At 46.1% G+C, this 278,867-nt stretch overlaps 2 protein-coding genes across 5 annotated transcripts; one reads left to right on the top strand and one right to left on the bottom strand.

The window, feature by feature from the left end:
• Positions 1-52,893: 52,893 nt before the first annotated feature.
• LMF1 (lipase maturation factor 1) lies at positions 52,894-179,151 on the bottom strand. Of its 4 annotated transcripts, none has more exons than XM_072982888.2 (11): positions 178,819-179,151; positions 173,815-174,124; positions 166,141-166,151; positions 142,479-142,627; positions 132,578-132,643; positions 103,259-103,426; positions 79,964-80,150; positions 78,152-78,305; positions 74,856-75,039; positions 68,221-68,333; positions 52,894-54,787 (listed from the first exon to the last, which is right to left on the bottom strand). In XM_072982888.2, the coding sequence occupies exons 1-11, from the start codon at positions 179,108-179,110 to the stop codon at positions 54,772-54,774; spliced, it is 1,650 nt and encodes a 549-aa protein (XP_072838989.2). In that variant the 5' UTR covers positions 179,111-179,151; the 3' UTR covers positions 52,894-54,771. The 4 variants fall into 4 exon arrangements, with proteins under 4 accessions (XP_072838989.2, XP_072838988.2, XP_072838991.2 ...); XM_072982887.2 differs by lacking the exon at positions 52,894-54,787 and adding an exon at positions 61,479-61,932 and having other exon boundaries at positions 178,819-179,140; XM_072982890.2 differs by lacking the exons at positions 52,894-54,787; positions 178,819-179,151 and adding an exon at positions 61,479-61,932 and having other exon boundaries at positions 166,083-166,151; positions 173,815-173,930.
• Positions 179,152-184,118: 4,967 nt separating this feature from the next.
• On the top strand, positions 184,119-211,942 carry SOX8 (SRY-box transcription factor 8). Its single transcript, XM_020805939.3, has 3 exons — positions 184,119-184,778; positions 203,316-203,554; positions 207,169-211,942. The coding sequence occupies exons 1-3, from the start codon at positions 184,270-184,272 to the stop codon at positions 207,909-207,911; spliced, it is 1,491 nt and encodes a 496-aa protein (XP_020661598.3). The 5' UTR covers positions 184,119-184,269; the 3' UTR covers positions 207,912-211,942.
• Positions 211,943-278,867: the final 66,925 nt, after the last annotated feature.

Here is a 278,867-nt window from a genome sequence, read left to right as displayed (position 1 = left end):
TTTGCACCTTTAAAAAAAAAATTCCATGAAATACAGAGTAAGTTTGAAGACACTCAACCTTACTAGGATATACTGAAAAGTTTGCACCTTTAAAAAAAAAATTCCATGAAATACAGAGTAAGTTTGTGGGAATCAACGCAGTGCCTAGCTGGAGAATTTGCCTCATCCGCATTGCCTAGTTTGTACATCACAAAAGCATGTGACCGTTGGAACTTTAGGGAGTGGATTTTTAAAAATAGATGCAAAGAGATATCTTCATATTTGACCGTTATGCCATTTCACAGGCTCACAGGATCATAGAACCATTGATTTGGAAGAGGCCTATAAGACCGTAGAGCCCAATCCACTCCTCAACGCAGGGATCCCAAATCAAAGCAGATTTGACAGATAGCTGTCGAACTTTCTCGTCAATGCCTCCATAGCATTGTAGCCCTCAACACCTCCCCATTGGTTCCATTGTCATACAGATCTAACAGTTAAGAAGTTTTTCTTGATATTCGGCAGAAATCTGGCTTTCTGGAGGTGGAGCCCATTATTGTACGTCCTGCACTCTGAGATGATGGAGAGCAGATCCTGCCCCTCCTCTGGAGGACTGCCTTTCAAGTTATTTGTAATAATAGGATTGAGGGAAAACATGAGGAGACCAGTGGAATGTGTTTCATTTTCCTCCTGAAACGAACCAGGATAAATATGATATTTTTTTTTTTGACATCTTATACAGGATGTAATTTATAATCTGCCTTGAACCTTTGGAGTAGAGGAGGGTACATATCAAAGATAAATGTGTCTCTTCCAGCTTTATTACTACCCTCCCACCCTCCTCGAAACAAGCTGGTATTAAACGAAGATCAAACAGCTTTTGGGAACAGAATACGAATGTGAAAGGGGGGGGGTTGCACCCTATATTCAGTGAATTAATATCTCCACATTGCTCTTCCCCAAAAAAATTGGACTGGGGGGGGAAGGACTGTAATTATTGTTTTACATGAGTTGCATCATGAGGATTTGCAGGGAACGGCTGCCGCTTTCTCCCTGCTGAGTTCAAAAATCAAAGCAGGGAAACATGTTATAAATAAACAGCAATTAGTTTGATGAGAGCCGCATGCAAGGCTATTTGCAAAACGTCCGTTTTAATTAAAGAGGCACTGCTTTTGGACAAAAGTATGTGGGTGCCTACACGTATTTGTCTGTGCAAATACAGCTGTACGTGTAAATGCCTGCAGGACCCTATATAAATATATAAGGGAATGTCTGCAGCATCTCCTGCTCAGAGCAATGTCACTCTGTTCATGGGCGGTACCAACCCGGACCAGAAGTCAGAAATTCTGGGGGAAACAGGAAAAACATCTGCATTCGCTCAAAGAAGGACCAAAACGAAATCTATAGAGAATGTGTTTGCACCGCAAGCGGCCGAGTCACCAAATTCGTGTTCCCGCCTGCCTGCAAAAAACACAAGTTTTTTTTTTTTTTTTGCTTACCTCCCAAAAGGACAAAAATAAATTGGCTAAGCTGATTCAGAGGTTGCTATGCAATTTGGAGGCAGAAACAGCTGATTCAGAAGTTGCTACAAATATTTTTGGGAGAGACAGCCCCCCCCTTTATACACACACATACACAGAGGTGAGACCTAACTTGGGTTAAAAGTGGCATTTCCTGGGCTCACTTTGACTGCGTGCTTGTTTTTGCACCTCAGCGTATATTCCTCAATAGAACAAAACTCTGTGTTGGTTAAGAGTATTCATGAATCACTGAAAAGTCACTAGCTAGGTAAGTTTTCAAGTCCTCCGATACTCTTCTTCAAGTTTAGTTGTCATAAAAGAAGAAGCAAAAAGCTGAAGATATGCCCCCGGATTCTGGCCGGAGGAATTGACCATGGCTTTTAGATATCAAAGAACAAAGCAAGCTTATTTATAAAGTGTATGATGTAAGAAAAGATCCTACCTGTGCACTCAGACACTTTCAACAGGTAAGGAATTCCTTCTTCTAATAATGGGTGATCTATAATGGCTGCTCTTACCCTCAGTTTACAGTCTCTCTTCTCTCTGTAGATAAAAGCCTAAGTGTGCCAATCTCCGCAAGGAGCCATCCATTGCCTTAGCGAAGTACCCAGGTCCCTTATTTATATCGTTTTTATATGTACTGAGAGGGAATTATACAGTCTAGCACCTTAGACCTCTGAGCAGGAGACGGAGATGTCTTCTCTACCATTTTTGGGACATATTCTGTTGAATCTTCACGATGTGGACACCACAGAAGGAGTAGCTGGCCGGGCAGCCTTTGTTCACACTTGCAAATCATATTTGAAGTTGCCCAGTGGACTAGTAGTTCTGTTTCTTTTGACTCACACTAACTTACAAACAGGAACAGTCCATCAGAGCAATTGCTCACAAACATGTTCAAACCTGCCCATAAACTCAAACATAGGTTGCTGGAAAAAACATGACATGTCATAGACATCCTCCTTAATAATAGAACTGCCAAGATAGAAGGGACCCTGCAGATCATCAAGTCCAGCCTCTGTCAAAGAAGGGACCGGGGGGGGGATGGAACTCCCAACTTCTGGATCCACAACCAGAGACCTCAACCACCGAGCCATGATGACGATCACAACGACGTAGCTGACTTTATGGCATGATTCTGCATGCCATGAAGCCTCCTTTTGTTGGGGTAGTCGGGTGCAAAACTGCGAGCGAAGCTATGGTTACTAACATGATTAACTACAATCACAGCAGGGGCCTGGCAACCCATACCAACGCATTGGCTCATCCATCCTCGGCCGTTTTTTAATAGCTGCTTGGTTTCGAAATGCGGGGAAAGATGGGAAAACCAGCTCCCTCCAATGGACAAGAGGAGGATGCTTGAAACTCAGCCTGGGATTTGAGAAAGCCCTTCCCTCGGCAGAAAAGATGCTACCGTTTCTTAGCGAGAGGACTTTCAGGAGCTCCCGAGACGGCAGGATCTAAAATGCATCCTTAGCTGATATCCAAACGCTTGGGGGAGAAGAAAAGAAAGATTAAAGGGAGGAAGTGGGCCTAGAGATCCTTAATGCCTCAAAGCCTACCTCAAAGGTTTGCAGCAGCCGACCGCCACCGCTGCAGTGTTTACAACGCTAATCAAAGACGAAGAGTGTGATCCTCTCTTCAGATTTACTGGAGAGGGCTGGCGGCAGAAAGGCACTTGTGGGGGAAAATATAACAACAAGGCGGCATTGGTAAGAATGTGCGGATCATCTGGCCAAAGGTGGTCCCCGAGGTGGTTCATTCCCATGAGCTGTTTTCCCTAGGTGAACGTCAAAAATGTCTCTCTTGTGGGACCAAATTGTTGGCTGTTGCCACACAGTGATGAGGGATGTTAAATACATCCCACATAGGGTTACTAGGTACCAAGGATGTTGGAAAATCTTTGGTCCCAAGTCCCAAATCCAAGTAATCTATTCATTTTGAAGGAAATCAACCTGGAGTGCTCCCTGGAAGGGACAGATCCTGAAGCTGAGGCTCCAATCCTTTGACCATCTCATGAGAAGAGAAGACTCCCTGGAAAAGGTCCTGATGTTGGGAAAGTGTGAAGGCAAGAGGAGAAGGGGATGACAGAGGACGAGATGGTTGGACAGTGTCATCGAAGTGACCAGCATGAATTTGACCCAACTCCGGGAGGCAAGGGAAGACAGGAGGGCCTGGCGTGCTCTGGTCCATGGGGTCACGAAGAGTCAGAGACCTCCACTCCCTATTCAGATTTCAGATGGTACTGCATTTCCAATATTTGCCCGCAAAAATCCAATAAATAGGAGCCACCGCAGGAAAAGATATGGTGTCTTTCCCCCCTTAAGAGCGCCTTTTCTGGGTTCACTTTCCCATCAGACTCCCTTAGCGTATCGCGAGTCTGATGAGGTGATACACCGGAACACTTGATTTCCTGTTATATATGAAGGAGGGGTGCGGGCCAAGTTTGCTGCACCGAGTGGAGCAAAGCAAAGACGAGGCCCAGAGGAAAAGCCGCATTTTCTGATCAAAGGGGTTTCTTGTTCGGTTGCTGATTGGCAAACAGCTCTTTCCAAACAACCCAATTAGGTGAGAAGTTAAATTATGGCCTGTCCCTTGACGTTGGGCAGAAAAGAGACGCAGTCCAGAGAGCGCCGCTAATCAATGAAATGGATGGAAGCCCTTTGATTCAATTAGCAATCTGCAGTGTGTCCAAAGCATGATGTCGAGATTTGAAACAGATAGTTTCTGGAGCTCCAAACCCACATGGCGCTCTGCAAGTTTCTGTCCCTGCCTGCGGTATGGAATGCATCCGAGATGCATCTAGCTACATGTTTTAGGGCAGGTTACGCATTTTAAAAAGGTATATTTGAGGCCAATACATGTATTTTGTGTATATTTTGAAAGGAAACCAATAGCCAAAGAAATCGCACACTGAAGGGAGATGGGGTGGATTTAGGCAGGCGAAAGTGGCACCTTTTGGAGAAGTTAGGTTTTTTGGACTGATCTCCCAAAATCCCGGAGCCGAGTGAAGGTTTCCAAAAGGTGTGGAAAAAAATACATTTTCCCAAGCTGTGAGCCAAAAAATGCATGTTGTGTTGTGTGTGAGAGAGGGTTTGCGTTCCCATTTCCCACTCACTGGATTCCAAGAAGCATGGAGGTTTGGTTTCCAGCCGAGAAAGCATCCTTCTTAAAGAAATCTTTGTAATAAAATGTAGCCAGACTGTCTTGCTGGGTGAAATATTACTGTACCACAAAAACTAATAAAGGTCTCGCAGACACACAATGGAAGTTTTCAGCTGATGGGTTTGAAAAGCTGCCTTGGTGGGTGGGTTCGCGGAGATGAGAAGGCCAGGGTGGAATGAAAAGCAAGAGGCAGGACTTAGCAGAAAGACAGGAAGACACCCCACAGACCCAAGAAAAAGCGGGGGGAGACCATGGCTTCGTAGTGGTTCCACTACGTTAGCAGAGTGGTTTCGTTCCTCCACTGCTGTGGAATATCAACAACCTCCGATATGCAGATGATACCACTCTGATGGCAGAAAGTGAGGAGGAATTAAAGAACCTCTCAATGAGGGTGAAAGAGGAGAGCCCCCCCCCAAAAAATGGTCTGAAGCTCAACATCAAAAAAACTAAGATCATGGCCACTGGTCCCATCACCCCCTGGAAAATAGAAGGGGAAGATATGGAGGTAGTGACGGGTTTTACTTTCTTGGGCTCCATGATCACTGCAGATGGGACAGCAGCCCTGAAATTAAAAGACGCCTGCTTCTTGGGAGGAAAGCAATGACAAACCTAGACAGCATCTTAAAAAGAAGAGACCTCACCGTGCCAACAAAAGTTCGCATAGTCAAAACTATGGTTTTTCCCGTAGTATGGAAGTGAGAGCTGGACCATAAAGAAGGCTGACTGCTGAAGAATTGATGCTTTTGAATTGTGGTGCTGGAGGAGACTTTTGAGAGTCCCCTGGACTGCAAGGAGAACAAACCTATCCATTTTGAAAGAAATCAACCCTGAGTGCTCACTGGAAGGACAGATCCTGAAGCTGAGGCTCAAGTACTTTGGCCATCTCATGAGAAGAGAAGACTCCCTGGAAAAGACCCTGATGTTGGGAAAGTGTGAAGGCAAGAGGAGAAGGGGACGACGGAGGACGAGATGGGTGGACAGGGTCACCGAAGCAAGGGCTCTGGAGGCTTGGGTTTGAATCCCCGCTCAGCCATGGTAACTCATCAGGGATTGAGTGGTGCTACTAAAGACATTCCTTAAATATTTCACTTATCTTGAAAACCCCTATGAGGGTCACTATGGTTTAGATACCTCTTGATGCCACATAACAGCTAAAACACTCTATTAGATGCCCCACAGATCTGACTATGTAAGGATGACATGGAAGGGAAGGAAGGAAAATTTAAATAAAACACATATGTAGGCTTTCAGGAAGTGTTGGGAGAAAGTTGGGAAAAAATCAGTGCGTTTCCATAATGGTTAAAAAAAGGAAGAAAAGTTTACAAAATCTAGACAGTTCATGGTTACTGAAGAGTTTCATATAGCTTTTAAAATTGTCTTTGTTGGTTTGCTTGGCACTTTTCATTTATCCCCCCCCCCTCCATGCCTTCAGTGCCTTCATTTATTTTGCTGCTGCACACTGGGAGTCAAATGAGACCGTACACATAGCACATAACTAGAAGTGGTGCTCCCTCAACTGGCAAAAACTATTCAATTGTATTTTGGCTCACCAATGCCTCTTGCCTTCCAGTGTCCTTCGGTTTTCTGATTGGTTGGTGGAACCTGCTTACTTTGCCAGACTGATTGCTGAAGTAGAGTTCTCCGAGGAGGTCTCATTGCAGGAAGGAAAACATTAATTGTGGGGAATATATATTTCCCTTAATGTCTAGTTTGGCCCTGATTTGTTTTGGCTCAGCCCTCAGAAGGGAAGGAACTAAAACCTCCAGACTCTCAGCCATTTCTTTCAAGGCCAAAAAGGAAATTTGTGTGTGTGTGTGTGTGTATGTGTGTGTGTGTGTGTGTGTGTGTGTGTGTGTGTGTGTGTGTTTTAAAAGGCTGCAACTGTCTTTTGATGAGCCTTGAACTTCTGGCCGAAACCTGTTTTTTGAGAGCCTCATTTTACCCAGCCACTCAGCACCTTTTATGGATTAATTGCCAAAGATGGTTTTGGTTTTCTCGCTGGGAAGTCGTCCAGCCCCGGAATCACTCAGGGAGAAGATAGAAGCAGAAAGAGGTTGGGGATGATGAGGAAGCGACGGGGAAGGAAGATGAGAGAGCGAGAGAGAGATGGTCTGTTTCTGAAATTTAAGAGCTGTCCGTCGGCCTGGAATCGAAATACACACGCTTCGGGAAAAAAATGGTTCCTCAGACATAAATGTGGAAAGAAAGAAAGAAAGAAAGAAAGAAAGAAAGAAAGAAAGAAAGAAAGAAAGAAAGAAAGAAAGAAAGAAAGAAAGAAAGAAAGAAAGAAAGAAAGAAAGAAAGAAAGAAAGAAAAAGACAGAGTTCAAAGGACTTTTTGCTGCCAGGGGAGAGGCTGGGTTCCAAATTGTCCCGTTTATTACAGATTTATTGGGCCATTTTGGAATGGTGGGGGGGAAGAGGGAGCAAAAAGGGAGAGAAAAACTGAGAGAAAGAGAGGAAAAGATCACTGCCAGAGGGGCCGGAGTGGGGTGGAACGAGGATAGAAGAACGACAGGACCCACTATTAACCCTGTCAGGTTTCGTTGCCCCTTTGCCCTGTGAGCAAACGTGGCCCTCCCATGCCACTTATTGGCTTAGGAAAAATCTCCTGGATTTGTCTCCAAATCCCACCACAGTTTTTCCATTCACAGGGGCCCCAAGATCACTTAACGTTTGTGTCAACAGAAGCTTTATTTCCAAGTCCCGGGGAAAGCCAGAAGCCCCGCTTGTTTTCGCCCTGGCGAGACGACATGGAAAGGACCCCCCTTCAGCCTGGCATGAGAAAGGGGGAGAATATAATTGGGGACTACAAAACCCAGAATCCTTCCACCAGCATCGCCATAGCCAAGGGTTCAGACAATGTCAGCCCCAAAGAAATAAATTTGTCCTCTCAGGGAGGGTTCCCCCCCCCCCGGTGTTGCCCATCCATCATCCAGCCCTCACATTAAAAGTTGTTCTTATTCATAAAACATTCTTCTTAGTGTTGGTTTTCCTGTTGCTCCTGGAGTCCAGTTCCCATGAAGCTCAGCCAGGCGGGCCAACGGTCAACCACGGTGAGGAATCCTGCACTATCTGGAGGAGGACCTGGAAACAACTAGTTACAAAGAACTCACTACTTGTCTTTAATTCCTTTTCTCAAGAACTGGTTTGTGGCTGAATGACATGATGGTTGTAACTGGGGAGATGACCCGGTTTCAGACATGTGTGGGGGGAAAAATGGAGGATTGGGAGTTGTGTATTTGAAGGGTGGTCACAGGGTGGAGCAAAAGTCCCCGAGGCACTGCTGAGGGGGATCGGCACCCTGGCATGGCCCCATCCTGTTATATCCCAGTATGTGGGTTAAAAATATCAAAATGTAAGCCATGTGACAGGATGACTGTGGCGATGCTTTTCGGAGGGATTCTGGGGAAATTCTGTCCAAAAACAGGATTTCCCCCCCCCCCCAAGCTTTATAAATCTGGGAGACATAAAAATAAGGTCACTGCCTAAAGATTGCAAGGAGTCACAAACACCTGAGTCCTGAGCTATTAAGGTGATAAACATATAACGAAGCCAGCAGTGAAGGTAAGGAGGTAAAAATCCTAATTTTTCCAGAATGGTTAGCTACTTTGTGGGAAGCCCTTAAATCACAGCTGTGGGATTATTGGTGAAATGATCCTCAGGTAACCTAGGAGTTCAATTCTCAAAGTTGCGATGGCGTCAATGGTACAACATGGGTGACAAGCCATCTGTTTTGGGACACTTCCTGGCCCGTTGGGTCTTTTTTTACTGAACAATTCACACTGGGCTTCAAAGATACTGTACGTGCATGTCTGGGCATCTCATCTGTGTTCCAGATGTGTTGGGCTATGACAGTCGAAGCCGACACATTTGTGTTATTTGATGTTTCCACTGGTAAAACCCATCAGTCTAGTGCTAATTATGTGACTACTGACTAGAAATGATCATGCTGGAGATGGTAGGAAGGAAGGGAGAAAAAGGAGCATGTGAAAGGAAATGCCTTTATGCACAGAGCAGGCAGTAAAAGCTTCCTAAACATATTTACAAAAATCCCAGCCGCGGGTGTCTGCTGTCAACCAGCAGAATCCAGGTGCTGCTGCCTCTCTTTAACAAAGAAGAAAATGGCCCTAGAAGAGTACCAATCTAGCTGTAGAGCTGGAAAAGACAAGGGGGAGTGCATTCATGTGCTCCTCATATACTATCTACCTGTTTTCCCTGACTGAATTGATGCAGATCATTTGCTATGTGTGATGGCTACACAAACGCCAATTTGGTGATCCATCAGCAGAAATAGGGCTCACAGACGGTAGCAAAATTCAAGCTGGCTTTGGGCTGATCTGGTCAGACCAGACAAATCCAGCCCAGACAAATCTCAGCTGAAATTAGATTAATTGGCAGCTCAAATTAAATAGCTATGGGGGTTTTGTGGGGTGGAAGGCCAGATAAAAGACACGAGTCGTTCAGTTTGACGAAAGTACGGACGATTCCCGCATTTCCTATGGTCTTAACAATGGCAGAGATATTTCCTTACACGTACCTCCATCTTTCTTCACTCTGACATGGTGGCTTGATGTTTTGGCCCTTACCCGCTTGTGAATGATGTCTTTGGATCGTAAAACTCTGTGCGGCTTGAACTTAATTTATGATTATACAGCCTCTGTCCTTGAAGAAACTGAAACATAATTACACCAGGAATCCACAGACAATAGCGTATTGTTCGGCCTGTTTGAGCTTGTAAAGAGGCTTACATTCAGCCTACGTTTGTGCTATATTAATGTCTGCAATGGCTTTTTTGTTTGATCTCTCCAGCATCGCTATTTAGAAGTGGTCCTTCTTGCGTTCGCCGCTACCCCCAGATTTGCACAAAGCAATGTTCGAGGTAGCTTCGTCGAGCAAAAATATTTGCAGAATTTCAGGAACAGTGGTTTCGAACATTGGGAAAGACCCCTTTGCACCTAAAGATGGGACATCCATGTGTGGAGGTTGTGGGAGAAAGAGACCCTGCCATCCTAAAGCAAAATGGGCACACCTACTCAATCCTAGTCGAATAACTCATGATATTTGGAAAAAGACAGGAGGAGACAAAACTCAAATGATATCACATTGCACTGCGGCTAAGAACTGAAAAAGTGGCTGCTACAGCCTGCTGAGACACCCAGTTATTTAGCATACAAGACAGATCTTAGTCTTCATGGTTATACTATGTAGGAAGCTATCAGCCTCTTCCTTATGAGGGATTGATGCTTTCTATTCCCCCTTCCCCAGTTTTCATGGCATGACATCTCTCTTTCAAATTTTTAACACAAAATAACACACACAAAAATAACACAAAAGGCTCAATAGCTTAGTGTGATGGGACACCAGCTTGCAGAGCCAGGGGCTGGGAGCTTGATCCCCCACCATGCTTCCTGCAGGTAGAGCCAGCCTGTGCAACCTTGGGCAAGCTGCACAGTTCTAGAAAAAAAAACCAGGAGAAGAGAGTGATGAACCAGTTCTCTTGATCTGGAAAATCCTGAAAAGGTCACCACAGCTCAGAAGTGATTGACAACGTAGAGTCATTGTCATTAATCCCATGAACGCCAGATTTAGCATGAGGGATATGGGTGAAGAGGTGTAACCCCTACCCCATGTATGTGCCTGGGCTCTTTGCTCACCACCCGGCTGCCCCAGAAATGCACAGATCCCCCCAATTTGGTCTACATTTAGCCATTTGTCTGTTGAAATTGCACATCACTGAGCCTCATGGTGCAGTGGTTAAACTGCAGTACTGCAGTCAAGACTGCTCACAATCTGAGTTCGATCCCCACGGGCTCAGATAGCCGGCTCAAGATTGACTCAGCCTTCCATCCTTCCGAGGTCCATAAAATGAGTACCCAGTTCACTGGGGGCAGTGGGGGAGGAAATGTGTAGCCTGTACAATGTTATTGTAAATCATCAATAGAGTGCTTTAAGCACTATAAGCATCATGTTTTACTCTTTTTTTAAAATTTAAACCATCTGTATCTCATTTCTGTGCATTTTCCAGCTCAACTGTTTCATCAGGTGAGCAGCTGGAGCTGCTCGTATGACATTCCTGTTGTGTTTGCGTTGATGCCAACTGATGGACAAGATGTTGTTGGACAGAAGCACGGGGTGGGGGAGGTTGTAATCCCGTCTGCCTTTAGGGGTTTTATCATGTACCCGTTTTTGTAAAGAAGATGGAATGACGGATGTTTTGCGGCTCTTACCCCAGGAGAAGCACATGCTAAATGAATCAAGAGTAAAAGGCTTGGACCATTTCCAGCTACAAGAGACCTGAGCACATCTCAGATCCCTGAACCCTGAGGCTGTCCTACTTTTTTTACACCCACATCCCGCAGGTGTTGGATTGGGGGGGTAAAACAAGGGGACATGCAAATGGAAGTTTTCACACACCTGCGTGGGCGGTGAACTTAGCATTGGATGTAATTAACAGAATGTGTTAAGCAACACTCCTCTTTTTTTTTAACCACCCTTACCCACGGAGCTGGAAGCAACCCATTGAGGACATCTTTAAATGCAGTAAGCAAGCCACCGAACTGAAGGATAGCTTTTAAAGATCACGGGAAGCAAGTTCTCAAGACACAGAGATGGATCACTGCTTCCTCAGTGACAGGAAAAGGTCACGATCATAAGTGTAGATCATGGAGGGCAGTAGTTCTCCATCTTGGGTCTCCAGTTGTTTTTGGACTACAACTCCCAGAAATCCCAGCCAACACAGCTAACTGTGGAAGCTCCTGGGAGTTTTAGTTCAAGAACATCTGGGGAGCCAAGATTGGAAACCACTGGTGTGGGGTGACCCAGTGTATTGACATTAAGAAAGTACACTGTTCTCTGGCTGAAAGTTGAACATCCATTTGCCACTTGGACATTCAGATCTGCTTACGTAAAATCAAAGCATCACCTCGAGCCTCCCCTCCCCGGGTGGGAGGAACTACAAAACAGGTGAACTCAAACTGGAACCAGGATGAACCCTGCACGCTAACATCCAGACTTTCCTCCAAACTCTTCTGCTTTCTCCCCATATAAGACCATCTCATGTGGCCCATGCTACACCCACCGGGCAGTCAAGATCTCGGCTCAGTTGCTGTTCTAGTGTCTCGGTAGCGGAGGGTACAGGATTCATACCTAGGTGGTCCCACCTTGCTTTTCATGCCCAGGTGGTCCCACCTTGCCTTCTCCAGGAGCGATAAAGAAATGGAAGGATTGCAGGTCCTTTGGTATCTTCTGCTCCTAATGGATACCACTGGAAAGCAGAACCTCGAACACCAGATTCGGCAGCCTGGTGTTGCCTTTTTGTTTGAGCTTCTGAAGTGGTGTGGCAGTGAACGAACACTCCTTTACACAGAGTCAGGATCTCTTTGACCTCCCCAGCCACTAATTCAGGGTCCTCTGGTCCACTGTGCAAGGCAAAGAGGCTCACCTAAGCCCCCCGAGTTCAAATCTCAGTATCTTTTTCCCATGGAAAAGATGGATAAAGCAATGGCAGGACCAGGGAGTGTGGTTTTGATAAGTAGGCTCAGAAGCTATGCAGTGTCCTAGACAGTGTTAAAGGGTTATTATCTGACTCCTAAACTTTCCAGCCCATTGAGAAGCATTCCAAAGGAGTGAGATCAAAGCTAAAACAGCATTTGGTGCAGAGTTTGGGAGGTGGGGGTGGATTTCTTTTACTGGCTGGATGCCATTGGGTTGAGTCTGCCAGGAAGCGTCTTTTCCCTTCGTCCTCGGACAACTTCGACATCTTTCATTGTGGCTCGGCCCAAAACTGGGGCCGTCTCAAATTGCGTTCAAATATTTAGTGGCGAGATCACAAAGCTGGTTGGAAAACCACGGCACCTGGAGACTGGAGACCTTCTGCCAAGGACATGGACGGTTAATTCCAATTAATGTAGAACAATCAATCCACCCACAACTCAATAACCCAGTTTAAGGACTCATCTCTTTGACCAGTTTTATAACTGATTTAGAGCCATACTGGGTCCATTCTGCAATGCACCGAGCTGTTAAATATCTTGCTTTTTATGTTTTTGAAGGGTCTCTCTTTTTTTTTTTTACACTACCTTGGGCTGGCTTGTAAATCTTCTAGCAAAACAGACAATTGCTGAGCATCCTCTCAGAAAGAACGAGGGAAAAAGTCTGTGCGGTCCTCAAGATCAGACAAACGAAAGAGTGCGCGATGCCTTTTATTGGGCTACTTTTTTAAAAAAATTGAAAAAGCTGCAAGCTTTCGTGGAGAAGATTCCACTTCATCAGGCTTAGAACCATCGTTGCGATGATAGTGCAGAAAACTGTAGACAAAGGTCCAAAAGTTGATGATACTTGTTCTGTGAGGAGTGATCTCAGTCTTCCTGAAGTTGTGGTCTGAAGCATTCTTGCAGCATGGTTGGGATTTTCACGCGCCGCCCTTAAGAACCAAAGGCTGCTGTGATAATTATCATCACCAGAAACTACACAGCAGGAAGGTATGACCTAGCTTCCTTTCTATGCTAGCTCTCATCTCTTGGATTTGACTAATACCTATGGCTGAGCATTATTTTCTCCCCAGAAATTCAACAGAAAGACGACATTGACAGGTCCATCTATCCATCGTTTGAACTTCATCCTTCCATGATTAGAAGGTGATACCTCTCTTGGTCCATATATATAAATCTCCCGCTTTTCCCCTTTTGACTGCTAGCCCATCAGCGGCTTCTAAATTAGTCAGCATACGAAACTGGGGACCATCTGTTATCTGGATGCCCTGAGATTTATTGCCTCTGAGTAGCAAAGGTGACAAAGCATCTTCTTCATCCCAAAGAATCCACACCATGAGAAACATGAACATCACTCCCAGCTTTGCACAAGCTGGTCCTATTGTTTAACCTTTGCTCTGTTCGGGTTTATTAAGAACATGTGCCTGGGAGTTTGCACAAGAGAGAGAGAGAGCGAGGGGTCGGGGAGAAAGAATCACACTTGCACCCGGTAATATAGCACCTGCGGGCGATTCATCACAGCAGCCACCATGGCAATTTTATGCCACGATGGCTGACATGGAAGAAGGTGTGGGATCAGCGAAGGCACCGGCAGAGTCGGAGAGAGGTGCTTAAGAGATGAGATCAAGATGTGATGTGCTCTGTTCATTTCATCCGCGGACCAGCATTGCATTAAGTCCCTGTTGCTTCCGCACCATGACATTTTCCAACTGCTCCCTTTTAAATTTCTAAATGGCTCAGTCTCCACCAGGGGAAAAAAATCTACCTCTTACAAAGGGCAATCACATCCAAGTCATAGCCTATAAGCATCCTGGGTGGGGATTATAGGATACCTAGTCCAGAACAGATGCAATGTACCAACTTAACGTCCGCTTTACCACCATCTACAGTGACCAACATGAATTTGACCCAACTCCGGGAGGCAGTGGAAGACAGGAGGTCCTGGCATGCTCTGGTCCATGGGGTCACAAAGAGTCGGCCGCAGCTAAACGACTAAACAACAACAACAACAACAACAACAACAACAACAACAGCCCAGTCACTCAACTATGTACAGCTGTGGGACAGAAACTTATTCTCTCTCAGAGGTCTTGGTGTGATTCTGGGTCTATTCTCTTCCTCTCAGGCCTGCATTCTTTTCTTAAAGCAGATTTTTTTTTCTTGTGTAGGATACACACACAAAACCAGCAACTTGTTCAGTGTCATTAACAATATTTTCTGTTCCTCTGCACTGTGCCAGTCTTTGTTCATTGTTAATTAGCTCCTAATTTGACCGGCTTTTAAGGAAATTAGTCCGGGGAATCGTAAGTGCTTTCCCGTCAGCTAATGTTCAACATTTAGATCTCATATTACAACAGAAAAATAAGAAAAGTTTGTTATTATTATTTATGGGAAATAGAGAGCTAGCTTCATGAGATCAGTAAGTCATTCACAAGAGAAAACAACTCGAGAGGATTTTTCGGAATTTTGTGTATTTTCTTTATCTCACAGTTCATGAATTGAAGTTTGTTTCCTGGTTTTTAAAGTTCTGTTTGAGTGTTCATTCGTGCTGTTCGAATATATGCTGTATGCTTTGTTTTCCTGTAAATACTCAGCCTTGTTTATTTAAATTATTGGCGGTATTATTTTATTTTAAACCAGGTTTTAAATCCATGTGCTAATATAAATGAAAATTGAAACTGATTGGATTGGGATGGGAAGCCAAGAGCACCACTTACATATACATGCATTTATTGTGCTCTGCCTTTCTTCTGCTGTCCGTCCGTCTGTCCGTCCGTCCGTCCATCCATCCATCCATCCATCCATCCATCCATCCATCCATCCATCCATCCATCCATCCATCCATCCATCCATCCATCCATCCATCCATCCATCCATCCATCCAACAGTACCAAAAGCACACATACAAAAAATTTGTTCCTCTATCCCTTGACCAATTCTGCAAAGGCTCAAAAACCAGCTAGACTCACTAAAGGAGGCAAGAAATCAACAAAAAAAGTTCAACCAGAAAGAAATAAGGAGATTGAAAAGCTCTCCTTTTTGCAGTAGCTTTACAAGCTCAGAGCTAAAATACTAGGGAGACTAGATGCTGAAACATTGTTTGATGGGTTCTGGAGTTGTAGAGGTGGACAAGAAGATGGTGTAGTTGCTTTCACGTACTTGGAAGCAAGTTGTAGGCAACTGGAAAAACAAGAAGAAAAAGCTCTATGGACTCTTGCAATGTAGCAAGAAATCCTAAAACCGAACAATATTCTGCATTTGGGTTCCGGGTACTTCCACCACTCCGAGATCTGAGAAGGGCCTTCAAATGGCTGGAAAAAAAAAACTGAGCTGGTTCTGTAAGAATGAACAGGCTCTATCTGAAAAACCCGAGGAGCGACCAGGGGCCAAATTAGACATTGCACAAGACTTGGCAGTAAAAGAGGGACTTTTTGCAAAAAGATGTACAACTGTTGTGGTTAAGAGTTTCTTGTCTATCCTGATTTTGAACATTCAATTTGCTTCGTTACATGATGGGTCATCAGAAGAGAAGCAGGGGGTCTCTTTGCAAGCAGCATTGTACGAATCACAAAAGTGTGTTTGCATCACCCCCTTGGAGAATTGATGCCTTTCAGGTTCCAATGTGGGGCTATCGATATATGCTTTGTTCCCAAAAGACGGTCACAGCCCTCTGCAATTTGAGGGCATGGGAACAAGTTGCTCCTGTAGGATGATGGAGGAGGCCAACATGGGCCAGGATGTGACACAATCAGAGTTTCCTGCCGATACCATCCCCAACAGACCTCCCTTGATACGTCGCGGAACATGTTGCTGTCGCCAACGAATCAGATAACAGCTTGAACAAATAGTCCCCAGCTTCCTTATCTCATAAAACCAAGTCGATACAATGAGCAAGTCTACAAATGCGTGAGGAGTGACCTCAACTCAAATTTACAACCCTTCACTTTGTTTCCCACGTTGTTCTTTCGAGGGTTGACGGAAAACATTAAACATTTCCTACCTCCGTCGGAAGCGGGTATTTTTCTTCTACAACTCCTAGCCCATGATTGTTTTTTGCCCAGAGCTGAGAAAAAGTGTTTTCTTTTAACATTAGAAATCCCAGCTGTCATGGTTTAGGGCATCCCACAAACAGCAGTCCCTAAAATAATTTTACCTCAAAAGTCTGCCTTCTTCTTTCTCCTCATGGCTTCCTATTTCCTCAAAGTTTCTTTCCACTGGTCTGCAGCAGAGTTCATTCATTCATTCATTCATTCATTCATTCATTCATTCATTCATTCATTCATTCATTCATTCATTCATTCTATCTGTACCCTGCCTATCTGGTCAGAACGACCACTCTAAAAAGTGGCTACCACTCTAGGCGGCCCGTCATAATCTGTTCCAAAGAGTCGAACGTGTATTTGTGCATGTGCGGATATGCACACACATGCATCGCTAAGGAACACATAGGTTTCGGCTTGTTGTTTTTCTTCCCATAGCAGGCACAAAGGATAGGAATTTTGGACTACATGCCCCATAAATCTCCCTTCTGGGACTTCTACCTGAGAGGGAAACACCTTACGGACACGCAAATGTGGCCCACATGAGAGAAGAGCCTGAAGCACAAGGCTCGGAATCCTAGCTAGGCCTAGCACAGGAAGTTCAGGCCTAGCTAGGCCTAGCACAGGAAGTTCAGGCCTAGCTAGGCCTCAGGGTTTTCCAATTTAGGCCCATCTTCCAGGTGAGTCACGTTCAGGTGTTTGTAAAGTGTCTGCCTGACAGTTAGAATTCCCAGCATGGGGAAATATGGAATCTGTAGTCCAAAAAACCCAAGAACCCTCCTTGGTGAAAGCAAGGAAAGTTTTTTTTTGTCTCGCCATGTACTCAGGGTGGGGAATTCCCACTGATGGATGGGTGGCTGGAAAACTTTTACGAGAGAGCACAATTAAACTCCTGGTCTATTTGCTAGAATATTTGACAAAGGATGAAAGGGGAAAAGTTAAACAAACAAGCCAGTGGGGTGGATGTTGGAGGCAAATGCCAACTCATAATTACCTTCCATATTTCAGAGGCTGAGATGATGGGTTTTCTATATTAGTCATCTCCACTTATTGTTGCCATCTTGTTATGTTGCTCCCAGATATTTCCGTGCGGAGTGGCTTCACATCGCACTGCGCGCGCATGAAAAACATGCTGAGTTCTCTAGTCTGGAAAACATCCAGTTCGTACCAGTTGGTAGAAGGAACAGATGCACCTTTGCTTATTACAGCCTTGACTCTGCTCTGCGTAGGGGTGAACGAAGAGGGGCGTTCTCCCGTGCACCGTTTTAATTGCTGTCAGGCCAAGAGGGGCATTTTTTAATTAAGTGCCATCCCATAATAGGTACTGATGCCATCAGGGATGATCAAAAGCATTCTGCTTTGCTTAATATCAAGAGTGAGGGCGCAATTTCGTTTCACGGCCTTTCCGACCACATTCCTCTGCAGGAGTAATGGCTTTATCCTTTCCGGCGAAAGGAGCAAAATAAAGCAGGAACATTCTCTAATGCCAGTTGAACAAAAATAATAATAATTAGGGAGGAAGATCTAGACCCAAAGGATTGGGCCTGTGGTGGTTTGCGGTGTGTGTGTGTGTCTGTGTGTGTGTGCGTGTGCACGCATGTGCATGAAAATACCCATTTTTTTGCCCCACCTTTTGTCCACCTTTGGCCACTGTGCCTTCTACCTCACCAGCAATCACCCTGGACTGAGCTGCTTGTTTTCAACGAATCACTGAGTCCTAGCATCATGGAGTTGGAAGGGACCTCTAAGACCATCTAGTCCAACCCCTTGCTCAAAGCAGGGATCCAAATCCAAGCAAATCAGACACAGGGTGGTCCAATTTTCTCTTGAAGGCCTCTTTTCCATCATCTTCCTCACCCATCTTTCTTCTGTGTACAGATGGAAGAAACAGGAAGCTGCTTTAAACTGAGTTGGACCACAGTCCACATCAAGGCAACGTATGGTCCTTAAGATCTTGTTGGATTGCACCCTTTATCTACGATTGCTGGGTTTTAGGATGCCGGTGGCCATGGAACACTGTAGCTCCTCTGTGATGACCGTAAATTTACTCCAGGTTTGAATCCAGATTCCATAGGATCTGTCCATGGTGCTAAACTCTAACCATGCAAATAAGTACATCACCTTGGATATTTCCCTCACAGTTCAGATTAAAACTCAAAATGTAATCACACACACAAGGCCTGGTGGAATCAGACTTGCCAGCTACCACCCTTTTGGTCTAGATCAGTGGTTCCCAATCTTGAGTCCTCAGGTGTTCTTGGACTACAACTCCCAGAAATGCTGGCCAGCAGAGCTAGGGATGAAGACTTCTGGGATTTTTCATCCAAGAACGTCTGGGGAACCAAGGTTGGTGATCCCTGATCTAGAAGAACCATGACTGTTTCTCCATAGTTTCAGCAGGAATTATTCCCCTTCTGCCTTTGGAGAGTAATCGTCTGCACACAACGTGTGTGTCCTATCACTTGAGCTATGGTTCGTCCCTCAAATATAGGAAGTTCCTTCAAATGAAACCAAGCCATTCATTAGCTCAGGATGCTAAGATTTACTGGCGGTGGTTTTCTGCGTTTTTCTGGAAGGGTTCCCTCTACCCCAAGCCTTGCCAGGAACTTTTGAGAATTGACCTTGGAACCTTAAGAATTCAAAACTGATGTCCAACCACTAAGCTACCCCTTGGAGAAAACAACCTGACATGGCATCAGACCCATCGATTCATCACGTTTACTCTTGCATACAGCAAAAGAGTGTAGCCTGGGGCCAGATGTGCCTGGACTGCAGCTTCTGTCAGTCCCACCCAGTCTAGTGGTGGCTGAAGCCACATCTGGAATCCTGAGATCCCTAATGCTTTTAGGAAACACATGCATCCACACTTAATGAGTTCCACACAATTCCCCTGAAGCCATCTCTTGTGTCGAAAGATACAAAAGTCCATCTTTCATGAGATGGGGGTAAGAGACACAGACAGAACACAGAAGAAGATATTCTAATGCTAGGCAAAAAATGGATAGCACAGAGAAAGTAAAAGATTAATCACTGATATGTAACAAAAAAAGAAGGGTTTCTGGACCAGACTATCCATCCTCACCCAGTCGGGCTCATCAAGGGAGTTTTAATGCTGTACAGGCTCTGCTTAAATATTTATCTTATTTTAGTGCTGCTCACATAAGAGCCCTGAGCTTTGAAGTCTTTTTTTCCCTTCCTAATAAAGAGCGTAGATGTTCTTTTGTTGCCGGATGAAACATGATAAGGCATGAAACCGAAAGAGTGAACCACAGTTAATCATTGTGGTTTTATGAGCAACAAATCATAAATTTCAATGCTGGGGTGGACAACTTTCAGAAGTGTTTCCAGCGAGGGAGAAAGTGTCTCCCTCCTGCCCCCTGCAATGTTCCCAAAGGATCGGGAGCCCTTCGTGCGAGGGCCTGTTTGGGAATGGGCAGGAAGAGCCGGATGGGTTGATGGGACAAGAAGACTCCATGGGGGGAAATGCTACAATATAGTGACAGGACTGATTGACACCAGTAGGGCATCTTCAGTCCAATGGCAAGTCCCAATTAGACTAGAATCAACAGTCCAGTAAATCTTCAAGATTCAGTCGGTCTCCTCTAGGTGGGACCAGCAATTGGATTGAAACCACGCTACAAAAGATGGCTGGATAGCTTGGTGGTTGAAGGATCTGGCTGTGGACCTGGAGGTTGGGAGTTCAATTCCCCCACTGGACCTCTTGGGAGAAGAGCCAGCCTAGGTGGTCTTGGGTCAGTGGTACAGTCCCAGGGTGCCCCGAGAAGAAACTAGTTGTGAACACTTTATCCTAGAAAACCTTGGAAAAGGGGTCTTCACTGGATCTAGAGAACTGGCCTGTTGCAGGGGGACAACAGTCCAGGAAGGCTGTCTGACCCAGGGCACAGGCTCTTTTGATGGGCTGGGCTATAGTTCAGCACCCCTTGTTCTCAGCTACATTTATTTATTTTATTTATTTATTTATTTATTTGATTTTTACCCCGCCCCTCTAGACCATGTCTACTCGGGGCGGCTTACAAAATAAAACAAAACAGTATAAAAATATATAAAATCAAAAAAATTACAACTACAGTTTCAATTTAAAACAATTAATTTAAAGAGAGGATTACCAAGATGGAATAGCAAAGAAAAAGAAAAAGAGAGATACTTAATTGACTGGAGGGAAGGCCTGCTTGAATAACCAAGTTTTTAACTGGCTTTTAAAAACACCCACATGCAGTGGGTGCCTGGCCCTATCTAATCTGAGTCTTTGTCACCCCTCTTTCATCTTCTCTGGAGGAAGAAGACACTGCAAAGGGAAGACACTCCATCGGGAGGGTAAGAATCATGACTTGGGCTGTAAAGAGCAGGCATAAAGCCAGCTACAGCCCATGGGGACTCCCTGTTTATCTGTCTAGCTTCTTCCCAAGCCATGTGATTCTTTTTAGGCAGAAGGAAACTCTTATCTCCGATCAGTCCGAGGATCAGAGATAAGAGTCCTTTCCCCCCCCCCCCCGGTTTAGAGCTGAGAACAAGAGAGGCGTATCCCTTTTCTTCAGCAATTCTTCATGGATCCTGAAAAGGAAGGCTAAGAAGGAAGGGTGTGAATGATACTCATACTTGAGCATTTGATTTCCTGTGAATGGGGTAAGAATGTGTGAGTGGAGAATGTGGGGCGCTTGTCATTAGTGACTCCGCTTACTTTGAATGGGGAAACCTCAACCACCACCACCTTCTGTTAGTATGTGGCTTCTGATCCTTTCCACTTCTAAAACAGAGAATATCCATAGTTTTGCCAGTGAAGTCCTGATGGGCCAGGAATTAGATTCTCTAAGTATGGTAGCTTCATTGGTTCTAATTGTCTTCATACCCAACAAAAGAAAGGATATTATTAGAATTAAGAGATGCATTTGGGATATTAATCTAGGCGTTCATCTCAAGCCTTTAAGTATGACTGATTAACAAATATGTTTTCACAAGTAGTTGGAAAAGGCAGCTCGCTCGGGGTGAAATAAAAATAATCAACCCCAACCACAATGTCTTCCTCAGGCATAACATTTTTTCCCCCAACAGGCTCAAACTAGCGGCAAACCATTTAAATAATTACCGCCTTAATTAACACACACCGTGGGACAAAAAACAAATTTCTGCACCTCAGATGCGCTCAAGGTGGATTTTTCTCCGACGAAGCACAAGCGTGTGTGCAGAAAGGGCTGGCCGCCCATCCACAAATCCTTTGGGGTGCGCTTCAGCTCAGAATCAAGATAGATGGTGTTATTAGGAGAGAAAGGAAGCAAACGAAGGTCTTAATTTCATCCAGATGTTTTGAAGCTTTCCTCTGTCTCTCCCTCCCTTGACAGGTGTGAGCTCGGAAGGATGGGGCGAATGTTATGCCGGAAAAATGGCTTTCTTGTAATTGCCTTTTTTCTTTACATAACTACAACCTCAAAGAGGGATTTCCCAACCCCTCAGTTGTTTAAGGTTCAGAGTTCGGGGTGGAGTGAGAATTTATCATTTTTTTTTTAAATTCAGAAAGTCATTGATGACCTAGGCAAAACAACCAATTCTTTCCCTTCCAGAGACATTTCTCAGAATTACCATGTCTTGTATTGTAATATTAAAAATAACTTGGGAGTTATTTTTAAAATGTAGTTTGTTCCCATCGCTTGTCACACTATGGGAGGGGAGATTTATATGAGAGTAACACATTTTTAAATATATCTATATATGTTACAATTGCATCTAAAAATGTTTTCAAAATGCTTTTTAAACTTCTGGAAGTAACTAGTAAATGCTACTCATTACACCAGTAAAGTGGTGTTGACTTTACTTTCTGCACTACTTTTGAAATGTAGCTCTGTTATTCGCTTATTGTCCTCAAAAGTAACTAGTTACAGGTAACTATGTTGCTTATCACTCACCACTTTTAACCTGAGATTATTCATATCATTAACATGACATCTTCCAGTTGCTTTATATATGCTGGTCATCCCTTCCACTCTACGCCTCCCCATGTAAAACAGGACCGAATTGTTATCCCAGTGCTGTGTGGGAATAGCTCTCAGCTTTGCCCCGTGCAGAAAGCAGGACAATAGAGTTACAGAAAAAGGCTTGGGAGACAGAAAATCATGCGGGAACTCATTAAAAACCACTCTATAAAGCAAGACAGGAGGAACGTCACTGGGATGTTGGGGCAACTTTATTTCGGTGCTTAAAGAGGCGCTTACAAGGGTACAAATGTCACATCTAGAAAAGATCTCAAGTTAAAGATGACCAGTTAGTCTATTTTACAAGGAAGTAAGCTGAGGATGAGAGAGAAGCAACGTATGCAAGTTCAATCACATCAGATCGTTTGACCATTTTTATAATTGTCGGGTGTCTGCTAGAGATGGGCATGAAATGCCAATTCAGTGCTTCGTGCCAGTTCATTGACTGGCCGGACTGGTGTTGGCCGCTTCAAAAGCCCGTCTCCTCCAGTGGGTGCCCAAGTGGACACCCAACGCAGAAGGGGGGGCTTTGAATTGAACACCCTTATCAGCTGATAAACAAATCTGATGGACAGTTTCTGCCCATCTCTAGTATCAACTGCAAACTCCAAAATCTACCATTTGGTCTTGACCTTCCTTCTGCACAACTCGGTAATCAAATATTCTTTGGGCAGATTTCTTCCCCGATGATGGCTTTCTCAAATAAAAGCAAGTCTGGATGACAAGAGAGGCAGGTTTAAGCCTCTCACACCTCTCTGTCTGCACCGACCTCACTGGCAAAGAATGCAAAGTAACCCACACACACAGACATACACATACACATTGCCCATTTGAAGCTCTCAGCCGTGGGCGAGCTGTTTCATGGGACCCAGATGTTTCCGATGAGCCTTCGCGACTCTTAAAAGTGCTTGCGGTTCCCTCCTGGAGGGGAAACGTCTCCAGACCAGGCCACTGGCGGGAAATGAAGGATCACATGCTCTGTCCAGGGTGGCTGTCAAAATGTTTCTTCAATGCAAAGAAACGACTCAGAACATTCCTGTCGTTGAAGATCTCAGGAGCCAAGCTGAGAAGGCAAAGTCTCGTTTTGTTTCCGAGACTAGACACAAGAAAACAAAATATAAGTGGGGATGAGCAGATCTCTCTGACCCAGACCAAAAATTTGCCAGTTGGCTGGTTCATCTATTTGTTTGGTTTTATTTATGCCCCACTTTTCACTCAAGGCTGATTCACGAAGAAGACTCACAACATAAATTGAAAAAAGAAGCTTCACTTCAAAAGACAGGACCTCTTGCAGAGCTTCACTGGCACAGCAAGACCAACGTCAATCTGTCATTTAAAGGATAGCTGGCCTGAAAAGAAAAGTTGCAGAAGGAAAGCCTGGCCTCCAGTGGGAGGGAGTTCCAGAGTCTGGGAAGAGTCACAGAGAAGATCCTCTCCTGTGTCCCCACCAAACGTGGCTGGGGTGGAACCAAGAGGAAAGGCCTCTGCTGATGATCTTAACAGGCTCATAAAGGGAGACTTATTTGTTTCCTTATTTCTGGGCTTTCAAAAATAGTAGTGGAAATCCACTACTCCTGGCGGTCTTACGACACAATGTAAACTCTTCCCAACCAAAGCCACCCTCAAACCTTAACAGTGAACACACAATGAAAAAGGGAACCCTACCCACCAATCAACCAATCAACCAATCCACCAACCAACCCACCCCACCAACCCACCAACCCACCAACCCACCAACCCACCAACCCACCAACAACCCACCAACCCACCAACCCACCAACCCACCAACCCACCAACCAACCAACCAACCAACCAACCAACCAACCAACCAACCAACCAACCAACCAACCAACCAACCAACCAACCAACCAACCACCGTAGTCCAAACCCCACCACAAATTTCTAAGCATAAATGTTACTTCCATTTTTTAAAAAAAAAAAAGACTCTGAAAAACCTTATCTCTGACTCTTTGTTTAGGTGAAGTTTCGAAACAATTGGAGCTCCGGGTTGTCCTTTCAGCTGAGCCGTGTCCTTGAAACGCAAGGTCCTCCTGACCCTTATTCCTGCCAAAGGAAATTTGAAAATGGGTGGGCAGGGCCCTGCAAAGTTCCCAAAACACAGCCGAGGAGCAGCCAGTAGCCAGGGGTCAGGCAGTGCTCCGAAATTGGGCTGATAGTCTTGGGGAAGATGGAGGGCATTCACCAAAGCCCACAAGTCCTCCCGTGAGGTCTTTACCCCCATCTCTTTTGTCTTCCAAAACCCTGACAGGTTTGGGTCTTTGCATATATGTATTTCTTTTCACCGTGGAATAAAGACACCGAGGCAGGCATAAAAGTGGAGCATGGAATTATGTTCAGGCTGGTGCATGGGTGCGTACCTGCCAGAATCTCTCCTTTCACAACTTCTCCTTGGCACCGGTGCCAGGTGTTTCCTGCCGAATAAATCATTATTGGTTTCCCGCGTGACGTTGCCAAACATTCCCCCTGTGCCAGGCTCGATTTTGAACAAGTCCTGGCAGTTCTGCGACATGGGGTGGAGGCAGGGAGAAATCGTTTCCGTTGAGTGACAGCCTTTATTTAAGAGGGTTTTTTTAAAAAAGGAGCACCTGGAGACAGGGAACAAAACTCATATATATATATGTGCAGGTGAGGAGTGAGGAGGAGATGCTTTGATGTCTCCTGCAGGTGGACCCAAGATGCACTAAATGAACCAACAGAAGAGGCAGGGCTGGAAGGGAGAAACTTCAATAGTGTTTCTCGAACTCCAGGCTGCTTAAGATGTGTTGTTCTTGTGTGCGGTCAAATCATGCTTGACTTGGGGTGACCCTATGAACGAGTGATCTCCTGTCCTCAACAGCCCTGCTCAGCTTACATAGGCTCAAGCTTGTGGCTTCCCTTAAGGACTCAATCCACCTCGTATTGGCTCTTCCTCTTTTCCTGCCACCTGCCACTTTTCCCAGCATGACGGTCTTTTTCAAAGAATCTTGCCTTCTCAGGACATGCCCAAAGTAGGACAGACTCAGTTTCAACATGTTTGCCTCCAGGCTTGACTTCTTCATCCAGGACCCACTTCTTTGTCTTTCCATCCGTCCAGGGTATCTGAAAAGCTCTCCTCCAGCACTACATTTCAAATGAACCAATTTATCCCCACCCCCGGTCTGCTTTCTTCACTGTCCAGCTTTCACACCCATACACAGTGATCAGGAATGCATGTGGATGATCTTGGTCTTGGTCTCCAGTGACCAATTCTTACATGCTTAAGATTTAATGATTAAGAATTCTGGGTCTCCTAGTCCAGAAACTAAACTTCCATGTGCCATGGCTTAGACAGTTTGTGGCCCAGCATGGGGCTAGATGGGGTGGACATGTTCTCCAGATGCTGTATCATCTCCTTTCCTCTTCCTTCTCTCAACATGATCAAGGACGCTACAAACTTCAGAAAAAAGGACAATTCTAGACACTTCTACTACAAAGGTTCAGAACAGCCCTCCCTGCTCCCCCAAAACGCTCTGCAATATTTAAATAAAGAAGAACAAACTAAGCTCTGAGAAAATGGATTGGCATGGACAAGGAAATCAGGATGGCACCTGGTAAACCCAGACTCTTCTGCGAATGATCCAGATCCTCGTCCAGATCAGCACAAACAATTCGTTATGCTTCATCCAGATCTTCTGCCTTCTCCCCATTTCTTTGGCTCCCATCGATAGTGTCCTTGCTGCCCATTATCATATCTGACGAGCCGGAGAACCTGCCCGCCATTAAACCTCTCCCCTGGTGTGTCTATTATGGTAATGGATGTTGCAAGTTAATCAGAATATTTCTTTTCTTGCTCAGCTCAGACCAAGAAATTTAGCATCAGCCTGGCTAATTAAAGGAGAAGCAGAGCAGAAATTGGATTAGGCCAACGGCTGAAGTCAACTTCTGGAACCATTTGGAAAGCCATCCATTTCTTCTCTCGGTAACCTCCGGATGACTTCTGGTGGGGCGGAGCGAGGGGAAAAGCGGAGAAGAAAACGGACATGGCAAGTCACAAAATACAAAGAAATATCCCTTCTGTCCTCTTGACTTTCCTCCGGCCATATATAAATCCTTGTTGTGATGTGTCAAACAAACAGGCATACAGATACACCCTGCTTAGGCAAGGGCTAGGCCAAGCAGAGGTGGGTGGCTCTCCAGATGTTCTTTGCCTGCTAGTCCAAGTTTTCCTCAATGGTGGGATGGGAGCGCCAGCTGAACCACATCTGGAGAGGAACTACCATAGTCCATGGCCAAATGAGAATGGGAGGTTATATCATCATCATCTTAGAATTACAGAGCTGGAGGGGACCCTCTGGATCATCAAGTCCATCCACCGTCAAGGAGGCGTAAGTGGGGAATCGAACTCCCTACCTCTGGCTCCACGGCTGGAGACCTCAACCTCTGAGCTATCCAGCAGTTCTTCCTAGACACAGGCACCAGAAAGCTCTGGCTAAATTGCCAGTTCCTTTCCGTGGCATTTCCATAGAGATTTCTTAGGATTCTGCTCTGCTCCGCCACTGTTCAAAAGGCATCGGAGTGCATTGCTCTCGGGTGCAGGACAGCGTGAAGGCATAACATCACCCTAGGAGGAACAAACCACTCTGACCTCTTAAGGTAAGCGTTCACTTCACGTCTCACAACAGGCTTAAACGTATCACTTCTTCTGACTCTTCCTCCAGACCATAAGGCAGCTTCTAAGGTTCGTGGATTTAGCAAGGAGCTGGTCTTGAACTGCCCTGCAGAGCCATCTTGTGGCCCGTGAATAAAACAACAGCTAGCGCCAGAAGTCAGCCAGAGTGGATTCTCAAGCTAGGAAGAGCTGATGCAACCTCGCTGGAGAGCAGTATAGATTCGCTTCTCAAATTCCATAAAGGGTTTCCGATCCGTACTGGAATTTAGCAAATTACGCAACATAAAATCAACACCTGCAAGCATCGGACCTTTCCCCCCAAATCCAACTCATGCCTAGAATTTTCAGTTGAGAACATACCTGTTCATGCAGGCGTTGCATGGATTATCCAACCTCAATCTCATGGATGACGTAAATACTGTACATTAATGTATATACTGGGCATTTGTGTTTTATATTGTCCATCTGTGTTTTTCACATAATATATACATTACGTCACTCTGACATTTTCACATCTAAGTGATTTATGCTATAAAGGAGCAACAGATCATCCTCCATTTTAATAGATAGTGATCAAATTCAGTAGACGTATGAGAACGTAGAGCTAAGGTAGCCTTCTGGATATTTATTTCTCAGATATTTACTTCTGTCTACCGCAGAGGTAAGGTGCTACAGGAGCTAAAATCCAAAATCTTCTAGAGTTCCACAAGGGCTCATGTTTTATAGGAGTCCAATAATTTTTTGCGTACCATCAAGTCTCCCTCAATGTAGGTCAACCTATGAATGAGCAATCTCCAAAAGTTCCTGTCTTCAACAGCCCTATTCCACCCCTGAAAATGCAAGGCCATGGCTTCCGTGATTGAGTCAAACCATCTTGCATTCGGTCTTCCTCTCCTCCTCCTGCCTTCAGCTCTTCCCGGCGCTGTTGTCTTTTCCAGAGACTCCTGCCTCCTCATGAGGTGTCCAAGGTGGGTTTCATCATTGTTGAGAATCCTATGACGAGTCAGAGGACAGACCGAGTTTTTATATTCCCTTCGCAGCCACTAGATGGTAGCACAACCTCATGATAGCGTTCTGGGCAAAGCAGCAGAATCAGAAGCGTTTTTTAAAAGCCTCAAACATGGCATCACCATCATCTTCAAATCTGGGGATGTTTATGCAGCTCACCAGGATGATGTTTCCACATCCAGGAGATGAAGGAACTGGAGCTCAACCGGGCTTATTCCCTTTTTTCTGTGTGGTCTTTGTTTTATCCTTTTAAGTATTTGTACGCTTACTGTTTTTAGCTTCAAATGTTGTCTTTTAACAATGGAAAACACCTTGGGTTCTTTTTAAGGAGAAAGGTGGGGTGAAAATATTTTCAATGAACAAATGAATGAGCTACCCAGAGCAGGAGGTACCATTAAAGGAATAATCTTCTCTACCTCCTCTCACAGCTCAATGAGAGTTCCACCTGTCTTCAACCACTAGGTAGCACTGCCAGTTTGAGTATGGTTGATTTCTTTCACTTCGCACAAGACCTCGGTTTAATTTCTAGTCTGCTCCATAAAGATCGCCTCCTCCCAATATTATTCTGCCCTTAGCACCTTCAGGAGCACGAGGACTATATATTTGTTATGTTTTTATGTTGTAAGCCGCCTAGAGTGGTCAAAATGACCAGATAGGCGGGGTATAAAATAAATAAATAAATAAATAAATAAATAAATAAATAAATAAATAAATAAATAAATAAATAATATGCCACTTTTCTCCCCATGCATTTCTCCTAAAGCGTTGGCCTCCATGACCTGGGTCTGTCTGCAGCAACTACATCTGGCCAGATGTTTGCCCCATCCTCTCCCCTTTTCCCATCCCTTACATTTTTTTTTCGCCCTCTAGTCCAATCAAGAATTTGGGAAACTCAGATGCTTGCCAAGTGCGTGGCCCTTTCACGATCCTCGTGGAGACGTTTCACCAGCTTGAATTTCGCTGCCCTTCGTGGGCCCTGATGGCGATTTTCCACATTTTAATCCTCCAGATGCATCCTGGACACCATCTCCAATCAGCCTCATATTGAGGATGATGGGAGTTACAGCAGAACCCCTTGAGAGTTGGCCAAGGAGGTAAGATTCGCCTGGATGATCCAGCAGCCCAGCCTTGAGTCAGCCGGCTTCACAGCTTCTGCAATAATTTTGTTTTAAATTGATTTTGGCTGCATGAAATCTTGAGAGAAGGTAGCCAGGAGGTGGGGGCAGAGAGATGTTCCTAGCTACCTCATGTCCAAGAGCTCTTGATTTAACAAACAGACGTACCTCGGGTTGAATGCGCTGCCAAAAATCTGCTAACACTCTCCTCTCCTCCTCTCAAAATGTAATAAATCCCCTGTAATATTCAAGTGTCAGTCAAAAAGTTCAAATACATCATCCCAGAGTGCAGGACACGTAACCATGGGCTCAAGCTATAAAAAGCCAGATTTCAGATGAATGTCAAGAAAAACTTCTCAACTGTTAGAGCAGTAGGGCAAGGGAACCCAGGACTTTAAGAGATGGTGAGCGCGCCAACGCTGGAGACCTTCAAGAGAAAAGTGGACCGCCCTCTGTCCGATCTGCTTGGATTTGGTTCCCTGCCTTGAGCAGGGGGTTGGACTGGATGGCCTTATGGATCCCTTCCAGCGTCATGATTCCAAGATTCTTTGACCTTCCTCTAAACACCTTTTGCTTTGTTTTTCCTTTATTGTAGGTGTTATCAATGTTTTTCCTCTCCTTTTCTCCAGAAGCTGAGGTTTCCTTTATTATAAAAAGAGAAGGGCAGGTTTTCAGTATGGACGATGTGTCCAGGCATGGGAAAAGACTTCTCCGTACCATGTGGAGTGAAGGGCTTCATTTCGGCTTAATGTGGGGCAAATCGAAAGGGCTTTAATCTTTGGGGCTGAAGACGGAAGCTTACCCGTTTAGGGTGGTTTTAAGGTCCAGGTTCTTAGCTCCACCCATTCCTCACTGGTACTGGAGTACTTGCCCCCCCCAAAAAAGGGGGGGAACATCCCTTTTCCCAGGCTCTGTTTGCCATATGACCTGTTTGTTTTTTAATTTATATGCCACCTTTCTCCACATAGAGGACCGAGACAGTTTACGACCATTAAAACCACACAGCAATGACTGGTTAAAAATGCCACACACCATTCTATATTCAAAACAATTCAATGTGGGTCAGGATTAAAAACCTTTAAAAAATATCTAAATTTTTAAAATAAAAATGGACACTAGCTGCTGAAAAGTCTGCCTGAAAAGGAAGATCTTTGGTGGTGGTGGTGGGGATTCCCTAGATTTTGGAGCTGTTTCCTGAGATTTCCCTTGCACCCCTTTTCCAAAGGGACATCGTGGCGCAGTGGTTAAACTGCAGGACTGCGCTCGAGACTCTGGTCACGACCTGACCTTGATCCCCAAAAGGTTCAGGTAGCCGGCTTGAGGTTGAGTGAGCCTTCCATCCTTCTGAGGTCGGTAAAGTGAGGATCCAGCTGGCTGGCTGGGGAGGGGCCAAGGTGTAGCTTGCATCATTAAATTGTTAGCAGTGCAGAGAGTGCTTTAAGCGCTATGGGGCAGTATCTAAGCTTTTGCTCTCGTAATGCATGTACTATGTCCTCTGAACTAGGGATGGGAGGTGGGGGAGTGCAACGGCGAGACAAACAACTAAGTGGATTGAGATCGTTTTAATCTTTCTTGTCTGTTCTATGTAACCACTTAGGTGACATGCAGAACTGATATTCATAGACTCCCTTCCTTCCAACTATTTCTCAAAAAGTGGCAGGAAAGGGTTTTTCATACTGTAGGCCAGAGGCTTTCTTCTCCTTTGTCGTCGTCATTGTCGTCGTCGTCATCATCATCATCATCATCATCATCATCAAACTGGACCATCAAGTCCAGCCCCTGTCAAGGAGGGCCAGTGAAGGAATTGAACTCCCATATTCTGGCTGTGCGTATCCACAAATATATATGAATAGCCTTTCCCCTAGTATCTCCCCCAAAGCTTGGAAAACTGACCTTTGGGAATGACAGCTTTGGGAACGACAGCTTTGAAAACTGGCCAGCCACCACAGCCATGCTGTGTGGGGATTCTGGGACTTGTAGTCCAAAACCGATCCTTTTCCTGAGCATTGACATTCAAGGAGTCTTCACGCGGTCCCTTTTCGATTTCGTTCCTTCGATCCCGGCTTCCGAGATCCATTCAAACCGGTCTGTCTCACGCTCGCACGCCAGCAGGGGCCGTGGGTCCCGCAGCTGACCGGGAGCCGCTAGACATCTCTCCTAATAGTCTCCCTGCTGGATCTTAAATTGCAGTCACAGCCTCTAAATTTTCATTAAGCCCAGCCACTCAGGGAGAATGATGGATTAGATTTTATTGTTGGAAGCCCTCCAGATAAAATTAAAATGCTTCTTTCTCTCTTCATTTGCCCGTACAATTCCTACTCTCCCCCCCCCCAAAAAGAGAGCAGGGGTTGTAACCTTGACTCTTCCCCCTGCGGTGTCCTCCGTGGGCCCTATCGGGTAATAGGTGACCCCCAAAACCTCTTCGCTTCCACCTCCTGAGATCCTTTTCTGCTCCAGAGAAGGTGCTGCCGTCTAGACACACTGGGCACCCGGGAGGAAAAAATAAATAAATAAAGCAGGTTCTCTCTTGAAGCTTTCCTTTGCCAGATTAAGTGTAAGGCCATTTAACTCAAGCTCTGCATGTTTTTTTCCCATCCGAAGGTAGATCAGGCAGTTTAAGGATGCCTGAACAAGAGAAAGAGGAAAATCCATGTGACTGCAGTGTGAGACTGAGTATCTATCTATCTATCTATCTATCTATCTATCTATCTATCTATCTATCTATCTATCTACCTACCTACCTACCTACCTACCTACCTACCTACCTACCTACCTACCTATCTACCTATCTATCTATCTATCTATCTATCTATCTATCTATCTATCTATCTATCTATCTATCTATCTATCTATCTATCTATCTATCTATCTATCTATCTATCTATCTATCTATCTATCTATCTATCTATCTATCTATCTATCTATCTATCTATCTGCAGGAAACAATACGGGAATAACCCGTAACAACCCTAGAATAATCAAAGACAACATCACAGTTCCGATGCACCATCCGATTCTCCATCATCCATTCATGAGTTTGCACATCATTACTTCCTTTTCCTTCCTCTTCTTCTTTTTCTTTTCTTTCTCCTCTTTCTCTCCGTCCCACGCTCCCCCCAACTCAACCAACCCAATTCACGCCATCACCTTTTTTGACACGTGTGTGTGTGTGTGTGTGTGTGTGTGTGTGTGTGTGTGTGTGTGTTGCTTTTCAACCTCATCCCCCTTTGCTCTCAGCTCTCTTCCCCCACAACTGGCCCGGGCACATCATTTCTCTGGACCCGTTTGATCTCTCCAGATTGCAGATGGCCGAGACAAGGCCGTCCCGGGTCCTCCTGCCCAACCTGCGGCCGAGGCGGTTAATCTTCCAAACAAACCGCTGTTTCCAAATGGCCAGGTTTTATTTTTATAACGTCTTATCCGCCATTTTTCGGAGCCATCGGCCCGTTGATTTTTCTAACAGATGTTCTTTGTTGCGACGCCGAGGAGAAAGATTACAGACAGCTCGGGACAGGGCTTAGAGGCCGTCTGAGATGCTTTTAGAGCATCGCTGTGAATCAAGGAAGAAAGCTCGGTCCTGCCAATTTGAAAGGTGGCTCTTCCAGTCTCTGTAGCATGGACACAGTTTGTCAGCTCATTTAAATTAAATTCCAGCGTTCTTTATCTAGTAACAGCTCTGGACAGCTTTCCAGCTGTACATAGCATCATTTCCTATTCTCCCTCCAAATTGTGGTGCCTTAAATTTGTATCGTTGTTAGGTCTCGGGGTACTGACTCTAGTCCCACAAAATCACTCTGCTTTTTCAGATCTCCAGGCAGTGAGAGAAATCTCTAAGGGAGCAGCATAACATGAAGGAGAAGTTTAACACTGGTATGTTCTCTGTGCTTCTCAAAAGCTAGGATACCAGCCTTTTCCGCAGACGTGTTTTGGGTAAACCACAGATACCTTGATGTGGGTTAAAGAGTCTTATCTCACTCTCACGCTGGAGTGGAGGATTTTTCCAAGAGATTCACCCACTCTCAATGGCCTGTTTCATCGGAAAGGAGCAATCTAGCAAAATCTCTTCATCTCCTGCCACAAGTGGAGAATAAACAACAGCCTTGTACTCTGCCGGTGGAAATATCAATAAATGCAACAAGTGACATGTTTTCAGGGGTGTGATAGACCCCCATTTTCAGTGAAAGACGACAGTCATTAATGTCTCATGTTTGGGAGCAAAATAAGGAAGACAGGTCATTCGAAGCAATTTCCCCTCAACAGGTTTGATTTAATTGTCCGTTCTCCTGTGAGGTTGCTCAGCTCGCTGCAGGCGGCAGGTCAGCTTGCTTCTGTTTGGTATCAGGAGAGAAGCCCCGGCTGCCATGGGAAGTTGCCTACTTGGGCACAGGAGCTTTGAAGGAATGTGTCTCTAGAGGGAAAATGTTTTGTCGCCTTCAAATGACTGAGCTGGTGTTTCCTCGAGCTTAGCTGTCAGAGGCATAAGACCCTATTGTGGTAGAAAAGAAAAAAAAATCTTAGAAAAATTCATTGGATATAAAGTAGGAGTAAACGGAGGCATATAAAGCAGAGGGGAAAAAACAGAAAAGGGAGAAAGACAGAAGATTTGGCTTAACTCAGAAGCCTTTTCCTCTTTCATTTGTGTTTCCAAAGGGAGAACAATAGGGCAGAGTTTCTACACCTTTAATTATGGAGCAGGCCTTGCCACAGTTTTAAAGGACCAAATTCACAATAATCATCCATAAATATTGCTTTTTAAACTTTTCTCCCTAAGGGCTCTGGGTTACAGGCAGCAACAGGAAATGTCAGCCCCCTTTCCCCCCCTCTTCCTCCTGGAGAAGCTAGGGAGTGTGGCTGGATGCTTTAAACGCAGCGAGATTTATGAGGCCGTGAGCAGGCAGGAGCCGTAAAAGGACAATTTGTTGAATTTCAGAAGGAGACCCATCCTGAGCACCTTCCCTTGCTGTTTTATAAATCCAAGACTTAAGCAGGCCAGGCAAATTTTGGCAATAAAAGGGAGGTAGCAGCCTTTTTTTTTTCTTCTTCTTCTTCAAACTGGGTTGGGCTTCAAAGATGGAGATGTTCAAAAGGGAGGTTAAGAATGGAAGTATTGTATGAGGGTGTGGGTTTAATTTATCCCAAAATAAGGAGGCATTGTGAGACATCTAGCAAACTCCACTGGAAAGAAGATGATATAATAGCAGTAATCTTAGAACTGCAATGCTGGAAGGGACCCCATGGGATCATCCAGTCCAGCCCCTCTCAAGGAGGCCCCAGTGAGGGAATCAAACTCCCAACCTCTGGCTCCAGAGACAAACCACTGAGCTATCTACTAGTCTCAAAAGTGCAGCAATCATTACCATCATCATCATCTTATAACTGCAGAATTGGAAGGGACCTTCCAGATCATGACGGCCCAATAGGGGAATCAAACCCCTAACCACCGATCTCTGCAGCCAGATACTTAAACCACTGAGCTATGATGTGAGGATTAAAAGCAGATAGACATGTGAAATGATTATTTTTGGAAATTTTTTAAATTCAAATGGCTTTGGCTGTGTGCCCAAGTCCTGGGAGGATGATCTTTGTTGACTCCATCATGCAAACAGTTTCTACCTGGTTAGGGAGTGGATTGGGCTCATTCTTGGTACCTTTGTATTTGCAGAGAAAAAGGCCCACCCATGATGTATAGCCCAGTGGTTTAAGTCTCTCAATTCCCTACTTGACAGGGGTTGGACTCCATGATCCATTCCAGCTCTAAGATGATGATTATGTTCTAAGATGATGAAGATGATGACGACAACACCGATGATCATTTGTTTTGCGAATAGCCATACAGACCGAAGGGTGCAGCTCCAACGGAGAACGAGAAGATGACCTGAGGGCTTCACACCCACCTTTCTCCACTTCTTTGATGGCATCTCAGTCTCCTAATTCCCACCTTGCAAATTGGGGGGGGGGGCTTCCCTCTGAATCCTTTGTCCCTCCTTTGGTCTGAAACTCAGAGAAAAGAAAGGATTAGAGGAGAGAGATTTATACCTCCGCCCGATCACAGCCCCTCAGTTCACACTTGGAGGGCAGAAAGCGAGAGGCAGCGGTAACAAAAAGGAAAGCGATCAAGGATGGCCGATAAAAGCCCACCTCTCAAGGAGAGCTAAATCCCCCTCCGGATTAGGAGCGACTTTGTTCGCCTGCTGTGAAAGAACGCTGACACATTTTTTATTGCCGTATTATTAATAAAGAACTTGGAAAGTGCTTCCTTCTGCCCTGTAAATCTTGGCAGAAAGGGAGAGGGTATGGGGGTGTGGGGGGGGTACACAAGGGAGTCTCAGATCAGTGTCAGAAAGTGCAGGGAAACTTGTAGGTATGTGACAGTTGAGATTCCCCCGCTGCAGGGATCCAGGAGAAAAACTCTAGTTGCACAAAGGGGTTGTGTTGCTCCATTCCTTGACTCCGGGTGAAAATCAACCCTGAGCAATGGACAACTGGTCCTGCCTGGGGCATCGTTCAAGGTGAACCTGCTTTCTCAGTCTTGAATAGAGATGGGCACGAACCGAACCACAGACTGGGGTGGGGGTGGGGAATCACAAACCAGGCTGATTCGTGCTTTGGTTCGTGCGAGCCATTTTGTTGAAATGGAATGAAGTGCCAACCTTTTTTCTGCTCATTGCTTTGTTTTGCCCCTGCACCCTCCTCGTTGCCCCCCCCATCATCTCCCCTATTTGGAAGCCAAGAGGTGAGTGCAGGCGTAGAGATAGCTGGCTTGGCTTCCGGAAGGGAAGCCAGGCCACCGTCCCGGAAGATGGCCGAGGAGGAAGAGGAGGAGGCGGCGGTGAACGAAGCAGCAGGACCAGGTAAGGGAGGTGATGCGGGCAGGGGGGTGGAGACAACCAGGGGGGTGGATGTGGTAGGTTCCCCTCCCCGTAGCATGAGCCAGAAAAATGAACTGTGGACCAGTTCATTTTCCCGGGAATCGAGGGTGATTCATGGGTACCCCGATTTGCCATTTTTCCAGTTGTGTCCATCTTGGACTCATAGCAGAGAAGAGAGAGAGGAAAGGAACTAATAACAAAGAGTTAAAATGCCAGGGGAAGATCACGTGAAAATCAGGAGGGCCAGAATTCCATCCGGTGTGGCTCAAGACTTTATCAACTTGTGCAAAAGATCATGGGTATAAGTGAGCAAATACCCAAGAAAAGAAAGTTTGTGGCATGATAAATCTTCTGGGCCTGATCAGTCATGTGCCAAGGAAGACCGAGAAGAAATTAAAGGTGTGTCTATGAGTCCCGGCTTTGGACAGGTGCCGCGTCACCCCATCTAGCTCTCTGACTCCAGGAGAGATTTTCCAGATCCACCTGGACTTGCAGAGGAACACACAAAATACACCCACGTGAGAATTTAACGTGCTCATATCTGAGCTGGAAAGAGGGAGGAGGCAATCCTTTCCAATGGAGATTAATCGGCTGCCTGAAAGACACTCAATTTCTGAAAAAAGAGAGTTTCAAAGAGTTGATGTTGTTACGGGCAAAAAGAAGGCATCAGAGTTCCAAAACAGCTGATTAGAAACAAGTAACTATTCCTAGTTGCTAGCAGTTATTTGCTTCTAACCAGCTGTTTAGAAAGAAATAGGAAAATGGCTGGTTAGAAACAAGTAACTAGGGATAGCTACTTGTAATCTTTTTCCAAGAGCAGAAAAAAAATGAAGTATAAATGTTTAAGGACTATGGCCACCTGTTCAAGTAAATGTCCATACACGGTTGTCATCTCTAGGTCACAAATCTGCTAATAATCCAGAAAAGTGATTCAGGTAGACCTTCGTGGCTGTTCAATCAGGCTTGCAAACAAAGCCTCTGTTTATCTCCTGGACGACCAACCACAAAACAGAACCAATGAGCCAAACTACAGGAAGTGTAAATGACTTCTGATGTGGCAGCCAGATGTTTCCAGCACGTACAGAAGTTCCTCTTCTAATGATGTGCTGTCTGTAATGTGAAGCTTGCTCGTTGCTTCCCTGCAAGAGACAAGAGAGGGATTAGCTAGAAACCATGATCATCCTTGATAAATGCACCAGAGCTCTGTGGAACGCAACAAAAGACCTGCGATGTGCAAAAATTGGCCCCTACGGAAACCCAGGAGTGATGGAGGAGAAGCGAGATGAACCTACCCCTTTCAGAACAGTGCAGAAGATGAATGAACCATTTCCTCCATTCCTAGCTGGCTCTCAGGAGGGAGATGTTCACAGACAGGTCAAGAGTTGAAGAGAAAAAATAGATATGCTCTCCACTTCCCCATATGGGCCACCCCTCTCCCCTTTTCGAACACTATCCTCTGTTCATGAGAGAGATTCATCACTGTAAGTCACTTTTGGAAAACAATGTGTTTCGCTGTCTGCCCTGTGCTCCCCCACCTTATCACTGAAAACACATTATTTACCCCGAATTTGAATAACGAGCAAATGAAAGAATTTAAATTGCAAACCGGTTGGTCCATGCACAAGTTGTAAAAGATAGGCTGCCCTGTCCTGAGTCCCAACTTCCAAGTCCCAAGTCCCAAGTCTTCGGTGCCATGTCCTGAGTCCAAGTCCCAAGTCCAAGTCTTTGGTGCCATCTAGAGTTGATGTCTTATGATAGATGGGGCTTATTTGTTAGAAGAGCCTAATGCTACTTCAGCCCTTTAAAAAAAAAACATATCACCCAGTTTTCCTCGGGGGCTATTTAAATAAAAACGAACAATATATCAGAGAGATCATTAACAATCACACAACACTACATTTGTAAAGCTAAAACTTTATAAATCCTGTTTGTAAGCCTAATTGTTCCATATATGCCAGTAAGTTCACAAGGATGATAAAGATGTCCACAAGGCTTCCAGGTTTGACTTAAGTAGAAACTGGAAAAATACTAAAAAAGTCCAATATCTATATATTATTCTTTGATTATTACTATTACAGTATTTCTCCCTTTCCCCCTTCTTTAGATTGGTTTCATTGGCTGCTTCTAGTTGGTTGTGGGGGAGGGGGGGTTGGTCCATCATAAAACACAACCATAATATAAGAAAGCTAAGCCTAGACTCAAAAACCAAATATTTAGGGTTTTTCCCCCCATACTGGCATTTGCAATTTCCACAAAAAGAATGTGCAGGAACCTTTCCATGAAAAACAAGCATTTTGCTCCCCTTGCGATGCTAAGCCCGTGCAAACATGACAGAACAGGCAGATGGGTCACAAAGAAGCAAGCAACCCACTCAGAGCTTCTACTTTTATTAGTTTGTAAAATTTAGACAATACTTAACCACACATTCTCATACTGTGCATTTTACAGATACACGCAGAAAATGACTCATGAAAATGAACAATTTTTCTCTGATGCTGACAGTTCTCTAGTGGCTTTCAACAAACATATATATTTTTAAAATGTTCATTTTCCAGGTATAAACTTGTACAGTGGTGCCTCGCTTGACGACGTTAATTCTTTCCAGCAAAATCGCTGTAGAGCGAAAACGTCGTCAAGCGAAATAAAAAAGCCCATTGAAATGCATTGAAAACCACTCAATGTGTTCCAATAGGCTGAATACCTGCTCGTCCAGTGAAGATCCTCCATACGGCAGCCATTTTTGGTGCCTGTAAAGCAAGGAATCCGTCCTAGAAAACAGCGGGGGGCCATTTTGAGCAGCCGGTGGCCATTTTGAAAACCTGACGATCAGCTGTTTTGATCATCGTAATGCGAAGAACCGGTTCCCGAAGCAGGGAAATGATCATCGCTAAGCAAAAAAACCCCAAAAAACACAACCATTAAAACATCGTTTTGCGATCGCAATTGCGATCGCAAAAACATCGCCGTGAAGTGGATTCGTCGTTATACGGGATAATCGTTAAGCGGGGCACGGCTGTATTCCTGTTTGATTCCCACCCATTGGAAAAAAAAGGGTGCTCTAAAAGTGCTTTCACGTTTGCTAAAAGGAGCTTAGCCATCCGTCCCTTGCTGTTTGCTCCCCCTAGATCCATCCTTAGCACAATGGTACATTTTTTGGCAGGAAACTAAGAGAGTTTTTGTCCAATGGATTTCAGCTGCACTGATAATCCTAACAGCACTGCTTGCTTGAATTTTCTTAGGATTATGGGGTGAAATAACATGCCACTCTTAAAGCTTGCAATATCCCACGGCTTGATCTTCTGCCTGCACTTTCCTCAAAAATCTCCCTTAAGACACAAGGTCAACAAACGGGGGGCGGCGGTGAGGGGGGGAGGAGGCAGATTTCTGAGTGTTCTTCTCCCGAGGTAGCGGGACAGATTCCACTCCCCATCCGTGCCCCCAAAACACAATGCCATCCATAGATACACAACCCCAAGCCCCAAGCATTTGGAAATGATTACTGCTGTGTTTTGTCCAACTTTTATTAAATGGCTGGAGAAATTCGGTAAAGTGTTAATCATGGCTTGAATGACAGGCGCCTAATACCGGTGATTTCTGAACCGCTGCAGGATGGGTCAAGGGTTCAAAATGATTACCAAAACATATTGCTCCTTTTATGCTTTCCCCTACGTGTTAATTTTTCAGATTTATGACCTCGGGCTCCCCTGTCTACCACTGTCAATAGGTGTCACCCTCCATTACGCAGCTATACTCCGTGGCCCGTTCGGCTGATCCCCAGCGCCAAGACTGGAACTCTAGACAGAGCAGTTTCTGTGCAACCTAAATTGTCCTCGCACCGGTTGCTTCTGGATGCGATGCCATCGGAGAGCGTGATCAGACATGCTTGAAAGTCAGATGCCTGATAACACTAGGAATAGATGAGATTTCTCTCGCTCCCAGTCCAGCCCCCCAAAGAAGACCAGATCCTGTGAAATTCTGGAAGCTGTCGTCCAGAAACACACACCGTACATCTCTTGAGAGCTTACCTGTCATTGTAGTGATTTTGTCCCGGGCACCTCCAGTGGCCATGCCGATAAGGGGATTCTGGGACAGCCTGTCCCCCAAGTTCTCCCCCCGTGTCTTTACGGGAAAATACACCAAACCCCATCTTTCTGCAGTGAATTTTAATTGTCTCAAATGAGTCCCATTCCAGTGTTTTATTTGCACGACCGAGAAGTTTAATACTTGTCAATCTTCAGAAGCCCGCCCCTCTTTTTTAATTCCTGATTTATGGGTTTTTTTATTATCTCCTCCTCCCCCCTCCATGTCTTTCCCTCCCAGTCCAATAAAAATCACCACCATCAATCCATCACTTCCCAGAGAGACAGTCCATAAATCTGCTGATGTGAAGTCCCATACCAGGCCGAAAGTAATCCAATCTTGTTTTTTTTTTATAAAACAAAAAAATACAAAAAAAACCCCACCAAAAAACCAGTCCAAACATCTATATTTTGTACCCTTCACATCTTTCCCTCTGTTTTTTTTTTTAAATATATGAATTTAAAGGGCAGACCTTTAAACTTCTGGAGGCCATCTCGGAGATGACACGAAGAAAGCTGGTATTAAGCAGAAATAAGGATGATGGTTTCTGAAAAACAAGTCATTTTCCCTGTTCATTTTGCCACTTCCAGAATAAGTAGCCCCCAAACTGAAACACTCGTGTTAATCCTTCGATGCCTCTCCAAACCTTGGGAAACAAGGACCGTCTGCTTTGGGTCAATGTTAAGTCAGAACCAATTTATAGTGCCCCTCAAAGGGCTTTCAAAGTAAATGAGATATTTAAGGAGTGGTTTTAACCGTTCCACGCACCCAGTGAGTTTCCACGGCTGAGCCAGGATTCGATCTCAGGCCTCGTGGATCCTAGCCCAGCACTCCCCCACTTTGGCCCTTGAATGTTGCTCTTATCTTTAGAAGACTCTCAGGAAGAGCGAGCACCCTGAGGATATTGAACCAAAGAAGAGTATCCTTCAGGGAAACGAAAGATGTGACAGCCTTTGTCCGCTCTAACGTCATTTAGTACACAAAGATTCAAATCCAGACTTTGCAGTTTCTGTGCCCAGCATAGATAGCTTCAGTTCTTTCCATCCTTAACATGAAGACATCTGCTCCGTTTGCTTTTAAAAGTCCATCGAAAACTCGGAAGAAAACAGCATCCTCCCTGAACCCCAGCATCAAGCTGTTGTTTTATTTTCGAAAAACACGCTTAAAATTCATGAATGCCTTTTTTTGGAAAAATCTGGCGGTTTTTACGACCTTCCTCCCCATTTGGAACAATGAAACCACAGCCGGGGAGAGATTTTTTACAACAGTGACCTTGGACGGCTTCAAGCTGATGGATTCTTGATCCAGTGATGTCATGCGTTGGATCCTCGTTTCTCATCAGGTATTCGGAGTTTTTGGCAGCTCCGCCAACTTCCGAAAACTCTGCCAAAGGGGGCTGCTGAAATTAGCCTTCAGTCTGAAGAAGGCCTCATGTTGTGTGCGTCCAGAGCGAGTTTGCTTGTGTTGTGAAGCTCCTAGGACCTATCAGCTAATTAATAAAAGAAGCATAGGAAGTAGATCACATCGATGAAGGGAATAGAACAAAGGCAGGAACTTGAGAAAATATCAGTAAGAATAATTAGCCCCTCTTATAGTTCTCTTTCTAGTTACCAATAGTTAATTTTTTAAAAGAGCAATTCGCTTTTTATACTTCTTGTGTTTCTCAAAGAGAACTAGGAGCATAATCCCAACTGTTGACAGTAGGCCTGCTAAGTATGTGACTCCACAGTGAAAGAAATATGAATACGTTCACTGTGAAGTCACACCAGGGAATTCGGGTTTCCCCAGATCTGTTTGAGGAAAGTGGCAATAAAGGAGGAGGAGGAAATAGGCTAGAAAAAGCCTTGTTTGCAGCTTGTTAAGGTAGCACTTATTTTGCCCTGCAGGAGGCACAGCTGCAGAAGAACAACCTCATAAGCTGTAAATGAGGGCAGAGTGTGTGATTTTTTTTTGTCCAGGTGCTCTAGCGCAACAGTGTGGGCACCAAGCTGTTTAAAAAATGAGGTGGGGGGAACAAATGGAGGGAAATGGCAGAGAGTGAAGGACCACCCTTTTATACAGTGGTGTAAGCGAACACACAGCTTGAACTGATGTAACTGGATCAGATGGTTAAAAAAAAGTAGAAGTCCCAGTGGCAAAGGGGAAAATCTACAGATGTGGGGGGTACTCTGGGCTGATTCACATTTCCTTTTTCTATATAAAACACATAGATCTAGGCCTCCGGCGTTAATGGACCAATCTGAACTTAGCTATAAAACAGATTTCTTATGTCTCCAGTCTTGTAATGTTTTAACTGTCTCACAGTAGGTGTCAAAATAAATATCCAGAGACAAAAGTGTTGTTGGGAATGTGTTTTGAGTAGGGACGGTGATAGACATTTGCATAATGTGAAAGTAACAAATTTTTGCATTTTTGCATAAACTGAAAGCCTGTTGTACATCACAGTTTGTACTTCTCTGGAGTTCACAGTGAACGTCTCCCTTTAGAAGTGTATGCCGAACGTTGACATGAAGTGAAGCTATGGACGACACCACATATTAAGAACAAAATAATTAAAATTCATGGTATTGGGGAATTTGCTAGGGGGGAAAAGGGCCCATTGGTGAACACTGTTCAGAAAAAGCATACCTGAAATAATGTTCCGGATGAACCTCGGGGACAGGACTAGAAAAATTACCCCACAGAAAAAGTTCAAGGTCCCTTTGTGGATTTCAAAAAACTGCATGCTCTTTGGCTCTATGTGTTGTGCTCTGTGGTTTAAGCCCTGCTTATGACTCGTTCATCTTTATTAGCTCATATTTCTTCTTCATCGTCCTCTTCCTCTTCTTCTTCTTCTTCTTCTTCTTCTTCTTCTTCTTCTTCTTCTTCTTCTTTCCTTTTCAAGAAAAAGTAGGAGTCCAAATTTGGGTACCGGCCGTTCCACTTGCCAAACCCCTCGATCCAGCCCAAACACATGTCCCTGCCTGTTATGATCCTGATTTCATGCTGCTAATGGGTCTGACACGCACACAGCCGTCAGGAAATATCAGGTGGCGGATCTTGGGTGGACGGCGAGAGGGGCGGGCGGACTGGAAAGCACACATTGGAAGGGAGGAGAGACATTCCAGGGTCGAAGCCAGTGTCTGGCACAGGTCAAGAGGAGGTCTGGAAGGGGAGCGGTTTGCGATCTTGGTCACCAGGGGGCGCTGTTGGCCATAGACATGTAGGCTGGTCGATGGCCCTTCCTTTAGGGTCTAGAGCAAAGTCAAACGTAAATTGAAATAAAGTCTTCTTGTTGCACCTTTGGAGGCTGGCAGATCTATATTAGAATGAACTTTGGTGGAGTCTTTGGGATTTTTTAAAGCATGAAAAGATTGTGGGTTTTTTTTCCTGGAGTAAAATCTAGTGTGAGGATTATTAAGTAAATCCCTTGTTGTTGTCTGTTGGGCTGCCCCAACTTGATGACGCATCTCCGCGAGGCACTGTCCCTTCAGAATCCTTCCTTCCCGGTGGGAACAAAACAAGGGGAGCTAATGTTGTCCTCACCAAAGTTTCCGGAGTTTTCCATGGATGGGTTCAAACTGTAAGAAAGGAGAGCTTGACTGAACATGGGGGAGCACTTCCTGACAGCTGTTGGACTGTGGGATCCCTCCCAAGGTGGTCAATCATCCTCTGTTGGAGTTGTGTAAACAGGGATGGGGTGGCCGTTCTTCAAAGATGCCTTTGTGGTCGATTCCTGTATCTGCAGGAGGATGGACTATGTGATCCTCAAGGAACAGCCTGACCGTACAGTTCTATGACTCTACGATGTCCAGATCTGTGTTTTCTCCTCTTGAGATCCCAGGATGTTTTCGGAACTGAAGATGAATCTGTTCTTCAAGCTGCACATGCACCCCCTCGTTGACTGCCGGACAGAGGCCCCTGACTCATCATCAGTCACAAGGTCTTGGCAGATGGCATGGCATCACCAAACTCAACAACCCTCTGTGTGGTGGGGGCCGAGTAGAAGAAGAGGAGGGAGGGATGTGGTCAGGAGAGAGCCTTTGTGGCTGGCCACTTCCCCTGAGGGTTTACCCTGTGGTGGTCACTTCCTCTGTTCCAGCCACAAAAACATGTGGGAACGAGAGACGATCCACAACAACAATGTGCATGTTTGTGGTTCAGGGGCTGCCTCTTCACTGTCGCAAGTTGGGTGTCATTCTCCTTTTCACGCACGTACACACACATACCCTTGGCCCAAACCTATGGAAGAGGCTGCTCTCCTCCCCCAGTTTTCTCTATGGGCTTGTTTGAGTAGTCTGCCCCATCTTTTGCTGGGAAATGCCCAGCCATTTTCTCCCAAGGAAAGGCGATGGGCAAATATCACGGAGGCTCAAAGATGTGGTCCAAAAAAAGAGGAAGTGGTGTACGAGGAAACCCCTGGGGCTGTAAGAACCAGAGACCTGCTGGAACAGACTGATGTTTCATCCATTTTAGAGTTTCCTTTTAAAAAATATCATGTACTTTAAAAAAGTGTGCCCTACTGTTCAGGCTACAAAATTAGGAATTTAGATACCGGCACCATTTGTCATCCCTCGGCTAATGGGAGAAGACCCCTCCTTGTTAGGAGAGCTTGAGGGTATGTCTTTTGTATTTCAGTCAGCCTCATTAGCTCGCTTTTCTGTGCCTTCCTGCAAAAAAATAAATAAATCATAAAGGCAGGAGACATGTATTCCTGTTGCTTTCTTGTAAGGTAAAGGTAAAGGTTCCCCTTGACATTTAGTCCAATCGTGTTTGCCTCTCAGGCACAATGCTCATCCCCGTTTCCAAGCCGTAGAGCCAGCATTTGTCCAAAGACCCGTTTCCGTGGTCACGTGGCCAGCACGACTAGACATGGAATGCCATGACCTTCCCACCGAGGTGGTCCCTATTTATCTACTCGCATTTGCATGCTTTCGAACTGCTAGGTTGGCAGGAGCTGGGACAAGCGACCAGAGCTCCCTCCGTTGTGTGGAGTCGATCTTACGACTGCAGGTCTTCCAACCTTGCAGCACGGAGGCTTCTGTGGTTTAACCCACAGCGCCACCACATCCCACTTGCTTTCTTGTAGGCGCTGATAAAAAATGGCAGCCTTAGATGGTTTGGTTGCGTCTTTGCAATCAATTACCTTCTGCATTTTTGCTTGCTGTGTGCCCGTAGCATTCCAGAGGTGGAAAGACCTGACTTTTCCAGAGAGGTGCAGGCTTGACTTCAAAGAGGGAAAATACAAATGCAAGAGTGGGCAAAACCTTTGTAGCAAGAGTTTATCTCTTCCTCTTGGCCTGTCCCTCAGAGCCAGTCAAGAATCTTGGACTCCCTCCAATGGCTCTCAGGAAAACCTCTAGGTCTTCCCACCCCCTTTTCATGATTAACAATTAATCTTGGCCCTCGACCCTACCCCCACCTTCCTTGACACACCAAACCTCCTGCCCTTGCTTTCCAGGCAGGGCTCCGGGTGGCAAGAAATCTGCTCGGCCCTGCCAAGAAACTTCTTCCATTTGGCTTGTCTTTGGGAGCCGGCCAAAAACTCCACCGCGGCCTTTGCCAATTTTGAGAGAAAGAGCCGAAGAAACCACACACAAAGGACGCTTTATAGGCCCGGATCGGCACCTGACACTTGCAGAGCAGCCCGCTGCTCTCTTAATCTCACCATTTGAATTGAGCTAATATAGATCTATATGTAAAAAATGAAAAGTCCGCTTTCTTAAAAACAAAAAAAAATACAAAACATAACAGAAATAGGAGGGAGGGAGGGAGCAGCAACAGCTGGGTCCGACTCTTTCCAGGAGATGAACTCACGGACAACTGTTCGAAATAACTTTATTCACATGCTGATTAGATCAGGCTGGAGGGGACCAAAAACGTTAGCCGGGAATGATGGCCGGCGGGAAAGGCCGGGGTGGAACGGAGGACTTTTGACTGGGCAGCACAGGAATGAGGAGAAGCCGATTTAGGGCAGAGGTTTGGCGCAACGGATCAGGTCCACTCCTATGGTGTGGTCCTTCCTCTATCAACTGTGCAGCTCCTGCAGTTTCTAGGCTGAGTGAACAGGCTTCTTGGCACGAAAAGAGAGCATAACTTCAGAGCAAACTCCGCTGGTTGGTTCATCGAGCAAAAGTGTAGAACAGTTCACGGTTGAGTACTTCACGTCACAGCGGATGTGTATCTAAAGCCATGTCCCCCACATTTTCAATAACTGGGAGTCAAGGGGTGCTCAGTTCTAGATTCAAAGAGAAGCAGCAATCATTACGCTCTGCGCTTCCAAGTGGAAAATACCAATGTAAGCATTCAGGACTGGCCATGGAAGAGCCGGCATGGTGTTAATTTTGTTACTGAGATGGTTGTCGTTCTTATACACTGTCAAATTGCTTCTGACGTGTGACGACCCTATAGATGGGGGGCTCCAAAATGTTCTTTCAAAGCTACTCAAGGCTATAACTTCCCTTGTTGAGTCAATCCATCCCTTAGTTGGTCTTTCTGGAATATCGAGAACGTGATCTTAGAGGCTTGGGCAACCTGGCGCCCACTCGGACGGGAAGCTCAAGGAACGGACGACAACTGTTGTCTACTGGATCTACCTTTCTGAATGGCTGTGAATCACATGAGAAGAAGAAGCCCTGCAGTGGGCTCATGGGAGGAAAGCCAACAAACACAACTAACAACATTCTCTACCACCTCTATGGATACCGGGCCATTTGGGGGAAGAAAGGGCCATAGGGGCTCACACAGCTCTGCGGTCAGAGAAAAATGGCCAGGAAGCTTGGGAGAAATAGCTGAGGGGCTGCTATGGCTGGGGATGGAGACTCAAGTTTTGGGACTTGCTGTTGAGTCAGACTTAAGTCCCACCAGGACTCAACTGGATTTTTTCCCCCAATAACTCAGAATCAACTCACAAGTCCTTTTTTTCCTTGTTTTTAATAGGGACTTGGGACTTGGCACCAAAGAGTCAGATTTGGGACTTAGGGTCCCAAAGTCTTGCCAATATCTCTGACGATGGCTACTCTCACTACCTGTCGTCTGAGGTGGTTAGCTCACTCTGTCTCATGGAAGGCCCAGCTCTGCAGAAATGATCCACTGATATTTACTTGATCAGGTCCAAGACATTATAAATGTAACAGGAAGGTAAATGTATGAAAGCCCTCTCTGACTCTCATCCTTTGTTCCGCCAACTGAGGCTGAAGAACGTGGCCTTCCTATCTGGACAACAGTGATGGCTGTAGATATGGGATAGACAAAGGGCAGCTCTCTGTATATTTCAGGACTGGAACATTGGCCCTTAGGCACACTAGCTAAAGATTGCTAGGAAGGGAAGGATATACCGAGTCATTTTTAAATTTTTATTTTTTTGGAGATATACTAGGATATTAAAGTACAAAACAAAGGAATAGATCAGCCAGCCTTCCCCCAACCTGTCCGTCTCCAGCTCTGTTATACTACAAATCCCATAATCCCCTGACAAACTGCCTACGGATTGTGAGATTTGTTATTCAACACATCTCGGAGGCTCCAGAAGAGGCTAAAACCAGTGAATACGTCCCATCTTTCAAGTTCATTTTGAGAATGACCGCCGCAAGGACAGTGTTGATTTAACTTGCTAGAAATACTCCATGAGGAGTGATTCTGCAATCCAGAAGTATCGATAATTCATCCAGTAATGGTGGAATAATACTTAAAAACAAGCCATTGGTTTGAAAAAAGGAATCATCCTTATGAAAGCTGTTCTTTAGAGGACAATTTTGGGAAATGAACCAACCCTGTTTTGTCTGGGGAAAGTCTTGGCCGCATGAGATTTTTCTTCGACTGTTGGTTTTATGATTAATCCGGAGGAAGAAAACAGAAAGTGATAAACAGAAAGCCGAAACCTGCCAGCATTTGCTTCATGTACTGATAGCTGTTCATTACTTCATGTCTTTCTTTTTGGATTTCCATAAAAATGAGAAACCTCTCTCTCCCTTGGGGAAAGGGGGGGGAAAACCCCAAAACATGGGAACTGCTACGTGGTAATGGATGTGGGTTCCAACCAGATGGGATCATTTTTATTCATTTATTTATTTTTATTTAAAATATTTGTATCTCTCCTTTCTCCTTTAAAAACAAACCGAGGCAGCTTACATCATGAAAAGAAACAACAACCCAACAATATCTAAAAACTAAAAACAGTAGCTTTGCAAGTATTAAAATAGAATTAAACACGTATTATATTAAAAATGGCAATAAAATCAATACTAAAACACATTTAAAACAAGAGAGCACAGCAATCCATATCTTAAAAATAAACCCTAGCCTGCCTGAGGAGAAAGAAGAATAGGATCACTATTATGGCCATCTTCTTCCGTTGTGATGATTCTCTCTTATTTCTCAGCATTCTTAGTGTTTGAGGGCAGACCAAATGGTGGAGTCTAAACATGAAGGGTGAAATCTTAAGAATCTGTGGGTGAGATGGTATGTTTGCAAAATCATTGAGTGTTGGATCTCAGGAAGCTGATTAGCAGTTGAATGTTAATTGAGAAGACAAAAATCATGGCCACAGAAGAACTTTTTGTTGTTATTTAGTCGTGTCCGACTCTTCATGACCCCATGGACCAGAGCACGGCCAGGCCCTCCTGTCTTCTACTGCCCCCCCCCCGAGTCGGGTCAGATTCATGTTGGTGGCTTCGATGGCCCTGTCCATCCATCTCGTCCTCGGTCGTCCCCTTCTCCTCTTGCCTTCACACTTTCCCAACATCAGGGTCTTTTCCAGGGAGTCTTCTCTTCTCATGAGATGGCCAAAGGATTGGAGCCTCATCTTCAGGATCTGTCCTTCCAGTGACCACTCAGGGTTGATTTCTTTCAAAATAGATAGCTTTGATCTCCTTGCAGTCCAGGGGAGTCTCAAGAGTCTCCTCCAGCACCACAATTCAAAAGCATCAGTTCTTCGGCAGTCAGCCTTCTTTATGGTCCAGCTCTCACTTCCGTACATCGCTTCCAGAAAAACCGTAGCTTTGACTATACGGACTTTTGTCAGCAAGACGATGTCTCTGCTTTTTAAGATGCTGTCAAGGTTTTTCATCACTTTCCTCCCAAGAAGCAGGCGTCCTTTAATTTCATGGCTGCTGTCACCATCTACTGTGATCATGGAGCCCAAGAAAGTAAAATCTTTCAACCACTCAATGGTTAACTGCTTTCTTTGCTCCGTAGCACCCTAAACCCGAATGGGTTTCCTTTGGTATGAGCTGTCTTCGAGAGTTAAGAAAACTGCAATCCACGAAACGTTATGCCGAGCAAAATATATTAATCCCTACCGTGCCACAGCCCCCCTTTTTTTATTGCACTGAAATGAAACAAAACAAATCCTTCTGGAAAAGTCGATAGATGTATTTCTCCCTCATATCCATGTCCCGTCTTCCCCCACCCTTCCTTGAAGCTTAAGGGGGAGACGTTTCGTATTTTAGATTCCCAGACAGTCAAATCAGCATCTCTGGTGATGTAATTTCAGAGAGACATACCATCACAGAGACTGTTCTTGGAAACCGGAGGCCCGGCAAAGAACTCAAGTACATCTCACAGGCTGTGCTGAAACGGAAGCCCTTTTTCTAGTGCCCCGACTCATGTAAAAGATCACAACTCCTTCACACCACTTACAAAGCCCATAACAGTAAAACGTTATGACCCAAGGGGTGGGAAATGTTTGATTTTATGGAGATAGCAACTGCCAGAGAGCTGTGATACACACACGCATACACACACACACACACACACACACACACAAACAAACAACACACAACTGTTCCTCATTTCACTTTAAGGCAGGACATCTTTGGGTCAAATTCTACGGAGTCGCTGCTACGGCTTCTCCCAAGCTGCAAATGCCCCTGAAAAGTGGCAATTGATTGCTATCGTTCTGTAGGTCAGAGAAGTAGTAAATTACTATTAAAAATGAGTTTGAGAGGTAACTCTTTTGCCTTTATCAGAAGTAACTGAAATAGTAACTTACAGTTACTTGTCTGTTTTGGATACTACAGGACAGCCCCATAGTGTAAACACAACCTCTGATCCGTGCCATCAACTGCCACAAGACTGGATCTCCCCTCTACCCTTTAGAGACAGCGCTGTTTTGTAGCTGGGAAAGTAACAAAAAGTTACATTTGCACCATAAAAAGAATTAAATTACCCCCATGGGTAAAGTTTCTGATTACTACACATTACTGGTTATTTAATAACATGGTATTTCCAATGTCTGGGGATATTTCACTCAGACTTCAACAGGGAGGAACAGAGGTCTCTGGTTTGAGGTCTGAGAAAAATTTGTTTGGACGGATCTCCAGTTTGGGACTGCCTTAATTACCTGATCTTATGGATTGCGCCGCCCTCACTCCGGGTTTGCCCTCGGCCGCGCCCCCGCCGAGTCCGCGCTTTCCACGTTGACGTGGAAATAATAATGCATTAAGCTAGGACAGGTGGAGACCGAGTTCGGATGAAACCGAACCCTGAGCCTCCGAAAGGAGAGGAATTATAACTCTCCAGGAAACTATTTCAGGCTTTAATGAGGCTGGCTCGGTGGAGCTGAACAGCTGACTGGCAGTGGGCCGTGGGAGGCCCATTTCTGCTTTTTGGATGTTTCCCCCCCCCCACCGCGAAAGACGCTCACTTCTCTCCCTTGACCCAGCATGAGCCACTTTGGACAGCGAGAGCCACGTTCCCTCTCCAGGACTCACTGCGCTGTTGCATCAGAATGAGCCAAAACAAGAGGGGGCGGGCGGGTGGGAAATCAAAGCTGAATTTTTTGGGGGGGGGGAACACACACATCCTATTTCATGCTTGTGGTTTAAGAGATTTGAGCACGAGGAGTTTTGTCCCATTTCGTTGCAAAACCAACCAGTAGGGGATGATGGTTAAAGTGGCTTTTCCCCTTCCCTGTTTGCGGCTCTTCTGTGGAGTGTATGTGACCCCCAGCTCCCATTTGACTCACCTGCTCATACAGAGTTACTAGGGGCTTCGAAACAAATGGTCAGTGATGTAGGGTAAGAAGGGGTCATATGGTAGGGGTCAGGGAAAGAATGTCGACCCCTGGTCCTTTCTTGGTTCTCCTTCCAAGGCATCCTTTATCTGCTTCCTCCTCTACTTCCTGGTGACAGCATCGAGACACCTGCATCTCCTCTGGCACTTTCTCGGCCACAGGCTGAATTCTGTGGAGGACTCTCAACCAAAATCTGAAAAAGTGGTATTCAGGGTTTTCTTTTGTTTTTACTTTGACTTTGAGGTCATTGACAGAACCTCTGGAGCGTGTCCCGCTACACCAAGCAGTGAATCGGGCCACTATGTAATCCATGGTTTTCTTCATAGCAGCCCCTCAGTTTTGGAACGGCCTCCTGGAGAATGTAGACTGGGCCTGTTGTCCATGCCAATGGGTGAGCTTTAAAAATGTGTTTGATTCCATTTTCCTTTGGGTTTTCAAAGATGGCCTTCAGCATTGTTTCAAGTCTGTTTTTAACATACCTTCTTTGGTATCGCTCTCAGGGCCGAACGGGGCAGGAAAGCACTTGATGGGCACTTAAGATAACCAGCCAGCCAGCCAGCCAGCCAGCCAGCCAGCCAGCCAGCCGACCGACCGACCGACCGACCGACCGACCCATGGGTTTTGGGCAATCTGAATCCTTAGGACTTTTCCAAATTCTTTCCGGCAATCTGAACATAAGGCAAAACTGAAACAGACTGGTTTTCCTATCCTAAGCCAAAACACAGTTAAAAAGAGAGAAAGAGAGAGAAATCAGTGTGGTTGGCTTGAAAAGTATGAGAAGCTGATGTCTAGGAATTGTAGCCCAAAATGATCGGGGGGGGGGCAGTTTAAAGAAAGAATGATGTACATCAGTGGTCCTCAACCTTGGGCCTCCAGATGTTCTTGGACTTCAACTCCCATAAATCCTAGCCAGCAGAGGTGGTTGTGAAGGCTTATGGGAGTTGTAGTCCAAGAACATCTGGAGGCCCAAGGTTGGGGACCACTGATGTACATGATGGTCCGATTCTAGCCAGGTTCGCCCTAGGCGAATACCTTTCGAAGCTGACCATTTTTCTCTTTACAAGCGGAAGAAATAGCTGTTGAGTGGTTATCCCTGATGTTGGGTTAGGCGTGTCCCTTCATCACAGTCACCACGGCCCCCTAAAATTTGCCAGTAGGGAAAGAAAAACAAACAAACAAAAAAGGAAAGGGAGCTGAATTCTTGTGTTGGATGGAGAGGCTTGGCATGAAGATCTCTGACATTTCTGGATACACCTGGGAAAGATTCCTGCCTTAAAGCTCTCCATTAAAGCTGTTGCTGCCGTTCAGTGCTGGCCCGTTGGCTTATATTGGCCAGCCGACGGACCATCCACTGCTTCTTCATCGGCTCGTGGATTCCAGCTTCAGAGAGCGGTTCTTTGTGGTCCGAGGGTGGGGCGGGGTGGCCGAGGGCGCCCATCTGAACCCGGAGGAGGCATTCACAGCACGGCTGGCGTTGGCGCACTCCGAGAACTGGCACCCATTTGCGGGCCAAGGCAATCTTGGAATGCTCAGCAAAAGAGTGTGGCCATTTTCTTTGTCTAACCCGGCTGGGTTCAAAGGGAGCGTAGGGGCTTGTGTGGACCACAGCTGCGGCTGTCTGAACTCCGACAGGTGACGGGCACAGCTGTCCTCTTGCTGTTCCAAGAAACGCGTGTGAGTGTGTGTGCTTTGCTCAGAACACCCTGCGCCACTCATTAACCCTCAACCGCCCATAATACTACTATGAATCATTCCCTGACTCGTTCTTCTGAGTTGCCACTACATCCTTCCGTTTCTTCGGAGAAGGACAAAACACTCCTTCTTTTATGCATCTCTTTACTTTCCAAGGACATTCCAGTGGCTTGAGGTTACACCGGCCAAATGGCTTTGGCCCTTCCTGGGGGGTCTCAAAGGCTTTGACCTTCACCGTTAGAGAGAACCCGTTGACCTTTACTGCTCTATTTCATGGTTATTCAAAGGAAAACGTACAAAGGCAGGAGTAGGTGATACCTTTAATCGACTGTTAAGAATGTAAAACAACAATACAAAAACAAATAGCGAGCTTTCGAGGATAAATCATCTTCTTCAAGGCTGTGCATCAAGTTCTTGTGGGCGGTTCCAAACTTAGGTGCTTTTTCTCATGCCCCAGATTCACATGGTTGATGATGTAGAGGCCAGGTCAGCTTCTTAGACAGAAGCAGCTGCAGCAGGCATGTTGGTTTCTAGCATCTGTTTCTGCACCATGGCGTTATAGAAAGTGGCCTTCAATTGTGTCACGTTCTTGGACTTTTTAACCCAGAATTCTCATGCAGAGTTCTTCCTGCGCCTTACCTGGAGCTCCAAAGAATTCAGTCCTTATTAACGCTTAGAGCAAAAATCTCAACCCTAGACTTGGAAGAAGCAAGGGGCAACCTTTGATCCAGCTTCGCCGAGGGATAAGGCCAGCAGACCGCCGTGGCTGGCATGATTAAGAAATTAATGTCACATCTGGATATTCTTGTTTTAGGCAGCCCTGATGGAGCCTTCATTGATGTTTGCTTCCCATGCCTATCTTAGGATATAGCAGTGACTGAGTTTCTATCACCTTCTTACCCGTCAATGTTGGCTTGGCTTTTCCATGCACCCAACACCCCCCCCTTTCCCCCATCTGTGCAGCTGCGGAGATGCCATTGAGGGCCCAGAGAATACAACCCGCTCACTGACTCTTTGTACAGGGTTTGTGTGTGTGTGTTTGAGTTTTGTAACTTTTGCTTCGCTCCTCCCCACCCCCTGGACTTGGCAGGCGTTTGTCTTGATAAAATAAAGGCGGCGTGAGTGTGTGTGTGTGTGTGTGTGCAGGCAGGGTTTGACTTGGAAGCTTGGAAGAAGAGCAACAAGTGTTCTCAATTCCTTGCCCCCCCCAAAAATGTTTGCCCCCCCTTCCCAGGGACAGGGCCATGGGCAGCTGTCCCTTTAAATATTAATCAGTGCCTCATTGAGATGCAAATATGTTAATGCCAAATAATGCCGCCGCAGCTGCAGAGAAGGGGACCCGTTGGTTTGCTGCGTGCATACAAAACTCAAGATACAGGTGCGAGAGGACAAGACAACTGTGAGAGCGATTAATGAGGAAATTTAGCGGGTTTGGCTTTTAGGGGAGAGGGCTGCATTTGGGGGGGGGGTCCCTTTCTACTCTGCAGACTTGACAAAGCCTCACCATCAAAGCTAGGCATTAAATCTTATAACTGCTGAGTGGACCAGCTCTGGGACCCAACCTCTGGAGCGTCTTCCCCTGAGAGGTGATCCATCCCAACCGAGATGCCCTCCGAGGAGCCTGGAGGCGGGCCAGTCCGAGGAGCCATAAATTACCCGTTATACTTCTTGCCAAGATAACAAGTCAACAGGAAACACAGAGTGGCCTGTAGGGGGGAAAAGCCGGGTCACAAATCCATTGTTCGCCCAATTAAGTTGTTTGCTGTCTCTTCTGCACACACACACACACACACACACACACACACACACACACACACGTTACACAACTGCACGTTTGGCTCCTTCTCCTTGGCATCTGTCAAGGGCACCATTGGGAACTAATTCCTTACAAACGATAATGGTATCTGTACGAACTCCCCACTCCCCAAGCAATGAAGGCCGGCCATCTATTACTCTCCAGGAAACTGCTGGGTTAGCCTGTCACCCCCGCCACCCCGACCCCATACAACCCAATAACGTTGTGAAACCTGAATGGCTCACAAGTTTTCTTGGGCCAAATCTTTCAGCCCAGTTCTTCAGATCCCCTTGAATGGCGTTTACAATTCAATCTTTTTTTAAATGTGCAACTTCTTGTGGTTTTTCATTCCCTTCTTCTAAACTCTGTGAGCCATCTTGAGTTCCTTTTCTCAGGAGAAAGGCATCCTATGAACAAGATGAAGAAAGAAAGAAAGAAAGAAAGAAAGAAAGAAAGAAAGAAAGAAAGAAAGAAAGTTAGTTTACAAAAATGGAGGTCAAATCGGACACAAGATGCTGCCAAAAAGCTTGGAAAAGTTACCTTTTTCGCTCCATAAGACACACCTTTCCATAAGACGCACCAATTTTTTAGGAGAAGAAAACAGGAAAATATAATCTGTTTTCTTCGCTCCATAAGACGCACAGACTTTCCACCACCCCCTGTTTTGTGGGGAAAAAGTGTGTCTTATGGTGCGAAAAATACGGTATATATTTTTAGGACCAAATATGCTGTAACCATCTTGTCTGGGGTATTCCAGGAAGGTGTAAGACCACTTCCCACTTCTGGCTATTAGCAAGAGGGCTTGTATCTTTCCAAGCCCCCTTCTGCATAGGAATGGGTCCAGATTTTGAGATTCTGCCCAAACCAAGGGACACGGCAGCCGAAAGGGGAAGATAATCGTGGCATTATTTGCACTGCAATGAATAACTTCACTCTGGACACCCCAGTAAGCAGAGAAAGGCAGCTGCGAATCTTAGGGGGGGGGGAAGAGATTCACAGAGACCGTACCACAGATGGCTCCTCCATCAACAAGTGCTGCAGCTGTGAGACATTACAGCTCATCCATGTTAACACAAAAATGAATCGGAGAAAGGAAAGAGTTTCACTCTCAGTCTCTTTCGGGCCAGGGCGACGCTGCAGAAGAAAAAGGAGTGAAATGGAGAAAGAGGGAATCTTATACCCAGACAGGGCTGTGCCACTAAAATGCTCCTATTTATACATTTGTTTTGAAACATTACACACACACACACACACACCAGCCTTTCTGTGTAGACTAGCGATGGACACGGACTGAAAAAAAATGACAAATCGGGGTGGTTCATGGGTCGTCACGGACTAAGCGGCGAGCTCACGGGCAGAGAGCACAGGCCCGACTCTCGGAAGGGAAGTCGGGTCACGATCTCTCAGGATGGCACTGGCAGAAGAGGAGAGGTGGAAGGCTCGGGCAGGGAGACGGCGAGGGAGGTATCCGTTTCACCGTTCAAAAGTTCAGCACTTCGTTTTGTCCTCGCAGAATGGCTTGCGCAAACTGAACCAAGAACCGAATCACGAACCAGCGGGTTTTTTTCGGGGGGGGGAGAATTGGTTCGTAGTTCAGTTCGTGCCCATTTCTTGTAAAGACTTAACATTGATGGTGTTTTTTGAACGGAAGAGTTCGTAGAAAAATACACACACATACACACACACACACACACACACACACACACACACACACACACACATACATACACATGCACCATGTATTTATAGAGAAGCAATAAGTTATTTATGGTAAGTAAAGAAATAATGATTAAAAAGGCATAATATTAAAAAAAGGAATGATGCAAATGAATTGTAATCAGAATAACCTGTGATTAACTTAAGACCTGGCTCTTTAGGCAGGCCTTCCCTTCTGTCACTACTTGATCTTTACTTCTCTAGTTTTGTTTTCCCGTCTTTACTTTTTCATTGGAGCTTTATCTTCCCATCTTGAATGATAGCATTATTGTGGCCTAAGTTGTTGTCTTAATTGCTTTTATGCTATTTTATTGTAAGCCGCCCAGAGTAGACGTTGTCTAAAATGGGCAGGGGTATAAATGAAATAAATAAATAAATAAATAAATAAATAAATAAATAAATAAATAAATAAATAAATAAATAAAATTAAATAAAATTAAATAAAATTAAATAAATAAAATTAAATAAATAAAATTAAATAAATAAATAATCCCCCAATCTCTCAGTAAGAAAAAAAACCTGGAGGTGAAATGGATTGAACTCCAGCTCCTGCAATCTCAAAAACAGGAGTTCAACTTCGGAAGATGGGAAGTGAGGGGCTCACTAGACAATATGCTTAATACGTATTTGGAAAAGTACTCCCTCCGGGGGTCAAGGACTCTCAGAATGGAGAACGATGGGATTTGTAATCCAAAAAAATCCCAAAAACCCATTTTCTAATGCTTTTACAACTGCTCTTCTGCGTTGCGTTGCGTTTCTGCAACGGGATACCGGCCTGAGACACCCAGCAATGACCATGATTGTCTGCTTAATGGTCCTACAACCCAGCATTTCACGGTGTGTGGAAAGCAACGCCTTCTCCTTCCCTGATGCATTTATGTTCCCTTTTCCGTGGCCTGGTTAAGTGGGTGGCCAGTTGCTTCCTGAGGTCAAGGGAAACCAAACCCTACGAGACTTCAGGATCAATTTGTTCCAGTGGTATATGACCTGCAAAGTGGAAACGTAGATATTAAATATATATGTATATATATATATATATAAAAAGTTCCCCACACCTCACAGTTCTCACACATGTGCACAAGAGGGGATGAATAGGGGAGGCGAAGGGCGGAGAAGAGCCCCATAAACAGCTCGCGGCCAGACCCAGCCTCCAAGCCAGTAATAGCAAACCTCGCCATGGTGTGATGTACATTCTGTCAGACTCAACCGTGCGCTGTGTGCTCTTTATAGTCACACCGTAAAAGTAATGCCTTGTGAAGGATATACAAGCATCCAGTTTAGGTGGCGCAGGCAGCTGGGGGAGGCTTGGCGCAGAGACAGCTCAGACCGAAACACCCAAACAGTAATGCGTAGAAGGTATGAAAAAAACGGGGTGGGGTGGGACAGAATTTGCCCAACGAATGACACAGAGCAGGTCTGATTTGCTAAGAAAGAAAGAAAAATAGTAGTGCTTGCATGAAAAACAGCACAGACTCTGGAAGTAACTAGTTACAATTAATGTAGTTGCCTGAAATTAGTTACTTTTGGTTAACAAGCAAGAACTACTAGCCACAGCATTACTTTTTTAGGTCACTGGTTAATCTAAACATTAATGTATAGAGTTTTGCTTGTTAAACAACATTAATTAATTACAGGTGTCTATCCCTTGTGACTAATTACTTCCATGAGATCCATAACTTCCATTACATAGTTATTTAAATGTAACAACACCTATTTACTTTTAAGCTGTTATTTTTAGTATCACTTCAAAGAAGCATTCTGAGTCGAATTTTTGAGGGTTTGTGCCGTTTTCTTATCAATACTACGTAGCACGGGAGATATTCTTTGGTTTCACCACTTTAATTTTTATTATTTTCAAAGTGCAATGTCAGAATTGGCAGCTAGAGAGAACCGGAGAGTATTTCCTTGCATTTTTCTGGTTAGTTGGTAACAGAAATGTTAATAAAGCTCAAGGCAACAAATTACTAGGGATGTTGGCAAGCTGCTGGGTCCACGTTCCAGGTCCGAGTTCGAGTCTTTGGTACCAAGTCTTGAGTTTCAAGACCCAAGTTCGAGTCTCTATTAAAAGCAAGCTTTACACCCCCCAGGAAAAAACACAGTTGTGGTGGGTTCCGAGTCACAAGTCAAGTAGGTGTAATTGGGGGGGGAAAAGACACCAGTGCGACTTGAGTCCAACTTGATCGTGAGTCTTGTGTGACTCGAGTTCCCATACCTGGAAATTACTTACTTGATGGAAGGAACAATTCCAAGCTAGTTGGCAGGAAGTAATGAGTAACAAAACAAGTTCCTTTTTAAAAAAATGTACCATTCCAAGCTCCATTCATATTTGTCCAACCTCGTGTTCGACCATGATGTCCTTCTATTCCGGTTTTCCACAGTGGAATACTGGCCAAAATGTTTCCTTGCATTTTAATACTGAGTTTTTATTGTGTTTTTAAAGGATGCACCATTTTATAAGCTGCCTTGGGTCCCCATGTTCAAGAGAACATCAGGTGGTAACTAGAATACTTGCAAAAAGCCCTTCGTATTTGCAGAATATTCTCGTTCTGAAATGTATAATGCCTTCAGTTCTATTTCCCCACTGTTCTGTAACTTTTAAACATTGCTTCGCCTTCATTCACCCTGAGCTCTCTTTACTTGCTTATCCTGGGAAGGTAAGACCTAATTATGATCGTCACCCTCTCCATTAAGGACAATATTATTTTCTTAGCTCGTTTGATTATCCGTATTTATTAAAAAAGAGGTCCTGGTGGAAGTGTTGGGTATGGGATCACCAATGGGGAAAAGTTCCTTTCGGACTTGGGGGGACTACACGCTCCAGACTTCTCTGCCCGGCATGTGCCGGATGGGAGTTGTAGTCCAAAAAATTAAGGCAAAAGGCATCGCCCGCCAGTCCCAACCTGCTTCGTTTTCATCAAGGCTCTTGTTTTTGAGGGTCGAGCAGAAGGTGGTGGTAGTGGGAGAAGTAGAGGGAAATAAATGCACAGAGACTTTACACTGGCCTAACACTTAATAAATGTTAACATGCATTAGAAAACCCCGACGTTTCACAATGGGATTGTTGAGAGAAGCTAATTCTTGACATGGTTATGGACTAGCCCAGATGGATTTTCATGGAAAATGGAAGACCAGATGGGAAATCCATTCAAGCCGTGCGCAGAAGGTGCAGATCCCACCCCCACCCACCCCCCTCCGAGCCGAGCCTGAATGGCGAGCTTTCCCGAAGACTATTGAAAACATTTATGGCTATGCTCAGCCAATATATCATCAGCAAATATAAAATCTGTGGGTAACCAAGATGCGTGTAATGTGTATGTGCAGACAGCAGTCCTAGATGCGCTGATATCCTATAGAGTATTAGAAATATTGCAATCTTCGTATATTTATTTCATTTTGCATCAAGAGAGTGCTTTGTTGAATTTCAGCAAAACTATGGTCTCAACGGAGTATTTTACAAACTGTAGTGGCGAGTCCTGGGAAGTTTAATAAGAGATACTGGATTGACATGCTTAATTTCGTTTTAATTTTAATCTTGGTATTATGCTTTGTGCTTTTGTCTGTTTTATTGTGTTGTGAACTGCCCAGGGCTGCCATGGTAGTCAGATGGGTAGGATTGATTGACTGATAAAGAATCCAAATTCAGATCTTGAACCACCTATTATTGTATTTCCTCCCGCATTATGCTGGTGGAATTATTTCTGTTCTGTTTCTAAAAATATATATATTCTGGACATCGTGAGAAGATAAGATTTGCTGGAGAAGACAATAATGTTAGGCAAAGTTGAAGGCTGCAGGAAAAGAGGAAGTCGAAATGTGAGACGGATGGACTCCATAAGAGAAGCTACAGGCTTGAGTTTGCAAGAGCTGAGCAGCATTGTCAATGGCCCGTTGCTTTCGGAGGTCACTCATTCCTGGGGTCTCCATAGGTCAGATACAACTTGACGGCATGTGGCGACGACAAGCATACCCATGCTGCTCCTGATTACAAAGAAAGGATGATTGCTTTCTATAGGGATGGGCCAGTGCTTAGTGATCATGCCTGCTTCGTATGAAGGTTACAGGTTTAACCCATGACATCCCCATCCGAGAATTGGGATGTGCTTAGAAACCACACGACACATTTTGCTACCTATTTGTGAATTTGAGGAGCGAATCTGTTTATATTATCGTTGGAGGGCGACGGCTTATTTCCAAAGCTGCCATTCTGTTGATCAATAAAATGAAAGCCCAAACTGGCAGAAAAAGCAGGATATTGTACTTAGCTGTTATGCAATTTGTCTTTCTCTCTCTCTCTCTCTCTCTCTCTCTCACACACACACACACACACAGGTGTTGTGGTGAAGGAAGGGAGGGCTCTATGACTTCCTTCAACAATGTGGTGGGGGTTTCAGAAGAGACATAAACCCTCCTGAGTTTAGAAGAGACAACAGAGGAAAGGACGAACTCTGTTTTTACAGCCCTTCTGCTACCATGGAGAATTATGACTATTTGTCTGACCCGCTTCTGGGTTTTCATCCGGACTCTGCTTGTTCGGCGTTCCCCCGGCTTCGTCGCTCATCCTCCGGGCTCTTCAGCCACGGGCCAGTGGGAACCGAAGACAAGGCAAAACACAACTCTTCACAGCTGTACGTCTCCTTCTCCCCAAGCCCCAAGTTCACAGGAGATGCTAATCGGTTTTCCAGAAACCATCAAAACCAGCGTCTTCTGATCGAAAGGCCTCCAGAAAGGCCACACATGGTGGTCCGTCCCACCCTCGGGAATTGTTTGGCCCAAGAAGGTCATTCCGCGTCCAGAGCTCAGAAGGAAGGAATTCAGAATCCCATAGTTACTTGTAACAAGTTAGAGGGGAATTTAATGGCAGCAAATCTACAGAATAAAGTGGGCAGTTTCAGCACCTCTTTATTGAATGCCTTACTGCTCTCTTTCTCTCTCTCTCTCTCTCTCTCTCTTTCCAGACGCACCTGTAAATTTCCTCACCAAATGTACACCAGATAATGAAACCCCAAATGAGCCATAGATGGGGGCACACAACTCTCTGATGCATCCCCCGGCTATGGAGAGACAGTATTAAGACGGCTTGGGCCATACTTGTTTTACTGTGATTAACCTTGCTAAATACCAGCCCATCTGTAGTGTACTACATTTGTATGTGTGCTCCAGACATGAAAGTGGCGACTGGTCTCTTGCAAATGAACTGCTGGATAGCTCGGTGGCTTAGGGCCTCCGGCTGTGGAGCCCAAGGTTGGAGTTCAATTCCCCCACTGGGATTCTCCCTGACAAGGGCTGGACTCTCATGATCCAGAGGGTCCCTTCCAGCTGTGCAGTTCTAAGATGATGGCGATGATGAATGTCTGAGGTCAGGTTCACCAAACAGGCCAGAAATCCCAATGAACAAAATGTGCTCATTTATTATTTGCATAACCAATGGACTGCTTTTCATTAACAGGTCCCCTGACCATTTAGAACCGCTAAACAAATTTTTTAAAAACTCTGAACCTGTAAGGCAAACAAGCCAAGTGACCTTGTCTATGCCGCCTGATGCTCTTTAGTGCAAAATGTGGGAGGTGGAAAAAAAAATCATATAAACACCAATGAAGAGTTGATAGACGTCAGGGCAGTCCTTGGTCACCGTCCTCCATCTTCATTGATCCTGTCCCATCGTCAACTCTGCGCCCGGTAAGGCCAATTTCGGGCCTTGAAAAACTTCCTCAACCCTTTCAGATCGACCGGAGGGAAATAGGGCCCGATCCTTTTCCGGATCCACCACTTCCCGTTTCCAGCGTGCTTCCCTCCCGGTCGGCTAAACTTGTACCTGAAATGCTCTCCTCGGATCCACCTGGAAATAAGAAGACACCAAGAGGGTGAGAACCAACGTTTCATTCACAGCTGAAGTTTAGAGAGGTGGGTTGGTTGGTTTGGCTTCGTTTTGTTCTTAACTACAACCAGACCCCGCCAGGGGTACGATTCGGGGAATTCTAGCTCAAAAGTATAACATTCATGAGTCTTGCTTAGATTCTCAAAAAGAAAACACACACATATGTTATTTAGAAAAATAGGGTGGTGTCCATCCATCCATCCATCCATCCATCCATCCATCCATCCATCCATCCATCCATCCATCCATCCATCCATCCATCCATCCATCCATCCATCCATCCATCCATCCATCCATTTCTATCCTGTCTTTCTCCTTAAAAAGGACCCAAGGTGGGTCCTTATTACAGTTCTGGGTTCAAACTCCTACTTGGCCAGGAGCCGCACTGGATCACCGTGAGCCACCCAGGGTTTCTCAGCTTGGCCTGCCTCAAAGGGTTGTTCTGAGGATCAACAGGATGGTAGGAGTGCCAATAAAAGAAGTAACAAGATCGAGGTGTTTTTTTTTTTTCACGGAAATCTGGGAAATCTCATGAAACAGGGCAAAACGGCATCAGGGAATCTTGGCAAGACACGATCGTGAAGAATGGAAAATTTTGCAGGTACTCAGCGCCTCCCTACTCAGTTTCCATGTTTCCTCAGAGGCCCAATTCTGCAACTACCTTGAAAGCACTCAGCTCTTCTAATTGCTAGAATGTGTTTGGGTACGACTGGGAAGCAGATCTCTACACATGGGCAGAAAAGGAACCAGAGGCAAGTTTCATATTGTGTGTGTGTGTGTTTTTTTTTTAAGTCCGGGGAATAATGAAAGAGAAAGGGCATATTGGAAAGACAAGATGGAATGGCGGGGGGGGGGCAGAAGAAGAAGAAGAGAAATGAAAAAGTGAAACATGGAAAGTTGAGTACTCAACAATGCCGCCTAAGGGTTTTGGAGCGGCACTGTCGCCTGCAGGCCACAATTTCAGCACCCGCAGCCCTCCACCCTCCTGCAAACGTAAAACAAGCAGGCATGGAGGGGCAGGGCAGACCGAAGCTTCATCGCTGCCCCGCTGTTGACGGAGAAGTTCATAAAATAACCCCCACCATATAAAAATGTCAGACACACGTCTGTGCTCGCTCCGAACCTTCCTGCTTCGTTACTCAAACACAAAACCAGCTATTGAGCTGGGCAGTAAGGGAGAGCCGGCGGATTTGTCTCCCCCACCTCCTTTCTCCCCATCCTGGCCCTTCAGGGTTGCTACTCAGCTATAGCCGCTGAGTCTCGCTAAAATAATGAGAGGAAACTTTACGTGTTTCTGATTGCACTGCCGAGTGGTAAGCCAATGTCACTCTGATCAAGCTTAATTCAGAGGAGATGATATATATATATATATATATCCTAAATAGGAAAGGGCCCTGGTTCAACCACCTTCAGGCCCTTCTCTAGGGATCGGATGGGCTGCCGGGTTGTCACGGAATGCTCACAAGTATTCCAACTCCTCAGGACCAAAGTGTCAACAAGAGGGTGCTGATAAAGAGTCTCAGAGAGGACCCCAATGTCCGTCTGGGTGGGAACAAGGGCACAGAGACGTGGAGAGAGGGAGTGGTGTGGAGTTTGGAGAATGAGGTAGGAAAATCAGCAGGAGAATGGGGCAGGCAAGGGTAACGAGGACTAGGAAGTTGAATGTACATGAGATATACAGAGGTATGGAGGAGAGTAGCCAGAGGACCAACACAGCAAACTGAAATATAAACCTTTTCAATCAGGGGCCACTTAGGGGGATCAGGGTCAATTTCATCCTTCTTGGGGGGGGTCCTGCTGAGGGTCAATTGACCTTAGTAGGAACATTGGGCAAACATTTAAATCAAGCATTTTACCCGATTTAAATGCATAGTGGCACTACAATGCATTTCGAGAAGCCAAATGCTGCTGTTATTTAACAGGCATGTTGAGAAGTCTTGGGGCCCAAATACCACGCCCAAGTTTGAGTCTGTGGTACCAAGTTCCAAGTTCCTATTAAAAATAAGCTCCTTTTTTTGCCCCAGAAAAGAAAAGGGGGGGCAGTGGGTTTCGAGTTCTGAATCGAGTCACCGGTGCGAATGAAGTCCGAATTGACAGTGAGACCCATGACTTAACCCCCCCCCCCCAATCCTTGGTGCTTTGTGTTCAAAATATCCATATCACTTATCGTGGTTGCTATTGAAATTAGGTAGCATAACAGGAGGCTCGGAAGAGCGTTCTGTGGGGGAGAGGGGGTGCCGTACGATCCCCATCCCTGCATCAAAACAAGCTGAAGATCTTTGTTTCCATGGCCGTTGGCTGTTGGCCAACAAAATTTTGGGGCTAATGGAAACGTGCGCCCCCGGGACAAAATTCGTTGCCATCAAGAAACACTTGCGCAGCAGTTCCTACTGACAGAGAGGTTGGGAGTGGGACATTTTTCCAACCCCTCCACCCATCTCCTCGCGGGAAAAGGCCATCTCTCCCTACATACTCGCTTCATGATAACAACAAGTATTTGGTTACCATTCCATTTTCACACAATCCTTCCCTAAATCCCATCTCTGCACCACACATTTGTCTCCACGCTGCTGTCCCTGAGAAATCTCTATTCCGCCCCGACAACCAGTCTGTTTTGCAGCTGCTTTTTTCATTATCTACATGAGGAGGAGGAGGAGGAAGAGAAAATGCTCTCCACTTTTCTTTAAAACACCCAGGCTGGGGCGCTAACATCCAGAGTGCTACATTTTGGGGAGCAGCCCATGTTGTCCATATGATTCCTATTTGCAGCCTTCGCCGACTCTGGAGTGTTCAGATAGGCTTCACTCCAATATCCATTGTCCCCATCCAAGATGGCTGGGGAGGATGGGAAGTGGAACGCAGTAAGTCTTGAGGGCTGCTCGGGAGAGGTCTTGTGACTGAAGTTGAGAACTGAGAAACTTTGGGGCCGCAACTCCAAACCATGCTGGCTGGAGATTTCTGGGACTTACTAAATCATTAAGCACTGATAAAGTGGTATAGCGAAGCAGCGCTATTTCACAGAGCAGCAGCTCTTTCAATGCACATCCAGGGCCATTCGTGTGAGATACCTCAGATTCCCTGCTTTGGTCACTCCAGAAAAGTTTCCGCAACATGCATTCAGCTGATGCAACAGTGCAGGAGACTGCTGGGCTTGTGTGAAAAATTCTAAGTCTCCATCCCAGCATCTCGTAGGATCAGTGCCACGAGAGTGGGTCCAAGCTGCTGTAACCGCTTAGTGGCAACACACTCTCTACACATCTATGGACCTTCTGTTTTTGCCCCTTCCATGAACAGCCACACGGATACTTCTGATGCACCTCCATCATTTTAAAAAAAGAGGTCAACTTGAGAGTCATGGACAACAATCCCGCCTTCTGCCTGCCAAAACTTAAGAGCCATTTCTTTTTTACATCAGCATTCCACAATTTCCTTCTTCAGCCCGGGGAACAGCTGCACCCCCGCGATGCCACCGCCCGTCTGCCTCCAATGACATCTCCCAACTGTGAAAGTGTTAAAAATTAAGAGCAATATTTAAGGTGTTATTACTGCCAAAGGGTTTAAATCTTCCAGACAGCTGTAATTAGTTGCAGAAGGCACAGCTGTCTCTCTGGAACAGTTGAGACTTTTCTTCAGGCGGAGGGAATATAAGCTCACCCGCATCCTTCCACCCAACGGGCAGGATCAGCCGTTGGCCAACGGAGCGGAAAGGGTCCCTTGCTTTAAACATTGAGTTTCTGCATGGCGAAATGATAAATTAAGGAGGTGCAAAGCAAATGGGAACCTTCACGATGGGATCAGGATGCTTGGAGGCTAGAATGGTATTCATTTTGGCACACAGTTGCCCTTGGTGAGTGGTCATCGAGCACAAGAGGAGCGTAAGGAGTGACCAAGTCTTTAGACTCTGCCGGAGGAAGGGGCTAATTTCATCGCAGTTGAATCCACGTCACTCCACGTTATTTCATTTGTCTCGTATGTTGATTTCCTGCTATTCCAGGGAATAGACCTCCTATCTGATCCCATCGCATCCCAAACAAATGCATCTAATCTATAGATCTCAGCCCACTATAGGTAATATATCGATATTCTGCCCACTGCCGTATTTATTATGGGAATATAATGAACGCACACCCTAAACACATGGAAGACCAAAAGACGAAGATCCCTCGGCTTGGGGACTCGGTAATTGGGGAAGAAGTAGTGATTAATTATCAAGTCATTAATGAAGGCTGCGGAATCTTGGACATTGCCTAGATATCATGTCAGATTATATTATACACGGAACCAGAGCTTGGAAAAACAATGATAATGACGATTATCATGATGACGATGACAATGATGATGATGACCATTATCAGAGTAACTCCCAGAGTGTTGTTGCTGTTGTTGTCGTCGTCATCATCATCATCACAAGACTAACTCCTAGAATGTCATCCTCCTCCTCCTCCTCAGACTAACTCCCAGAACAGTTGTCATCATCCTCATCCTCATCCACATCATCATCCTAACTCCTAGAACATCATCCTCATCATCCTTAACTCCCAGAACATTGTCATCATCACCATCATCATCACCTCCACCACTACCCACTCTCAGGGGAATCACTTCCAGGCCTTCCCAGTTGGCTTGCCTTTGTTGGTTGGAGGATCCTGGAAATTTTAGGTCAAAACAATGATCTTTTCCATTCTCTGAGCCCAATCCTGTCCCCTCTAAAGGGCGGTCGCCCTCAGCATTGTAGGTTTTTCTCTCCCTCCCCCCGCCCCAATCACCTAATATCAGAGCAATTGAACCTGTGATATTTTAAAACCAAATCAGGGGCTCCAGCCTCACTTACAGGCCATCCATGCACTAATTCTGAAAGCCCCCCAAAAAATTGATGGGGGAGACATTTTCACTATGTGGCACTGCGGTTCCAGATGCACACCAGGTTGCTTTTCAGCGTAGATATCAGTGTGTATATATATATATCTCAATAGTGACACATTTCTTAATTGAAATCTAATTGTCTTTTCTCACTTAAGCAAAATGGGACTTTTATAGCTGCCCCCCCCCGCCCCCTTTCTTATTCAAAACACGCTTTGGCAACAGCCGAGGCTAAATCACATATTAATTCTCTGAGCTGAAGCCTCCAGCGGGTAAGATTTACGAGGCACAAACACACCACCCCATCCGAACAGGCCTAATAATATGGGCCGAGACATTTCAAAACCTCCCTTTGCTTGAAGTCAAGTTTCACACTCCGTTGGGTGACTCTCCGACTCCACAATGACTCCATTTTTTAAAGAAAGAAAAAGAAGCAACGTCACCTGGTTTTCATTCAATGTTTTATGCCCTCTTCTGGTTCAACATACATATTTGTGTGTGTGTGTGTGTGTGTGTATGTTTGGGTACAAGGCTAAACAAACCCTGCTTAATTCTGCCCCTAAACGTTTCATTCCAAAGGTGTTAACTCAATTATGGGTTAATTATTGAAAAACACAACAATTTCCAAGACAGACCTTTCCTGAATGAATTGGGTGGGTGGGGAGGGAAGGACCTTTAGCCATTATATTCACCCCCTTGGAAATCCCCTTCCATACCAAATGGCTGAAAGAATTGTCAGTAGAACTGTTATTAGGAGCAGAATTTGTCATTATCCTTTTGGACTTTTTCCTAGAGGGCCAGCAAATCAAAGAGGACAGACACTTGACGGGCCTCCGAATTTTGCCAGGAATATCCCGTCGTTGCCTTCGCTGGCCTGACCAAAGATTACCCATGATGCATTACAATGTTACTTTTCGAGCATCCTCTTTAAAACGGTCAGAGGCACCAATCTGTTTGGCTTCTGGTTTCATACGAAACTAACAACGTTAACGTCAGTTTCTTAAATCTAATGCGTTCTTATCCCTGCTGTCGGCGGGAGTAATGCTTCCAAGCTATGCATAAGTCAAGACAGCTTGCTCACCCTCTGATCTATTACTTTTCTATGTCATGTCTTGTCCAGGAAACTCAAAAGACTCACACTGTGCTAATTATACTCTTCACAACAACCATGTCAAGTGAGGCCAAGGGGTGCATGTTCTAGAACATTCCATAAGCTTCATGGGTGAGTAGAGGTTCAGTTCTACCCGGTCTTCTTCTAGAACGTTGACCACCGTCCCCTACGGCCCTCTCATCTGCCTTTGTGAATACATTCCAGTACAGGCCACTTTATCTGGGGTTTTGCACTGAGAATCCCAAGGGCCCAGGCACTTTTCCTTAATCAAGGCTTACCTCGGAGGCGACCTGCCCTCAAAGGGGTTGATGGCTAAGAGAGACAAAACCTCTCTCTCCTCGGCCAAAAGCTTTCCTGCTAAGTGGATGATCCATTCGTTCTGTTCGTACGTCTTGTGGAGGATTGGGGCATAGAAGGGAAAGAGAACAATTGGGAAAAGTCAACAAAAACAGAACTGACTTGAATGTACAGTCGTGCCCCACATTACAACAAATCCGCTTTATGAAGATCTTTTTGTGATCGCAATTGCAATTGAAAAACGATGGTCTAAATGGGGGAATTTCGCTTAGCGATGATCGGTCCCCTGCTTCGGGAACCAATTTTCGCTTTACGACAATAAAAAACAGCTGATCATCTGGTTTTCAAAATGGCCGCCGGGTGCTTAAAATGGCTCCCCGCTGTGCTTAGGGATGGATTCCTCACTATACAGGCACCGAAAATGGCCGCTGTATGGAGGATCTTCGCTGGACGGTGAGTTTTTACCCCATTGGAACGTATTGAACGGTTTTCAATGCATTTCAATGGGGTTTTTAATTTCGCTTTACGATGTTTTCGCTTAACAGCGATTTTCCTGGAACGGATTATCATCGTTAAGTGAGGCACCACTGTATTTGTAAAAAGAAGTGGCCTAAGGTGGTCTAAACACTTATAAAAATAAGTCGCATGTATGCACAGGTACAAATAAAAAGGATCATAATTATATTAACCGTTGCAGTGTCTAATCAACCAATTCCACACAGTACTTCATTAAAAAATATCTGACACCCGAATCCAGTCAGTGGTCTGAACCAGAGTAGACCCATTGTACCAATGAGATTTACACAAGTCTCGGCTGCAAACCTGTGAGGTAGATTGGGTGAGGAGAGGATGTCTGAGGCCAGTGAACTGTACACTGGACTGGCCATTTCACCCCAACCATTAGACCCAACTAGAGTAGACCTACTGGATCCATAGGGTCTACTTGAGTGCTAAATTAGTAGGATACCACTGAGTCAGAGATGGGCACAAACAGCTGATTTGGACAAACTATTCAGTGGTTCCCAGCCCTGGGAACCCACTCAGGGGCAGTGCCTCAACTTCTTTGCCCTGCCTCCTCCAGGAACTGCCCCTGAGTGGGCGCCCACCAGAGGAGGCAGGGCTGGGAAGTCCCAAACTGCCAAAGTGGTGGTTCATGCCCATCTCTCTACATGGCGTGAATAGGTCAATTGTACTTGGTACCAAAAACTGAATTTTAGACCTTCTGTTCGAGTCTTCTGGTGACGTCAAGGTGGATCTGGAGCTTGCAAACTGAAACCATTTTGGATTATAACTGCCAGAATCCCGCATTCTGGACGTTGCAGTCCAAAAAAAGCCATTTTCAGCACTCTCCGTCACTCAGACTCAGAACTAGTGCTTTGAATTCCACCAAGAAAGCTCTCCAAACCTCTACTGATTGAGCTTCATAGTACTGTGAAAAAGATATTTCTCCGATCTGGTTTTGCACAGATCCTGTGTGGACAGGTTTTCTCCGAAGCAAGCAGCAGGGGACAGTGTAGGAGAACAAACGCCGGCAGCCCTACCTGTGAGACCACGGATTCGTGTTCCAAAGCAAAGAGGGTTACGGAGCAATTTTGTGTCAAACCAGTCAAATGTTTATTGTTCCTGTGGCCTCAAGCACAGAAGACAGGATGTTCTACAGAAATAGCCCCCCTTTCTCATCAGAAAAAGTGGAGACACTTTAGAGGAGACTCAAAACAAAACTTGCTTTTTCCCCCCATTCATGATTTGTACAGTACCTGTCTACGGATACCTAAATGTTGTTAAATTTTCATATTTGGTTGCTGGTAAACATGGGGAAAGGAGAAAGTAATATGCACTGAAATATTGGGTTTTTTTGATTTCTTGGACTACAAACTCTGCAGGCATCTACGGTAAATGTGGCTCATCTGGAAGAAACCTGGAAGACAATTCCAGAATGAAGGACTATGGCATATGTAGTCCAAGAAATCACAACATTCCTAAATACATTATATTTGGGGCAGGGGGAGAAATGCCAGTACAAAACAGAGGAACGGCAGGAAGTAAAGTCAATATTCGAAAAGTTGGGTTTTTTTTAACAAAGTAATACATTGTGTAATTTGTAACAAAATGGAACTCGTTGCCTGAAACATTCTGTTGGCCTAAATCCTGCTAAATAAAGCAGTTGGTGCAATTCTTACTGGGAAATTGTCACACATTAAGAAGTGAGCACACAGATTTGATGTTCCTGCATTAAAATCTTAACTTGCAACCATTCATCTATGAGATGTATGCTAAGTGCATTATGTTGGCGGGGTGAAACGAAATAAGACTTGGGTCAGTATTTATTTAAACCATCTTGTTATGCTATATGTTACTTTTTAGTCAGGAAAAAAAATCAGTATAAGCAAGTAAGGAAATGGCCCAAAATTTGGCACCGAATTCTGAACATGTTTTGACTGAGCGACTTTCTGACTAATCTAGTCTGGATTCATTTAATGCAAACATCGTGTCCTTAATTATGCAGAGGGACATCAAGGCTTACGAGAAGTATTCAGACAAACAAGCAAGCAAACAGAAATAAAATTAACATGTTTGCAATGGTTGCCTCCTTATCAAGGCCTCAGTTTCCCCAAACAGCATGTAAGGTCAGAAGCCTGTCCAAATGGCTGAACCGTCCTTGACAAGTCATATAATCAAATTTTGTTCCAGGCAAAAACCAACTGCTACAGATCTGGAATAGTTGTCTACGCTACAGTACATCTGTATGAGTCTTTAACATTTGTAGTGTCATCGAATGGAATCGTTGAACTTGTAGTTTGGAATTCTGCACTTTAATTCCCCGGAGTGTCCTAGAGCTCTCTAACAGCAGAACTCCAGGCACCTCCCCAAACTATGAATCCCAGGATTCCACGAGATGGAACCATGGCAGCTAACGAGCCATCAAACTGGTAGAACGGCGCTGTGTAGATTAGAGGTGGGCACAAACTGCTGATTCGTAGATTTGCCCCAGTTCGTTTGCTGCCACAACGGGTGTTCGGCAGTTTGGCGCCCTGCTTCTTCTGTTCGGTGCCTGCTCAGAGGCTGTATCCTGGCTCCCCTGTCCTGCCTCCTCCTGGCACTGCCTCTGATTGGGTGCCCACTAGAGAGGCCAGGGCACCGAATCGCCGAATTCTTGTTGCAGCTGTAAACGAAACCAGACGAACTGCCAAACCAGCAGTTCAGGCCCATCTTTAGTGCAGACAGCCATGTCGCCTCATTCGCTCTCTGAGGGAACTCCAAGGACACAATTTCTAGAAAGAGTTGGTGCTTCTTCTAGAAAGACACCTCTATAAGAGAGAGCAGCACCGCAGAAAGAAATATGGTGCCCGTATTTTGCCGCTTGGCTTCTGGAAACATCCGCAGGGAGACCAGAATCTGGGAAGTTTCCAAGGAACACAATCTCTTCTGGTTTGAGAAAAACCCACATTTAACTGGGTTCGCTTTCAACAGGTGGCCTATTTTGCCAACCATAGCGAAGAAAACGTGCTTAAATGTCTCGAGGCCACACATTGTTCAAAGGTCGCATATCCTTCGGGAGGGACACTTTGAAATACAAATGCAGCAAAGTTCCAGGGTTTAAAAGTCACCGTCCTCATATCAACTGAGCTTGATCTTCATTGTCTCGGGAGCACACGTGGATTTAGCTGTGGTCCCAAACAAAAGAAGAAGAAAGCCCCAGATCTAAGGCAGATACACCGTCTGAATAGGGTAAGAAGAGGCTTATCCTGTTAACTTTTATGTACATCAGAAGCCTCACTCTTTGCATTGGCTTCTCTTCAGTAAGGTCAACGTTTCTAAAGGGACGCTCCCTCCCTCTGAACCGTTGTTCTCTCAGATGACTTGACAGAACTCATTTGCTGAAGACACACCCAAGCCTGGTCAGATGAACTGGCCTGCCATGGACACGGTGGAGATGTACGAACTTGGTTTTCACGGTGTGCCATTGTAGTTCAGGAGTTCACAGCTGTTTGGATGCAAACTCAAGAGGCTGAGGAACCAGTGGGAGCAACAGACAAGATCCCAACCTTATTTCTGTCAGTCTGTAGGGCCTCCAGAGTTTTCAACGGGCACAACGATTCCCTCTCGAGCCGGTGAACTTGTCTACCTCTCCTTAATCTTCCTTACTTTGTAGGAACCAGGGAGGAAAGCACGGAAGGGGAAGTCTGAGGTACAAAAGACTCCGTTGGGTTCTAGAACAAGGCGCTCAAGTGGCAGTCTTCTGGATTCTGGTGGGTTCCTTGTGAGTGGCCACTACTAGCCAGAACATGGCCTACAGTTCTCTCTCTCTCTCTCTCTCTCTCTCTCTCAATGGAAGAGCTTCTTGGTGAATTGCATTCATTAAGTCTCAAAGATATGGCAAAATTTCATCCCCTTTCTCAAAAACAGAGCCCGTGACTTTGCCTAGCGATGTCACAAACCAGAGGTGGACAGACGCATGTTTCTCGTCAACGACTCACTGAATTCCACAGTGGCCAGACTGCCTAGAAATTCTGGAAGTTGTAGTTCAAAAGCACACACACCTGTAGACCTCTATTGCAAATAGAGGTAGCCATGCCTTGGGGCTGGGGGTGTGGGGAAACATTGACACACAAGTTGCACCCCATGACTGGAGATTTCGGAGAGAAAATCCGAGATGATGGAGTGGATCTTTGGTGTAAAAGACCGTGAATTCTAGTTTCTAGAATGGAGTGTACCTTGTACTGCCACCATTTTGGAAAGTTCTGCACTAGATGAGTGTGTGTTTGTTTGTGTATACTATTTGGACGTTGTCAGTTACGTCACAACCTTTTCCTCAGTATCACACAGGCGGATTCTATCAGGAGACCAATATATATATATATATTGTGTACAGTACATGATTTTTTGGTCATGTCTTTGCCAGCATCGAGAGAAAGACAGTAATTGAGAGCTACAACTCCCACGGGATGTGAAGACGTTCAAAACAAAGAGAGATTCATAAGGGGGAGGGAAAAGAAAAGGATATTATATTTGGCTAATAAAATTACAGCAATAAAAGCCGTTTCTTGGAAAGCCACGCTGCACTATGTGAAATGCAATTAAAAGGCACGTCTGGGGCAGCAATTAAGCGACAGAATTGTGGACAAATGACTCTTTGGAGCCAGGCTTTCCGGCGCAAAAACCTTCAAGCGTCTAAAATTTCGGACGGGGCAGTTATTCAAAGATGTGCAAGCTGAAGGGCCCTCCGGCAGCCATGACAGGCTTCAGGCCTACCCCTCTCCACCTGACGCCACCTCGCTCCGGTGGAAATTTCGTCACTTGCCACCGAAGGGGAAAGCGATTTCAGGAAGCCCCAGAGCAGAAGAAAGGGTCAAATATCAAGCTGTGATGAGGTGCAAAGAGCAGCCTGTCACGAGGCGGACGAGAGAGATGGGAAAATGGAGGCCCTGCTTGGCTTTTTTTGGCAGCTTATCAAAAGCTGGCCGGTCTCAGGTGTTCAACTGGCTGCGTTCAACCTCGCACTGTTGAAGGGCCTTCAACCTTGAATGGTATTGAGCTTGGCTTGGAAGAGAATGATGTTGACAGAAAAGCCTAGTGAAAATACAAGAGGCACCCTCGGATCACGAGCCACGTAAAACTAAAGAAAGGGTGTCTCAAAAATCCAGATTCTTGGCATTCTAGCGTCGTACCTCCTGCGCCAACCACCGAAGGTGTTACTTGGAGGTGCAATAGTTGCACGGATGGAGAGATGACCTCCATGGATGTAATCACACAACACCCAGCTTGGTCAACATCATAATATCTTAGAAGTTGTAGTATCCTAGAACAGAGGAGCTGGAAGGGACCCTGTAGATCATCCATTCCAGACTCTGTCATGGAGGCACAGCACGGGAATCAAACTCCCAACCTCTGGGCTCCGCAGCCAGAGACTTAAACCACTGAGCTATCCAGCCATTCTTGTACATGCACAGTCATGCACGCCCATGTGTGCCTACAGGCCCAAGGGCATAGCGTGTTCCGTACATTAGTGGAACTATGGAAATCAGGGCGAAGAGTCTGATTCCCTAAGAAAGCTTCTAAAAGGTTGACAATTTGCGGTGCAAAAAAGTTCTGTTAGCATTGGATAGATGTGACTCCAGTCAGTTGATGGGCTGAGGGACATTCCAGGATCTGCATGCCATTTAATGCAGTCCTTGTGTCCATATGGCATAGATCCCATTTGGCTTACCTTCCTTAATAAAAGAAAGAAAACTACCAAAAAACCTTCCTTGCTCTTTCCTGTCTCCTCCTCCAACCAGGAAGACTTCAATTTTTAACACTTTTTTTCCTAAAAGGTACAGCATGCCAACGCTGCCCTGATAAGCTTACAACAAACTCCTTTGCTTCCTCCCTCTGCCCCTCTCATAGAGGAATAGAGAAAGTTTTTAATTTCCCAATATCATAAGTAGCTAAGCTTAATGATATGGGGAAATTGCGACCGGATAGGGAATTTAAAGCAGCAGGCCCAATTCTGGTTTGGTCGACAGCTTTGGTTTGGTACGGTATGTCATGTGGTCACTGGCAAAAAGAAGCGAACCGGCCTATCCCCACAGCAGACCCAACGCTGGTGTATTCACCCCCTCGGTCAGAGACTCACCTGGAATGCGGCGAACCACATCAGCCAGTCCAGACGATAGTGGTAGGGGCTTATGAGGCAGGGCCTCCTGTTCAGATCCCCAGGCTTACACTTAAACTCATACTCTTCCCAAATGGCAGCAGGGTTATTTGGATCCAGACTGGATGTTCCTTGAATAACAACCTCTGTTCGTTCTTTAGTGATGCTGCAAAAGACAGCAAAGAGCTATTTTCTGAAAACACTAAATATCAGATTGCACGCTAAAAGAAGCGTGCATTTCCTGCTCTTACCTCCCCCCCTTTACACATGAAAATCCTTTGGAGTCCCTGGGGTATCAGACATGCATCATCTTATCATGACCGGATGCTGTCAATTTTAATTTTGGGTGGTGGTTGTTTTCTAGTACGAGTTCTAGACCTAGACTGTTAGATGCTGGAATGTATTCTGTTATGTGGGGTTTATGTTTTAATCTGCAACCCACCCAGAGTAGTGCTTACACTAATGAGATGTCGCATAAATCGAATAAACACAGTGTGCTTCTTCTAAAATTTCAAATAAATAAATAAACAAATAATTGGCAGAAGGTAACATGAGGTAATCTTTGAACAGCAGAGCGGGAAGGGATTCTCTGGATCATCGAATCCAGACCCTGTCAAGGAGGCACCGTGGGGGGGGGGGGAATCGAAGTCCAGATGCCCCCAAACCACTGAGCTATCTAGCCGTTTATCAAAATCAAGGCAAGCCTGAATAAGAATAAACAAGGTCTTCTGGTTTTAATCCCCTTGGTGGAACAGAGGGGCATAGATCAGGGATAGCCAAGTTCAGAAATTTTTTTGGTGGGGAGGCTTCATCCACCCCATTTTCCAATCCCCAGATCTCCAAGTGGTGCATCAACTCCTTTTTTGTGAAAGCATTAAAACTGGGGACGGTACCCCTCTGGAGCCTTCAGGGAGAACCTCTTCTGGAGCTGCACTAAAGGATATGCCCTCTGGTCGACCCCAGTGGTTCCTCACCTTGGATCAATCACCCAGACATTCTTGGACTACAACTCCCAGAAACCCTGACCAGCACAGCTGGTGGCGAAGGCTTCTGGGAGTTCCAGTCCAAGAACCTCTGGGTGACCCCAGGTTGGAAACCCCTAGTCTAAATGATTCTCATCTCTAGTCTAGATCCGTAGTTCCCATAACTTTGGGTCTCCAGATGTTCTTGGACTACAACTCCCAGAAGTCTTCACCACTAGCTGCACTGGCCAGGATTTCTGGGAGTTGTAGTCTAAGAGCACCTGGTGACCCAAGGGCCACCAGCCAAGTCTGATCCATCAAGCCACTTCATCTTCCTTTGGCCCCATTTAGGAGGGTGTTCTTGTCCAGTGTAGGCAGCTGGCGGCTAAAGGCGCAGACCACTTATCCTAATCGCTACCTACCGCTCAACATATTCTTAAGAGTCTCCAGCCAAGACGTCGTGTTGCGCGGCAGGCTGAGTTACGAGAGGTGGCCCACTGCCTGGCGCTTCCCAACACGCTGTAAATCCGGGACACCAAATTACTAATAAAAAGTTTGTTCCTACTGTGCTCTTGGAAATATGTCAGCTTTCACATAATCATATATTCATTATGAGCTGCAATCCTCTTTTTATGGGTTTACACAGGCTGGAATTACTAATGTACTCTAGCAGTGCTCCATCACATGTTCATGGGGGTCTTACTAGCTGTTGAAACAGCAACTGCTGATTTGAAGAGAGACAAGGTGCAGGAAGGGAGGCGGGAGGAGGGGAAGGAGGAACAACAACCCAAAGAAAGCAAACAGCCCCGGCTCCGAAGAAGCCAAGATCATCCAAAGAGGTGCGAGGAAACAACGTTGAAATGGCTCTACCCTTTCCAAATCGGCACCAAAGACTCCGAACAGGTTGGAAAAAAAAAAAAAGAAAGGTCAACCCAGATTTTTGCAACGGTAAGACTGGAGAGAAAGCAGAGGTTTCTCCAGAAGGACCGCTCCGACTATTTGCATGAACTTCAACACATGCAGAAGAATGAGGTAGGGGATCCTTCTGTTGCATATGTTTAAAAGAATAAATGTAGATTCTGCAACTTGTAAATAAATTGCATTGGGGTATTCTGGCTCTCTTATTTTGCTCCCAAACCCAACAAAAAAATTTATTTGTCCGGTGACTATTTCTTTCCACCATATATTATTTACATTCGTCCGCTGAAAACCTGCACACGGCCTCCGGCCGATGGCGAGAGCCTGCAGTGCTGAAGGAAAGGACTTCTTGGTGGAATAGAAAACTCAGTTGTAAATGGTGAAAAGCGCAACCACCGTGTAACTCCTGAAAATGGTGTGGGGTGAGCAAATTTTTTTTACTGTTTTTCTTATTTTCTGCCATTAACTCTGGTCTTGCTGAGTCCAAAGCACTGCAAGGTTTACCCAAGGCTATAGAGTAAACCCATTTCCTTCCACCAAGCCGATTGGATTTTGCCCTGTTTCAGGGTGGGTAGGTTCCAGGGCTCATTTCCAGAGACAGATTCTACGCTGGTGCATTCGAAGCAAAGGACGGATGGATCAGATAAGGGTTATCCAAAGGCAGAGTCAGAAGCCAGTGGAAGGGGAGGTCAAAGGAGGGCAGTCCAGCTACAGGGTCAAAGGCGAACCATGTTCAATCACAACAGAAGCTCATCACCGTGGCAGCAAAGATGGGAAGTTACTTCTTTGGACTACATCTTCCAGACGTCTCTAGCTGCTGGCCATGTTGTCTAGTATGTTTTCCCAAAATCACAACTTTTCCTGCTTCGGAGCAAGAATCAGGGAAGGAGCCAGCAAAAAGCAGACCCCCCAATGCCATTTCCAACCATTCCTTCTCCTTGCCTAAAAAATAGATTTTATGAGTAGAAAGTCCTCAGAAGAGAATATATAACACATCTCTTAATCCTAAAATTATCTTCCCTCTTTCCCAAATTTACTACTTAATGATGGTTTTATTTTGTAATTGGTTCCTGGGATGCAAACACAGAGTTTATATCCAAGTCTGGTTGAGCTTCGAAGGAACTGAGTGTCAGGAAGGAAAACACTGTAATAGCATGAAGCACGTGTTTCCTTTAACGCAGCAGTTTCCAACATCTTGGTTAAACCAGATGTTCTTGGACTGCAACTCTCAGAAGCCTTCACGACTAGCTCTGCTGGCCAGGGTTTTTGGGAGTTGTAGTCCAAGAACATCTAGGTTAGCCAACGGCAGGAACCACTGCTTTAACGTGTGATTTGACCCCATGAGAAACAAGCTGCAGGGATGCTGGAACTGGCACCCTTGAGCTACAAATGTCCTACCTTCCAAACGCTCCATAGGTGTTGACTATCCTGAGAGAGTTGAATGATGTATTCATAATCTGTTGGGAACTAAGTAAGTTGACCACCACTGGGACACTGAGAAAGGCAATCAGGACCCCAAAGGATGCATTCACGACTTTGCGGATGTAACAGCCTGTGGATAAAGCAAAGAGGTCGCCACAAATTAAAAACAGGAGAGGATGAAAAGGTAGAAGGAGAAGAAGATGAAGGAGGCGATCACACTCTTGGTCTAGCAACAGATGTTTCGTAAGCTTAAGAGGTTCAAGGGAACTACGCTGGTAAAAACAAAGCATTGCAGACGAGCAGAAATGATACCCTAAAGATATTTAATGATAGTATTAATATACTGATGGATGGATGGATGGATGGATGGATGGATGGATGGATGGATGGATGGATGGATGGATGGATGGATGGATGGATGGATGGATGGATGGATGGATGGATGGATGGATGGATGGGTTAAAAAGTATTTTTACCCCGCCTTTCTCCTTAAAAAGGACCCCCGTTTATTTATTTATTTATTTATTTATTTATTTATTTATTTATTTATTTATTTATTTATTTATTTGATTTCTATTGTTATAATCATTCCATTGTTATATTTTAGTATGTTTGATATGCTGAATTTGCTTTTATATTTGTAGTGATGTTTTATTGTTTTGTCACACTGTAAACCGCCTTTGGCTAGATGGGTGGTATATAAATTAAATGAATAAATGAATAGTTAGTTAGTTAGTTAGTTAGTTAGTTAGTTAGTTAGTTAGTTAGTTAGTTAGATAGATAGATAGATAGATAGATAGATAGATAGATAGATAGATAGATAGATAGATAGATAGATAGATAGATAGATAGATAGATAGATAGATAGATAGATAGATAGATAGATAGATAGATAGATAGATAGATAGATAGATAGATAGATAGATAGACAGAGAGAGAGAGAGAGAGAGAGAGAGAGATACAGAGATACAGAGATAGAGACAGAGACAGAGACAGAGACAGACAGACAGACAGACAGACAGACAGACAGACAGACCCACTCAAGAGTCTGAGATATGCTCAAAAGGTTCAGATACAGCAGTAGCTTTCCATAACACAATTGAAAAAGGGAAGGAAAGTTTCAAGGAAGCAGACAAATAAGCAGAACTTGACCCTTCTTCTGCCCTGATGCTCACCCCTCACCCTGACACAAACAGCTCATCTCCTGTCTCTGCGGGGGAAGGGCTTTTGTTTAAAGCCCCTCGGATGCTCCCATAAACTGTTTAGTCTAAGAATATTCTGGGAAAGGCATTTGAATCAGGAGGGACACCCCGTCGGGGGCTGACCAACCGGGCAGCTGGGTATTTCAAAAGGGTTGGATTCCTCACATGGAGAGAGACCTAAAAGAAAAACCGAACGCACCCGTTGGATTGGGATGTTCCATGTCGGATAGCTTTACTTCCAAATCCCAATTACTGCCTGATTACCTCTGGGGTCAAGCAAGAGAATTGCACATAGTCCCATTTCTGCAGAATTTGGCTGAGATGGAAGAAGGCCAGGGCAACCCGTAGGAGAACGTGTTGGTACCCAGTGGATATCCTCTTTACTCCAGCGTGGGAAGTTTGCATGGGTGCAAATGCAAAATTCTGGAACCATTTTCCTTTAATGGATCAAAACTGTAGCCCTCGGGATGGTAAAATATTGTAGAACAGGGGAAGATTCTCCTCTGTGAAGCGGACGAAAATTGGTATCGCCATGAGAGAGAAGCAATTTAGGGCTTGAACGGAGGGAGGAAAAGAATGGACTCACCATAAGGCAACAAGGGGTCCGTCCCTTTTGCGTCCTCGTCGGCTTGTATCTCCAGGACTTGGGGCTTCACAGCTCCTTTCTTGGAGCTGAAGAGGAAGCTCAAGGAGGCGTCATCAAAACAGGCAATGCTAGGCACGATGGTCAACCAGTTAAGGAAGCTCAGGTTCCCACTAAGGATGAGGAGCACCTAAAGAGGAAGGAAGAAGGGTCTGTGGGAAGGGTTCAGGGTTGGCTTTTTAGCACCGTACAATCAGTTGCTCGGTTCCTTTGGTTTAAGCTGGCCTGGACAACTGGAAACTGTGGTTCACCAACAGCACATCTGGAACGAACCACAGCTGCCCACCTCAGCCTCAAGAGGTCTAACGCAAGCATGACAAGCTTTCGAATCAGGCTAAAAACAGAAGAAGGTAGGGTCAGGATGAGGCCATGGTGCTGAGCCATGAAGGACACATTCGGAGAGCATGTTCTCTGCAGCCAAGTTCCTGAAGCCACTCACTAGAAAATTGAGTTCTGGAGAAGGATGGAGTCCAGTCATCAACACTAGACTTCCCAAAGCATGACTTCATGATTTATATTCTTGGAAGTTTGGAAAGTTACCTTAAAAGAACAATTCATTCTCACTGCTCATTACAGTGTCTGAAAGGCATTTTATTCTGGTGTCACAATGCTGAAAATGTAATTTACTACTTATTGTGCTGCTTGGTTTTTTTAGTTGTTTTTTTGTTGTTGTTATTTTGGGAGAAGGGGCAAAAGATTGATAACAGGGTGACCTAAAATGCTTCTGAAAATGCTTTACAAGTGCCCTTTCAAAGTAACCAGAAGTTATTTTATTGTTACACCAATAAAATAACTTTGATCTGACGCGTTACATTACTTCTGAAATGTAACACCTAAATAACATCCCAAAAGTAATTAGTTAAAAACAGTTACTTGTAAATCATCGCTACCAAACTGCCTGCCTACCAAAAAGGCCAATGATATTCCCCCCCCTTCCAAGCCTGAAGAGGCTCGGAAGGGGAGGGGGATGTGTATGGATGTTAATTTGGGACATCCCTGAGTATGGATGTAAATTTGGGTCAATCCAAATTTTCTCCTGAACTGGCTTAGAATGCAAAATATTCATAATTTGTGACTTCCTTTGTGGAAATAATTACAGAAGAGATTCTTCTACAAAAAAAATGGACATTTTTCACAAAATCTTGTATTTTGCACGAAAAACTTCATATTTTGCGCAACCAAAGATTTTTGCAAAAAATAAACAGTAGTCTAAAATGTAACTTTTCCAAGCTCTGTCTATGAGGAAGACATAACAGACATTCTCCAACATATATTTAATATTAAATAAAACAAACAAACAAACATTTAGCATCGATGATTTAAGGTAAGTCTAAGGAGTTGATTATTAGATTTGTTAATTTGGTTGCAGGACAGCATTCACTTCAACGTTAAAAGCTGGTGGAGGGAGAGTAGACGATTAAGCAGCCTACTTCATTAGTGTTTCTCAATTAGCTACTCTGTTAAGAACTCCCACTTCTCTTCCTTAATTACATCCCACCAGGCTTTGCAATACAGAGACAATTTTAAGAGAACAATTCCCTGGACAGCCATTTCGACACCGGATCACTTTACTGCTTTGTGTGTTGTCAGCTGGGTGGTCCACTTGCTCTCCTCCCCCTGTTTTTTTGATAATGATTCACCTCCGACTTTCTTGCTCAGAAGCCAGAAGCACAAGAATCTTATTTCTACCAGCTGTCGAGAAAATAAAATAAAAATCGTGGGATTTCGAAAATAACACAAATGGGGGCCTCCCGAGATTCGCTCTGAGGGTGAAATTATGAACCCGACACACTCTTCGAACATGTGTTCATTGGCCTGAAGCAGGCAGATCTTCAAAGGGGATGGGAGTGAAGGAAACAGCACTGTGGAAGAGATAAGTGGGAAAAGCCACAAAATGTGGGAGTACTGGATGAGGTCAATCACAATTCCATCCACTTGCACCCTGTTCCTCAGAGGAAAGTTTCTTTGGAACTTCCCTGAAGCAGGTCAACTTTTCATGACCGGAGAGTATGTTCATTCTTCAGTGGCCTATTTGGTGGGATTCCCCTTGGTTTGGGGTTCTTCTCCCAAAGACAGATAGTGTGGTGTAGTGGTCAGTCTGTTGGATTGGGGAGATCCAGGTCCATTTCCCTATTAAATGAGAGATCCAGATTATAGGCGTTTGGGACATCTGGGTCATGTTCGTGATTTCCAGAACTCAGCTAACATGTAGAACTCATCTACACTAGAAATTGCTTTATCTAGACTACAAGAACCATGATTCTCCATTCTGGGAGTCGTATTTACCTTAGAGACACACACACACCCCCGTCAAAACACCTAAATGTGCACGACAGTTTCATGGTACAGTTAAATCATTGGCTAGCGCCCCACACCTTTGGATGTGAATCCTTGTTTGTCTCTTACTCTCCATGCCTGAGAAGGAGACGAGGTATTTTGAGGCACTCTCAAGAAAAGATCTCGCTCCTCTTTTTTTCTTTTCTTTTTTTGCAAAATTAAGGCAAATTGTGCAAATAACCCGTTAATGTACAGAATTCAAACTGTGCCAACTAACTTCAGCTGGTGAATTTTGCATGCACTTTTAGGAATTAGAAGTGACACCAGACCTTGTGTGGATTGTCTGGAACATTCACCCGGGGTGCCAAAATTTGAAAGGTGCAAAATTTTGCAGCTGGAAGAATGAAAATGTACCCACTTTCAGCATGGATAAAATCCTTGTGTCACCCATGACTGTAGCTTCATTAAAAGGGCAGTGAAATCTTGTGTCCCCAAATCACTAATTCCAGCTTTCATCAGAAGCACTGCCCCCATTTTAAATTAATTAATTAATTTTTATAGCCCCCATCTATCTCCAAAGGCCACTGGGAATGGTTTACAACAAAATAAGGCTATCAAAATACCAATATTTATTTATTTAAATAATAAAATAAAATTTATTTAAATAAATAAATTTTATTAAATTTATTATTTAAATAAATAAATTTAATAAAATTTATTTATTTAAATAATAAAAGCCTAAACATCACAACAATATAGCTCAGCCACCTAAAGTGGTCGTTTGACTAGATAGGCGGGGTATAAATGCAATCAATCAATCAATCAATCAATCAATCAATCAATCAATCAATCAATCAATCAATCAATCAATCAATCATTCCATTTTTGATCCTCGATCCCTCTTTTGATGGCTGCTTGCTTTACATCTCAGAAGCGAACGAGACTGGTTTTGCACAGAACCATTCTGTGCGAATCAGAGAGAAATAGAGACACGCGCTTCCTCCAGCATCGAGGCAAAGGGCGTTGGGAAGCTTGATAGCCTAAATGTATGAAAAGAAAGGTTTCGGCAAGCCTTCTTTACCCCTCGGTCTTCACCGTCGCCCCCACCTTGACTCCGACACATGCAAGAGGGCAGCGAGAAAACTTGTGACTTTTGTGAAACTCCGAATTATAGCTAGTGGGTTGGGAAATTCAGCAGCCCCCCCCAAGGGAAATAGGATACGTGGCCCATCCCCCCCCCCCAGCCTCGAAAACAGGGTGCAGGGCGGAAAAAGCCCTGCCCTTTCCTGGGCCACATAAACCATGACCTCTTGCTCCCACCCCCTTCCCCCAAACTGGACCCGAATTCCCAAGGGAATTCTTTTATTAAGACACAGTATTAATCACGGTAATTGGGTAGCAACCGTAAGGTTATAAAACTACAGAATGCCTAATGAGCAGCAGCTCAAAAGGAGGAGCTGACTTTCTATTTTTTTTTTTTTTTATCTAACAATGTCAGTTTTATGGATTATGACTGGAGTTTTATGAAGTGCGATATGAAATACTGTGGATTCATGACTCTCGCTGGATTAATTTTGGGGGCGGAGAGGGTAGTTTCTCTGCCCCTTGAGCTGCCCCCCGACATTTATTCCTTATGTTTCTCTCCCCCACGCCGTAGGGAGCAATGACACCCCCCCCCAGTGTTGGAAAACGGGCAGGTACCCCCAGGCATCTTTTACAACACCATACGAAACGAGCCCTAATTGCAGGCTGTTGCAGGCATTCGGTAGGTATTGGAAGCTCATATTTTCCTGCCATACGGTGCACGCTTTTCCAGTAGGAGTTGCAAATAAAAATATTTTAAAAATTACAAACTGTTCAATGCACAATCTGGGGGTGGCGGCTGATGTGTGGGCTCTAAGGACTTCCATGGACAGAGCAAGAGTTTGGTGGAATCACAGAATGGTGGAATCTGAAGGGGCCTCTAAGGCCATCAGGGCTAACCCCTTGCACAAGGCAGAAATCCCAGTCAAAGCCTATACAGTTACCCCGCATGACAGTTTTTTCGCTAGACATTGGCATTTTGCGATGGCTATGGCGATTCGCAAAACAGTGATTCCTATGGGGGAATTTCACTGGACAATGTTTGGTCCCTGCTTCGCAAACCGATTTTCACTAGACGACAATTTTGGCAGCTTCCTCCGCGCTCGCAAAATGAATGTTTTCGGGACCTAAGCTTTGCAAGACAGCCATTTAAACAGCTGATCGGCGGTTCGCAAAGCAGCTTTCCTACGCCCGATCTTCGCTAGGCAACGGCGATTCTTCCCCATTGGAATGCATTAAACAGGTTTCAATGCATTCCAATGGGGAAATGCTTTTCGCTAGACGATGATTTCGCTAAACAACAATTTCAGTGGAATGGATTATCATCGTCTAGCGAGACACCACTGTATGACCAATGGCTGTCTGATTTTCTCTTGAGGGCCTCCAGTGCTGGAGCACTCACCTCCTCCCAAGGTCATGGGTTCCATTTTCATGCGGCTCTAACAGTTAGGAAGTTTTTACTGATATTCAGCCTAAATCTGGCTTCCTGGAACTTGAGATCATTATCATATGTCCTGCACTCTGGGAATGCCCCCCAAAAAGCATCTCTCATTCCCATCTGTGATTCTTGCTCCTAAGATAGCTCAGTATGGGGGAGATGGGAGATGGATGGTGCTGCAGGTTAAACCACAGAAGCCTCTGGGCTGCAAGGTCAAAAGATCAGCAGTTCGAATCCGCGCGATGGGATGAGCTCCCATCGCTTGTCCCCAGCTCCTGCCAATCTAGCAGTTCGAAAGCATGCCAATACAAGTAGATAAATAGGTACCACCTCGGTGGGAAGGTCGCAGTGTTCCATATCTAGCCATGCTGGCCATATGACCACAGAAAGCGTTGATGGACAAACTTTGGCACTTTGGCTTACCGAGGGGAATGAGCGCCGGGCCCCTCTAGTCGGACACGACTGGACTTAATTGTTGAGAGGAAGCGTGAGCTTTTACCGACGAAGGAGATGATGGTCTTTCCACCACTGAGCAAACAGGCCTGTCAAGACCAGATTGTGCGGTTTCAGAAGGTGCTCTTGGAAAGAAAGGAAAAAAGAGGGTGGAAAGGAGAAAAAAATATAACTCTGGTTTCCCCCGGCTGCACGTGGAGCAGCAGAGAAGTCCCGAGGAGTAATTTAAGCTGGTGACAGGCTGCAGAAAGCAGTGGCAAACGGAGGAGGCTTCAAACTTTCACAACAGCATACTATGTATATTATCTTACCAAGGGAGGTGAACCCTGCGGTTACACTGCCAAGCCAGTTCCAGGAATTTATAGAAAGTTTTTAAGAAGGAAAAGGGGGAAAAAAGGAAAAGAGAAGAAGAAAAGAGAGGGGGTCTCTCTCTCTCTCTCCTTTAAAAACCAAGAAGGCAAGGATATTTATTGCCCTGTCAAAAGCATGGCTCTTAACCCAAACTCAACGCTTTGGGTATCCAGTTTCCAGCTTTGGCTGTTTTTTTACCGAGGGCTGCCTGCCTCCTTGGGCTCGGCACTCTGCGCCTCTTTCTGATGGCGCTGCACCAAAGGTGTTGAAACCACAATCCATAAAAAGCAGATGGAAGCCCGGGAGGAGAAAAACCGGAGGGGTGGGGGGGGAGAGAGGAAGACATTCATACATCATCCCCATGATCAAGTTTGCAACAGATCCTCTCGGTGTCTGAAGGGAGGCTTCCCCTGCCTGTGATGTACAGGAAGGGAGGAGGATTCGGGCGGTATCAACTGGAGAGAGCCGCCAGACACTTTGGACGATACCGGGGGAAACAAGCCCTCTCTTCTTTTAAGTGATCATACTCAACAGAGACGGGGACATGAGATGTGAGACTTTTGTTTCCAATGACTTGGACTCAACTCCACATCTGGAAACCCACCCGCCTCTCCCTTTTTTTTCTGAGAAAAGAACTCAATTTTAATAGGGACTTGGGACTTAGTACTAAAGACTCAGACTTGGGACTTGACCTGCCTGGACAGGTGAGGGATAATAGATGGAGGTTGAACCCAAACAAGACGGAAGTCCTGCAGGTGGGTGCCCCTAATGTCTGTGGACCTCTCTCTCATTTGGGGGGGGGGTTACTCTCTCTACTAAGGATGAGGTTCGTAGTCAGGGTGTTCTCCTCAACTCAGCACTATCAACGGAATCCCAGGGAGCGTCTGTGGTCCATTCCACCTTCTTCCATCTTAGGCGGATTGCCCAGCTGTGCCTCTTCCTTGACACCGGGTCCCTCACCACGCTGATCCATGCATCATTAGTCTTGAGATTAGACTACTGTGATGCTCTCCACGTGAGACTCCTCATGAGGCTGTTACGGAAACGTCAGCAGGTCCGGAGTATGGTAGCCAGATTATCAGCTGGGGTGAAGAAATATCACCCCTAGCTCCCTCCCTCTGGCTGCCTTACATTGGTTGCCTATTCGTTTCCAGCGGTATAGAAATGAACTCAACCAACCAACTAATAAATATACAAGGCAGAAGATTTTTTTCACAACTAAATCGGCACATTCCCAAACTCTGTTTCTTGTATAACCTGATCCTACACATAGAGGAAAAGGCACTGTAGCACGAAGCTTTCTCCAAATGTGAAGGAAGCGGTAATGAAATCTAGGCCAAAGGTTCGGGAAGTTATTTTATTCGGGCAGAACGAGAGGGGATCCTTGATTGGCTTTTAATCAGACAGGATGGAATACGGGGGAGGGGGGACCTGGAAGGATCCCAACCCACACGGACGTCTTCGCCAAGTTTTTTTGTATTACCAATTATAGAGCAAAACCACCCTATTAGCAATTGGGATTCGTTTTCCGGTCCAGAAATGGAGGAGTTATGTGTACACTGTTGCCATCAAAAGTCTGCCTGTTTAGCAATGAAACTTGTGCAGGAAAACGAAGGGCATCCCAGGGGGAGTCCAAACAAGGTAGATTTGAGGAGCTCCGTGTCACCTGTCCTTTAGAGGGTGACCCCACAGACCAGAGCACGCCAGGCCCTCCTGTCTTCCACGGCCTCCCGGAGTTGTGTCAAATTCATGCTGGTCGCTTCGATGACACTGTCCAGCCATTTCGTCCTCTGCCGTCCCCTTCTCCTCTTGCCTTCACACTTTCCCAACATCAGGGTCTTTTCCAGGGAGTCTTCTCATGAGATGGCCAAAGTATTGGAGCCTCAGCTTCAGGATCTGTCCTTCCAGTGAGCACTCAGGGTTGATTTCCTTCAGAATGGATAGGTTTGTTCTCCTTGCAGTCCAGGGGACTCTCAAGACTCTCCTCCAGCACCATAATTCAAAGGCATCAATTCTTTGGTGGTCAGCCTTCCTCCCAAACCAATGCTTTTAATAATAATATTTTTTTAAAAAAACCACCCACGCCACTTGCTATCAAGAGACGCTCCAAGTGCTGTACAGTAAGGCCACTAATTGGCTCATATCTATCTCATAATTGTGGGACACAAAATCATTTAAACAATCCCCCTTTGCCATATAAGAATCCTTGGCAATGTTTTCCTTCCAACGAAGACAGACCCTCCTATCCAGGTGGGATAGATTTGGGAAAAATGGAAAGAGGAGCAACAGTTGCTTGAGATCTTAGCTTGTCAAGCTTCCTCCTTCTTCATATTAAGGACACGGGACATATGCTTCGTGTGTGTGTGTATGCGTGTGGTTTCCATACAACCAAGCAGCACAAATTGCTTTGACAGCTGAAGAGAACCCCCCAAGGATTCGGCAAAACCAGCATGTTTATGCAGGAATGCCGAAGTGGCAGGAGACGAGCCCAACGTGGATGGCGATCAACCGGGTGGGGGGGGGGGCCCTCTCGAGCAATATTGGGCTGATCTGAGGTCAGGAAATCTGCCGCAAGGCATCCGTGTTCCCACAGCAATGGAAATGGCTCATTGGGATGGCCACCGAAAGGGGAGGGGGAAGGAGGGGAGAGAAGCACCACAAATTTGATAGCAGGCTCAAAAACAATCAAATGAACCATTCCTCCATGACCGTGAAACGAGGTGAATTCTTTCTGGATGTTCTTGTGGGACAGCACCCGACCAGCGAGAGCAAAGACTACGCATTAAACGTTTGATTCTCATTGATTTAGGATCTCTGGTTCCCAGCGAGACTGATCGGCGAGGATTTCCAAGCTACGCAGGGCTCCTCACCTCCAAGAGAATGGAAGTCAAGGAAAACTGGTGTCGTGTTTTTTTTTAAACTCATCTGGGTGTCTGCAATTTGTGCAAAATGCCACTTGTTCAAAACTGGAGTCCTTTTCCCTGGACGGCCAAGCAAATACACAGCCACGGGCTAATTCTTTAATAAGGAGGGACAGCTTCTAAACCATAACATTTCTGGTAACAGTGCTGGAGCCAGAATAAGGTCCTACAACTTTGGGGATTTGTATTCATCATCTTGGAACTGCAGATCTGGAAGGAAAACCATAAGGATCACGGATTCCAGCCCCGTCAAAGAGGCACCTTTGGAGGAAGAATGCAATGAGTATCTGCTATTTTTTTTATCATCCATGTCCAGAAAATGGAGCCAAGACCCATCGAGAGACTCCATCAAATGAATGGCCAACTGCCACGTGCCTTTTCCCCCCCTCCTGAACCCACAGCTAATCGTACCTTTCTGGATTGTTGTAAGGATAAAGTAGAGGCCAAGCAGACACGTGTACCTCACCTCCAGCTCAGCAGAAGAAAAATAAAACATAAATGTTAACGATGACTTCGTATTTACCGGACGTTGGCTGTCATCGTGGCCCTTCTAACTTTGGACACAGCGTCTTGGACGAGACAATGAGTGTATCTCACCCAAACCAGCCTATCAAATTTTGCAGCTGATAAATTCTTATACTCTTCAGGTCAAAAGGAATGGTCTTTTCTCCACCCGTTGATTTTATCTTGAGCGATTGGCTCAAGCCATCCCTGCTTTTTGCTTCTCATTCTGTGGCGGAAAGATTCTAGCTCTCCGCAGAGAAAAGCGGCGTGGGATGAAAATGTTTTGGGCGATTCGGAGAAAGTCCCAGAGGGCTACGAACTTCTCCTTGACCCTCACATTTCCATCCCACTCTCCTCTTTTCTGGGAAAAAAAAAAGGAAATCGGACAATCTCCCAGAGAACTGCAAGCTGAAATAGCAACTTGTTCATTTAAACCAGGATGTTTGTAGATCACAAACTCCAAAACATGTGATGCCATCTGGGCATCCAGCAAATTCTGTGTGTTATAAAAACCATGTACTGCACAGGACTTCTAAACCACCTTCTGTTCCAAGATCAGATATATAATAATCAAAACCTTCAGGATTCTGCTTCATATCCTTCCAACATTTGGCTCTAACAGATGAACCCAGGATCTAGTTTTATGAGACAGAGAGAGAGAGAGAGAGAGAGACTTCCTCGTCACTATATGTCGCTCCCTTCCTCCCACTCTTTCCCTCTCATGAGAAATGGCTTGCTCATAAGAATCCGAGAACTGCAGAGCTGGAAAGGACCTTATGGATCCTCAAGTCCAGACCCTATCAAGGAGGCCCAGTGGAGGAATTGAACTCTCAACCTCGGGCTTTGCAGCCACGGACCTAAACCACTAGTTGTTGTTTTCAGAGAAAACACGAAAGGAAAAAAAGAGTGAGGTTAACAAAAGGAGGGGGAGAAAGGAGGGAGGGAGGAAAGAAGGAGCTGATCAAGGAAGGAAGGAAGGAAGGAAGGAAGGAAGGAAGGAAGGAAGGAAGGAAGGAAGGAAGGAAGGAAGGAAGGAAGGAAGGAAGGAAGGAGGGAAGGAGGGAAGGAAGGAAGGAAGGAAGGAAGGAAGGAAGGAAGGAAGGAAGGAAGGAAGGAAGGAAGGAAGGAAGGAAGGAAGGAAGGAAGGAAGGAAGGAAGGAAGGAAGGAAGGAAGGAAGGACTCATGGTGAATGGAAGGAAGCAAACAAGCAAGCAAGGAGTTCAGAAAAGCAAGTCACCCCGGCTCCAAAAGGCATGGATCAAAACGACATCATGAGTTGTCCTGCAGGCCAGCATGAATCATGAGTGATGCTTTTCCAGCACATGTTTGTTTATTTTCATCAGCGGGAAGAGGGCGACAACATTTCTTTTAGCAAACCTCCTGCACAGGGCCAGGCACCAATCTGTAAAAAGGGAGGAGGCAACCGTGATCGGATCCTGCAAGGGAAGGAGGGAAAGAACAGAACACAAGGCCAAGCAAACTGGTGGCCCACCAGAGACAGAGTCCAGATGTGCCGGGGTTAGCCAAGAAGGAAGAGGATGTGTTTTTCGGTGGAATTCCCTGCAGCCTTTTTAATTTACTGCAGGCTTGTGTGGGACCTGTGGAGCAATCACAGGTGGCGCGTTCAAGGCACACGAAGTTAAACATGGGAGCGGGTGCTTTTTGAACTTGGGAAGGGCTCTACCGTCCTAGCACACCCTATTTTGCCAGAATGATTTCTTCCATTTAAAAAAAAATCCACGATAAAGGGCCTTCAGTTTTGTGCAACACAGTGCCAACCTTAATGCCCATGAGTCTGCTTTCAGAAGCGAAGCAGGATCCGACCTAGTTAAAACACGGAGAGGGTGAGTCCCGGGGAACGCTTGGGGCGGAGAGGACACGGTTCAGCCATGGAGTGCCTCTACGTCATAGCAAAGGTCTAAGGTCCTCAGCAGCTTCTCCAGGGAGGGTGAGGGAGAATCTGGGAGGAAGCCCACGAGCACCTTAGACCATGTTGGTCATGACCAACGAAGGTCCCGATTCAAATTCAAGTTGGCCACCCTGAATGCGGGCTGCTTCCAAGACAGGGGATTAAATTTTCAAAGCCTTCTTCCCCAGCTCCTCCCGTTACATCATCATTAGGGAGATGCTGACCTCCTACACGTTGCTTTTATGGATGTGCCTTCGTTAGCTTTTCAAGAGAGAAACGGCCTTGGAGTCAAAGCCTCCTACTTCCAGAAGGAGGAGGGGAAGGAGGGCGAAAGAAAACACCCCTTTCTTGCACAGCCTTTGAAATCTTCATCGCACCTGCCCGAATATTGCTGAATTTCACGCTACGAGTAGCTGCTGTCCCACGGTGAGTTTCACACAGAGGCTGTGCATCCAGCCGGTAGAAAAGTCAAGCCTGGGAGGAAGTCCACGTTCTAGACACTTATTTCACCTGGACTTCAGAGAAGAGGTGTTTATATCCCTGATTTATTTTTAGGGCCCTACAGGGAACCCGGCTTCTGATGCTTTTCCTCCTTCAGGGTATCATTTGCTCTCCGCAGCCGGAAGAAAGCGGAGGGTTTTTTTTTTTCCTGGCAGACGGCTCTCCTGTAACACATCTGACAACCGGCGCTTGGATGCTCTCATTTCGCAAGCTGGAAATGGAAAGGAAAATTGCCTTCCACCTCGTCTCTCCCTCCATGAAGGAAACAGGATGCCGAGGGGGTTCATTAACTAAAGCCCACATCCCATCTTTCCTAAATATGCCTGGGAGTGCGATGGGACCAAGAGAGGGGGGCTCCTTTTAAGGTCTCAGAGCCCAGACCCATCAAAACGCCTGGGCCAAAGGCGTGGAGGACTTAAGGCATCATAAGCCGCCTTTTGAATTATGCTTGCAATCCGAACAGTAAGCAGAGAAGCTGTTGTTGTTACAGGGGGGTTATCCTCTTCCCCCCAACCAGCCCCCATCAGGGCTCTGGTTACGTCATTTTCACCCAGCTGACAAGTCTGAAGTTTCCAAGGGCAGCCCCTGAAAGAACACACTGCAGTAGCTGGTCCATTACTAACCACAAACAGGTGGCCCGTTGCCAACGTCAGTTTCCTCCCGTAACACCTCTGGCTTACAACGGAACGGCCGTGAACAGAACAGACAGATGGGGTCACGTGAAAAGGTGTGATCTTCTAGAGCACATGACAGAAGCCTCAGAAATTCACCAATGGTGAGGAAATCGGCTCCCTGAAGGCCAGAAGGGTAAACAGACCAAACACAAAGTTTTCTGAAGATGACAACAAACCAGATTTGCAAAGCTAGACATGTCCTTTCCACATCTGCGTATCTATAATCTCAATTTTTTACCATGCTGCCCTTAAACTGCTAAACTATAATTTATGTGTTACATTCTACCGTGGTACCTCACTAGACGATGACCCTGCTAAATGACAACTCCGCATAACAATGATGTTTTGCAATTGCTATAGCGATTCGCAAAACCGTGATTTCAATGGGCAATTTTTGCTGGAGGTTGATTTGGTCCGTGCTTCGTGGACCATTTATTTGCAAGACGACGATTTTTCCAGGTCCGCAAAATGGCTGCCCTGTGTTTTCCGGACCCATGTTTCGCAGGACAGCCATTTTTACAGCTGACCGGTGCTCGCAAAATGGCTTCCCTATGGGCGATCTTCGCCGGACGATGAGGTATTTTCCCCATTTGAACGCATTAAACAGGTTTCAATGCATTCCAATAGGGAATCACATTTTGCATGATGATGATTTCGCTAAACAGCAATTTTCACAGAACAAATTATCGTCGTCATGCGGAGCACCACTGTATTTAGCTCAGTGGTCTGTGTGTCCTTGACAGAGGCTGGAGCCCATGATCCAGAGGCTCCCTTCCAGCTCTCCTGTTCTGTGATGATGATGATCCTTATTGAACTGCTGGAGACCTCGAGGGTTGAGATCTCTGGCTGCAGAACCATAGGTTGGGAGTTCGAATTCCCCCCTCTCCCATTTATGCCTCATTGACAAGGGCTAGACTCCACGACCCATCGGGTCCCTTCCCACTCTCCTGCTCTAAGATTATAGAAGAACCAAGCAGTGTCTTTCTTTCACTGAATCCATGAGGACCTGTATGACTCGCTTCCTCCCCACAACCCAGCGAGGTAGGCCACTGCCAAGTGGAGAGATGAACCCAAAACCTCTGAGTTTCAGACCCACAGATGATCCTCGGCTCTAAAGCAACCTCCTGAAAAGCAGAAGCGGCTAGGTTTCATTGCTGGATGAACCTCTTTTTTTTCTTTGTAAAGCGGTCTTTTTCTTTCTTGTTTTCCAACTGACATGTTGTATGATTAATGGTACAGCCTGCCGGCACCCAAGCCACGTCCTGGGGGGGGGGTGCAGCCAACAGCTACCCCGCCTTTCTGGATAAGGCTAACGTTCCCGTCCCCTCGACTCTTTCCAATTAATCAGGCCCACGTCATGATTAAAAAAGGTCTGATTCACATCCCTCTGGTGAGGTGAGCTCAGAAAGAAACAGGGCCGTCTATTTCAGACGCCGCCGCACGCCGGCCGGAGTCGTTTAAAATAAATAACCTTCCCCGAACCCTATTTTCAAGTAGCCGAAACGTCCCCACCTCGAGAACTAATTCAAGCTTCCTTCAAATTATTTTTCTAAGTAATATAACAATTTGTTTTTCATTAGAGCTTGTCAGAAGCCAGGGCCGGGTTTATTTGGAGAGAAACCAGCAACTTTCGGGAAAGGGGGGTGGACCGAGGAAAGTGCCCGGTCCCATCTGAACGATGCCCAAAGGGGTTCTTCCATCTGCAGTCAAAACAGAGTTTACAGCACCAGGTCCGGGAGACACTTCTGCGTGATTAAGGGGGGAAAGAAAAAAGGAACGAGGGGTGGTGCTGAGGGAGGAGAGAGCTCCGAACCTGGAGGCAATTAAAGGGGCTCTTCTGGCTGACAGGAGGGTGGTTTCTTGCATGCCCCCCCAACCCGCCTCTGTGCCTCAACGCCTTGCAAAACACAAGCTACTCGTTGGCGAACTCATACCAGACTGTCGTTATGCAGGGAACAAAAGCAAGCAGTGTTCAGAAGCCACTGAGGAATCAAACCGGAGCCTGTCATACTCGGTAGTGAAAACAGAATTTCTCTATAAGCTCAGGGCCATTAAAGGCCGAGGTGGTGAAAATACGATTGGCGGGCCACCTATAGACCCTGAGATAACCTTTCCTAAGAGCAGCCCCCAACAATCCCCCTCTGTAGTGATTTTTTTTTCATAAACCTGTTGTTTTTGACTGCTCCGACAAGTCTCCATGATTCTATGCTGCTTCTATTATTCTATGGGTCCTCTTTGAGGCCCTCCTCCATCTACACATCTACCAGAAGACAATGTTGCCCTAGAATGAAAATCCATTTCACCCAAGCCTGATTCCAAGATTAAAAACTTCCCTTGTCCTCTTTGTACGCTGCAAACTTGGGGCAGAGACCTGAAGTTCTCTTTCTCTGCACACGAGATATATGCAGCAGCAACCCCGTCAATCCATAGTTTGCCACAATGTGCGAACAACCAGCTCTCAGGACGAGACAACCCATCTAAACTTAATGTGTGATTTCCCTCAGGATTTGAACCTCAGTCTGTCCCCAACACACACAATTCTTGAGTCCTTGGGGCTCCACCAACGGGTCCTTCCGCTGCTGAGGACACACCTGGATTCAACGGCACAGATTGTTCCACACCTGCCTTTACACCCGTGTTCAGGGCTGGTGTACGCCAGCGCACAACAGACGGCCAAAGCCCTTTTCCTGCCGGCAAGCTGGGCAGCCATTCTTCCTGCCATGGCCAACGAAGCCCAACTCCTTCCGTTCTACGTTTGGTCGGAGACGCTGGCTGGTTCTCTTTGCCAGAGTGGAAAGACCTGCTAGCTCCATCAGGTGGCTGCACTCTCTCTTCATCCTCCCCCCCCCCGGCATCGTTCTAATGCTTCCCCTAATGAAGTCCCTCCTGAAACGGTGTTAAGTTTAACGAGTATCACAGAGCCAAGAACCAGCTTGCCGTTGTACAAGCTGGCGCGCAGGAGCAGCGGTGAGAAACGGATGGCCTCCCACATCGCTTTCTGCTCCCCTCTTCCTTCTCATCTTTTTGCTGTTCCTTTTGCTGGATGCCTCCTGGATTTACCTACGAAACAGGTTAAATGTCAAAAAAAGCAGGTACTCTGAGATGTTATTGGCCTGCCGGGTATAACTGAACAGCTCTTAATACCCCTTTTCCAAACTCAAGAGTGGACTTCTGGATCCATCCCATTTCATTTTGCTTTCGTTGGGTTACGATTGAAAAACGTTTTTCTCTCTGCTGTTGGTGAATATGGATTCCAACATTTTACACACGCCCTGGGCTGGCCAAATCTGAGGGAGGCCTCGGAGTGCTGGTTCATTTTTCTGCATCATTAAGAAGCTACTTGGATGTCAGATTTCACGGATAGGCCAACACAGCCGTGGCCAGGAGTACAAAGTCAGTTGCAATTTTGGAGACCAGCAACACCCTGGCGAAAGCGGAACGCCAAGCCAAAGAGGCCCCAGAGATGCTGGGGAGATGATAGTGGAATCCGAGTTCCACAGGGAAGAAGAGTCGCTCTTAACCGATGCAGATGCACGTCGTGCGGGAGTTGAGAAACAGAGCTGGTCGCACCGGCGGGCTGAGGCAATGGTGGGCCAGATGCAGCCAAGAGACAGAATTGTCAGGAACTACATGCCCCATGCTCCTCAAAAAAAGAGAGGTTTCTGCATCTCTTGCCAGTCTCCGCATCCATTCTGGCGCTCTCCTTTCTACTGTCTCTCATCTTTGGTAAACATCAAAATTAACCGGGGGTTCTGTGAATGCAGGGCTCCTGAAGATGGAGAACATCCATGCCCTTTCGTCTGGAACAGAATAAGGCAGGAAGTGGACCTCACCAGAACTGGGCCGTCTGTTGCTGTCAACGGGGATGGAGGAGAGATGGAGATGCCAGCTGCAGAAACCTGGCAAGCCTGTACACGCCTCTCTTCCCTCAGTGCTACTCCTGGCCCGGGGAGGGTGGCTTGGCAGAATCCAGAGGGAGTCGGGCACTCCGCTTCCCTCTGCCCTTGAGAAGGCCTCATGGAGAAAAACTTCCAGATGGGCCATCGCTCCTCGCCCAGCTCAAAGAGAAAGGACCTCACGAAGGGAACCACCCCTGCCCTGCCAACATTCCCGAATGAGCAACCTTTTCTGGCGGAACTACAAATAAGCATTGGTGGCTCTGTGTTTGGTGGGTGCAGACCTCAACGCTCAGCTATAACCCCGGGTGTGTATCCCAAGTGGTGAAAACTGGGGGGGGGGGAGCACCAGTGGAAAGGGTTCCCTGGAGAGAGGAAAGGGGCGTTCAGGAGCCATGCCTGAGAAGTTTAACTTTGAGAACTCCCACAAGCTTCCCATCCATACTGGGAAGCTGGCTTCTTATGATCTTGGCAAGGCTACACAATGTGTGTGTGTGTGGCAGAGTGAACCACAGCCAAAGGAAAAACGCTCTTGGATGGATGGGGCCCGAAGGCCCATAGCAGACCTTAAACACCTGGTGGTACCGCCACCAAGCCTGGAAAATCAGACTCCAAAATATGGAGTGAGGATCAGGCCACCGAGCAAGAAGACCAAAGCTTTCGAGAGCCCGAAGTTGTTACCTTTAGCCTAGCCCTTCTGTCTTGATCTTGGGTCTTGGGGCAGACGCGTCAACACATGAAAACCTCCAGACTCCAGGTCTCCGTTCGCCTCACCCAGCATCATCTGCAGAGAACGGCCCATGCTTGCTGTGACTGAGATATGTTTTCCCTTTCTCTAATTAGCAACCTATAAAACTAAAAAAAGAACTCGTGCAAAAATAAGATCTCAATACGGTGCTCCAGAATCTTACGGCCATAGATGCGTATTTTTTTTAAAGGCTGGATTTCTTTAAAAGACTACAGATTAACTTCCACCACGGCATGAAACACAACCAAGAGCCCTGGCAGGCATTTTTTTAAAAAAAACACTAACACATTTTGCAGGGCAGTAAAGCTTTCACGGGCGATGGCCTCCGACGCCAGATGCTAGCGGACAAGACCGTACGCCACAGGAAAGCTGCTCGCCCTTAGGGTGCCACGGGGCTTTGGTCATTTAATTTTTTTTCCCTGCCACAGACTAACGAGGCTTGCCTTCTGGAATTTTTCCAGCCCCCAAAAATGAGGAGTCTGCAGTTTCAAGTTAAAAACTCTCATTTTCCACCATGCTCAAAATGTCAAGAGTCTGGCATTCAGAATCGCCCTTCAACCCAAGAAGTCAACAACTTGCAATCACACACACACACACACACACACACACACACACACACACACAAACTCTGCCTTTCTCACTCCTTTCCCCAATCTGTCAGCATTGCAGAAATACAGAAGATGCTCTTGACTATGGCTAGGTGTGCCCCCACACTTCTAAAGGCCAGCCCTTGGCCTCTTGGCACATGAGTAGAACCAGATCAGAAAGCCTTCCCAAAGTTGTGGAGAAGGTATTACTGCAGGTGTGGGTGTGCGTGTGAGGACTACAACACACCTTTCTCTCCAAATGTTCTCCTTCCCTGACCTAGGAAACACCTTTGTTGTGAAAAGGCACATCAGTGGAAGCAGAAGTTCTGGAACCGCACCCCATTCCTCCAGATTGGTACAGGAAGAGGAGTGAGACACTGTGTTATGATCCCATCAACAGCCCTGACCAACTCTGGAAAACCTTTATTGGTCCTTTATAGAGCCAATCCTTCTCACATTTGAGCTTCCTCTTTTCCTACTGTCCTCAACCTTCTCAAGCATTATCTTCTTTTCCATTGGGTCTCGTAGGACAGTCAAAGGTTGTGCCACATCAATTTATTTTAGAAAGTCCATAGCTTTTCATGATCCACACAGTGAAAGGTTTGAATTTATAAAGCACAATACTGATTTTCTTTATGAATTCTTTGGCTCCCTTGAGTAGACAATGGCATGTGCAATAGGGTCTCTAGTGCCTCTTCCTTTTCTGAATCCTGTCAAGTTTCAGATTCTGACTCAGAAGAGTCAGCTTTGGTTATGTAAAGTCTAGCCAAAACATGCCATTCTATGCAGAATCAGGACCCTGGACAGCTCCCAGTAGGTCCTGATGGATGAACTCTGGCGAGATGTTGCTTCAAGAAAGAATCAAATCCATCTAAAGCTGCATGGAGGCTGGCCTTGAAGCAGCCGACTCTGCTGTCTTATAGGGCCCTCGTCCAATTCTGAAACTCTTGGCTTCTGTAGTGAGGATATTATCCTCTCCATCTCTTCAGCCCTAAAAGGATGAAAGGACCATGTCTTCAGGATGGGAAGACCCAATAAGATGTGCTAAGGATTTTTCATATTCCCACCCATGTGAGGTAGCTTTTATATTCCCACATATACCTTCTTCAGCTTAGCACGAACAGCAAGGTTCAGAGATCATGGCCGGAATTAGCCATTCCTCCTGTTTAAAATGGGAACGATCACAACACACCAAATAATAACCTTTTGAGGCTAAGAAGAGAATATGGGTGTCTAACACCTGCTATATTAGGATGAATAAGCAGGTTTAATGTAATGTCACTGCTCATATAAGTATTGCACATGCAACGTCTATAAAGAAAGAAGACACAGAGGGAAGGGTTTGGCGTTCATTTTTACATCTGCAGGGCAAAGTTGGCTGGCTGGGTGGGAGGGATTTGCAAAAGGCCAGCAGACGAGGGAAGAGGGGAGGGGAGGGAAAGCCAACCCTGCAGCAGCCAAGAAGAAAATCACGGACACCCTGAAAGTTGGCCGAAGGAGAAGCACGGGCGACGAGAGGTCCAAACCCAGCACATTTTTCCTCCAGACCTGCTGTTTAACCTGGAAAAATGTAGTTAACAGAGCCTAGCCACCATGACTCCAATAACAATTATTAAAATGTCTCATAAAACCTTGCATGTAATGTCAATTAAAATCTTGAAAAGCAGAATTAAGTGGGGATATTGACATTAAACTTTATTGTTTCCTCTTCGGAGCAGAGGCAGCGTCCATAAAAGTCATTTTGAATGAAGAAAAGGACTGTTCATGTGAAATAAACAGAAGTGTGCGCACGCATGTGTGCGTCTGTGCGTCTTGAAACCCAAAGAAGGACACCGAGATGGGGTCTCCTTCCCTAAATTCCTCTGGGAGAGAAAGTCGTTGAGCGACTGCACAGAGGCTGTAAAATGTCAATTAAAAGCCAATAAGATGGAAGATATTTAACAATGGGCTCTTCTGAGTTGGTTACTTTTCTTTTTCCAAAGCAGATTGGCTCCCGGGGTAAGGGCTTCTGCAAAGTTCCCTCGCTGCCATGGCAGAAAACCAATTATTGGACTGGAATTTACGGATTCGTGTGCATGTGTGCGCGCTTCTAAAATACAGTGGTACCCCGCATAGCGAGGTTAATCCGTTCCAGATTAACCTTCGCTATGCGAAAACATCGCTGTACGGGGCAGGAAAAGCCTAATAGGCGCCAAAACATACCCCTCCAGCAATGTTTTCGCTGGTCCGGTGGCCATTTTGGAGCCGCCGAACAGCTGTTCAGCGGCTCCAAAATGGCCGCCGGATGCCCCAATTGTCGCAAAGCGAGTGCGGCAATTAGGGCAGCTCCGTATAGCGATCCCCAAAAAGGGATCGCTATACGGATTCTTCGTTATACGGTGCTCGTTAAGCGAGGCACCACTGCATTTTTAAATACATTGGTGACCAAATATTCCCAGGCCATTGTCAGATTTTCATCCGGTGTCAAAAAGAATCACCCTTCAGTCTCGTAAGAATACAGATCTCAATTTTCACCCAGTAGAAACTCCCTACAAAAAAGATTGTTAGTGTGAAGACAGGGGATTTTTTTTAAAAAGGGGGGGGGGATTGTTTTATTCTGTCGTTTTCCTTGAGCTTTTCATCTTCTTCTCATTTAGAAGATGAGTTTTAACACAATATCTGCTCCACACTTTTGTAGCAGTCTCCTCGTTAATTATCTTGCATTTTCACCTCGTTTCTTTTTAATGCCATGAGCCGCTTTGGACCCTTTAGGAGAAAATCGGCGTATGTATGTATGTATGTATGTATGGATGGATGGATGGATGGATGGATGGATGGATGGATGGATGGATGGATGGATGGATGGATGGATGGATGGATGGATGGATGGATGGATGGATGGATGGACTGAGAGATTGGATGGATGGATGGATGGATGGATGGATGGATGGATGGATGGATGGATGGATGGATGGATGGATGGATGGATGGATGGATGGATGGATGGATGGATGGATGGATGGATGGATGGATGGATTAATAATAAATAAATATTTCTTCATAAAAATCCTAAGGTCTTCATCTCACTCACACACACACACACACACAAAGAAATAAGATTTGCTTATTTGGCTAGGAAATGAGGTTGTGATGAATATGTTCTGACATAAGACTGAAAAGGCCAGTGCCAAAAACTCGCAGGGGCTTGACACCAGTAGCTCACAGATCTCCCATTTGGATCACCCTAAGTTGGAAGTAGCAAAACAGGACTCAACAACATACATACGTTCATCCACACTCTTGTGTTCCTGGTTACCATGTATGGATGTGAAAGCTGGACCATAAAGAAAGTTGACGGGGGGGGGGGGGAACTGATTTGTTTGAAATGTGGTGCTATAGGAGAGATTTGGGGATACCCTCAGACAGCCAGGAAGATGAACAAGTGGGTCCTACAGCAAATTAAGCCTGAACTCTCTCTGGAGGAAAAAAAAATGATGAGACCATGGCTGTCCAACTTTGGGCACATCCTAAGAAGGCAGGATTTTCAGGAAAAGGCAATGATGCTGGGAAAGGTGGAAAGCAGGAGGAAAAGAGGAAGATCAACTATGAGATGGACTGATTCCCTACAGGAAGGCACCGGCTTGAGTCTGCAAGAGCTGAGCAGGGCCGTTGAGGACGGGACATTCTGGAGACGGCTCATTCATGGGGTCTCCATAAGTTGGAGATGACTTGACAGCACATAACAACAGCAGCAGTAACAACAACATGACAATATTAGTAGCTCATTCTTTCCCAGATATGAGTTTGATTTGTGTTGCAGTGTTTCAACTGCAGTACTGCAGTTGAAACTCTACTCATGACCTGAATGCGATCCTAGGAATTTGGCTCAAGGTTGGCTCAGCCTTCCGCTCTTCCGAGGTTGGTATACGGAGCACCCGGCCTAATTAAATTGTAAGCCACCCAGAGGGTGTGTTAAGTGCTATGGGGTGGTATATAAGCAGCCAGCTTTCCCTTTCCTTTGCTTGAAACTCATCCATCCCCCCCCCAATCATATTCCCTGGATGGAAATTGAAACACTATCTGGGGATGATGGGATAGTACTTCTCTGAGTCAGGCCAGGTTGTGTGAACCAAGCACAAGAAGTGGCCACACAACGGAGGCACAGAAGGGGCTTTGTATGGTAGTTGACCCAGACATGACGGGATGAAAACGCCAGGGCAGACATTCCAACTACTCTCATGTTTAACCCTGTAGGGAAGGATTTAAAAAAAAAAACAGTCAGGATTTTAATGGTTTGCCAACTGAGTTTATAACAACTTGTTCCCCCATTTATAAGCCATGTGGACTTGCTTTAAAAGCTCTGAACTGCTACTGCGTGCTTCACAGGTGATGCTGAAGTCTCCCAAGCCATAAGCGCAAGGGGAAAACAAGAAGTGACCTGGCTACTTAATTAAGGATGTAGGTTTATACACATTTATATATATAAAAAAAATCCAGTCAACACAAAGTTGGGGGCGGCAGCAAAAAAAGTGCAGGGGAAAAAGAAGAACAAGAATCAAGAAAAGAGCTTGAAAGAATTAACTGCGGAAAAGTTACTTTTGGGGTGCGTTTACTGATCCAAGTTTTACCTGGAAGCTCATGCGAAAACTTTTCTCTCGCCCTGGAACACAATTCTGGACAGACCGTTGCACGGGAAACAACACTGGTCCTTCGGCAATTTACACAAGTATACAATGGGGGCGTTCAGATGTCACAACGTGCCAGAATCCGGCCACGCTGCAGATCCGGCGGTGTGCTTGCGTGTCTGTATTTGGTTCAGCCGGAGAATAAAAGCCAGCCGTTGGGTTTGGCTACCCTCCCTAAGCCAAAGGAAATAACCCACCGTTCGGTTCCAGGGTCATTTTTCTCATTTGTCACGGAAAGGAGAAGCCCAGGACACCGTCTGGAAGTAGGTTTGGATGCGTCCCGCCTTGCAAGGCAGGAAGGAGGGGTGGGAAGCAAACGAAAGATCCACGAAAGAGACAGAATCGTGCACACTCTCTTGATCAAGGCCATTGAGAACTTGTATGGGGAAAAAAACGCCCTGAAAAATATGCACAACCAGATAATTCAGGGAATTACAGTGGTGCCTCGCATAACGAGCGTCCCGTTTAACGACAAATCCGCATAGCGATGCGGATTTACGATCGCAAAAGTGATCGCATTGCGATGTTTAAATAGGGAAAACATCGCATTGCGATGATCGGTAAGCGTTTCGCTTACCGATCTTCGCATTGCGATATTTTAAAACAGCTGATCGGCGGTTCCAAAATGGCCACCGGAAGAAAAATGGCTGCCTGCAGCATTTTCGCGCGGTTTCCTCGCTTACCGAGGTGGCGAAAATGGCGGCCGGATGGAGGATTTCCGCATAGCAGTGAGTTTTCCTCCCTTAGGAACCCATTAAACAGGGTTGAATGCATTCCTATGGGGTTTTTTTGTCCTGTATAGCGACGTTTCTGGATAGCGATGATTTATCCGGAACAGATTATCGTCGCTATGCGGGGCACCACTGTACACAAAAATCCAAGAAGCCAAGCGTTTTGACTATAGAAGGCACACAATCTGTAACAACTTGATATATTAAGGTGAGCCATAAAGGTAGACATTGGTGCGCATTTTAACAATAAACCACAATATTTTCCCTTGCTTGCATCAGGACTCAAGCGCAACCCAACATTGCTCCGGAAGCAGAAGGATCAGCGAGCAGGGCCCTGTCGTGGATCATGGGACACCACAATTTACTTATATATATTTGGTGTCTTTTATAAGCCATCTTTCTCCCGACAAGGGCAGGAGGCATCTCGCAATGTTAAAGGCTGGCGTTGGCAACCAAGGTCCGAAGACATGCTGGCTTGCTAGTCAATGGGCCCGTCTTACCTGGAAAAGGATTTGCAGGATGCCGTGGGAGAGGCACATGCGCCTCCCGAGGAAGAGGAAGAACGGCACAACCAGCTCAATGAAGTGGTTGAAGAGAGTCTCAAACTGGTGGAACCATCCCGGCGAACGGTGCATGTAATAGGCGATGGGGTTGGGCACCGGCTGCGTCTGAAAGAGAAGCGAAACACATATCAGCTGAACAAGCCACGGCCACAATTGCAGTCGCAAGGGTGCTTTGGTGCATCGTGCGCTGACGTTTCTCCCTCGGAAGGCAAGCCAAATGGCTTTTCAGGAACACAACACCACACAGACGAGGGGGAAAAGCAATGCAAACGTGGAGGTCCTGCATTTGGCTTTGATGAGGACGATCTGCTGCTCTGCAGACATTTGTCCCTTGGCGGTCAGTCAGAAACTGACCAGCCCTCGTAGCTTCTCTGGTGGCTTCCTCAAGACTTCTCCAGCTGCCAACCTATCTGGGCGATGCTGGCTCCCTTCCTTTAAGCATGCCTCCATAGAAAGGATGAGAAGCGAAAGATGAGGAACCCTCTTCGCCACCAAAATTCACTAGGAAGTGCCAACAGGAAACTGCTCTTGCAATATCTGTTCTGGATCAAGCCAGAGTACGGGACACTTAGCAATGTCCTCAAGAACAGGATGCCAGCTTTAGGCTGAATACCAGGAAAAACGTCCTAACAGTTAGAGCAGTACGACAACAGAACCAATGATGACCTCGGGAGGTGGTGTGAATGCTCCAACACTGGAGGCCTTCAAGAGGAAATCGGACCACCCTCCGTCTGATCTGAAATGGATCCCTGCCTTGAGCAGGGGGTCAGACTCGATGGCCTTAAAGTCCCCTTCCAGCTCCATGATTCTAGAGGATTCTATGAACATCTCATGGACCTCAGAAACCCCCACTTAGGGTCACCATTAATCAGAAGAACTTAACAACAACCCAACCATGTTCTCAAAGGATTGTACAAAGCACAAATTTGAGCATACTTTATATTTTGCAGAAAAGCTTAATAAATGCACCCCCTTTTAAAAAATTATAACAAAAACAGCTATGTATGAATGACTAGGTTTGCTTTTGCACACACACACACACACACACACACACACACACAGACGTAATATGGCCTGTGTTCAAGAACTCTGTCATGCATCGCCCCAGCACTGCAAGACCAGAGAACAATTAAAAACAACAAAACAGCAGCTACACTGGGAGTCATTCATCTTGGCCTCTCCAACCCAGGCTAGATTCATTAGCATTTATTTAAATAATCCTGTTGGCAAAACAAGGACAGCAAGGAAGGCCAATGATCACGAAGGAGACGTAATAGGTCTCAAAATTGTTTGCAGCTTCAGAAAAAAAAAGATATCAAAAAATAAAATACATACACACACACACACACATCATGCACAAACAGCACAAAGGGAATAAGATCATGGTCTGTCTCAGAACTGCGTTCAGAGGCGGCTGCCAACGGCTGTAACTAATGCAGTTCCTCACCAGAAAAGCTGGAATTAATCAGAGTGTTGTTTTATATGGGTTTTTGAGCCGGCTGGAATTCCCTTTGGGATAGAAGACTGCATCCTTCCTTCCGCTGACACGGGGGCAGGATGGAACAAGCCAAGGGGTCACGGAGCTCTGCCAAGCCCCTACACCGAGGGGCCAAAGGGTCAGGGGATCCCGGCGTCCTGGGGTCAGAGAACTCACCGGTCGCTTAAGAGGTCCTCCTCGCCGGATGGAGGATGGTTTGAGTTAGCCTGGATGTCAGAGCTCAGAGAGGAGAGAGAGTGAGAGGCGTTTTCGGTCTTGATTGCCAATGGCGAGGAAGTCTATAATTTTTTATTTCCCCTCATTAATCCGGTAGCAAAATCCTTTTGCTTCCCCATGCCGGGCGAAATGATGTGATCGACTCGGAATCCTTATCGGGCCTGGATCTATTTTCTAGTCTCAGCTAGAATCAATGAGATTTATAGGACTGATTTGCCAAGAAGGAGCTGATCCTTTAGGTCTGCCCTTAGCTAGGACTCACTTACAACCATTAAAAGATAACTTTCAAAGGTTACATGTAAGGTTTAAAGGTAAAAAGTAAGTATACAAGTATTTATGAAGGAATAAAATATTATATATAAAAGGTAAAAAGCCTTTTTCTTCATACGGCATTGTTTTTTCTCCTCAGTCACTAGTGGTCTGAGAGGTTTTTTCCCCCAAAAACTGGATTGTTGTGCTCTGTTGCTTTGAAATAAATTGATTTTATTTACCGTTCTTAACATGATACCTGTTTAATTCTTTTTTTTTTCAATATTTGTATATTTACTGCTTTTAGCTTTTCAATATTGTCCTTTTAATGAAGTACGCCGCCTTGGGACTTTTTAAGGAGAAAAGCAGTGTGAAAATGTTTTGAATGAATGAATGAATGGATAGATAAATAGCGTATTTTTCGCTCCATAAGACGCACCTTTCCATAAGACGCACCAATTTTTTAGGAGAAGAAAACAGGAAAATATAATCTGTTTTCTTCGCTCCATAAGACGCACAGACTTTCCACCACCCCCCTGTTTTGTGGGAAAAAAGTGCGTCTTATGGTGCGAAAAATACGGTAGATAAAATCAATACTAACAACACATTTAAAAACAACACAACACATCAAGGGCTTGCTCTAAAAATAACACAGTTTCTTAAAAGGCTGCTCAATCAACTTGGAGGGTCCTCTTTTTTTGGATCAATTTAAATCTAAACACTTTTCATCAATTAATCTAATGCAGCCCTCCAATGTGCGCCGAATGACACCACCAGGAATTTTTTTTCTATCTCCCTTTCTGCTTCCACGGTTCGAAAAGTTTGTGTGGACAAGTGTGAAGTCCGAAGTTTTCAAATGCAAAAAACGGGTTTGTCTGCATAAAAGCACCCGCCCGGCCTCTTTCTTAAATGTTTGCAAGTGGGAGGAGCCAGGGAGTAATCTGGGAAGGAAATTTATGTGTAATTAAGCCTCTAGAGAGCTTCTGCTTTATTTATTTGTTTGTTTATTTAAAGAAAAGGGAAGGGGGAAAAAATAACCTTGCAAGCTTCTTTGCTAAGCAAGGCTCCCCCAGTCTGGTAATATTCAGTTTGTAGAAAAACATGTTGGAATTTGCCAGCATTAAAGACATGTGCCTACGCCAAGGAGCTCGCTGTCTGCTGGGCTGCGATGCCAGCAGGACAGCAAAACGCCGGCAATTTACTAGAGACGTACCGCCGCGCCACTTTCCCAGAGGACCAAAATAAATTTCAGATGTGTGTGCATGTATACATTTTTAAAACAAAACAATCAAGACCGTATATACGTGTAAATCTGTTAGCTCATCGTTAACCCTTTCTCTCAATCTCCTTCATATTAAGGTTTTCTCTGCAATATAACAACAACAACAATAGAACTGCAGAGCTGGAAAGGAATCTATGGATCCCTGAGACCAATCAATGTCAAGAAGGCACAGTTGATTTCCCTCTAGGCTTCTTTCACTTGGTCTGGACTCAATGAATCATAGGGACTCTTCCAGCTCTATAGATCAATAGCCAAAGCCAAGGTTTAGCAAACAGAGTCCTATCGTTGGAGCAGGAAAGGTAGAATCCTAGAATCATGGAGTTGGAAGGGGTCTCTAAGACCATCGGGTTCAGCCTCCTGCTCAAGGCAGGAATACAAATCAAAGCAGATTCTGACAGAGGTTGGTCCAATTTTCTCTTGAAAGCCTCCAGTGCGGGAGCGCCCACCTCCTCCCGAAGTAACTAGTTTCATTGTCCTACTGCTCTAACAGTTAGGAAGTTTTTCCTGATATTCAAAGTTTGGTTCCCTGTAGCTTGAGCCCATGATCACGCGCCCTGCACTCTGGAAAGACCGAGAATGCATTCTGCCTCTCCTCCGTAGGACCACTTTTCAAGTCTTGGAAAAGTGCTATCCAATCTCCCTTCAAGTTTTGTTTTCTCAAGATCCAAGGAAAAAGTCCAGAAGCCATCCAGAGTCAAGGCAGTCCGTTCTTAACAGTTAACAGATGGGGAGAGCCCGAGAACTGCAGCCAAGCAGTCCAAGAATAATGCACCGCCAAAGAGTGGGCAGCCGGGACCCCAAAGTTACGACAAGAAGGGTCTGGAGCCTGGGGAGACCATGTTTCTAATAAATTCCCACTCCTGGCCTGACAGTCATACAGCAGAGCTGCTTGAAGCCCCATCCAGATGTTAGCTGCAGGCATCTGGAAGGTCAGGAGAAGAACCTCAACTGCAGGATTTGGCTTCAAGGGTCTCCCCAGGAGGGAAAGCTTCTCCCCAAAGAGACCATCTACTCTTGATTTTCCTTGCAGCCAAGCTCCTTATTGTATGGAAGCTTCTTGGACAGCTTGTCCCTTTCTCCTGCAGCGATCTCCTGGGTAAGAGGGCCAGGCCGCCTCTCCTCAAATGCAGACCTAGAGGCACATTCTTCTGGACGTTCAGCCTCTTAGACCATGAAAGGTCCAGGGAACACAGGATTGGGCCATTCCTCCTTCGTACCAGAAGTCTGTGTATTCACCCTTGCTGGAGAACCCACAAAGAGGGGTCATTAAGACCTCTATAACTCGCACTCAATGGCTGTGTTAGAGGGGGATCATGGTGCTTGTAGTCCATTTGTCTTGGAATGTTTCTTTCCCCCTGGGCTTATATCTCCCCCTGCTATTTCTGCCTTTCGGCTGGTGCCAAAAAGTTACTTTTTCCCTAGCTCCAAGACTAGATTAAGCACTGGTTGGACACGACACCTTTCTCACCCAGCTTCTCCTGAGCCGAGAGGTGGCATTTCAAATCTCAAACAAAATGATTGGGAGAGGCAGGTTCGAGAGGAGATCAGGGCAGTTTCTGTTTATCAAAATGGAGCATACATTTAAAAAAAGGGGGGGAGGAGAGAAGCGCCAATCTAGAAGGAACTGAAGGTGGGTCTGATGATTATGCTCCCTGTTTTTGCTGGGGAGGTGTAGGGTGTCCCATCCAAAATTCACCACAAAACAACCAGCACCCCCAGCACGGTTGGGGAGGGGGTGGATGAGAGCAAAGCGGGTTGCGTTCCCAAATAGCCACCTTGGTTTTTTTTTTTCTTGCTAACCAACGGCTTTCTTGGGCAATGAATGATGACCACATTTCCAGCCCGCTCCACGCCAGGTCCACAGAACTCCCTTGTATTGACACAGCGGAGGGAGGAAAAAAAACCCACCTCATCGGCCTTTGGGCTCCAAACACAAACACTGACGGCCGTTACAAATATCACCTATTTATTCTGGGCATTCCTGGGGCAGCGCGGAGCTAAAATTACACCGGGAACCATGGATTCATTCAGGCTATTTATTTGTTCAGAATCCCTGCAAAATATTTTAGAGTCTACAGCAGCTCGGGCTGGGATGGGAGACATTTGGGGCTCGAATTCCAGGCGCTTGTCTGCTCTTCCTCCTAACTCTTGCCCCGTCTGTCTCTCCCCACCCCACCCCTGTTAACTAAGATAACTCAGTTCTTGGGAGGAAGGGGATTTGGGAACCGAGGAACCGGGGATAAGACGGTAACCCCGAGGCCTGAAAATGGACGGTGCAAGGGGGGTGGGGAAGACAACTGGATGGGAGGAGAACAGTAGATCTAGTTTAGGCCACTGGCATGCTGCACAAAGATGATGGTAACTGTTTAGGTTTTAGTTTAGGCATCCTTCAGTCTCGAGAGACGATGGTGACGTGCTCTATATGGAGGACTTGGAACAGTGTCTAGTGTGGCTGAGGAGGCCAATTCGAGAGTTACAATCTCTTCCACACTGAAGACAAATACAATCTGTCCCCTGTCCAGCTCCCTGGTTTTGCTTGTTTCGGGACTGCCTCTTGGCCTCGGCCTGCTGGACAAGGGTCTCTTCAAATTGGGAGAGGCCGTGATGCACCGCCTGCCTCCAGGCTGAACGGTCAGATGTCAGGGTTTCCCATCTGTTGAGGTCTATTCCTAAGGCGTTCAGATCTCCTTGTATCGCAGCTGTGGTCCCCCTCTGGGGCGATTTCCCTGCACTAATTCTCCATACAGGAGATCTTTTGGTATCCGACCATCAGCCATTCTCACGGCGTGCCCAAGCCAACGTAGACGTCGCTGTTTCAGTAAGGTATACATGCTGAATATTCCAGCTCGTTCTAGGACTACTCCAAAAGGAAGCAGGCGTTCTGTCTCATTGGTAGGAGCATGTGTTTGTGCGCAGATCCATGCTGTTGTAATCCACTTGGATTACGCTCCAAGATCCAGCAGGCAATGTCTAAATAAGATAAATGCTTCCAGCTTCCTTCTTCTGTTGAACAGGGTTGAGCAGTGCCCTAATTTTGGTGGTCTCGTCGGAACTCCTACTTAGACAAACCATGAAGCTAGAGATGGGAAGGCGCTCTGGAAAACACAATGATACACGGTGGAGTTCGTACTTTTAACGTTATAGACGCAGGACAATCATTCTGCCCTACAGAAACTAGGCGCAGAAGCTTAGCACAGGATAAGCACTTTAAGGATCCGTTTGGAGTAGAGTAAGTGGGAGGACAGCATGAGGAAATAAATATGCTCAAAAGATGACGCTTACAAGAGAGAAGGTCACACCCAGGTAGGGTGTCCTGCTCTCCCCCCACAGCACTGGGAGGTGGGATTCAGGATATATGTATGGTGAACAACAAAGAAGACCTTGGTAGCAGGCAGGGTTGAATACAACTGTCTGTTGAATACAACTGATGCAACCTGGGCTCATACATAGAAACATAGAATCGTTGAGTTGGAATCGTTGAGTTGGAATCGTTGAGTTGGAATCGTTGAGTGGGAATCGGTGAGCCCAACCCCTTGCTCGAGGCAGGTGTCCAAATCAAAGCAGATATACCACCTCTTATTTTCGTATTTCAAGAAGATGGGTGTTATGTCAGTAAGGAAGCAGGCATCATCTGTCTCTATTTAATTTTTTTTAAGACTTATCTTCTAAACTCTTAGTGCTTACACACCATTTATGGGGATCCTCAAGTACAACCAACCATCAACCACAAAACACTTGAAAGGTTGAACAGAGAACTTGGCAAATCTCTCTTTTTCAAACACAGCCTCCCAGAAACACCAAAGCAGCAGGCATTGTTCCTAGAATCATAGAAAGGACACCAAGAGTCAGCAAGATGCAGAAAGTACACAGGTAAGCTATCACAGACTGACGGCCATCCGACCATTGCTCCAAAACCCTCAGTGAAGGAAAGTCCACCATCTTCTGACACATCCTATTGCACTGGAGACCAGCGGTTACTGTCGGGACATTCTTCATCATGTCCATCTGGAATGCCTCCTCTTGTAGATTGAACCCACAACTCCCTTCCATGTCTGTTCCCCTCTTCCACCTGACTACCTTCATACATTTGAAGGTGGCTCTCATATCAGCCTTCTTCAGCATCCATCAGCAGTTCCTTACGGGGTTTGGTTTATTACAACTCCTGCGCAGAACGCCATCCTTCCTGTGCAGGATTCAGCCAAATTCCTGCACAGGACGACGGATGGACAATGGAAGGGATAGAAGAGGGGAAAGAGAGACTGGGTCTTCTCACAGGAAGCTGTTGAATTTCATTGATGCTGAGGGAAATCTCAGAATGGTAACACGAAGAACATCAGAGAGAGAGACTGTTTGCAAAGACTTGTCACATCCTTAATAGGAGAGTCTCCAGAAAAGCTGAGTCCTCCTATAAATCTCAGAATATCTTCTGCCACGGACTGGTCAATTAGGCTGTTGTTACACTCACCTTTCCTATGAAGGACACTGAACTGGGGAAACAGCCTCAGGACAGAATCAGATCAAGCTGTCCACAGATCTGGTCCATGCCCCCCACCCCAACCTCTCGCTAAAATTATGGGCTGCAACCCAGCTAAGCCAAAGGTGGACTCTCCCCTCAGGACACGTCAATTGCGCCACGCTCTGTGGAAAAACGCCGGCTTCCCCCAGCCCCTAATTACTAAGCAACTGGAAAATTTATTGCGTTCCCGCCAGACGCACAATGTTTCCACCGCAGCAATAAGGAAAGTAATGAAGTTTAAATTTCTCCTTAATTAAATTGCTACCAACCTGCAGGAAAACAGGCCCGTTTTTTTACTTGGTGGGGTTCCCCCCGCCCGCCCGTCTCCATGTCCAAACCAGTCCTGCAACCACATTTTCTGTCGAGATTATTTTTGTAACGTCATAAATATGCCGTGCTGAGGAGCAGCCCAAAGAATAACAAGAAAAAGAAGTTTTGGGGGGGGGGGACTGGGAAGGAGTTTATTTAAGGAGAAGCTAACGACTCGTGCCTGTGTTTAGATTCGGGCATCTTGGGGTCTGGGTAATTTTCACCCCAGAGTGCCATAAAGTGGTGCAGAAACAGTAGGAGCGTTCATAAAGCGGGTTCACAAAGAGCAAATTGTGCCATTAAGAACTTCGCCACCTTGTCCAACGGGCGAAGTCTCTGAACTGGAAAACGGCTTCGTTTTTAAAGCCCATTTTGAAATGAAAGAAGGGTGAAAGGAGACGAGGGGAGACTGAAAAACAAACAGCGACGGGTGTCCAAATTTGAAGGGGCATTCGTTGAAAAATAAGATCCTCTCTTTCCCATAAGTGCATGCCAACAACCAGCATTATATAAGTAACGTCTTTCAAAAAAAAAGTCACTACCTGTTGAGAATATTCCTTGGGGGGGGGGGGAGAGGTGAGATGTGGCCATAATTTTTTAAAAACCCAAACTGTTGTTACAAACAAAGCTACTTCTTTCTTCTTCTTCTTCTTCTTCTTCTTCTTCTTCTTCTTCTTCTTCTTCTTCTTCTTCTTCTTCTTCTTCTTCTTCTTCTTCTTCTTCTTCTTCTTCTTCTTCTTCCTCCTCCTCCTGTCAGATTTCTTTACTGTCCCGCTTTCTACATCTACAAGATCTTTCGCCGTCGCAACTGGATTGTTGCAATCTTTAACTGTGCTTTTGCCTTTTAACTTATTGACTGAAATCCTGGTGCTTAAGCGTAAGAAACTCTGTCATTTTCGGTCCATTCCAAACGGGCTCGGTTCGGGCACGTTGACACCCCAGAATCACAACAGGAACCCTTTCCTTGCTAAACAGCGACTCACGGAAAGCTACAACTCTCCTAACGCTAAGCAAACGCAGCCGCTGTGTTTTTCAACTCTACCTTCTTAAAACAGAGTCAAATCAAAGCACATCATCTCGCAAGCCGCCAGGGTTCCCGGAACTGAGAGAAAGGAGCCCTAGAAACGAAATACATACGGCACAATAAAGAGCAGTAAATAGAGAATCAAGTGCCAAGTTGGGGGAAAATCCCTCTTTAAAATGGGTGTGCTGCTTGGAGGATGATGGGAATTGTAGTCCAAGAAAGAAAGAAAGAAAGAAAGAAAGAAAGAAAGAAAGAAAGAAAGAAAGAAAGAAAGAAAGAAAGAAGGAAGGAAGGAAGGAAGGAAGGAAGGAAGGAAGGAAGGAAGGAAGGAAGGAAGGAAGGAAGGAAGGAAGGAAGGAAGGAAGGAAGGAAGGAAGGAAGGAAGGAAAGAAAGAAAGAAAGAAAGAAAGAAAGAAAGAAAGAAAGAAAGAAAGAAAGAAAGAAAGAAAGAAAGAAAGAAAGAAAGAAAGAAAGAAAGAGGAACTCTTCCAACTTCTGGTTGAGAAGTCAGAGGGTCTAGGATGTCTCCAGGAAGCCTCTTAAACCAAGAGAAACTCAATGTTGGCTTGAAGTTGCAGCAGCCAAACACCTTCGCAAATCCCGGGATGCCTCCCCGGGCACTCTTGTTTACCCAGAGTCAATTTAAGGACTGCATTTGGAACATACCCCCCCCCTCTGCCACCCCCACGGACACCAGCCCTCCCTCTTCTACCCAGGCTCCTGCACAGCAGCCTCATACCACCCGCCCGGCCCAAACAGGACCCTCATTGAGCTTCAACAGCGGGCAGGTTGGAAAAGAAAAATTAAAGTCAAATAAAAATACACCCTAAAAGAAAGGAGCTGGGCCATCTGTCTTGCAAAGGCTGGTCCTTGCAGAGTGTTTTAAATATTTCCCAATACACAACTCCGGTTCTCCTGGCGTCTCCGCCTGTCAGTTAAGGCCTCCGATGTTTATTTTTCATGGCCTCCTTGCGGTCAAGACTGGTGCCAGCTGCATGGGGATGAGGGTCGCAAGAGATCTAACACGGGGGAGGGGGGAAGCTTGGCCCACGGCTTGCAAGAGTGGAAGAGGCAATCACAAGGACCCTACCCTCCCTCGTGCAAGACAACAAAGTAAAATCTGGAGAGCGTTTGGGGGGGGGCAGGAGGAGCCGCCCATGACGTTCAACTTGGTCTCTATGGTGGAGCTCCTACTTCGCATTCAGACGTCCCAGGTTAAATATTTGACTCCATCTTCTTAGCTGTAGGGGAAAGAGGAGAAGGAGGGGTGCCTGCAGTGCTCTGCCCAACGGTTGGGCCGGCCCTGCACAAGCCCATCTTGATCCCCGCAAGCCCACAGAAAAAAACATCTTTGCAGGGAAAAGACCCTAAGGTTACATACCCAAATCTTATTGCTCGTTGCAATGCAACTCGAGCATTCTACAAAGCAACCACTATTACAGATCAAATCTGTGGATACGATCTACAGTATCTATCTATCTATCTATCTATCTATCTATCTATCTATCTATCTATCTATCTATCTATCTATCTATCTATCTATCTATCTATCTATCTATCTATCTATCTATCTATCTATCTATCTATCTATCTATCTATCTATCTATCTATCTATCTATCCATCCATCCATCCATCCATCCATCCATCCATCCATCTATCCATCCATCCATCCACTCTCCCTCCCTCCCTCCCTCCCTCCCTCCCTCCATCCATCCATCCATCCATCCCCAAAAAATTCTGTTCCTCTATCCTTGGACCAATTCTGCAAAGGCTCAGAAACCAGAAGGGAGGAGAGGCATGCACAAGCATTAAAGCCACCATATTTCCCCCTTCTCCAGCTCTTTCTGGCCATCCAAAGAAGCCCAGAAATTCTCCAATACTTCAACCGGCTCTTTAAGACCTGGGTCCCTGACCGGTTCACCCAGAGAAGGACCCTTCACAGGGCCGCCTATGTTTCCTAACCCACCAAAGGCTTGGGATCATCAAGGACAGGATTTGCAAAAGCCCCACCTGCCAGCTTGTCATTTAAGGATCAGAGGCATTAAGCACGGGAGAGATTAAAAGAACAAGCATCATAAAGATGAACAGATCAGAAGAGATCCTTCCGAACACAAACGCCCAAGGACAGGAACACGGAGCGGTCAAAATCTGGCCCTCATTTAAATGTTTGTTCTGTACAGTAAAATTTCGATGACGGTTGGGCTGGGCAGGAGGAGAGAAGCCCATCGCCATGCCAAATGTGTATTCCCCCAAGAAATTTCATGTCACGTGGCACCAGCTGGGTTGCTTTCCTCCGATCCAATTTCCATAAATCAGCACATCGGGCCGGCGAAAGGGAGCCAAACGCCGATTCCCCTCCTTGCCCAAACGTCCAGCAGGTAACGCCAAGAACAAAACGGCCATTCTTCCCGGCTTCTTGGAATCTGGACAAATTACTTTCGGCACCTCCTTATGTCTGAAGGTCTCCTTATTAAAATACAGCCTCCGCTACCATCCGGCTTGTACCGAAACCAGGGGCAAAGAAAAAAAAATAACATATATTTTTTAAAGTCCAGCAAATGGATCCCCTGGGTACACAATGTTCTGAGAGGTGAGCGGGCAATTAGAAGAAATACGAAGCCACGCCGTTGCCTTGGCTTGGAGGGGAAGGGGGGGGGGGTCTTTTAGTTGTGCAATACCTTGAAAATCAGCATTAGGAAAAGAACTGAAATCATTCCCGATTCTTGTTTTTGGGATGACGCCAGAAACATGACGATGGACTGAGAAACCTGGCCTTCTGCAAGGTTCAGGAGGGGATGCTGAAAACAACAGAACGAAACTCAACAGGAAGAAGTGCACAGTCCTGCACCTCGGGGAAAAAAGGCACCAAATGCCCAGTTACGAGATGGGCGAAACCCGGCTCGGCAATATTACGAGTCAGAGGGATCTTGGAATCGTTGTAGATCACAAGCTGGATACGAGCCAAGAGTGTGATGACCACCCTCTGCCAGATCTGATTTGATTTTGGGTTCCTGCATCGAGCATGGGGGTCAGACTTGATGGCCTTATGGGTCCCTTCCCACTCCATGATTCTAGGATTCTATAAACCCTCACTGGAAGGGCTCTGCTAAATTAAACCAGCAATGCGGTTCAAGGGGAAGGGCAAAGTTTGGACAAGTAATTTGGGGGACTATAATGCCCATCATCCCCCAACAAGCCTGGCCAGGAGACTTCGGGAGTTTTAGTCATCTCTCCCAAATACAAACACACATTCACACACACACACACAAACACACACACACACACACACATGCACAAACACCATTACCACCATCGTCCAGAGTCTTCCAAACTCTAGGAAAGGGAGGTGAGAGAAACATGGGTCTTGTAGTCCTTGCAAGGCATCAGCACAAAGAAACAAGCAATGGATGGGTGGGTGGGATCTATCTAACCCATAAATCCAGTATGATAAAGAAAAAAAAATGAATCCCCCACGAACAGTACGTGGTTACAAGCAATGTCTGTTGTACTGCAAAGTGTCTGCAGTGGGTTTGGTCCTGAACGGGCAGTTAAGAGCCGTTGCCTTTACAAAAGACCTACCCTCGATGGCAACATGCACCGCCAGAACTCAAGTGTTTTGATTCAGTTTAAACCACATCTCTGCATTTTCGAACTCTTCTGGGGGCCTCTGGCTGGAGTGAGCCTCACGGCAGAATCCCCTACTTCCAGATTCACCTTTACAATACAGTTTAGGAAGCTGGATTTGATGCCACACTGCCTATTTCGTGGGGCCTCCCAGCTTGTCTTTGCACTGAGCCTCATCCTCAGGTAACAGCCATCATCCTCACAGCTTGTTGGCAACAAAGCCCAGATAGTCACTGCTCCCTGGGTGAGGCTCTAAACTGCCATTCAACTGCTGCTGTTCCTTTTCCTTAAATTTAGAACCCGCAGCACGATACCCGTGGGGGACCCTCGTTCCTTTTCCCAAGGCTTTGCACCGACCACTCCCTGCCCACCCAGGAGCGAAATGAACGGTCAAACACACATTTTTTTTAAAAAAAAAACTATCAATGCAAACAGACCATGTTTGCACTGAGCACACATCAGGAACTCCCGAGATGTTAAAAACGGCCAGGTAAATCTACAAGCAGAACAAGGAGGGGATAGAATTTTAATTTTTCCCCCCTTTCCTCCCTCAACCAAGGGTGGTCAGTGGAAAAGGCCAGTATGGGCCAGGAAAAGCGGCTGGATGAGGCTCTCCAAACATTTTAGATCAGGAAACGAAAGAGGTGATATTATAATGGCCAAATACTGGGGTTTGGTTTAGCTGAAAAGAGGGGAGGGGAGTTTAATGCTGCTGATGCTGCTGAAGTACGTCGTCGTCGTCATCCTAGAAATGCAGAGCCGGAAGAGACCCTATGGATCATGAAGTCCAGCGTCTGCCAAAGAGGCCCAGTGGGGGAATCAAACTCCCAACCTCGGGCTCCTCTCTGAAACAGTGAACTGTCCAGCCAACTAAATTACTGAACCATAGGAGGAGGTGGAGCTGAGAAGCGCCAAACACCCATTCGGGGGGGGGGGGGAATCGAACCAGCACGAACTGCCAGTTCGCCAGTTCATGCTGATCTCTAGTCACAATCGTGGCCGGAACCAACCTCACAGGACCGTTGTGAGGAAACTGGGGGGGGGGGGAAGGAGCAAAAGCCCTGCCTTGAACAAACTGCAGGCAAGGCGGGACAGAAATGTAAGGATCTGCAGAGAAACCAAAGTCAATATGGGCAGGATGCAATCCAGCGTCTCATAGGGGGAATGAATGAGAAGAGAGAGAGAGGGAAATATAGGAAATTAATATATCTCCAGTCCTGATCCAGCAGAGCATGCGGAAAGATCATGTCCTTAAACAGCAATTAAAGCATAATCAAAGCCGCCCTTTGGTTCCAAATTCTAAAAATAAAGAGTTTTGCCAACGAAGCACCGAAGAGGCCTTTTGTGAGACTAACGAATTTTATTTTGGCGTTAGCTTCCTGTGGATTGTAACCTCCTCCTTCGGAGAATAATAATAATTTAAAAAAAAAAAACCTTCAAAGCCAGAGGGTCAGAGGAGGATGATTAGGAACGCTGCCCGGCAGAGAATGGGCAGAGATCCTTATTAACAGCCTGCGTCTAGTCGGTTTCATCCGAGCTGCCCAAACACAGCTGGCATCCCGCCGAACGCCATCACCAAAGTGGAAGAACACAGAAACCCAGGGAATGTGAAAAGCCCCCTCCGAGCAATGGTTTAAGCCAGAGGAGACCAACAATGACCAAGCAGGAGGTCTTCGGAAGTTGGAGGGGGTTAAAGGTGACCGGTGTTGCCAGCGCTTCCCCCTTGAATAACTCAACACATGACAATGAAGACCAGTTTATCGGCTTCTGTTACGGGGAGCTGATGGAAATTTCCTTGAACTAGCTGCAAAGGGCTTCAGACGCCCGGCTGAACGCCAGGAGTTTGCTGGGTCTCTCGAGATGACTCAAAAACGAGAAAGAGAAACTTAAAGTCAACAGACAACGGCGATGTCGGGAGCTGCCTGCTGCGGAGTTGGACCGCTAGTCCGTCTCTAGCCCATGCCGGCCAGCTCTGACTCCCAACCTGTTCCATTGATGTTTGGGGGCTCCCTGGGACTTCTGTGCAGCTGGCCCAAGACCACCCAGGCTGGCTCTTCTCCCAGAAGGTCCCGTGGGGGAATCAAACTCCCAACCTCTGGCTCTGCAGCCGGAGACCTAAACCACTGAGCTATCTGCAGGGACAATTAACAGGGTATGAAACCAGCACAACTCTTCAGTGTAGCTGCATACTAAAATAGCGCTATGCCACTTCATGGTACCACCCTGCCCTGGGGCCACCGTTCTTCCTGTGGCTCTCCGCTCCCTCCAGAAAGCTAGGATCAGATGCCCTCCGATACTATTTGGTATCGCATTTTCCAAGCAGGGGCCACATCCTGCTTTTACCCGAAAGATTATCTACCTCCGCCATATTTGGAGATATGGGTGGAGGACATACATGCAAGAGAATAAGGATTCTCTCCACCCCACCTTGATAGAGGAACTGTAATGTGAAAATGGCAGGAAACACAACTGAACTAATAAAGCCTTCAATTAAAAATAAATAAATACTGAGAGAAGCAAGTAACAACCCTGCTCGGCAAGCCAAGTCGAAAGTCAGTAGCCCACATTTTTTGTGGTGTATGTTTGGTTTGTTGGCCAGCATCCTACCAGTGATTTATGTCAGTAAAAAAGCACATCGGTATAAATCGTACTAGTCAATGCCTCACTGGCCACCCAGCCAGAAAATTCAAAAATCAAGCCCGAACTTTCTCTGGAAGCAAAAAAATGATAAAACTGAGTCTGTCCTACTTTGAGCATATCCTGAGGAAGGAAAACTCACTGGAAAAGACTATCACGCTGGGGAAAGGCGGAAGGCAGCAGGAAAAGAGGAAGACCCAAATACGAGGTGGACTGACTCCATAACAGAACCCACAGGCTTGAGTTTGCAAGACCTGAGCAGGGGTGTCGAGAAAAAAGACATTTCGGAGATCAATCATGCACAGGGTTGGCATAAGTCGGAGGCCACTTGACCGCACCCCTAAACAGCAACAGAAAATTCTTACTTTCCACCGCCTCCCAGATTTGCTGCTATTTGCAAGCCTCTTTCAAGATCCCTGGCTTCGGCCGCTCTCTAGACAGCCGTGTGTGTGTGTGTGTGTGTGTGTGTGTGTGTGTGTGTGTGTGTGTGTGTGTGTGTGTGTGTGTGTGCACGCGTGCAGAAAAAGCAGTTTTTGCAAAAGACACACACACAAAAAAAACCAAAGCTACTGTTATACTACTGCAGCCCTGTTGTCACAAATGTCATAATTAAGGAGAGAAAAGGGAGCGAGGGAGGGAAAACGCTTTAACCCTCTTGCAATACCCAAATCAAACATGCCACTGCTTCACTCAAAAATGATTAACGTGAACTTTGATAAGACGAATCCCAGTTGGTCACATGTGTTTCTCATAAAGGCACTCCCCCCCCCCACCAACCCAGTCCCTCCCCTTGCAAATAATTAAAAACACTGCCTCTTGAAGCCCAGCATGGATTCGAGAAGGTCCCCGGCCTTCTTTGCTCGTGGCTATTTTCCAGGTTGCAAAAAAATAAAAAATAAAAAATAAACCCGGGGCATTTCGTACAAAAGATCCCTCGCCGACGGCTCTTGACACAGGTCAACGCTCTTGGGAGTGCTGGCTTAATGCTCGTAACCCGGAACTGGCATTTCTGTCGATATTTCAGTTTTGTAAAGAGAACCTACGAGGGACGAGGCAGGAACGAACAGTGGGTCTGCCCCACTGCTGCACAGGATGGGACTCCCAAGACCTGGACAGCATTTTGACCCATGGCGGAAGGGGACCGCCCGGGACTGCTCCCATGATAAGGATTTTGCCGTGCTTTGACGGGACTAGGATGGGCACATCATCCAGAGCAAGGGTGCCTGCCATTGTGGGAAGCTCCGTGGAAGTTGGAGGAGACGTAAGTTGGGCATCATCCATCGTATAGAGAAATATAGAAAAGTTGAGTTGGAAGGGGCGTCTAAAGCCATGGAGTCCCACCCCCTGCTCAAGGCAGGAATCCAGATCAAAGCAGATCTGGCGGATGGAGGTCCAATTTTCTCTCAAACGTCTCCAGCGTTGGAGAGCTCCATTGTCGTACTGCTCTAACAGTTAGGAAGTTTTTTCCGATATACAGCTGAAATCAGCTTCCTGTCGCTTGAGTCCATTATGATGAGCCCTGCGCTCTGGGAGGATCGAGAACAGATCCTGCCCCTCCTCTGGATGATTACTTTTCAAGTAATGGAAGAGTGCGATCCCATCTCTCCTCAGCCTTCTTTTCTCAAGGTTAAACAAGCCCAGAGCTGAGCAGGCCAGCCGACGGGAACTCCTTCTTTTCCGGAGCCCCAAAATTTGGAGGCCACTTGACCGCATCCAACAACAACAAAATTGTTCGTGTTGCACATTCATGGGGAAAAATCATTACTTTTTTGAAAGGCTCAAGCAACTAGTCCATTTCCTCTTCGAAATGGTTTTATCGTGCATAAATCCTTTTACTATTTTCGGAGGGCCAGAAATATTTAAAAAGACAGCCAATGGCCTGTCAAGTTCAGTAAAAACATGTCAAGGCAAAAAATCTCAAGCGAGACTTCAATAAAAGAAGACCAAACTTAGAGGGGGAAACCCCATACCATCCTGTTGCCTCTACACCTTGAAAAGACAGCAAGCTGCCAGATCCATTCTTTAATCGGAAGCATGCATCTGTCTTTCTCACATTTCAAACAATTTTTGAAAAGGATATTACAAACTCCTAGTACTGAATAATACAGCCTGCAAAAGGTCAATGAACTCTACTCACAAAAGGCTAGCTACCAATACCCATCAATCATTGTGACAGATCATCTTCCTCCCCCCCTTATCACAACAATACACCCATAACAAAAAACACCCTGATCACCATAATCACCCCATCTCCTGAAAAGGACAAAAAGCTGATCCCACAGCTATAAGTACCCAACTATCCAATCAAACTGCACCAGAGCACAGACAGAGTTCTGAATCCTGTCCTCTGAAGATGCCGGCCACAGAGACAGGCAAAACGTTAGGAAGAAAAATTTCCAGAACATGGCCAAACAGCCCGAAAAACCTACAACAAGCCTTCGAGAACACATTGATATTGCAAACAGCTTAATGAAGAGGCACAGCTCAGCAAAAGAACACACAGTTTGTGCATCTCAGGAACAACGGCTGGCGTTTCCATGAAAAGGAACTGAGACGTCTGCATTGCAAATTCAGGATAATGCATCTCGTTCCAACAATTATCAACTTTTTAAAGTATATTTCCAAGCTCTGCATTGGCTAATGGCACAGTTAAGCCCAGGCTAGCTTTTTGGGGGAGAACAGAGGATAGCACTGCTATGAAAGGCTCAAAGCAAAGGCTAAAATAATTTTCCAATATTTGACCCTACAATCTAAGAGTATTCTATCATCTTTAGCTTTGTTATGAAAAAACAGTGATTTCCTAAATGAGCTGGAGACCCAAATTAAGCTTTTCATACCATGTTCTTATTAAACAGGCCTATAAGAAGACATGATACATGCGGGAAGGGGGTGCCCTACATGCTTGCCTTCTGCCATGTGGAATTTTCTCGTTCCCTGTCTTTAAACTGGAAACAGATGCTCGAAACCAAAAGGCGTTCTTATGCAAAATAAAAGTGGTATATTATTTCTAAACTGCTTCCTCTCCGCAAACCGGGCCCAGAGGCAAGGAGACTGGGCTTAGCTTCTCCAACATAGATTTAAGTGGCAGCTTTAAAATAAATAAATAAATAAGTAAATCTTGACTCAAAAAGGCAATGGTGGGGGAAGGCAAAAGAAATCCAGACATGGTTCCTTATCAATTTTCCAGCAAATAATATCTACGACAGGGACGATATGCCAGATAGAGGAGATATGACATTCTCGGTAAAATCCTGGAAGCTAATTCCAACCTCCCGCTCGAACGCAGTGTGTGAATCTGAGCAATCACGCCTGCGAATCTGTTTAACATCAGGTGAAACAGAAGAAGCAAATTAAGTAATTTCTCACCCATTAATAGATTTAACCAGCCAGAAGTTATTGGATCCAGGCCATGTAGATTGCCTTATTAAATCCCGAATACCAGAAGCCAGGTTTCCTGATACAGAGTACTAATGAAAAATGAGCAGAATTTACGGGCACTTCCAATTTAATTAAAGCCGGGTCCTGGGTTCCTTAATTTTTATTCTCTGCATCAGAGCTACGGCGACCCCAGCTCCCTGCGGCTTGATCGGGAGGGTCATCCATACCCGGTTTCAAAACATGGGGACTGGTGTATGCCAACGTTTACAGGACGCTGGACCGAAACCCAGCACATGGTTTTAAGATTGCTGCAAAGCTAAGTCGCTGAGATTCAGAGCCTGTTTCTAAGGGGCTGTGTATGACTTGAGATCACATTGCAACAGCACTCCAAGAAGCAGGAATCCAAGAGAAAGTTGGCCAAGATCTGCTTGGATTGGGATTCCTGCACTGTGCAGGGGAGGGGGTCAGACTGGATGGCCTTAGAGGCCCCTTCCAACTCCATGATTCTATGAAAGATTAAACTCCCCTCGTGTCCAGCCAAGTCATTTCTGACTATAAATGATTCCTCACAAGAAGGTCCCATTCTTAGCTGCCCTGTTAGGTCCTGTGAAAGCCAGGGCTGTGGCTTCCTTTAAAGAGTTAATACATCCCATGCTAGGCCCTCCTCTTTTCCTGCTGCCTTCCACTTTTCCCACCATTACTGCCTTTCCCACTAAGTTTTTCTGTGTCGTGATATGGTCAATGAACTGCTGGATAGCTCCATGCTTTAGGTCCTGGAGGCTGGGAGTTCGATTCCCTACAGTGGCTCCTTGACAAGCGATGGACTCGACAATCCGTAGGGTCCCTTCCAGCTCTGTGGTCATAAGATTAGCGGTAAAACAAAATACCCTCGGTTTAATCATTTTTGCTCCCAATGAGAGTTCAGGCGAGATTTGATCTGGCATCCACTTGTCTGTCTTCCTGGTGGTTCACGATATGCGCAAAAAAAAAAAAAAAAACCAACCCTCCAGCACTACAAATGAATAAAATAATTCCAGCTATGATATTCAGGGGTGTCACAAAACATTACCGGGCCCATAACAAATTCTCACAACGCACCTCACCCGATCTCAAGGAATGGCTGAAATCTCTACAAGTCAGCGGTGATGACTTCAGGAAGTTTTTGCCCGAGAATATCTGGAGATCAAAGGCTGGGAACCACTGATCTAAAACTTATCTTATGTTAGATGGGGGTTCGTTTCAGTCCTGTGGTGTTCGCACGGCAAAGTCTAACACTATATATGTTTCTTCCATTGTAATACGGAAAAAAACCCTACCCATCACGCCCACAAAGCTTTGGATTCCAGCCCCAATATTAATTGCTACGAAGATTAGCAAGCTCCCTGCTCCGCGCCCGATCTTTCATCCCCAAGTCCACGTCATTTATAGTCCCTCTGTCCAAACCCAGCATCTGTAGTTCCACATTAAACGGGTGGGAAAAAAGTTCAAGAATTCCTTAATCAGGATATTAATGGCCCGTCTTGTAATACAAGTCAAATAAAAACCGCCGCCGCCACCAACGGCCATCCGCGCTAACCAGAAACTGCATTAATAAACATCAGCATTAACTATAAGCAGAATCAAACTTGTCATTAATTTTTCCCCCTCTGTTTTCTCCACATCTGTGTATTTCGTCTATAAAAAAGGCACACCGGCTGCCCCTCCATTAATAAGCAGGAAGGAGGGCGTGGAGAGGTTTCCCACCAGAAACCCTTCATAATACTGGCAAAGGCCGTTCTGAATATACAATTACAGCACTTGCTGAATTATGGATACGGTCAGGATAGTTATCGATTCAGTTCCTCGTTATATGCAACGTGTGCCTAGTCAGAATGACCTATGGCCGGTGCAAGTACCACCTAAGTCAGAGCTTCTCCAGAAATGGTGGGAAAAGTTACTTTTTTGAATGCCACTCCTGGAATCCCCCAACCGTCATGACTCATGTCAGGGATGTTGGCAACTCTTTGGGTCGGAGTCCCAAGTCTGAGTCTAAGTCTTTGGTACCAAGTCCAAGTCTTTGTCCGAAGACAATCTTCCGTGGTCACATGGCCAGTGCGACTTAGGCACGGAACGCTGTTACCTTCCCACCGAGGTGGTCCCTATTGATCTACTCGCATTTGGATGCTTTCGAACCACTAGATTGGCGGGAGCTGGGACAAGTGACGGGCGCTCACTCCGTCGCGTGGATTCAATCTTACGACTGCTTGGTCTTCTGACCCTGCAGCACAGGCTTCTGCGGTTTAGCCCGCAGCGCCACCACATCCCTAATAGGTGCTTGTACTACACCTCAAATGAAAACGTTTTCTATGAGGAGTAGACCCAGAGAGCTGTCCAAAACAAAACACACAAAAAATACCTGATATCTGATGGCGAGGTCAACTTTTTGTCAAGACTGCTGAAGAAACTGGGAGCACTGAGTGGGTGTCCAGCTCCTTCTATGGCCTCATGAGGGAATACGGCCATCATGTCCCTAAATCCAAGTCCCAAGAACGGAAGAACCATCCACCCTTCAGGAGGTAAGGAGTTCATGGCTGCCTGCGAGGTGGAGATGATGGACTTACCTCTTCCCCACCCACTCACCCACTGCAACCATACTTTCAGTGACAGGCTGGTCCTTTTGAAAGCAGAGGTCCACACAGGCCCCACGGCCCCTTTTCATACGATTTGATGCACCCAAGTTTTTATTCACTCTGGCGCACCCAGACAAGAGAGCAGTTGAGGAAAGCTCCTGGCGAAAAGGACGTTTGCACAGCGAAAGAAATATTTCCAATATTTATAAAGTTAAAAAGAGAAAAATATTTCCTCTGAAGAGGAGGAGGAGGAGGAGAGAGATCTCATTCTTCTTTCCGTCTTGCCCTGAGGTAAATCACGTGCGGTTCCCACCCGGCTGCCCAGGGCTCTCTCGGACAAAAGAAACCTTATTTTTACAGCAGCCAAAAAGCAGCGTATTTCTCTCGCCGTGACTAATTCCTTTGGCTTCCTCAATTATAAGGGGAGTGGGGTGAAGGCTCTCACGATCTGTGGCTTATTTGGAGTTTTGTCTTCTCCACCACGGACCAGAGAGGAAGGCCGGCCTTTTTTAAAATTACTAAGCAGAAAATTGCAGACGTCCCTCCCCGAAAAAAAGGGCATGGGCTCCTGTCCTCTAGGAAGAGAGATAAGTATTTGCTTCAAATCATAGGGGTATGTTCGTTTCACACGAGGGTGGGGAGCGGATGACGTGCAGCCCAGGGGGGGCCACCCCAGATCTCCTGGATGCCCCCCCATAGGCTGCCCCAAATCAGTCTGGCTTTCATCAGCCCTTCATGCCCTCCACATGTCTGGGGCTCAACTGTGCTACACAGGGAGTTGGGGGACCAGAAATAACTTCTGAGCAAAGACCCCTGGGCTGAAAATCAGTCTGCGCTGGGAGGGGAAATATGCACCCCTATTTGTTCCAAGACGACATGGGGAATTATTGGATTTTTTTAAATTTTATTTTTTAAATAAGAAGTGAGAGGAGTGCTGTATTCAGCCCATCAAGGTCCGGGAACAAGATGCTGGTTGGTCACTGCCTTATCCTGGTGTTGTTCTCCATCACCATCATCATCATCATCATCATCATCATCATCATCATCATCATCATCATCATCATCATCATCATCATCATCATCATCATCATCATCATCATCTCATTGTTGTTGTTGTATCAATCAATTCAAAATAGCATAACAACACCTATTATATTACGATAATAGTACATTTTTTATTCATCATCCACTCTTATACCTTCATACATACACAGTGTTTACATCATCTTTTTCTTTTTTCACATACTCCCTTGGCTCATTATTGCATTTTTATGTCTTGCAAGGAGAACAAACCTATCCATTCTGAAGGAAATCAACCCTGAGTGCTCACTGGAAGGACAGATCCTGAAGCTGAGGCTCCAGTACTTTGGCCATCTCATGAGAAGAGAAGACTCCTTGGAAAAGTCCCTTATGTTGGGAAAGGGTGAAGGCAAGAGGAGAAGGGGACGACAGAGGACGAAATGGCTGGACAGGGTCATCGAAGTGACCAACATGAATTTGACCAAACTCCGGGAGGCCGTGGAAGATAGGAGGGCCTGGCATGCTCTCTGGTCCATGGGGTCACAAAGAGTCAGACACGACTGAACGACTAAACAACGACGAATGTTACTTAGAATAACCAGCAGTCAAACTCATTGTCCACCTGGTTTACTCTTAATTTTTGACTCAATATTGGATTTCAACGGGGTGTATGTGTTCAGTTCCTTTCTCGCCGGCGGAGCCCACCATGTGGCAAACACTCTCCTACTTTACAGGGTAGTGGTGAAAATACTGCACCTTGAGCTTCTTCAGTGATGCCGATTACATCATTAAGGAAGCGAGGGTATTATTTTTTGCAGCTGCCTTCTCGGCAAGGTCAGATATACAGATTTAAAAATAAAGGAAAAGACCCTTGAAGGGTCTTGGAAGAGAAGAGCGCTTTGCTTCCAGAGGCCACGGGGCTGAATCCACCTCCCTTTGGATCTTGACTACATGAAGGATGCCAGCCTGATTCAGTGGCAGCTGTGGCTCCAGTTTCAGGGGTGCTGTGAATCCCCTCCGGGTTTTGGGGCTCCCTTTACCACAGCTAGTCAAAGTGCTACCTCCTGGCCCCGCCAAGAAAATTCAGTACCTTGGAGAGCTCCTGCAAATCACGATAGCCCCAGCATCAGGGTTAAAAAATTGGCTCAATGCTCTTTTGGAAGGCAACCTCTAGAGAGTAACTAGAAACTACTTTTAGTTATCCCAAGCAAGGAACCTCCTCTTCTAACTTTTCCCTACCACGTTACTTCCATTAGTCTGACTTTTCACGGCACTCTGCTTGCCCTGAAAAAAAGTAAGGACCTGCAGGTAGCAACATTATTTGCATTTCGCTACTCCTAACCCCTGTTTTCGGCTTTTTGGCGTCTCTCTTTCTGCTGCCCGCACATGATTTCGCTGGTGAAAAGCCAGCCTGTGAAGCTTTGGACAAGGTGCGTCGTGTTTCCAGAGCACCAGGAAAACACTTTGTGATCCCTAGAACACCCCCCAAAGGGGTCACAATAAGTCAGAACTGACTTGACAGCATGTCAGCATTATTATCATTCGGGGTTTCAAGTTAGGTGAGATATTTAAGGTGCAGGGTTCCAGTCCTACCCTCAGTGGCTTCCCATGGCCAAATACACATTTGAACCCAGGTTTCCTAGTCACTCTACCCACTATACGAGACTACCTCTCCCTGCTTAGAAGCAGCCAAAAACTCTTTCTTACCTCTTAAGCATCTCATAACCTCAACTCTCAGCTCACAAAATCTTATCGAGGAGGACAGAGAAAGAACGCTTCGACCTCCTGCAGGAAGAGTGTGTGCACAGGCTACCCCAGTCCAAAAGCAAGGAATAGTTTCAGCTAACACAGCATAAAAGAAATTTAAAAATACTGATGGAATGAGAAGATATTCCAAAACAGGCTCCCCTCAGGCATCCCGACATTTTAACAGTCAAGATATAAGATTTCCAAAGCCAGGGAAGAGCCTTAGGAAGAGAAGGGACAGCATTAACATTCTGAACTCCTAAATTAAATCCATGCCATGCTTCATTTTGAGAGAGAGGGAGAGAGATGGATGGATAAAAGACCCCATCTTAGAACAAGAGGACTGAGGAGAGATAGGATAACACTTGTCAAATATTTGAAAGGGAGTCTTACAGAGAAAGGGAAGGATCTGTTCTCCAACATCACAGAGTGCAGGACAAGTAATAATAAGTAATAAGTAATAATAAGCAAAAGCTACAGGAAGCCAGATTTAGGCTGAATATCAGGAAAAAATTCTTAACTGTATGACAATGGAAATAATTACCCTCCTTGAATTATTTTTATTTATAAGAGAAATGTTCTGGAGCAGTATTTCTCATCTCATAAGTATAGCCTTCCCTTGTGCTTCATATTTATTTATTTATTATTTCAACTTCTGTACTGTCCCATCAGTATGAAATTTCTCTGGGTGGTTTGCAACCCATCAAAGGCATAATTACAAATCAGACAATAAAAACCACCATATCCATCCATCCATCCATCCATCCATCCATCCATCCATCCATCCATCCATCCATCCATCCATCCAACCCACCCACCCACCCACCCACCCACCCACCCACCCACCAACCAACCAACCAACCAACCAACCAACCAACCAACCAACCAACCAACCAACCAACCAACCATCCTGTCACTATTCAAAACTATACAACATACATTTAAATGGGATTAAACAAATATAAAACAAATGTGAACATCTCAAGTCAACAGTTACAATACTAGTAAAAGGCAGCTTTATACAATTCCATTTTAACTAAGTTTCTAAAAACTGAGAGGGAAGGTGCCTGACGAACCTCTGTAGGAAACGTATTCCACAGGAAAGGGGCCACGACTGAGAAAGCTTGGTTCCCAGTGTTACCTCTTTTGGCCTCCTTGCGCATCACAATTTTTAGCATCAAGGACTGTGAGGAGCAGGTAAGGTGAGTAGCTATTTTGTGGGAGAGACATTTGGACAGCTCTTGAGGTCCTAAACCACTAAGGGCTCTATAGGTCATGATCAGCGCAGAAACAGCGCAGGGAGCTCATGAAGGAATGCCAAGGCTGGGGATATGTGTTCATATCTGCCGGTCCCTATAATCAGTCTGGCACTTTCATTTTGAGCCTGCTGAAATTTCCGTATTGTCTTCAAGGGCAGCCCTACGTAGAGAGTGTTACAGTAGTCTATTTTAGAGATTACCAACACAGGAACCACGGTCACTAGCCATGTCTTATCCAGGTAGGGGCGCAGCTGAGCAATCCACAAAGCTCATAAAAGGCACTCTTGGCCACAATGGGTATTTGTGCCTCCGTAGAGAGAGAGAGGTATCCCTGGGGTTTTTTATTAATAAATATAAAGATGTCTACATCCTATGCCTATGTGAGCCTTCTCTTTCTCCTTTGTGGATGCACATAATATGCTGCCAACACTCCAAACTCTTCCTTCTTCTGATGCTCAGAGGAACGAACACATATTTTGTTCTAAAGCTGGTAACAGATTTTTCGGGAAACCTCCATAAGAGAGACACTCTTCTCTCAGTGCGTTATGGTGCTAAATAGGGTCCCCATGAATGCAGGAAGAGTCATACAGAGACCCAACAGAAAATTTTCTCTCATTCTATAACATCAGGAGTCAGTGAAATTCAACCGGAATCTAGTTCAGAGTTGGAGATGAACTGCCCTCCCCGGGGGCAAATTAACGAGGCACAATTGCAAGCAAAGCCAAACTCAGGCGGAGACCCAGAAGTCATGAGGACACTTTGAGGTCACAAGAACGTTCTCATGCATTTCCACTGACATTAAGGAGTGTGCCCTGGCGCAGACACTGGGAATAACGGCGTGAATGTGCATTTCACAACACTGACGGTTGTTTCCTAATTCAGCCTCAGTCCGATATGCAATTCCAAAACACCCTTTCTCAGACTGGAGCGCACAGAGCAGCTTTCGCTAAACGACCGATCTGAAATCCTCAAACCTATAAATTAAATTAGCAAAAGGACAAAGCAGCTATTGTGTCTCGGCAAAACCTGGAGGATTTTACAAATAATCAGACTGGAAAGTGATTTATACTCCTAAATTAAAAGCCGGGCTGGCACGCACAACTCTTTTAAAGAGTCTGAAACTTTTATTAACCCATTTAAGCGCAACATGTTAACATTACAGGCTTTCTCGTACCTTACCCACACGGACACACGCCCTTAAGAAAAGGTGCAAAAAGCGCTCTGAGCCGCATGTTAGCTGAACCCTTAAAGAGTAATAGAACAATAAATATAGGGTATGTTATAGCCAGCCAGGCAGGAAACCCACGTGTACGTTAAAAAACCATTAAGTTACACATCCTCTTGGTTGTGTTCAGTCAAGGAATCCAATGCTGTGTTGAAAGTTCAATAGAAATATAGGAGCAGCCTAAACAGAGATCAAGGCTTCTTAAACCAACAACCCACATTTCTGTCATATTTTGCAGGTATAAAAGAGATGTCTTCATTGACCGCCTCTGGGTTGTAACCCGGAAAACAGCTGTTAGGATTTCAGGGATGAGCCAGTCTATCTGGCATATAACTCATCATCCTGGCTAAGGTCTGATATCTTCACTAATTAACAGTTTGATAGTCTCATTCATCAACCATCACCTTTCTGTTTGCTGTATCCTCACCGATCCACAACCTCCATTTATGTATAGCTATAGAAGTCACACTTCTTGTGTCTGAAGAAATAGATTCTTCCGATCCAGGAGTGCTTGCACTCGAATAAACCCATTCACTTTTAAATCGTCACCGCATTTGGCCACTCTCTTTTGTCTTCCTTTCACACACTTTTTCCCCCATTTAATTTTGGGAATATGCAGAGAAGGTTCTGCTCCCGTCCAGATGCCATTCCTTTAAAAGCAAGGAGAGAGTACGTTTTCCAAAGCGCTCCAAAAGTAAAACCGGAGATTGTGGTTTTATTTTTTAAAAATTAGATCTTTCTCCCACAAAAAGCAAACAGATTTTCTGCCACCCACAGCTCCCATCTCATTTCTCCAGCTCATCAATATGTTAAACGAAGATCTCGCCACCCACTTTCGCCTTGACGGCTGTGCTCACCACAACCCCTGGACAACCCTAACCCTTCACCCCATTTTTACCAGTTTCCTCCAATCTTCTCCCTTCCCTTTGCTCTGTAATCTCAATTAAATGTGTTTTTTTGTTTTGGTTTTTTCCGTCCCCTTCCAAACTGTGGTTGCCAACAACAGCTATGAAAATGCCCATAATGGGTTTCTTTTTTTAAAATAAAAAAAATAGACTTTTTTTGGACATTATATTAAAAAAGAAACTTGGTGGGCTAGTAAAGAAAGCTGACAGGGAGGAAAAAAACAATTCTATAGAATTTGATGTTGGAGAAGAGCTTTGCGGATAGCGTGGGCTGCCAGAAAGACGAACGGGTGGATCCTAGATCAAATCAAGCCTGAACTATCTCCGGAAGCAAAACTGATGACATTCAGGCTGTTCTACTTTGGGCACATCATGAGAAGGCAGGATTCTCTGGAAAAGATAATAATGCTCAGAAAGGTAGAAGGCAGCAGGAAAAGAGGAAGATCAAATATGAGATGGATTGGCTCCCTATAGGAAGCCACAACCTTGAGTTTGCAAGAGCTGAATGGGACTGCTGAGGGCAGGACATGTTGGAGACGGCTCATGGATAGGGTCGCCCTAAGTCAGAGGCATGTAACAAGTATTCTTGAATTATAATTTACAGTATGTTGGCAAATCAGGGGAACTGGAGATAAGAATAAAGACCTGAGTGTCCAAACTTACCATTTTCTGGTCAAAAGTCCCAAGTGGAAGACCGATAGCATGAAGGAACAGCACACAACACTTCCAAAGGGAGACAACACAACAGACAGGGTGTAAAATTCTTAATAATTGTTATGAAAACTTTGGATGAAATCGTGTCACACCATTAGATCCTAAAGTCTCAAAGATGCAGTCACATGCCAGGAAGTGGACATGCTTTCGACGTAAGAAGGTCTTCTCGCAATTCCACACCTGTCAGTGAGCTCAAAGCCTCTGATAAGGTCACCATGGAGAGCTGGCTGAGATGTCTGAAGGAGGCTGGAAGGGGTTAACTCCATCGGGAGGAAGGTTGGGCCAAAAAGGAGCAGGGAGGAGAGAGAGAAAGTGTCTTGGGGGGGGAGAGATTGGAGGAAAAGGGCGGAAGATGTGCTAACGAAGACCAAGGGCCTTGGGTGGTCTCATAAGACAAAGTCCAGGCAACGGAAAGGCGAAACCCAAGCGTCGGACAGGAAGCATTCGTGGGCCTCAATACAAATTCTTTGTCAAACAGAAAAAGAACCCAGGAATACGGCTCATGTTTCCCCTTGAAATACATGTTGGCACATTACCAATGCATGTAAGCTTCGTGACTGACATGCACTCCTCTGGATGTCAAGCGCGGAGAGGGAATGTGATCTTCCTGCACGGCAAAGCCCCTGGGATGCGCTAAGAGAGTCTTATGTCCTGCGGGATTCTGCTAGCTACGATTTTCTCCTCCTCCTCCTCCTCCTCCTCTTCCCCCACCCATTTAATTTTCTGTAGAATCAAAAAGTTAAGATCATCCAGCGTTCGGGCTGCTGCTTGGAGCCGGCGTGATTAAGGCACTCAAGCGGGAAGTGTTAATTTTAGATGCCTACCTGTTGATCGGAGAAATCTCTCGCATTCGTGCTTGGAAAACGTGCCTTTGAAAAGATAGAAGGGGGTCAAGAAAGTGACAAGAGAGTTGTGTGTGTAAGGAACCCAGGTGGCGCCGCCTCCAGGTTTGGGCCTGATTCTTCCCCAGGCGTTCTTGGGCTGCAACATGAGAGTAGAGAAGCTCCAAAGCGAAGCAGGCAACCAGAGGTTTCAATAGCTCACCTCATAATGGTAGTCCATGCATGTCAGGTCTCTCCAGCAGCGGTCTCCTCGGATTTTAATCAACCCCTGTCAAGCAAAGATAAATTAAAATGAACTAAGATTATTATCAGCCTCATAAAAAAAAACTCTCGAAGGAATTCACACACAGTCCGACACTGAAAGGCGAGGGAATGTCCTTCTTTATATAATCTGTTTCCTGCCCTTCCGCTGAATATCAGGGAAAACTTCCTAACTGCTAGAGCAGTAGGACAACAGAACCCATGACCTTCAGAGATGGTGAGGGCTTCAACACTATGGAGGCCTTCAAGAGAAAATTGGAGAGCCATCTGTCCGATCTGCTTTGATTTGGATTCCTGTACTGAGCAGGGGGTTGGACTCAATGGCCTTAGAGGCCTCTTCCTCTAATTGATAATGATTCTAATTAATAAATAGCTCGGTGGCTGAAGCATCTAGCTTTTGGAATGTGATTATCCACCCCACCTCCTTAACAAGACCCAACTTGGTGAACTCAAGGGTCCCTTCCAATTCTAGAGTTCTAAATTGATGATGACAGGGTGAACCCCAAATGAGAACGACCCACACAACACCCAAGATCATAGACTTCTACAGATGGAAAGGTCCTCTAGAGCTATGGTTCCCAACCTTGGGTAACCTCGGCATTCTTGGACCGCAACTCCCAGAAACCCCAGCCAGCACAGTTAGTGGCAAGGGCTTCTGGGAACTGCAGTCCAAGGACAACTGGTCTACCCAAGGTTGGTAGACCCTGGATCTAGAGGATCCCTCTACCAATACAGGAAATCCACAATGATACATTTATATTCCAACATCATTACATGATTCAGTGACAGCTGTTAAGAAGTCTGTTCCCACCAGGTTTTACTTGGAAGACCAAGGTGAACCCACTAGGAATCCCCCATCCTTCACAGTGCTTGAAACAGTTACTTTAGGGGAGTACAAATTCCAGAATCCCCAAGTTTTTGCATGTAGGTAGGAGGGGTTTGAGTACTATGGTCCTCAACATTGGTTTCCCCTAAACTCTGTTCTTTCACAAGCGGCACTGAAAGGGCAGAGCAGGAAGCCCTGGCTGGTGTTGAGCTAGAAGTTGTCAAACGGCAACCGCTGGTTTGGCTTTCCCCCCACAGATTAAAAAAAGAGGTCGGGAGGTGAAGACGCACAGTTCAGAGCACCACAAATGCGACAGGGGGAGGAAGAGGGAGAAAAATCAGCCCGTTCTGTGGTTGCCATAAGCATGGGATTGAAATCAGCAACAAAGAAAAGGAGGAATGAAAAGTCACCCAGAAGGTCATGCTTCCAAAGAAGAGAATTCATGAATGATCACGAAATTCCCCAATATACTGAGAACAGTTTCTAACAGACTCTCTTTCAGAGGCTTGAGGTGCGCAGGATCAGTGCCTCAGCCTTTGCCATCTACTTCTATAAGGGGTTTGATTAGGATTTCGGCATATCTCAACCAAGAAGAGTGATGGTGGTCAAAAAGATGCTCCAGACACCTGCCGATCAGCCATTTGATGGAGGTTTAACACAACCCTCAACCTCTTTTCTCAAACACCACGCGGTCTCGTGCAATTACAGAAAAGGCGAGAAAGGAAATGATCTTCAGGAACTAAACACCTTTTTCACCTCAGCTGGAGTGGACCCACCGTCTCAACCGTTGAGTCGTAAATCAACCCTTATGCAAATCTCAGTAATTCAATGAGTCTACACCCCTCGGAATTACCAATTCTGGCCTAAAGTGGCTAGGTTTAACTAGATTATAAAGACATTTGTTTCAAGGAACAGCAACAAGCAGAAACAGATTTTAGATACTAGTGCAACAGTTAACATCTTCTAGTTACTTTAAAAAGTTACTTTGAAGTTGAAAAACAGCTTAAGATTGATAACAAAATGGCATGAAATTCGAAACATGCATGCCAACATGTAACAGCCTTTAAAGGGCTGCTTTGATACTTTTTATGTTTTGTGCCGATCCACCATTGATCCAAAGGTTGAGTATTTTTTTAAAAAGTAACAGAAAGTAACAAAGTAAAAGCAATGCGACAGGTTATAACATCAAGTTACTTCTCCGGTGCCTGGCATTCGAGCAGCTTCTAAGTTTCCTGATCGACCACACCTTAACTTCATTCGCCAGTAATTTATTAAGCTCGTTCAAGGACCGCATGCAAAAATCCAAAACCAAACTTTGAAACAAGGAACTCCTGGCTGTCCACCAAGCAGCTACTTTGCCTGAGATTCAAATAGTCCAGCTAGACAAATCAGCCTTGCAAATGACGCCACTAAGTTGACAGTTATACCACACCTGAGTTTGTTAGGATGATGACTGTTCATCTCTAAGAACTCAGAAGCACAGACTTGCGCAGGTAAAAGGAACCTCAAGGATAATCTTGGCTAACTTTGGCTGATAACAGAAGTGAGAAGGTGAATTTATCATGAAATCCCCAAATATACAATTTCTAACAGACTCTCTTTCAGTCTGTTCCTTGTTTTCTTGCCATTAAGTTTCTTTGACTAGGGTTTTTCCCCCGAGTGCAGGTTTCATTTTTATGTATTTTATTTAAAATATTTTTACCCTGCCTTTCTCCTTAAAAGGACTCGAGGCGGCTTGCATCATTCAAAAGACAATATTTAACAGCTAAAAACAATCCGTATACAAACATTTAAAAAAAGAAAGACAAGTATTCTATGAAATAGAATCAATACTAAACACATATTGAAAAGCAACAGAGCGCAGCATTCCAGTTTGAAAAACCCCTCTCAGGCAGCCATATAATAAGGAAGAGAAAGGTATCGGCCTGCTTGCAGAAGGACAGCAAAGATGGGGCCAGATGGGCTGCCAGTGGCAGGGAGTTCCATAGTCTAAATGAGCAGCCACAGAGAAGGCCCTCTCCTGCGTCCCCATCAGACACATCTGTGAGAGTGGAGGGACTAAGAAAAAGGCCTCCCCTGATTATCTTAATACCCAGGGCAAGTTCATAGATATGGAGATACGTTCTTCATATCACCATGGTATTCATACACCACCCGAAACAAAGAATAATGATTTTAAAAGGCGAAGATCACGGTCTACGAAATAGTCACACGCACTTCCAGGACCTCCCCGAAACTCCCCAAAACGTCCAGCCAAAATCAGCCAAAGAGAGATGAACGATTCTCTTCTTGTTCTCTCTTTTTTTTTTAATAGAGAGAGCAAGGGAGGAAGGGAACCCAAGGTCAAAGGCCGAGAAGGTTCCGGCGCTCCCCGACATCCATCGCAAGGGTCACCTTCCCAAGTACACTTTTCAAAGACACAGCTGTGCGCAGGCACCTGCAGCTTAAAAACCATGGAAAACTGTCGGCTGGGAAAGAAAAGCTTCAGCCGGTCTGTCCTCGGGGATGGGAACCCATTTTGCCACCTCTGGATTTAGTCAAAGGGCCTTCCCAGCATTATTGTCTTTTACAGGGAATCTTCATAGTTTGGACTAAACCCAGTGGTCCACTGGCTGTTGAAATAGAACTTTATTTCCCTTCCTTTCTTGACTTTAGTGTATACATTTAAAAGCTCCTAAATCTTTGTCTCAAAACCAGAGATGTGCATGAAACAAACTGCAAAGTGAAAAACCCTACAGGTCGGGCGATTTTGTGGGGTGGTTCGGGGGAAATAACATCTTCCCAGGACGAAATGAAACTATTATGTGTTGGTGATCAGTATGTGGGATATATTGCGGAGTATAACACAAGCATTTCAAATGCTATCTTCACCAAACCTGGACTGATGCTTGGGTTAACACTCCTCCCTACCCTCTCCAAGTTTGGCAAAGACTGAATTTGGAACATCCAAGTTATAGCCCCCCAAAGCTGTCCCCCCCAACTGCTAAAGAGCACTTTCCTGGGGGGGGGACTTGCATCAGGGTACTAAAACACAAACATCCCATATCCTATGTCCACCAAACCTAGAGGGGGTATGGAGGAGCGTTGTCTGAAGACTATCTCCAAGTTTGGCTTCTCTAGCTCATACAGGGGCCCTTCGACACCTCCTGGAAGTCCTGAATCCCACAAACCACAAAAAGGTTTGTTTTGTCAGAAAGTTTGTGGTTCGTTGTTTGTGAATAGCGACAAACCATCACAAACCACTATTTTCCCAGTTTGTGTCCATCTCTATTCAAACCCTTAGGGAAGCAAAGATCAGCAACGTAGTCAAACTACGATCACTCAGCACCAAAAATTGAGGGACGAAGAACTTCTTTGGACATGACATGGAAACGAAACCTCCTCGGATGTCCACTGGGCCACCGGGAGAAAAACATTGCATTGTTTTTTCATGTCCCTTTACTGGGTGTGTCACTCGCACTGATGGGATACCGACCCCCTCATTCCAGTGTTTTTGGAGAGAACAGCATCTTCACATACCAAGATCCCAGGCTTAGAGAGTGAAACACACAGCCATGGTGAAGTTATATCAGCGCACAACGAAGATCAGTTTCAAACGAGGGACCACGCAAGGGGAGAAACCCCTCTGCCTCACAGACCATAAATCCTCCCAGATGCTCTTTGCTAACATTTTCTTTTTTAGGCAAGCTAAGTGTCAAAAGAAATGGTATTTTACATCTTTCTGTCACGCAAAGCCCCTTGCTTTTTATCTTATATAACCTGCCCTCTTTCAGACCTCCAGTGTCAATGATAAACCCTAAATAATTGAAATGTCATTCACACACTAAGCCGGCAGGATCCAAATTTTGAATTATCTCCTTTTTTTCTCTCTGTCTCTCAAAGAGCCCAACAACGCCTGCTGGCATAAGGGGGAGTTAGGAGTATAATCCTCACTCCGTCCCCAACTTATATGTTGGACTTCCTGCTTTTTATGCATTTCGTGTCAGCATTTTGATTTTTTTCTTTTCTGTCTCAAATGTGTTAGAAAAAAAAAAAGAACAAAGCCCACCTTCAGGGGTTCACCCCCCCCGGCCAGACAGAATTATTTCCACAAAGATTGGAGGAGAAATAATACAGGGCTAAAACTAGCATAACTCAAGATGACAACGAAAGCAAAAGCCTAATTAAAGCGACACCTCCAAAATCCAATGGTTATCTGACATGATCGTTCTGAGTCCCTTGGGCAAAACGTTTTCTCCTTTGGACACATCCTTGGCGTTTTGTTGCAACCTCACGTGACGCTTGTACTCTGTTTGACTGGGAGGAACCTTTCTGGGCTGGAGTGACTGTCAATCTAACCAATCATTCCTTCCCGCCTCTAAATCCAGGGAGCCCCGCCCCTCTGCTGAGAGTTCCCTTTCCCTCTCTTTCCCTCTGCTGAAGTCAGTAATTCCTTGGTCCGTTCGTTCGTTGGCTGCGATCTGTTCACATCTGTAAGCAATGAGACATTTTCCTCAATTTTTTCTACTATAAATGTCTCAGGGTTATCGGCACCGTTAAGTGCCAATTAATGAGAAAAGGGTGAACGATCTGAGAAATGTGAAGCTACTGTCCTCTGTGAGCCTCTGTCCTTCTGCTGCGTACCAAAAGGAGAATTTTAACCAGAAATTCAAAACTGTGCAATGAACTTTCCTGACATAAATTGAAAGGACACATCCAAGGGAAAACATCTTCCTAACAGGGCAGACGTAAGAATTTTAGAAAACACTGCTGAGCAAAGGCTTTGCTATTTCTGTCATGCCAAAATGGCCAAACACTCATGGAAATCCATAGAGGAATGGTTAAGAACAAGAATAGGAATAGAAAGGATTTGGCTTTTATAGGGTTATCATCCTTTTCCTAAGCAGTTCAAGGTAGAAGACATCACTAGTAGGTGTGATTTTTAGTAATAAAAAACTTCCTCCTTCTGCCCCATGGCTCTCTCGTTGTGTGGAAGCCACAGGACAGAAGGAAGAAGTCCAATTACCAAAAAAAAAAACTCCCCCTGCTTGTGGCGATGTTCAGTGATTAAAGACTTCCTCCTTTCGTACCACGGCTCCCACAGCTTCCATGCAATGAAAAGGATTCCACAGGCCCGAAAAGCTGAGGAACAGAGAGAAGAAGTTTTCAATCACTGAAAATTGTCCCCTGCATTTGACTTTGTCATTTTTTTTCCAAATGTTCAAGTAATACAAGAAGATCTCAGCCAATGAATAATAAGAAATACATACAAGGCAGCAAGAGTTCCTGGAGCTGAAGGTAGTCTTGGTGATGCCAGAGCCTTTCACTTTCAGGAGCAGGAAAGTGAGATGCTTAGATGGCTCTGTGCACCCTATTTTTTTATACTGCAGAACTGCTGCGGGGCAAGTGAGAGAGACAGAGAGAGAAAGAGCACAAGAGAGATAGAGGAAGTGGGGGTGGGAGACTTCTTGCTGAGGGCTATTTCTTGGACAAGTGGAGCAAGATCAGAAGCACACAAGGGAGTTTGCTGAGAAGTCAAGTATGGGATCCCAGCAGAACAAAAGCAGCGTGCAGCTGGAAGGTCAGAGGTCGGCACATTACAAACATCAGTTTCCCCCAAATTCCCAGAAAACTTCACTACAGAAGCCCGTCACCTCTGACTCCTCATGCCGGAATACCAATAAAGCAACTGCCAATGAGAGAGAGACAGAAATAAAGAAACAGAAGCCAAAGAAAGGACTTCTTATGTTCTGTTCCAGCCCACGTTAATGTACCAAAACAAATTGGGATAATTACTCCCCATTCCAAAGCCGAAACAGCCAAAGGAGGAAGACGTGGCTGTCAATTAAAGTGGCCCTCTACAGCCTGTTCGGCCTCCCAAAAAGGACGCAAGAAGTCTGTGGTTGAGAACACCCCATTTAATGTAATTAGAGCCAACGTCTCCTCCCTCCAAGCAATTCTGGAGCTTGTGGGGTGGGTTCGCGCCCATCTCTACTCTTCCCCACCGCACAGCTTCTGGCCGGACTCTGATAGGCTTTAACAGCTTAGCGTACTGAAGTGTGAATCTCAGAACATATAAAACTGTTTACGGAAACTGCCGTTCCGTCCCTCTCCCTCCCTTCCTTTTAACTACAAAGGTCTGGGCTCTGGTTCAACAGGGGAGCCGTCCTTCTCCAGGTGTACTCAAGCAAAACTCGCCGGGAGACGGACGACACCCTGGGAAGCACTTCATCTGTCTCACTCGCTGATCTACAGGCAGGCAGGGAAAGATGGAAAGGTCACTGCGGGAGGATTTTAATCCAGACCAACTTGGGTCATTGATGGATGGTCCAGACCACGCAAGCTGTCCCTCGTGGACTCGTAGAATGAGGCAGGCAGCCCGTGGCAAAGAAAGGCTTTTGCACAGAAACGACACCACCACCACCCCCTGAACAAACACACATCGCGTACAACAATGGTTGCAAACGAAGCACAGACAGTGGCTGGTGCATGGGGCCAAAAAGGAGCTTTTCCAGAAGGAGCGAATATTTCACCAAATGGGGGCTGAAGCTTCCTGGACACCCCCTTCCTCCAGGGCAGGAACAAAGCCTGCAGATGATAGATAGATAGATAGATAGATAGATAGATAGATAGATAGATAGATAGATAGATAGATAGATAGATAGATAGATAGATAGATAGATAGATAGATAGATAGATAGATAGATAGATAGATAGATAGATAGATAGATAGATAGATAGATAGATAGATAGATAGATAGATAGATAGATAGATAGATAGATAGATAGATAGATAGATAGATTAAAAGGGGCATCCATGACTTCTATTTGCAAGGTGTGGCTTTCCCTGAGATGCAAGATTCTCAGGGAGGCCATGGAAATTTCATGTAATGTAATGTCATGCTATGCTATGCTATGATTTATATTTATATTTACATTTATATTTTTATTTATTTATATTATTTATTTATATATTTATTTATTTATTTATTTATTTATATATTTATTTATTTAATCAATCAATCAATCAATCAATCAATCAATCAATCAATCTATCTATCTATCTATCTATCTATCTATCTATCTATCTATCTATCTATCTATCTATCTATCTATCTATCTATCTATCTATCTATCTATCTATCTATCTATCTATCTATCTATCTAGTTTGTTATATGTATATTATTTTATTTTATTTTTGTCCCCTAGGTAAAAGGCAAACAGTAGGGCTTCAGTGGGAGACGGTTTGCAAATAAACCCAAACCTGGCTGGGGTTCCTCTGTTGCCTGGAGAGCAATTATTCCGAAGGCCGGCAGGCCTGTTGCAAAAAAATGATTCTGTGGTGTTTTTTTTTTTTAAAAAAAAAAACCTCCAGAAATCATTTTTGCATGATTAAACTCTGGCCGGAGGGAGCAGGTGCAGCCTTCTGCCTCGAGGAGTCCCTCGCTGCTGGATGCACAGAGGAAGAGAAGCCTTGATTGGTTTTGCAGACCCCCCTGGACCTCTCGGGAGGATGCGGAGTCATCGCGGGGGCAACAGGAGGGGTTGACCGAGCCGACCCTTCTCTCCCGACTCTCTCCCCCCCCTCCGCAATCTGAATCATGGAAGGAAGAGATCCAAGAATGGACGGTGCTGATGGAGCAAGGGAAGGGTCATTTCCCACCGCCCGCCCACCCCCTGTATCTGTTTGGATACAGAAGACAAGAAAAAAAAACCAAGGGAAGTGAGAGGACTCTTCAGAGACCCAGAGAGACCCTCATTTCCATTCATTCAGTTACAACGAGGTAGGAGGTTCTTCACCACTTTGACAGTGAGCCCTCCAGAATTTGCAGCTTGGCCCAGCACGGCTCAGCAAATGGATTTAAACAAGCAGCTTTTGCTTGGGGAAATTGGGGTGTGTGTGTTTTGGAAGCAATTGATTTCAGCAATTCTAGAACACTGGCATTCTTACATGGGCTGGGACATACCAGTAAAAAGGTTCCCCTTGATATTTAGTCCAGTTGTGTCCGACTCTAGGGTGCAGTGCTCTACAGCATTTCCAAGCTGTAGAGCCAGCGTTTTGTCCGAAGACAATCTTCCGTGGTCACGTGGCCGGCGCGACTAGACACAGAACGCCATTACCTTCCCACCGAGGTGGTACCTATTTATCTACTTGCATTCTTACATGCTTTCGAACCGCTAGGTTGGAAGGAGCTGGGATGAGAGACGGGAGCTCACTCCGTTGCGTGGATTCAATCTTAGTAGGGGAAGTCTACACCTCTCTCTTTTAAAATTGCTACAATCCACCTCCCAGAACCACGGTAAATGTTTTTTCCCCATATGTGGTGTGTGGTGTAGTGGATACAGTGATGGCCTAGGAATCAGCAGGCCTGGGTTCGAATCAGCCATGGAAACCCAGTGGGGGTGCAGAAGTGATAAAACCACTCCTTAAACATCTCACTTTCCCTGAAAACCTCAATAGGGTAATTGGAAGTCTGTTCTTACTTGACAGCATGTTAACACAAACATAATCCTCTCCATCATCATCTTAGAGCAGCAGAGTTGGAAGGCATCCTATGGATTGTTGACTCCAGCCCCTGTCAAGAGGGGGCGAGTGGGGAATCAAACTCCCAACCTCTGGCTCCGTAGCCAGTATTTGAATTAAGCAGACTCCTCTCTTCATCTTGAGATGAGTATAAAAATATTCAAGTTACAAATATCCACCTGCAATGTTTTTAGTAAATAAAGGTCATGAGATGACAAGACACACTGGAAAGAAAATAATGCTGAGAAAAGTTGAAGATAGCAGGAAAAGAGGAAATCTGAATATGAGATGGACGGACTGAGTAAAAGAAGCCATGGGCTTTAGTTAGGAAGATCTGATGAAAGGACCTGGTTCAAGGTTATAAATTGATATCCTCACCATAAGCCATACAGCACAGCTCAACAACTGTCCGTCCATTGCAACTTTTAAGAAAGGAAGAGGTCTCCTTGAAAACTTGATTCCCCATAGGAAACAAGACGTGGGAAATCAAACAAAATTCAACATTCACTTACCGCTCCCAGCATGATTCTGAAAATCAGCCACCGGTAGCCCCAGATGACGATGCGGGAAGGAGGCGTCCGTTTGGGCAACTGGGAGAGGGTCCAAAGAGGACAAAGGAATATGGCTAAAAAACCCGTTTCCAGAAGCTGAGATTCCCATCCTAGAAAGAGATAAGGAAGCAGGCCTCAGTTGGGCTGCAAGAAAAGGCCATTTTGTGAGCATGCTGTCATTTCCCAGTTTCTCAGAACATATAAAAATAGTTATTTGCGGCTATTCTGAAAAACTAATCCAGGAAAATTGGAAAAAAAAACTTGTATGAGTCCATTTCCTTTCCTTTCTGAACCCAACCATCATTTCAATGTTCGGTTCCCAAGAGCCTTCCCCCATCCATGGATAACCCTGCTTCTCTTGACGATCCATGCCCATTTCTTCTACTCAACAGGATGGCATCACAAATGGGCAGGAGATCTCATCAGGGACGACAATTTGAGTCGTGGAACAAGTTGGACATAAGTCGCACCAGTGACTCAACACAGACTCAACTTTTTTTAATGATTTGAACTCGCAACCTAGGCAGCCCTCCTTTTTTTTCTGGATGGAAGAGTTTATTTTTCAATAGGACTTGGTACCAAAGATTCAGACTTGGGACTTGGACCCCCCCCCCATGACTTGCCAGCTGACTTGAACAAAGAAGGGCGCAACTCAAGTAGACCCCTTGGAAACAGTCAAACTGATGGAGCAGTTGACTCGCCCAATCCCCACTGATTCAGTGGGCCTACTCTAATGCAACTTTACTAAACTAAGCAACAGGATTCTAGCCACAGCTTGCCCTTGAACACTGCAGCGATGGGCTTTGTATACTTTCTCAACGGCGAGACATTTTGGTTATCCGACTCACTGGAGAAACACAATTCCCTCCAGCGTCAGGCAAATGGCCATATTTGCATTCAATTCCCTTTCCAGGGTTTTGTCAAAACAAAACAGTGCAAAATATCCAAACGACTATTAAGAAAAAGAGCCCGTGAACAAAACAGTCCTTCAACGAGGACTTTGTTCTTGATAGACTCCAGTCCATCACAATCACTTTCAGAGTGTTGATCCTGAGTTGAGACCAACCCAAAACTTGGTTTTTGTTCCTCTCTCCATCATGACCCTTCTCCGAGAACGTGCTTTTCCTTCTTCCAACATATACATGGAGCCTTCTCTCTTGCATCAGCCTCTGCTTCTGGGATCAAGCTCCGAGCTGCAATCCTGTCTCCAAACTCAACGTTTAAACCTCCTTCCACTTCGAGCAATGTTTCCGAGCAATGAGAGAAAGAAAGGTCCTATCCAGCCAGAACGTTAGCAAGTCTTCTGGCCTGACTCCCAAGCTTGGGACTTGGGGCTCGGACCCAAAATCTCAGACTGCGCATGCGCCGCCCAGATGATAGACGGGCACATGCGCAGAGACAGAGGGCCTGGAAGGGAAGCCGAGCAGCCCATGCGCATGTGCAGAGACAGCCAGCCAATTTCCTTTCCCAGAGCCAGTCCCTGCCTCTGCGCATGCGCAGGTCTACCAGCTGGGCAGCGCATGCGCAGAAGCAGCCAGATCCTGGAAGGGAAGCTGGGCCTGCTGCCTCTGAGGATGATGGCAGCAGTGATGGCGGCAGGAGCCGCTAGTGAGGCCCATCCCTAATAGGGACTGGAATCCCAAGGCAGAAAAATAGTTCCGAGTCGCAAGTTGAACCCGAGTCTGAGTTGAGTCACCGGTGCAACTTAAGACACACTCAAAAACAATTCGTAATTCGCAAGGTCCCATCCCTGCTCTTTCTATCCTGAAAAAAATTAAACACGTCCATTTACTTCCCCAAAGCATTTTTATGTATCTCATGGCGGGGACGGACAGTAAAATTCAACATTGATGGCATTGAGGAGCAGTTTAACAACAATAGTTTCTGGGAAAGCACGCACCCAGTGCTGTTAACAGCACATTTGTCTACCGCCCTGCCACGAATCCACACACCCACGCAGGAACATTTGATTAAAGGAGTCATGAATACATAAACACCATCCCAAGACATATTAATACTTTGGCTCCCTAACGAGGGATCTGGTCTACCCCATGAAGAGGTGAGTATGAAGAAATCAAATAAATTTCTGCAACAGATATCAATACCAGCCTAAAGGATTTCTTTTTTTTTTTTAAGAACCTTGTTTGTGCTTGGTTTAAATCTATAATTATTTTTCTTACACAACTGTGTTTTTCTGCTTATTATTTTTGTTGAAAACAAAATGTATTTCTGAACTGAACAGTTTGTGAAAAGGGGGAAAGAAGGACAAGAACTGAGAAAGAGAGAAACGTGCTCTTCATTTTAAGTAGCGTGTGGCCAGGATAACATGGTTCCCTCACGCTGGATTCCTGATGCTTTTAAAAGGATCGGGAATTTTGCTTTTCTCCTCCTTTGTAGCCTTAAAAGCCCCCCCAAAACATATTTTCAGCATCTCACAAACCTGCAGTGGAAGGAAAGAATCATGGAACCATAGAATAGTGAAGTTGGAAGGAGCCTAAAAGGCCATCAAGTCCAACCCCCTGCTAGATGCAGGAATACAAATCAAAGCAGATGGCAGACATTGGTCTAATTTTCTCTTGAATGTTCCCAGCGTTGGAGTGCTCACCACCTCCCGAGGTCAAGGGGTCTGTTGTCGTACCACTCTGTTAGGAAGCTTTTCCTGATATTCAGCCAAAATTTGGCTTCCTGTAACTTGAGCCCATTGTTGCATGTCCTGCACTCCAGGATGATGGAGAACAGATCCTGCCCTTCCTCTGTAGGACAGCCTTTCAAGCATTTGAAAAATGTTACCATATTACCCCTTTCTCTTCTTTTCTCAATGCTAAACACACCCAGTTCTTTCAGTTTTTCCTTCCTTCCTTCTATCTTTCCTCCCTCCCTCCCTCCCTTCCTTCCTTCCTTCCTTCCTTCCTTCCTTCCTTCCTCCCTCCCTCCCTCCCTCCCTTCCTTATCCCTATCTGTCCTTCCTTCCTTCCTTCCTTCCTTCCTTCCTTCCTTCCTTCCTTCCTTCCTTCCTTCCTTCCTTCCTTCAATTTTTCTTTCTCTCTTTCCTTCAGGTTCTTTCCTTCTTTCTGCTTCTTTCTTTCTTTCCTTCTACAGAGTTCATCTAACAGTGACCTGTCCTCAAGGTGTGTGCAAAGGAGCAGCTGACAAGCCATAGAGAGATCCAGCAAAATTGTTTTCCCTGAAGCAAATTAGAAGGCAAGCCAATGCAGTAGAGTATGCAGAAAAGTGGTGGACAGACTTAAGGGGGAAAAGGAAGCCCGCATGTTTTATTTTATTATTATTTTGGTGTTTTTTTAATGTGAGTCACTACCACGTCTCTCAAAGCATCCTCGTATGTCCTGCATCCACATATATTCCTCCTCTTTGGAAATCAGCGACTGAAGCAGTTAAAAGTCAGCTGCACAGCCAAAACACTGCGTATTTCCAGTTCATGATCAGCAATTGTCAAGCAAGACATTTAAGGAAAGTTTTTTTGGAAAAAAAAATTAATACAACCACTCTTTTTGTTTCAATAAATGCAGACCCGGCCATTCCCTTTAATTAAAACGTAATTACTGTTTCCCCCTTTTGCGGTGGCATCAGATTATTAAAAAGAGAGGGAAAGAGAATTCTCATTGCATCTGCACACATCCTGCAGTTTCTAAGAGATAATACTCGTTGACAAAACCAACAACTTGGCGGAGGATAACACATCAGCAGCTGCAGCAGAGAAGCAACAGAGCCCGCCCGAGTTTCAAAGGTTAATTGTTTCCGATGGCAGCCACCGAGAGCAGCCGTGGGCTTGGAGCTGGCAGTCAACGGGCAGAATATCTTCCTCCATTCAGCCTGCACAAGAATCCCAGTGTTTTATCAGGGCTTTTTCAGATGCTAATGACCACAACCCTACTCCAGAGACACCACTGTACATACTGGATCAGATCCTTCTTTCCCCCCCCCCCTGCATCCAAGCAGATTGCCCCTTATCCCCAGTCTTCCACCCCATACGATTCTTCACCTCTTCCAGCACTAGCCCAAAGCAATACATTCCTTTTCTATGATGCGTACAAGTGCGTTTAACTCACACCTAACAACAGAGAGAAAGAACCCATTATTACTCCTAGAAGAGTAGAACAATGCTTACCAACCTTGGGTCCCCAGAGGGTCTTGGACTACAATTCCCAGAAATCTTAGCCAGCACAGCCAGTGGCGAAGGCTTCTGGGCGTCTTAGTCCAAGAACATCTGGGGACCCAAAGTTGGGCATCATTGCCCTAGACACGGATCAACTGCAGCTCCCATCGTGCTTCACCATCCTCCAGTTGCCAAGAGCTTATCATCATCATCATCTTAGAACGGCAGAGCTGGAAGGGACCCTATGGATTATGGAGTATGGCCCCTGTCAAGGAGGTGCTTTGGGGGATTTGAACTCTCAACCTCAGGAACGAATGTTCAGCAACATCAGTTTCCCCCGTCCTTCTGGCCCACGATACTCAACGCTGAGTTACAAGAAGCCCATTGCAACAGGCACCAATATTTTGGTAACGCAACGCACAACCCCAAGTCATTCTGAGTAAGAATGGGTGAAATGTGGGCCTCCGTAGGGTGCTAGACTAGAACTCTCAAGAGCGGTCAAGATGGTAAAAGATTTAGGAACCAAACCCTACAAAGACTAGTTGAGTATGTTCAACCGGGAGAAGACTGGGATACAATATGGCAGCTAACTTCAAGACTTTGAAAGACTGTGATGTACTAGGCAAAGCAAGCTCGTTTACTGAGGCTCAGGATTCAAGTCATGAGAAAGGAGGTTTTTTTTCTAAACATTACAGAGAATCTCCTGAGGGAAAGAGCTGCTTGAGGTCGGAACTCGGAAATCAATGGTTCCCAACTTTGGGTCCCCCCAGACGATCGTGAACTGAAACTCCCAGAAGCCTTCCACACTAGCTGTGCTGGCTAGGATTTATGGGAGTTGTAGTCCAAGAACATCTGGGGACCCAAGGTTGGGAACCACCATCCATCATCCTCAAAGATTTCTGGTCAAAACTTGGATGGCCGTCCTTCACAGGTCTTTTAGCTGTCGATCCCCAGACTGTCAGGAGGCTGGACTAGGTGATTTATTGAGTACTTGTTAACTCTACAGTTGTATGACTCTGGGTACATGGCATGATGGGGTTGAGTCCTCCGGAGTTATTTGATTTGTCGGTTATTTGGAAATAGGCCAGCTTGAAGTATGAATGCTGACTCTCCTCGCACCTGCCCGGCTTATTCCAGATTTGAATTCCTGGCATCTTCTGAGGACGGTTCCAACGTTCTCATTTCAAAACATGCCAGTACTTTTTAGCTGGGGAGGGGGGGTGGAATCATTCCACCACGCAGCTGGAAAGACCAGGGGCGGGGGGGCACGAATCGCCTCCACGAGCCAGCCAGAAGTAAACAGAGATCTTGCAGCTGTTTGCAAAAAAAGGGGGGAGATAACTTAAATTCTCCCCACTGACTTCAGGAATGAATAGCGCCTAACGGTCAGTGCCATAGTGATGGACTTTCCCAAATCATACCTAAATTACTTCAAAGGGAGGTAGGAAAGCCACAGGGAAAAAAATATATGCCATGGTTGAGCCAACATCTTTATTAGGATGAACCAAAAGAGCACCACAAGAGTTCAAACTTTTTTCCAGTAATCATCTCCCATGGGTGGGCAGGAACACCTCCTTATAGCCTCCTTCACGACTGTGGTGAAATCTGAAGACCTCAGAAGACCTCCATGAACTGTTGAGAGCACCCAGGTCCTTTCAACACTTCCCTATCTCCCACCTTTAGGGAAACACGTCTCTCAGAGGTGGGTTTCATAACAAACCCAGGAGAAGAGGAGTAACGTTTTCCACCTCAAATGGGTCCCTTTTTCTTGTAGGGTAGGAAGATGTTTCTGTTGTTCCTCAGAAGATCCTGAGATCTCCTCCTCAACTCAGCTGTTGTAACATATTATCCCCTAAATTTGTAAATAGCACATACTACATGAGCTGGTGCAACACAGAATTATAGAATAATGAAATTTGAAGGGGCCTCGAAAGCCATCGAGTCCAATCCCCTGCTCAAGGCAGGAATCCACATCCAAGCAGATCTGACAGAAGGTGGTCCAATTTTCTCTTGAAGGCCTTCAGTGTTGGAGCGCTTGACACCTCTCGAGGTAATTGATTCCCTCACCTGTCCATCCAACTATCCATCCAGACAGCCAACTACCTAATTCTAACCCTATACTGACACATCTCAGGGTAGAGCACACTCTGTAAATACCATTAAAGGACTGAAATTCCTGTTGCATGGCTCTGCCTCCACAATGGGAATGATGTCACTGATAAAGCCAGACTGCTGCAGATTAAAGACTTCCTCTGGGGATTTCAAGGTCCACACGGCTCACATGAAATAGGACAAACCTGGATGCACCTGAAATTGCAAAGGGGAGTCTTTAAACAGCAGCAGTCGGCTGCTGCTGACACCGCCATTCCTGCCACGCAGGCAGACTCCACCCAACAGGATTTCAGTCAAAGAGTCTGCAGCAACTGAAATACTTGAAAACAACTGGAAATGTTTTGCAATCCTTGTCAGTAAGTGAAAGACCGAAAGGAAATGAAGCCCATCAAGCTGAAGGGTTGGAAATCAAGGGTTGGAAATGACCTGCCTAGATACCATTTTATTGTAAGATTTGACACATTGTCATTTTAATAAGGCAAGGCAGGAGCAGAGCTTGAGTTTGGCGGGGAGGCGTAAAGGTTCCTGCATTCCCTCCCTAGATGGCTCAGATAGCCCCAAAGACTTGTAATCACTGGGCAAAAGGCAACCCATTTAGGAGGCATCAACATGTAGAAGGAGGAAGAGCTTCCGTAAGCAAAACAATGCCAGGGTTGCCCTCGGCTCGAAACGGCTGCCCTCGCCCGTTCTGCGGCACCGCCAATGGGCCCTGGCTGCATACTGATACTTCTGGGAGCGAAAGGGTCGCATTGTTGACCCACCTGCTCTCGCTCGCTCCGTTTGGACCTTGTCAAATTTCAGCAGCTGCAAAGTCAGGACAATGAGCACCACTGTTATCTCGAGCAAGGGGGGGAAATGCCATTTAAGACGGAATAAAATTAAAAATGGCACAGATTTCAACGGCTGCAGTCGCCTCGCACGTGTTCCTAACATTTGGGACGTGCAGTTCCCGGGGTGCAGGTGGGGGGGGAAATATAAGCCAATTTGCACCTCAACCACCATGACCCCCCCATTATTTTTTGCGCCCTCTTGCTGCATTGTCTCTTCCTTTTTTAAAAAAAAAAAAAGTAGCTTCCCCTTGTATTTATCTCCCTTTCATCCAAAATCACCCATGTCCACCTCGATCTATCGCCCTTCCGTGGTCTTGGAGAAACACACGCAATTTTAGACCGCCAGGATTCGGCCAAAACATCTGTCAATCGAAATCTATCTTTGCTTCTCTCTTGCTATGCATTAGTCAAAAGGTTGCGTTTGGAACTAATGCAGTTCTTGACTAAGATGGAAAACCTTCCCTTTAAAAAGAGGAGTGGCCCTCTGACTTCCTACAATACCCTTGACGCTCAAGGGTGAAATTTAGGCAGAGATCTCACAGAATTCCAGCTGCAAAAGAACTTTATTGGACAAACCCAAGAAAAGTGATTTAATCAGCATTACCAGCCTAGAATGTATGATGGTGCATCTTCCCCATATCAAGGTTGCCGAAGGACTTTTTAAATATATATATATATATTCTTGATATTCTTGTGGCGCTTAAGTGGCCATTCCAGTCTGCAACCTTAAACCTGTTTGCCACTTAACCTAACGGGAGCTTACTCCTAAGTAGACATCCACAGGGCTGCCGCCTGCTCCCGGGGGAGGGATGTGTCCTTAAAAAAATTTAGAAAACAATTTTCAACCAAATTTGAACGAAGATAATAAAAATAATCTTAGGCCTGCAGAGCTGGAAGGGACCCGAGGGATCATCCAGTCCACCCCTTGTCAAGGAGGCCCCGTGGGGGGTTCGAACTCCCAACCAGATGCCAAAACCAATGAGCTACCCAGCAATTCTAGAAGCTTTTTCCAAAGAAGTCCCAACAGAGTGTGAATCCCAGAAGGGAAGAGGATGATGGTCCATGGAAGAAATATATCAAATATTAGAAAGGATAAATAAGGAACGGATGTAAGTTTCGAAATAAATGAAGAAATAAATACAGGATTCTTACGAGGCGGGGTGAAGAATACATACACATCCCAATCACTCCATCAAGTTTCCTTAGGATTTGGCTACTTGCCTAAACTTTGCAATCTTAAAACTCATTTCCATATGGCGAATCGATATGAGAGACTCCGGTTTTCCTCAGCCAAAAACTGTCATTTATTTGTAAGACACCAAAACCTCTCTTTTTTTAAAAAAAAAATTATTTCTTCATCGGAATTCACACCGCAAACACATTTCCAATACCTCTGCCACTGGGTATATGTAGGTGTGCCTTTTCAGCCCAATTTATAAGTTCCGTTTCCTTCGGCGATAATCTCTGCCTCAGACAGCGGTGGGAGAACCCTCCCCACACCATACGCCCCACTGATTCCAAACCCCCCCCCCAATCGAGGTAGAAAGGAAAGCTTTGTAAAAGGGACAGAAAGAGAGAAAGGGGAGGGAAAGCACCCCTAATTCTAAAGGGAGCCGCAAATCGTTTGAGGACACGGGGGTCACTCTGTTTTATGGCACAACTTTCGCTCATGAAAGAAGAAAAGCCGGGGATCAAGGCCAGTCCATCAACTCTCCTTGACAAGGAAATAGCTGAAGAGTGAGAGGTGGCCGAGGGACCCTTTCGCCGCAACACCTCAAAAGAGATTTCCCGGCAGAGAGAGCGCGGTGGAGAGTCTCCGTCTAAGCTCCGAAGTCAGGGTCCCCCCAGTGGCGCCACCGCCTTCCAAAGCACCTCCAGCCCCCCAAAAATATCTCAATAACCTTCCCCCCCTTCCCAGAGTTCCTGGAGGAGACCTCTTCCTCTCCACATCCCCAGCCTCGCAGGATAGGATTTTTCAAAAACCCACTCAGTCATCACCTTGTTCAAATTTCGGTCAACCATCAGCAAATATATTTTCTCACCTCCCCAGAAGCTTTAAAAAAGCCAACACTTTTGGGGACTCACATCCACTGCAGGTCCCCCTTTTCCTGAGTTCCTGGTGGGGGGATCTCGGCCCCACGGGGGCATTTAAGGCTCGCCGCTGGAAACTTCAGCCCTTATTTTTATTTAACGGGGGAAGATCCTCCAACCTTTCTATTTACACAAATAAATGGGAGGTGGGGAAGGAATTATGGAAGTGATATGCCAAGTCCAACTGTTGGTAAGAAATGCTTCCCGTTGTTCTGGCTGAGGGTCTAAGAAAGAGGCGGGGGGGGGGCTCTCCAGAAAACTCACAGGGCATATCTGTTAAGAAGCTAAGGTACGGATCTGAGATTACTCACTCCACATCTATGTAAGTTCTTCCACAAACTCACATAGGTAGCCTTCAACCTCAGCAACATGGCGGATGCAATGCCAGCCGACGATATATTGAGGGGACCACAAGGTAAAGGATTCTCAGCATCCCCGAAGCACCATTTTTATTCTTTATTGACCTTTGAAGAATTAATTGCCAAAATAAGAACGGAAATAGAAGACGTCATCCATTTCCCGTTGGTGTAGACTAGAGATGGGCGCGAACTGGAAAAATGACGAATCGGGGTGGTTCGTGGTTCGGGGCTACCCACGAAGCACGCACGAATTCCGGAAAAAACACTTTGAGGTGGGTTTTTTTTCCCCAGTTCGTGCCTGGGGGAGGGGAACTTAACCCCTCCCTCCCGTCTGCCACACACCTTTCCCCTTCTGGCTCCTTCCATCATCTCCCTACCTGGTGGTGCTGCCGCCTCCTCTCCATTTTCAGATGCCACCATCTTTGGAGACAATTACCCAGATTGCCTTCCGGGAACTGGGCCTGCTGTCTCTGTGCATCTGCGTGTCTGTCAGCTGAAGAGGAGCCAGGCCGCCGTCTCTAAAGATGGCAGCGGTGGAGGACAAAGAGGAAGAGGGGGCAGGACCAGGCAGAGAGGCGACGGGGGCGGAGAGACAGGGCATCCGTTTTGCCAAGAAACAAAGCGCGAAGCAGAAAATAAAAACCTTTGGCACTTCATTTCCTTTTGGCAAAACGGGATCCCCGAACCGAACCGCAAACCGAACTACGAACCAACCCGATTCATGGGTTTTCCGGTTCGTAATTCAGTTCGTGCCCATCTCTATTGCAAAAATAAAGCCCGGAGGCCATGAAGTTCAACCTGACGTGGCTATCTAGCAGTTTATGTATGATGCTGGCAGAGGCAGGGCCGGTCTCTGACAGTGAATCTCCCTGCCTTGAAGAGATGAACTTAGAAAGCGCCCAGCGTCCCAAACCGAGAGCAGGTCAGAACTAGGGAACAGGCTCCTGGTCTTCAACGCAAGGAGAGACTAAAGCCAAGGAAAGGATTCGAGTCAGCGCTTGCCACTGCCTTGACCGTTGCTTGAGGATGTGAGAAGCAGTCCAGCGTAGCCCGGAAGGCTGCATGTCCCTCAGCCTTGGAGGAGATGATGACAGGGATGACAGGGCATGAGGAGAGGAGCAAGAGGAACAAGAAACAACAGCTCTCCATCCGGCAAACCGGAGGTGAAGCAGTTATAATTGGGATCAACTTCATTAGGCCTTCATAAGAGCTTAAGATCCAGCTTGCCTGCTCCTCCTCACCCCCCAACCCACTCCGCCATTAACTCTTGCAGACAAAGAGACCTGTGATCTTCAGAGCTGGCACTCTTTTTTCCACGCATGATAAACACGGCACGGAATTCGGTGCACGGTGTTGGGGTTTACACGGACGGGACCACAAATTCAAAGACCCGAGTTCTAGTCTCCACTCTGCCATAAAACCAGACTCGCTGTTCTCTATTCCAGCCTGGCTTCCCTCACAACGTGACGTGAGGAGGAGGAGAGGGAAGTAAACCCCCCCCCCTTGAGCTCAGTGGGGGAAAAAAGTAGGAGATGAACTAGAAAGCTCAGTGGTTGAGCTAGAAGTTGGGAGTTCGATTCTCCACTGGGCCTCCTTGACAAGGGCCAGACTGGATGATCCATAGGGCCCCTTCCAGCTCTGCAGTTCTAATATGATGACGATGATGACGATGACGATGACGACGACGATGATGACGATGATGACGACGATGATGACGATGACGACAACGACGATGATGATGATGATGATGACGACGACAACAACAACAACGATGATGATTTAGGTGTCTGGATAGCTCAGTGGTTTAGGTCTCTGTATTATTATTATTATTATTATTATTATTATTATTATTATTATTATTATTATTATTATTATTATTATTATTATTATTATTATTATTATTACACCAGTTACAGATCCCCAAAAGTATATCCAAAAGCCGGCTGCTGTAGCCCAGGGGAGGGTAACCCAGTCCTCTTTTCAGGAACATCCAGAGTTGGAAATGTTATCAGTAACTTCAGGGTCTTAAAAAAGTATACGTGGCACAGGGGAAGGAGAAAGAATTTAGCAGAAAACTTTTAAAAGCTCCCAATTACTCTCCAGGGTAGTCATTAGAAACTACTTAGGTGACAGGAAGGCGATATGTAAGTTAATGCAGCAATAAATTACCTCTCTCTTCCCTCCACCCCCCCCCCCCGAACCCTGCACCACCCTCTTTTCCTTACACACACACACACCCCTCATTTTGGAGCAAAGCAGCAAATGACAGAAAAATCAGCAGAGTTTGACTCCCTCTCTCTCTCTCTTTTTTAATGTTTAAAGTTAATGGATGTCCTGTTTCCACTTCCGTAGGTGGCTGTCATTCTACGAGATCAGGGTGCGATTACATTTAATTACTTCCATCTCAAAGTAGATGAAGTGGTTTTGATCTACGCCTCAGAAAGCAAGCCAGCTCCCCAAAATCTGGCACAAAGGGGCCAGACGTTGTCTGGATTAAAGCCCCCTATCCTTAGCACAGGCTGGCTGCGTCTCACTCCAGGCTTTTCTCTTCTCCTTGCAGAATCTGTCCCTGATGCTGATGGCTGGGGGGGGAGCCTACCCTGAAAGCGAGGATTTTGCAGCTGGGATCAAAGGTAAGCATGCCCTGGTAACTTCAAAGATGTGGTAGGTTCATGGGCTTCACCTCGAACACCTAGCTTTGGGAAAGATATCCTGGTTTGTTTGCTCTCTTGCTTGAAAAGGAAAAATGAAAAAGCTTCTTGAGACTTTTGGACTGGAAAACTGTGGTTTAATCACTCCCGAACAAACCAGGATCAAACCATGTTCTGCAATCCTGGTTTACAGCTTGTATCTAAAGTACCATTCTGATGCTGAAACTGGAAACTACAGTTTAACCATTCAGGAATTCTTCTCTGAAAACAAATGTGGAAGAGGTAACGTGCTCTAGCTTTTTTTTTTTCACCCAGATCCACAAAACATCATTTGTCAGACTTGAAATATTCCATCTGAATCTGGCCCCTGCGAATCGGTACGAACTTTGTCCGTTTCCAAAAGAAATGGATCCTCTTCTTATTTTTGCTACAGTTCCCATTTCCATACGAATATTGTTCAGCTTTGTATCTACTTTGGTTGCTCATGGTTACATATGTGGAAACATTTCAACAAAGGTGCTCCTGAGTAGAATGTTGGCCAGAATCTTCCCAGCGTTCATGCAGGGGTGCATATCTTGCCCCCCTCCCCAATCCTCACACCATCCTTGTGAAGATCTCAGATTCGTATTAATTCTGTCTTTGGGCTTTTCCAGTTAGAGAGAAAAAAAATTCCAAGCCCTTTTCTTCCCGGTCACCCTTGGAGAAGAGCAGGGCATTTACTGGGATTCGCATCCAAACCTCACCTTTAAAAAGAAGAAGAAAAATACTTTCCAGGAAAACCACACCTCTGCACCAAAGCCATCAAATCTTTTAATAAATATGCCCCTCCCCCCACAAAAAAAATCTGTCCATCGTAACATCTCTAAAGTTTTCAAATGGACAGCAAATCGAAAGCTTCCAGCCGGTGCCACTTCAACGCAAAAGCACCACAGCGCTAATGCCACAGGCCCAAACAAGCAGGACCCAAAATAAATCCGCCTTTTGAAGAGACAGAAAATGTGAATTACAGAGACAAAGCTTATGTGGTCTGGATGGCAGGAAAAATACCAGTAAATAAAGTGGTGAAAGATAGCAAATGCACCCTAGCTAAAGAACTATCTGTGTTTCTGGATTTTTCATCCGTCTCCTAAGACAGGAAGCGGAAAAAAAGTTGAGCAACAAAGATCTTGTTACCACTCCAGAGTGCAATTTGGGTCTCGTCCGTCTATACCCCTCTGCTTTCCGCATGCTAATTCTAATTCCCCCCGATTTACATAATGCACTCTGATGTGCAATAATATCTCCGAAACCGTTTGAGGCTGCAGGTTTTCCAGGCCTCTACAGCAGCTGGCAAAATCGTCATGCGAGATCCTTCGCCCGCTTCAGACGCTCCCAGCTCTACCGAAATGGCTGCACGCATCCGTGTATACGTAGAGAACACGCCGTGGAGTGGGAAGGCTGGTGAGGAACTCGACGCATAACTTGGCTAGGGGGAGAAAGCCACAAAGCCCCCGAGGGCGTGAAGGGGTGCAGGAAACGAACATGCTTTATTAGCAAATCTTAAAGCCGCAGAGGGTTCGGGATGAATAATTACACCATGAAAGAGCTCGGCGTTCCAATTATCTTGCCCACGCCGAGCGCTTTGAAGTCAATTATGTAACCCAGCACCAGATAATAACGTTTTCTGGCAAATTTCATATCAGGAAGTGCATATTGATTATATGAAATCACAGCATGGATAACAAACACAAGCGGTCATTTGTCTGAATATCTCAAAACCCAGAGGGAAGAGGAGAGACACAAGGATTTATTTATTTTTTTGGCATTTTGGATACGAAACCCAAAGGGCACGCAACACCATCCGGGATCGATGTACAAAAGATAAGTGTGTTGCTGCCGATGGTACACCCTTTGCGTGGCAGGCAAGATCCGCCGCGTGCACGGATCCTGCAAAGACTCATTCACGACGGTCTTCCTCCTCCAGACGGAGGTTGTCCCGAGGCCCCACCCGACATGAGAGCTGGACGTCTGCCAAGGACCCTCACCGCCAGACCAAAGGGAGACAGGCAAGGCCAGTTGATTTATATATTTTTTTTCTCATCAGGGTTTCCAAATTTGCAGAGAACGACTCTGTACAAAACCAGCCACGCATCGTGGGCCACCTTTAAACCCTTCCTGGTCACCACATCTCTGCGGCTGCAGCTCGCTCCTTGAGAAGCATGGAGCCGCCATAGATTTCTAGGCACATGGACGCCATGGAGCAGTGATAAACCTTCAAAGGTGGGTTTAGCAGTGGAGAGGCTAATTACCGGCCGTCGTTTTTTGCTCGAGACAGGATGAATACAAGCTAGCTTGGGATCCCGTCCAAGTGTTAACAGCTCTGAGGTATGGGAGTTAAGCTGAAACCCCAAGAACAGAGACTCTTGGCAACAGGTACGAGGATATGACACCTTCATTCATCATGAACTTTCCAGCTGGTGTAAAATTCAACTCTTGAGTCCAACAGGAGCTGACCCGATGTATGGATATGTAACAACACTTCTGTAAATCCCACCCATGTGGTGTTGCCATTGAAGCACCGGATTAGGACTTATTCTGCTACGAAAGCCCACGAGGTGACCCAGGGCAAGCTGATAGAGAAAATCAGCTTGATCTACCTCACAAGGCTATTGTGAGGAAGAAGCAAGGAGGAGCAGAGCCTCGTGTCACCTTGAGCTTACTGGATTTTAGGTGGAATAGAAAGTCCGTCATGTCATCAAGTCCATTCTGACTTCTGGCGATCCCTTCTAGGTATAGAGTACTCAAAAGTGGTTTCCTATTCCCTTCCACTAGGGGGCGCCCTGGGACTGTGTGCAGCTGGCCCAAGGCTACCCAGGCTGGGTCTTCTCTCCCTGGAGGCACACCATGGGGGGAATCGAACTCCCAACCTCTGGCTCCACAACTCAACTGAGCTATCCAGCCAAAAAATTAATAATAACAGCCTGAACTCTCTTCCAGAAGCAAAAATGCCTAAATCGAGAGCGAGAGTCACTGGAAAAGACAATAATACTGGGAAAGTGGAATGCAGCAGGAAAAGAGGGAAAACGGGATGTTAGATGGATTGATCCCATAAAAGAAGTCACAGCCTTGAGTTGCCAAGACCTAAATCGTGCTGGTAACGATGGGACCTTCTGGAGGTCATTTATACTTGGGATTGCCATGTATTTGGAAGCATCAGGACAGCACATAGAAATTTATAAAATAACAATCATGCAAGACCTGCTGGATAGCTCGGTGGTTTACGTCTCTGGCTGCAGAACCAGAGATTGGGGGTTCGATTCCCACTGTGCCTCCTTGACAGGGGTTGGACTCCATGATCCTGAAGGTCCCTTCCAGATCAGCAGTTCTACGATGGTGATGATGATTACAATTAGCCATGGAGCCCCTGGGCTTGGGACTAGAGATGGGCACGAACTGCAGAACCGGCAATTTCTGCCTGTTTGTTTTTACAGCCGAATAGGTTTCGGTGCTTCCGAAACCCATTTCCTCCAGTGAATGCCCACTCAGAGGGAGTGCCTCAGTTTCCCTGCCCCACCTCTTCCGGGTGCTCCCTCTGAGTGGACACCCACTAGAGGAGGCACAGTGGGGAAATGTCAAACATGTTCGTCCGAAAAACGAATCGGCACGAACCACAAAAATCGGTGGTTCGCGCCCATCTTGGCAACACTCGGGATTTTGTGCAGTTGTCCATCGTCAGAGGCCCCTCCAGGAAACTTCCCCTGATGTGATGTCCTACAGCGCCCATCCTCTACAGCCAAGATGCTCACCAGTCACGAAAGGTTGGGATAAGGAGGGTTTGTGGCCCACCACGTTTGAAAAGGACAGGATAAAGGGGAACGCATCGGTCCCCCCTAGCAGTTGGATGTTGTTCAATTTTTTTTAAGTAGGGGGATTTTTTTTAGCAGAAAAGAAGAGAGAAAGAAGACATGTGGAAGCAGCTTGTGCATATTTTCGCAAAAAAACTCATTGCACGGTGGACCAAACGAGAATTGCTGACCTTCACACCCACTTCGGTGACCCCCCCTGTTCCTTCGGCTTCTGTCACGGTGCTTTGTGAGGGATCCAGTTGCCATGGCAACCCAACTTCCTCCTCACAGATGGCTTCCATTGCTCCAAACCCTACAGGTGTCACTGGTCCGTCCGGAGGAAAACAACCCCAGTAATGACCTTGAATGGCTTTACTGGTTTTAAATAAATATGGACATGCTTCCCTTCGGCGGAAATTGAACCTAGCAACAGAGGCTGCCGAGCCTCAATACAATTCCAAATACTTAACATATGGAGGAGTCAACGGCACAATAAATTACATTTCTTGGCTTCCCATAGAATCGGTTATAGATAGATACACTTCGTTGTTCCTTTGAAGCAGCTTGTTCCCAACAAATGTGGAGGAAATTTTGTGAATGTGGAACACGGAGAATGTCCTTTCCTTGTTCAAGTAAAATCCAACTCAACCCAACCAAGTTTCAGAAGCCATTTTGATACAGTGGCTGAAATCCTGTTGTGCGTTTACACACAAAAGCCATCATTTCTCAAAGGGAATTGCTGTAAGCGAATAACTTTCAGTAGATTTCATGTGTTACATGCCAAGTCGCAGGATTCGGCAGGCAACAGATCATGTGTACGGAGACTTCTTAACTCATCACGATTTTTCTCCAGAAGAGTTTTCTTTAATCCTCATTAGACACATAATTTCATGGCTGTATTTGATGGGGACAGGGCCTTCTCAGTGGCTGCTCCCAGAGACTTTGGAACTCCCTGCTACTGGAGGCCAGGCTGGCCCCATCTTGGCTGTCCTTCCCCAAGGAGGAGGAGACCTTTCTCTTCAGGCAGGCTTTTGAATGTGTTCTAGCATTATTTCTGTTTACCCTTCTTACTGTGGCATTTGTTTGATCCCTTTTAAACATTTGTATACTGACTGCTTTTATCCTTTAAATGTTTTCTTTTCATGACGTAAGCCACCTCGGGTGTTTTTTTTTAAGGAGAAAGGTGGGGTAAAAATATTTCAAATAAAAATACATAAATTGGTGCCAAATATACTTGGTCCCGAAGAAGAAGATGGACGAGGAGAGTATATTGAGAGTGAAGCCTATTCTCAAAACGACGGTCACACAAGAAGACGACGTGATTGCTTAATCGTTATCCAAACGATTTTTCAGGGGGCAAAGATTTTGCAGCCTGGCAAAGGGTCGGTGCAAACGGAGGTGGTCGTGGCAGAAGGCAAAGCTGCGCTCGGAGACCTTCCCTCTTCTCTAGGATTTGCTCCCGTTGTGTATATGATAAGTGAGCGGCATACGGAGAGCGATCGCCTCCCGATTCAAGGACTCAGTGGTGCTTTCCAGAAATGCACCACCTGCGTGGGTGCAAGCGATGGTCTGTCGGCAAAGTAATTAGGAACACTCTGAATAGGTCCCTTCTTGAGATATATATTTGCAGCTGAAAAGATCTTCTCCCCCACTTCTCTTTGAAACACTTCTCGTCTGAGTTTTTCCAACCAGTGATAAGTGGGTGCCAAAACCTTGGGAGAAAACAATCTCGTTATCTCTCCCTCGCTTTCATGCTCTCACCCCCAACATCCCATAATAATTCTGCTTCTGGACACTTATCGACTCGGGCCCATCTCAGAAACGGCAAACAGGAGTCGCAAGAGGATAACATAACTCCAATTCTTTTCTTGTCTCTTTTCCTGCTCAAACCCGTTTACCGTTTGGCCCAGGCGATCTGGGATGGGAGGTGTGTGTGGGTGGCTGTTTGTGGATTTAACGGCACTTTGTCGTCTAGGATTCCGAACAGCCCTGCCTGATTTAAATTAATCTTAATTCTGTCATTTCCAAAATACATAATTATATATACTTACTCAGCGGTGGGTAAACACAGATTGCAACAAGCAGGAATTTCAAAAGTGGGTTGGTAGCCTGTGAGAGCCGATCTGCTTTAATATATCCCACCCACCACCCACCCTCTCCCACCACTCCTTCAACCCAACAGAATTTGGCGCTATGCCACTTCAGCGCTGAGCTGGACTGCAAATCTCCACTTATTCTGTTCTTCCAGGTAGGACTGGAAGATTTTTTTGGACCTGTTCTCCCCAAGTATGGAAGACAAGCAGGGGTGTGTTTTTTTGTTTGTTTTGTTTTTTGGTGTTTTCGTCATTAATCCTTTGCATTTTAGGATATTTATTCATTTATTTATTTATCTATTATTTATCTACTTATCTATTTCATAGATTTATATATTATATATCTATGAAATTATATATATTTTGCAAAAGAAAAAGGGACTTTCCTGCCAAAGAAGCATTTTTGACAACAACAACAACAACAACAACAACAACAACAACAATAAGAATAAGAATAAGAATAATACACTTTGCATTTGAAGCAAAAGACTTATATTTTGAGTCATTTGTCCCATAATGTCACCAAGGGGGGGTGGTTTCAAGCAATTTTTAAAAAAAACTCTTTTTTTCACTCTTGAGAGCAAGGGTGTAAAAATTCCAAGCCTTGAGGCTCAGCCCCAAGAAAACCTGGGTCGTCTCCCACCAATACGTATCATCTATTTTTGGATTTTTGCCTACAGTCTTTCTGCTCTGTCCATGAAGGAGGTGGGCTTAGAGCCCGAGGAGAGAGATTTCACCCATGAACCCTTGCTAGTGACTTAGTTTTCTATTGATCCAATAAAAGGTATCGCCCACACTTGTATTTCTGTCACCTTTTGGGGCTAGACAACGGACCCCTGGTGGTTTTTAATCATAGGGACATTTCAGTGTTGGTGGATAGGGAAGCCGCAAGTTCATGGAAAGATGGATCTCCATTCTTGAAGGCTTGAAGGACAGGATATTATTCTTCTCACCTCGGTCCTGTCTTTCGGACACCCCTGAGGGCCACGGAGCATGTCCTGGGAAAGAGTCCACTTCCACAATCATTGGTCCTAACCTCCATGTTTCGTTTGCAAACTCCTCCACAAGGTTTTTCGGAGTTTTTTTTGTTGTTGTTGTCCAACGACTACGAGGAGCTCGGTAGAAACAAGTCCCACAAAAACAGACAGATGGCATAGAAAGCTGCACAACCTGAGCATTAATGCGCAGCCACAAACGAACGGCCAGCAGAGTTGGGGAGAGGGTGAGGCCTATGGCTGCTCCTTGTAATTAAATTAAAACCCCAAAGATCTTTGGGAACCAGGGTCGGGAGGGGGGGGGGAAGCGAATGAGACAAAGCTATAAATTAAGCCGGAGGATATGAATCCCACGCAAGGATTCCGAAGACGGATCTGGAAACAGTTTAGGGGGGAACCTGGCATGGCTGGGGGCCAGCCATGCGAAAGAGAGCAGGAGGTTTGCTCCAGGCTAATTGTTTCATTCAAGCCGGGCTCCTCTCGCACACTAATAGGTTTTAATAAAAACTTTCAATTGGGCCAGTAAACCCCTCATTAAGCTGTTTTTAAAGCATGAATTTAAGAGCAGAGAGGGCAAAGGGTCGCCGGGAGTATTTAATTCACAACGGCTGGCCCGAAGTGGTTTGTGCAATTGAAAACAAGCACTCCGGAGTCCAGGGGCCACGTAAACATCCGAGTCCGTCACTAAGGGCCGGCTCTAAATGACAGCTTGAAAAATAGATTTAATAAGGCAGAGAGAGAGGGCGGGGATAAACGTTTTTCCAAGCAAGAGAACAATCAACAGCCTGCCTGTCCAGCTTCTGCAAACAAAATATTACACACGCACAAAGCTAACAGCGAAACACACCTTAAAAGAACTTTGCAGTGATGATTCCTGGAGGCACCATCATCTCCCCAACCCATTTTAATATTCACAACTTAAAAAAAAAAAAAGCACACCGCTTCCCCGGCAAGCTTTCGAGAGCTGCAGCTCGCTTCTTAAGATGCTATTTGCTTTCAATTTGCGTACAACCGTCCACATCCGCGATGTTTCCAAGAAAAATGGGCACGCACGGATTTTTGCCTGGAGGATGTCAAAATGTACAAGAGAGGACAAGAGAGCTATAGAAAGGACAGGAACACGAGGTAAGGAACACCACGTAAGCCACCTGCGATCGCCCTAGTTTTACCTTATGTATATTGTCAACTTTTTGCATTGACAATGAAAAGAAATTGAAGCAGCCTGAGATTGTGTGTGCCTTGATTCAACCATCGAGCCAAAGGGAGAGAGCAGCCAAGATATCAGAAGGCGACGGAGACCCGGAAGGGCAGCCACGAAGGAACTAGAAAAGATCATCAAGTGTCAGGGTGTGTCCCACGGAGACCAAGATCATCCACGCTCTTGTATTTCCAGTTACCATGCATGGATGTGAAAGCTGGGACAGTAAAGAAAGGTGACACACAAAAAATAAATTAAAAAAAAGGATTTGTTTGAAATTTGGTGCTGGAGGAGAGCTCTGTGTATACTATGGATGGCCAGAAAGACGAAAAAGGGGGTCCTAGATCAAATTGAGTCCGAACTCTCTCCTCGATCTCTCTCTGGAAGCAAAAATGATGAAGCTGAGGCTGTCCTCCTCATCAAGGGGAGTTGATGGCATGTAAAAACAAGCTTTTATTTTAGTTTTGACGCCAACTAAGAGCCCAGGAATGGAAAGTCCAGGGATGTGCATTCACAGCATCATGACGCTAGGGACCCTACCACCAAGGGGCAGAAGTTGGTGGGCAGGAAGGACACATAACAAACTACTTTTCCCTGTGATCATTTTGTAACTACATCCCAAGAGAGAAAATCAAGGACAACCAAGGCATCTTTATTGGTACAAGAAGTCATGTCCTCTATTCACTTTCAAAAGTTACTTTTAAAGGGATGTTTGACAGGGAGGGCAGTTCTACCTGACTTACTTACAGACCCCTAAATGTAGTTCATCAAGGGGAGGCTAAACTGGAAGAATTTCACACACGTCTGGACACACAACACAGCAGTCTTTCGAGGGAAAATCCACAAACATCAAAGCACACTTTTCTCAAAGGGAAGAGACTTCTCTACCGCCGGTTTCTTCCTAAATGATATTCCAGACCACATAGATGGTGGATCAGTTTGGCAGAATAAAATGAAGAGAGCTTGTTTTAACCTTAAATGGTGAAGGGTTTTGGTGATTCCCAAACGTGTTGAGAGACTTTGAATAAACACATCGAGGATTTTTGAGAATTACGTTTCTCTCTTGGTACTGTTAAGCGTCTTCGGCTCCCAAAATTGAAAAGGGTCAAGCAAAGAGTTTGGTCTTTCTCAGCAAGGATAATCAGGCAACTGGAAACCAAGCTCTATGAGGAAAGATGGAGAGAAATGAGCAGGTTTAGCCTCCAGAAAAGAAGATTGAGGAGAGATAGGATAACATTCTCCAAATACCTGAAAAGTTGTCATACAGAGAAGGGGAAGGATTTATTCTTGATCAGCCCAGAATGTAGGAGACCCAACAAAGGGCTCAAGTTACAGGAAGCCAGATTTCGGCTGAATATCAGGGAAAACCTCTTAACTGTTAGAACAGTACAACAATGGAACTAATTATCTTAGGAAGTGGTGAACACTCCAAGGCTGAAGGCATTCCAGAGGAAATCGGACCACCATCTCTCCGATCTGCTTTGATTTGGATCCCTGCCTTGAGCAGGGGGTTGGACTGGATGGCCTTAAGAGGCCCCTTGCAACTCCACTGTTCTAGGATTCTATGATTTCTTGCTTCAGAGAGATAATCTTTAGAAGACTCTCCATATATTGTAAGTTATCGTATAAACATTAAGGTACAGATATTTATACATCAAGCACGCAATGATGTTCGTTTGGACACTTGAGTATGTACAATTTATTTTTTTACTACGGAAGCTTTAAGACACTATTCTCTCTCTTTTTTAAAATTGTTTGAAACAAAACCCAATCCATTTTTTTCCGCATTTTTTTTAAAAAGTCCCACACTTCCTGCAAAGGGACCAGAAAGGCTCGGCGCGTACAAAAGATCAGAGCAGGAACTGCTGAGACAGGCGCTGCTTTGAAGGACGCCGTCCTGAACGCTAAAGGAGGATTTTTTTCCCCAAAACTCAGCATTATTTAAATGCCGTCGGACAACAATGAACAGAAGACGACAAGATGCCACTGTCCCACAGAAGCAATGGAACAAAAATATTGTGGGTTTCCTGCATTCCACAATTTAAAAACAACAACAAGACTGTGGATATTACCCTATTATTAACCCCAACTCAGAAAAAAAGCATCTCATCCTGAAAGGAATCCCGCTGTGTAGAAAGGGGTTCGATTAACAGAATGGGTTAAGCTTGGATCTCATATGTTTTTTTAAGGTAAACAGATGGAATGACCATCTCCAGATAGGGGGGCCTAAGTAAAGGGACTCACTGTCAGCAGATTTGGGGCACAGTACCAAAAATTCGGGCTTGTGCTTCGGACCCAAAGATTTGCCAGCCTCCCCGGACATCTCTTAGTATCCTGTCAGAAGTTGGAATAAATAATGATCTAGACTACAAATTCCAGACTCTCCCAGAGATCCTGAGATCTGCAGTCCAAATAAGTAGCTTTTTCCAAACTCTAGGAGGCTACAGGAGGAGGAGAAGGGGACGACAGAGGATGAGATGGATGGACAGTGTCATGGAAGCGACCAACATGAATTTGACCCAACTCCGGGAGGCCGTGGAAGACAGGAGGGCCTGGCGTGCTCTGGTCCATGGGGACACGGCTTAACAACTAAACAACAACAACAACAACAACAACAGGGGGGCACCCCAGAAGTGGCCCACAAATCCACTGCTAGGAGTTGGACCTCCTCAGTGGTGGCCACTAAATTATGGAAGTCTCTCCCTGGGGAAGAGCGCCTGGCTCCGTCCCTCCTTAGATTCAGGGGGGAAAGTAAAGACCTGGCTCTTTACTCAAGCTTTTCAATTTTTTTGCCCCTGTATGATAATGATGAGGATGATGAGTCTCTCCAATATTTGAAGACCTGCAGTATCCCGTGGATATTGTGATCCTACTGTATAATTTTTCTATATCCATGCTTTTTGGTATCTGCAGGGGCAGGATTTGGAACTGGTCCCTCACAAGTACTGCAGTCCTACTGTATTCCAGGGTACACGGCATCTACATACATGCTGAAAGCATCAGCACGCCCATGGAGAGGGCAACCTGGCATGCTCACTTCGCTGTGCGTTCACAGCCCCTTGCCTTTTATGCCACCTGGGCTCGGCTACGGTCTCCCTCTCTTAGCGTTCCAGTGGCCTTCCTGCAAAACCCCATTTCCACACTCGCTCCCCAGGTATTGCACCAACACGGCGCTGCCGAGGTGAGAAGCCCACCCTCATACGCAGAAGATAACAGAGAACATCCTTTGAGATAACAGAGAAACCTCCCTGGAAATGAAGGGCCAGAAGAGGAGGGGAAAGTTTAAAATATTACATACCCAACAAGCGCATGAAAAATACAACTACCGGAGGTGTTTCTGAGCTAGGCTCACTTACCAAAGGAATACCTGCAAAAGAGAAGGGAGGGAACGTGTTAAAAAGGTAAGGTTTAAAGATTCCGGTAAGGTTTAAAACTTCCTAACTGTTAGAGCAGTACAGTCATGCCCCACTTTATGATTACCCCGCATTACGACGAATCCACTTCACAATGACGATGGTCTAAATAGGTTTTTTTCACTTTGCGATGATCGGTTCCCTGCTTCGGGAAAACAGAGTGGCTGTCTGTTCTGGACCTCCCTCCACCACAAGGCCAATGGGACTCCTATTTAATCTTCTTCTACACTGTTAAAGAGCCCCAGACTCTGAACCCTGGCACCCCTTAACCATTCCAGTAATCCGTTTTTTAAAAATCGTCGAGCATTCCCCCTCCCCCCAAAAAAGCAAATCTGTAAAATGAAAGCAACACCAAACCACGATCCAGAAAGGATCTTCCTTTCAGTCAGGAGTGAAGCGGCCCTGTCCAATTGTACCCTCAATTTATGAGACACTCTTAAGGCAAAAGTGCTTCGGCGGGGTTTAAGTAACATCTCCGGCAGCTGGTTTGAGTTGCCTGCTGCTAAGCTGCGGGCATCCCACAGCGGACTCGGTGTGGGGGCGGGCGGAGAAGGAAACGCATTTACCGCGGTAGTAAACGAAAGCACTCAGCTGGGTTTTTTTACTCTCGGTCCACTTTATTGTCGTCCCCAATCTTTTTAAGAACGGCCCGAAGAATCCCCTTCCAAAACTAAGGAGAAGGTTTCGATAAAAGAAAGGAATTTTAAAAGGAGAGGGAGGGCAAAAGTCCCAGTGATTTGTTACACACAAGCCACAACTCATGCGTGTGCAGGAAAGTGTATCCCATCCAATTTTTATTTTGTTCGTTTTCTTGGGTTATTCACGGTTTACTGTGTTCCTCCAGGCCATTGGATGTGAGGACTAGAATCGTGATACTATTTACACAACACTGTACACCGAGAGGAAAATCCAGATGGCCAAGAAACCGCACATCTCGGTGTGTCCCTAAAGCGTCCGGCTTCCGTCTCCCTTTTCTCCTTTTGAATGCAAGAGTATGAGATCGAACTTCCAGAAACGTCCTCTCTATTTTCCCTCTACGACACTCAGGCACCAGCTTTGCACAATATGACGAGATTTCCTCAAACGCTCCTATTTTACCATCCAGACGGCTCCACTGTCGTTGTCGGCTGTGCTATATTTAATTTGTCAGCTAAAACCTAAATCCGCTGAACACTCCGGGATGAGGGACTCGAGTCGTGGGACTTAAGTTGGACTTAAGTCCCGAGTGACTTGACTTGGGCTTTGTTTTGTTTTGTTTTTCCATTGACTCGTGACTTGGAGCCCACCCACCTCTCTTTTTTTCTGAGGGGGGGAAGCTTGTTTTTAATAAGGGCCTTACGTACTTGGGGTCTAGGACTCAAGTTTTGGTATCAAGGACTCGGATTTGGGAATCAGACCCCAAAATGTACCCACATCCCTGTTACCACTTCGAAATATCCGTGGAATGACTCGCCAAGCTAGGTATCATCATCATCATCAAGTCTGATTCTCCCTTTGACCATCAGCGTTGAGGCTGCGATCCTGCCATTTCTATGCCCATATTACAGGGTTAATTTTTAAATTTTATTTTATTGTCATTGTGAGCACCATATTTTTTCTGTGTATAAGACTGTACTTTTGTCTAAAATCTTTAGACAAAAAATTGAGGGTCATCTTATACACGGATGTAAGCTGAGGAGAGAACAAAAACAAGTGGAGGGGAAAGCAGGGATCAAAGCCATCCTGCAGCACTTTGATCCCTTTCCCCCCTACACTTGCTAAGCCCCACTTAGATGTCTTAATTTTGGATTAGAAAAGTGGGGGGGGGGGCATCTTATACACGGGGGTGTCTTATACACGGAAAAATACGGTATATAACGAAATTCACACAGACACCCAGAGACCAGGCCCACATGCACACACATAATACCAGTGGTCTACCTCACAAGACCATTAGTAGGACTCCCAACAGATAACCTTATGTGACATGCTTTGGCCGCTCTGGAAAGCTGCATTAATATGATTAAGACTAGGGCTCTCAATATGCTGAAGCGCTGAAATATCGTCAACCGTTCCAAATTGCTGTCGTCTTTTCCCTCTCAACGCCCCGATTTCTCTTCGCCGACAGGAGGTTCTGCGGGGTCTCCCCAGCCCACAGACGGGCGTTTCATCTTTACATGATGAGAGCCAAAGTATGGAAACACAGCAAACGCAGCTCAAGAACGGGAGGCAAATGATTCTTTTCTGACATAAGCCGTCACTAAGTTATAATTTCGGGAATGGGGGGACGCCTTTTCAATTAGCTTCCTTCGCCCTGGCTTGTAAAGCAAAGCCGCAACTGCATCAGATGGTATTAATCTTTGCTTCATTAATATGTCACATCAGCTGCACACAGCATGCTTTGAAACTGATACACCCACCCCCTCGTTCCCCGTCTACCGCCACCCCCCCGACAACATAATATCAGCCAGAGGTGCTAGAATCAGCTTCCTGCACAGGAAGGATAGATAACCCCTCTTCTCGGCCGCCACCCCCTTGAGAACGTTTAACTTCGGGGTTAAGTTTCTACGAATAATTCTTTTTCCTCAAGGAGACGGACGGGGGAAAGAAGAGGGGGGAAAAGCAGAGGATGCAACACCATGGCTGATGACGGTAAATATAAAGGTATCCTTGACATTTAATGCTAAAGAAAAAAAAGAAAATATAATTTTAATTAGCATGTCATTCATGGTAAAAAGAGATTTCCTCTCATCTTCCAAAAGGAAAACCTCTAGCAAGTCAAGTGTACTGTTGCTGTTCCCAAAATGGCGTCACTTCTCAAAAAGAGAGAGATTTTGAAATAACTTTCAAATCCCATCACCCATGCGGAGTTGGATTTAAGTGATGCTTTTTGGAGTGGCGTCTCACTAGCATCGACGGGGCTGGAGTTAAAAACCCTGTCTAGGTAGACCTCCCACCAGTAACTTCATCTGGATCCAGTCTCTAGAAATGCCACGGAGCCTTCGAAGGCAACCACGCCTGGCTCCGTGGCCGGGAGAACGGCCCTGGGGGGGCGGTCGGCCCATGTCAGCCTCGGAGAGGGCAGGGAAGACCACCGGGGCCTTCCAGGGAGATGAAAACCCCCATCAGGATTTGAATGAGAAAATTTCGGGGTCCCAGATCCATTCTTTTAGCCCAATTGAACTGCTCAGGGGTTTAGGTCTCTGTCTCTGGAGCCAGACGTTGGGGGTTCGAATCCCCCACAGGGTCTCCTTGACAGGAGCTGGACTCCATGACCTATCAGGTCCCTTCCAGCCCTGCAGTTCTAAGATGATGTTATAAATACAACAACTTCAGGATGCTGGCTATTTAGGGGAAAGGCCCGCCAGTACAACTTTGTAATTCCATCGTCCTCTTCGGAGAGCTTAGAAAACTTATTTTCTGACGTCAGTCACTCCCATTGCAACGCCACTAGGCTAACTCCAGATGGGTCGGAAGGGAGACCCTTCCAGGGCTGACTTGGGAAACATAACAACAAAGGTTGAAATGTCCCCTTTGGAGAGGTGGATTGATATACCACCAAGGACATGATCGAGCCCATACAGGGGTCTCCATGCAAGGCCAGGCCAGGCCAGCTGTTCTGGCTTCCACCTCCACAACTAGGGGAAAAAAACTTGGTTTAAATCCACTGGGCTCCAGAACGGAAGCCAGATTTGCCGATGGAAACCAGCCAGATTATGAACGGCCCAGTTTCACCAAAACATTTCTGGAGCCTCATCTCCAGAAAGGAGGGGACTTGACATGACATTTTCTTCCAGATCTGGAAATCTCAGGTATGAGCAGAGCAAACTCTGACGTCCTAGATGATTGTTTGTGCTTCCTGTGATCTTTCCATGGAGGGGTTGCTACACTGCAGCCTTAAACAGAACCAGTAAAGGACCTTGAAGCACCATTGTCATACAAAAATTGTACTCAACACAAACTTCTGGTGGCCACAATGTATTTCCAAATCGCCAAAACATCTGCTAAAAACGACTCTCTCTTTTTTCATTCTAAGAGGTGTTCCAGTTTCAGAGGGGCTAGGGTTTTAATCCCAGACTGCCATTAACCCAACCCTAGTCCAGCCCACCTCCCACGGGCTCCTACCGGTTGTGTTTCTAAGCAGCGGGAATCATTCATACAAAAAATGCATTTCCTGCTTCTTCCCCTCTCCAAAAGAGTCACTCGGAAGAGCCGGCAAAGTCTAAAAACAGGCATCCGATGAAAACAATTATTAAAACAAGATCACCAGACCAAAAGCAGCATGGAAATCAAAACACACAAAGGAGCCTCTAAACGAATAACAAAAGAGCTACATTCAGTAAAAGCAGAATCAAAAGCTGGTTTGGAAATACAGTGTTTCGTATTTTCAATCACCGTAATAAGCACAAAGTCTGGGAAGAATGGATAGCCCAGGTAGGCAACCTTAGGGAAAGCCACTCCGAGAGGTAGCAAAGTCCCAAACCATTAAGGGCTTTACAATTTGGCATGAAAGCAAAGAGGAATATTTCATAAATGATAGCGATGCCATTAAACCTCTCTCATACACCACAAATTCTAGTATGCACCATCACCTGGAAAATCTCTGCTACTGCTGAGGAATGTTTGACCCATAAGCCCGCTGCTGTCCTCATGGGTTGTTCACCCAGGTCGCAAGCTTTTTTCTGTTTTGCTCTTATCTCCGATCAGCGATCGGAGATAAGACTCTGTTGAAAGCTTAGAACGGCCTTGTATAGAAATGAGCTGCAGAGTGGGAAAATGTTGCCGAGGCTTTTTCCCGTATAGACATACACAAATTGATCTGTGCTTTTTTTTTCCCTTGCTGAAAAAAATCTCCAAAATGGCAGGAATGACACCCAGTCCATAGGGGTTTGGTCTGTACCCCACCAAGTACATTGGTTCACAAGTCCCTTCCAAAACATGGATCTCCTGATCCAGGAGAAGCACCCTCCACTCCCGCTCTCTGGGACCCTCAGCAATGCATTCACAAAAAGGTTTTCCTCTACCGAGAAACTAACAGTTCCCTTAAGACAACATTCTTTTTTAAAAACCCTTGGTTCCGAAATTTCTTTTCTCCCTTCCTGTAAACTAAGGAGAAATGGACCCTTAAGGACATCTCCCAGGAAGCTTCCTTGCTTTGGCCCGTGAAAAATGAAAATAATAATTTTAGAGGGCAGGAGAGGGTGGAGACGCTGGCACTGCTGAGGCTTCCTTCCCACACGGCGTTTTAGCCAGCTGGAGAGGAGTTGAAAAGAGTCAACACTCCCGTCAGCAGCGTCTGGTATCTGAAGCCTGTGGCCCAAAACAAATAGATAAATGTTTTAAAAATTAAAATAAGAAAGGGACTTTAAAAGAATAAATTGTCCCCTGCCTGGCAGAAAAGACGGAAAGCTGCCTTTGCACTTCAAAAAACTGGGGGGGAAAACATCCCAGTTATCTACCTTTGAACTAGCTTGCATCAGTAACCCTACACCATGCGGCCATTTAACTCCAGATTTTACCTCTGACAACGGCAGGCGCCAGATGTTAGGAAGCCAAAGTTCCAGAGAGGCCAGGTGCAGCAACCGGGTGCCAAGGAAAAAAACTTTCCGGATGCTTCTGCACAGATGTCCCTTCTCCCCTTTTCTATCTGATGTGGCCGTAGCCACCCGGAAGTTCTTTTTTTGGGGAAGGCAACACAATGGGGGCAGGAGAAAAATCGCAATGGACAGGAAGCCCTGAATGACTGCATGGCAGGGACGGCTAGTCTTCTAGGGCATACAGAGCACTGGTTCCACACACACACACACACACACACACGCTGACTTGTCCCTTCTCGTTTCCTCATCAGATGGGTACAGATGGGTATCTGGGTCCTGCCCGGGTTCCCCTCCTGCTCTCAATTCCCAGCCTCGTGACAGGATGAATACATGTGTGAGAGAGAGAGCATGGAGAAGATGAGGAAAGAGCCGTTAACTACACTACCAGGAAAACCGAAATTCACAGTGACTACAGCTGTTGCACACGACGCACACCCTTGTGCGGTTTAAAAAGGGTACCCATGCACACTTTTTTAAAAACTGCCCCAAAGCCAGCCTAGGCAGCCTTGGGCAAGCTGCACAGACCCAGAAGAAGGGAAAGGTGCAGTCGTGCCCCACTGGACGATGACCCCGCTCTACGACAAATCCGCATTACGTCGACGTTTTTGCCGCCTAGAGTGGTCTATTGACTAGATAGGCGGAATATAAATAAAATAAATAAATAAATAAATAATCGCTGGCTGGAGAGCTCCATGGTTTAGGTATCTAGCTGCGGAGCCAGAGGTTGGGAGTTCGATTCCCCTGCTGGGCATCCTAGGAGAGGAGAGCCAGCCTAGGTGGCCTTGAGCAAGCTGCAAAGTCCCAGGGCACCCCCTCCCCCAGAAGAAGGCAAAGGGAAACCACATCTTGAGTATTCTGTCCCTAGAAAACCCTGGAAAGGGTTACGTTACGTCAGAGTTGACCTGAGGGCACACCAGGCGACATAGGACTTCGACTGCCCGTCAACCAGTGCTGGAAGACTTCCTGGTGACCTCAGAATAGTCCGACTGGCGACGTTGTTTTTGCTGGACGAGGGCGGGGGATGCAACACAGCTCCGGAGGCTCGGGGTTTGGTGAACGCCAAACAGGTGAGTGGCTGTTCCAATCCCGGCACTGTCTGTAGCAGCCGGAAGCTTTTTGGTAAAGGCCCGCCGGCCAGCCAGTAACTGCTCCACCTCCTGCTTTAATGCGAAGAATTGCATTGAAGCGAGTCATGTAAAAGAGGTGGTTTGCTCCTGTTTGCACATAAGTCGCAGGAACAAAAAGCTTACGGACGGCTACCTGCGAAGTGTCGTTCCTGCCAAGGAAAGACTCAATAGGAAGGAGAAAGCCATGCGTCCAGTTATGAAACCAGACACAAAGGAAAGCAGGGGGAAGGAGAGAACACTTCTAGTTGAGATGTCTCCATCAACCAGATCTCAGAAAGAAAAGGTAAACAGCCCAACTTAGAGCACGGTTACACTTGGGGGGGGGAACATATTTGAATCAGGTTTAGCCTATTTGAAATTGATTTTTAAAAAGGTGACTACATGATGATTACTCCATGTCTCCCTCCTTCACAAATCTAGTCACCATCTCTGGTCAGTTTCAACCCGGGCTTCCTTGCTCTTTCTCCTTCACCCTGTGTGCCTGTGTGTGTGTGTGTGTGAGAGAGAGAGAGAGAGAGATTTGTCTCCCTACACATGTGTCAGGCTGCAGGGAAACTTCTGTTTTATTTTATTTTCCAATCTGTCAGACTGAGCTAGCGCTATATGAGATGGCAAGAATTTTTCAAAAAGTTAAAACGTTCAACGTAGCACCAGAGGATCAGTGACTCGTGGCTGCGGGAGGCAAACCGAGCGAGGGGCAGGCGGGTGCAGGAGAAAGCCCCCCAAAGGCAACAATTCTAAGAGCTCGTGTATTCCCCTCGCCTGATATACGACACAGTTTAAAAACGAATCAAACGTTTTCCCAAGAAGATGCACACACTGACACAAAAAACCACGTGATTTAGGCTTTAGACTGAATTTTAAAACCCCGACCCATCCCCTGATTTATTTCAACAGCATAACCGCGCCCTTACCAGATCTGTCCCACGTTAACTAGCGAGATGTAGAGCAGCCACAGAAAAGCCATGAGGATCATGTTGGCACAGCCAGCCACCAAGACGAACAGCGAGATGGCCAAGCCGGCCAGAGCGAAGGCATCCAGGGCCCCATCCACGCTAGACCTGGGAACGATCCAGAAGAGAGTCGGAGCATAGCTTAAGGCGTCCCAGTAGATCTTCCCTTTGAAGTGGCGCTTGACGCTCTCCAAGTAAAGCCAGCAAGGCAGAAGTCCCCGCTCTCCGATAAGGGCTTTGTTTTGATGGTAAGCCACCAGGAAAGCAACAGCTACAAGGAAAATAAAATTGGAATGGGGTGTTAATGTGTGACAGATCGATTCAAGAGAACTGCTGGATCGCTCCGTGGTGTAGGTCTCTGGAGGTGGAGCCAGAAATTGGGGGTTGAATCAAACCTGAACTCTCTCTGGAGGCAAAAAAATGCTAAATCTGGTCCTGCTTTTGGGCCCGTCCTGAGAAATCAGGATTCTCTGGAAAAGACCCTCATGCTGGGAAAGGTGGAAGGGAGCAGGAAAAGAGGAAGAGCCAAATACAAGATAGACCAACTCGCTAAAGTTTAATGATTGGGGGCTGCCCAAATGAAAAAGGCCTGCCCGCCCTCGAACCCAGGAGGCCCTTGCATTCCAGGAATTCCCAGTGATTCACGCAGAGACTCAAACAGGGCAGCCTCAGAGCAGACGGCTTTAAAAACCAAAGACACAAATCTTTGTGTCCTGCGCGAATCTTTGCAGATTAATTTGAGCAGAATTTTATCTGATGGACCGAGAAAGATGGCTTCAGTCCGGCTGACGGCTTCGTGGGCTGTCAGGAGAGAGAAACCAAGAGAGGCATCTTTCTAAACTTCCTAGGCTGCCCCCCCCCTTGAGGAAAAGCTTCTCTGCCCCAGGCCAACCTGCCAAAAAGCCTACATTCGTTGGCTTTCTAGGGGAAGATCCAGCCTACCAAGAAATCCAAAGGGAACCTGGAGCTTTTCCTCAGGCCCGGACACGCCCCTTTAAATATGCCCACTTTGTTTAAAAATAAAAAAAATCCACTTCTTCGATGGAGGGACGATGGGACGCTCCCTCGGCAACCTCGTTTATCTTGATTAATGCTGTGATTTGCTACGGAATGTTTCTCCCAGTGTTAATCAAAAGCTACCTCAAAATTATTGCCCTGCCATCTAAAACTACTCATCAGTTGGGGAAAATTAGACCTCCTGCCTCAAACACAAAAGATAAACACGGGACAGAGAAAAAGAGGGGGGAATACAACCAGCCAGAAGTAGGAAAGCAGAAAGAGGGTTGCACTGTATTTACATGCAGCTTGGCATAACGAAGGGTGCATGTTTTAAAATGAAGGTCCGGGTTGGATAAAGATCTCTCCATTTTCTGGATGCATCAGCTCGGGGAGTTTGGGAGAGTTTGGGAGTTTGATTTTCCACTTGCCCTCCTGGGAGAAGAGCCGGATTTTGTGGCCATGGGCAAGCTGCAGAAGAAGGGCACTTCTGCCCACAGGAGGGCCCCCGTATCCACAGGATCCATATCCACTGATTCACTTATCCATGGTTTGAAACATTAAAAGAAAAATCCTAGAAATACATATTTCTAAAAATGAAGTTCCTAGAACTGGACACTAGAAAGACCATGCTATGTATAGAGTTCGCTATTAAAACATTATTTGTTATAATCCACATTTTTCAGTATCCATGGGGGTGGGGGCTGGAACCTTTCCCCTGTGAATATGGGGGTCCTACTATATTCTCTGCTTGGAAAACACTCAAAAGGGTCACCATAAATCAGAACTGACTTGGAAGCATACGATGATTATTATTTACTGTACAGGAAGATGTTAACCTATCAGTTAAATCACATTAACCACTGAACGCTTGGGTGTTCTCTCTGGAGGTTCAAACCACCTCTGGATGTTCTTCCCTAACGCTACCCACACATCTTTTCCTGGTGGTCCTCCATCCGAGTCCCTCCCCAGGCATGACTCTCCACTCAGTTTCCAAAATCAGACACGATCGGGATTCTGGCCCACCCTGCCTGTTCCTAACGGGACTGGTTTCTGTCGCTTCCTTAGGCTGGTATCAAGAGCAATTGTGTCAATTTCAGTGTCACAGTCCCAGGCCAGAAAGAGAAGCAGTGACTTGTTAATTAGTGGCAATTCAACGCTGGGATTTATGGCATTGCTCTTACACCATTCTGTCCGTGGAGTTCTAGATGATCTTGCAGAGGATTTGAGATGGGATAATATCTCCTAACAGGCACACAGTAACCAAGGCATTTCAGATTTTTGGACTACAAATCCCATCACCCTCCATGCTACTGGGAGCTTCCTTTCCAAGCCTACCTGAGACCACAAAGCCTTCTCAGCTAGGCCCTGTTCTCCAGGCGAGCCACCTTTAAGTATCCGTTGGTGTGGGTTTCTCACGCAGAACTCCCAGAATGGAGGATCATGGACTTTGTAGTCCAAAAAATCTGGAGATTTTATGCCTAGCACACAGATTTCACAATGCAAAGACTCCATAATGTTCTGGGCAAATCCAGAAGAGCAGAAATTCTTAGGTTCCATCTCCTCCTCAACCTCTCAGCCTCCCAGCCCATTAGAACTGCTCATGATACAAGAAAGGACAAATTCTGTCCCTTACGCTGTATTTTTTTAAAAAAAGAGTCAAAGGGATGAAATCCAAAACTTTCCGGTCACACATTTCTCCTCCTCTTCTTTTCCCTCTCTCCCTTTGCCTCTTTTTAAAACACCAAAAGTTTTTTTAAAAAATCATTCTTCATTTGCATTTCAAGATGAAACCACATGGAAAAATTGAGTTCAGTCCAAAGTTCACCAGGAAAAGCCGACCTTTTTTTTTTTTTTAGCGCACGGACATTTCCGCACAGCCACAGTCGGACAAAAACTCTCTACCTTGTCTGAAAAAAAACAGAACAAAAGCTATTCTACCCCACAGGCGAAAATCATCCTCAAATGCCAGTGTAAATGACGGTCCTTTCTTATTTCTCAACGTGGCTGGTGCATGGGAGAGGGGCTGAAGGATCTGGCCCAAAGAAGTCAAGGGCTCAAAAATCTGTGGGTGAGTCGAGACGGTTGCAAAATCATTGGTTTCTTGATTTCAGGGAGCTAATTAACAGCTACTGGCAATGGCTTTAAATTGGCCACCAAAGATTTTGGAAAGACTCCAGTTACTGAAATTAGTCTGTGGGGGGAATAAGCCTTCAAAACCTGGACATTTCAGCCCACTTTTAATTGAATATTAATGCTGGCTTGCTTTCCGCAATCCGTCATTTCAAATGTTACCAAAGCGAAAGATTTGTGCTGGCTTTTTTAAGCACCATCCATTCACTTCCAACTTATGGAAATCCTAGTTGAGCTTTCAAGACAGGTGAGATGTGCAAGGAAGGGTTCTACCCGTCCCCCACCATGAGTTTCCATGTCAAAGCAAGGATTCAAACCCAAGCCTCTTGAGGCCTAAACCGTCATTCTATCCGCTATACCACGCGAGCGCCGGATCAGCCACCACAAAGCGCGCTCGTTGAGCGTGGACCAGTCACATAGCTTGGAAAAGTTCATTTTTTTGAACCCGGAACACTAGATTCTGGCCACGGCAACCCAAAAACGAATCCTTCCAGGCTCTCAGTAGTGCTGACTTTGATCCTGGAAGCCCTCTTTTCTCTGTCTCACAAATGCAACTGATTCTGCAGAAGGACCCAAACATTTTTAAAGTTTATTAAACAAATCTCAGAGTCAGTTTACTAACATGCTACTGCAGCAACCACAATAGGAAAAAGAGATGTTTCAAAGTAACACACACACGCAAACAAACAAAAAAAACCACTCAGAGATATCCCTCTGTTGATATGCAATTGGAGGGCGGGCATAGTGGTTAGAGCACTGGACGATGACCTAGGTTCCAATCAGGGATGGGGACTTGAGTCGCAGGTTAGCTGTCAACTTGGACAAGACTCAACTTTTCGATGACTCAACTCACAACTCAGAACCTAGCCACCCGCTCCCTTTTGTTCTTGGGGGGGGGGCAAAAATTTTGTTTTTAATAGGGACTCAGACCTGAGACTTGAGATTCCTGACTTGGTACCAAAGACTCGGATTCGTACCCAGTTAGCCTACCTAACAGGGTTGTTCTGAGGACAAATCGGTGTGTGTGTGTGTGTGTGTGTGTGTGTGTGTGTGTGTGTGTGTGTGTGTGTGTGTGTGTGTGTGTGTGTGTGTGTGTGTGTGTGTGTGTGTGTGTGTGTGTGTGTGTGTGTGCAAAGCCCTAAAAGAAGGCCACTCCTTAGCCGAAATGGACCGGCACAGAACAGAAAGAAAAGAGTGACTATTTTCCCATTGCCAAGTCCCACCTGGGCCAGATCCATGCAGCTCCTGACTTTGCTAAGGTTGCCATGGAACGGCTGGCTCTAAAGCTTCGGATCATTTCAATTAAAAGGTGCCGGGAACCTCGGTGACCCTGCACAGAATCTGAAACTGGTGACCCTTGGTTCGGTTGGCATTTATAGGGCCCGCCCAGCTGGAAAATTCCGAGTTTCTTACTGGGTTCTACCGGGGAGAATAAAATCTCTCCGGTCCAGCCATGGCTGTTTGCACCCGTGAGATTCTCTAGCAAGACTGGATTGGGGGGCTTTAGAAAGGCCCCCCGATTCCCAGTGAGATGACACTGGCACATTTTACCTATGTGATCCTCTTGGCACCTTTCCGCTTCGCAAAGGCTGTGCTAGCCAGGGCGGCGAGGGCTTCCCCAAGAGGCGGTTTTCCGCCCAGCCAGCGGCTCTGCGGGTCTCTTTGCCCCCGTGGAGACGAGGAAAAGGACCGCGGATTCTGGTCCTCTCCAGATTTAAACTCTGCTGGGGAAAGGGGGGAGAGGGGGGGTCGGTGGGGCGAAGGATGGGGGATCCTGGGCAGGTTTTTTTTTTTGGAGGGGGGGAGGAATAGCTGCTCAGCCAGGCAGGCACTCACAGTAAAGGAAGGCGGTGGCGCGCAGGAGGGCCACGCGCGTCAGCCAAAAGGTGCCCGGGCGCAAAGCCGGAGGGCGCTGCGGCGCGGGCGGGCCGGGATCGCGCGCAACGCCGGAGGTTTCTGAACCGGCCGCCCCTCCTCCTCGCCGCCGCCTGAGTTGCTCCGCCGCCTCCTCCTCTTCCTCAGCCATGCCTGCCTCTGTCTCTCTCTTTCTCCCCGCGGCGGAGGGGAAAAGAGCGCGCCTGCGCCAGCGGGACGCGCAATTCGGAGTGGCCACGGAGCGCGCGGCCATTGGCGAGGTCCGGGGACCGGGAGAGGAAGTTACGCAGGGGCGCGCGCTCCCGCTCCGGATCGGCCCCAGCGCGGCCCCGGGTTTGCTGGCTGCTTCTCCTCTGCATTTATCTTCCCTTTGCTTTGCATTCTATCCTATCCTATTCTGTTCTTGCATTGCATTGCATTGTATTTGCTCGTTCTTGATGGCTCCCTCTGGATCCAGGAGACGGAGGGACTGGAAAGCGGGCGCCCTTCGATCCTAAGGCATGGATTCTGAAGCGTACCTGTGCGGTCCCTTAAGAAGTAGTGGACCCCACTGGGCGCAGCGCCCATCCGTCTTTGGAGGCTCGAGAGTTGCCTATGCAGAACAAGGTGGCAAGGAACCTTTGTTCGGGAAAAGCCCCCCCCCGGGGGGGGGGAAGGAAAGTGAAAACCAACACATGGTGCACATCTTAACAGATTTGTGTCAGTCGGGCAGAAAAAACAGATCCTAAAAACGCTCCTGACGAAGAGTCCTGTCGGTCCCGGAAGCTTCCCGTGCGGATCGAATGGTATTAGAACACCGGCGAGGCCAGGGGGCGTGAAGGCGGAGTCCCAAAGGGTGCGAATCCAGGCAAGCGGGGGGGGGGGGAGAGAGAGAAACACGGGGGTCTGTAATTGGATAGCGGTCTGGCGAGGATCCCACTTCGGAATCATATATAAAATCACGAGGATCCGTTTTTGGTCGGTTCTGCCTTTTGCTTCCTTCAAGGGAAATGCTTCGGGGGGGGGGAGTCTGCCGCGGGGTCGAGAACTTCTGGAGAAGCCTCGCTTCCTAGGCTTGCATGAGACTTCCCGCCCCAGGGAAGAGCAGCATCTTCTAAAATAATAGCCCCTTTGTCCTGCCACTGGTCTTCGCCACGACGGCCTTGGTGCTGATTGGAAAGGGAAAACCGGAGGGGGGGGGAGAGAGAGGAACTTAATAGCGCATTGTGTGGGTCCAGAGAAACAGCCCCCTTGTTGAAGCGCCCAGCGATGGGGTGCATCTCTGGGCTAGCCGGGTGACTTTGTGGGAGACAAATATTCAGAGGGATCATGGAGGCAAACAGTTCCCTTCTGGAAACGGTGGTGGGACCCTTTCAGCAAATTCTGCATCCCAGTTCCATCATCCTGGCAGAACTGAAGAGCTGGAAGGGACCCTATGGATCATCCAGTCCAGCCCCAATAAGGAACCAAATTTCCAACCTCTGTCTCCAGGTGCCCAAACCACGGAGCTTTCCAGCAGTAGACATGTTGGTTCTCAGATGTTGATCACAGATTCCTTCAGAGGTTCCCAATATTGGGTCCCCGAGTGTTCTTGGAGACTACAACTCCCAGAAGCCTTCACCTCTTGCTGTGCTTTAGCCAGGATTTCTGGGAGTTGCAGTCCAAGAACATCTGGAGACCCAAAGTTGGCCACCATTGCTCCAGGAGAAGGCTGGAAGAAATTCAGAAATGCCGGCCCCTACCCCCCACACCTTTCCCAAACATATAGGGGGAATCATCAATACACAACTGCAGACAGGGCTCGCCCTATAGAGTGGGTGTATGGGGGGGCACCCCCACCCTGACCCCCACAACGAGCAGGAGGGAGTGCAAGGTATGCGAGAAAAGATGAGCCATATGTAGCCGGATCTGCCTGTAGTCTCAACCATCCTCTCCTCACCCGTCATGATGGGCATCAACCCCTATTGGCTATAGGTAACTATGCCCCATTTGGTTCCTTGGGATTCTTGAAGATGTCAAGCATCTCTTTGGGTGAATGGTATCAGCCAAAGGTTGTGAGTTCGAATCCCCTCCTGGGAGAAAAGCCAGCCTGGGTGGCTTTGGGCCAGCTGCACCGTCCCAGGGCAAGCCCAGAAGAAGGGAAGGGGAAACCACTTCTGACTATTCTCTTCCTGGAAGACCCTGAAAAGGGTCACGCTCTGTTAAAATCAACTTGAAGGCTCGTGGTTATTTTTGTTATTATTGTCACCATGGATAGAGCACCCGTCGTGTTTATGAACTGGGGTGTTCAGAGAGCTTTTGAGGAACAGGGCCAAAAATTGAGAAGATCCAGGGACATTTTAGTTGGTGTAACAGGAAGTGCAAACACTGTCAGAGCGGCTTATCTGGCCGGAATCGACAGCTGGCATCACACATCATCGTTTGAAATTTAAATGTGGGCCTGGTTGATTACCGAGCGATGAGGGACGAGGCGCCTTGATCCATGCCAAACGGGCCCTTGTCCTCCACGCTTCACGTCTTCCGCGACGCAGCCTTGAACATAAGAAACCAATTCAGGGACGAAGCCTTTTTAAAAGTGTTTGCCTTCAAAATGAGAACTTTAGTTAAACCACCCCTGGCTTCACAGAAGGCAGAGTGGGTTTGGGGAGGGTCCAGGCTCAACGGAAGCTCCCTGCGGATCCGCAGCGGAAGGCCGGCAGCCAAATCTCTGGCAAGGCGTCCAGGCTCGGAGCCTCCTCTCCCGGGGAGGAGTGGATTCCTGCAGTGGAACAGCTGCGAGGAAGACCTCTTAAAAGAGGAATTTTTATCTCCTGCCCTCTGTCAAACTCCACACTCCGTGTCCAGTGCGCCGGCCAGGTTTGATGCTGGACTCCTGCCATGGCCGTCGTTTCTTCAAATGGAGGGCAAACATCCCAAAATATGAAAATCAAAATGGTCCCACCCCCAAGGGCCCCTCCCAGGGTCCTAGCTTCTTCAGAGATGCTTACCGGCCAATCTTGAATGAGACTCTCTTTTGACCTCTCTCCCACCCCACCCCAATGTGTTGGACAAAATCAGATATGGGCAAAATGCAGGCCTCCAGATGTCGGCGGACGACAACTCCCATTGTCCTTAGACCATGGTGAGGAATGCTGGGAACTGCAGTCCCCAGGCTAAGTCCTAATTGTTAGTCCCACCTAGAGTGGTTCAGGCCCTTTGAATCAATTTTTGATCTGACTAACCAATGTTAGACTCTAGCCAGTGGAACTGACTGACACCGGATCATGAAGAAATCCCAAGAATAGCTCTCTTAAGGCAGGGCATGAATCTAATGAGGGGGGCAGGTGGGTGGACTCTTAAATGCAGAGCTGTTTGGTAGTGAGCAAAGTAATTAAGCATGACCACAAGGAGGTTTTTGGCACAGTAAGACCATTAAATCCATTGCCTAAAATCCTGTGACTTCAGCATGTATTTAGTCTTTGGCATCTGATTTCTTCTCTCCTGATTTAATGGGTGGGGGGAGTTTGCCACAGAAGGGGCATGGAGAAGCTGTGGTTCAAGAAACATACCCCCAAACATGTTGGCAAAATTAAATGGGAAAAAAGAGAGAGAAAAGGCAAAATATTGTGGCATGTTAAAGATTAACAGATTTATTTTCGAGCAAGTTTTTGTGGATCAAAATCCACTTCGGAGACTTCTTTCAATCCATGCTGGGCATCCGAGTCTTAAGAAAGTAACCTCCAACCTCTGTTTCCATCTGTCCAAAGACCAGGATATTTTTATTTTGGAATACTGTATAAACCAGGTGTGGACCAAGACCAAGAGAACCAGTAAGAATGGCTCCCGTGGCCTGCTTAAAGTCAAAATATGAGGAATGGGAAGCTCGTACCTTTGGACAAACCAGGCTCAAAACACCGATCATCACGCTCTGTTATTTCTGAACACCAGGGCATTGGGTCACATTTAAATAGCAAGTGGGGGGTAGACTGCATTTTTACAGGGAGGCTCCAGGGGTAGACTGCATTTTTACAGGGAGGCTCGGCTGCTTTGACAGGTCTAACTGCTCCTTGGAGGGCCTTGTGACCCATCCTTCTCTTCCACTAGTCTGCAGTCACAGTTCCAGAAGCTAGCAATGTTCCTCTTTTTGGGGGGTGACAGAGTCCAGGATTCTGCAAGCTGGATGGAGGATTTTTCCTTCCTTCCTTCCTTCCTTCCTTCCTTCCTTCCTTCCTTCCTTCCTTCCTTCCTTCCTTCCTTCCTTCCTTCCTTCCTTCCTTCCTTCCTTGTTCCGACATTGTTTATTTTTTGCAATGACAAAATTATATTGCAATCTGTATCTTGTAAACCACATTGCTTCCCAGTTCTGGGAGAAGGACAACATATAAACAAATAAACAAACAAACAAATAAATAAATAGTTTCCGGTGGAGGAAAAGCCGCAGCGCTAAAGATGAGGAGGAAACACCAACATCTTATTTCCCTGGTGATTGATGGATTGATCTATGCTATCTTTATATACCTCTTTTTTCCCGGAGGGCATGCATTGGCCTGTTCCTCTCTGCTTTATTGGAACACAGCAAGCCTAAGAGAGTGTGTCACCGCCCGGCTCAAACTTGTCTGGGTGTGCTTGAATCCGTCATTTTTCCTTCTTACTTCACCTACCTCACAAGGCCGTTGTGAGAAGAAAAGGAGGAGGAAACGAGCCACGCAGATCGTAGACGAAAAAAAGGGGGGGGACATTAATGTAACTCAGTGTCTTGTGGCACCTTGAAGACTACGCGCACGACCTCGTCAACATTGTTCGTCTGCATGATGTCACCAGAGTCTTCGCGGCTGCCACGGACCCCCGGGGTTCCCGCTTTGGAAACGGAGGCGAGGAGTCCCCCTCTCCCTATAGGCAAAAGAAGGGGGGAAGGCGCCAGACCGTCGCCCCCCAAGAGGCTCGGCCCAAACGCGAGGCGAAAGAGAACCGCGGACGCCTTCGGAACCAACCGATGCGTTTTTTAAAAAATAAGATTTATTTTTTTTTACAGGGAGGGGCAATGCCCCGCCTTCTATGCAGATGAGGCTGCCGGCGGCGGCCAATCGGAAGTGAGCCGAGGGGCGGGCCGGGCTCGCCCCCGTCCCTAAAGAAAGTTGTTGCCCGGCTCTGCGCTCCGGCTTTGGCGGCGAGCGTCGCGGCCGGAGGCGCTGCGCTTTTACGCGCGGGCGAGCGGCGCGCTTGGTGGTGGCGGAGCTCCGGCGGCGCTGGGCGGCAGCGGGGGCCGCTGGGGGCTGGGGAGGAGAAGGCGCCCGGGTCCCGGGACAGCTGGTGGTCCACCGGCCGGGCGCTGGGCGGCGGGGTCTGCCGGCGAGAGGCGCTGGGTCGTGCGCAACGGTCCCTTCGCCTCTCCAAGAGCCAGCCGCGGCCGGAGGCGCCCCGATCGCCGCCCTGGGCTCCGTCTCGGCCGCGCCAATGCTCAACATGAGCGAGGAGCACGCCAAAGCGCTGGAGGCGCCCGGCAGCCCTGCGGGCACCGCCAGCTCCCTCTCGCACGGGGACTCGGACTCGGACGCGCCGTCCTCGCCGGCCGGCTCGGAAGGGGCTCCGGGCGCGGGGCCGGGGGTGGCAGCCGCCGCCGTCGCCGTCGGGGGAGCCCTCGCCTCGGGGGCCTCCTCGCAGCAGCGCCCCAAAGGCGCCGGCGATCGCGACGGGGCGGCCTCGGGGGCGGCGGCGGCGGCGGACGTGGACGAGCGCTTCCCCGCCTGCATCCGCGACGCCGTCTCGCAGGTGCTGAAGGGCTACGACTGGAGCTTGGTGCCCATGCCGGCTCGGGGCAACGGGGCGCTGAAAGCCAAGCCGCACGTCAAGCGGCCCATGAACGCCTTCATGGTGTGGGCGCAGGCCGCCCGTCGGAAGCTGGCCGACCAGTATCCGCACCTGCACAACGCCGAGCTCAGCAAGACCCTCGGGAAACTCTGGCGGTGAGTCCGGGCAGGGCGGGGGGGGTCTATTTGGGGGGTCAGGTGGATCAGGGGAGAGAGAGAGTGGACGGAGGCCAGGGGGGCAAGCCCAGCCGTGCGCGCCCTCGGGGAGGAGAGCTGCGCTCCCGCCGAGTTTGCGCCTTTGGCAAACCGGCCTGCCCAGAAGCCCCCCCCCCGGTTGATTTTGGAGCCTGGTGAGGCTTTCGTGGAGAGAACCGGGGTGTATGTGTCTCTCTTCTTCTCCCTCTCGAGCTCCCCAAACGGCTTCCACCGAAGCAAGTGGGGTGAGCAGCGCAGAAGAATCCGAAGGACAAAACGCGTGGAGAGGCTTAAAAAGGAAACCACGGGAGTGACCGCGTGGAAACTGTTCGGAATCGGCCGAGCGCCCGGGTTGGCAAGAAAAGCGGGCACCTCCTTGTGGAAGTGATCACCAGGTCTTAAAACCGTGGAAGTCTCTATCCTCGGGCATGGATTTACGCAGGGCGGGGTGGCGGTGGAGACAGAGGTTGGAGGGTCCTTACCCTGCGGTCCTAAATATTTGCGGGTTGAATGTACACAGGCAGATGATGCTGTGTAGGGTGGTCCATGCTCTGTCTGAATTATGCTAACTTTCCGCTGTGCAGGAAAAAAAAAGTCCTACAGACTCTGTTTCCCTAGATTCACTGAATAACTGGCCCCTTCAACGCCTAAGTGTGGAATTGCCAGGCGAATATTTTTTAGAGAAGCCCTTCTTAGCCTCGTTTTTGGCTGTGTCCCTAAACACAATGTGAAAGACATCCAGGCTGAATTAGGAGCATAAAAGAGGCATGTGACAAATTGTTTCCAGTCTGTGCCCCCCCCTTCAAATGTGCCAGGGAGCCATATGGCCCTCTTTGAGAATTGGCTGTTTTAGAGTCACCCTATGCAACATATCCAGAACAGCGAGGGAAAAGTCTACTCCTGAGTTTACCCATTAGAACTGAGTGAAATTGAGGCACAGACTGGCAAGCATGCTCAGTTTCTTTAGGATTAGCCTGCAAAACAGCTCAGATCATTTTGGAGCTGGTTTGGAACTAAGAGTGACCTGCTTAGGCCTGGATCCGGCTACCAGTCGTAGATCAAGGAGGCCCATTGGACTGGCGGGATTTACATAGGTGTCGATTTACAGTTATTGCTGGTTGCGACTAGAAGTCCCGATTTAGGCGAGCTTTGTGGTGGTGGTGGCTTCAAATGTTGGAAGAAAAGGGCCTTGTTTTAAGCTCACTGGGTTAAAATGCAGCGGGCATTTGTGATGTTCCGGAATAGGGACAGGGGGGTCAATTTCTGTCCTCCCCACACACACCCTTAACTGAATGGAATTTCTGCTGTTGTGTTCTTTTTAATTAGGGTCTGTTGAAGCCCTTAATGAGGGGACATAACATAGCTATAGAGCGGAACAGAACAAAGCAGAACAGCGGGAGAGATTTTTTTGGAACTTCCAGTCTGCCCGAAGAGGCCTCTTTTTCTGTCATTTCCAAGTGTCAGCTTTGGTGGTTTCTGGATTTTTAAACTGGAAAGCCAGCCAGGGACGCCTTCTAAAACTGGTGGCAAAACCCCTCGAAGGCAGGGACCTCCAGGTTCGGTTTTGTTTTTCTACGACGAAGGAAGGAAGACCGGGGGGGGGGGGCGTGCTGAGCTTGCTGTTGTTTCTAGAAGCGGTGTCAAGGGCTATGTTTATATCCTTTCATTCCCCCAAAGCTCCTGGGACCTCAAGACAGCCCAGCAGCGGTTCAGCTGTGCCCAAAGAAAAATTTCCCTTGATTTTATGAGAGATTAGAGCATGGGAATGGGGGGAGACGGGCCAGGGAACCGGTTGACTCATGCGCTTTCAGAGAGCATGGTTTCGGAAGCATAGCGGAGTTTGTGGGGTCAGTTCTAAAGTAATCCTGTGTGAAACAGTCATGGTGCCGTTGATTCTCCTGGGGTGTCCCATGATAGCAGGGCAGTCTCCCAGTGTGCTTGGATAAATCCGAGTCGTAAGGAACACCCAATAAAAATCAACGGCGCAGCCGGCATATGGAGTGGCAGCTTGGAGGTTTAAATCAGGGGTGTTTCTCAGTGCTCAAACCCTTTGCAACATTTTGGATCCTGACTCCACAAACTGCCCATTTGGCCACGTCCCTGCTGGCCCACCAGGGGATTTTCTGGATCCACGCTGTCCAGATGGATGCTTAGGAGAACCACTGTGTTTAGGAGTGCCCGTAAAGTCCCACTCGGTATGGGACGTCCCGGCACTCCTTGCAAAAAGTCACAGCAGATATTGGCGTGCCCCAAAGAGGGTGCGATCAATGGGGATCCGGAAGCCGGAGGTTGGGTGTTTGATTCCTCACTGTGTCTCGTTAACAAGGACTGAACTCGCTCCTCTATCGGGGTCCCTCCCAGCTCTGCCGTTCCAAAATGATTATTATTAAGATTAGCAATTTTAGGCATTGCAGTCAGGCAAGAGATATTGCTTACTTGGGAGGGTCTTTTCTTTTTAAAAAGTCTAAGATACAAGGTTCAAAATGATGCATATTTGGCGTAATACCAAATAAATTACCAAATAATCCTTTTAATCCTGAGATAAAATGAAAGGGAAACTCAACATAAAACTATAATGTTTCCCATTTTTGTCCAGTTGTCCTGAGTTCTTGGTGTGGAAATCACTGTCTAGCAGGAGTCGTAACAATGAGCGCCATTCAGTTGCTGCCAGAGTAGACTCATTGAATCCTGGTGACTTGCATAAGTGTAGTCTCAGTGACTGATTCAATGCATCGCCCCTGGATATTCATAGGGTCCCTTCCAGATCTGCAATTCTCAGATTTTTATTATTATTATAACAATGTGTTTGGAACTAGCTAATAGATTTCATCTCGTCGCAATGCTGATATTTGCTAGTAATGATCATGCGATAAGGAATGTAATATTGGAGAGAGGACTCCATTAAAAGTCGGCAGTAGTTTCATGAGTGTAAGTCATATGCAAAATACTGCATGACATTACGGCTCAAGATATATTCTTAATCACAAGGAATGGTCACTTACCTTCATGAATTTACATCCAAATGAGATAATTTGGTAGGCTACGAAAAGTTAAAATTTGCTGTGTTTTTCATGTCTCTATTCCTGTGCCGTAAAAAAAACAACACACACAACTTCCCACCAGACTTTCGGCAGTAACTGCTTAACAAAGTTATATGCTTTTGGAATTTCATGTGGGTTTCACTATCATGACCAGACCCTCTTAGGTAGCTGGTTTCAGAGAAGTGACTAAGTTCATCACTTTCAAAAGAATAGTGTCGGGGTGACTGACAAACTTATTCCAATGCCGTTTTTTGTGAGTTACAGCTTTTTCAGACACAGGTTTCTGTAGCTCTTACCACCTTTTCCTTCATTGAGCTCAAATCTATGCGTAGATTTTACACCCTACTTTATTCTTACAACAAACTTGTAAGGCGGGCCAGGCAGAAAGGGTGAGTGGCTCAAGGTCAGTGAGTGAGTTAAAAGGGAAGGCCGGCGAAAATTCCTACGTGATCAGTTTATGCAATTTTCTCAGGATGGAGCTTCTGAAAAGATGCTTCTTAGGTCTGCGGTTGAGGCCTCCGGCTGTAGGGACAGAGGTTGGGAGTTCGAATTCCCCCGCTGTCCCTCCTTGGCAGGGGCTGGACTGGATGATCCAGAGGGTCCCTTCCAGCCCTGCCGTTCTAAGAATTGGTGATGATAATGATGAGACAGAGCCTATGGATCCAAGAGTTGTAAGCGGGACCAGGTGGTGGTTCCTCAAATATGTTGTAATTGTGTTTGTCTTCAGACGCTCGGGTTCTTCCCTCTGCTTGGAACCTGCTTGGCCGGGAATCTTGCATTTATGAATAAATGAACTGAAAGCCGTGATTTTGTTATTCCATAGAGTTTTTTTAAAGTGGTTTCCCCCCACCCCATCCCAATTCTAATTTCCCTTTCCCAAGCGAGCTCAAGATGTTTCACTGGAATACCTATATGTCATCCCCACCCTATGAGCAACCACAATCCCTCACTTAGTTCTCTGTACAGTTATCCACATTCCCATCGATAAATGTACTAATGTTTGCAGCATGTGGCGGAAACTGCATTCCATAGTCCGGCTGATTCTCTGCGTCTGCCCCCCAAAATGTGGGGTGACACATTTCAGGCGCCCGAAGGAGGGTCCATGTATGATTCTAGCCATCGTCACAACATCCCTGTGAGGCAGGACAATATTATTGTCCTTAAGGAGAAGGCTGGGTCGAAGGCCGAGAGAACCTGCGCTTGCTTGAGGCTGTGGAGGGCATCGGGGGGCCCCACTGAGATGTTCCCATGGTCACCCCTAAAAACTCAATCCATGGACCATCTCATGGGTGGGGTCCACCTTGTCAGTATGATGTGTTCGGAACGGTGCATCCAATGGTAGAGCCGGAAAGGGGCAGTCACTACAGCCCTCTGTCTCAGTGTTTTGTATCAACTAGGCTCACTGATGCTAGTTGACGTGCGCAGGACTGTACCACTTCTCCCCAAGTGGTATAGTCCTGCACACGTAATAAGAGCAAGGTGAAATCTAGTCAATATCAATTGGGCGGCAGGCCTCTGCAGGTTTTATCCAAGGGTAAAATCCTTCAAGGCGTTGTCTCCCCCCTTCCTTCGGGCATTGCTCTGGGACCCCTTGTGTTCTTCCAGGAGCCTCACTGGGGAGTTCAGTTCTCGACCCCTGGCTCTGGTGCTCCAACCCACTGACCTCCTGACTGCGTCCTTGTTGGGACTAGTTTCTTCACGTGGGGGTCAGCACGGGCAAATATTGATCCTTGTTCTTGAACCAACACTTTCCTTTCAATTAGAGGACAGTTTCCCACGCGTTATATATATTTAAGCCCCTCCAAGGGGGCTGTCCCATCAGCCAGCCTGGTAATACAGACCTAAATATCTCTCGTGAGAGATGGATAAATAGGTTTGGTGTACAAACCTTGATGCTAGAGGATTCCCCTTCATTCTGCCCCACCTTCACATAGCAGGCCCACGACATTCTGCTGCCTCAGGCAGAAAGGCATTCCCATACACACACACACAGAGACATACTAAAATCAAAGTCAACGTAGTGCCTAAAGCTAATGAGTGTCTCTCCGTGGGGCCACAATCCCCTCTTCTGTTCCCTGATGGAAAAACTGCCGTAGAGAGTAACGCAAGTAACTTCTGGAGCCCGTTTGGTGTCCTTCCCAAAATTTGCTGCCTGAAACTGTTGCCTTTTTAACAGTAGGGCCAACTACACGGTTACTGGTATGTTTGCACAAACAGAGTATTCACGAAGGTTCGCACAAACATTTTTACGAATGGGTAGATGAACATTGGCATATAATAAATTCAGACACCGGCATCATGGATACCCAAGATGCCATAACAATGTATGGATGACCTGATCTGTACATTTTGCTCATTATGCATGTGGAGAAAGAAGTCCAGGTTGCCTTCAGAGAGAGCCACTTGGATGGGATTTGTGGCAATCTGAGCACCCTTTGTGTATACGTACGAGTGTGTCCGAGCACTCGGCGTGTCCTCGCACAAATGGCGACGATGAAAGAATAGGCATTAAACATTAATAATAAGCCCATCCCTGCCTGTTTTTTTACAGTTTAAAAATCCAGAAAGCGTGTGCAAGTGACACTTGAAAGTAACAGAAATATCACTTTCCTGGCAGATGAAATGTTCCAGAATATGGTTTCCATGGTATTCAGTGGTAATACGTGCACATGTTGGTCTAGCCATGAGCCTGTAAAGTTTGCAGTGAAGCGAGCATTGACGTGGCCTGGGTTCCAGTCCTGCTCGGGGCCTGAAGCTGGCCAGGTGATCACTGGCTGGTTGTACCCTTGGGTCAGTCCAGGGGTTGAAGAGCTGGCGTGACAGAGAGCGAGAGAGCTGTGCACATAATCTGAGGGATCTGGTGGAAGGAGGAGACGAGTGCAATAAATACACCTGACCAGAAGGCGAGGTGAGTCACCTGCAAAATATATAGGCATGGTGACCACAGTGTCTTCTTAAGCCATAGGATATTGCAAAAATAAAATGAAGCAATAGTCATTTAAAACAGAATCTGCTAGATTTTAGCTCCAGCTCTCCAGCTTTACAGGGTGGCCCCATATGTGCCTACTCAGAGGGAAGTCACACTGAACACAGTGAAATTCACTCCCAGGTTAGGAAGGACAAGACTGTCACTTCAGGCAGAAACAGAGGTTTATACGTAGTCCATGATTACAGCTAGAAGCACATTAGTGTTGGAGAGACGCCATTCAGGCAGAGTTTTGTGTGATTAAATTGGACTTCGAAGGAATGTCAGACTTAAATCCTGAAGACCGATAACTAAGGGTCAAAAAGCTAATTTGCCGATTCAATGAGGCACAAGAACCTTGTGCTGTGCACTCAGATGCTATCTGCACCTAAGGGATTCCCTTTTCTAATGTTGAGCTCTCTGCAATTCTCTTTTGGACATCAGTCTTGCAAAACCTGAAACGAGATGTGTGACAACAATAACAAAAAAAAAAAGTCTTGTGGCAGCCTTAAAAATAACAGATTTGCATGAGTTTGCATGAATTCGAAGCAGAAAAGCTCACTTTGAAATCACACTGTAAGTCTTCAAGGGGAAACAGGACTTTGCTTCTTGGTGTATTGCCATACGTGATGATAGAGACGACCTCTGTGAAAATTATCAGTAAGAAAGGACCCATCTCAGCCCATTCCCCCTTTGATTCTTGATAGCCCAGCTGGGTTAGATCTTCAACAGATATAAAACGGTGGTGTCTGAGTTCTGTGGAAACCGCTTTCACTTTTAATCCTACAGAGTGGGAAACCGACAGGGTATGGCCCACCTTTTATCGTTATAGGCAGCAGCCGATGTACTCCCTTTGGGATAAAAAGAAGTGATCTGCTTTATAAATATAGAGCTATATTATAAACAGAGAGCTGTACATGTTGCCAAGTAATGCATTTAAAACAAACAGTGTTCCTTCTACATAATAAGGAATCCATGCTTCGGAGCACTGCTGTTCAAAACACACCTCGTGGTGAGCCCCAAAAGCTGTCGAACTTCTGCATGGCACGAGGTGCGCGTCAAAGGGAAATCGGGGTGTTTTCTCATTGTATTTTCTGCCGCTCACTCCCAAATGTCTGAGGCTGGTGGGATCAGGCTAGCAAAATCGACACCGTCACCTTCCAGGGAGAGGCTGAGATTATAACGAACACTAATTTAAAAATGCCACTTCCTGGGAACACCTCCTTCAAAGAGGAGGCCGGGGTGTAGTATTTTGTAGAGGGGGGGGGAAAGAACTTTGCAGTTGAAAATTGATTTAAAAGCTCTCTCCTTGAGGAGTCGGTGGAGTTTTAACCTTCCGCAGAGCTTAAGTGGAAAGCTGGCTTGGCTTCAGCCCGCACCAAATATGTCAAGGGCCCAATGGGAAGAAAGCAAACCCAACTTATAGCTCAGGGGTTTAGGCATCGGACCGTGGAGCCAGAAGTTGGGAGTTCAATTCCCAACTTGGCATCTTCTGGATCCAATGATCGAGGTGTAGTCCCTTCCAGCTCTCTAACCTTCGAGTTCTGCTTCGTTTTTTGGTCTTTCTGCCAACGTACATTGCAACAGAGCTGAAGAAACCGGTGAAATCTTTGAATCTAGATCTTTAGAAAGTTGGGGGGACATCTTGGGCTCCTCACAAAATTTGGAGTGTTCCGCTTGTCAGATCTATTAAGTTTCCTGCGCATGGATTTCTAGTGACTGACGGACTTGTTCATGCGTTCGATCCCATGACTTCGTGTAAACAACCGACCATCCAAATACAGTAGCTTTTTGAAATAAAGTAATACTGAGAAAAAGTTAAGCAAAGGGTGTCAGATTAAAATGGGGTGGGAGAGGCTTAAAATGGCTTCGTTTATTTATCTTCAAATCACCCCTTTTGTGTTAAACAGGAGATATCCATGTTGCTTTAAGAAACTGTTTTGGAAAGAATGCAAACGGCTGAAAATGTTGCTTTCGAAATGCTGTTCTCTAGATGCACAGACTGGCTGGTCTTGCCGTTTAATGCAAAAGTCACAGTTTTTAGCAACTGTGCCTTAAACGTACCTGTTGTTTCCAAGCTTTTATGATCCGGTTTTGTGACGACCAGCCGAATTTTTCAGCTGGGGGCTGGAAGAAGTAAGGGGAGCTGCCTTGGCAGTGCTGTAAACTTTATTTTTTTTTAAGATGTGAGAGTTATGCCTGCCTGCTGAGCCGTCATCTCTACCCTGACCTCCAGGTGCTCAGCGGCTCTGATGTCTTCCCCGTGGCAGGCCAGCTCATGAGACCACCAGGTTTCTGAGCCACCCTGGAGAGACACCATCCATAGGCTGACACGTTGCATTTGACATAATGAGGGTCACCAGCAGCATAAGGCCTCTTATGCTAGTGTGTTTTAAGCACTTTGGAAATAGACAGTCTGGCAAATATTCATTTGCACCGTGCATGTCCCCTCCCTCGCTTCCTTGCTTGCTATTTCATATTGACCATGGAAGCCTATGAAATCCTATGTGCGAATAGCCCTCCTCTCTTTCATTTTATTTGCCTCTTACAAACATTTTCAATTTTTTCCCTAGAAAAACTAGCCAAAGGATTTTTATTTTTAAATTGCAGTTCTCTGTCCTGAGACGAAGGGCCGGTCCATGCTGTGATCCAGCTGGTGGCTCAAAACCTCCTTATCTTCAGTGCTATCTGTTTTAACTCTTGGTAACCGTCCGGGAAGGCGGAAGAAAGATATATTTTGTTTGTCAATGAATCATGCCAAAAAGAATGCATGCCCTTGTGTTCTGCCAGAAAGACGCCGGCCAGCTCTTAAAGGGGAAGGAGGGATCATAACAAACGGATGAGGTCTTTTTTTTCCATGCCAAAGAGGGCCATCAGGGAACCATATCTTGTAACTATATGCCAGTGTATCCAGGCTCCGATTCCCATCCAGCTCAGTGGGACTTGCTTCTGAGTAGACATGCATTGCATTTCACAGTTAAGTTCTTTCAGCTGTACAGGAATCACCACAGATTTTCTGACCAATGGTGAAAATCTTATGCCTAAGGATAAGTTGGTGCCCAGTTCCAGGTGACATGCCTAGTATTGTACTGTAAGGTTTCTATTTTCACTTCTTTCTCGAGTCCTCTTTACCCAGAATTCATTAAAGTAGATAATTGGGAAAAACAGGGGTGTTTGAGGGGAGAGAAAGGAGCAGGGATATTTTAAAAAATGCTTTGTGAATAGAAAGGCTTGTTTGTTTAAAGAAAAATAATCAGCAGACGGCTAATTATAATTTGAATTGGAAACTGTTTCTTGTCTGAAGCAGTGTGCAGTGACAAGATTTCATGGTGGCTGTCGTTGGACAATGGTGGGCACAACATGTAAATTCACTGAGTAAACAGAAACCAGAATAAACCAAAACTCCAGGTAAATAAAACCATTCTGTTTCTCCATAATTTTGGCTCCTGAATGGAAACCAGGGTCCAAAACCTACATAAACTCTTTAATGTCCATCAGGTGATTTAAGGCATTACCATCTCCAAAGTATGCAGAACGGTTTCCTTGTTGACAACCCTATTCATAATCTCTCCTCCGGCGATCTTTGTAGGAAACCGAAGGGCACCCAAACAACTCTCTGAAATCCTCAGAGGTTCGTCGGCCTCCCCGGCTGCCGTCCACCGAGTGTGCGCAGATTGTCTTCAAACATTTACGGTCAATAAGATGTTGCGTGCAAACATTTTAAACTGGGAGGCGAAGCCACTCCTTCAGAAGATGGGGAAACGAGACCTCTGTCTTTCCCGGTGTTGGGGGCGTTAAAGGAGTAAGGGTCCCGAGGTCGAGGCAGAAAAGGGTTCAGGCGTTCACGATTCCGTGTTGACCCTTGAGCCAGCATCTGCTGTCGAGAAATGCCTCTTCACCCTCGCCCATCAGAATTTTTTTTTTAAATACCCTAAGTGGGGTGAGCTGGAGGTATTTTCCTTCTGCAGTGCGAATTCCGGTGTAATGAGCGTTAGCAGCATCCGTGAGGGTCAGGGTTAGCGTTGGCCATAAGGGTTTCTCTTGCCCTCCTTTTATTTCTTGACCCCCAACGGGAATTCCAGGCTCCCCTGCTGTGGGGCCGACCCATAGCAGCCCATCACTTTTGCTCCAGTGCCTCGTGGTTTGCCTGTCCCACCGAACAAATGCGGGAGATAATTTTCTCTCTCCCATTGTGTTACATAGAGAAATGTTAAGACTTCAGCGCATTACATTGTGACCGGAGGGAGGGAGGGAGGGGGAATGCCCGGACAAATTGCGGTGAATTTATTGGGATGACTCTCTCTCTCTCTCTCTTTATTTGTTCCCGACTTATTTTTGTTTCTCTGGCTTCTTTAAAAAGAAAAAAAAGCCCCTGTATTTTGCAAGTGGATGAAATTCGTCAAACCTTGTTACGAAACGTCTACCTGGTCGAATCTACCTTGAATCCGGGCCAGCATTTCTGCAGCAGAATGTGAACCTGGCAGATGAAAATGTCCCAACTTGTATATGGATTAAAAGGGGGGGGGGAGATATTTGGCCACAGAAGGGGTATTTTGTGGTGCTTCCTTTAAAAAACAAACAAACAGAATGGAACAATTAATTTTGTAGCAAAGACTTTTAAATGTAGCTTTGGAAGCAGGCAAACGGGGTCATGTATAAAACACGTGACTTACATAGATGTTGGCAGTTATGTTTGTCATGGTATCTGGTTCAGAACATAAAGTAGAAAATGTAATTGTGACAAACCCAGACCTACTGGGATATGTCACACAGTTACACTAAGCTGCCACCAACCATTCCCTATAATAAGTCACACAGACCAGGGATGGATTTTTAAACAATAAAAGAATAAGGTTTATTTTAAATACAAACAGGGTAAATAAAACAATCAGGTGAATAAAATAAAGTAACGTGGCTTATTCTCACACACACCAGCATACAGTTTGGTTCACCTAGAACCTTTAACTTAAAGCACAGACCCTGAACCCATCAGTTCTGGCTAACCAACAGACCCCTGAACCTTTCAGGTTGGTACTCTGACACACAGTAGTACCCTGTCAGACACCCAGACTCCCACAACAGCTTCTTCTTCCCCAGCTGCTGCTTCGTCCCAACCCAGTGTCTCACAGTCTGTCTCAGCATCTCCTCTTCACCACACAGGCATCACATATTTATACAGTACAGCCCCTCCTCCTGATGTCCCTCCTTCCACTCCCCATAGGATGGAACTTTCCCTCCAAACCCATGACAGACAGGTAACATCAGTGCTGTATGTAACACCTCCCCTCTTTAAAAGTTGTTTTGTAGGGGGAAAGCTAAAAGTGCTTTTCACCAAAAAAACAACCTGCATAAAACATACAACAACAGTTATACATACCCTATAATACTTACATATACTTACACTCCAAGTTAAACATAGCAAATAGGCATTTCAAACATTTACCATATGCATTACATCAATTTTACCTTTATTAATACAAACCAATTTAAAACCAGGTACATTTTAACTTTTTGTCTTCATTATATACATATAGTCCATGTTCTTTCGCCGTCTTCAGTCTTCAGGTCTTCTTGATAAGGCGTCAGCAACACAGTTCACTGACCCTCTGACCACCTTCACTTCAAAGTCATAGTCCTGTAGATTTAAAGCCCACCTCATAAGTTTGCTATTGTGGGTTTTCATTGTCTTTAACCATTGCAATGGTGAATGGTCAGTACACAGAATAAAATGTCTTCCCCAGATGTAAGGCTTGGCCTTCTGGATCGCGTAGACTATGGCCAAACACTCCTTCTCCACGGTTGCCAAATGTCTCTCACCTTTTTGAAGTTTCCTACTCAGGTAGGACACCGGATGTTGGTCACCATTCTCATCCTCCTGGCACAGAACTGCTCCTACCCCGCTGTTAGACGCGTCGGTGTAGATGATAAACTCCCGGTCGAAGTCTGGAGCACGCAGGACAGGATAGTTGATTAACGCCTCCTTCAACCTCTGGAACGCCGCCTCACAGTCGCCGGTCCACGGGATGCGGTCATCAGCCTTCTTCCTCGTCAGATCGGTCAGCGGAGCCGCAATCTCGCTAAACCTCGGGATGAACTTTCTGTAGTAGCCCACCAACCCAAGAAATGATTTGACCTTTTTCTTGGTGTTGGGTCTAGGCCAATCACGAACTGCTTCTATTTTGGCCTCCAGGGGTTTTATCATTCCTCCCCCTACCATGTGACCCAAGTATTTTATTTCTGGGCTACCCAGCTGACACTTGCTGGCCTTTACTGTTAGCCCTGCTGCACTTAACCTCTGCAGCACTAACTCCAGGTGTATCAGGTGATCTTCCCAGGTATTACTGAAGATCCCTATGTCGTCAATGTAGGCCACTGTAAAGTCACTGAGCCCTGCCAAGGTCTGGTCCATCAGCCTTTGGAATGTGGCTGGTGCATTTCTGAGACCAAAGCTCAGGACTCGAAACTCATAGAGACCAAAAGGGCTGCAAAAGGCAGTCTTTTCTTGATCCCTGGGATCAATTCTTAATTGCCAATATCCCTTTACCAGGTCCAATGATGAGATGAACCGACAACCCCCTATGGTTTCAATCAGGTTGTCTAGCCTGGGCATTGGGTAGGCATCAGGAGTGGTTACACGGTTTAATTTCCTGTAATCAACACAAAACCTAATGCTCCCATCAGGCTTGTCCACAAGGACTATCGGAGAGGACCAAGGGCTAGAAGAGGGGACGATTATGTTCTCCCTCAGCATCTCGTCCAGCTCCTTCCGCACCTTGTCCCTATAGGGTCCCGTTACTCGGTATGGGGATACTGCCTGCGGGGGTGCATCCCCTGTATGGATCCGATGCATCACTCCCTTCACTATCCCCGGCTTGTTGGAAAACACCTGTTGATATTTACTAAGCAGCATTTTTAATTCTTGCTGCTGGTCTTGGGTGAGTGCAGGACTGATCTTTACCTCCCCTGGGTTGTATTTTACTTCCCCTCTACCCTCCCAGAAGGGTAATTCAGCTTCCTCACTCTCAGCTGCTTTTATCGCGAATAAAACCCTCTGTTCCCCTCTGTAGTAGGGTTTTAGGGCATTCACGTGAACCACCCTCCTTGCTTGGTTCTCCTCCTGCTCTATTAGGTAGTTCAGGTCTGACATCTTGGAAATGACCCTATATGGTCCTGCCCATTTGAGCTGCAGCTTATTCTCTCTGCAGGGCCTAAGCCAGAGCACTTCCTCCCCTGGGTCAAAGTGCCTCTCTCTAGCTTTGCGGTCATACCATGTTTTCTGTTTGACCTTCTGCGCTTGCAGGTTTTCTGCTGCCAGCTCTAGATTTCGCTTTAGGTCATTCATCAAGGTGTCTATGTAAGTCACAACGTCTTGTGGGTCATCCTGGGTGATCTGCTCCCAATTTTGTTTTATCAAATCAAGGGGCCCTTTCACCCTTCTCCCAAATAAAAGTTCGAATGGACTGAACCCGGTACTGGCTTGTGGCACTGATCGATAAGCAAACAAAAGGGATTGCAGCTTCTGGTCCCAATTGTTTGGATTCTCTGCCAAGTAAGCCCTAATCATGCGCATTAGAGTCCCATTGAACTTCTCAGTTAACCCATTACTTTCAGGATGATAGGCAGTGGTTTCCTTGTGCTTAATTCCACAGATCTGCCATAAGCGTTTCATGAGCTTTGATGTGAACGATGCTCCCAAATCTGTGATTATCTCTGAGGCAAATCCCATCCTGGACATATACCCCACCAAAGCATCGGCCACTGTGTTAGTTTCAATGTTAGTCAGGGGTATGGCTTCAGGATACCTTGTGGCATGGTCCACAATTGTTAGGATGAACCTGTTCCCCCTCTTTGTGGCCTTGGGCAAAGGTCCCACTATATCCACCCCTATGCATTTGAACGGAGTGTCAATCACAGGCAAAGGGCACAACTTTGCTTTGGTCCTGTCGCGGTTATTCCCCTGCCTTTGACACACATCACATTGTTTACAGAACTCCCTGATCTGCTTCCCTATGTCAGGCCAGTAGAAATTCTGTGTTATTCTCTGCTGTGTTTTGTTCACTCCTAAGTGTGCAGCAAACATGTCAGAGTGCCCCCTTTGTAAGATCATGGGGCGATACTTTTCAGGTACCACCAGCTGACTTCTGATCCCATCTCCCCCTTTTGAGATATTCCTCAGGGTTTCTCTATATAAAATCCCCTTTTTCTCCAGAAATCTCACTGGGGTTTCAGGTGTCAGCTGGGCGTCAGTCACCTGTTCAAAACACTTTTGGAGAGTGGCGTCTGCCTTTTGCTCCTGTCCAAATCTGCTGTCTGTGGTTAAGGTTTCCACCACAGCTTCTGAACTCCCCCCACCTGCTTCCGTCTCTGGCTCATCATTACCCCCCTGAACTGTCCCTGTGGTGGCTTGTGAGCGTGTAATCACTAGCACCCGTTTCACATGTTCAGCCAGGTCATTTCCCACGAGCACGGCTGCTGGCAGAGTCGATGAAATCGCTATCCGCCAATCTCCCCTCCAGCCTTGAAAGTTGACAGGTACCTCTGCTACTGGCAGAGAGATTATCTGCCCCTCAATCCCTGCCACCTTCATGCTCTCATTTGGGATTATAAACTCCCTAGGGATGATATCTGGATGGCATAGGGTTACTTGGGAACAAGTGTCCCGCAGCCCCCTATACTGACGGTCAAGTATTCCTACGTCCACCCCTGCTGTCTCAAACAACTGAGAATCTGTTTTTATCAGCAAGCAGCGCTTTACCTCCAGAAGAGGACCATTTTCCTCAGCCTGATCAGCAGAGGCAGCTGTCCCAGACTGAGTAGCCATGGCAACAGGCTCCCTCTGTGACACTGAGCCTTGCTCTTTCTGGACACAGAACACAGCTTTTGGCTTGGTCCCACTAGAATTCTGAGGCACCATTCCTTTTAGCTGCTTTAATTTTTCACACTCTGAGATTAGATGACCCTTTCCCTGACAGAAATAACATTTTCTAGTGTATTTGGATTCTCTCTCCTCTTGTTTCGGTTTTCCCTCCAAATTCTGAGGGCTTGGTTTCATGCCTGAGGGCTTCCCTTCACCATGGGCCCCTCCCCCTTGCTGGCTTTTCCCTGGTCCCTGAGAGTACTTGCTGTAGGTTTCTTTGGGTTTACCTACAGATTTCCCCTCACCCAAGGGCTTTCTTATTTGGGAGATAAAATCCGCGATTTCTGCGGCTGCTGCCACAGATTTCGGTTTCCTTTCCCTCACCTGGAATTTCAATTCCCCCTGCAGGACTGAATAGAACTGTTCCAGGGCTATCAAGTCTTTAAGCTGCTCATAGGTCTCTATTCCCTCCTGCGATAGCCATTTCTCAAGCAGCCTCACCAATTGGGCCCCCACTTGGGTAAAAGTCTGTTCTGGTTTCTTGGTGAGGGACCTGAATCTTTGTCTCAGCTGCTCTGCATTTATCCCATGTCTGGCAAACACCAGTTTTTTAAACTCTGCAAAATCTTTCATCAATTCCTCAGGCATCTCGGCATAAACCTCAGCCAGGCTACCACTGATTAAAGACCACATGATGGTCATCTTCTCAGTTTCCCTTACTGAGAAGTCCACAAACGCTCTTTCCACTAAGGAAAAGAACACCTCAGGACAATCTCCCTTGTGGTACACAGGGAATTTCTTCAGGTCAGCCTTAGACAATTGGCCTCCCTCAGAATCCCTATTATTATTATTGTTCTGGTTCATCAGTTCCAGTTTTCTTAATTCAAACGCCATTTTCTCTCTCTCCAATGCCAATTCAAATTGTCTCTGTTTCTCCCTTTCCTCTCTTCTTTCTCTCTCTAATCTTTCCTCCATTTCCCTCACCCTCAGTTCATGCTGTTGGGCTAGGAGTATTTTTCTGAGTTCTGGGTCCTGCTCTCCTGTGCTGTCACCTTGCACTGAGCCAAATTCATCCTCAGAACCTTGGTCAATCTGGGGGTCTTTCACCTCACTCATGTCTGCTACTTGGCTTCGAGTCAAGGGCATACCCCCCCTCAGAACAGGCTGCTTTAAAAAGTCAAGCCTCAAAATAAAACGACCACTTTTTTCCTTTTACCTCAGAACCAGCTCTCCCTAGAGATTGCTGCTGTTCTTCAGCACTAAAGTTGCAACAGTATCGAGTCAGAGCCTACCCCCCTCTGCTGGGCCTCTCAGCTGGCAAGCTAGCTCGCTGTTGCTACGCAGTTTTTCCTCAGCGTTTTCCCGCCAAAACTAGGCTGCCTCAGAGCACCTTAATCTAAGTCTCCCCAGTTGGCACGTTCTTCTACTAGCGCACCTCCCCGTGAGGTACACCTAGAAGATTACCTACGCGCCTCAGACTGTCCCTGACTAGACCCCCCTTGCTCTGGGCACACCTGCCAAGGCTTTGCTGGACCGCTGGACAACTGGACCAGTCGTATCCCACACGCTGGACACCAATCAATGTGACAAACCCAGACCTACTGGGATATGTCACACAGTTACACTAAGCTGCCACCAACCATTCCCTATAATAAGTCACACAGACCAGGGATGGATTTTTAAACAATAAAAGAATAAGGTTTATTTTAAATACAAACAGGGTAAATAAAACAATCAGGTGAATAAAATAAAGTAACGTGGCTTATTCTCACACACACCAGCATACAGTTTGGTTCACCTAGAACCTTTAACTTAAAGCACAGACCCTGAACCCATCAGTTCTGGCTAACCAACAGACCCCTGAACCTTTCAGGTTGGTACTCTGACACACAGTAGTACCCTGTCAGACACCCAGACTCCCACAACAGCTTCTTCTTCCCCAGCTGCTGCTTCGTCCCAACCCAGTGTCTCACAGTCTGTCTCAGCATCTCCTCTTCACCACACAGGCATCACATATTTATACAGTACAGCCCCTCCTCCTGATGTCCCTCCTTCCACTCCCCATAGGATGGAACTTTCCCTCCAAACCCATGACAGACAGGTAACATCAGTGCTGTATGTAACAGTAATTATTGTTGGCAAGCTCTTCTTTATGGCAAACTGGATTGTGTTGGTTCTCTTCCGAAGTGGGAGACAAAACGTCCTTGTTGAGTATGATCTAGAAAGAGAATCCAGATACGTCAGGAAGCCCAGCCAGCGTTTGGAATTAAATTTTTTTATAGATAGTGAGTTACTGGTAATTAGTTCTCATGCTGCAACAAGTAACTAAGTTACATTAGGGTTTTAACTTAGCAACAGATAACTTTCAACCGCTCTTGAGTTGTAAATAAGGTTTTACTATAAAATGGCATATGAAAAGCTGTAAAGACCTGGAAGTAACGTTCAAAAATTAAGGCAGGCGGCCTCTGGTTTGATCTGAGATAAATTTTCAATTTTTCCTGCTGAAAATTGGAAACTTTAGGGACTGGGGAGAACACACTCCAGTGAAATATTTACTCTTTTGAAAAGAATTAAATGCTGTTAAAGGAAACATTTTCATCACTCGAAGAGACCAGCATAATAGAAAGCCATGCGTGTCAGAAAAACCTATAGAATGTTAAAGGCATAATTCCTCCACATGACACAGGTATTTTCCCTCGCAGTTTCAGAATTTCTGGGTGGAATCACAGAATCTGAGAATCATAGAATAGTGACATTGGAAGGGCCCTCTAAGGCCATCTAGTCCAACCCCGTGCTCGATGCAGGAATTCAAGTCAAAGGACATTTGCCAGGTGGTTGTCTAAACTTTGGCTTGACTGAGAGTCCCAGGACTTAAGACCCAATCCCTGATATTGAACTACCTTCCAAGGACTTTGGAACTACGGATGTAATACATTACTTTTGAAGAATGAACTTTCCCATGTTCGGTCTTCTGCTCATTCCAGTGGCAGAAATTTTAAGCGTGGGCTCAAATTTCATTCAGTGACATTTCCGGCCGGTTAGGACTGCCTCGTGTCTTTCTGAAAGTCCTGCCTTTCTTTCCACGGAGGTTAATCTGGTGCAGGAAAAACAAGGGAAGAGTCTTGGGGCCATTTTAAAAGAAATGACATTGATTATGATACAATAAGCTTTTTGTGGATTAGTGTCTGGCCCTCGGACGCCTGAAGTTTGTTCCTGATCCGACTTGTTGTTAAGGGGTGGGGTGGAAGAACCCAGCGCAAACCTCCCCATTGTCAACACGCCGTCGAGCTGTTTAATGCAAAATCTGAACACTTGCTTTGATGCGTCTTTCAAGCATTTAATAAACGAAACAAGGTTGAGAAGGTTTTAAGGTTGCGAGGAGGGAATTGCAATATATCTAATACTTATTTTCATATCCAATCTAAAGCATAGGTTATTAGTTTAGCAGCGTAGTCCTTTTCCAACGACACCTTCAGAAACATTTTGTGTTGACTGTCAGGCCCATTTTGAAAGGGGTCTTTGACCGGCCAACCCATTGCCCTTTTCCTTTGGGACCCTGTGCTGCATCAAGGAGATGAGATTGTAATAATGCACTTCGGAATGACACAAGGGCCTCTTCTCTTCCTCTTGTACAGTTTGCTCAGCGAAAGCGAGAAGCGTCCTTTCGTAGAGGAGGCAGAGCGCCTGAGAGTCCAGCATAAGAAGGATCATCCTGATTATAAATACCAGCCACGGCGGAGGAAAAGCGTCAAAGCGGGCCAGAGCGACTCGGATTCAGGGGCTGAACTCAGCCATCACAACGGCAACCAGATCTACAAAGCGGACGCCGGGCTGGGATCCATGAGCGAAACGCATCACCACGGTGACCACGCAGGTGAGCATCGGGGAAGGAGGGGATGCTCAACGGTAAAGGATGTGTTCTGGTTATACCAGGCTCCCATGTGCCCTTAGATGCATCCCTTGAGGAAGGATCAGGCCCCAGGTGGTGAGAAACGTTGGTAAATCGTCAAAACAGCATCTCTTGAGTCATCCTAAAGATTGCTCCTTCCCATTTATTTCAACTCGAATGATTGGCTGTAGCAATCTGCGCTGTTTGTTTCTCATTGTGTGGTCGAATGCTACAAACTTCCTGCATTGTCTCGAGCGTTCTGCTGTCTTGATCTTTTTTATTCACTTGTTTTGAGGATTTCCTCGGATCGCTTGATCCGAAAGACAAAAAAGAATAAAGCAGTGGCTCGTGGCTTTCTTTAACTGACCTCATTAGGGGAGCAGTAAGTTGATGAAGCAATTAGTCCACCTGGAATGTTGTGTGATGTAATCGCGTTGAGTGTATATTACCGTATGCAATTGTTGTCAGTACGCCGTTCGTAGCCTGGAGAGGGCAGGACGCGTTTTCCTGTTACAAGCTTGATCCGTTATTGTTTTATTAAAGTTTTTACTTAGAAGCTAAACCCGCCAAGTTTTTTGGGTCGATACAGCCTGTTTTACTGGGATTGGTCAACTTTTAGGACGAAACAAGTTCCATTGGACATACAAAGCTTTTGTGAGCTGTAACTCGGGCAGGTCCTCCGACGAGTACAGTTTAATTCAACAGACGAGCTTTTATAAATAAGCATGAATCGTGGAAGAGTGTTTATAGGACTAGAGATGGGCGCAAACCACCGGTTCGTGCTGGTTTGTTTGTCAGCTGAACAAGGATTCGGTGCTTTGCAGGGATCTGGGTGTCCACTTGGGGGCAGCATACAGAAGAGGCAGGGCAAGGAAGCCGAGGCACGGCCTCCGATTGGGTGCCCACTAGAGGAGGTGGGGCTCTGCATAGAAACGCAAAAAGATCTAATACGGTGATGCTAAACAGTGGTTGTGGGGCATCTTTAACCTTCAGCAGAGGGTGGCAAGTAGAGTTCTTAATGGGGAAGGTCATTAAAGGGTCATGACGAATACATCCAAGCCTCATTAAGCAGATTAACGTATATATGGTAGAGAAAAAACAGTGCAACCTATTGATCTAACCCCCAAAAGTGGGCTCTTAACCGTTACTGGAAGGTGACCTGGCCATGCTAAGAAAAATGAGCAGATTTGCATGATGTGGCGACCCAAAGCCATTGTCCAGTCACAATGGGAAAGATCAAGTTTAACATCTCAACCAACCTTGAAAATTGGGAATTTTGGTTGGAAGGGGCAGGGGGGTGGATAAAGGAGGCTTTTAAAAACCACAAGGCAATGAGAACCGCTTAAACAGAGGACATTTACAAACATCAGCTGACAGGATTTGCCAGTGGACTTGAGAACAGCAACCTGAGGTATGTGGGCCGGGATCTGATTGAGGTTCACGTCAGCGTGCCGTAACTCGCTAGAGCTAATTGCAGCTAATTGATGAGAGGGCAGGTTGCATTTCAGTTGTGCAAAGGGTCACATGACTGGGATGCAGCCCAGCACCCTTACCTATTAGCCGCAATTAGTCAAGACAAGTGGCACACACCTTCCAGAAAACAGCAATAGGGTTTGGGCCTAATAGAAAACCAGAAAAGCAAGCAGAACTTTCAATTTCCCTCTTTCTGATGGTATATTATTTTTTCAGTATCCTTGCTCTGTAAGGTAATACACCTCCCGCAGCGTAAAACCAATCTCTCCACACCGCCAAGTCTCGTAAGGTTCCTTGTTTTACTGTCGCCTTCACTGCGTCATCATCTCCATCACAGTTTGCCTTTTGTGAACTGCTGGATAGCTCAGGGGTTGATGTCTCTGGCTGTGGAGCCAGAGGTTGGGAGTTCGATTCTTCATTGGTCCTCCTTGACAGTCTGGGCTGGATGTTTCCTTCCAGCTGTGCAGTTGTAAGAGGATAGTGATGAAGTCCTGCTTCACATGTGGGAAAACACAGATGCTGTGAAGTGTGAGATCAGAGCTTCCGAGAAGGTTAAGGTTGAGATTCACATGACGTTAGGACTGACAGCAGTGTATGTTTGGGTTATGCGACAATCTGAATCGTGCCACTCACCAAGTTGCAGGCGCTCACTATTAACCTGCAGTGGTGCTATCCGTCGTCCAGTGTATAAAACGGAACATCCAAATTAGTGCATCCGGGTTCACGGCCACTGTATTCCTCTGACCCACAACACTCAAGCGTTGCATAACTCAAGCATGCTTGGCTGCTTAACCTTAAACACCCGATCCACCCACCCTTCCTGTAGGGCTGGCCTCTCCCGCCTGGCAACGTTCATTTCTTCCCACACACAAAGTGGGATTGAAAAGGGCTGGAAGAGGATGAAGCCATGGAGGCAGCAGTGAATCAGTGGGTGAAAACCAGAATTCCTGGTTGATCTAATGAGGAAGTTTTCAAATGAAAGAGAAGTCTGTTTTGGTAAGTGAAGATGATGTTGAAAAATCAGAAGCTACGTGAAAGAGGAACTTTGTTTTCCTTTTTTATTATTATTTTTAAAACAATCTCTTATCATATTATGAGCAGATGGGCAAAAACTTGCAGACAGCCACATAAAACCACTGTGGTTGGTTGTACCTGACATCTGTGCATACCGATGAACTGCTAAACTCATTTTTTTTAAAAAAAAAAAATCAAAATCCTGTCTCTCATTGGAGTCAACAGGAGGCAGAGTTCAAACTTTACGAAGAATTCTGGTGGGTTGAGTAGTGTAAAAACGAAAAAGTGATCATTGCCTAAGCCAGTGGTTGCCGACCTTGGTTACCCACATATTCTTAGAATAATACAGGGGGTTTTTTTTGCCGCTGAAGAAGCTCCCTTGCACCCTCTACTGGCCAAAAATATTTTTAAAGAAATGGAGACCATCTCCAGGTTGAGATGAAAGACCGGAGGCTTTGTCTCAGGTTCATAGACTAAACCGAGCCACATGGACCAGTATCAGTTTCGGGTGGGGCGTCAGTTACCACCCACTCTAGATGACACCCTGTTTATTCGTCATGTTTTGCTGTCCTGAAGCCCTTGCTGGAGTTCAGGGACAGCTAAAGAAGAAGCTAAATCAGTGGGGTTTTTTTTTTCAATCAGTATGTGTGCACCATGGAAGGATGCAGGAGAAGTCTAAGGGGTACACAGAGGTATCCTGAGAATTATTGAGGGTTTAACCTTCCTTCAAATCTCCTCCTCCTCCTTGGTTCTGCTCTGCCAACTCTACCTGCCGGAGATTGTCCACTGACAGTAATAACTGGAAGTTTAGTCATTCTCCTAATTCTGTTTGCTTATCTACTGGTAAACGTTAATGATGTTTGACTTCCTGATTAAGATGAGCTATTCCCTACTCCCATATCCTATTTCCATTTCTTTAATAATCAATCAATCGATGTAGTAATGGAATACCTGTGAACACATTCTCCCTGGGGGAAAGTGGGCCATGACGTTCTCGTCCTGCCGACCCTTGGTAAATTGATTTGTGTGGCATCAAGATGACGGGGGATCCCTTAAGCTAAACAGGTTGCCTTTCCAGAGTTAACAGTCTTTGCCATCTGCTTTGTCTCCAGGGCAAACCCACGGGCCCCCTACCCCGCCGACCACCCCAAAGACGGACCTCCACCACGGGAGCAAGCAAGAACTGAAGCACGAGGGGCGGCGTCTGGTGGAGAGCGGGCGCCAGAACATCGACTTCAGCAACGTGGACATCTCGGAGCTGAGCAGCGAGGTCATCAACAACATGGAGACCTTTGACGTCCACGAGTTCGACCAGTATCTGCCGCTCAATGGCCACTCCGCCATGCCTTCCGACCACGGGCAGAGCGCCACGGCGGGCTCTTACGGGACCTCGTACGCTCATTCGGCCAACGGTGGGAGTGGAGCAGGAGCACAGGTGTGGACTCACAAGAGCCCGGCGTCGGCCTCCCCGTCGTCCAGCGAAACCGGGCAGCAGAGGCCCCACATCAAGACGGAACAGCTGAGCCCCAGTCATTACAGCGACCAGTCCCACAGCTCCCCGACGCACTCCGACTATGGCTCGTACAGCGCGCAGGGTTGTGCCACGACCGTGTCTTCTTCGGCTTCGGCCACGGCCTCCTTCTCCAGCTCCCCGTGTGACTACACGGACCTCCAGAATTCTAGCTACTACAACCCGTACCCGGGCTACCCGTCTGGCATTTATCAATACCCCTACTTCCATTCCTCCCGTCGGCCCTACGCCACCCCGATCCTTAACAGCCTGTCGATCCCGCCTTCGCACAGCCCCACGGCGAACTGGGACCAGCCGGTCTACACGACGCTGACGAGACCTTGAAAAAGGGACAGAAAGAGACTGGCGATTTTTTGAGGTCTTCCCCTAATTCCACTCCCCCTCCAAAAAAAAAGTATGCACTATAAACAGAAATGGAATGATGGGAGCAAATCCATGATGGAACAATGCTTCATTGTCCTAAGTGCCTCTGTGGTTTGTTTGTTTTGAATGACTGGACATTCCCTCCGAAAGTCTTTTAAATTTTCAAAGACAAGAGAGTTCTATTTTCTTTATTAATAATAATAATTAATTAAAATAATAATAATAATAATGGGGGCAGCCAAAATAAATCCCCTATTTGGACCAATGCTTTTTTTTTTGAATACATGAAGGACACTATATTCTAAACACCTCTGTGAGGACCAGAAGAGAACTCGTTTAAGATTAGTTTGCTGAACTGTGCGGAAGTGAAGGGGGTTAAAAAAAAAAAAGGGTGTCCGAGGGTCGATTGCAATTTTGGAAGACGTGTTAGCTTTGGCACAAAGAATCCTTGTACATTTTTTTTTAAAAAAATCCTAACCGTTCCATTAACAATACTGAAGGACCATTCAGAAAAAAATATCCTTTGGGACCAACCAAGTAATGTCAGAATATTCTTCGTTTTCGTGGTGATTACGTCTAGGCAAGGTTTGGCTGTAATTAACATTCTGTTTGGAAGCTTAAAAAAAAACAGAGGCATGCTAAGCTCAGAAATAGCATTTTGAATTTTATTTTTTTTTGGTCATTATTTTGGGGGGTAAATCTGTTAAATATGTATTTATGTTCTGTGTAATGTTGTCTTTTTAATTAATGAAGTAATTCTGTGCGAGAAGTAGAACTTTTTTTTTGAAAGAGAGATTTAAAGCGATGCAAAAGCATAAGTCGGTGGAGACAACGTGATGTATTTTCCCCGCCTGGCCGCCACTTAAAAAAAAGCAAACGTTGCACCAATTAGTTTGGTCATAAAGGGAAAACTTCAAATGCTACTTTTAAAAAAAAGACATAGCTATACATTTCTAAGGGCTTGAAGGAAAAGGAGGAGAAAATATGATTATAGGGGGAGGCGTTGTGCTCTGTTCTGAACATCACACTTTAAGAAGTGTACTAACAAACTGGGGAAAGTTCAGAGGAGGGCAGCCAGGATGATCAATGGGCTCAAGCAACAGAAAGCCAGATTTCGGCTGAATATCAAGAAAAACTTCTTAACTGTTAGAGCAGTACGATAATGGAACCCATAACTTCGGGAGTTGGTGAGCGCTCCAACGCTGGAGGCCGCCAAGAGAAAACCAGGCAACCAACGATCCAATCTGCTTTGTTCTGGATCCCTGCCTTGAGCAGGGGGTTGGACTGGATGACCTCAAAGGCCCCTTCCAGCCCCATGATTCTAGAATTCTTTAATGTGTAGGCTTCCATTGACCTTAAAGTGTTCTGTTCTGGGGAAAACTGGATCCATATCATTCTTGAAGAGGGACTCAGCAGCTCTCTAGATACCCTTGTATTCCTGTTCCCATTAGGTTGTGCCGACATAGGCAATAGTGAAGGATGATGGGATTTGTAAGACAGAAGTCTCTGAAAGTGCTATTCTTGCCTTATTGCCTTCAAGAGCCGAACGTCGGGGAGACTTTTTAAAAACCCTGATATTTCTCTGATCCTTTCTCTCAAACCTGTTGGCCAACTCATTATGAGAAAATGGACCTGAAAATTCAAGTAGGAGTTGCGTGAAAACATGTTTATCAGTCCAGAGGTTTGGAAACCGGTCGCACTCTTGATGCAAGGCATGGTGCTTCAGTTTCTAAGGAGGCAGAGCCCCAGTTCCCAAGTGCCCTAGTGCTTGGAAAAGTTACTTTTTTGTTGTTGTAGTTCCCAGCTGGAATGGGCACTAGCTTCTTCTTGGCTGCAGCCTAAAACCTAAATCTGGATGTTAGTCCCAACTAGAACAAGCCTGTTGAATCAATTGGATAGATGTGCAGTATAGTGATTAGTGCTAATTAAGGAGTTAGTGGGACGTACTTTGAAAATTAAATTTTTCAACTCAGAGCTTCAACAGGTTGCACTCTCCCCAAAGTCTAGTAGTATAAGAGAACCTGAACATTTCTCCTTTTGTGTTTCCCTTCCCAACGTCCGTTGACATTTCCATTGGAAAACTGATTTGTTTTTAACTACAGTTCCCAGAACTCCTTAGCCACCATGGCCACTCAGTTCCGGAAATTCAAGGCCCTAAACTCAACTCGTCTTCTATCCAAAGTAGACCCATTGAAGCAAAGGAATGTCGGGGGGATATAAGGGCTAGAGTGTTAGACTAAGGCAGTATAAAAGGAGACCTGGGTTCGAGACCACATTTGGCCACAAAACTGGCCTGGTAGCCTTGGGCCAGTTGTATGCTCTCACTCTGTCCTACCTCACAAGGGTGTGGTAAGGGTGAAGTGGGGATAAGCCTTGAGCTCACAAGAGAGTAGAATCAATGAATGCTCATAAGGGTTGACTTACCAAGTTTTTGTTGACTCAGTGGGTTTACTCTATTTGGGACTATTGATTGGATTAGATGTCTTCCCCTACTCCCATAACTTTTCCAAGTTCTCATGGGTGGTCACGTGAATTTCAGTTCCCCAAAGAGATTTTCAAATTCCCGTCTTACAACGCAGGAACCGAGCAGCTTCCTTGCTAAGCCTGAATAGCGATGGTGTTCTGTTATGTCCTTCTACATCCTGTTTGCTCCTGCATTAAGAGAAGTGTCCGAATCGACCATTCTAGAAGTGGTGCAGATTTTTTCAGGAGAGGTTCCAGCTTCTCTCTGGGTCGTGCATCCATGGATCTTTGTGGACAGGATGTCTGCAATTCCAATAACCCGTCCCGCTTATCTATTTTGCACACATAGTCCTCCCGCAGGAATTTGCTTTACAAGATATAGGCAAAATGTGAATTTGGGTAAGGGCCTGCCTCTCATTCACGGAGGCTACTTGAGTGTAAATGCAGAAAACAGAAAATACAGTGGTGCCTCACATAGCGACATTAATCCGTGCAGAAAAAAATCACTGCTAAGCGATTTCGTCGCTATGCGATTTTAAAAAGCCCATAGAAATGCATTGAAACCCCTTCAATGCATCCCTATGGGCTTAAAACTAACCTTTAAGCGAAGATCCTCCATAGCACCACCATTTTCGGTGCCTCTAAAACGAGGAATCAGTGCGAAAACACGGCGTGCGGCCATTTTGTTTACCTGGCAGCCATTTTGAAACCGTCGATCAGCTGTTAAAAAATCATTGCTTTGCGAAACAGGGAACCAATCATCGCAAAGCGAAATTCCCCCATAGGGAACATCGCAAAGCGATCACTTTTGGGATCGTAAAAACTTTGTCGCTATGCGGTTTCGTCACTAAATGGAGCGCCCGTTAAGCGAGGCACCACTGTAACCATAGTTCTTCCGCTTGCCAGGCCATCCTCTGGGTTCAGTCCATTAAATTGGCTCTCAAGGCTTAAGCCGAATTCTTGAACTGTGTCAGCAATGTAGGCTAGTCTTAAGAAATTACATTTTTCAGCAGACGTTATGGATTGAGTTTCACTTCTAACATTGCCTGTTTAGGGACCAGATGTCATCCATTAAAGCTGTGAAAATAAAATGTTCTCCACTATATTTTGGTTAGAGTTTAGTTGTAGACTAATCTTTCGTTGATATTCGTTCCATTGTATGCTGAGCATATAATAACCACCTACTCTAATGATAATGTTGTGCCTTTTAAAAAAAAGAAGAAAACTTTATAAATCTTTAAACTTTCAGAGGTTATCTATCTTACCTTTTTTGTATGTTTCATAATTCTTCTGTTTTTGTTTTGTTTGTTTTTGTTCATTTTTCCTAAAAGGATTTTGGTTTTGTTTTATTGCATATGGGGGGTTTGGGTGGGTGGGACTTGAGAGCAGAAACTCCTTTTTATGAAATCTATTTTTCTGTATAAAGTTCGAAGGTCATCTGCTGTTATCTGTTCTCTTCACTAGCTTCCGACTAAGTAATGCTAACTTTTGTACAGATCCATTTGATAAAATTAAAAAAAAGGCTTTTATCTAGCTGTTGCTGATGCATTCATTCCCTTCAAAAACACTGTCGTCATGTTTTAGCCTTGAGAAAAGAAGTTTGAGGTGAGAGAGGAGGGCCTTTTTCAAAGACTTGAAAGGTGGTCATGCAAAAGAGAGGCAGGATCGGTTCTCGATCATCCCAGATTGCAGGACACATCATAATGGGCCCAAGTGACAGGAAGACATATTTTGGTTGAATATCAGGAAAAACTTCCTCTTAGAAGAGTACAACAATAGAACCCCATGACCTTGGAAGGTGATGAGCGCTCCAAAGCTGGAAGCATTCAAGAGAAACGTAGACAACCGCCTGGCAGATATGCTTTGATTTATATTCCCACATCAAGCAGGGGGTTGGACTTGATGGCCTTAGATGTCCCTTCCAATTTCATTATTCCATGATTCTATGAAAAACCTTTCTAATACAGTCGTGCCCCGCTTAACGATTGCCCCGCATTACAACGAATCCACTTTATGACGATCTTTTTGCAACCGCAATTGCGATTGCAAAACGATGTTTTAAATGTGTGTTTTTTTCCGTTTTGCGAAGATCGGTTCCCTGCTTCGGGAACTGATTCTTCGCATTACGACAATCCAAACAGCTGATCGTTGGGTTTTCAAAATGGCCGCCGGGTGCTCAAAATGGCTCCCCACTGTGTTTAGGGAGTGATTCCTCACTATACAGGCACTGAAAATGGCCGCCGTATGGAGGATCTTCGCTGGACTGTGAGTTTTTAGCCCATTGGAACACATTAACCAGGTTTTAATGCGTTTCAATGGGTTTTTTATTTTCACTCTACGTTTTCGCTCTACAGCGATTTCGCTGGAACGAATTAACGTCGTTAAGCGCGACACCACTGTACACTTATCAACTCAGTATTGACCCATTCCCTTAGACTTCGGGGCGAAAATCGAAGGAAAGAGGTCAACAGGGTGAGGTTGCCTCGACAAGTGAAACCATCTCCTGAACAGAAGTGATATTTAGAGGTCAAGTTTCCATGATTCAGTTTGGACCCTGAATCGGGAGAAGTCCCATTGTTCTTCAAGACAAACTGTGACCCACTAAAGCAGATATTTTTCCCCCCATCTGGAAGAAACCTTGCTCACCTGCAGCGCAAATTGTTTCTTAAACCTTTTGGAGTTTATGATGCAAGCAGGGAGGAGCACTGTTTAAAATTCCATTTAAAATGCTGTTTGCCTAGGAATGAATCCCAAGTTGGAATCTATGGACCTGCCGCCATCAGCCTGAGACCTTGCCGTTAAGTGGCAGACAATAAATCCGAGATAAAATTAAGCACCTAATAGTTAGAGTTCCTCTTTTCATCGGACCCAGTGCATGCATCTAAGAAATGAATATTTGCCATTTGTTTCAGCTGCAAAGGTATATATATATATATCATCAAGAGGGGGGGGGAAGGAATTTGTTTTATAGATGACCTTCAGATTTCTAACTGATACTGCAAAAATCCCCACCAGTCTTAAAAGTCGCACCTTTCATTGATGATTCCCACCTCACTCATTAGAAATCTGCCTTCCCAGAAAATGGAGAACTTTGAATGAAAGGCTGCCAGTGCAATTTGTACACAACAAACACAAGGGAAAAGTCCCATACGCTAAAGCGGAATTAGGGCTGATATTAAGATTTCCTTCAGGTTTCCCTTGCCTTGTGTAAGCATGCATTCAGAGATCGAGATCGGCAAAGAAATTGTGAAATAAAAGGAAGATTACACACTGCGTCTTCTCAACTAATCATTGTATTTTATTTCCTTTCAATTCATTGTGCTACGTGCCCAACCAGAGGGCACAAACCTGGGGACGGCCGTCATCATCACTGTTTAAACTGGAGACAGGTTTCTGTTCAGCTTTTTACAGAAAGGCAATGGGGAGGCAGGCAGGCCATGATCAGTCACAAGAAACCTTTAGGCTATGACCAGGCCTTAGGTTAACATTAGTTGGGCCACGGACCAATAAGGCTGCAATCTTCCTTCTTTCCTTCATTCCTTCTTTTCTTCCTTCATTCCTTTTGTCCATCATCACCTCCTTCCTTCCTTCCTTCCTTCCTTCCTTCCTTCCTTCCTTCCTTCCTTCCTTCCTTCCTTCCTTCCTTCCTTCCTTCCTTCCTTCCTTCCTTCCTTCCTTCCTTCCTTCCTTCCTTCCTTCCTTGGTAGCTGCTCTTAACTAAAGGGGCATTTTTGCACTCCTTGACATGATCTACTTCTTTGCAGATGGAAATCTACCTAATCTGTTCGTGCCTATCTCTTGAGATGATCAAGAATGAGCTGTTCACAGAGCCAAAAAAACATATATCTTGAGTTAAGAGACCAGGTCAGAAGCACCTGGTTCTGAGGCCCAAAGAGTCTTCTGTCATATTGCAAGAATGGGAAAACAGAAAGGATAATTCTTTTTTTTTTTTCCTTTAGAAGTGGTGGAGCAAAATTTGGCCAGCAGACATAAAACAAATTGAAGGCATGACTGAGAAGCCAAATAAGGGGGAGAGAAGGGGAGAAGGAACCCGTGAATGTTAATGATTCATTACTGCCTGTAAGGCCTTTTGTCTCCCTTTATCTGGTCTGTGATAAAAGAATTAATTGGACAGAAAAATGGCAGGCAACCCAACTGACAACTAATTATGGCATTTTGGATGCTCAGTTCCATCATACATGTGGCAGGCCCTTCCAAACTCTCTTCTCTTTGGCCAAGGATGCGTCTGGAACCATCCTTTCCATCCTAGCCCTTGTCGTGATTGAGCATTCGGAAGCCCGGCCAGGGAAATACGGTGAGCGCGCCAGATGCCATCCATTTTGTCATGACGAACCTGATGAAGACGGACACACCGTTTCTGAACATTTTCTTGGCCAGATAGTCACAGAAGGGCGAGACCCTAAAACATTGATTCTCCAAAGAGATGAGAAGTATGTCCCTATTGAAAGGAATAAGAACCTTGCCAGGGACAATACTAGGACAGATAATTGTGAACGAGTACCACCTTTCTTTAATCTCATTGAAGAGGAGAGTTCACATCCCATTTTGAAACAAAGACAAAGAACCAAACTAAAAAACAGAACTTCAAGGTCCTCCTCTCATTTCTTACTGGGAAGAACTCTGTGGAGGCCCGAGGAAGACTTTATGCCCATGAAACAATGGATGTGCTGTAATTTCCCATTAAGGAATGGGTGCAGGGGAGGAGAGGTGAATTTCTGAGTCAGGAGCATTGGATCTGGAGATCATCCATGCTGTGCCAGGAGACAGCCAAAGCTGTAGGTCCTTGCTGAATGGCTCGGCTGCTTCTCCCATGCTTGGGTTACTAAGGGTGATCTGGAAACTGGTGGCCATCGATCCAGTAAGGGAGGTGGAAGAGTTTTTTTCTTTAAGTTACAGACAGCTGGTAAGCATGTTATCCATTTAGTCTGGTCAAGATCAAGGACGCACAACAGCCACATTGGAAAACCAGGGCTCCCCTCTCCTAAGGAGGCATTTGATGCTCATTTTAAAGGGGAGGGGGGGTGTACAAAATTTGATAACATGGTTTGTAAGCAGCAGGTGCCACAAAAATGGGCTTGGGACATACTGTCCAAAGTCTTAGGAGATGACGGGTGAAAAATCTCAACTTGTTGGGAAAGCCAATGAAATTCAATGTGTCCAGATGTCCAGTGCACATGTACAATGTGTGCAGTGCCCAGATCAAGGAAAGTAAGGTTATCTATCACACTACACTGCTTTAGTCAGACCTCACTGGAAGTACTGTAGTTCTGGACATTTCAGTGTAAGAAGGATAGAGACAAGCGAGAACATGTCCATCCAAGAGGACAAAGAATCTGAAAAATAAGCCCAATGAGGAACGGTTGAGGACCTGGACGTGTTCACCCTAGTGCCGTGAAACCTGAGACGTGCCATAACAGCCCTCTTCCAATATCCAAAGGGCTGCCATGTAGAAACTGGAGGGAACCTGTTTTCTGCTCCTCAGGAGAGTATTCATTTATTTTATTTATTTAAAATATTTTTATCCAGCCTTTCTTCTTAAAAAGAACCCCCTTCAACAACAGTTAGCCGCTCCAGAAGAGCAAACTGAGCAACACACCAGCCATCTCTCACCAGTCACCTCCTGATGGATTGTGTCTCCGTTGCAGTGGTGGACCTTAGCCCTGATTTTTGCATTTATGCATAGAAACAAGCACATGTAAATAGTATGCAAATATTTGTCCATCCTTGTTCTTTTCTTAGGAGATTTCTTCCTTATGGGTTTTTTTGCTAGATGAGTAACTAAGCTAATTAGGCTGCTGGGTTGGGTAGCTCTCCCATGTTGATCATAGGAGCGAGGCTGGGAATCCAGGAGGCCGTGGAGCTGACCAGCCAAAAGGTGGGGGGAACATCGTTTGCACATCGTTTCCCTTGCAAATCAGTAACATATTCCTCAGACATGGGGAGGAGACAAATGTGTTTGCATAAAAGCAAAGTCCTTCTCACTTTCTCCAGGAGAGAAAGCCAAAGTTCTGGTAGTGACGATATTCCGAGTGGCTTCTGTCATTTGCAAGGAGCAATGCTGGATAGCTCTGTGGTTTAGTTAGTTGGGAGTTCGAAACCCCCACTGGGGCCTCCTTTACAGGAGCTGGACTCCGTGACCCATAGGGTCCCTTCCAGCTCTGCAGTCCTAAGATGATGATGATGATGATATGTTATCTATTCTTGTAGGTTTGCCAGGACTCATCAGCACAGGCTGAAGATGTTGGGAATTACTCTGTTTCTTTAGGTCTCCAGGTGGGGAGAGAAATCTCCGTGTGAGAGGCACTGGGGGAAGAAACAGAACTGATGCTATTAATGTTGAAATGAACAAGAGAGAGAGAGAGAGAGAGATGATATAAATGTTAGATCTGTACTCATAGATTACCATATATTGCTGAATGTCATTTGTTAGGTGGGGTCTTCTGGGGCCGAGGTTTTAACCTGTAAACCGCCCCCACAGTAGTGCTGGCACTAATGGGGGGTGGTATATAAACTGAATCAGGCACTCAGTCAGACCCACATGGGCTCATGCGGAAGCTCCCCTAACCACACCTGCAGCATCTCCCCGAAACCAACACCCACTCGGCCGCATGGGTTCGGTTCAGCGGCCCCCGCATGTTGCTGCTGTTTCATGCCATCAAGTCACTTCTCCCTTCTGACCACCTTCATGAGGTTTGTGAAGTATGCAAGATATTCAAGAAGCATTTTTACCAATAGCCCCCTCACCACCACCAAGTAAATATCCATGGCTAAAATGAGGATTCGGACCCAGGTCTCTTGAGTCCTGCTCGGACACTCTATCCCATACATCACACTGGACCCCTCCCTGGAGGTAAATGGACATCCTTTGCCTTCATCTAAACCACAGGAGAAATAAGGTCTTTCCCTGTCCTTATGCCAGGTCAAACAGATTTGATCCCGGTCCCCCTCACATCCACAGGCACTGTCGGTGGGCACAGAATAACATCTGGACTCCCGAAACTTCTTTGCCCCTTTCCTGAGCCCATCCAAAGCCTCCCGGTCCCTTGGCCTCACGTTCTGGCCTTGATTCTTAGGGAAATTCCACAGAGAGGCCTTTTCGAGCAGTTGGTAAGGATGTTGTGCTCAGAAGCTTCTCGTTTCTTCAAAACCGTATGGGGTGGGGGGGAGCTTGTGATGTCACAAAAGGCAGACTCTTTTTTAAAAATAAAAATGCATGGATGTGAAAGAGGGAGGCAAACCAGGTAGATGCCTTTACAAACCAGTCAATGCCGGCCACATCGGCAAATATCTCCGGTCTGAGCCAGTGAATAAATTCGCCTCTCTTCCAGCAATACACAGCGCAAGATTCATGTACGGGCTCAGAAACCTGGAGGAATGCAGGAATTCCGCGAGACTCTGTCCAGGATCTTCAGACTCAGGGAAACGTCTTCATCCTGTTAGGCAGAACGGCCAACGTACCCAACTCTTATGCCTTGTAAGCAGAGACTGGTTTTAAACCCGTGCAGGGTGGCTTTTCCTACTTCTTAAGGAGCACCGTCAGACTTTCTGTTTCCTCGGTTTCCTTCACTTCTGGCTCACTGGGCATTTGGGGCTGTCGCGTTTGGCCGTTCCCAGAGAAACTTGCTCAACATGTTTCCTTTTGCCCTGGGGATGGAGGAGAAAAAAAACACACACAAAACAAAACAAAACAAAAAACCCCACCAAGGCTGGTATTAACCGTGGAGAACAAGCCAAGCTCAGCCTGGCCCTCCGACCAATTTGGTGGCTGTAAACATTCCAAAAGGGTTTTTTTTTTAATTTCTTCTTTTAATTAGCAGCAAGAATGAAAGAGGCCAATCTCAGCCAAGTAAGCAGGACAAAATGTGCTGGGGACAGGCCATCCGATTGGTCTGAGGAAAGAGGAGAAACCAGCCACCGTGGGCTGGGCGAGCAGGCGGCAATATCCTCCAAGGTCCTTTATTTCCCTCCAGAAAAACCCAGCTTTGGAGGGTTTAGAGGCTTGTGTTTTCTGCAGAGTTCTGTCCAAAACTGTCATGCTCCACGCCAGGGGTTTCAGCACCGAAATGGGCAGTGCTGATAGCAGTGCTGCAGAGACCTTGAAAAAGTTACTTTGGCCAAGTTTGGACAATATCATAGTTGGACCCTGAAAATATCCCCCAAAGCGCAACACTCTTCATCAGGCTGAGCAGAGCAAAGTTTGAGAGCGAGGTGAGAAACCGCAAAGTCCAGAAATCATCACGGACTGGATGGGGGCAGAGTCTCATAGCTTAAAGCGAAGCCCTCAAAATGTGAACTTGAAAAATCAGCTTGATAGATCTGGTTTCACCTCATTGGATCGAGATTTAATTGTCTTTCTCCATCTCTGTCGACAAAGAGATGTCCTTCTCCTCCCAAACCACCACTTCCAAAACTCAAGTTAGAATTCCTGTAATACCTCTGAAAGACAGGGCGATGGTGTGCCCTTGGTTCAAACTCCTCCTTGGTCACATAAAATCACTTTGGTTGATAACGGCAAAGTACTCCCTTTGGTGTGCCTTGAAAATCCAATAAGAGTTGTCCAAGTTGGAAGCACCATGATGACACTCAGCAGCAGTGTGGTTCCTTCTAGACCATTGGTCACATTCGATGTAAATTCCATAAGTTTTTTTTTCTTTGCTGACTCTATTTGCATCTAGATCTCAAACCTGCTGCTAGTTTAGCACCTTTACATGGGTTGGATTTGCATTATGCAAAGTGATAATCTCCTGCGTCTTGCCGTCAGGAGGGAATGCAACTTCAGACATGTGGTACAATACAGTTGGCCGAGGCTGCTTCCATAAGTCACTTGTTGATGAGTTTTATAAAATCTTTTGAGAGCTTCAATTTCAAGAAATTTAGTTTCTTCCAACCTTTGTTTCACCCACCCCCCCGCTCCTTCCCACCCCCTTTTGGTCCTCGAGCAACCTTGCCAAGTGTTATAAAAATATATCAGTGTGTGCCAAAACATTTAGCACTCTGCTTATTGCTTGAAGGTTAGAGGTTAAACAAATTCCTCCGTAGAATTTACTGTGTTCATTTCAGCTTTGCAACACGGTCTTGGCTAGTGGCAGATATATTTCATGGAGAGATGATTCCCTTAAGGGCTGGGAAAGAAAGGAAGAGGGGGGGAGGGGCACACCCCTTCACAACACTTTTTTAAAATATTGCACAGAAAGTATGATAGTAAAATCAACAAAACCCAAATTCCATCCCAGAAAGTTGGTTGCAAAGAAAACATGGACCGACAAGCCAGTAAATCTGAGACATAAAAGAAAATCCTCCTTTAAAACAGGTTGTTAATTTTGTTTTCTGATTCCCTTTTTCACGCCTCCCATTTGGTGCTCTGACATTTAACAAGTCCACAGAAATGTGCATCTACACATTTCTTTTGCACGGGACGGCGTTTCCCAAAGTCCTGATCAACTGCCTTATGTAGTGGCTAGAAGATTTTGATGAAGGCCTCATCTCCAACATACGGACCTTAGGGAAGCTACTATGCTTTCGGTCTTGATGGGGGCTTCCAGACAACGTCTTGTTTCACCTCCTATTATGTTGCTCAGTTAGAAACATTTAGAGAACCTGCATCTTAACTCTCATCACCTGTTTAGCACGAAAACGCTGTAGTGCTTCAGCGCTATGCTTGCACCTTAACGTTGCATCCAGCTTCATCTTTGTCAGTGCCATAGCGCTAAATTCCAACTTCCCATTACAAAACAGTAACACACACACACACACACACAAAATCACCTTGGTTAGGGGAGGGCCAGATGTAGCCGGGTCTCATTAAAAACAATGCAAAGCAAGTTAAGAGGAAAGTTGTGTGGATATTTCCAACATAATTTTTACACAACCTGGTCCGTAAGATGGAACAAAGTTTGCGTCAGGAAGATGCTAAGAACTGCCATGTCCTAAACTGGATGAGCATCTCTTCCAAAGGTGCTCAATCCTGCCTCAGAGTATAGTCTTCACATATCTAGACTTCTGAATTTGAAAAGTGAAGCTGGAACAAGAGTTTTGGGGTGGGAGGAGGGAGAAAGGGGGATTGAGAGAGAGAGAGAGAGAGCAGAAAACTACCACAACAAGCAGCCCATCATTGTGGCCCTGACTTACAGTACATTAAGGTCTTGGATTTCCTCAAGGAGGGGGTGGGAAAAGGGAATCCAGACATGTAGGTGTCTTGTATGGAAGCTAATAAAACTGGGCCAGCGGATTGAAGATGGAGAGCCTTAGGGACCATTTAGAGGTATCCATCATATAAATGAGGAGGCAGAGGAAGTCTGGATGATAGTAACCCCATATTAAAAAATTCTACCTTGTCAACAAGCCGGCTGCGACACGGTGGAAATCGCCTGCATTTGTGGAGCTGCGAAACCAGATGGCATGGAGTAATGACTGTTTTACGTGAACAAGGTGAACAAGAAGAGAGAGAGCAAGAGGAAACAAGATTGCGTTTCTGAGAACCTTTCCAGAAACAAAAAAGAAAAAAGAGGAAAAGACAGAAATAAAGAGATGGGGGGGGTCTTGCGTCTTCTGCAGCGATGGTTTCGATTAAAACACCCCCCCATCAAATGGGAGTTCATATTAATGGGGTGGCCAGCTGCAACGCTGTGTTTGAAGAACACTTATGCATTTCGAGCAACCCACATCTGGTGCGTAATCTTCGGGTCCAGATGGCGATCGGAGGCCTAGCACATCCTTCGGCACCCCGTTCTTCTTTCCCCGCTTTCCCTCCGAACAAAGGAGGGAGGGGAGAAGGAGAGTGATGGAGTGGAGGCTTCATCCTAAGCCAAAACTCAAAGCAAACAGGGGGGGGGGCTTGTCCTCAGAGGAAACACATCTCTCAGGCCCTTTGGGGAGAAGTGAAGGTAATTAGCAAAACATTCTGATAGCGCCTGCAAAAGATTTTGATCGAACCAGCGTCCCTTGATTAGGCTGGGCAGAGAAGTTAAGACGTGCAAACCATGTCACCTAGATCCATTTCCCAATATTTAGAGGACAAGGTTATTATATGAAAGCAACACAACTCGTAAGGAATCATAAAACTGTAGGGTTGGGAGGGATCTCAGAAGGTCATCTATCTCCACCCCTGTCAATGCAGTGAATCTGCAGCTAAAGCATTCCTGATCATCATTATCATGTGCATGAAGTCTATTCTGACTTATGGATTACCAAATTTTCCAGGTAGGAAGTGGTTCCCCGTTCCCTTCTTCCGGGGGTGCCCTGGGACTGTACAGCTTGCCCAAGGCTTCGCAGGTTGGTTCTTCTCCCAAGAGGCACAGAGGGGAATTGCACTCCGAAACTCTGGCTCCATAGCCAAATGTCTAACTCACTCAGCTCTCCAGCCAGCAGATAGCCATCCAACCTCAGTTTAAAAAAAAAAACACTCTAGCAAGAGAATGTCCACCAATTCACGACGCAGTCATCAAACAGCTCTTGGACAGGGTCGTTCAATCTGTTTCCGTGCATCGGTTCCCCACATGCCTTAAAGTAAATGGACTTCTAATGGAGGAGTCAAAAAACATGCTCTCCTGTCGCATGACTCCACGCGTCCACGTACCTCGTGTAAATGCCAAGATGTAAATCTATGTAAAACATGCTAAACTCAATTTAAATAGTTGTTTTTTAAATTAGCGGGATCAGTCTCTCCCTTTACAGTGCAGGCAGGAAAAAAAAAAGAGGAAGCAATTTGAGTCTCGGAGGAAAACCCATTGCTGTCAGACCGGCTGGGTATCCAGAGGCGTTCATAGGGAGATATATATGTATTTTGCCTGGCAGTGAAGGAGTTAAAAGGACGGACCCAGTCCTGGTGCAATGAAGACCTTGGAAAAGGGGGCTCTCCGACAACAAAAGGAAACGGCTGTTGGGTGGCTGTGGTGGAACAGGATTGCATTAGGAAGCATGCCGAGGCATGCAAGCTCATGTTAAATTAGGTGTAAAATTGACATTCGTGATCTGCCGCACTGCTGGCTACATATGTCATGGGGGGGGGGGGAGAGAGAGAGAGAGAGAGTCTTTTCTGCAGCCCACTATCTCCTGAGCATGTCTGCTGTTGGAATATGATCCCGGGAACGAAACAGCTGCTTGGCCATTATGAAAAATATGCAAGCTGAACATGGTCTGGCTGCAAGAAGCAACGGCTGGCCCACTTTACAGGGTCAGCGGCCGACCAGGAGGGGGTTAGCATCTGTCACGGCGTACTGGCCATTGCAAAAATATGATTGGGGTCAGAGAGGACTGGAGGTTCCTCAGAAGTGGAGGACCTTTCCTCTGGACCTAACACATCAGGCGGTTTGTGAACCAGGCACATGTTCTACCACCAAGCGCTCATCTGCAAGCCAAAGGATTCTGAACGGATATGAAAAAAATGTGCCCCAGTGTAGCTTCTCTTCTTTCCACAGAGCAGGGAAGAAGCTAGTTCAAAGTAATTTGTTACTTGTAAGAAACGACTTTTCCCATCGACGTTGCATGACGATTGCAACTTTGGGAGGTACAACTAAAGAAGGGACTTCTTCAATTTCTTGGACTACAAATCCATAATTCTCTATTCCGGCAGTTCTGTATGATACACAGACACCAAAATGTGGCTCGCCTGAGAGAAAAGGCCTCAGCTAGGAAGCTTTTAGAGCTGGCTAGGCCTAGCTCTGCCTAACTTCCTGTTCAGAAAGAAAGCTCCCAGCTAGCACTGGGGCAGGAACAGGAAGCCTGGGTGGAGCTAGGCCTTGCTAAGCCTCAAAGGCTTCTAAGTTTTCCCCTCAGGCGAGCCACATTTAGGTAGAATTCTGAGAATGACAATTATGGGATTTGTAGCCTCCAAAATTTGAAAATCCCACACAAAAGTGTGACTTTAACCGTCGGCTCCTTTCATAGCTACAGGCATTTTGGCCTTGCAAAAAGATGGAGAAGCTTCCTCACAACGCAACCATGACCGCTCTCAATCCAGTGTGAGCTGCGCTAACCCCTTCAGCGCTTTACATCCCTTCCGCCCATTCCAGCTGCCTGGACCTACCAATGTTGTGGGTGGCAAGTTACCAACTGGGCTTCCACTGCCAAGCTAAGCCCCACTGAGAAATGAGAATCCCAACGACGCCATGTTCTCTTTAAGTTTGGACTTCGAAGAAGAGCATTTAGGATCTCGTCCAGTTGTGTCCGACTCTAGGGCGCAGTGCTCATCCTCGTCTCCAAGCCGTAGAGCCAGCGTTTTGTCCATAGACAATTTCCGTTGTCACGTGGCCAGCGCGACTAGACACGGAATGCCGTGACCTTCCCACCAAGGTGGTACCTATTTATCTACTTGCGTTTTTACATGCTTTCGAACGGCTAGGTTGGCAGGAGCTGGGAGCTCCCTCCGTTGCGTGGATTCGATCTTACGACGGCTGGTCTTCCGACCTTGCAGCACAGAGGCTTCTGCGGTTTAACCCACAGCGCCACCATGTCCCAGATATTTAGGATCTGAAGATCACATCAAAACACTCCCAGTTCTCCATCCCCACCCAGCCAATGATCCCTCCAATCTCTTCACACATGGCCAGAGGGGCTGGGTTTTTTTCCCCTCCTCCCTGTGAGGTGAAAATCAGGAGTAAGCGGCCACTCCAGCCAACCCATTGAGTCAACGGGGCTTGGGGGCATCAACTCCTCCATCCGTCCCATGGATTCAATGGGCTTCCTTTAACAGCGTCTCATGACTGGATTCCAGCCCTCGGGTAATTCCGAGGTTGCAATGAGACCTGCCCGCTCGGCTTCCCAAAGTGGTTTCTGCAGAGCCTCATTACAGACAAACTGCAGCCACCGCGAAAGCTCGTGTGGTTCCCGAGGTCGCTGACGTTTGGGAATACTGGCGCCAGTTCCAAAAGAAGGCTGCTTCTTCCTTCTGGGAGGGCCAAGCCGCTTGTGGGAGATTGAGGCGAACGAGCAAGACAGAGCAGGCCCCAAGCAGAAACTGGGAAACCGAAGCCTTCCTCCGTTCCAAACACAGATGCCTTGGATATGCATGCTGACGCTAGGGAGATGCATAGACCAGCAATGCTTTCTTTTTTAAAAAAAACTTAATTTTGAAATTAATTCTCAATAACGCAGCAAATTAATGACGCACCACTGACATATCAGCTTATAAAGAAAGAAGAAAGAAATGCAAATACAACATCCATCTTCAGCTCCGTACTCCCCACGAACCTCGGGACTAATCTACATATTTATTTTACTTTATGTAACTGCCCCCATTTCTTTCCAGACATAGAGTGATTTCGTATCCAGGGTTATAATCTTTCCATTTCTCAAACACGTTACCAAAAAATAAAGTTCCAAATTTCTTTATTTGTGTTCAGAACTCCTGTTCTTATCTTAGTTTATCACGAATGGCCACAACCCGCATTTCTTTATACCATTCCTCCATATTAAATTGATTATTCTTCTCCCAGTCCTTTGCAAATCTCAACCTTGCCATGGTTATTATCATCATCATCCTAAATGATTCCTTTTCTTCCCCTTTTAGTTGATTATTATTAACCCTAGTCAACAAAGCTATCACTGGAGACATTTCTCCATCAATACCCTTGATTTCCTTAATCTCTTTAAAAATCATTGACGGTTCCTTCTTCCTCATTTCACAAGGCCACCACATAAGTAAATACGTGCCCTTTTCTGTTTTTACCTCTCCAGCATAAAGACGATATAGTTTTGTTTCATCAATTCAGTTCCACTGAATTCAATTTCAGTGTTAAGGACCTTCTCCCTAAAAGCTGCAGGTCGAAACATATCCCACCCCTCTTTTCCTTCAAGCTTCGTTTGTCAAAACGAACGACATGGGTGCAACTAGACAGCAATGCAGAACGGGTTGGATCGGGTTGAAAAGGGTCACTGTCCTGGGAATGGTTTTGTTTAGGGTGATCTTTCCGTGCACGCATGCATCACTCCACAAACAGCTGATGGAGAGAAGCTTTCAGATTACATCTGCAAGTTTCTTTAATACCCTTGGATGCAGTTGATCTGGCCCTGGAGGTTTGAATTCATGTAAAATAATGAGGTGTTCCAACACCATCTCATTATTTATCTTGAGCTGCCGCCTCATCACGAGCATCATTTGTTTAATTTTCATGTGCCTTCAACTCCGACGTTTTCTTAAAATTGTATTGGGGTCAATTATATCTCAATTAAAGGGGAAGTTGGACCTGTCTATCTAAGACATTGAAGGTCTAAATGAGATCCACTAACCAGAAGTGGAACCCTTACCGTTCTGCTAATCTTCAATCTACTAGAACTCCGATGGAGTGAGAAAAATATCGCAAATATTTTTCTAAACCTTGCTGGATGGGGAGGAATGCTTCCATGCAGTTTTTGGCCCCCAAGGAAATATATATTTTTAAAGACGATCCATAAGGTCCTTTCCAGCTCTGCAGTTCAAAGGTTAAAAGTTATTTAAGAGTTTGTAAGGTGTCTTGTAAGGGAGGTAGAATTTCCAGAATGGAAAATCGTGGTATTCGCAGCTCAGAGAATCCTAACCCGGCCAATGGCTGTGCTGTGGATTCTGGGTAGTCAAGAAAATACATGGCCCCTATCTCTCCCGTTGCTTTGCTTTCCAAAGAAGACGACGAGGGAAAGATACCAGGAAATCAGTTCTCACAAGTGTGTGAAGCAGTGGCAAGATTTACAGGCTGGTTTTCTGAGCAGACATATGTCCGAGGTCAAAGATTTATGATCCTGCAAAACAGTTGCAGAACCTGCCTACAGCATTGTGACAGCCTACAGCGTGGCTCCTTCAAGAGAGCAGGACTTGAGGCAGAGAACAGGGTGCCACTGTTTCTGCTTTCCTACCTCCTGGTTCTCGGCTGCGGGCTGGGCAAGGCAACAGGGCGCAAAATGAGCGTCGTGTACCTTGTATGTTAATGGCGTCAATACCAGAAGCACAATCTTAGTGAGGAAACAGCCAAGCTTGGAAATGTACCCAAAGGTTGGCCACATGCTGTACAGCTGGGACTTCTTACGTCCGGGAGAGTAGATCCCTTAATTATGTGTGGGCAACTATGGGGTTTCCTACGTTTCGGTCCTAAACGCACACCAACTAGACAACTAGACCACACCACTAGAGACCAAAATGCAAGGCATGGTGGTGTCAAATTTTGGGAATTTCAACTCTACAACATCTGGAGGACCACAGTTCTTCCTCCCTGTCTTAATGGGAAGGGCAATTAAGCCACCGAATTGATTACCTAGCAGTTGGAACAAGCCACTCTTGTGGGCAGATGTTCCGCAAGATGTGCATCAGGTTGGGCGGCTAGATCTTTTTCTCTGAATCGGTGGCTCACGTTTCCTACAATCTGGAATCATCCTAGCGGGTGGGTCATGACTCCGCGGCCTTTCAGATGTGGGACTCCAATTCCCATTGCCCAGTGGCTACTCCGTGTACATCTCACGGAAGAGCAGTTTGACAGAAGCAAAGATCTCATTCAAAGAAGGTGCTCTTCCACATACAGGTGAGTATCCAGAGGGGCTCTACCTGTTGGATTTCTACTATTAAACAGGGATGGATGACTTGAGCCGGGGGGTCTCGCGGTCAAGTCAGACTTCAATCACACCTCTGGTTGGACTCAACGCAGTTGTATTTTTTTTTTCAGTGACTCCAACTCGACCTGCAACTCACAACCCACCCACCTCTCCCTTTTTCTCTGGGGAAAAAAAAGCTTGTTTTTAAAGGGGGTTTGGAACTCGGGACATGGTACCAAAGGCTTGTTTTTGGATTTCGAATATGGACCCAAAGGCTTGCCAGCATCCCTTGCTCTGAAAGGAGCAGAAACAAGAACGGTGGGTTTTTTTAAATGTAAAAGCCTCTCTTCCTCCCCCCCCACCCCAGTTTTGAAACCAAGAGCTATTTTTATGAGTGTGGGTGTAAACCAGGAATTGGCTGCAGAACGGTCTCAGACCAATGGTATCTGCCTCATCCACAGAGCGGACAGACGATGTGGTGTTGAGTCCCCGAGGTGCGCTGACGGATAGGGTTTCTCTTCGGAAGGTACTGGGGTGGAATTCTTCAGGGTTTGCATAGTGTCTACCGTTCCTCGTGTCGGCTGGCAAAAACAGGAGGCTGAAAAAGCACGTCGAACGGCACCGGATATTCCAAAACTCTGCTTTAACAGATGGCTAAAACAAATCGGAGAGGGAAAGAGGCCACCCGAATTTCTCTTCCAAACGCTTCCTTCCAAGACGGCAAATCTTGCCTCAGACGGAGCGAGCGTTCTTGAGACGGGTCGCCTTCCGCAAAAAAGCCCGCCATGGCATGAGGCAAGCTGGGAATCTTTGGGGGAGAGATTTAGATGATCCGGTGAGAAAAGATATAGTTTTGACCTTTGACATTCGGGCTTCGCACGACCCCTTCATGCACAAACAATGAAACAGCAGGAGAAAAGTTCATAATTTATTTAATTTTTGGATGGGCTAAGAATTGAAGTCAAGGGATGGGGTTTGGGGATATTCTTCCAAAACAGGCAATACCTTTATAGACCACTAAAACAACTGGCATACAACACGTGAGCTTTCGTGGATAAAAAAAACCTCCACTTCATCAGGTTTGTATCAGTGCGAAGAACGTAACGTCCAAAAATTTGTGGCTACGAAGTTGGAATTCGGCAGGCACTTTTCTCTTAGATGCACGTCAAGTTCCTGTTTGGATTTCCTGGAAGACAAACGCCTCAATTCATCATTTGGTGAGTCCTAGCTACCGTACAGACTCCTTATAAGCACCTAAAAGAGAGCCGCCTGGGAGAATACTTGGATAGGTCTGGAGTCTTGGAAGCTTGAAGACCCTGCCTGGAAGTCTTTGAGGCTTAGCCAGGCCTAGCTTTGCCCAAGCTTCCTGTTCCTGCCCCAGTCCTTTTTGGGGGCCTTTTTTTCTGAGCAGGAGTCTTTTGAGCAGAGCTAGGCCTAGCTAAACCTTGAAACTTTCAGGTCTAAGTCTTTTTCTCAGGTACATCACATTGGCGTTTCATGACCTCCCAGTGTATGACCATCATTTAATTCAAGAAAATGCCAGATACTGATCCCGTGAGCCAGTATGGCACAGGATTAAGATGCTGGCCTGAAAGTTGAGGGATTTAGGTTATTTGTTTGTTTGTTTGTTTGTTTGTTTGTTTGTTTGTCCGTCCGTCCGTCCGTCCGTCCGTCCGTCCGTCCGTCCGTCCGTCCGTCCGTCCGTCCGTCCGTCCGTCCGTCCGTCCGTCCGTCCGTCCGTCTGTCCGTCTATCTATCTATCTATCTATCTATCTATCTATCTATCTATCTATCTATCTATCTATCTATCTATCTATCTATCTATCTATCTATCTATCTATCTATCTATCTATCTATCTACTTATTTTTTTTATTTAGATTTATACCCTGCCCATCTAGACCTATGTCCCCATGGAGCCATGAAACCCCCCTTGGGCTCATGGCAAGAAAAGGGGACAGAAATTTAACCAACTAAAATAAATAAGAGCAGACTGATAGAAAAGACAACAACATTGAATGCACTGCTAGGATATGTTTGGGGGGGCCTTTTGCTTTTATCCAGCTGGGCTTCTATTTATAGCCTTCAGTGGGGAAACTGGAACATTACGGTTTTCTTCTTCAAGACCTGGAATATTCCGGAAGGTCCCCGTTGTCATCTTCTTTATTGCTAGAATATTCCCTGTGGATCCATTCACAGGAGGGCCAACATTTTTTCATGACCTAATTCTGGCAAACCTAAAGCCGAGGGGGGCCATTTTATGGCACGCCTGGAGTTTCCCCTGATTGGAAACGGCTAAATAAACATCCCGAACTTATTTGTCACACTGATCGCTTCCTGTTCCCCAATGCATAACTGTCTGCTTGTTGTTTTTTTATTGTTGTGGAGGAATTATTTACCATCTCTCCGTCTCTGCTCGGAACAAATCTAGAATGGAATAAGTACCTCTAAAGTTCTTGATAATAAATAATAGATAAAACTGTATTACGGTCAAAAGACCAGCCACCAATAAAACATCTAAAATATATAAATATGCAGAAATATACAAAAATATTGGGATCGAATGCAAAGCAATAAACACCAACCGTGTCAATACATCTCCCCTGAAGCAATGCCAAAATGTCTAGCAAACTATGTTCTTGGTGTATTAGAAAGCGGGGGGGGGGGGACCCTAGTTCACACGTGAAGGTTCATGGCTGTAACATCAAGCCTGCTAGAGGTGGGCCAAGATTTTTTGCTGCCTGAGGCAAAGGGCAAGAGGGGGGGGGATTTTACTGCAATATAGGGATATGAATGTAAGATCTGTTCTCAGTGCCAAATATGTAATAGTGGGCTCAAACAACAGGAAGCCAGGCTTAGGAAAAACTTCTTAACTGTTCGAGCAGTACAACAATGGACTCCATGACCTCGGGAGGTGGTGGTGAGTTCTCCAAGGCTGGTCTGAGACATTCCAGGGAAAATTGGATAGCCGTCTTGTCAAAAATCGAAAAACTGAGGGGAAAACTTTTTTTCCAAAGCTGTTTTTTGTTTTTATTTTTTTTCTTTCAGGAAAAAATGGAAAAAAATATGGAGTGTGAATTATGTTATTTTACAATGATAAATAATATGTCTATGACACGGTATTAAAACTATATAACATGAAGTCCTTAATGAAAGACTTGTGGAACTTTATGTATTTGAGTTCCCTAAACTCTGGAGTGATCTTCACTCCATGCAATCTCATTTGATTCCCAAAGTTGTGTCCGTTGGTTCGCTTCTGATTGACAAGGAGTGGAAAAAACGAAAATCGTTGAATTTGAGGAAAAGAGCAAATTCCCACTTCTCTGCACTGGGTCTCTTGAAATCTGTTGTTGAAAGCAGTCTTGTTTGTTAGTTAGTATGGAAATAAACCATTTTAAAAATTCTTCCTACTATTGATGTCTCGGAGTGAGTTACTGAGATGGTAAGTGCCAGTTAGTGAAAAAAAAAGAGGTGGACTACTAGGGGAGCCTGAAGCTATTCGGCTCTGTGAATCCTCGCTCCTCTGCTGCACAACTAGAGGAACGTAACCCATTTAAAATGTAAAACTTTCCAGTCCATACAAAATGAGTCTTGCAAACCGAGCTCACGTTTCCCTCCAAAGGGACCGGTTGTAAAACAAAGCACATTGAATGCAACTCATCGTCTAGCGTTCAGAAGAGGATTTCCTATCCGGTCGTGTCAGCTCATGCTTTGAGAATGCCCGGGAAAGGAAAGTGAATGTGTGGGGACACCCAGCCCTAGAGAAAACAGAGGGAGAAAAGAGGTTATCTCTGGAGGGTCGAGTTGGCCATCTTGCATTAAAATGAGTAATTCTGAAGTAACGTCATCGGGTTTGGAGCTACCAAACATATGTTCTGTTGAGGCTGATGAGAGAGAGAGAAATGAGGGGGGGAAATCCTGGTGCTATGAGATTAATCTTGGGCTTTCTTCAATTCTTTCCTGCATGAGCTCAGTCTCAATTTCTCTCTGTGTGTGCGTTTTCTTGTTCACAGCAAGTAAAACCTTCTCTGTTTCTTCTCCCGCGTGACTAAGAGAATGCCCGGCATAATTAATTTTGACTTACAGAAGCTGTATTAAATTGGATAGGAACTGGTGAAAATAGGATTAGAGATGGAGTACAGCCAAGGGCACAGGGAATGTTAAGAAGCCTCCCGAAGAGGGTCAAGGGTGGTGGCCGGCCGGGAGCCCTCGGGCAAAGGCGCCCGCTCTCCGGAGATGCTCGGCCTGGGGGTGGCCCGACCCTGGGAGGCACAGGCTTGTGGGTGCCCCTCGGGAGAGGGCATTGGGGAGGGAGGGAGGGGGTGCTGCAGAGAGGCAGGCCTATGAAACAGAAGTCCCTGGTGCGAATCCCAGCCTCGTTAGCAATCCTCGAGATGCCGGCTGGTGAGCCTCCCACACGCGGCCTCCGCTGCGTTTCTAGCATCAGCCCCTGCCAAGGATTGGCAGGTAAAAATAGTTCTGCTTCTGAGGCACTGGCTCCGAGAGAGAGTTCTCCCTCGTGCCCTGGGTTTGTTTCATTTTCAGAATCTGCTCCTGCCCTCATTTAAAGACTTTGATCATCTGGTTAAAGATATGCTGGTGGGGAAAAAAAATACATGGGTAGCTCCTCTGGCATTCACAAAACTCAGGAAGTTTCCTCTCCTCTCCTCTCCTCTCCTCTCCTCTCCTCTTCTTCCTTCCTTCCTTCCTTCCTTCCTTCCTTCCTTCCTTCCTTCCTTCCTTCCTTCCTTCCTTCCTTCCTTCCTTCCTTCCTTCCTTCCTTCCTTCCTTCCTTCCTTCCTTCCTCTCATCCCTCCCCCTCCCTCCTTTCTCCTCATCCCTCTCCTCCCTTCCTCCCTTAACTTCCTTCCTTCCAGAATTCCCGATCCAGCATGAAATAACATAAACCGTTATTCTTAACCTACCCACATCTCCTGCTCACAACCTTCTCTGTCCAAACCTCCATGTGTATGAACAAGCGAGATTGATATTTCAACATATAATGCAGATACGTGGGCAGGAAGGGGAGAGAGAACCTTCTGTGTTGTTGCTCCCAGACTTCGAAACTCTCTCCCACTGGAGATCAGACTGGCCCCATCTTTGCAGTCTTTTTGCAAGCACGGAGATAGATAGATAGATAGATAGATAGATAGATAGATAGATAGATAGATAGATAGATAGATAGATAGATAGATAGATAGATAGATAGATAGATAGATAGATAGATAGATAGATAGATAGATAGATAGATAGATAGATAGATAGACAGACAGACAGACAGACAGACAGACAGACAGACAGACAGACAGACAGACAGACAGACAGACAGACAGACAGACAGACAGACAGACAGATAAATGATAGGGGTGGAACAGGCACTTTGAGATGACAGTTTTCATTTCCCCTGCACCTGTTAGATGCTCTTACGGATGGAGGGTTTGGTTCACCATGTTGTACCTGGATTGTTGCTAATGGTATTGGTACATTTCCCACCATCCGTATGATGTACTGCTTGCCCAGGTATCATCTGTGATGAAACCTGAAACTGAGACATTAGATGTCGAAAGAATGAAAAGTTCTATGACATACAATTGAACAGATTCAACAGCGCAAACTGCCGGACATGACTGCTTCCAGCAACAGGCCTCAACAAACTCACTGCTTTCAAGAGGCAAAAGAGAGGGGGGGAAGCAGGAGAGAGAGGCGGGGCTCTCCTTGAATCCAAGGCAGAAGGGAATGATTGGTTACTGCTGGATAGATTGACAGTCACTCCAGCTCAGCAAGGTCCCTCCCAAACAAACCTGCGCTAAAGGCGGCATGCGAGGTTGCAAAAAAAAAAAAAGTGCAACGCATCACATGCTGCTTGAGTGCCCATATGCATGCAACAGAAAGAGATGGTTGTGTTTGTGTGTATACAAAGTTAAGGAAAATATTGCAGGTAAGAATGCAAGACGATGCTATTAATGGTAACAATGGAAATTGCACCAAATAATTTTGGCTCCTGCTTTGTTGCAGGGACCCTTAAAAATTGGAAATGTCAGGGTGGCATTTTGCTGTTCTGAAGAAAACAATGAGCCTGTTGTTCTCTGCTTGCCGTCTGTGTCTGCCTGAACAAAGGAGTTTGAACAAATTAGGGAGACACTGTTAAAAAGGGGGGGAGGACTTTCTCCCTTTTTCCGTCCCAGCTGGAGACTGGAAATCTAGTGACACTCCAAAATGCCTGATCCGGAGGTCTCATCATGCTGAGACAGCTACATGTGACGAGAAGCAGATCATTTAAGGAGTAGTCTTTAGATACTAAATACAAGAGGCAGAGTAGTAAATAGAGCATTTGATTGGGACTCGGGAGACCTGGGTTCAAATCCGGCTCGGCCGTAGAAACTCAGTGGGAGATTGCAGTGGTAAAACTGCTCCTTAAACCAGCAAAACATCTCAAAAACTCCATCAGGGCTGCTCAGAGTCGGGAGGGACTTGTTGGCATGTGATGTTATCGTGTATACGAAACAATATGCAACCCTACACAGAAGTAATAGTAATCTGACAAATTTTATTATCTTTCTTGAGACTCAGAGAAAAATCTAACAAAAGACCCTTTTCCCTCCACACACACACACATGTGCCAGAATCCGGGGGCCGTTTTGTCTCGGCCTCTGCTTGTCCTCTGCTGGGGTGGCAGTCTTTTCCCTTTGTTGATCTTTGGCTGCTAATGGGATTATTTCTGTTCGTTACTGTATAATTCTACAGGTTATTACATCCCATTGCAGGGCCTGGAAGATCAAACGAAGAAAACCCCGGCCCGTCTTCTCTAAACAGAGATCCCTTTTATAGCCCAACCCACCTGCGCAGTCGTGCGTGCCGAAGGCTGGCAGGCCAACCGGCAGAAAAGTCCCGGGGGAGTGGGAAGAGAATGAGGGTAATTAGAGCAGAGAGCTTAGCGCCCATATCCAAGAGACGGGGGCATTATTGGAAGTAGCTTTATTACCAGGGAGGGGAAGGGAAGACGGAGGAGAAGGGGGATTTCCAGCGCATCTGAAGGCCTCCGTTGATAAGGTTGCCTGTGTGGGTAGCTCAGCTGTATTGGAGACCCAGAGTTCTGCCTTCCTGCCTTCTGCTGGCAGAACTGATGTGGTGCCTTGGAATCTTCATCAACATTCAAGCAGGGTGGAGAACAAAGAACTAGGCACTAAAGAACAAAACCTCCCTAATTATTAACTTGTTTTTCTCCATGCATCTGGCTTTCCCCGTGGCCAGTCTCATAAGAAAGCTAAATTTATTTATTTAGAATAATTTTTTTACCCCGCCTTTCTCCTCGAAAGGACCCAAGGCACTATACAGAGGTGGGGAGGCCTACATGGTAGGACCAACAGGCCTTTCGTCACTGGAGAGAACAGGGTTTCTAAATGGCTACATCATCACCCAGTTTGGCACTCAGCATCCGTGGTAAAAGAATCGTCCCTGTGTGTGTGTGTGTGCATAATGTGTTTGACTCAAAGAATGGTGGTGGTAGGAGAAGGAAGCAGTGTCATTACACTTCCTGGTTTAGCTGTGTTATGAATAGGGTTGGTGCTACCCTATCACTAACAACAAGGTGACGCACCACCAAAATGGAGGTCAAAGGAGGCAGCTCATTTTCATAAAGCAGCATTGTCAATTGGTATGTACAGATGCAAAATAAGAAATTATTCCTAGCATTGAAATAGAAGTACAAATCTATTCATCTGAATAAAGGAGGACTAGGAGCAGGTGACCAGTCTCTGCTAAGTGTTAATGGCAACCCTCGTCTTTCTGGTTCTTCGCCTTTTAACTAGACTTTTGCATTCAGTACTCCTTGACATGCAGGATCCATTTAAACAGAGGACTGTCCCCTGAAAAACAGGACGCGTGGCCACCCTGTTTGTACGTGTTCCCACCCATGGACGTCTGTGCCAGGCTAGGCCAGAATCAACAGACACCTCGGTCTTTTGCAGTTGTTCATTTAGGACGATCCCGTTGAGACGATCTCGCACAAGTGGGTATGAAAAAGGGGTAAGCTTTCCTTCAATTTCCTTTTGAAACTCGGCAGCCAGCAGCCACACATTCCAGGCGGAATTCAATTTTATGCTACGGGACCGGCCAGTCTGGAAAGCAGCAGCTGCCTAGAGTTTTAGGTTGTCTCTGTGTGTGTGTTTGTGTGTGTATGTGTGTGTGTGTCTACTTGACCTAAAAATTCATATAAATAAATGAAAAATCCTTAATACAATGGAATGCATGGGTAAGTGTGGGCTTCTGTTACAGAGATATCTTCCAGAGAGGGGAAAAAATTTTTTTTCTGGTTTGGTGTGGTTTCCCCCCCCCCTCCTTCTTGCAGGCAGGCAGGCAAATGAGAATGATAGTTGTGAGCATCTCAATGCATTCAAGTAGGAAGATTTGTCAGGATAACCATCCAACGGGCAAATGGAAACCAGAGATTTGATAAAGCTGAGTATTTGTTTTTATACAAGGAAGCAGTTCGTGGCTGAGAGACCAGTAAATCTTCAAAAAGCTCTCCTACAAGGCGGAGATGGAAGAAGGGGATTTCCACCTTAAGGCTCAGAGACCGTTTTTCCAAAGCACAGCTTGTTGTCGAGCTGAGACTTGAACACCTGGCCGGTAGCCATTGTGTTGGTAACCCAACCACCGTGCTGTGCTGCATCAATTCAGGATGGTTTACCTTTATATCTGTCTCGCTGGGCTGGAGAACATGTGGCTGGCCAGATGTTGTTGACTTCCAGCTCCATCCGTCTATATCATTCTGCAGATGTTAGACTGCAGTTCCCAGCATTCCTTGCAGCCGACTGTGTTGGCAAAGGCTTATGGGATCTGCAGTCCAGCAGCATCCAGAGAGCTGTCCTTCCTCCATCTCTCCTGTGTATCTTTAACATGCCTTTAACCCTCGCAAATAATCAGTCTCTTTTGAAGCAATGGGGAACCAAGAAAAACAGCTGAACAGCATTGTGCACCACATAATGTGACTAAAGGTGCCCAAAATGTGCCAAGGTAGGGCATGTGTGGACCTGACTTGACTTGGTTGGTTGGTTGGTTGGTTGGTTGGTTGGTTGGTTGGTTGGTTGGTAGACTAACTGAATAGACAGCTGTTTGGTCTGATCTTCAGGTGAAAAATCTCCCTGTTTAGTTTTTCATTATGGACAGGATGGACTGTATCTTCAGGATTACAACCAACAAGTCGCAGCACAAAAGGAAATGACTCTCGGAGGGAGGAGGAAAAAAGCAGATTCAGTCACAGCTGGGAATTTGGTCATCGTTATCAAGTTCCTGTAGACATGTTTTCAGGTGAAGCAAGTTCTCTGAAGTTGACCCTCCTTTGGCTGACGGATTGGACCAGGTAGGTTTTCCCCTAGCCACAACGAGAGGCCTTCTAGTCAATAAAAGTGGCTGATATCACCCTCTTCAGTACATGATACTAACCATCTTCAAATAACAGCCCACCACTTCCTGCAGTTATGTGAGAAATTCAGTGTTTGCCATTTCCTACACAAAATAACCCAATATTCACCTCCAGGAGAAACTGTCGAATGGCAAAAACTGACTGCATTTTCTCATTTTTGTGTGATGACTCAGTTGTTGATGACTGAAATGTGTTGAAGTGTGAATGTTACATCCAGCAAATACTTACTTTCAAGGATTTCCTTCAGAGGACTTCCTCAGAAGTTACACATTTTCAAACTAAGGCCGAAAGAAAACAGAATGGAGTCAGAGAATCAATGAAAAGCTAGAAGGGACCTCGAGGGTCATTGAGCCCAAGTGGGAAGCCTGAAGCCAAAGTGTCACGAACAGGTGGTCCTCAAACCTCTGCTTAAAAACCTCCAATAGAGGAGAGACCACCACCCTCCATTGTCAAGCTGCGTTTAGTGTCAAGAAATTCTTCCTAACATTAGGGCAAAATCGCCTGTCTCCTGATTTGAACCCATTACTTTGAGCCGTACCCGCTGGCGCCACAGAAGACCGGCGTTTCTCATCTGCCAAATGGCTGTCCTTCAGATATCATAAGATGGCTGTCCCGCACAAGTGGAACAAAGAGAAACAGATTTCTCCATCGCAGTTCAGCAGCGGGAAGGGGCAAATCGATATGCAGCCCCTAGGATATTTTCCCCCCTCCATCCTGGCCCCTTGCATAGGAGGCAAGAATGGGATGCTGACGTGAGCTGAAAGCTTTCCCTTTTCCTTTCTGGGCGGTGTTTCCTCTTCCAGGTTCAACCACCAGCTGCTCGGCTGCTATGAATTTTACAAGCCGTTGTAACTCAACATGAAAGACAGGAGAGAGTGGGGGGAGGCTTCTCCGGTGCTCCCCTAGGAGTCCATAAGTCATCTCTTGCCCGGCTCAGTGGAAGGGGGAGAAGGGTGTCAGCACACCTGTGTCACAACAGATATATTGAGCCAAGGATCCGAAAAGGAGAAACTGGAGGAGGGAAGTGCCAAACGCCATAATGAATGGTCCTGGCCTCCATGTCTGGGGGTGTCAGATTGTGCCCCCCCAGGGCCTCTTTGGGATGCTCGGATCGGAGTTGTGACATCTGCACTTCCTCTCTCATTATCTTTGACTCCGGGCGTGCTAATGAGCTTAACCTTTGACTTCTTCCCTCCCTACCTCTGAATGATACGCCTACTATCTCTAGCGTACGATCCTGGATGCCCGGCTGCCTTCACCTTATCGGAGGAACACACAAGGTCTTCCTCCTTTCATGCTTTTCTGTTCCTTCGGCCTCTTGCACCCGGGTTTGTGATGGGACCCAGGTGGTGCCGAGGGCTAGGAGTGAGAGGAGGGCCGTGGTGATCACCCCCATGAGGAATCGGCCATTTGGGAGAACGTTCCGTTCTACCATGTGGTGGCCATGGTCCGGTCATCACTCTTGCTTCCCGTCTCCCTTGATAGCGACACAAGAAATGTACTGTCCATAGGTGAGGAGGCATATTGGGTCGGACTGACAGGTTTTCATTACTTGAGGGACCGGAAAGGGAGATAATGCGCTGTGGCCATTGGCATGTCACCAAGGAGGAGGTCCAAGGAGTGCTCTGCTCTCTGGGCAATCTCATCGGCCAACGTAGAGCTCCAGTTGGAAAATCAGAAATGATTTCCACAAGTTAGACTGAGTTTCGATCCGTATCACCCAAGACTCCGACCTGCAAACGATGTGCCTGGTGTACTGTACTTGCTTCCAAATTTGCATCACTATATACATATGCGACATTTATGCAAACCTTTGTCCTGTTTTTGGTGAAGCGTACATGATGGCGTGTCCTTGCTACACCATTGAGCTGTTTCATCCCATTTTCCAGGGCTGTGACTCCAGCCTATAAAACAGGCCTATAAAATCCCGGGAGTTGTAGTTCTGGTGAGGTGCACTAAACTCTCTGCTGGCATTCAGGAGAGTGCGCGAAACATGGTGGAAAAGGAAAGGAGGACAAGTGGATGAAGGCCTCGTCTCAAGATGGTCCGGTCTGCAGTCAATCCCGGAATGTATTTTTGTCTTCCCTAAAGCAGAGACCTGTGATCTCAAAAGCTAGCACACCTTTTTGGTACGTCTTTGGGAAAGTCTAAGCAGGGTCTTCCTTTAGGATGGATCTGGGGACTCCTTTTAGGATGGCTCCCTTTGCGTTTGTCTGTTTCTTCTCTGAGGCCATCGGGGGAAGGAGGCTGAGAAACAAACGGCTCAATAAATCTGTGATATTCTTAGATTTGCTTTCTGGCGCATTTTTAAAAAGAGAAAGAGAAAGACTGGAATTACACTTGGCAGACTCTCTTCTCGCTCTGCCTGTACTTACCTGGGTTTCCCCAGAATAGGTGAAAGACAAACACGAAGGCTACGATACCAAGCTTTCTCAAGAGAGTAGGAAATTTACTGGAATGATCTCTGTGTGTAAAATACAAAGAAGGCCTTTATTGTTTACTTCCCTCTCCGCGGTTGAACCTCCCCCTCCGCCAGCCATTTCTCACAATTAGGAAGAGCTGCGACAAAAGGAATTTTGTCACAATCCTTCTTTTAAAAGCAAAGAAACAATATTCGTCATAAAAACAACACGCGAACATTTCCTTCCACTTTTTCTTCCCTTGCTCCACCAGCCAAGGTTTGCCAGGAGCTTATGTTTTCCTAGCACTGTTTAAGCTTCCACATTGCTTGACTTTGAAGACTTTTCTGGTCTGCTCTGCAAGGTCATTTTTTTTCTTCTTCTTCTGTGCAACAGACTTACGGGGATGTAAACACAGGCAGCATTTTATAAGACAGTAGCTGGAATGAAAACAGTTTGTTTTGGATTTCACCGCTGCAGATAGAAGCACTCTGCAGGTCAGAAAAGGATCACTGTCATGCCAGTCAGCCTCAGGAAAACATAAAGATCCTGAAAAATCCTGCCGCCTGGTTCTCAAAGCAATGTCCTTAATCTCCTTTCCTTAGACAGACTCGCCTTGGAGATGAGACTGGGAAGTTAACTTTATGTTTAGCTTCCAAGAGCCAATCACAGTACAAAGCACGCTAAACCCAAGATACCATGGTAAGGAAAAGCACATGAAATGATCGAACAGGCGTCCTACAGCACATAGCCTCTGAATATAGTCTACGCTGACTCACTGGTGTTTGTTTGCTTGTTCGTTCGTTCGTTCGTTCGTTCGTTCGTTCCTTCCTTCCTTCCTTCCTTCCTTCCTTCCTTCCTTCCTTCCTTCCTTCCTTCCTTCCTTCCTTCCTTCCTTCCTTCCTTCCTTCCACCCCTTTTACTTTCATTTTCTGGCTGTGGCAGACAATTAGGTGATTTGATAGGTAAAATTATCACATCCGAGATGAGAGCTCCGATGAAAAGGCTACTGCCAGCCAGGTTTTGTGATATCCCTGGGAAGTTGTCATTCATTTGGAGGCTTTTCTTGGGTGAATAGAATCGCCAGTCCCCATGGAAACTCAGCCCCACAAAAGACTCAGTCTCCCGCAGCAAGGAGAGATGGGGGGGCGGTGGTCAGGGCTGAATAAATGAAGCAGGGCATTGGGGTGTTAAGTTTTTTCACAAAAAAAAAAATCCACGGCTCTTACATTCAGCTTTTTTGGAAGCTCTTCTACCCGCAAACAGTCCTTGCAAAAAATTTTAAAACCCTCCGAAGATTTCAGGCCAAAGTTTCTTGGCATCTTTAGCTCAAATTCAAACGTTGTTTTTCATCATCCTCTATTAAGTCATCAAAGTTGGGGGCAGGGGACCCAAAATAGGCCTAGGATTTTATTTTTATTTTATATTTTGCATTGGCAACTTCTCCGCTGGATGTATGCCAAGCAGTGGCTGCAGAAAGAACTTGCTTCATGGCTTCGCAGAGAATCAGGAATAATGATGATCCCAATAATAAAGGTATTATGAACCATTTCGAGGGAACCTGCCACATTGGACGTCTTGTTCAGGAGAACCTCTGTGTCCTCAGTCCTCTCCATCCATGCTTGGACATAGTGTGGCATACCTTTATTGTATTTTATTTTATTCAGTCTGGAGATCTACGCGTTCAAATGTGGTCCTTTATTCAGTGCATAACGGAGGGCTAAAAATGCACAGGACTTTTAGAAATGTGCACAGAAACACCCTCATGTTTGAAGACACACTGCAACCGTCTCAAGCCTTCCCACCAGGGTGAGATTTACAGAGTGATCATCAAAAACGAACAGCAATTATTTCTGGATGTTTCTTGTTGCCTAGGCTGATCGGTGTTGTGTTTTTTGATACCGGACTCGAACCCTGTCAATTTCTTCCTTTCCTCTTCTAGCTACCTATACTGAGTCTTCATGATGTTGTCGGGTTGTGAAGGGCTTGGGCAACGCAGATGTGCTTCGGAGCAGGAAAAAGACTTTGCTTTCAATGCTGCTCATATTCCCATCTTGGAAACAAGGACACACACACACACACACACCCATGGACTCCTTGTACGCTTGCCAATCAACCCCAACTTTTTCCTTGGCTGCTGGGAATTTCTCCCTCCTGGTCTGTTTCCAGAACAGCGGAATATAAAACCTGGGAAAGTAAATGTAACGGGGTGGAAGGAGGGCGCGCATGGTGGTTCCATTGTTGGGCGCACATGATGGCAAGCATAAGAAAGAGGCAACCATCGGTTCTCAGTCACGATGGGACTGATAGAGCAATTGCTTTACATCCTTTCCCTGTTGTTGTTGTTGTTACATTTCCTATAGGACAGTGTGGCCCCATACCGCTGGGCTGTAATCCCAAGGAATGGCTTCGCCTCCCTGTTTCTCCAAGTGCATCAACAGATCTCAGCATGAGCAGCATTAGAGGAAGAGAGAATTTTATTTTCTGCAACATGTTTTAACACCCGGGCACCCATTCCACACCCATCCTCAGGTGCAGCGAAAGCTTGCTGTCTTTATGGGAAGGAAGACAAGCCACTAGGGATGGGTTTTGGATTTCTTGTAGTACAAATCCCATAATTCTTCATTCGGGGAGTACAACCTGATTTACACACACCTTGCAGGGGCTAATGTGGCTCGCCTGGGAGGAAAGGCCTAACTAAACTGGAAGGCTTTGAGGCTCAGCTAGGCCTAGCTCCACCTAAGCTTCCTGTTCCTGCCCTGGTGCTCTCTGGGAGCTTTCCGAACAGGAAGTTTAGGTGGAGCTAGGCCTAGCCAGGCCTCAAGGCCTTCCAGCTTAGGCCTTTCCTCCCAGGCGAGCCACATTTAGGCAACGATAAGTTTTACACGTTACATCAGGTCTGTAAATCAGTGACAACTTAGAGAATGGACAATTATGCAATTTGTAGTCCAGGAATTTTTTTTAAAATCCCATCTACACAATCTACTTTAAACCTTCCACAAATCCAGGACCAGTTTAAAAAAAAAAAACATGGAAAAGTGTCCAGCACATCATGTATGCCTGAAGTAAGCCTGTGTGGGATGTGGAACTTAGCAAGGAGGGCAAGTGTGATGCCATTTTTAATTTTACTTTCACTTTTAATTATGTTTATGTTAGTTTATGTTGTTATCACCGTTGTGAACCACCCAGAGTGACCATTGGTCAGGTGGGCAGTATAGAAATTGAAGAAATAAATAAAATAATAACTCCTTGGATACATTTCGGCACCTTCCTAACCATCAAAAGTGCTTCGTCACCCAAGTCTGAATTGCCGTATTACCCCGTTCACCAAATTTGCCTGGAATTTGGAGCCCGGCTACTCAGGTTCTTCTTGTGCCCTTTCCCACAACCAGGTGGCCTGGAGGTAGTTCTGTCGCCCCTCTAAACCCTTCCCTGGTCTCAGTCTCAAGGAAAAAGACGGAGTTCACCTGCTCGGTTGAATCCATCGCTCTTCCTCTCAGCAGTGAAACTGGTCTCTTAGGAAGACTTTAATTACCTTGCCTTTAAAGGCCAATGACAGTGCAACTGGTACGTATCATTCATAGCTAGAGTATCGCTCAAAAATGCGAAGGCTTCTAGCTTTATCAAGCTTAAAAGCTTTCCTGGAATATGTTCAAAACTGCTGACTGAGCAAGATTAAACGCTGCTGTGAAAAAAAAGGGGGCAGGAATGGGGGAATCTCAACTTGGCAGTAATCTTGGCTTCCCCCAGGAGATCAAGATTAACTCCAATGTGGTTCTTTCTTTCTTTCTTTCTTTCTTTCTTTCTTTCTTTCTTTCTTTCTTTCTTTCTTTCTTTCTTTTCTTTCTTTCTTTCTCTTTCTTTCTTTTTCTTCCTTCCTTCCTTCCTTCCTTCCTTCCTTTTCCATTCCTTTCTTCTTTTCTTCCCTTTTTCTTGCCTTCCTTCCCTCCCACCAAACGCATCCCAGACACAGATGTCTGTGCCTAAAATATTTTAAGAGTTTTTCTGAACACCCGTTTTACTTTAAAATGTCCTTGGGTCATCTGGGGGAGCATCCCAATTTCGCCACCCCCGTCTTCCAGCGGTTCTGCGGGTCTCCACACTCAAAAATGGTTTACATTTTAAAATATATCTATATTGGCCACTAGAGGGCATTTTGAGTTCAAACCATATGTACACAGTTTTAAAGAAAAAGAAAAATATTTTTCGGTCAGAATCCTGGGCACGGTTGCGGTTCTCCAAGGTCCCATGAGTGGGCCTTTGAGTCACCTGGATTTTTGGAAGTTGCCAACTCAATATCTGGATAGCTTTGGTGGTTGCCGTCTCTGGCTGTAGAGCCAGAGGCTGGGAGTTCGATTCCCCAGGGCGCCACCTTGACAGGGGCTAGATTGGATGAGCCACAGGGTCCCTTCCAGCTCTGCAGTTCTAAGATGATGATGATGATGACGATGATTTAAAACCAGAAATGACTGGCTCAAAGGTGTAGTGGCAGCTGCTGGGTGTTGTGACCCCCCCCCCAAGCTCTGGAGACCTTGAACCCCCAATTTACTGAATGAACTTTCATCCACCACATTTTTCCACACAAGAGCAAATCCGAGGAGGTTTCCCGATGCTGAATTAGGCTCCTGTAGCTTTAAGAAGCAGGGGCTATACCATTTGACAGAGCTCCGCCCATCGTGCTCTCTTAAAGGTACAGGACCATAATCAGGATCTACGTATGTTGACTTGAAATCTGCTCCTCCACCGAACCGGGCATGGAAACCACGGAGGTAAATGGCTGGCGAGAAGCCTTTCCAAGACACCAACAGCCTTTCCTCCTCACCTCGACATGGACAGATCGAGAGCCGCCGTTGGAGGAAACCAGAAACCGGCAGCTGGGGGAACCACCTGTGTCTTCTGCAGTGCCTCCTGCCAAAATCTCTCCAGGGGCCACATCCAGTGGTGGAGGGCAGCCAAAGAGCCTCCACCCTGCCCTCCTCCACTTGGGTTCCCTGAAAACCATTGGAGGGAATAAGAGATGCCCCCTGTCATCCAACTCAAGGACTGTTGCCATTTCGTTCTCATTACTGCCGCTGCATACAGACATGCTTTGGGCCCAGCAACTGTGAGCTTGCCACCTGCCTGCTTGCCTGCCCTCCCTTCCTCCCTCCCAGCCTTCCAAGGGAATTTGCCAACCCAGCAAATCTGAAATCCAGACCTGCGTGTCGGTTAGGCACAGCTGCCGCCGTGCCCTGAATAACCCGTCTGTCGCAATCGCTGGAGGCCAGCTGCCTTGAGGAACGTGGAGCGGGATGAGAAGGGGGCCAGAGAAGGCCAGCTTGGGCTCGTCCCTCGTGGTTTTGATGCCCCTTCTTACCGGCCACAGAAAGAGTTGAGCAAAAGCCCTATCCGCTTCCGAATCCCATTCTTAGGGCCGTCATGTTTTGAGACGTAAGCATGGATGCGGGCAGGATCGGGTGCTGTGGCTCAATGACGGAGCCCACGGTTTGCCTCCCGAAGGCTGTCAGTTCGATCCCTGGCATCTCCAGGAAGGACTAGGAAAGAGGATGAATCCCAGATGGTTTGAAAATAAATTAGCACCATATACCCAAACAGGACTGGATTTTGGCAACAAAGGAAGGACAGAAGGCCGCTCTCCCTTCTTACTTGACTACTACTTTCTGTGCCATTCCTTGCCAGTCGGTGCCGTTGCAAGCAATGGACCCAATCCATTGTGGGAGACTCTGCCACAGAAGAGAGGCGTTTAAAATGAAGTGAGTGCTGCAATCCCAAAAGCAGTTGGGACTTTTCCAAGAAAGCATGACAGTGTCACAGGGAGGGTGGCAGGTTCTCAGGAAATTCCTCATCCTCAACAAGACGGGACATTTCAACCACGCTAGGAGGCCTACCAAGAAGACACCGATCTCATGACGTTCCTTGGCTCCTGTGTGGTAGGGAAAGCGGGAATAGTGGTGTTGGTGTTGGTTGAGGTTTACAAAGCTTGTGCAAAATGCCTCTGTGTTTTCTTCCATCCAGTAGGCACAGAACAATTGGCAAAAATATCGGAAAGACTCAAAGACTCTTTCCAGTGCTTCTCGTTTTCCCACCTCCGTGCGAGAAAGGTGGAGGCGGCACCTATTGGCCTGGTTGAGTGGTTTGTGCATCCATTTGTTCGTGCGAGTGAAGAAATTCTCATAGTGGGAGAAGTTCTCTTTCCATCTCACAGGTGAGGAGAAACCAGGTGGCATTTGTTCGTTCCTGACAAGGGAAGATTGACATCCTTGCTGACTGTCCTCCGTCTCTCTCTATGTGCTCATCTTTCCATCCCACTAATTTGCCTTTCTGATCGCTTTTTACACTTGGAGATAATTCCCTAACAGCCTGGCAAGGCAGATGGGCTTCAGACTTCCACATCATCAACCAGAGAAGAAGTCCTCTCGTGTCATCCCAGCAGGACTCTAGAAAATGCTGTTTGTTCACCTCCAACGAGGCCCCCCACTCTGCCGTTCCAGCTTTCTGTCACCACCCCATTGTTTTCGTAACTCAGTAACTCATTTATTTGGATGACAACAAATCGTTTAGCCAAAAAGGGGACAGCGCTCCTCGTTGGCTCACACTCCCATCTGACTGATCAAGCTGTTCGGGTGGATTTCGCTGTCGGTTGTTCAGGAGGTGCCCATGAACTTGATGGGAATCTGTGGGGGGAAGAGAAACCCTGGCAGTTGATCACGGCTGACCATCTGCCGAGAAGTATTGTTACATTGTGCAGGGAAGATGGGATTTCCAAAACGGTGGTGTTCACGTGGAGGCTTTTAAAACTAGGAAGGAAGGAAGGAAGGAAGGAAGGAAGGAAGGAAGGAAGGAAGGAAGGAAGGAAGGAAGGAAGACAGAGAGGGGAAGGAAGGAACGATTAAAGACGGAAAGAGGAAGGAAGGAAGGAAGGAAGGAAGGAAGGAAGGAAGGAAGGAAGGAAGGAAGGAAGGAAGGAAGGAAGGAAGGAAGGAAGGAAGGAAGGAAGGAAGGAAGGAAGGAAGGAAGACAGAGAGGGGTAGGAAGGAAGGAAGGATTAAAGACAGAAAGGGGAAGGAAGGAAGGAAGGAAGGAAGGAAGGAAGGAAGGAAGGAAGGAAGGAAGGAAGGAAGGAAGGAAGGAAGGAAGGAAGGAAGGAAGGAAGGAAGGAAGGAAGGAAGGAAGGAAGGAAGGCATGCTGAGCAGGGAGTCTCCATGCTTCAACATACAGTAATTTATTTCAGGCGGCGGGTCTGTTTGCCAATTTCTCCAGCATGTAATCTTTTCATTTTGCACACTGATCATTAAACCCGCGGTTCCCCCTCTCCCTCCCTAACCTCAGGCTCCAGAAAGGAGCTGGCGTGGCCAATTCTTCTCAGTCCCCAGGGTGCGGGATGGGAAGCAGAGGGCTTGCCGGAGGCGGCCGAGACGGAGGTTTCAGCTCTCAAAGGGCCGCCATAGCAACCCTGGCGTTCCCGAAACCAAGAAGCTGGACTCTCCAGGAGGATGGGGATGGAGAGGCAGGGAAGACCAGCCGTTGGGAGAGCAAGAGGGCCCCGATGTTGGATAGGCTGCTGCCCAGGTGGTAGAAACCACACCACTTAACCATGCCACTTACACTTCTATTTAATGAGAACCAGTAGTTTGGCTGAAACCAAGCCATGAGGTTCTTTATACAGAGACTTTGTTTCGTAAAAATAATTTCCCAGTGTTCGACTGCTAGGCGTTCGAGCCCACATGCATTTCCCTTAAAACAGAAAGGAAGGATGTAAAACAGGGTCCCTGTGCATGTACAGAGCACACCTCTGTCACTGGGTAGAAGGTTCTAATCGCTCGTGTTTGGCAGACAGAACCGACGGAGGTCTTCCCAGTTGAGTTAGAAAGAAAGCAAGATCAGAGGTTGAAAAGTTCTTCAGGTTTTCCTCTTCCACTCGGATTGCACCAGCACAAAAATATAGCATTCCGGCGTTGCTTTAATGGTTGCAGCTCCATCCTACAGAATTCTGGGGTTTGTAGTTTGGTGAGGGACGTGCACTGTCTGTGCTGTGGTGCAAAGCCAAGCCTTTGGGGCTCTCCAGCTGATGGAGCTACAAACGTTAACAGCCAGCCTGCAGCATGCGTGGTCTGTCTCAAGAATATGCAAGAATACTAATGTCTAGCAGGAAGCACCACTCCAAATCCGTCAAGTTGGCTTCTCTGTTTCCTTTACTCTTCTACTTCTTCCAGACCCTTTGCAAGAGAGCAAAAATATGCCAAGGCAACAAGGAGGGAGAAGACAAATTTCCTCCTCACTTTCCTGACATTTCAGGTTCCCCCTTTGGTCCTAAGCAAACTGCCATGGATGGATGGATGGATGGATGGATGGATGGATGGATGGATGGATGGATGGATGGATGGATGGATGGATGGATGGAAGGAAGGAAGGAAGGAAGGAAGGAAGGAAGGAAGGAAGGAAGGAAGGAAGGAAGGAAGGAAGGAAGGAAGGAAGGAAGGAAGGAAGGAAGGAAGGAAGGAAGGAAGGAAGAATTTGAGACCCAAATGTGGCCCTCCATGGACCCTCCGTGGACCACATGTAATACCAAAACACTCAATTTTGAATATTTGTTTTGGAAAAAGAAAAGGAAAGGAAAGGAAGTCCAGCTCTGATTTTTGAGGAGAGGCCTTGAGGACCACTCTACAAGGTGCAAGGCATGGAAACTGCTCCTGAAGGCCCCAGTGGAGCAGGATAACCAGGTCCATGTGAGGAAGTCCCATATAGGACAGGAAGGTTATAACCATCTTTTCTTTCAGCACGTCCAGTGGGAAGACATACAGCCACCCAATGTGGAAGTTCCACAGAGTGGCCATGGCCACCATCGCTCATAGTTCTCAAGACCTTTGCTGTAATCCTTGTCACAGTCCAGTTGTGGACTTTCTGAAGAAAAACCTCCTGTGACACACATCCCAGTAAAAATTCTAGAAGACGCAGAGATTCTCCTTGAATTTTGAAGTTTCACTTTCAGTCCGGCTTCTGTTGAGTTTTGCTGTCCAAGAGATTACTGGGCCTCCACCGTGGCTTCCTGCCAAGCCAAATTTATCCTGTTTCAGGGTGATGGATGGCCGTAGACCACAAAAGAGACAGATGGCTGATAAGACATGAGTCATCTTTAGAAGGAGGGACCGCGAGTGTTTCTGATCTGCCACTTACTAACCAGTTTTCTAGACAAGGTCTGAAGGCGGTTCAGTTGATTTATTCGCGCTCTTCTCAGCCGGATCTTGCAGAATCAAATGTTGGACTCCAAACATGTCAAGGCTAAAAACCTTCCTTGCAAACTGTTGGTTGCAGTGTGCATGTTTTGTAATGTCAAATCAACTATGCAGTGGGTTTTCCTTAATCCGTTGAGGTCCGTACAACTGAGCCTGCGGGCTGCTTCCCTGACTAAAGGTTTGCTTGCACAGTTGACTGCCAGCTGCATCTGAAGTTACAGATCCTCATTCTCTTATCTTACTAACTCTACAAAGAGGACATGTACCCCCAGAAAAGAGCACACCTGCTTTGCACAAAACAGCATACACGCATTGTTATGCACAGATGCATAAAGGAATTGAAGCAGAACTCAACTGCACCCTTCCTGCATGTGGAAGCACCGATCTGACCACCAATGTCCTATATACTGCTTATTGCCCATGTGGTGTTAGCCATGGTTGGGTAACACGGAGGTCTTTAGATTCCCCTCTTTCTGGCTGGGTAGCGGAGCGAGTCGTGTACCTGGCTGTAGAGCCAGAGGTCGGGTGTCCTGTTCCCTACTGTGTGTATCCCAGAGGTGCCAGCCTATGTAGCCTTGGCCAAGCTGCCCAGTCCCAATGGGTTCCTGGAAGAAGAAGATGGGAAAGCATTCCAGAATTCTCGGTACCTATAAATCCCTGGAAAGGGACACTGTTAAGTTGGAAGTGACTTGATAGCACATCAACACCATCATCATTCTTTCTTTAAAGGAGACTTGGACCAAACAGCTCTTCCAAAGAAGGACCCTATCGAAAAGGGAGACTGCTCAGTGGTAGACATCACGAAAGAGGTCAAGCATCCTTCCGATGTTGGATGCCGCCATGTCTTGCCCAAATATCCAGATTTTCCCTGCTGTGGGGTATCTCAGAGGAATCTCAGGAGGTGGCGAGCACTCCAACGCAGCAGGCATTCAAGAGAAGATTGGACCACCCTCTATCACATCTGCCTTCAGCAGAGGGTTAGACTCCATGGCCTGATAGGCCCCCTTCCAATTCCATGATTCTAGGATCTCTGCAGATGGGCACGTTTGAAACAAAAAAAAATTGGTAGCCTACAAGAAATGGTTCTTGTCCCCCCCTTTTTTTTTAATTATTCTGGGGTTTTGAAGGTTTCCGGTTTTAATCTTGTAAACCACCCAGAGTAGTGCTTGAAACCGTGGGGTGGTTTATAAACTGAATAAACAAATCCACACAGACATAAATCGGCTTCCTTTATGGTCATATCTAGCGATTGGCTTTAACAGCCTTGCTCAGGGTGGAAGCCGAAGAGGAGGTGTTTCGTAACCTTACTAGAAGAGGAAATTCGAATTGTGAATTCAAAAGCTTGTCACACTTCAACGTTCAGACAGGTAACCTGTTATGGACCAGATGGCAAGCTGGAAAAGTTTGAAGCTCCATATACATTGATGTAAATTACCACCATCCCATCCTCGCACTCTTCTAAGTTTGCTGTACTGTTCGGGATAACCCTGAATTTTGCAAATCGCCAGGTCACCCTCTGAAACCCACTGCCAGACTCTCATCTGACTGGCATCTAAAACACTTAAAATTTGTGTCTCAGAGGAGGTGGTTTCATGGAGACAGGACCCGTCTGGTCGTCTTGCTCTCCCCCACTCCTAGATGAGGCGGACGGAGACGGAACGGGAAGCACACGAATCCAGAAATTATTTGTGGCCAATTTTTTTTTCTCTTTAAGAAATTCCAGCAATTTTTGTTTTCTCTTTGTGCCACAGCAAAATGGTTTCCACAGCATTCGGTCGACAGGGCTGGCTCCCAAATTGTTACCATAGCGATGGGAAATACAGATTGTCAGGAGCAAAGTTGGTAGGGGAGAGGGGACCGGCCCTGGCGAGTAATTCAAGCCGCTTGTTGGAAAACGCTCCAGATGGACAATGCGAAGGCGGGGGGGGGGGCCTCAGCCCTGCTGCGTTGTTTTAACCCTTCCCTCCAAAACCTACCCCCCTGTAGCTTCCTTGCTGACAGTTTTGAATTCTGTGCTACCAAGTCTGCAGAATTATGTCCATCATCCGACTGCTGGGAGCACAGCTTTGAGATGCGGTTTTATCAGGACAACTGCTCCTAGAATACCCCATCTGGCAAGGTCGGGCTGGGGACCTTGTCTATCTGGCAAATAAATTACTGACCAATTCCCCACATGTATAAACCTTGTTTGGTCAAGATTGACCACAGAACAGCCGACCAATCATAGCACTATGGGTTCAGGGAAAAGGGCCACACGTGGCTCTAAAAACTATATGAAGACTCACAGGTAGGCCAAATCCGTGAGTGAACAAATTTGGAAAGAAAACTCTAAATATCCCATATTGGCTCAAATTTCCTCCTGAGTTATACTGTATGCTAGGGATGTGCATTGGATTTGGAATTTATCTGGAAAATGAAGTGAAGCAGGGATCTTCATCTGTTCCTGAGCCCATCTGAAGCAAAGCAAGAAAGCCCAATGAGGCGCTTGAATTAAGTGGGGCTTTCCAACTTAAAAATCAAGAGTAGTTGCTTTTATTTCAGGGGATCCAGGAACAGGACTCACCTGGGCAAGGAGTAAACTGCACTACTCCAGATGGGAAGGAAGGAAGGAAGGAAGGAAGGAAGGAAGGAAGGAAGGAAGGAAGGAAGGAAGGAAGGAAGGAAGGAAGGAAGGAAGGAAGGAAGGAAGGAAGGAAGGAAGGAAGGAAGGAAGGAAGGAAGGGGTTGATGATAGAAGGAAGGAAGGAAGGAAGGAAGGAAGGAAGGAAGGAAGGAAGGAAGGAAGGAAGGAAGGAAGGAAGGAAGGAAGGAAGGAAGGGGTTGATGATAGAAGGAAGGAAGGAAGGAAGGAAGGAAGGAAGGAAGGAAGGAAGGAAGGAAGGAAGGAAGGAAGGAAGGAAGGAAGGAAGGAAGGAAGGAAGGAAGGAAGGAAGGAAGGAAGGAAGGAACTGATAGGTGCTTAGGGTGCACACTGGAGATCAAGCAGTAGTTGATGGCACTGAGTTCCAGACATTATCTCCTGTGAACTGCTCAGTGCTGTCAGATTCTAAACACCATTGCATGTCACCCATGCCTTGTCTACTAAAATATCATCCCTGACTTGTCACTCATACCAAAACTCATTCCCTGACCTGGGCAAGTACTGGCAACCAGGACTAGCTGATTGGTAGCAACGTGACTTGAGCTTAGCATCCATACAGACTGCCCTGAGTTTTTGCCAAGTTAGGACAAAAACTGAATATGGAAAGCATGCGTGGTGCCACCTCTCTGGAGTCACCTTGCCCTCCTCTTTCCTATGTCAGGCTACTAGGAGTATAATTTTTTTAAATTTGTTCCAGCAGATGGAAACGACTCAACACAGAGGTCTCACTGCTGGGCAAGACGTGAAGAAGTTTGTGTGCCCTTTTATATATATATATATATATATATATAGTTTTTATCCTAGAGCTATAATTGCAATTAATAATGAGCTTAAAGACCACCAGTAGTGAATAATTAGTTGGACTGTGTTACTTGGACTGAGGTGTAGATGTTTGTATTTTTAGTGGGGATTTCTAGTGGGTGGGGAGTGTTTGGGGAATGTTATGTGTGTGCATGTGTCTGGTCTCTGGGTGTCTGTGAATTTCGTTGTATGATATACTGTGTATATACTTACAATGACAATAAATTATATTATTATTATTATTATTATTATTATTATTATATATATATATATATATATATATATATATATATATATATATATATATATATATATATATATATATATATATATATATATATATTGCATTTGAGCCCTTTTTTAAAAAAAAAGTGCAGAGGGGTGTGTGTGTGTGTGTGTGCACGCACACACACACAAAAAAAAAGTTGGTATTGTTCATGGGCAAAGCATGTTTTGCACAAAATGGAAGGATTTTTCTGCAGAATACTTTCCCTCCTCTGCTACTAGTAAAAGTAAAAATAAAATATTGGCGATCTTTTCACTCCCACACAGGACCTGGAAAAATGTTACTGACAAATCCTGTAGTCCAAGAAAAAAAAAAGAAAGAAAAGGAAGTAAAACCAACCCAGACCCTTTCTCTTGCTCTCGCCATGCAACGTCCTTGCCTGGATTTCAGAAAAAGCATCGCACCGCCTAAGTGAAACAGTCAGACGTGGGTCTCCTGTGTCAGGAAGCCAACCCATTAGACAACGTATACCAGTGTCTGGTTTCCTTTCCTCGTTTCTTGGCTCAGTCAGTAAACCACCAGAATCCCACGGACTGAAATATTCAGAGAGGCGGCAGAGACGGGTACCAACCACCGTCCAAGTCTCCAACCTGGATTTCTGCCGGAGAGGAGAAACTGCACCGACGATTAAACAAACACGTAGACATTTCTGATTGATACCCGCTCAGAGTCGCTTGCTTTTTGCCTGGTGCCAGCAGCAAAGAGGAGACAGGCGGAAATCTCTGCCCCCCAGTTCTATTCCAGCAGAGGGTTTTTGACAAATAAAGAATAACATCCGGGCAATCATTTCTCCACCTGCCTTTTTCCCCTTCTCGTCTGGTCTCTACCTCAAGGGACCAATTTACAGATTTATTTCGGAGAACTTGTTTTTACACACAGCCATTGTCATCACCGTTGGAAACCTCATCCCATCCAAGCCCATAAAGAAGTCTGGCGAGGGCTTCGGTGTATCCGTGGCTAGAGGTCGTGTTCGGCTTTTGAGCCGAACCAGCCTGATGTGCCTTCTGCCTCCTCGCTGATATTTTTAGCCTCTTTCCAAGAAAGCCAGGTTGTTGTGTGTTTTTTTCACTCCGTTCACTCAGTCAAAGATGCCGTTTTCCAGCAGCCTGTTGAAAGCTCGGCAGGTTTCGCCGCAGGCCTGCTGAGAGAAGTTTCCTCCAAAATCACCCTGGCCTCTCCTGAGGTTGTCCTAGCCCGGTCGGAGCCGTGAAAATCACCAGTACGGTGGAGCTGAGGCTTTGAAAGATGGAGGTGATGAAGGCCTCTTGTTTTCCCGTGGGTCTTCACCCTCGGCTGCAAAGGCAGCTCCTTTCCAAAGCTTCGAACCTGAAGGGAAGGTGCAGAAGCCAAGAAATCTTTCCCCCCTTGAACATCTCTTTGGAGCATCTGCATGCCACTGCTTTTCCTTCTAAGAATACGCAGAGCGCTGTGTCCTAGTGGTCAATGTGTGACTACTAAACAGGAATAACGACTTGCGAAACCCCATCTGCAAGACGGCGGTTGGGTCCCTGGCGCAGTCCGCTTACTCTGCCCCAGGTTTATTTACTTTTATTGGCTTGTTTGTTTTATTTCCACGCTGCCTTTCTTCCCCGCTGAAAGGGACCCAAGATGGCTCACAGAAGCTAGCTTAACTCCGAGAAGGCGGTCAAGGATTCAGACGTGGTTGCTGAAGGCCTGCCGGAAGAGAAGGATCTCCAGATGTCAGAGGAAAGATGGAGGGAGGGGGGTCAGCCTGAACTTTGGGAACCTTCCGTCACCAGGGAGATGACACCTGAGAAGACCCTCTCCCCCAGGTCCCCATCAGCCGTGGGTGCACTGGCGACGGGGGGCCTCCTCGGATGAGCTTAAACCCCGAGAAGGCTCATATGGGGAGATACGTTCCTTCAGCTAGCCCGGATCCAAGGCTGTCTGAAAGACCATCCGGAATGTCTTTTGATTCAATCAGGAGCGTGTCGTGCCCTGCCCGCTTGGCTTTATCCCCGGCGCAAAATCCATCTGCGCACTGGTAAAATTATTGGTTAAAAAATGTCTATCACTTACCTACCACCACCCCTCTCTCGGATCGCTTCCAACCTGTGCTGGTTCCCTGCATCGGTTCTCGGCTTCAGTCTTCTGCTTTTTAATTTTTTTTTAAAAAAAGAAACTAATAGGAGGGTTGCCTTGTAATTCCCACATGTCAGAATCTGGGAACCATGGAATGGAAATGAGATGAGAGGTGGAGAACCCCTATTTGTGTTGGATCCTACAAGATGTGTTTTTGAAAAAACGACTCAGATTCAACTCTTGATTCCGAACCCATCCACTCCCTCCCTTTCTTCTGGGGGGGGGGAACTTATTTTTAATAGGGACCCAGGCTTGGGCCTCCAGACTTGGTACCAAAGAGCCAAACTCGGACTTAGGATTCAGACGCAAAAACTTGCCAGGATCCCGGCTACAAGATGGTGAGCACTGTTCTTCCCCCTCCATCAAACCCTCCTCTTGCATCATCAGGAGCAAAGGATGTCGGGACTACAGGGAACATCGATCCTGGTGTTCTTGTATTCCAGAAGATCAGATCGATGGCCACCGACTCCTCCTTCCCAGTTGTCCTAAAACTTCCTTAACAAAAAGACCTCCTTCGTAATATTGCAAACCCAGGACACTCTTCGCTCCTTATGGGGCGTCGAGGATCCCACGGGCCCCCTCTTGATGCAACCGGTCCAGAGCACAAAGTCTGGACTTCCTGGGGTATTGCAGTATGAGTTCATGTTCACACCCCAGGCCAGCAGACCCCCCCTCACCAGCTGGCCGCCAAGTCTTATTTTGACATAAATCTCTGTGCGTCAGGCAGCAGTTCCTGCGCTTCATTTCTAACATATCCTGTACATTTAAAAAATCATTAATTCAGACCTTTTGTTTCATTGTGGTGTGGGAGAAAGCCGGCGCTTGAAAACCTGGCACGAACTGCGCAAGAAACAACATCGTGTCATAAATGTTCACCCTAACCTTCAGCGAAACTGCTCACCCTGATCAAAAGTGGATGTCATTCGTTTTTTTAAGGACCTCCTTTTCTTTCAAAAAAAGGGGAAGGAAAATGTGGATTCTTAGCTCTTCTGAAGTTCTGGATGTCTTTCTCTCACTCCTCACACCCCAGCTCTCCCCCACCCGTAAAATAAAACAGAACAATCTGTTAAAAGATTTTTATAAGCTGTTGTGAAACAGATTAACCTTGGCCCTCTGATGTAAGGTTTCTTACACTACTTATGTTGGCCGCCCGTCAGTAATGTGAGATGGCTTTTCGAGTTTGTCCTTACCTAACCGCTGGATGGTGGAGACCAAAGCCCTTCGCTGCACATGTGTTTGACCACACCGTTAAAGAGCAAAATAACTCAGCATGGGGGTGTTGGGAATACCTCCAGAAAGGTGTCTCTTTTTTTCATGTTGCTTTACAGGAGGAAGCTAAGAATGAAGGAACCTCCATAGTTGATGGCGGGCTTGGGTTCTTTCTGCAGTTAATGAGTCCGGCCATTGTTCCTCTTCTGCATGGGCTAAAATTCTGACAATACCTTGCATTCTACGCTGTTGTTTGGCCTAGCTAAGAACATTTTGATGCTTTTGAATTGTGGTGCTGGAGGAGGCTCTTGAGAGTCTCCTGGACTGCAAAGAGAACAAACCTATCCATTCTGAAGGAAATCAATGTGACAAACCCAGACCTACTGGGATATGTCACACAGTTACACTAAGCTGCCACCAACCATTCCCTGTAAGAAGTCACACAGACCAGGGATGGATTTTTAAACAATAAAAAGAATAAGGTTTATTTAAAATACACACAGGGAAAAATAAACAATCAGGTGAATAAGATAAAGTAACGTGGCTTATTCTCACTCATACAAGCATACAGTTTGGTTCACCCAGAACCCTTAACTTGAAGCACAGACCCTGAACCTATCAGGTCTGGCTAACCAACAGACACCTGAACCTATCAGGTTGGTACTCTGACACACAGTAGTACCCTGTCTGACACACAGACTCCCACAACAGCTTCTTCTTCCCAGCTGCTGCTTCGTCACAACCCAGTGTCTCTCAGTGTCTCCCACAGTGTCTCTTATCTCACCACACAGGCATCACATATTTATACAGTACAGCCCCTCCTCCTGATGTCCCGCCTTCCACTCCCCATAGGATGGAACTTTCCCTCCAAACCCATGACAGACAGGTAACATCAGTGCTGTATGTAACACCTCCCCTCTTTATAAGTTGTTTTGTAGGGGGAAAGCTAAGGTGCTTTTCACCAAAAAACAACCTGTATAAAATACACAACAACAGTTATACATACCATATTATACTTACTTATACTTACATTCTAAGTTAAACCATAGCAAATAGGCATTTAAACATTTACCATCTACATTACATCAATTTACCTTTATTCATACAAACCAATTCAAAACAGGTACATTTTACTTTTTGTCATCATTATATACACATAGTCCATGTTCTTTCGCCGTCTTCAATCTTCAGGTCTTCTTGATAAGGCGTCAGCAACACAGTTCACTGACCCTCTGACCACCTTCACTTCAAAGTCATAGTCCTGTAGGTTTAAAGCCCACCTCATAAGTTTGCTATTGTGGGTTTTCATTGTCTTTAACCATTGCAATGGTGAATGGTCAGTACACAGAATAAAATGTCTTCCCCAGATGTAAGGCTTGGCCTTCTGGATCGCGTAGACTATGGCCAAACACTCCTTCTCCACGGTTGCCAAATGTCTCTCACCTTTTTGAAGTTTCCTACTCAGGTAGGACACTGGATGCTGGTCACCATTCTCATCCTCCTGGCACAGAACTGCTCCTACCCCGCTGTTAGACGCATCTGTGTAGATGATGAACTCCCGGTCGAAGTCTGGAGCCCGCAGGACTGGATAGTTGATGAGCGCCTCCTTCAACCTCTGGAACGCCGCCTCACAGTCGCTGGTCCACGGGATGCGGTCATCAGCCTTCTTCCTCGTCAGATCGGTCAGCGGAGCCGCAATCTCGCTAAACCTCGGGATGAACTTTCTGTAGTAGCCCACCAACCCAAGAAATGATTTGACCTTTTTCTTGGTGTTGGGTCTAGGCCAATCACGAACAGCTTCTATTTTGGCCTCCAGGGGTTTTATCATTCCTCCCCCTACCATGTGACCCAAGTATTTTATTTCTGGGCTACCCAGCTGACACTTGCTGGCCTTTACTGTTAGCCCTGCTGCACTTAACCTCTGCAGCACTAACTCCAAGTGTATCAGGTGATCTTCCCAGGTATTACTGAAGATCCCTATGTCATCAATGTAGGCCACTGTAAAGTCACTGAGCCCTGCCAAGGTCTGGTCCATCAGCCTTTGGAATGTGGCTGGTGCATTTCTGAGACCAAAGCTCAGGACTCGAAACTCATAGAGACCAAAAGGGCTGCAAAAGGCAGTCTTTTCTTGATCCCTGGGATCAATTCTTAATTGCCAATATCCCTTTACCAGGTCCAATGATGAGATGAACCGACAACCCCCTATGGTTTCAATCAGGTTGTCTAGCCTGGGCATTGGGTAGGCATCAGGAGTGGTTACACGGTTTAATTTCCTGTAATCGACACAAAACCTAATGCTCCCATCAGGCTTGTCCACAAGGACTATCGGAGAGGACCAAGGACTAGAAGAGGGGACGATTATGTTCTCCCTCAGCATCTCGTCCAGCTCCTTCCGCACCTTGTCCCTATAGGGTCCCGTTACTCGGTATGGGGATACTGCCTGCGGGGGTGCATCCCCTGTGTGGATCCGATGCATCACTCCCCTCACTATCCCCGGCTTGTTGGAAAATACCTGTTGATATTTACTAAGCAGCATCTTTAGTTCTTGCTGCTGGTCTTGGGTGAGTGCAGGACTGATCTTTACCTCCTCTGGGTTGTATTTTACTTCCCCTCTACCCTCCCAGAAGGGTAATTCCGCTTCCTCACTCTCAGCTGCTTTTATCGCGAATAAAACCCTCTGTTCCCCTCTGTAGTAGGGTTTTAGGGCATTCACATGAACCACCCTCCTTGCTTGGTTCTCCTCCTGCTCTATTAGGTAATTCAGGTCTGACATCTTGGAAATGACCCTATATGGTCCTGCCCATTTGAGCTGCAGTTTATTCTCTCTGCAGGGCCTAAGCCAAAGCACTTCCTCCCCTGGGTCAAAGTGCCTCTCTCTAGCTTTGTGGTCATACCATGTTTTCTGTCTGACCTTCTGAGCTTGCAGGTTTTCTGCTGCCAGCTCTAGATTTCTCCTTAGGTCATTCATCAAGGTGTCTATGTATGTCACAACGTCTTGTGGGTCATCCTGGGTGATCTGCTCCCAATTTTGTTTGATCAAATCAAGGGGCCCTTTCACCCTTCTCCCAAATAACAGTTCAAATGGACTGAACCCGGTACTGGCTTGTGGCACTGATCGATAAGCAAACAAAAGGGATTGCAGCTTCTGGTCCCAATTGTTTGGATTCTCTGCCAAGTAAGCCCTAATCATGCGCATTAGAGTCCCATTGAACTTCTCAGTTAACCCATTACTTTCAGGATGATAGGCAGTGGTTTCCTTGTGCTTTATTCCACAGATTTGCCATAAGCGTTTCATGAGCTTTGATGTGAACGATGCTCCCAAATCTGTGATTATCTCTGAGGCAAATCCCATCCTGGACATATACCCCACCAAAGCATCGGCCACTGTGTTAGTTTCAATGTTAGTCAAGGGTATGGCTTCAGGATACCTTGTGGCATGGTCCACAATTGTTAGAATGAACCTGTTCCCCCTCTTTGTGGCCTTGGGCAAAGGTCCCACAATATCCACCCCTATGCATTTGAACGGAGTGTCAATCACAGGCAAAGGGCACAACTTTGCTTTGGTTCTGTCGCGGTTATTCCCCTGCCTTTGACACACATCACATTGTTTACAGAACTCCCTGATCTGCTTCCCTATGTCAGGCCAGTAGAAATTCTGTGTGATTCTCTGCTGTGTCTTGTTCACTCCTAAGTGCGCAGCAAACATGTCAGAGTGCCCCCTTTGTAAGATCATGGGGCGATACTTTTCAGGTACTACCAGCTGACTTCTGATCCCATCTCCCCCTTTTGAGATATTCCTCAGGGTTTCTCTATATAAAATCCCCTTTTTCTCCAGAAATCTCACTGGGGTTTCAGGTGTTAGCTGGGCGTCAGTCACCTGTTCAAAACATTTTTGGAGAGTGGCGTCTGCCTTTTGCTCCTGTCCAAATCTGCTGTCTGTGGTTAAGGTTTCCACCACAGCTTCTGAACTCCCCTCTGCTTCCGTCTCTGGCTCCTCATTACCCCCCTGAACTGTCCCTGTGGTGGCTTGTGAGCGTGTAATCACTAGCACCCGTTTCACATGTTCAGCCAGGTCATTTCCCACGAGCACGGCTGCTGGCAGAGTCGATGAAATCGCTAGCCGCCAATCTCCCCTCCAGCCTTGAAAGTTGACAGGCACCTCTGCTACTGGCAGAGAGATTACCTGCCCCTCAATCCCTGCCACCTTCATGCTCTCATTTGGGATTATAAACTCCCTAGGGATGATATCTGGATGGCACAGGGTTACCTGGGAACAAGTGTCCCGCAGCCCCCTATACTGACGGTCAAGTATTCCTACGTCCACCCCTGCTGTCTCAAACAACTGAGAATCTGTTTTCACCAGCAAGCAGCGCTTTACCTCCACAAGAGGACCATTTTCCTCAGCCTGATCAGCAGAGGTAGCTGTTCCAGACTGAGTAGCCATGGCAACAGGCTCCCTCAGTGACACTGAGCCTTGCTCTTTCTGGACACAGAACACAGCTTTTGGCTTGGTTCCACTAGACTCCTGAGGCACCATTCCTTTTAGCTGCTTTAATTTCTCACACTCTGAGATTAGATGACCCTTTCCCTGACAGAAATAACATTTTCTGGTGTATTTTGATTCTCTCTCATCTTGTTTTGGTTTTCCCTCCAAAATCTGAGGTCTTAGTTTCATGTCTGAGGGCTTCCCTTCACCATGGGCCCCTCCCCCTTGCTGGCTTTTCCCTGGTCCCTGAGAGTACTTGCTGTAGGTTTCTTTGGGTTTACCTACAGATTTCCCCTCACCCAAGGGCTTTCTTATTTGGGAAATAAAATCTGCGATCTCTGCGGCTTCTGCCACAGACCTCGGTTTCCTTTCCCTCACCTGGAATTTCAATTCCCCATGCAGGACTGAATAGAACTGTTCCAGCGCTATCAAGTCTTTAAGCTGCTCATAGGTCTCTGTCCCTTCCTGCGATAGCCATTTCTCAAGCAGCCTCACCAATTGGGCCCCCACTTGGGTAAAAGTCTGTTCTGGCTTTTTGGTGAGGGACCTGAATCTTTGTCTCAGCTGCTCCGCATTTATCCCATGTCTGGCAAACACCAGTTTTTTAAACTCTGCAAAATCTTTCATCAGTTCCTCAGGCATCTCGGCATAAACCTCAGCCAGGCTACCACTGATTAAAGATCGCATGATGGTCATCTTCTCAGTTTCCCTCACTGAGAAGTCCACAAACGCTCTTTCCACTAAGGAAAAGAACACCTCAGGACAATCTCCCTTGTGGTACACAGGGAATTTCTTCAGGTCAGCTTTAGACAGTTGGCCTCCCTCAGAATCCCTATTGTTATTATTGTTCTGGTTCATCAGTTCCAGTTTTCTTAATTCAAACACCATTCTTTCTTTTTCCAGAGCAATTTTCTCTCTCTCCCTCTCCATTTCCATTCTCTCTCTCTCCAATCTTTCCTGCCTCTCCATTTCCCTCACCCTCAGTTCATGCTGTTGGGCTAGGAGTATTATTCTGATCTCTGGGTTCTGCTCTCCTGTGCTGTCACCCTGCACTGAGCCAAATTCATCCTCAGAACCTTGGTCAATCTGGGGGTCTTTCACTTCACTCATGTCTGCTATCTGGCTTCGAGTCAAGGGCATAATCCCCCCTCAGAACAGGCTGCTTTAAAAAGTCAAGCCTCAAAATAAAACGACCACTTTTTTCCTTCTTGCCTCAGAACCAGCTTTCCCTAGAGATTGCTGCTGTTCCTCAGCACTAAACTTGCAACAGTATCGAGTCAGAGCCTACCCCCCTCTGCTGGGCCTCTCAGCTGGCAAGCTAGATCACTGTTACTACGCAGTTTTGCCTCAGCTTTTTCCCGCCAAAACTAGGCTGCCTCAGAGCACCTTAATCTAAGTCTCCCCAGTTGGCACGTTCTTCTACTAGCGCACCTCCCCGTGAGGTACACCTAGAAGATTACCTACGCGCCTCAGACTGTCCCTGACTAGACCCCCCTTGCTCTGGGCACACTTGCCAAGGCTTTGCTGGACCACTGGACAACTGGACTAGTCGTATCCCACACGCTGGACACCAATCAATGTGACAAACCCAGACCTACTGGGATATGTCACACAGTTACACTAAGCTGCCACCAACCATTCCCTGTAAGAAGTCACACAGACCAGGGATGGATTTTTAAACAATAAAAAGAATAAGGTTTATTTAAAATACACACAGGGAAAAATAAACAATCAGGTGAATAAGATAAAGTAACGTGGCTTATTCTCACTCATACAAGCATACAGTTTGGTTCACCCAGAACCCTTAACTTGAAGCACAGACCCTGAACCTATCAGGTCTGGCTAACCAACAGACACCTGAACCTATCAGGTTGGTACTCTGACACACAGTAGTACCCTGTCTGACACACAGACTCCCACAACAGCTTCTTCTTCCCAGCTGCTGCTTCGTCACAACCCAGTGTCTCTCAGTGTCTCCCACAGTGTCTCTTATCTCACCACACAGGCATCACATATTTATACAGTACAGCCCCTCCTCCTGATGTCCCGCCTTCCACTCCCCATAGGATGGAACTTTCCCTCCAAACCCATGACAGACAGGTAACATCAGTGCTGTATGTAACAATCAACCCTGAGTGCTCACTGGAAGGACAGATCCTGAAGCTGAGGCTCCAGTCCTTTGGCCATCTCATGAGAAGAGAAGACTCCCTGGAAAAGACCCTGATGTTGGGAAAGTGTGAAGGCAAGAGGAGAAAGGGGATGACAGAGGATGAGATGGATGGACAGTGTCATCGAAGCGACCAACATGAGTTTGACCCAACTCCAGGATGCCGTGGAAGACAGGAGGACCTGGCATGCTCTAGTCCATCGGCGGTCAGCTTTCTTTATGGTCCAGCTCTCACTTCCATACATCGCTACAGGGAAAACCATAGCTTTGACTATGCGGACCTTTGTTGGCAAGGTGAGGTCTCTGCTTTTTAAGATGCTGTCTAGGTTTATCATCTCTTTCCTCCCAAGAAGCAGGCGTCTTTTAATTTCGTGGCTGCTGTCACCATCTGCAGTGATCATGGACCCCAAGAAAGTAAAACCCGTCACTACCTCCATATCTTCCCCTTCTATTTTCCAGGGGGTGATGGGACCAGTGGCCATGATCTTAGTTTTTTTGATGTTGACCTTCAGACTGTTTTTTGCACTCTCCTCTTTCGCCCTCATTACAATGGGATCTTAATGCAACACAAAACAGCAACAGGTTATATGGTTGTTCCCACTGTTGACTTATGCTTTCAGCTGCCTTTTATCTAGGAACAGATGTGTGGCTTCCCAAATGATTAAGTATCAAATCTAGAGTGGTGGGGTTTCCCCCCTCTCACCAAGGATTTATTATCCAAAACTCCAAATTTCCAAGTGTGCATTTAGCAGCTGCGGAGACGTCTCTGTAATTTTTATTGTGATGATGCTCTGCAGCAGAAGCCCAAACAAGCGTTTTCTTCGGGAGCCACAGAAAGAAGGGAAGCAAGAGGAAAAGAGGGAGGGGAGGAGGAGGAGGCTCAGGACACAGCTTGGGAAATGTCAGAAATGCAGCTAGACCGAGGGGCATAATTTCCTACCCAAAACATAAGCTCATTTGTGCATTAAGCTCATTCCATGGTATATCTTGGACTCCAACTGCATTAACTTAACTACCACTTCATAAATTCGTCTGGTATCTTTAGGATTTGTGGCCTGGGAAAGCATCTTCGATTCTCGCTCGGTGGTGTGGTTTCATCCTTCCCCGCTCGCCACTCCGGGAGAGGAGGAACATGGACATTTGGATTCCCAGCCCTCGGGGCTTCACAGAATCAGCTTTTCTCGAGTCATGAACAGGATTCTCTCCGCCTCTTGTTTCCTTTACGTACAGCCTCTTGGTGATCTCGGTCCGCAAAGCAGTTCACCGTGGAAAATAGAAACATAAAGAAACCCCAGGCGATCCTTGATCAACGGATAAGATCAAAACAAATTGAAACCTAAAACCTCACCGCTACCAGTTGCAGGATCAGGCCTCGAATTTTGGAGCTAGAACTGGGACACCAGGAGCGTCTTCTTTCCCTTAACCGAAACCGAAGGGCGGGAGGGCCCTGTGATGTCACTCCGGCAGGAGAGTCCGGAAAGGAAACAGCTGTTTTCAGCTGATTCTGACAACCGGCATAAGATGCTCCATTTCCTCTCTGGCTCCGTCAAGCATGATGGGCCCAAATGCATGAACCCTTCAGCTCTTCTCCGGATCCTTCCCGTTGCTCCTGGCTTGCTTTCGGTCTCCTAATGTGGTACAGGCACAGCCCACAGGCAACCATCTTCTCGCTGAACCAGGGGTCTCGGGCACCAGCATGGAAGGAGTTGGCGATGGGCCCCCAGATGTTAAAGGCACCACCCACCAGAGAAGGGCACACCTTCATCCACCAACACAAGAGACTTGAGATTCGTCTCCTTGAGAGGCACGCCCGTGTTATCAGTGGAATGGGTGGGTTTCCCTTTTCTCCTTCATTGGAAGGTTGCAACAATGACCTGAGGCTTCAACGTCTGCAGAACCTCTCCAGAACAAATATGGAGAAATTGGTGGGATTCAGCAAGTGTTCAAAGACGCAGATTGAAATGAAATTCCTCTCCGGACCCATCGTCATTCATTTGTTTATGGATGAGAACAACCCATCCCATGCTTGTAACTTCATTTGTTTATGGATGAAAACAACCCATCCCATGCCTGTAACTTCATTTGTTTATGGATGAAAACAACCCATCCCATGCTTGTAACTTCATTTGTTTATGGATGAAAACAACCCATCCCATGCTTGTAACTTCATTTGTTTATGGATGAGAACAACCCATCCCATGCTTGTAACCTCATTTGTTTATGGATGAAAACAACCCATCCCATGCCTGTAACTTCATTTGTTTATGGATGAAAACAACCCATCCCATGCTTGTAAATTTATTTATTTGTTTGTTTGTTTGTTTTGCTGTAAACAAAACTACAATTGTCCTAATTTGGAGGCAATCTGCACAAATTGCATAAGGTTGTGCACTTCTGCACAAACATAGGCACCATTGCGCAAAACTGGAAGGCTTCGCACAGAACGCCGTCCTCATCAACACAAGAACGCTGTTGAAAACAGCAGGGAAATTCCTCACCAGGTTCACAGTAAAGAAAGGGGCAAGTCTTCCTCCTTGCCTACGAGGGAGGGCATGACGGGGACTCAGCGAGAGATGCTCCATAAAAATATCCTGCCTGTGAAATGAGCAGCTACAATTCCAAACCGGTACTACTGGGAATTTAAAGGAACTGGTCCACGGTTCAGTTTCTTCCTTGAGCTCTGCAATTACATCCTCTGGTGGCTATTTTAATCAGAGCCACAGAGGCGTCAAATGAACATCCGTGGGGGAAAAAAATTACAATGGGTCATGACCTTTTGAAGAACGGCTCTCCTGCAGCGTTGCTGACTTCTGTTGTTAGGGTGTGTGTTTGCTTTTGTGTGTGTGTGTGCATGCACGAAAGAGAATCCCACAAAAGATCGCACCTTTGCAACAACAGCTACCCATCGCCTTACTTAAACACAGTAGTTCAAAGTCTGGGACACAGCCCTTCCATCTGTAACACTGAACAGCCGGGTTTAATCTTGTGCGGGAGGTGGTTTGCTTCCACATGCTCTCCGCCCTCAGCATGTTTCCAGTCTGTTAACTTGAGTGTTATCTGTCCAGTTTCCAGATTTTTCGTAATCCGCTGGGGCCCAAGCAAATCTCAAGACTTCCTTTGCCGTCTCGGCTCATGTTCCACAGCTGTTCCCCACCACATGTGTGAGGAAATTAGAAATTAAGTCACCTGATCCTTCATGGATTAGGGTGCAGGGATGTCAGCGACAGACTCAGGCCTGCCCGTTGGGGTAATTCTGAGCATCTCTGGAACATGTATAAGCAAGACGCAAGCTGCCACTGGAAATTGTACCACGTTGTGACTAGTTCTGGGAAAGTCCTCGTTCTAAACTGAAGCCAGACTAAAGTGCAGGTAAGTGTAATTGTTCCCATCAGCTGTTTTAATGACATTACTTCTTGTTACCTCTCGGTATTAGAAAATCATAAGGTCCCGGGGGGCAGAGGTCTATCATAGAATCATGAAGTTGGAAGGGCCCTATAAGGCCATTGAGTCCAACCCCCTGCTCCATGTATGTAGTTTTTAAACTTATGTTGTCCAAGTTGATGGTGTTGAGATGCTTAGCTTTCAATCTTCTCACCCATACAAGGAAAGCTGCTTCATTACAACAATTAAAAAGAGTATACATTCAGTATTCTCTTCATCAATTGTTAATTTGTTTTGGTCTTCTGAGCTGATTCAGGGGAGAGTAAAAGATCAAGGAAAGTACTTACTCCACCGTTTCCACCTCCCCCAGATCCTTGCAGATCATCTGTGGTCCTTTAACAGAACCAGAAGTGAAGGATGGTCGCTGCTGATTTTCAAGAAAGGCTGTGTGCCCCTCTCCGAAAAGCACAGAGGGACTAGATTTTATCCAATAGAGTAATGGAAGACCAATTTCCTAATGTTTGCTTATTTTTCTTTCTACAGGAACAGAAATTTCCAGGGGCTCCTGAGTTGGGGGGTTGACTTGGCGGGCCATGCATGGGCTATGCACTCAACACTTGTCACACACAATTAAATACATACGCAGAATTATCCTCTTATTTGTACCCTGGTACTGTTGAAGGCAGTATATCCACACCTGGATTCAATATCAGCTCATGTTGCAAGCCAAATCCCAATGGTTCGACAGCAGAATTGCTTAAGTAAGCGACTTTGTGGCTCTTGTATCTTGACATTCATGTAGGATGTATCATCTGCTTCAGTGGTGGCCAACCTTGGGCATTCTTGGTGGTGGCCAACCGTGCGTTCTGAGATTTCAGTTCCCAGAAGCTTCACCACTAGCTGTGCTGGTCAGGGTTTCTGCGAGTCACAGCCCAAGAACATCTGGCTGAAAAACACTGTTCTAATCGAAAACTTTGGGGAGGCATCTCATCCAACAACCAAGATATCCAATGCTGGGTCTCCAAGATAGGATCCGTAGCAGGTTCGTTTCCCCAAAATCTTGTTGAAATGTGTCCCATTTTTAAAAAAAAACAACAACTCATCACCTCCTGGGTTAGCCTGTTGCTGATGAAATGGTTTTGACTGTTGCAAAGCGAAACTTGGAACATGCTTGGACTACAAATCCAATCATCCCCCAACCACCAAGATCGTTTTCCAGGTCCATGGAGAAGTTGCTCCACATGTTCTTTGTTAAATCTCTTCTCTCCCTGGGTGGGATTGGAAGAGATTTGAGCAAGAACGGGAAGATTAAGCAAAGATTTGGAGTAAGATACAGTGATTTATGGCTGTTCTGAAAGAAAACGAAACTGAAATGCTACGTATCTTGAGAGCATTCATTGTAATGAATGCTTTTTAAAATGATAATACTCGACCGGCATAACAAATGCAACTGTCGTAGCGTACGAAATCGAATGGAGGTCTGGTAGAAGGCCCTGGAGTTCTGGCAGAGGTCTACCCAGTCAAAGCTTGGAAAAGTTACTTTTTTGGGGGGAGAAATCCCAGGAGAAAAGTTAGGAAGGAAACTTGAGATTTCTTCTCCTCCCCGCCAAGAGAAAGCACCAGGTTCACTCCCACCACTCTGCTAAGCTCAAACCTTGAATTCTCCAACTACGTTCTTCAGTAGTTCTAGGCATTGTAGTCTTTAAAAAATGTAAAAGTTTTCCTACTCTCCCAATTTTTATGCGCCCAGTATTTGACCTACCAAATCAAACCCTGGGCACTTTGGATTGCGAAAGGATGATGGTATAGCAGCCCAAGTGTGGTGCCAGCTGAAGCCATGGAACTGAGCATGGTAGAACATGGTGATTTTTCGTGAGGAGGAAAAGCTTGAGTTCTCCTCACTCTTCTCCCCTGTTAAGGGTGTTGGCCTCTGACTTTTGCTTTCTCCAAAAATACATCACACCTGTATTACTGGGGTCTGTGGCTAAAGCATTCTTTCTTCTAGAAAGACGGGAAGAGATGATGAGTGAGTGAAGCTGCTAGGCATACAGTGGCCTTTAAAATTCCAGATGAGTCTAGAACAGTGGCTCCCTACCTTAGCTAATCCAGATGCCCTTGGACTATGACTCCCAGAAACCCTGGCCAACACAACTATGGTTGCTTATGGCAACTCTAATCCAGCACTTTATCCACTATACCACACCGGCTTTCCGTCTTTTTTTAGCTAGATACATAAAAGCATCATCGCAACATGGATTTGGCGATATGTCTCATGGTCAACCCAACGTCCCTTGAACTTTATTGCTGTTGTTCTCTTGCGATCTCCTCTTGAAATAGGCCCCAAAAGGTCTTGTTGCTTAAATCATCCCCCATCCTCTCCATGACAACAAACAGTTTGACCCCAGGGCAAAACAGGAGGAATATGGTCTACCATGGCATCTGCATCAACCGTGGTCAACAAAACCATGTCACGCCAAGGAAGATGAACAAAGGCCGTTGAAACCAAGTTCATCATCGTTGGCTGATATGGCTTTCTTCTTTCTCTGCTCCACTTGGTCAGAGCCGTGAAATGTCCACGCTAGCTTGGGGATACTGGGTGTTCACATCTTAAAAATATCTTTTCCAAGTTATGCTCTTGGGTAATGGTTTTATGCTTCCCTCCATGGCAGCCTCCAGGGAACATGAAACTGGTTCCTGTTACATACAGCACTGATGTTACCTGTCTGTCATGGGTTTGGAGGGAAAGTTCCATCCTATGGGGAGTGGAAGGCGGGACATCAGGAGGAGGGGCTGTACTGTATAAATATGTGATGCCTGTGTGGTGAAGAGGAGATGCTGTGAGACACTGAGAGACACTGGGATGTGACGAAGCAGCAGCTGGGAAGAAGAAGCTGTTGTGGGAGTCTGTGTGTCAGACAGGGTACTACTGTGTGTCAGAGTACCAACCTGATAGGTTCAGGTGTCTGTTGGTTAGCCAGAACTGATAGGTTCAGGGTCTGTGCTTCAAGTTAAGGGTTCTGGGTGAACCAAACTGTATGCTTGTATGAGTGAAACTAAGCCACGTTACTTTACCTATTCACCTGATTGTTTATTTTTCCCTGTGTGTATTTAAAATAAACCTTATTCTTTTTATTGTTTGAAAAATCCATCCCTGGTCTGTGTGACTTCTTAAAGGGAATGGTTGGTGGCAGCTTAGTGTAACTGTGTGACATATCCCAGTAGGTCTGGGTTTGTCACATTGATTGGTGTCCAGCGTGTGGGATACGACTGGTCCAGTTGTCCAGCGGTCCAGCAAAGCCTTGGCAAGTGTGCCCAGAGCAAGGGGGGTCTAGTCAGGGACAGTCTGAGGCGCGTAGGTAATCTTCTAGGTGTACCTCACGGGGAGGTGCGCTAGTAGAAGAACGTGCCAACTGGGGAGACTTAGATTAAGGTGCTCTGAGGCAGCCTAGTTTTGGCGGGAAAAAGCTGAGGCAAAACTGCGTAGCAACAGCGAGCTAGCTTGCCAGCTGAGAGGCCCAGCAGAGGGGGGTAGGCTCTGACTCGATACTGTTGCAAGTTTAGTGCTGAAGAACAGCAGCAATCTCTGGGGAGAGCTGGTTCTGAGGCAAAAAGGAAAAAAGTGGTCGTTTTATTCTGAGGCTTGACTTTTTAAAGCAGCCTGTTCTGAGGGGGGATTATGCCCTTGACTCGAAGCCAGATGGCCGAAATGAGTGAAGTGAAAGACCCCCAGATTGACCAAGGTTCTGAGGATGAATTTGGCTCAGTGCAGGGTGACAGCACAGGAGAGCAGAACCCAGAACTTAGAAAATTGATCCTAGCCCAACAGAATGAACTGAGGGTGAGGGAAATGGAAATCAGAAGAAAAGAAAGAGCTGAAATCAGTCAGGCAGAGGCAGATGCCAAGACAAGGGGAATGGACATGAGGATCAAACAGATGGAACTGAAACTCCAAATTAGAATGGTACAATTAGAATTGAAGTTCCTAAATAAGTTTATTAACAATTTATCAGTGGAAGAAATGTCAAAGAAAGAAAAGTATGAGGCTCAGGCCAGACAAAGTGAGCAAGATCTTGAAAAATATAATCAGCAAAAAGACATTAAATTAAAAGAAATCAGAGATAAGACGGAAGAAAAAGTAAAAGAGATAAAAGCTAGGGCTGAGGAAGAAATTTTACAGATCAGGGCTGAGTTTGAGGCCAAGCAAAAGGAGCTGGATTTGAGAATAAAAGGGAAAAGCCAGCAAGGGGGAGGGGCCCATGGTGAAGGGAAGCCCTCAGACATGAAACCAAGACCTCAGATTTTGGAGGGAAAACCAAAACAAGATGAGAGAGAATCAAAATACACCAGAAAATGCTATTTCTGTCAGGGAAAGGGTCATCTAATCTCAGAGTGTCAGAAATTAAAGCAGCTAAAAGGAATGGTGCCTCAGGAGTCTAGTGGAACCAAGCCAAAAGCTGTGTTCTGTGTCCAGAAAGAGCAAGGCTCAGTGTCACAGAGGGAGCCTGTTGCCATGGCTACTCAGTCTGGAACAGCTACCTCTGCTGATCAGGCTGAGGAAAATGGTCCTCTTATAGAGGTAAAGCGCTGCTTGCTGATAAAAACAGATTCTCAGTTGTTTGAGACAGCAGGGGTGGACGTAGGAATACTTGACCGTCAGTATAGGGGGCTGCGGGACACTTGTTCCCAGGTAACCCTGTGCCATCCAGATATTATTCCTAGGGAGTTTATAATCCCAAATGAGAGCATAAAGGTGGCAGGGATTGAGGGGCAGGTAATCTCTCTGCCAGTAGCAGAGGTACCTGTCAACTTTCAAGGCTGGAGGGGAGATTGGCGGATAGCGATTTCATCGACTCTGCCAGCAGCCGTGCTCGTGGGAAATGACCTGGCTGAACATGTGAAACGGGTGCTAGTGATTACACGCTCACAAGCCACCACGGGGACAGTTCAGGGGGGTAATGATGAGCCAGAGACGGAAGCAGAGGGGAGTTCAGAAGCTGTGGTGGAAACCTTAACCACAGACAGCAGATTTGGACAGGAGCAAAAGGCAGACGCCACTCTCCAAAAGTGTTTTGAACAGGTGACTGACGCCCAGCTAACACCTGAAACCCCAGTGAGATTTCTGGAGAAAAAGGGGATTTTATATAGAGAAACCCTGAGGAATATCTCAAAAGGGGGAGATGGGATCAGAAGTCAGCTGGTGGTACCTGAAAAGTATCGCCCCATGATCTTACAAAGGGGTCACTCTGACATGTTTGCTGCACACTTAGGGGTGAAAGGGCCCCTTGATTTGATCAAGCAAGATTGGGAGCAGATCACCCAGGATGACCCACAAGACGTTGTGACATACATAGACACCTTGATGAATGACCTAAGGAGAAATCTAGAGCTGGCAGCAGAAAACCTGCAAGCTCAGAAGGTCAGACAGAAAACATGGTATGACCACAAAGCTAGAGAGAGGCACTTTGACCCAGGGGAGGAAGTGCTTTGGCTTAGGCCCTGCAGAGAGAACAAACTGCAGCTCAAATGGGCAGGACCATATAGGGTCATTTCCAAGATGTCAGACCTGAACTACCTAATAGAGCAAGAGGAGAACCAAGCAAGGAGGGTGGTTCACGTGAATGCCCTAAAACCCTACTACAGAGGGGAACAGAGGGTTTTATTCGCGATAAAAGCAGCTGAGAGTGAGGAAGCTGAATTACCCTTCTGGGAGGGTAGAGGGGAAGTAAAATACAACCCAGAGGAGGTAAAGATCAGTCCTGCACTCACCCAAGACCAGCAGCAAGAATTAAAAATGCTGCTTAGTAAATATCAACAGGTGTTTTCCAACAAGCCGGGGATAGTGAAGGGAGTGATGCATCGGATCCACACAGGGGATGCACCCCCGCAGGCAGTATCCCCATACCGAGTAACGGGACCCTATAGGGACAAGGTACGGAAGGAGCTGGACGAGATGCTGAGGGAGAACATAATCGTCCCCTCGTCTAGTCCTTGGTCCTCTCCGATAGTCCTTGTGGACAAGCCTGATGGGAGCATTAGGTTTTGTGTTGATTACAGGAAATTAAACCGTGTAACCACTCCTGATGCCTACCCAATGCCCAGGCTAGACAACCTGATTGAAACCATAGGGGGTTGTCGGTTCATCTCATCATTGGACCTGGTAAAGGGATATTGGCAATTAAGAATTGATCCCAGGGATCAAGAAAAAACTGCCTTTTGCAGCCCTTTTGGTCTCTATGAATTTCGAGTCCTGAGCTTTGGTCTCAGAAATGCACCAGCCACATTCCAAAGGCTGATGGACCAGACCTTGGCAGGGCTCAGTGACTTTACAGTGGCCTACATTGATGACATAGGGATCTTCAGTAATACCTGGGAAGATCACCTGATACACCTGGAGTTAGTGCTGCAGAGGTTAAGTGCAGCAGGGCTAACAGTAAAGGCCAGCAAGTGTCAGCTGGGTAGCCCAGAAATAAAATACTTAGGTCACATGGTAGGGGGAGGAATGATAAAACCCCTGGAGGCCAAAATAGAAGCTGTTCGAGATTGGCCTAGACCCACCACCAAGAGAAAAGTCAAATCATTTCTTGGGTTGGTGGGCTACTACAGAAAGTTCATCCCGAGGTTTAGCGAGATTGCGGCTCCGCTGACCGATCTGACGAAGAAGACGGCTGATGACCGCATCCCGTGGACCAGCGACTGTGAGGCGGCGTTCCAGATGTTGAAGGAGGCGTTAATCAACTATCCTGTCCTGCGTGCTCCAGACTTCGACCGGGAGTTCATCATCTACACCGACGCGTCTAACAGCGGGGTAGGAGCAGTTCTGTGCCAGGAGGATGAGAATGGTGACCAGCATCCAGTGTCCTACCTGAGTAGGAAACTTCAAAAAGGTGAGAGACATTTGGCAACCGTGGAGAAGGAGTGTTTGGCCATAGTCTACGCGATCCAGAAGGCCAAGCCTTACATCTGGGGAAGACATTTTATTCTGTGTACTGACCATTCACCATTGCAATGGTTAAAGACGATGAAAACCCACAATAGCAAACTTATGAGGTGGGCTTTGAACTTACAGGACTATGACTTTGAAGTGAAGGTGGTCAGAGGGTCAGTGAACTGTGTTGCTGACGCCTTATCAAGAAGACCTGAAGAATGAAGACGGCGAAAGAACATGGACTATGTGTATATAATGCTGATAAAAAGTAAAATGTACCTGGTTTTGAATTTGGTTTGTATTAATAAAGGTAAATTGATGTACTGTATATGGTAAAATGTTTAAATGCATATTTGCTATGGTTAACTTGGAGTGTAAGTATGAGTAAGTATAATATGGTATGTATAACTGTTTTTGTGTATTTTATACAGGTTGTTTTTTGGTGAAAAGCACCTTAGCTTTCCCCCTACAAAACAACTTTTAAAGAGGGGAGGTGTTACATACAGCACTGATGTTACCTGTCTGTCATGGGTTTGGAGGGAAAGTTCCATCCTATGGGGAGTGGAAGGCGGGACATCAGGAGGAGGGGCTGTACTGTATAAATATGTGATGCCTGTGTGGTGAAGAGGAGATGCTGTGAGACACTGAGAGACACTGGGATGTGACGAAGCAGCAGCTGGGAAGAAGAAGCTGTTGTGGGAGTCTGTGTGTCAGACAGGGTACTACTGTGTGTCAGAGTACCAACCTGATAGGTTCAGGTGTCTGTTGGTTAGCCAGAACTGATAGGTTCAGGGTCTGTGCTTCAAGTTAAGGGTTCTGGGTGAACCAAACTGTATGCTTGTATGAGTGAAACTAAGCCACGTTACTTTACCTATTCACCTGATTGTTTATTTTTCCCTGTGTGTATTTAAAATAAACCTTATTCTTTTTATTGTTTGAAAAATCCATCCCTGGTCTGTGTGACTTCTTAAAGGGAATGGTTGGTGGCAGCTTAGTGTAACTGTGTGACATATCCCAGTAGGTCTGGGTTTGTCACAGTTCCTTTCAAGATTGAGGCCGATGGTTGTTTCGAAACATGCAAAAAGGACTACCATGTTTCACCTTTATCTTAATGTCTCAAGAAAGCTGCTAATCCTGAAGGATTGTTGTTAACATCAACAGCGCTGAGTTATCCCTTGGTACATATTTCCTTCCTAATTGCTTTGCTCCAGAGATAAACCCTTTGTTGAACAGCTTCCTTTTACAAAGCATCTGTGATCTGTCAAAAATGCCATTTTCCCAGATAAATGGGTATCGCCTGGCGGTGGTGGGACCCCCACACCTCCTACACTGGGTTCTTTCCCCCTTTGCTGATTCATTTTATTCCAACGAAAGGCATCTAAACCTTGGAGGAACTCAGCCCAGGACCTTTGAACCGGTCAGTGGGATTTCAGGAGGGGGGTGGAAGGGATGATCTGATATTCCTTTCCCCCCCCCCAATAAATGTCTTTATTTACCGAAAATACGACTCTTCTGCTTTCTTTGTAGAGACATCCAAGCAGGCTGATGGTCATAAAAATAAGAATAGAAATAAAGCTCACAGCTCAGAGGAGAAATCAGCAGGATAGAGGCAAGCTAGGGGAAAGCAAACCGGACACCAGAAACAAGTCATCACCCAAAGTCTGGTCAATTGCCCAAGAATAGCCCCCTGCCCGACTCATTGGGGATTTGATGAGTCAATTCCTCCATAACTTTCATTGATTCAAATTGGCCTCCTCCACCTGTGACTGATGATGTTGAAGTAAGTCTCAGTTAGAGGAGACTCGTTTGAATCAATGGAATTTACAAGGAGCTTGCCAAAAAAAGTCCGCATAGTCAAAGCTATGGTTTTTCCTGTCATGATGTATGGAAGTGGGAGCTGGACCATAAAGAAGGCCGACCGCCGAAGAATGGATGCCTTTGAACTGTGGTGCTGGAGGAGACTCTTGAGAGTTCCCTGGACTGCAAGGAGAACAAACCTATCAATTCTAAAGGAAATCAACCCTGAGTGTTCACTGGAAGGACAGATCCTGAAGCTGAGGCTCCAAGACTTTGGCCATCTCATGAGAAGAGAAGACTCCCTGGAAAAGACCTTGATGTTGGGAAAGTGTGAAGGCAAGAGGAGAAGGGGACGACAGGACGAGATGGTTGGACAGGGTCATCGAAGCGACCAACATGAGTTTGACCCGACACCGGGAGGCAGTGGAAGACAGGATGGCCTGGCGTGCTCTGACGAGGACTCACTAAATCTTCATTAATTCACTGGGCGTTGTTGTTGTTGTCATGTCACCTCCAACTTATGGTGACCCCATGAATTAATGATCTCCAAAATTTCCTCTTGAAGGCCTCCAGCGTTGGAGCGCTCACCACCTCCCGAGGTCAAGGGTTCCCTTGTCGTACTGCTCTTAACAGTTAAGATGTCTTTTCTGAGATTCAGCCTAAATCTGACCTCCTGTCCCTTGAGCCCATTATTACCTGTCCATGGATGATGGAGAACCGATCCTGCCCTTCCTCTGTAGGACTGCCTTTCAAGTATTTGAAAAACGCCAAGCCTCTCGCTCCTCAGTCTTCTTTTCTCAAGGCTAAACAGGACCAGTTCTTTCCGTCTTTCTTCCTGCGGGGAAATTACTCCAGAACATAACATGACATATTCAGCAACGCCCAGAAATGGACCCGAGACCTGCGTACAAACCACCTCAAAGTAAACAAGCTTAGGATCGGGCCGCTTAACCCCTTCTGAATTCCTCTCTCCTCTAGAAAAAGAGAGTGAAAGTCTTTAAGGATTATTTTTGAAATCTAGCTTGCATTCCATGGTCTGGCGATGGCGTCTGTCTGTATCCTAGGGAGACGAGGGTAATGAGGCATGAAAAGTAAATTTCTCTCCATGTGGCGTTGCTGACAAGCAAGGTCTTTCTAAAGACACATGTAGAGGAGGAAGCCAATGGAGGAGTGCGGGGCAAGAGAAGAAAACCAGGTGCCTACTTGGCATATCTTGCACATGAAAACAAAGCAAAATAAAAACCCAGAGGGCTTCTCTCTCTCTCTCTCTCTCTCTCTCTCTCTCTCTCTCAAGTGCTGAGATCTGAACGGCTTAATTTTTATGAGCCGATGTGCTGAAACGCGGGAAGACGATGGAGTATCTCAAACACAACATTATTTCAACGATTTGCTGCTCCTTTGCTTGCAGCTGGGAAGAACTCGCCTGATGCAATATTCCACGCACGTCTTCCTTGCTCACCTGTCTTGCGCATGGGTGCTCCGAAATCCTCCGCACACATTTGCCAGACACAGGAAGAGACATCTTAGACTGCAGTGCCTCACACCCCGGCCCTCCTGTTTACCCTTCTGCCTTTCCCCTTGAAACGTTTTGCCAGCACAGGTGGGAGCAACGCCTCAGAGCTAAAGGTCCAGGTAAATGTTTTCTGCTCTTACCAGGGCGTATCTGCAAATAAAGCTGCAGACTCCAATAACAACTTCGGTTTTGCATTCCGGTCACTGCCTCCAATTTCGAGACAGGGCTGCCTTTAGTGTTGTCTCACAGTCAGATCATTTTTACCATTGCAGGGAGCATTGTTTCTAAATACAGGATCAGCAAGTCATCCAGTGGGGACCAAGTGAAGGAGAGTGGACTTCTACCATTAGTCAATGTTTTAAAAAAGAATGAGGGAAGAGGAATAGACTCCTCTGCGCATTTCCTGCTGGCTTATTCTGGAATACATGCACAGGTGACATATATGAAGACCGTCCCCCCCGCCGCAAAATGGATAGAAAAGTGTTTAATAGGGTTTCTGCATTTAATCAAGGCCTAGAATATGAAGCAGAATGGACTTTCTTCTGTCTGCGAGACAACCTGATCTAATACTTCTCGCTGGACTTCAACCCCGAACCTTTAGAGGATTAAAAAGACCTCCGCCATTGACTTCTTGTGTGGCCTTGTCCAAGCCACGTATCGCTGTATTTTATTTATATTCTCAGTTCTTAGATTTCCTTCCCTGACTTCCTTCATCACCATCCCCGCCGCTCACTAATAAGAGAAAAATATTCAGCTACCTTGCTGGGTTGTCTAGAGGATTATTAGCACATGTTTAAACAATGTTTTGCAAATGTGAGGCACTGCAGCGGGTAATTGGGGGGGGGAGAAAAAATGACTATTGCAACTTCGTCAGAGGTCGAGCCGATGGTTTTCTCCCCATGGCCTCGAGAGGACTTAGAGAAATTCCTTCGCTTCGTGTTATGAAATCTTACAGTAACATGTAGGGCAGGGCTTTTAAAAAAAATGTGCGGGGTGGGAGTAGAGGCTGGAAATCCAGATCTTTCAGTATAAGCCGTGGCGCTCCGTTCTCCTTTCTAAACCTGCCTTCGACACTCCTGGCTGAAACTCAGTTCCTGAAATCCTCGACTCTCATTTTTGTAGACAAGCCGGTTGTGCCTTTTGTTTTTAATCTCAAGGAGATTAATATGTCTGAAAACTATTTTGGGCAAATCCTGCATAAAAAAGGAAGTGCCTGGTTTCCCAATGAAATCTAGTAAGGTCCCAGACCATGAATTATTAGTCGTAGTATATATAGTCTTATTTTACGGTCTATTACTATATGCAGTCTCTGCACAGTCTTTGGCTGGTGTTATATAACAGATACGTACAGGTTTTAACCAAAAACCCTAAGTATCCATTAAAGAGCGGCGTAATAGCTATGTTGTTCCTAATATTGCCATTTTTTATTTTTATTTTTGCAGCTCTGATGATGCTACATCAGAGATCTGCAGCCGTTTACAATCGTTAATAAATTCCTCAGCATTGTTCTCAGTTCCCCAATGACGAACATTGAAATATGTTCCATCCACAAGCAAGTTATTTACATTGCCTGGTCTCTGTACTTTGTTTATTTTCCCCATTCTTTATCTCCAACTCTGGCACCCCCTAGAATTGCAAGGTCAATGATCCAGACCTTTCTGAGTCCCTGAATGCCTTTTTAAAATTTAAAGTAGTTTCTTAATGTTTACCTGCTTTTAATTATGCAATTGTATTTTAATTAGCATAGAGTTTAATCTGTGTTTTAATGTGTAATTTTTTTAAAAAAAAAACTATTCTTTTTAATATTGAACCCCTTTGGGTCCCCTTATTCAGAGAAAGGTGGCCTATAAATAAGATAGATAGATAAATTTCAGAAATAATAGTCAGTCATGCTATCAGTCTCCCCGTTCATCTGTAAGAAGTGATGAGAGCCTCTGTGGTGTAGTGGATAGAATCAAGAGACCTGAGTGCAAATCTGTGCTCATCCATGAAAACCCACTCAGTGGTAGCAACACTATGCCATTGCTTGAGCATCTCCCAAGCATCAAAAACTGTTCAGGAGGGTACCCTAAGTCAGTAGTGACTTGATAGTCCATAATGCAGTGATGACTAGCTCAAATCTCCATCTCATTCGGATGGAGAGCTACTTAAAATACTCCGCCGGACAGCAAAAGCGGATTCCCCTGGATGGCTACAGCGTAGTCTAAAAATTTATCCACCCTATACAGTTATATCAGTTGGAATTCTTGGTGAAACTCTCAGATTTGCAGTTCGGGGAAGGACTTACAATCCTCCACCCATGATCTCTCATTTGCAGGAGTGCCCTAGAAAAGAATTCTGCTCCTCCCTGAACTATAAACCCCGTGAGGACATAGGATGGGGCCATGGCAGTTAAAGTGGAGTTGGAGTACTGGAAGTGGATAGTGCACCTCCCCTCAGTATCTACATCTTCAGACCCTAATGCCTGGCTGAAGAATTGCATGTATTGGGCTTTTTATCTCTCTAGAGGTTGATAAAAGTTTCCTGCATATCCTAGCATGGTTTTTAGGGATGGGTTTTTTGCATTTTCTGGACTACAGGTACCATAATTCTCCACTCTGGGAGAGTTCCACCCACTATGCATGCTCTGGGAGAAAGGTCTAAACTGGATGGCTTTGAGGCTTAGCTAGGCCTAGTTCCAACCAAGCTTCCTGTTCCTGCCCCAGTGCAAGCTGGGAACTTCCTTTTCAAGATGGACGCTTGGGCAGAGCTAGGCCTAGCAAAGTCTCAATAATTTCTAGTGTACAATAACTTCTCCTAAGTGAGTCACACTTAGATATCTGTAAATCATGTAGCGCTCCCAGAATGAGGGATAATGGGATTTGTAGTCCAGAAACATCTAAAAAACCCATCTCTGGTGGTTCTTAGGCTTCTCCATATTCTTTTTCCACCCTAGTTCAGCCGCAAGAATCCATCCGGTCAAAAAAAAAAAAAAAACACAAGATTCCCACCCAAAATAAAATCCTCTTTTTGCCTCATTTTTCATCATCCAGTTGGATTTTTTTTCTCTCTCTCTTTTTGCTTTGTTTTGTTGACGTCCCGTCTTTTGGCAGCCGCGAAGCCACCTGATCCTCTTTATTGGGTGGTTCAGGTGGAAAAGCAAGGGAGCCTAAAGCCGGCTTGGAAGCCGGCAAAGAGCAACGGAGGGCCGACGGAGGCGCAGCGAGACCTACATACCAGTGGCGAAACTCGCCAAGCGGAGACGGAGGAATGTTAAAGCCATCTATGGCAGCATAAAGACTTTAACAGCAGCACCAACTCTTTGGAGAATGAAAGTGAGATTCCAGGACAAAGCCATATTGGGGGGGGAGGACAGGGTGTGGGAACTGGCAGCTCTTCCCCCCCAGAAGTCTAATGGATCTATGGGAAGTGTTTTCAGAACGGGCCACTCAAGGCTCGAAACTCTTCTCTGGGGTGAGCGAGGAGACAGATAAAAAATAAACACGGTCTAGCTCGAACTCTTCTTTGATGCACTCTGCTGGCGGACTAAGTAGGAAACCAGACTGCCAGACTGGACGGGGCCCATCAGAATAAAA

The sequence above is a fragment of the Pogona vitticeps genome, chromosome 13, assembly GCF_051106095.1.
Source record: "Pogona vitticeps strain Pit_001003342236 chromosome 13, PviZW2.1, whole genome shotgun sequence".
NCBI lineage: Eukaryota > Metazoa > Chordata > Lepidosauria > Squamata > Agamidae > Pogona > Pogona vitticeps.
The sequence above is the reverse complement of the archived record's forward strand: the minus strand, read 5'-3'. Positions and strand labels throughout refer to the sequence as shown.

What these genes read in the sequence shown, in the direction of transcription:
- LMF1 (XM_072982887.2), bottom strand. Translation starts at nt 179,110, where the DNA reads ATGGCCGCGCGCTCCGTGGCCACTCCGAATTGCGCGTCCCGCTGGCGC. An exon ending in CGCCACCGCCTTCCTTTACT is followed by an intron (nt 174,125 to 178,818) that starts GTGAGTGCCTGC and finishes TTTTCCTTGTAG; the next exon opens with CTGTTGCTTTCCTGGTGGCT. An exon ending in TCCTGCAAATCCTTTTCCAG is followed by an intron (nt 80,151 to 103,258) that starts GTAAGACGGGCC and finishes CTTCCTCTTTAG; the next exon opens with GTGCTCCTCATCCTTAGTGG.
- SOX8 (XM_020805939.3), top strand. Translation starts at nt 184,270, where the DNA reads ATGCTCAACATGAGCGAGGAGCACGCCAAAGCGCTGGAGGCGCCCGGC. An exon ending in ACCCTCGGGAAACTCTGGCG is followed by an intron (nt 184,779 to 203,315) that starts GTGAGTCCGGGC and finishes CCTCTTGTACAG; the next exon opens with TTTGCTCAGCGAAAGCGAGA. An exon ending in TCACCACGGTGACCACGCAG is followed by an intron (nt 203,555 to 207,168) that starts GTGAGCATCGGG and finishes CTTTGTCTCCAG; the next exon opens with GGCAAACCCACGGGCCCCCT.